General features: G+C 47.2%; 3 protein-coding genes and 1 long non-coding RNA gene across 14 annotated transcripts; 1 reads left to right on the forward strand and 3 right to left on the reverse strand.

Moving 5' to 3' along the window:
- Positions 1 to 33,535: 33,535 nt before the first annotated feature.
- On the forward strand, positions 33,536 to 156,371 carry CTNNA1 (catenin alpha 1). Of its 2 annotated transcripts, XM_037396847.1 has the most exons (18): positions 33,536 to 33,667; positions 49,808 to 49,914; positions 52,188 to 52,383; positions 59,124 to 59,290; positions 60,067 to 60,186; positions 62,211 to 62,477; positions 65,138 to 65,341; positions 103,967 to 104,047; positions 104,810 to 104,962; positions 122,149 to 122,241; positions 133,572 to 133,728; positions 139,073 to 139,273; positions 140,348 to 140,499; positions 143,334 to 143,444; positions 144,944 to 145,125; positions 145,880 to 145,985; positions 152,502 to 152,636; positions 155,166 to 156,371. In XM_037396847.1, exons 2-18 carry the CDS (start codon positions 49,810 to 49,812, stop codon positions 155,451 to 155,453), a joined length of 2,718 nt encoding a protein of 905 aa, XP_037252744.1. In that variant the 5' UTR covers positions 33,536 to 33,667; positions 49,808 to 49,809; the 3' UTR covers positions 155,454 to 156,371. The 2 variants fall into 2 exon arrangements, with proteins under 2 accessions (XP_037252744.1, XP_037252745.1); XM_037396848.1 differs by lacking the exons at positions 33,536 to 33,667; positions 49,808 to 49,914; positions 52,188 to 52,383; ... (2 more) ...; positions 62,211 to 62,477; positions 65,138 to 65,341 and adding an exon at positions 96,857 to 96,968 and having other exon boundaries at positions 155,166 to 155,760.
- Positions 91,569 to 95,983, reverse strand: LRRTM2 (leucine rich repeat transmembrane neuronal 2). 3 transcript variants are annotated; one of them, XM_037396851.1, is made up of 2 exons: positions 95,435 to 95,983; positions 91,569 to 94,650 (listed from the first exon to the last, which is right to left on the reverse strand). In XM_037396851.1, exons 1-2 carry the CDS (start codon positions 95,462 to 95,464, stop codon positions 93,553 to 93,555), a joined length of 1,128 nt encoding a protein of 375 aa, XP_037252748.1. In that variant the 5' UTR covers positions 95,465 to 95,983; the 3' UTR covers positions 91,569 to 93,552. The 3 variants fall into 3 exon arrangements, with proteins under 3 accessions (XP_037252748.1, XP_037252747.1, XP_037252746.1); XM_037396850.1 differs by having other exon boundaries at positions 91,569 to 94,671; XM_037396849.1 differs by having other exon boundaries at positions 91,569 to 95,099.
- On the reverse strand, positions 96,873 to 97,998 carry LOC119152103. The gene is made up of 3 exons (XR_005105669.1): positions 97,806 to 97,998; positions 97,308 to 97,451; positions 96,873 to 96,961 (listed from the first exon to the last, which is right to left on the reverse strand). It is a non-coding gene; the product is annotated as an uncharacterized LOC119152103 (long non-coding RNA).
- Positions 156,372 to 163,347: 6,976 nt separating the features above from the next.
- On the reverse strand, positions 163,348 to 260,742 carry SIL1 (SIL1 nucleotide exchange factor). 8 transcript variants are annotated; one of them, XM_037397599.1, is made up of 12 exons: positions 260,549 to 260,647; positions 259,728 to 259,857; positions 256,349 to 256,517; positions 237,954 to 238,068; positions 234,794 to 234,929; positions 207,928 to 208,048; positions 206,585 to 206,672; positions 203,599 to 203,790; positions 198,718 to 198,839; positions 168,296 to 168,392; positions 165,889 to 166,053; positions 163,348 to 163,817 (listed from the first exon to the last, which is right to left on the reverse strand). In XM_037397599.1, exons 4-12 carry the CDS (start codon positions 238,056 to 238,058, stop codon positions 163,467 to 163,469), a joined length of 1,377 nt encoding a protein of 458 aa, XP_037253496.1. In that variant the 5' UTR covers positions 238,059 to 238,068; positions 256,349 to 256,517; positions 259,728 to 259,857; positions 260,549 to 260,647; the 3' UTR covers positions 163,348 to 163,466. The 8 variants fall into 8 exon arrangements, with proteins under 8 accessions (XP_037253496.1, XP_037253501.1, XP_037253498.1 ...); XM_037397604.1 differs by lacking the exon at positions 260,549 to 260,647 and adding an exon at positions 240,784 to 240,883 and having other exon boundaries at positions 259,728 to 260,237; XM_037397601.1 differs by lacking the exons at positions 259,728 to 259,857; positions 260,549 to 260,647 and adding an exon at positions 260,678 to 260,742.
- Positions 260,743 to 261,128: the final 386 nt, after the last annotated feature.

Raw genomic sequence — 261,128 nt, forward strand, 5'->3', positions numbered from 1 at the left:
CATGTCAGCGCATGAATGAACACCTTCCAGGAGCAGGGCTGCCAGCTCCCCCCACCTCACACCTCCGCAGCCAGCTGAGGAAGCGAGGATGGAGCAGCCCAGCTGTGGAGCAGTGCCAGGTCCTGCCAGCTTCACAGATTGTTCCCAGAGATGCTCCAGGGTGAGGGAGAACAGCTCGAGCAGGACAGGGCTGCACCGCCTGGTTTCTGGCCCTGCAGAGGAGCCCTCGCTCACAGGCTCACCCCATCGCAACACAGCCAGTGTCTCACCACCTCTGGGCAGCACCCAGCCACCTCAGGGCCCCACCAAGGCTTGGCTTTTCCTCAGCACACAGGAGAAGGTGCCCCATCACCCCAGCCCTGGGGATGGGCACAGCACTGCCTTCCCAGCAGTGATGACCCAGTGAAAGCACCTGCCCAGCAAGCCCAGCTGCAACCTGGACACACCAGCCCCTCACCCACAGATGAGAGCCCCCCTAAAGCCCAGATACCCAACCCAGCTAAGACAATACTGCTGTCCTACCTGTGTCCCATTCTGCCCAGTACTGCTCCAGCTCATTGACTGGTCTCCTGAGGAGCTGCAAATACACACTGTAGGTGACTTCACCCCCAGCCACATCTCCAGGGTGGCTCCAGGCTGGGGTTGTAGCTTTGTTCCAGCTGATGCTGCTTCACTGTACTTAAGAATATTGACAGGCCTGCTACTAGCACTTTGCTCAGCCCCATGGGATGGTACTAACATCAGTGAACCTACTCTGCTGCTAGAGCAGCTACTACTACCCCCCAAAAACTACCTCAGGCTAGGAGGGAAGAGCTGGAGCTTATATAGAACTGGGGGGTCCCAGGTGAGGCTGGTCAGGGCAATTGAGACCAGTAACAAAAGCAAGGTCCAGCCCAGCCTTCCTGGGTAGAGGGGTCTTCTTGCTGTAAGTGGGGGCCATGCACCTGTGTATAACCTCTGTGTGCACTTGTGGTGGTGGGGAAGTGGTTGTTGACTTTGTTCTTATTAGCTGGAGAGACTTTGGCCAGGGTTGTTACTGTCCCAGCACCTCTTGGGGTATCTGAGGGAGGTGCAGCAGCTTGGTCCTAGCTGGTAGGGTTGTGCCCCCCCACCAGCACAGCCTTTCCCTGAGCCTTGTAGAGCACAGTGCTGAGTGGGGGTAGGGGGACAGGTCCGGGTGTACCCACACTGGGTGCTTGAGCTGGAGGCATGCCTCGCTCTGCCTGCTGAGGTACAGCTTTGAGTGTGCTTGTGGAGCCTTTGCTTACTGGTACCGTCTCATCTCTAAGGGATGTGCTCCTGTTTCTCACCATGTGTGAAGCTGTCCCCACCCTGAGCAGAGCTGTCTGTGGGCTCTGGAGCTGGGTGACGTGGGGAGCATGGCTGTGGCTGACTGCAAAACCTGACAGCATAGGACCTTTGAGACTCAGATGATCAGGAAAGGCAAATAGCAGCTTCTGTACCCACCTGCAGGCCAACTTTGTGATTGTTTGGGGCTGTGCTCATGTATGTTGTGCTGTCAGCCTTTGTGTGCTTTCCCAGGGCAGTGTGTTTTGGGAATGAGCATCCAGTGGGGCTGCAGGAGCAGACCCCAGGGACCCCACAACTGCAGGTGGTGAACAGCAGGTGATGCTGCTGCCCTGAGAGCACAGACCTGGCTCAGCTGCTTGGGAGGGAGACCCTCCTCATCCCTGTACCAGGGATAGAGCTCTGCTTTAAAGTAGCCTTGTGTATGGGGGGGAGCTAGGCGTCACCCTTGATTAATTTTAGGAGGGGAGGAAAAACATCTAGTCCCTGTATGTGGAGCTGTGGAGGAGTCGCACAGCCCTGGGCTAAACATGGTTTCATGAGATGTTGAGTATCTACAGCTGGTGCTAAGGCTGGGAAGCCCCTCTGCCTGGTCTGCGGGTGCAGAGGATGGTTCTTCCCACCTACCCAGCTTTCTGGGGCCACAGCAGATGCACAAGTGGCAAAGGGGGTTGTTGCACAGTGGTGGCTCCCCAGGCAGCTGACAGGATCGCTGGTGCTGCAGGGGTTAATCCCTCTCCGTGTGGAATGTATTTGCACCAGGGAGGCAAGTGAGAACTGAAGCCTGCACCCAGGCAATGGATTTGGCAGCCACTTGGCCCCTGCGAAAGGGCTGCCCTGGGGAAGTGCCGTGCAGGTGGGGAGGGAGGGGGGCTGCTGAGACCCCTACCTGGCTCAGCAGCTGTCAGCAGGTCCCTGCCAGCAAAGCTGGGCCATTGGCATGAGCATCCACTGCTGACGCTGCCTCCAGCGTGGTGTGCTCCAGCAGGCTGTGGCAGATTGTTTCTAATCAGTCAGCGAAGGGGGGGGAGGGGGGGACACCCCAAACTATTGAGTAATTTCAGCTTCCAGTCACAACTGAGGAAACAGACAGTCTCAGACAACAAGAGGCTCAGTTCTTCGAGGCTGCTGTGAATTATTGCTGTAGCCTGATGCGAGGCAGCTGCCTGGCCATCTCCTCCTATTGAAGGGATAACTTCTGCTGTACATTGTGGTTTTTTCCTTCTCCAGCTCTTGCTGGTGTAAAGGTCCTCATTATCTTCAAAGCTCTGACCCACCAGCACCTGGTGGTTATTCCCCACTTCTGGGAGCTCCCTGAGAGGACATGGTGTGATGCAGCTCACCCCAAGGAGCTCCACAGGCAATTGGTGCCTTCTACTTGGTCCTTGCCACACCTGCATTCCCTAATTCCCCTGGGAGAGGGTCTGGAGGAGGTTTCATACACCTTCATGCAAGTCCATGCGTTAGCAGAGGACAGCCAGCTGTCCTTTTTAGGCCAGGATGATGGTTTGGCAGAGCAGTAGATCCAATTGCACAAAGCCCTAAAGGACAACCTGGGGTCATTCTCCCTCCCCTAAGACATGAGTCTCATTTCCATAGGGCTGGATCCTGATGGATGCTGAGCACTTGCATTTTTTATTTTTTTTTATAGCAGATAGACTGATCTATAGACATGAAATACAGCTGAATGGTTTTCCTTTTGCCTGCTGACATATAAAATGGGTTTGTGTGAGGATTAGGGAGCAGAGGTGGGAAACATCTTTATCTGCTAATGATTCTGTGAATTATACATGTTTAGTATTCATGCATCTGAAGAAGAGGCAAATGTAGCCATCTTCTGTGGAATGACCTTTACCAGCAGCCAATACATTTACATTTAATTTAGAATTACAATTATTAGGTCAACTTGGGAGCAAGTGGAACTTACATTTATTAAGAAGAGGCAAAAATTGGTCTTCCTGCCTTCATCCAGCAAAATGCTGGTTTTCTCTTAAATAACGCCCCAAAATGTGATCTCTAGCAGGCAGCCAAGCAGCATCCCAGATGCATTTGAGCAGCATCATGTGTGTGTTTTGGCTGGGTGAAGCCTGGGGACTGTGAGTTTGATTCAGTGCGCATTGAAGCATGGCAGGGGCTTTGGTGAGTATCGATCAAGGGGCTGCCATCGCCCACTGCTGCACATCGGATGAAACCAGTGGCAGGACCATAAGACCAAGGGGCAGCATCTCTGGGCACTGGGGCTATAGCCTTGGCTCTGGACAGGCCTTCTGGAGCAAAGCATCTGCATCTCTGCCTGTTCGGGCAGTGGTTTTGCTGGGGCCAGCACGGCTCCTGTGCCTGGCAGCAGCCTTCCGTGCAGTGGGGGGCTGGGTTTGGCGCTGTTGGAGGAGGGGGACCCACAGTACCGAGGACATCACACTGTCCCTGCCCCAGCTTTTGCTGTGCCCTTGGCAAACCACTAGACACCAGTCTGGGTGCTTCCCAGGGTCAAGTCACTGGATGGGACCCCCGTCTGCTGGGAAATGTTGGCTGCTTGGCTCTTCTACCAAAATGCAGGTGGCAAATCATGAATGTATCATCTGGGGATGGGTGAGGGGGGGGGCTGAAGGGGAAGGATTTGGGTGCATAAGCTTGGGGAGTGTGTGGTGGTGATACTCTTCTGTCCATGCAGCCTTGTTCATCCCTGTGTCTCAAACCCACTGTCTCTTCGACCAGTCTCGGTGCTCAGAGCCCCTCAGTTGAGGCTGCACACAGTGGGACAGGGCATCCCACTCCTCCTTGCCAGCACCCCTGCTGCCAGCCCAGATGGGGTCCCTGGCATGACCTACCATGTGCTGTGTGAGCCACATCAGGGAGCTGAGAAAGTTCCTAATGTGCTGCATCTGAGCCCTGGGGACCAAGTCTTGACCAAAGCCATGCTGTGACGGTGGGTCCTTCTGCACGCCAGCCCTGTGGAGCCCAGGAAGGAAGATACCTCAGGGAAAACATCATACAGTCCTTACACCGTGTCTGCCCATCCTTTGTATGGGTGTCCCTTTCACAAGCATTTTTCCTAGTTCAACTCTCATCCCCCCTCTTCTGCTAAACCCCTATGAAGGCCCTGAGAGGGGAGGCAGGACCTGTCCCACTGCAGCGCAGAGGCTTTAGGCTGGATTAAAAGCTCCATCTCATGCTGATCAGGGGGACCCATGTTGCTGGTCTGCTCCAGCGGTGCCCACCACAGTGCAAACTTGAGGGAACACAAGTCACAGCCTCCAAGAGGCAGAGCCACAGAGCGAGCTGCAGCGGGCGATGCCCTTTTGGGGGGAGAGGGTAACACAGACCAACTACCCCAGTTATTACCTGCAGCACAAAAATAACTAAGCAGGGAGCTGTGGCAAGAGCATCGCGGCCTGGCAGGGTGGTTTGGGGATGCAGGCAGAGGCATCCAGCCTGGGTGCATCCCCCCTGCCTGGGGTGAAACCCTCATGCCCCCCATCTCTTTTCCACCATTGTGTGTGTAGGCATAGCTTGTCCTGGAAAGTCCCTTGTGGACAGACCACCTGCTTTGGGACAAGGCTGTTGCATGCTGTCCCTGCTCCGCAGGAGGAGGTGGGGCTCTGGGTTCAGCACCTACAAAACCATCAGGGTCTTCTTGCTTCCCCCCCATAACTCTTTCTGCACCTCCAGCCAGGCTTGTCCCACTCATGGCTACTGAGGGGATGGTGGCAGCATCACCATGTCGTGGCAGCCAGCTTCACGCACTGCAGAATGGATGTGCTGTCCTTAAAAGTGATGCTGAGGATGGTCAGCGCTCCCGGGCAGGCCTGGGTGCAGTGAGCTCCTGGGGGAGAGGGGAGATGCAGCTCTAGCAAAGGGGTTTACTGGGGTGCAGGGGAGAAGGAGAAACAAGCTAGGCCAGGCAACAACATGGCACCCCCTGACCCCAAACTAGCAAGCGGAAAGAATTACCCTCTCAGCTGATATTTAATTTGCACACAAAAGGCACAAAGCCCATGCCCGCAGCCTGAGAGCCTGGCGAGACACAACACCCCTGGCAGATCAGCAGCCCCCTCCTGCCATAAACCTAAACAGTCGTCTCTTGTTTTGATTTCTAAGCCCTGTAATGTGTCAGCAGAGTATGTCACACTGTAGCTCAATAATCAAAAAGCACTGCATGCATTAACAAAGCGATTTCTCATTAAAGTCCCCGTGTGTGCCACGGATGGGAGCACAGGAGCATCCCCCAGGCTCTTTTGCATCCCTCTGGCCCGGGCTCTGGCTGCTCAGATGGCTGTCGCCGTGCTGCTTGACTCCGTTCAGACACATACCAATGTTTAGGGGTTTCTCTGAGCTCTTTTACCTCCAGCTCTGCAGATGTTTTGTGGAGGCTGCAAGGAAGCATCCAGTTCCTGCCAGGTTGGAACCCAGTGGGGAAAGCGGGGTTGTCCCCAAATGCTGTCCCTGCACAGGCTTGTGAGAGCAGCATCGCCACTCTGCTATGTCCCCAGGGCCCCCAGGTGTGCCATGGGACAGCCAGCATCCCTGCTCTGGGCAAGCAAAAGGCCATCTAGCACTGCTGCTGTCCCTGTAGCCACACAGCTGGCATGGGGGTACCCAGCCGCACGGCTGGGCTGAGGGCTGGCGGGGCCAGCTTCTGCCTTGCAGTCAAGAGTAGGTGAGATGTCCTAGAACATCCCCATTCCCAGGAGGACCTCGTGCCCACTGGGGTAGGGATGCCGTGGATATGATGTGTGAGGGATGGGTAAGATGAGGATGGGGTAGGCTGTCAGCCCCCCAAAACCCACGTTCCCACGTGCATGCTGAGAAACAGGGTGACGACCCTGGCAGGAAAGCGGGCACGTGGCATGGGGAGGGTGGCAGGAGCCGGTACAGCGTGTGTGTCCCTGGAGCTGGAAGAGGTGGCGAGGGGCCCTAAGTCACACTGTGGTAAACGATATGATTTTTTTCTATGTGTAGATTATACAGAAATAGAATCTTTCTGTTATATAGAAATATATATAAAATACTCAATTTTTCAGTGAGTTTCTGAGCTAGTCTGTCTTGGTCCTTCTTGTCATTTACAGGGGGGAAAACAGTGATTTCTTTTCTCCCCAGGCCCCTTTAGCCACACGCAGACGGGCTCCCTGCAGCCCTGGCGAGGTGCTGAGGCCCAGGCTGGGGTCCGGTCGCAGGTGCTGCTGCCATGGCTGAACACCCCTGGTTACTTTGGCTGGAGACTGCAGGGAGAGACAAAAATCTTAGCCCACCTTTATGAATTTCCCTTGGCATGAGCAGCATTTTACCCTTCCTGACACCCTCTGAGTCCTGCATCCTTAGTGGTGCCCAGCAGGGCTGTACCTGTGGGGGGACAGTGGTCCTCAGAGCATCCAGGCATCACTGCCGGGTGAGGGAGGGTCTTTGCCTGCTGCAAGGGGTTTCGCCTCTCAGTGGTCCCACTGAAATCCCCTTTCATTGATTTGGGGGAACACATAAGCCCCAGATGTTCCTCATTTGGGGAATTTCCCCTGATTACCCTTGGCAAGTGCAGCGAAATCCTGCCCATTTACTTGCTGGGATCATCAAACGTATCCCTCCTGGGAGCAGCTATTGAGGTCGGGACAGGGTCATAAGGATGTCTGCAGGTAGACGGGGATGCTGAAGCCATGGCAGGGAGGACATCCCTGCCAGCCCTGCCCGCCTGCGGCTCCAGCTGCCTGTGGGCCACGTCCCTCCCAGGGGACCGCAGCCTTGCTGTGCCCTGCAGTCCCCACCGCCCTGCAAACGCTGCAATAAGGCTGTGATGAAGGGGGAAAAAAAATGTATATATGTACACATATATGTGTGTGTGTGTATATACGCCCACCCAGCATGGGGAAGGGGCTGGGGTCTCTGCGGTCCCTGTGATGGTGGGTGGGCAGCAGGAGGGGGTGATGTGCCTATGCGTTTGAGCCCATTGGAGACTCCTCACTGAGCCTTTAATGAGGAGGTCCTAACGAGGAGTCCCCAGCAGGGAGTCAGGTGAGCACCTCATTTGGGAGAGCAGTTTTTAAGAGGCAGATAAGCTATTTTTACAGCTTCCTCGGTTCCCACCACAGCCTTGCGCTGCGTGTGTCTCTGCTCAGCGCATCCTTTCAGAGAGCAGCAAAGTCTCAGGCTTGTGGTCTCCTCTGCTAATTAGGAGATGAAGACAGGCTGGGATGCTCTGTCCTGGCTCACTCTCCTTGGTGGTGTCCTTGCCAGATGGAGCCGCCAGCACCGTGTAGCTGGTGCCTGCTGTGCCACTGATTATCCATGCTGGGATACATCACCGGAGTGGGGTGGCCGCTGCTTGGGCACTGATGTGTGGATGCAGTGTGCCCTTCTGAGCGTGGCGCACTGCTGCTGGCCCTCGTCTCACGAACCTCAAAGGCGTTCCTAAGGTCCTGGTGCTCACAACCAGTCCATGCATGGAAGGCACAGCATGCTCTGGGATGCTGCTCCTGGCTCCTCTTCCTCACCTTTTCTCCTCCTCTGCTGCAGTCTGGCTCTGTCCCTGCCCTTTTCCCATGTGTGGACCCTGCAGAAGATGGAAGCCAGGAGGCATTGGCACTGACAAATAGCAAAGCTGCTTATCCCCACCTCAGTCCCTCCACACGGCTGGCCGGTGGCAGCTGTCCAGTTGCCCCAGTTAGCCAGCGAGCAGGGAGCATGTGCAGCGAGGGTGGAGCATGCACTGCTCACACTGAGGGGCTGCGAGGCACCTGGCTGCTGGCCAGGCTCCCCCCAGGGTCCCGGGGAGTTCCCCCTGCAAGCCCAGGCCACCTCTCTGACGTGCTTCCAGCCCACCCAGCGTGGGGCCAGTGCCTTTCATCTCAACTCTTTCATTCCCGGCTCAGCGGAAGCAGCCAAACCTGCGCCGGAGCTAATTGAAAGCCACATCAGAGCAAGGGATGGGGAGCTGAAAGCAGCACACCGCTATTTCATCCTCTGGCCTGACAAAGACGTGCTTGCTTAAATCCATTGCTGGAATTTTATTTTCAAGCCTGTTGTGGGGCTGAAAAGATTATTGAAGCTGTTTGGACACAGTCCCGCACGGGAATTTAGCTGAAGAGCTACTTTCTCTAAGCCAGCACCTTCATGTCCTGGCTCTGTGATCAGATCAGTGCCACAGCTCAAAGTTCATCATTGTGCCACCGAAAGCCACCTGCGAGGTGGCCAAATGGCCAAACTGAGTGCCAGCAGCTCTGGTCCCCACACAGGGCTCTCCTCTGTGGGTGGGATGGGTGGCTGTTCCCACCATGTACAACCAGCTCCATCCAGGATTCCTCAGCAGCGCTGCCGAGGCAGGCGTTCGCCATCAGACTAAACCTTGCTCTCGTTTATATGAGTCCAAGTTCAGAGCCCATTTGGATTTGGCTCTGAAATGTTTACCCTGTCCATGATGCTTGGAGAGGAGACTTCTCCAAGCCAATATCCTGCAAAGATATCTCCAAGCAAGAGCCTCCTGCAAAGCACATCCAAGCTGGCTTTGGCATGCTGCTGGCCAGCTGCCCCGTGCCTTGCTCACTCGTTGCTGCCTGGGCATGTGTCCATCATGGGATGCAAAGCTCTCCTGCTGCAGAGAGCTGGTGGTTTCCACTGAAGTGCTCAAGAAAGGAATTGCCGTGAGTTTCTCAGGGAGTGAGGAGACATTGCAGGAGAGAGGTCTGGGTGAGATATGAGGGAATGCTAGCCCGGAGAGCAAGGTCAGGCAGCTGGGCTGGTGGGAGGCTCTCCTGCAGGTGAGAGCAGAGCAGGAGCACTCTGTCTTATGAGTAACTTCCCAACATGTTTAACAAATGGCAGAGTATCACACAGACTGACCTAGATGTAGCAGAGCCCAAATGAAAAGGCTAATTATCACTTTAACTTACTGACAGCGCTGCTTCTTTCTGTGGGTGGAGGTACAGAGCTGGTAGGAAGCCACAAAGGAGTCTAGAACCCCCTTGCATGGTTCATCAACGGTGGCGGGAAGAAGCCCAACATCCACGAGGAACTCTGGATCCAGCTGCGCATGCAAGGACCTCTTAACACCTGCTGAAGTCCCACTGCACACAGCCTGTGCCAGAGGTGGCCCCCACTGAGGGTGACAAGCTGGTTGGCCCCTGCCTGGCAGGGAAAGTCCTTGTTCCCCTGGGGGCAAACCATGGACCTGGAGCTGGTGGCTCCTCGGCCGCTGTCATCACACACGGCTCAGAGGAGCGAGCCCCCTGCTAGCACGGCCAGCACCGGCTCCACCTTCAGCACCTTCTGGCCTTCTCCTCCCACCCACGCATAGGCCAGGCCAGCACAACCCATCTCCTTCACTATGGCAGGGACTGAGGGAGCAGCTAGATAGGACAGATCTTTTTAAAAGCATTTAAAGCCCAAGCAAAGCCCCAAACTATCCATTCCCTTAAACAGGCTGGCTGGAAGAGCTCCAGCTGGGCCATTAGCTCAGGTAAGTTCCCCACCACCCAGCCATGTCGCCTTTCTGCCTCATAAAAAGAAATACATTAAAAATATGTATTTACTCCTGAAATTAGCTTCAGCAGCACTGAGCATCCCTGGAGTGATGAGTTTCGCTCCACACACCCAGCCGTTTCCCATGAAAAAAGCTTATTTTAAATTAAGAAAATAAAGCAGAGCAGGGGTTCGGCTGTGCTGTTAACCCTTGCATACCACTGCGCTCCTGACACCGGCAGCTGAAGAAATACCCTGTGTGTACAAAATCCTGGGCTTTGCAGCAACGATGCCCCCAGAGAGATCTTCAGAGCTGTGTGCTTTCCTACCTAAAGTGATTTCTTCAGGTTGCAGAGACAAACACAGCCAAGCTGAGAAACTCCGAGGTGATGATGGCGTGTGGCAGGATCCAGCCTTTCATGCATGTTGCTCAAGGACTGGCTGTGGAGGATGCAGGGTAGCGAGCATCACTTTGGTACCCAGGTTTCACACTGCTCAGCAGAGCCGAGGGTATCAATTTCCACCCAGGCTGCCACGTGGCACTCGTCATTGGTCTCTGAGCGCTTCTCAAACAACCCATTTATTTTCCCAGCTCCCTTGCCACATACTGAAGTATTTTCATCTCTATTTTGCAAGCAAGGAATTGATGCAGGGCAGTTCAGGGAGCGAACGGCTACTCACTTTGCACGCCCCGTTGGAGCTGCCTGAGGATGTAACACTGCCTGGCACTTCAGGTGTTCAAAGCAGAGCTCCAGCTGTAGCTGTACCTGCCTACCGGGCTCCAGGCTCATTTTCACCCTGCAGCACAGGCAGTGCTGGGGCTTTGCCAAAAGCCTCAGAGGCAAGATGCAGTCCCGGTATCTTGCTGAGCCAGCAGAATAAATTGCAGCTCCGGACTTGTGCTGCCAGGGCTTGAAATGGCAAGGCTCTCCCAGGGGTGATGCGGGGACAGTGGCTTTGCTGTGACCCCCTGGGGCTGGAGGAGGTTTGCAGCTGGGGACTGCAGTGCAGCTCCTCCTTGGTGACTCCAGCTCAGGTCACCTGTGAAACAGGGCATCTCCTCATCGCTCAGGGCACCAAGGGCATCATTTGGGGCACATCATGGGTGAGAAGAACTATAGCTCTGAGTCCAATACGCAGAGTGTGTGTGTGCATGTGCGTGTGCATCTGTGTGTGCACTTGGGGACCATGCACAGGGCAGCCCAGGCTGCAGCAGCAGCTTTCTCACTGCCCCCTGCAATTGCTTTAACGCTCCCCAAAGCTCTGCAAGGAGCCTGCATCACCCAGGGTGAGGTTTTGCCCAGGATGGACCCCCTGGGGATGTGGCATGGCAGGGTACAAGGCTTTTTGGTGCTGCTTTGCTCCCATTTGTGCACTGGGCCAGGGAGCATCTTTCAGAGCTGCAAGGATTTCCAGAAAAGGCAGTTTCACCAAGCCTGGCATCATTTCAGCACATTTAAAATAAGTGGCAGAGATCTTCCAGGGAGCCCAGGAAGCGTAAGAGATGCTCATCAGCTCAGCAGGACTGAGATCTGATAAAAGCGAGGGCTCAGACCAATAAACCCCCAAGTTAACTGCCTAAAAAGATACGATTAGTAACCAATTGTGTGTAGGCAAAAAGCCCAGTGTAGGAAAAAATCTTCTTATGATATGAGTGTAACCACCATTTCAGCTTTCCTGAAAACAGCTAGAGATCCAAAGTAGAGTCACTCTGGCAGGATTTATTTTGGCTTGATGCCTTAGCTAGGGAGAGATGTCTTCTCTGGAGGGGTGGCCACAGAGCCTGGCCCAGGCGTCCCCTCCCGCCCTGCCCCGGCTCCTGTCCCACCATGCCTTGGGCAGAGGAACAAGCAAGAGCCCATTCCCAATGAGATGATAAACTCAGGGAGCAGCAGTGATTCATGAGCTGGGGATGACTCATAAAATTGTACTAAGCCACAGCTTTTTTTGGCTTGGGGACAGAGGCAAAGGCCATCTCTGGCCATGAAGGGACTCACGACCCTTCCCAGTGTCATACCCAGGGACAACTTTTCGCAGTCAAAGCACCGATTCAGCCCTTTCTCAGCAAGGATGTCCAAAATTGAGCTTTGCTTTGTTTTCCTGGTTATGAGATGACTGTAGCTCCTGGAAAAGTACCTTTTAAAGGGTGTAGGTAATATGGCCAAAGATGACAAGGATACCTGCAAGCGTGCATGACATTTCCTTGGCCACCAAAGCAGGTGGCTGGCTCAGAGTATCCCCTTTTCTCTAGCAGAGATGCTGGAAGGGGAAACAATTCAAGTGGAGGAAACATGAGTGATAATTGCCCCTCTCCTCTGGATTAAATGAAGGAGGACACGGAGCAGATTCCTGCTGCTGGTGGGAATGAATAGGAGACAGAGCAAGAGCAAACATCCCAGACCCCATGGAGCAGTGGGAATCCCGAGGGCTGCAGAGATCAGCTCCGTCACCACAGGGGCTGTGCCCATCCGCTCAGCGTGGTGACACAGCCAGGGCCACTGACACCAGCTTGGAGGGACATGGGGTGAAAGGGACCCCCAGCTTCAGTGCCACCCTCCAGTATAGCCCCTGCCTGTGCCGTCAAAGCCACCGCTGGTGGCTCTCCACAGCCAAGCCCTAGCCAGGGTGGGCAACAATGGAAATACAAAGGTTTTCTGAGTTTCCAGCAATTTTTCCAATCCTTTCCCACAAGAGGCTTCACCTTCAATTCAAAAATATAATTTACAACCAAGAAACTCTTCACCTTGCCTTTGGGCATGGATTTTTCCTCCTGCTTAGATTAGCCCACTGAGCACCCAGGGTTATTTCACAGCATCTCTTGGTGGCACCATGACTAATTTGCTTCCAAGGATGCCGTGTGCTGCCACGACGAGGGCAGGTTTCACATGAACTTTTCCTCCTCTTCCCTTTGTGTGATGGATCATCTTCTTGATATGTGGAGACTAATGATGAATTCCTGGCAGGACGCAGGGGTTAGTTTGGGGGGTACTGTGATGAAGCAGTTGAGGAACTTCCTGGACAGAGGAAGCTGCAGCTGCACTGGAGAATAACGAGAGCATCTGTCTGTTCAGAAAAGGTAAAAATCTTTCTTCCTGCATTTAGTCTGATAGTTGCGCAGTGGATTAAGTAAAGACGTTTACACCTTTCATTTAATAAGGGCATATCTGAGCATCTGACTCTCCATTATTAAATACCAGGCTCTTGGTAGAAGATAAAAAGGGAAGAATAATTTCTCTTTTGTTTTAGCATCTGTTTTCTTTCCTCCTGGGTACATCATCCTGCATCCTGTACATATCACAGAGGACACATGATGTGGATGTGGTTCTTCATCCCCTGCCACTAAAGGACTCTAATGCAGAAGATTCCCTTCTGCAAATGGCAGATTTCTAATGTTGCCACAAAATTCATCACAAAATCACCCGTCTTCCCAAAAATCTGTAAAACCTTGTGAAAGGAAAGCCAAGCTTGTTCAGAAATGCCTCCCCTTACCTGTGCCTTCCCTGGGCAGGTCCTGGGGCACCAGGAGGGTTTTGCAGTGCCCAGCCAGTGGGGACAGCTTTACTCCTTGATCCTCACCCCAAAACTGCACCCATCCCTCTTCCTGGCTGCCCCCCGATTGCATTTTGCTTTGAGCTCCTGGCTGGAAGCAGCTCCTCTTGGGATGCCCGGAGCTGCAGCCCGACTTGGTGGGACTTGGCTGGGCTACTTGGCTGACATCCCTGGCTGCCCATCAGGGATCATGCCACCATCCCCTCCTGTGCAGCAGCGTGAGAAGCGCTGGGCCAGCATTGCTATTCAGCGGTGGCTATTTATATCCCGAGAGGGAGATGAGGACCAGCCGTGCAGCTGAGCCAGCCGATGCGAGTGGGGGATATTTTTAAGTACGGGTTTTGAAGAGGTTGGTAATGAACCCACAGCTCTGCTCAGCAGCAGCTGCACCTGCTCCCCAGCCGGCAGCCCCCAGCCCCCACCACTGCCCAGGGGGTCAGAACGCCCATCCTGGCCTGGGGGAGATGCTCCATGGGAAGCAAATTTGAGTCCTGGGCTCTGAGCGGGGAGGTCAGGGCACAGCGAGATGAACTGAGATGTAGCTGCAAACCCACTGCCTGGCTCAATGCCAGGTTCTCTGTGCTGGCCAGCCTGGCTTTATCCTCCTGAAAGCCTGAGACATTACAGTCAGGGCAATTACAGCCCTCTTCGGATTGTATGTAAGTCATTAGGTGCCATTTGGGTAAACCAAGCATGACGCACAGCCTTTTGGCCAACAGGTCCAGCAGCTCTGCTGTGAGAAATCTCCTGTTGCAGCAGCCCTCAGAGTCTGGCGGGTCCCACCGCCTGCTTGTGTCCTCCTGTGTGGCTGTGGTGGGTGGGTGCCCCCTGCCCATGTGCGGCCGGGTCCCAGCAGCATGCTGGTGACATTGGAGGTGACCCAGCCAGGACAAGCCTCAGCCGTCCTTGGGACCTGGCACATGGGGAACTCACTGTGCAGGGCCCACACGGTGCTCCCGCAGCATCCCCCGGTCAGGCAGCTTGTCCTGCCAGCCCCGCGCTGCACAGACAGAGCAGGGACCAACACAGACACCCCGCTCAGTCCGGGCCCCTTGTCTGCCAGGGACACGTTGATGCTGCACTCAGCTCAGCCCTGCAGCCCTCTCACCGCCACAGTCACAGCTGCTGTGCTGCTGAAAGCTTCATCAAAGCCCCGCTGGTGTTCCCCAGGCACAGCTGGGCTGCGGCTGGTCTCACCACGGACCCTTGCCTGGGACCCCCTGCAGCGGGCAGACAGGGCCCCCGCCTCACCCCAAGCCGGGCACTGTTGGTGCCAGCATTGCCCCTTCCCTCGTGCTCCCCTGTACCTGCTGCTGGGTGTCCCAGAGGGTCCCACATCCCCAAATCCCCAGGGCTGTGCACAGAGACTTGTCCTGACACTTCTGGGGGCTCCCGGGCACTGGGGGACAAGCCCCAAGCAGTGCAGGGGGGACCCCATTGCCCAAAGGGCTCCCCAAAGCAGGAGGGAAAGAGGGGGGAGGTGGGGTGCTGGGGCACCTCTGTGCCGGGGCTCCCCAGAGCTGAGCCCGGGGATGCACCCAGCACCCCACTGGCAGGGTCCCCACAGCATCCCTGAGTGCCGGGATGCTGAGAGGGGGATTTATGGGGGATTTATGAGGAAACTTGAATGGGCCCTTCTGGCTCTCCTTCGCCCACAGCCCCAGGGCAGCTCTGGCTGGTGCCCTCCCCTCCCAGATGGTTTCATAGTCTGAAGTCACTGTTTACGAAAAGCAAATGTTTTACTGTTAGCTAATCCGGCTTGTTTGCAAAAGCCCTGAAGGCTTATTTTAATTGCAAGTAAATGATTCTTAACGATATAAATCAGAGCCAGGGAGTGTTTGTGATATCTTGCACTGTAACCAGGAGTCAAGAAATGAATTAGTCTTAAATTGAAAAGGGGAAGGTTTCCATCTGAAATTGGGCAAATATGAGACTTCATCAAGGGAAGATAATCACTTTGTGGGATAATAATGAGGCTTCAGCTTATCAGTTTTGCATGGAGAATCCTTAATACGCCTGTAGCGGATTTTGCTGCTGTGAATGGTGTGAGAGACAACTCAATAAGAAAGCTAATGGAGAGAGAAAAGCCGCAGCAGCCCCCAGCCTTGGCTCTTCCCTGGCCCAGAGGCAAAAACCCACCTGGCATTGGAGAAAAATGTCAGGAAAATGAAAACAAATCATATAGATTGCAATGTGTCTGGCCGGGGGGCAAGGCTCTGCCTTGATGGCCCCCCACCTTGCTCTGCCAGCGTGTCCCATGTCTTATTGTGGGGGATAAAGGTGCTGATGCCCAAACATGGTGCCCAGCCTGCTCTCCACCAGGACCCCTGCCCAGGTTCCCAGCCGGGCAGGCTGGGATCAGCAGGAGTTTTTCACTTGGTCTCACTGCCAGCTGGGTTAGCCCCAAAGAGGATAAAAACCTGACTGGGTGTGTGAAGGCACGCGGGGATGAAACGGGTGAGGTCTGTCTGGCATGTTTAGTGTGCTGCTCCCCATCCTACTCCTCTAGCCCAGGGGGTTCCCCAAGCGCAAGGGATGGACGGAGACTCGCAGACCCTCAGCATCCCCCAGGAAGCCTCAGCCAGGGCAGTGCGGGGTGGGAAGCAGCTGACACGGCCACAGCCACAGGCTCTCTCCGGGGAGGAGTGGTGGCCCCCGAGGGGGATGGCGGTCCCCAAAGCCACCCTGGCCCAGGGGCTGGGTGAGAAATGGGCCAGTGGGTACTAGAGCCAGGTCCTGCACCCGAACTCCCCCTGCTCCAGACAAAGGCCCATCTTCAGCCTGGGAACTCAGCCCTAACTGCCTTATAGTCCTGCTGATTTCCAATGAAATTAGGCAAAAGGTTGGGTTTCAGTTGGAGACTTCGTTTTCTCAGGAGATAAAAGGGAAAGAAAAAGAGGAACCTGGAGCATTTGATTCAGTTTAGCATTCAAGGAAACCTTCTTTTCCCAAATACAGTCTGGAAATGACTCGGTATTTTCCTCCCCAATTTGTGCCCACTGTTTGCATTGATTTCCACTTTCTGATGAAAAAAGCACGGCTCACGGAGCTGCCACCTCTTTGCATGGCTGCAAATGTGTCCCTTTAGAGCAGAAAATGCTGCCTGGGCACCAAGCTGACCCCCTGCCAGACCTGCCCCAGCAGGGACACAGCCACCCCACGGCTGGGGCCAGCTCCCACAGCTGCCCAGGCAGGTCAGGCTGCAGGCAGAGGAGAGCCAGAAGGGCCCATTCGAGTTTCCTCATAAATCCCCCATAAATTCGTACTAAAAAAAAACATAAAAAACCCTCTCAGCATCCCGGCACTCAGGGATGCTGTGGAGACCCTGCCAGTGGGGTGCTGGACGCATCCCCGGGCTCAGCTCTGGGGAGCCCCGGCACAGAGGTGCCCCAGCACCCCACCTCCCCCCTCTTTCCCTCCTGCTTTGGGGAGCCCTTTGGGCAATGGGGTCCCCCCTGCACTGCTTGGGGCTTGTCCCCCAGTGCCCGGGAGCCCCCAGAAGTGTCGGGACAAGTCTGTGCACAGCCCTGGGGATTTGGGACCTGAATGCTGCAGCGCAGGCCTGGGGTGGAGATGTCACCTAGCCGCGTGTCATTCACAATTCAGATAATTAACAATAAGATCATGTAATTGGCAAATCCTCCTGCTCTCAGTTCCTCTTTTACAGCTGCTCCAGGCCGTGAGCACCAAAAGGACAAACCCACCCTGCACATATCAACAAATCATTCCAACAAGCCTCTTAAAACATTAACTTGCCCAGACCCTGCGCATTTAGAACACAAATGGCTCGAATCCCGGCATTGAGATCCAGCACTATGGGCATTGAGACCCAACACCACAGGCATCTCAGAGAACTAGTGAGGAGGAGCCAAGCCAGGTCAGGGGAGGTGCTGGGCAGCCCCTTCTGCCCCCCTGCAGCTGGGTACCAAGGAAGGGGCTTGGCATCAGCCAGTGGAGAGATGTTGGATCTCAACTGCTTGGAGAGAACCAAGAAGGTCTTAAAATCTCTGAGTGTAAATAGAACATAAACCCAGCGCTGGGCTCTTTGCAAGAAGCCCCAGCCATGCTAAAAACTGGAGATAAGCAGGATACATTTGTGGAATCAGATGTTTCCGTTTTATTAAAGCCGGAGGGATTTCGTGGTGTGCCCTCCAGCTGTGCCAATACATGGAGGGGCAGGAGGTTGGCCCCAGGGAACAGGCCAGATTTTGGGTGGCTGAGGCAGGGCTCCTGTGGCACTTTGAGAGCATCTGTTTGGGTGTCTGGGTGTGATTTGGCAAGGAATGGGGGTTTCAGAAAGAAACCATGATTGCTCTGGGCTGCTCCGGCTCTGGTGTAGCTCAGGGTAGGAAGGTGGAGGGGCTATGCAGGTGCCAGCAGCGATAAAATAACAATAAATGTCTAGGTGTTCCATCCCTGCCTGCCTTTGTACAGTAGCTGAGGGATTTAAATCATTGCTAATTTTCCAATAGTGGACTGGGGGTGTTGGGAGGTGTGGGGTGTGATTGGGGCATTTTTTTCTTTGGTTTTAGGAAATAGAATGTACCATGGAAATATTTTTTTGGAAATCAGTTGACCTGCTGGCCTTTCCTAGGCCATCTCCCGGCAGGGTGGATGGTCATGGCTGGGGGAGGACACCGCGGTCACCACAGGGTCCCTGCGTTACACCTGTGCCCCGTGCACTAGGGCACCAACTCTGCGGAGGAAGCAGCCCGCAGCTCTTCATGCTTTTTCCCATCTCAGGAAGGGGAAAGGGCAGGGGAGGGCTGGCTGGCTGCCCCGGCTCTGCAAACCACTCCTAGTCAGGGTTCAGGCTTGTTCTTTGAACAAGGGGTTTCTTCCAGACTTGGCCACGAGTCCTGCTGGCCACGGGTCAGCCCTGGGCAGGGTGGGTTTTGATGTGCAGAGCAGTAAGTGGCTGTAAATACAAGCCCTGCTGCTAGCCCGGCCGGTGCAGCAGGGGCTGGGCACAGCCTGCGGCAGTGAAGCCGCTGCTGGCGAGCGCAGAACAGACCTGTGCCTGGTGTGCATCTATTACACACCTACAACAGCAGAAAGGGCATCTTCCCTTCAACAATGAAGGGCAAAACTCACACGTGCCACAAGCAAATCACCTGTACATTTAATTTACAAAAGCAATTAAGCTTATTCTCTCCCCTGGTTGCTGAAGCCAGGACAAGCAATGGGTATTTTTCTACTGTTGCGCACTCAGACGACCTTTGTTGCCTCTAACGCATCGCTTCCTTTTTGACTTGTCAAAATAATTGCTTTTTGCATGGAAGTTATAGTCTCCAGGTTTTGTCAGGCAGATCAGCTCCCGGCCTCAGCCATGCAGGGGGATGCAGCCCCTCACCAGCCCCCCCGGAGCATCCCCAGCCGGCTGCTGGAGCCTAGCCATGGTGCAGAGGTGTAGCAAAGGGTGGGCGGACGTATTCAGCTCAGGGATGGATTCTGACAGCTGGAAGAATGCATCTCCATAGGAAGCACAGGGACCCCCAGCCCCGGCCTGGGGCTGCTGGTCTGCCCGTGGTGAGATAAAATCCAGATAATGTGTCTTTCTGAGCAGCTGCCCAGCAGCAGGGGGAGGTTAACTGCAGGCAGGAGGTTATCCCAGGTGCTGCTCACCCACAACTGATGTTCATCACGTCTTAAGGGACCAAAAGCAGCTGCCCCTGGTGGAGGTGATGGCAGAGCAGGTCATCAGGTCATTGACCCCAGCTGGTGGCTGTGGTGAGGAAGCCCCCCTGCCACGTGCTCACCTACAAATGGCTCAGAGGGGGAGAGCCCAGCCCACAGTGAACGACAGGGCAGGGTAAGTTATGTTCCCAGGCAAGGAGAGCACATGTGTTACTTGCCTGGCCCTGACACCCTGCCGACAGCCAGCAAAGCTGTGCTGAGCTGAGGGATGTGGTGGTGTAAGATGCTGTAGCTGTGCTCCTGCCTGCTCTCCTTCCATGCTGGGGTGCTGTGAGGTCCCTGTGCCCCGCACAGCCCAGCCTGGTGCGGCTGTGGGATGTGGATGGGATGGGTGCAAGGGGAGCTGAAAGCCAGTGGGGTTTGCATGGGCTGCGGCTGCGCACACAAGGTGAGCACATCAGCAAGCACAGGGTCTGGTGGCTCCAGCTGAGCTATCATGTCTCCTTTTGAAGCCTGTTTGGTGTTTCAGCAACAGGACAGAAACCTCACAGCCTGTGTCAAAGGTGTTTATGTCTGCTTTAATTAAGAAGCCTGAGGATGCTGCAAAGCCGCTCTGAGCATGTCAATGCTGTCCCCCCTCCAGGCTGCTGGGCTGGAAGGAAACCCAGCAGAAAAGGGCTGGCCTGGAGAAAAAATAAATCACCTCCCGGCCATCCCCATGAGAATGCCGGCAGACTCACCTAGGTCAAAGCAGCTCCTCTGCAGGTGAGGTGGCCGTGGACTGGCTGCTCAGCCCTGCTGCAGTGCTGGGGGCGGCTGGACTGGGGCTGCTGAGAGTGATGCGGGCTCATGTGAGCCAAGATGCTTGGTAACATGGCTTTCTGCACCTCTTTGCTTGGAGACCTGACTGCTGTGGCTCTTCATCACATTGATTTGTGGCTTATCGTACTGCTTGGGGCATTGCTGGTGGAGCTTAGGAGCACCTTCCCAAAGGTGGAGAGCCTGTTTTGGGGAGGAGGAGATGTGGTTCCCCTGAGCTACGACAGCTCCCTGGGTGTTGGAGCTGAACCCTGCAGTAAAGTGACCTGCTGCCTGCCAGGCCCTCTCGTGCATCCCCACCCGACACCTGTCCCTCTGGCACTGCAAACAGCTAAATGCTAGTTTTACAGCAGACTTAGCTTTTTTTGTTGTTGTTACTAATATTAAAAAATTAAAGAAAAACGTTGTGGGAAAGCCCTGCCAGGCTGATGCAAAGGAGTCCTCCAGGTGTGTGTCCATGGTTGTATCTATTTTCCATCTGCCAGGAGAGATGGGAGAGTCCCAGCATGGGGCAGGCAGCTGTCCTTGCAGGCAGCCACTCCTGGCCTGCACCAGCCCAGCAGCTTTGTAAAGGTAGTTGTGAACACTTGCATGCTTTATGCAGGAATTTGTTTTTTGTATCTAAATTTGGATGCAATTTCTGCTGTAAAGGATGCAGTGTCAAGCCAAAGCCCTCCCTCCAGTGTTGTAGCCCCTCCTTGGAAGCCCCTGGCAGGGCTGAGAGGACAGTCAGGGGACTCCATCACCATAGTGGAGGCGCTTAATGTTTCTAGAGCTGGGCTTGCATTGGAGCCTTGTTCTCAGTGAGCATTAATGAAGCTTTTCTTGCCCTGAATTCATCTAATCCCTTCTGAGCCCACTGATGGGTTTTGGCTTCCAGAGGCTGTGAGGTTCCCCAGTTTGGCAGTACTTGGAAAATGCCCTTCCTTTGCTCACAGCCCCCTCCCTGATGGCTTGGGTGCTTGAGTGGAAAGGGGAAGGCTTTTCCCCCTCAAAGGGTCTGTCTTTCACAGCCCGCACAGGCAGAGCCCCTCCTTACACTGCAGATCCCTTGGGCTTGTCCACCCTCCACAGCAGCTTCCCCAAAAGCTCTGTCAAAGCCCCATCTTGCAGACTGAGCGACAGACACATCTCCTGCTCTTTTGTATCACAGCAAAACCAGAGAAACAGCTTTATAGCTGAAAGCAGAGCAAGAGGCAGCAGAAGCCAGCCAAGATGCGATGAAAGCTGCTGGGGCCATGCGGGGGGTCCCTGCCCAGCCTGCCGCCAGGCTGCCCGTGGCCAAGCCACGCTGGCCTCCCCGCAGGCACTGCGGCGGCTGTCGGCAAGCAGGCAGCTGCGGAATTACGCCCTGGCTCTGCCATGCAGCTAAGGCTGCTGGTGCTTGTTGCAGTACAAGGCAGAAGTAATTAGAGCGCTGTGAAAATCACCATCCTGTCCTTGCCTACGGTAAGGTGCCTTCTTCGGGTGCCATTTTAAGGATGATCTAGGTGATGGATGTGTCGCAGAGCAATTCTGATGGATCTCGACCTTCCTGGCTGTGCTTGGTCTGTGGGGTTCCCACTGAGCTGCTGAAGCTCAGTCCTGGTCCGACACCATGTCACGGTTTAACCTCAGGTGGCAACTCAGCCCCACACAGCTGGTTGCTCATCCCTCCCTCCAGTGGGATGGGAGAGAGAATCAGAAAGGTAAAAGTGAGAAAAATTGTGGGTTGAGATAAAGCCAGCTTAATAGATAAGGTGAAAGCCATGCAGGCAAAGCAAAACACAGAATTTGTTGACAACTTCCCTTCGGCAGGCAGGTGCTCAGCCATGCCCAGGACAGCAGGGCTGCACCAGGTATGACCATGACTTGGGAGTACAAGCACCATCACTCAGAATGTCTCTCCCTTCCTCCTCCTTCCCCCACCTTGTATACTGAGCCTGCAGTCGTTCCGTATGGAACGCCCCTTAGTGACTGGGGTCAGCTGTGCCCCCTCCCAGCTCCTTGTGCCCCCCCAGCCCTCTGGCTGGCAGGGCCCGAGAAGCTGAAAAGTCCTTGATTTGGTACAGCCATTACCTAGCAACAACCAAAACCATCAGTGTGTTATCAACATTGTTCTTGCACTAAATCCAAAACACAGCATAGTAACAGCTACTAAGAAGAAAATTAACTCTACCCCAGCCGAAACCAGGACACCATAACTGGCCTGGGAAACTTCATTAACTTCAGGCTCCTAAAGAGGCAATCTGCTTCTATATTTCATGTTACAAGCTATTAGAATACTTTAGAAGCCTGATTATTTGCCTGATTCTTTGCTGCTATATTAAAAAAAAAATTGGGATACTTTAAGAAATTTTCAAAGCAATGAAATGGCCAAAAAGGAGAAATGGCTACATGGAAAGAGGGACATGAGCTCTGCTGGTGGGTGGTAGCTCTTGCCTTGATTACCTGGGAGGTGGGGATTGGGGGGCTCTTGCCCATCCTGAGTCCATTTGATTCCCTTTACAGGAGCAGCATGGCCTTCTATAGACACTCAAGCCTTAGGAAGAGGGTCTCCTTGATATCAAGGTTAACACGCTGCCTTGGTGAGCTGAGGTCACTGCTCCAAAGGTAGTTCTTGCCTCTCAGAGACCTCTGAGCAGGACACTAATTCTCTCAAGTTATCAGCTGCAGCTTCCTCTGATTACATATGGTATTTATTTGGTGACTGGATAATTTGAACCTATAAAGTTATTAATTATGACCTTAATCTGATCCCTGCTTTGTTCCATTTTTAATTAGCTTAGTAAAACTGAAGTCATTTAACTTGGTAATATACTTGCTTAAGTGCACATCTGATTGCATATCCTTTTTATATCCATCAGAAGCACTTGGGACTGGCTCACTCCATCAAACTGCAACCTGGGGCATGAACTCTGAGCAAGCCTCAAGTAATATTAAGTTTACAAGCAGGCTGCTCCACTCCTGAGTGGCTGAGTAGTCCCCTGTACCTGTGTTATAGATGACAGCAGAAGCCAGGGCGCGAATAAAACACCCTGGTGCCAGGCAGTGGGGGAGAAAATAGGAATTTGAACCCCAGTGACTGTGCAATCAAGAACTGGAGTTTTGTGATCAGCACAAGGGACCGTTTCATCTGGACATGGAGTTTAGAAGAGCACAAATCCAGGTGTTTTAGTGGGCATCGCACCACTACTCCTGGGCGGAGGAAGCTCAGCCTGTGCACGCTCTTGTGGCTATAGGTCAGCGGAGACTTGCAAGCAGATGGATGGTTTGGAGCTATCTGCTCTCAGTGATTCTAGTGATGCTCACGGGAAGCTTTTATCCCAGTATCTTGGAAGGAAAACGAAGCTGCTAGCAGAGGGCACGGAGCTGGGCAGTCTTGCCTGCATCTCAGACCTGCCAGCATTAAGACATCCCCAACTGCACAGGCCAGCTGGGCAGCAGGACTCAGATTTTACAGCCTTTGATGCTGACATCTGACGACTCATTTACGGCCCAAGGGCTCAGATTTCCCTAATCGTGGATCTTGCTGCATTCCTGCTCTCCTGGGTTACACAAGGCAAAAATTTCCTTGGTTTCCCTGTCTGTAAGGAGGGGATAATAATGATGGCTGCCACTTCTGAGCCCTCTGAGAGCCATGGATTTGAAGTGCTCCCACTGGAAGGGGTTTGCTATTGCTCTCCCCAGCTTTCCTCCATTTAGACTTGCACAGGGCTTCGGATGGCTTCTGTAAATGTAAGGAGATACTGTGGGGCTCTGCCTGCCTGAAAAATACGTGTGCTGCTCCATATGACAAAGTACCTGTTGCACTATCCCCCAGGGCCACATCCATGCCCAGTGGTAACTGCTGAGCTGATACAGCTACGGTGGTTTGGAGGAGGTGCTGGAGGTAAATGTGTGGCATAGATGAGATTTTTTTAAATAGAGTATTAGCACAAGAAAGTGGCCGTAATTTAATAAAAAGTCGTGTTTCGCCCTTTTTCCTCCCTCCTGACTGCATCACTAGCCCTTGCATGAGCACCTGTCCCTGGCTCTGGCTGAGCCGCAGCAGAGGGCTGGAGCATAGCTGTTGCAAGCTGAGACCAGAGCCTGTGCAGGTTTACCAAAATCGCATTGCAGTCGCACCTTACGTGGGCAGAGGTGCTGGGATCATTAGGCACGACGGTGCTAATGAAACAGAACCACTTCCCTGCCACGTTTTCTACTTTTTCCTGCTTTATTGCTTAATTCACAGCAGGGCAGTTCTACATCCATCCTCTTGGGACTGAACTGTATTTAATCACCTGTCTCATTAATCCTTGATACTCTGTGTGTAGGCCTTACTAACAGAGCAGTGCAGGAAGGCGGTGCTGAGGTGGAAAGGAATTAAACAGCTTTATCCTGATAGAAAGCCAAACCACCAGTTCCTCATCTTACTGGTTTCACTGGAAGGGACGACCCAAAATCTCCCCAGTGCCTGAGCATCATGCTGCAAAAGGACAGATGCTGCAGAGCCAGAGCAGGGTGATGCTTGTCGCGGAGCGGGATGGACAGGGTTTCTTGCTGGCATCTGTACTGGGCAGGTTCTGTTAAGGCACATTTGTCCCTAACCCTTGCTTTGGGAGATGTTGGCGCCTGGCTGGTGGTACAGGTGATGGTTACCATCTCCAAGTTATCTAGGGTGAGTTTTTCCTTCAGCTTGCATCTTTTTCCCTGGAAAACGCAGGTGGCAGGACCTGCCCCCAAGCAGGACTCGCCCCCTGCTTGCTATGGGGCAAGGGGTGGCCCCCATGCCCACTGGTCTGGGGCTGTGGTGGGGAAGGATGTGGCTGCAGAGGACTGCCAAGGTTACAGGCACCGTCCTCATCGTCCTTGTTTCTAACCACTGCTCAGGGCGATGCACCACAAAGCAGCCAAGCAAAAGGCACTGGCATTTCAGACCCCTCTCAATGCCCACGGTCCCCAGGACAGGGTGGATGCAGTTTGTTCCCCACAAAGAAGTAGGGAAGAGGGGACCCCAGTTGGTGGTTCTCTTCTTCTGGCCTAGATCAAGCAAGTGAAGGAACTTTATTTGGCTTCAAACCATCCTTCCACATCATTCTGCCCATGCCACTGCCTGTCCTAGGCAAAAGCAGTGAGGAATCAGTAAGGGAGAGAGACTTTGCGCAGCCATAATTATTTTTTTATGTCCAAAAGCTACACAAAATTCTTCCAGTCCCTGCCCAGCAGTCATGCAACGCTTGCTGTCTTTACATGTCTCATCTTTGCTCTCTCTTTCATCTGTGCTTGTTGCTCCTCATGCCATGTGTCACAGAGGATTACAGCTCTTCCTTCACCAGGCAGACACCTGCAATGCCCACATCCCTACGCCGGGCCCTTGGCAGCTCTTCCAATTCACAGGGAAAGGATAAAGAAAAAAAAAAAAAAAAGAAAAAGGCAAGTTTAGGCAGACAGTCCTCCTCCAGAAGAACTCCCACACGTTTTCTCCTAAAAACTGTTACTTCCCCAAAGCATCCCTTTGACACAACATCTGTGGGTCTACAAAACCTGTCCTTTCTCCCTAATCTGCCAGAAGCAGCCTGTACCTAATGAACCACCCACCCCACCTAATTGGTGATAATTAATAACCAGGCATGAAAGCAACATTTGAAACACCTCAGGATTGCAATAATTTGGGTTTGACCACATCCTTGTGTGAACTGGCTCTGCTCTGGCATGCTTTCACCCTGCTTTTGGGCACTACTCCTTCCTCCTTGTTCTTCGTTACCCCATCCCGGTCTCATCACTCTCGGGCATTGTGCAAGCAGTGGGTGACGGGGACCAGCACGCTCTGCTCTGGCAGGACAAATGAGGTTGTTTTTTTCCCAGCATTTCAGCTATAAATAATTGCACATTTTAAAACTCCATTTCTGCCACAAGACTCTAGAGGAAAAGGTTTGGATCTGATATACAGATATATTTTTAAAGCAGCGAGAGATTGATTTGTGCTGCTCCTGCTCTGCTGACACCTGCATTCGGTCACCTCAGAAAGGCTCAGCCTGTTCCTGCAGAAAGGCGAAACTGCTGGCTCCTGAGCAGCCCCGCTGGCGCAGCTGTGCTTGGGGACACGGTGGTGGCCCAGGCCTGGCAGTGGCCCTGCTCCGGACAGGTCACAGCATCACGCCGTTGGTCCGGGGCACCTCACAGCACAGCAAAGCAAACACCAAGGGTGGCCGAAGCTGGGGCAGCGAGATAGCCCTTGGTGGGGACCTGCCCCAGCTTCGGCCCATGTCCCCTGGGGTGGGCACGGAGCAGACCTCCCCCGTGCTTCAGGGTGTTTCTGTGTCTTACCTGGAACAACAGCTCGGAGCCTCAAGGCCTTTTAATTGGCTCTTCCTGCGGTTGCTTTCTGAAAAGAACAATAGTGGGAGGTTTATGTTCCTTCTCTTTTTTCTTAATTCAATCTTTACAGTGATGTTACAATTGCTTAAGTGGAGCTTTCCCTGACGCGATGTCAGGGTAAACTATGTGGCAAAATAACAGCTAGCTGAATTAGCGCTGTGTTTTCTGCTGCTGTTGAGCATTTGCAACAATTACTAATTTTCTAGTGCCTCAGTGGGTGGAGTGTGATCCTCTCACCAGCTCGCAGCTCTCCGGTCCTCTCCATGCTCTGGATGGCACCAAGACCTGGCCAAAGTGCAGCACAAGCTCCTGGCGTGGTTTGAAGTGCCTGACGTGGTGCCTGCAGTGCCTGCTCCACAGCAATGCCACCAACGGGTCCCACCAACAAGCTGGTGAGCAGGAACATGCTACAGTTGTCAGTACTTTCCCAGAAAGATCCAGAAATACACAAGTACCAGGTATATACGTTATCTTCCCTCTTTCATACAAGACAGCCATACACATGAGAAGACTGAGACCCTTTATTTTCTGAGAAGCCACATGGACAGCCCTGCTTGTATCTGAGCCGGGCGCAGGAAGCCTGGGGCATGTCTATCCATTCTGCTCACACTTGAAGGCTATGTAAGTAACCCAAGGTAGCTCCTCATCCCAAAACTAGAATTTCTCTGGATTTGTTTAAACCATTGGACAAAGTGGGTTAAGCAGGGAGAGGAAGGAGTTTCTTCTCCTATATGTTCTTGAATGAGAAAGCCAGGGCAAGGGATGTGCACAGGCTTGGATGGATCCAGACAGATAGGTGAGACTTTCGTATTTCTACCGCTGTGTCAAGTGTGCAAAAAAATGTCCTGTGCAGTGACCAAGTTCCTGGAGAGCTGGGGGTGGTTGCTCAGAGGCATGGGAAAGCCCCAGACACACCATGTAAGAGACGTCACTGAACCCAGCAGGCTTCTTTGTAAGTCAGTTACCTTCTCCTCCCTCACGTAAGAAAGGGCAGAGATCAGCAGAAAAAAAATTGCTGGGTATGGTGCTCATCCTCTTGCTACGATACCACAGGAGGTGAGAAATGCTCTAATTTTTCTCCTGGTTAAAAAGGACCCTAGTTGAAGGATTTATTCTTGTTAGAAAATGCTGTCCCATCCTTCCCCCACTGCAGGGTACAGACACGCAGCATGATCACTTGCCCATACGGACAAGCTCAGAGATGGGAGGAAATGTGCTTTTTCCCTGATGACTTTCCTCCCAGTAATCTTAGCTGCTATTTGTAAAGGCAGCCGATACCGCATCCTCAGACAAAATCTGCTTTTCAAGTGATGATGTCCCTCTTTATAATAAATGCTGCCAACTCCCAGAAGTGATAGCTCACAAACAATCAGTGAGAGGACAACGGGAATGCTCTTTGAGATGCTGTGCAGAATAGATCATCCACTGCACAGCAACAAATCAAGTTTAGGAAGAAAGAATTTGGAAACAAATTACCAGCAAGATATTTCAAGCTGACAGCAATTTGGAGCAACTTAGGTCTGTCTGGTAAGAACTGTATTCCTTTTATTTCCCTGTCAATAGCAGCTACCTTATAAGATTGGTTTCTCGTTGATAATTCTCGTCTGGAACAGAAACTCCTGAGAGTACACTTGAGTTGATAACTCTCTCTTTGATCACATTTCGGTAGCAATGCTTTTCACCTTGATGACAGGATTTCTCCCTTTGGATGAAGTTTTGATGCCTAAAAAGCCACATGGTTGTGGGATTTCCAGCCTGAGGGCCTTCTGGTGCAGTGTAGGCAGCGTGGTCCTGGACTTAGACTCAGGGCTGGAAATGGTGGAGATACAAGCTTGGGGTGGGAGCTGTAGAGATCCAAGCACTAACTTGCTCTGCCTCAGTTTCCCTGCTACTACAACAGTACAAAACCTGCTTGTATGTCTGTCTGTCTTCATGGGAGAGATATAATTACCTGCTAGTAATACCTTCTCATCAGAAATGCAGAAACATGAAGGATTAAGGCTGCTCCTCAACATCAGCCTGCAGTGTTGAGAGGTGAGGACATCACCTAGATGTCCTAGGTGTACCTAGGTACACCTAGTGTACCTAGAGGAGCGATGTGGAGCTTCGCACAACATGTGCCAGTTAGCAGGAGCACACAGGGAAGGGGATACCAGACATGGTGCAGCCACAGGCTGAACATACACACGCAGCCAGGACCAAGCCCTGCCCTTGCTCTGGCTTAACGTAGCAGGTGAAGCTCAGGTGCAGTTTGGCCGAGATGCTTGGGTGGTGGTGGAAGTCAGGAGTGATTTCTCCAGCATCCTGTTGACATAGCACTGAGGACTCATCTCGTGCTAAATGTGGTGCTAGATGTGTTAATTAGAGGCAGGTCATTAATGTCTGTCAGTAAGGATGAGAGAGGACGTGGCAGGGAGAAATGTGTTGGTGGTAGAAGGGAATGCAGCAGCGCTGGCATGCCCCGAGCAGGAGGGACATAAAAAGAGTGCACTAGCCTGTAATTTGCCTGCAATTTCTCCTCGGGAAGCAATGAAAGTTTACGACTAGCCATGGCAATGCTCGTGTATCTCTTCCAGACAGTGGCAGATAAAAATAGATTGGAATTATACTGAGAAAAAGAGAATTTTAACATTCCTTTGAAAACTCTTTGTGGCCAAGTACTTAGTAAACAGCCAAGTACTGTGGCTGACAGCCGTTTTGGTTGCCCTCAGTTTAGTGCAAGCCAGGCCCTGCTCATCTGCCGAGCAGAGCAATTCAACTAGTCTAATCTCTTGAAATGGAAATGAAAGGATTCTTTTTTTTTTTTTTTTTTCTTTCTGGTTCAGCAAAGCCCTAGCTCCCCTTGGAGGTCGAGTCAGCCTCCGGACAGGAGGACTGTTTCCATGTTGTTTTCTGAATTGCCTCACTTGGTGCTTGAGGACAGCTTTTACCTTGCTGAAGCCCCGTGCGATGCTGCTGAGCTTCCAGGGAGCCTGAAGGGGAGTTTGATGCTCCAAGTGTAGGGTCAGGTGCTGTCAGTCTGGGATTTCTTTCCTCCACTGGCTTCTGCTTTATGTCTGGCATTTGGGAATAGTTGGGATGGTTTAAATTTGTAGCTTAAGTTGTGGTCCTTTAACACCATAAATTAAAATCGCCCATTACTTGTTTTGCACTGCGTCCCCTCTGGATAAAGAAAGCAATCTACGATGCCTATTTATTCAAGCGCTGCCTTAGAAACTAAAACCTTATTGTCTGTTCTCCACGGATATGAAATACTCAGTGATGTAACAGAAGCTCCGTGTAAAATTAAGAATTTTTTTTCCCCAGTGCCCTTGGCTAAGCTTTCCTTCCCTGCACAGACCCACCTCTCAGGGAACCACATTTCAATGGTGCTGTATGCCCTTAGTCTTCACAGCATTTTAGGATCTTTCCAGATGGAAAGTGCCATAGAAATGTAAAACCTTATTAATTAAAGGCTGAAATAGATGCAGTGTGTGGAGGTCAGTGACTCATGCAGTAGGATTCTCAGGCTTCTGCTATGCATTGCCTCAGGGCACTTTTTTGAATGTTCCCTTCTCTGGGGCTATGACAGTTTATTATACAAAGGCTGTGTGAACTAGAGGTGAATGCAAACTACTCTGCTAAGCTGTTCCCTAGTTGGCAAAGCAGCAACCAGTGAACCCACTTCATGCTGACCCTTTTGGGACAGCATAATTTCTCCTCATTACAGTTTCTGCCTGTTTTTTTCAGGATGCCTGTGCTGTAGTGTGTGTGCCTGGGGGGATGCTGCTTGGTGCAAGCAGCCCCTGTGCTCGCAGTCGTGCTGGCATTATGGATTGCTTATGGGTTTCTCTTTCCCAACGCCCAAGTCTACTCGGCGGTAGAGGATGAGGCAGTGTTTCTGTTAGGATCCAGTGGTTTCCCCAGCGTGAATTGGGGCTTGTTTCTAGCAGACAGTTTTTCTTGGAGAGGGTGGGCAGTGATGGTGAACACAGCAGTTGTAAGCCCTGGAGCGTAGAGCACCCATGGCTGTAGCTCCGGTTGGCATAGCCCGTGCTGGCCTCGGAGGCACTGCAGCATGGACAGGGCAGCAAGGCCTGACCCCTGGGCAGGCAGTGGTGCCAGAAGGAGGCCAGGTGCAGAGGCAGATGTACTGGTAAATCCATTCTCCTCCGGACTGAAGTTCATTTAATTGGGGTGGGTGTTTTGTTTATTCTGCTGCGACATATAGGACATATAGCTTAGGTGGCATAGCTGCAGTTCCACCAAAAGCACCACCTGCAAGTGTTTCCAGCCGACTAACTGCAGTCCTGAGGCATGCATGGGCCCAGGACATTGGGATTTGCTTTCTAGCTGTGCAGATGTTGATTCCTAACTGGATGTTGGGAGACAACCTTACTTTATGTACCTGAGCCCTGAAGAGGAATGGTGATGCCTCCCAGCTGCATGGGAATGCTGAGACCAATACTGGGGAGTCCCCAGGACTTGAAGCCATAGCATGCATGAGATGATGTTTGTGCCAGACCCTCAGTTTTGTCACTTTGCTACGTCACTGGCTGCACCAGTGCCACCAGTCTTCAGGGGATGCTGCATTTTGGGGTGATCCCCATAGCAAAGCTGACCCAGCTGTGGGGTCCCTACCCTGCTGCTGGCCCCTCACTGGTAGACCAGGGACAGGCACCTCACAGCAGAGGTGACAAGGCTGCACCCTGCAGCTTCTCCTCTGCAGTGAGCGCAGCTGGTGGCACAGTACGGCTGTCCTGGAGCTGTCCTCACTGCACAGCATGGCATCAGCTTGCAGATAGCCTCAACCCTCTGGTACTGGGACCTTGAGACTCTTTTATCGTATTTTTAGTTCTTCCTCTTTCAAATGGTCAACTGCTGTCCTTTCAGCTTCTCCTGCAGCAACTTCCACCTGTTGTTGCACCGCTCTACACTTCTGCTACCCTTCCTCATTCCTTTTACTTCCTTCCTTCTCTCATTCCCTCTTAATTCCCCCATTACCATCTCCTGCCCCCAGCAGTCCTTTCTTTGCTCTCCTCACTTCTGTTTCAACACTTGCTTCTCACAAATAACAAAACTAAACTACTCTTTTAAAAACACACAAAGATCAAACACATGTTTTGAAACATGCACAAATGGACACAGGAAGCAACTACTTCATTTCAGCAATGTCACAGGAAAAGAAAATTCAGTTCCAGGTGAAGCATATAATTTGGACCCCACATATGCTGGGACTAGCAGACAGTGTAGTTACACCAGGTGCTATATGAACAAGACCCTTCCTTGCTTGGCATACAAACCTGCCCCAGGATTTAACAGCAAAAGGGCAGCTTTCCAGCTGTGACTACGCCCAAATGGGTGTCTTCAGGTGGCACCACTCAGGGATCGCCCTTGTGCACACATCTGACTAATGTGAATGTGCTGCCAGGAGTGCGCAATCACCAACCACGTTCTGCTCTGACGTGCTAAACCTTGAATTTCCCTAACAGAGACGAGACTGAAAGCATTTGTTTATTTTACATACTTAACAACCTACCTGCAGTATCACTGCGACAACCTCTTGTCGCCTCTCCTCTCCTCTGGCTTTCACCTAGCGAAAAGGGGCAAAAGAAATATTTTAATAAACCCAGGAAAATGGGATTACAAAACCACAAACACTGTTAAAAGGAAGATTTGGGGTCAAGCAGAAAACTTCCAGCTCATTTCAGAAAATGGATTAGAATTCAAGCTGGTGGTACAGCCTGATGCTGTCTTGATGGTATTTACTGGATGGGAAGTGTTAGCTATTGTTCCTGGGTGCTCATCTAAACAACACCCTGCATTTTAGTCTTGTTGACAGAGCCTGCCACCTTGTTCCAGAGAGAGCTGTTAATTAAGAGACAAAGTCCAATCTCAACCTAGCTGGCTCTACTTCTACATAATTTTATTTTTTGTTCGCTGAGTCTTTTAACTTGCTCCACAAACCAACAGAGCTGCCAGCTGATCGACTTTTCCCTCTGCTTTTCAGTGGCATGGTGCAGATGTGTGATTCTCCACAACTCCAGGCCTTCTACCTTTGAGTTTGTAGTTTTAAAAGGTTTGGTTTTTTAAAAAATCTAACATTTTGTCCTGAAAGGATGTGAGATGTGCAGAACTGCCGAATGTGGAAGCCACCACAGGAGGCCAAGCCATGATATTAAAAGGAGTAATGAAAGAAAGCAAGCTATTGAAGTGTAAACTCAATTTTACTGAGAGTATGCTACAGATCAGAAATGAGTAGTTTGAATCCTTGGTGCAACTGACACCAAAATATTAATGGTTTGGTACAAGCAGGAAATACAAAGAGCTTTAAACCCCCTGTTTTCTCTGGGTTTCCAGAGAACAGCCTGTTTGCTAGGGCACTGAAGACCCTATATTGTTTCAATAATGTGTATCTCAGTCAGTATCATAATTATGGGTCTCGCTTTCTTTCTATTAACTTCACTCACCGACAAGGTTGGACTCTTGATCCCTATTTTCTTTCTGGATTGTAAACAACAGCACTCTGTTTCTTTCCTTGTCTTGGATCCCTTTCTTGGATTAAACCTGCAGAAAGGAAAAATGCAATCGAAATCATTGCAAGACACCATCTGTCTTCATCCAGGAAGGGCCTGTAGGAGTATGGCAAAACTCGGAAACACGGCTGTACTCGTGCCATTGAACCGGGGCCTGGAGGAAAGCCACTGTCCCGTGCCATGGTGTACCTCTGCCGGGACACTGTCCTGGGGGCCAGCCCAGGGAATCTGCACAGATGCCCATCTCCCCTGGCTAAACGTATTCAATTGGTTTTACAACCCAGTACAAGTGTAAGTTCTGTAAGAGACATCTGTATTAAAAAACACCTCAAAACAGACCACAGAAAACCCCAGTGTGATTTGTCGTAGGATAAAAACGGTCAGCCCCAAACAAGGGCCAGCTGAGGCTCCTCAGAAAGCTCTGGAGCAGTGAGGGCTCCCAGACAGCTGTCCCCAGGCCCGGGCTGGCCCTGTGGGTGCTGTGCCCCCAGGCCACCCGCCCTGCCGAGGGCTCAGCACGCCGCGCCCTGGGATCGCCCCCCATGCCCGTGTTGTTAGAGGCTTCTGCATGCGAACGAGCCTTTTCCTAAAGGCACGGGCTCCGGAGAAAGTTAAGATGATTAGGCTTTGAAAACCGAACACCAATTCACAAAACGCAAGAGGCACCGAGCTGTATTTTTCCAAACGTCTCCAGCCGCCATGCCGCACCGCCCCGCTCCCCGGCGGGACAGGGCCAGGCTGGGACCTGGCACACCGGCCCTGCCCCAGGACAGGCCGCCCGGCGCGGCCCGGGAGCCCGGGGCCAGGGGAAGCCGCCCCGTTGGCCTGAGGGACGCGGGCCCGGGCGAGCTCCGGCCGCCCCAGCCCTCACCTGCCGGCGGGCGGCGCCGGGAAGGGCGCGGGGGCGGCGCGGCGGGCGGTGCCGGGAAGAGCGGCCGGGCCGGGCCGGGCAGCGCGGGGCGGGGAGGCGCCGGAAGAGCCCATTTCCTCAGCGGGACGGGAGCGGCGCCGGGAGAGACGGAGACAAAGCGGCCGGGGGCCGGACCGAGGCGGCGGTGAGGCGATCCCCTGCGCCCCGGCGGAGTTGCGGGGTGTTCGGACGGGCCCCGCCGCCCCGTCTGTCCCACTTGGAAACTTTTGTGCGGGGCGGCGGGCCGGGCCCGGCCGGGCGGCGGCTCCCCGTGAGGGGCGGCGGGGGCCGGGGCGGGCGGGGAGCGCGGCGGAGCGGGCGGAGGGGAGCGGGCCGCGCCGCCCGTGGGGCGTGGGCCTGGGCCCGGGCCCGGGCCTGGGCTGGCCGCGCTCGGAGGCCGCGCTGGGCCGGGGTGGCGGGGCGCGGCGGGGAGCAGGCCGTGCTGTGGGTTGTGAGCGCCGTGTCCCGGAGGAAAGGCGCCGGGCCAGCCCGTTCCCGGAGAAGTTTCGGTGGCAGCGGGGCTGTGTGGCGAGGCCCCGCCCCGCGCAGCCGGGCACAGCCCGGCGGGGCCGCCCCGGCGCCGCTCTCCGGCGGTGGGCCCGGGCAGGGCGGCTGCGGGCAGGGCTGCCTGGCGGCACGGAGCCGCTTCTGGCCCCGCCGCCCCCTTCGCCCCCCACCCGAGGGTCTCCCGGCGCGGCTGGACGAGCATCTTCTCTGCCGCCGAGTTGCTGTCCCAGGACACGGAACCCAGCCCCTTGCTGGGAACACCCCCTCGCCTTAGCTTGGCTTGGCCACGATTTTTGACACCCGCCTCTAATCTGCCAGTAGGCAGCGAGGCGGGAGCTGCTTGTTTGCGGACAAGAAGTTTCGTGCCGCATCTTCCAGCCGAAAAGCAGCGAGAGCGTTCGGCCCCCAGCTGGGGCCCGGCCCTGCCCCTGCCCCCCGCCTGGGCTCGCCGTGCCCGCCGCCTTTCAGGGCTTTATTCGTCGCTCGAGCTGGCTCACACACGTGTGAGCATCTTGCTGGCTGAAAGTTTGAGAAGGAGTCGTGTGGCGCACTCCTGTGCAGCGCAGAAGTGATGTGATGGAGGCGCGCTGCCCTGCCCGCCCGTGGGCCGCCGGCCCTGCGCAGCCCTGCCCGGGAGGCCGGTGGCCCTGTGGCGGGGGGCAGCGGTCCCTGGCGGGGCTGCGAGCCCCCGCGGGCCGGGCCTCGCTCCGGCTTTCCAGCCCCGACTGGAGGCATGTCTGGGTTGTCTGTATTGAACTAGTCTGGGAGCTCTTTGCTGCTGCTGCTCCCCTTCCCCCCCCGCCCCCCCCCCCCCCTTTTGTCTTTTGTGTTTTTGAGCTGGGGGTTGTGTGAAAGGTATTCCCGGTGCCTGGGTTGCTCGTTTCCTGCGGTTTTCCTGCGCTGGGAGTGGGGAAGCGGGGGGAGGTGGGAGAGGCTCCGTTGGCTGCACCCCTGTGCCCGTGCGTACCCTCCGTCCTGCCGCCTGCTCAGGCTTCCAGCGCTTCCAAGCCCAGCTGGGGGGGTCAGCTGCCGGGTTGGTCTGTAGGCAGGTTTGTGTTTAAAGGGAGGTGGAAGCCCAGCTTATGTTATGTGCGGCCTTTTAGGCACCCTCTGGTCTGTCTTGGGGCACTAAGGCTGTGTTAAGTGTTTACTAGGACTTGTTTCTCCCTGTCCAATTGAAACTTTTTGTTTGAAAAGGGCGTAATTTTTATGTTGGGTCACTAACCTTTTTATTTACAGACAATCAGTTTTTAAAACATCAGTGAGGTTTTTTTGATGTTTCTCACGAGAAACAGACAAAAGTTTGTTAGGTTTTGTGTTAAGAATGCTTTACCCTAACCCTTTCCATAATAAACAACATGCCTTCAGTCTTTGGTCTTTTTTTCAGCTAGCTCTATTAATAGGCCTCTGCATCGGGGATTAAAAGTTTACACAAGGTGGCAGGGGGGAGCACAGCGGGCAGAGATTAGAAATCCTGCACCCAAACTGATGATTTAAAATACCAGTGTAAATATTTATCACATAATAAATTTTCAAGCTTTGTGAAACATTGGCATTTCTGTGCTGACATGTATAATGGCAGGCATTAATGTGCAGCTTCTTTGTAGGGCTTCCATTGGTCTGATAAAGTTAACTGAAAGATGTAATAGAAAAATAATTTGTGTTTTTTCAGCAGCATGAATATCTTCATTCTGCAGCTGTAAGATTGAGAAACTGATTTGCAAAGGAATCCACATTAGTAGAAATGTTCATGAGCTGGAAATATACTTCAGTGGGACTTCAGCCCTGCCTTGAAATTACATCTACTGTTACTTGATTTCTAAATTACCTTTCTTATGCAGAGAATTAGTTAGGCTTACAAAAATATTTAGCAGCAAAACCAATCTACTCATCATAGGTGGATAGTAAGGCTAGAGTGAGGACCTACATGACTGTGATATTTCTGTTAAAGGGCTCTCTGTATTCAGTTTTACTGGCTTCTCTTGGCTCTGCTGGACAGTAAAGAAAACATGATGAATAGAAGAGGACTGAGTACTATTTTGTTAGGACAGTGCCATATTGAGACTGTCATCCAACATGATGATGAATGCCTGTTGTTTTCTACTATCGTGCCTTAACTGGAAATCACTCAAAACTCTTGTGCTGTGGAACTTCAATGTATGTAACCTTGAGAATGTGGATCCTTTACTACTCTGGGAATTCACCCTTATTTAGTTTTATAACTAATCTGGAATAGCTCCATTCAATGAGTTTATAGCTCATGCGTTGGTTAAACAGCATTGCAGCTTTAGAGAAAGTGCAGATGTTTGATAATTACTACTTTTTAACTCCATGCTATTTTCATCTAGCATATGAGACTTAAAATAGAGTCTACCCGCAAAATTGTATACCAGCACCCTTACTGAAGGAGCTGTGCTGAGAAGACAAGTGTTGAAAGTGACCTGCTGTGCTGCAAGGCAGAACTGGGTGCAGATAGGTGTATTGAAGTAAAGGAGTCGCAGGAGTAATGCAGTCACTGCGACCCCTAAGTGGGATCTCTCTCCTTGAATGACTGAGACTTGTTAGCGTTCCGTCAGGGTGAGAATGGGTGTTATCTCTGGTTTCTGGTATGCAGTAGGATAGTATAGAGTGTTCTGTTGGCAAATCTGATACTTAAATATGATTTGTAATTCCTCCTTGGCTATTGTATTTGAAAAGCCAACTACCTTTTCACTAAACATGATTACATAGTTTTGTTTGTTAATCCCAGATGTACTACAGAAGACATCTGCTAGTCCTTTGACATGTGTTTATAAATCGTTCTGGTGAATCGGAGCAACCTTTTTTCACTATGCTTTGTAAAGTGAAAGAAATTATTAAATGTGCAGATCTAAACTAACACAGTTTGCAAAGGGAAATTTTCCCTGAATCTATTGGCATTCCATTCTGTTATACTTTCTCTAATGTACAGGACAGCTACTCGATGGATCATTTAGACTCCTGAGAGTCTCTCTTGAAAGGCTCTAAGTTCAGGCATCTGTGGGTGGAAACGGCCAATGTGAGGCTGGCTATAGCTGAAGGGGTAGCAGTTACCAAGGTAGGGAGCGGAACAGTGCTGAGAACCAAGCTGGGTGCCGGTTGGTTCCCCAGTAGATATGTTTTAATACATTGAATGACACAAGGAGCGAGGAGTGTTTATGTACGTTACAGTCTAAGAGCGAGTTAAACTCCTGTAGCGTTTCCAAGGCAGCGAGGGGGCTGAGAGCAGATAAGCTGGGGAACTAGCAGCAGTGTGGGCAGGTAGGATTTCGCTGTTGATAGTATGAGGTACAACTTAAGCTTGTGGTGTGCTTTTTTTTTTTCCCAAACAACGCCCAGTTTTCCTAGCTGTCTGTGCCCTGTTATGGGATAGATCTGCATATGACTGTATGTTTAAGAATTTCTGCGTGGAGCTGATGTTTGGGAGCAGATGAGACATTAGAGGAAGTTAGGGTAGAAGAGGCTGTAAACCCATGGGTGTACGCTGTTCTGGGATAGCCTTTATTAGCTACTTTAAGACACTGAAACTAGTGAGCTTGTGGATAGCTGATGAAGGATCGGGAGAAAAAAATTAGTTTTTTCTTTACCTGGAGATTAACTGAAAGAAAAGAGGAGAGACTGCAGGCTGGACGATTCTGTCATTGCTGTTGTTCAGCATAAGATCAAGAGAATGTTTAGGTAAATTTGCTTCTTTTCAGTTAACAAGTCAATAAGAATTAATGCTATCAGGAGCATGCGGCCTTGATGGCATGTGTGGTTTGGTGTTGCTTCCCCACCCCTCCCCAGTCAACTGCCTTTCCTATTCCCCAAAGGGTTCAGAGAGTTTTCATTCACTGGTTTATTCTGGGTACTTTTATAGGTGGTATCTCTGCAGATCTAAGGCTCTAAGGGGGAGATTCTTCATTCCATATCTTTTTCTAGATGGTATGAACTCAGCAGAGAAGATCCACTTAAACAAACAGTCTATGCAAGGAATGTAGCTTTACATAGCTGAAAAAGTCAGTTTAATTTTTCATGTAAATGCAGCTGAGCTCTATGCCTATAAAATGGTGTTTAACCTGCGTAACACCAAGCAGGTCAGTATTCATCTTTGCAAAGTGCTTTTGAGATCTTAATCTGAATCTGTAGATGGGTAAATGGTTTTTTAATTGACTAGGATAACGAATTCAGAAACAGTGAAGGACAGAACTGATAGTATGCTGAGAATCAAGAAGGTGGAAGTGGGTGTTCCTCTGTGTGAACACAACAACCAAGATGTACAAGTTGCCTGTTCTTTACCCACTTTCTTGCAATTGTGTCCTTGTAATGTTACTTGTAGAGGAAATTTCCTTTAGTATGACCTAAAGACCTAGTAAGTCTTGTTGCTCACGAACTTGGATAACCTGTGATAGACTGTGGACATGTATGCAAGTGACAAGTATCATAAAACTTCACATACAATTTACCGTAAGGTTCATTTCAGCCAGTACCTGATGTTCAGATGTTTGAGTCTAAACATTTTTAAACTGAAGTTATTTATTCATTTAAAGGATGAGAAGTTGAACGGTGAACTGGAAGTTGTGCACAGGCGTCTTGATGCAATCTGATTACTATAGCTGAGTTCCATCCAGCTTAATGTCCCGTCTCCATGATCCTCATCATGAGGTTTTGGTTGTACTAGTCCCATCAACTACTTGTTAGCCTTGTCTGAGGCCCTAAATTACAAGCCCTTCACCTGGCCTTGGCCAAGCTGGCTGTTAACAGCAACAGAAGGCAGGAATAAGACAGGAACTCTGAGGTCATTTCCACTCCCCCTGCTTGTCACACTGTTGAGCAGTATCCTCTGTCTCCTTTGATGCCTTTGAGGAGTGATGGGTGCTGCTAGGTGGTGTCTGGTGTTCCCCTCTGATTCTCTGGTCATAATTCCTGACCCTAGCCACCTTTCTTTTTATTGACCCCCACAATTGTTTGGCTTCCCTTCCCTGTATCCTCCCCGCTCCTTTTGCTTGGGTGATGGCAGTGTATAAAGCCATCCCTAAAAGGGGACCCCAAAAACAGGCAAGCAATAAAACCATGAGAAAAGGGCAAATAAGTAGCATTGCTTCTCTGAGGTGCTTTACCAATCTTCTGCAGCGCAGGAGCTTCCTGAGCCAGGGGTTCAAACTCGGGCTGACTTCTGATCCACAAATTTGTCCAGAGGCTCTTGTGGCCGGTACCCAGTGCTGGCAGGAGTACTGCTCGGCTTCTGGTGCTGGTGGGCTTGTCTGCTGGTACAGACTGTCTGTACCTTCGTTGTATTCAATAGGCTCAGTTCAATGACTTAATTTCTTTCACGTTTAGAAACCTTTCTGAGAGTTGAATGGCTTCTTATAAGCTACAAGTGAAATGAAAGATACATGTTTTTTTGAGAGTAAAAAGCAAGAATCTGGTCTGGCTGAATGAAAAGCTCTAGAGCAGTTTAGATTTCTGTACAAAGTATGCCTTTGTAGTTTCTGCCACTTCCACTTTTTGGAAGATGGGTTTAATCGCAAACTACTGCTGTTACAGCTGGACATATTTCCTAGCTAACATTAAACAATGCATCCTGAAAGTTGGAAATGTGGGGGCAAGGCTTTTAGGAAAGTGGGCATGGAACTTTTCCACTGCTGGTGGAGTCCTCAATCGTAATACCTTTATTTTGTACTGGTACAGTGAAGAGTGCAACATGATTGTGTGGGTTGGGTTTTTTCCCCCTCTCCTGGGGTTACTGGGGTTAGGGACAGAAAATAACAGTATAAGATGCAGTAAACAGTAGCAGCCTCCCCCACGCCCCAAACGCTAGAATGTTTGTAGCAAACCAGAATAGTGCTGATTAATTGTGCAGGGTTAAAAGCTTATAACCTAAAGAAAATGTTAACTTCCGGTCTATATGCATCAGTATTGTAGCATCAGGTATTTTAAGATGTTTTACTTAGTTTGCAGAATTGGTTAAGACAATTTGATTATGTTTAACAGCATATTATCCTAGGCTAGGGAAAAGTCAATGGTTATCAGTGAAAGAGGTGGTGTTCAGCAGAACCAGAGGCAAAGCACTGGTGCAGAGTCAATTGAATGGGATTTCTTAGCTCATCTGTTTTTTGTTCAGTAGCTTTGTCTTGTTTCCTGTTACTGGGGGTGAGGAGAAGGGGTGGAGGGAGAAAATGTGTCTTTAATCAGATGTATGTTCGTTTCCACTCAGTAAATGGCAGTGTTAAAGTCCTTCCCCCCCCACCCCCCACCCCCAGCAAGACCAGCCAAGCAATGACTCTTTCCTTTCAAACCTTACGGTTCCTTCCTGTTGCTTTTATGAAATTTGGGTGGGTCAGTGACTTTTTTTTTTTTTTAAACAAAAGTTGCTTTAATTGGTTATCCATATGCTAAGGCAGTGACTGGAAAGGATTGCTGTTGAGGCGGATTGTTACCTCTGATTCTCATGCACCACTGTGCACCCTTAGCACATTTGTACTTGACAGAAGGAGGTTATGGCTTTGCAGGTAGCTCTGGTAAGCATCCAAAAATTAATTGCACCAGCATGTTTTTATTATTACTTGCTTTGCTCTTCTGGAGAAGCTGCAAAGTTCTTGCCCGTCAGTGCCCTCAGTGTTCTCGGTGTCTGCAGCCTTGTTGACACATTGCAGGGAGAGGAGATGATATGTGTTAGAGCATCCTACCCTACCTATTCTTCCAGATAATTGCAGTCATTTAAAAGATGCTCAACTCATCGAAATAATGCTTGTGCATTGCATTCATGTTCGCTCTTCTTCTGGGGTTTGTTTTTGATTTCCCCCTGCCTTCCCCTTCTTAACTTGCAGCATATGTGGGTGGAGCTGCAAGTCGAGAGTTGTCTGGGGGTGTACAGTGATAGTGCAATTCTTCTTCCAGCAGGGTTAATTTGTTGCTTGTAGGTAAGAGATGTTGCTGAAGGCTGCCATGAGCATAAAGTGAAATTGTAGGCCTTATCACCTGTGGGTTTTGTGACTTTTTTCTTTAAAAAATAATTGCTTTGTAATTTTTAGATAAGACTGACAAGAGTGTTCCTGAATCAAAGTGAAGGACTGAAAAAGGAATTCTAAATGACTTTTCCTAGAAACTTTAGAAAACATTTTACTTTGAAGAATCTTTACATTCATGTTCTGCTTTGTTTCAGAGGGTGCTCTTCTTTTAGTAGCTCTTGCAAATGGAGAAAAGTATGGAAAACTTCTTTCACTCATGTAACACTATGGGTTTTTGTTACGTAGTCTTTAGTTGCTACTATGCTGGGGATGTAGTTGAGAAAGAATGTGGTATTTAGTCTCTTGTTAGTACAAGACTGTCCATTTCCTCCATGTTTAAGCAAATTGTCTCATCAAACCTCTAATTATAGGAGTCTCTCCCTCTTTTTTTTTTTTTCCAAAACATGTATGTCAGCTCAAACTACTCCAGTATGTGTATGCGTCTGACTGTTTTAAAATTGTTAATGAAGGTCTAGATTTAGATGATGTGGTCAGCTAAAAGCGCAGAAGGGTATTGCATAACGTATCAATTTAGGAATGAAAATGTGGTTTGAGTGGGGTCAGATTCTGGTTATTTCTGACTTTGTAGCTTAAATGGCACTTTTTATTGCAGTTTGAGTGCTGAAGAAGATCAGAACAAAAATTCCCAGGTTTTCTTTTCCTTTTATTGCCAGCCATCAGTGTTTTTTTGCAAGCTAAGCAAGAATTAATTTTGCAGCACTGGCAAATTCTTGTGCCAACTGATAAAGTAGGCTAATTTATAAAAAAACTTCCTCTTATTTGAGGATTACTTGTGGCAAAAATTAATTTGTTAAAAGGTTACCCTTTCTTGCATTCATTGCTAACTTAAGGTAGGTAATTGAAATCTGTGCTAGTGTAGTTTGGGATTTGAAGAGCTGTGCTCTGTAGCCACAGCCTAGTTATTTTATCTTCATTGATTCTGTATCCCTGGAGTCTGAAATGCCATACCGTGGTTCTGAGAGTGGCAGTAAGCTGTTCTTTCATTCTCAGTGATTTTAGGAAGCTTCACACAGTTTTCCACTTCAAGGGTGGGAAGAGATACTGTGAGGTTGGAAGGGCTCTCAGTTGAATCAAAGTGGTCCAGCTCTTTGGCACTCTAATATCCCCTCTCCAGGCCAAGTCCCCTTGTTTTGTTTGAAAGTGCTAACTGTTAAGCTGTAGGCTTAAATGTGGGAAATGTGGCTGTGAGAGGGCTGGGGTTTGGGACTTTGAAGTTACCATTGCTGCAGGGATAAGATCATGAAAGATGTTGCTGTTTCCTTAAAATGCAGATGTGTTGCCCTTCTGCATGGCCAGAGTGTCTCAGTCCTGATCCAAAAAGCAGGCAGCTAAAATACAGCAGTTACAAATCTAGTGATGATTTGTTTCTGATTAGTTATCTTTCATGATGTTAGTATTGCAGGTCTTCAGCATAAAATGCACCGTTGTTATTGTGAAGACAGAATTAATGGTTTAATAGTAATAGATTGCCATTCGTGAAATGCTTTTCTCCCTTTCCCAAATATAAAGTTTTGCAGCTAGAATGTTAAAAGTAATCTTAATTACATAGGAGGTTCTTTTAGAAAATGCACGTGTCTTCTAAAGCAGTATCTTGATACCCTGTCAGGTTTTTTTAAGTAGTTGGAATCCTGCTTGAGTTTTGGAAACTGAAAACTGTGCAGAAATAAATTGGATGCTTGTCGGGATGTACTGGGATATCTATCTGGACAATTAAATAGGTATAAGCATGAGTTCGGTTCTTGCATTCTTTTAGGATGTCATTCATGAACTGGAGCTTCGTGTGACTTAAGTCAATCACGAATTGCCTGTGCTTGCTGTGATTTTGCTTGCCATGCACCTCCTTTCTAGCTCCTCTGATGCAAAACAATCCTGGCAAAAATAAAATGATCAGAGCCTAACACTTTACATAACTGAAGGCAAGAGGCTTTTGTTAGCACTGGTGTCTCCAAAAAACAGTTTATTTGTACCTGTGAAATCACTGCTGTGGTCCCAGGAACACCATGATGAAGCCGCTTGTGCAGAGTGTGCCTTCCATTCTCTCGGTGATAGTAGACCAGAATGAAGGCGTGATAGCCTGTTACAGAGTGCATTCCTGATTTTGGAATGAAAATAAGTTACTTGAATCCACAGTACTATAGCAATTGGGAAGCTGTTCGGTGATGGCACGTACTGCTTTGAAAAGTGTGTTGCATCCTAAAGTGGTGATATGCCCCATGCCTGCTTTCATGTGATGGTGCGTGGCATTGGGTGGGTTGTGCTTCCCAGAGGGGAAAAGTTGACAGGCTGGCTGTGGCATGCTGCTGGCTTCAGTAACAGGGCAGCAGGCAGGAGATAACAGCTGTGTAGAAGAGAAAACAGAGTTATAAACATCATTGATTTTTTGGTAGGGATGTTGTATTAGGTTGCGTCTCAACCCAGTAGCAAGGTCTAAAGATTTGCTAAACAAATGGAGAAGTAGAGAAGCATTTGTTTATTACTGACTGTGTAAGGCTTTCTGATAAGCAGGTTCAGATGCCTCTCTACAGCCCTTTTCCAGTAGAGCAACAGAGAGAAAAACATAAAAGACGGATTATGAAAGCTGGATCTGGAATGGTACTGGTGAGAAATAGGCTTATCTGAACCAGAATTTCTTCTTTTTGCTTGGCTGGTACCTGTAGTCTGTCGAAAAATGTGTAGCCAAGTTGAATATACTCAAATGGCAGAAATGTTCTGATAATCAAAAAACATAGTCAGTGCAACATCTAAGTTTGTATTAATATTTCAGATTGTGAAACTCTGATAGTAAGGATTTCTAGGGAGGTAGTACCTTCATGGCATTTATGGTGGAGGAGAAGATTTGGTAGCTGAACAGATGAAGTTTAAGATTGAAGGCTATGTTAGAAGAGGATGACTCTCTGTTTTCAGTTGCATATACTTGGTGTTAAATACAAACAGCTTAAACCTCCTGTAAATCCTCCTTGAAAAGCATTGCATATCCCAAATGTCCTTGACTAGCTCTTCAGTGCTGAGAGGAGTATTGCTTTATTTGTGGAATCAGACAGAAAAATTCATTGGAAGACACTGAAGGGAAAGAGAAAAGAATGAATTTTTTTTCTGGATGCTCTTAGTTATATGGACAACAGTTTTGAACTGTCAGCGGGGCATGATGAAACCCCTGCATGTAAGCTGGGTTTAATATGAGGTGTGTCTTAACCCTCTTGAAACCAAAAATGTTCAGAAGATTTGTGTTAATGGTGTATGTTAGATACCCCACTCCCAGAGATCTTTATCTACTGTCTTGTTATCTACGTTCAGCAGGGGTAAAGGATCCCTGCTGGTTGTCAGATGGGTTAGGTGCTTAAGTAACAAACCAAACAAATCCAAAAGGATTCCCTTAGGAACGGGGAAACTGGTTCATTTTTTGGCTGGAAGATGAAGCTAGGTCATTGTGTTGTGAATTCCACCATGTTCTGTCCCCATGATTTCAGTCCTGGATTAAGGGCTGTTCTCATTACATTGCACAGAATATCCAAAGACAATCTGAAAGTGTGGTAGAGGACAGGACTATCCTTCAAAATGCCTGTGACTGCTTAAAGAAATGTGAGAGAAAGAAGCTGCAAAATAATGTAATCAAGTACATATTACTGTGCCTGGGCACAATCAGCTGCACAAAATGGGGAACAACTAGGTGTTAGCAGAAAGGGCGTTCAGATGGAGAATGGCCTCCCAAGTATAGGATTTTCTTGTACCGTGTTGGTTTGTTAGGTTTTCTGGGTAGCATAGCGCTTGAATTCAGCAGGTGGGCTATTGTACTTGGCCCAGGTTAGCCCACCGCTGTGCTAGGGAGACCACTGGTTGAATACAGTCTTCCCTAAGAATAAAACAAGAGAGAATGCTGAGTGTAGTCAAAAGCTTTTAAAAAGTAGCCTGTCAGTATAGTTAAAATTTGAAGGCTGATAGAAGATGGCATGTTATAAAATACTCTTCAGGTAGCACAAGGCGGTGGGACTTAAGTTTCAGCGCAGAAGATGGGCAGTTAGATCTTCTGCTGTGTAACCAGAAGAGATTTGCTTTGGTCCAGAGGCTGGGGGGGCTGCAGGATCTCTTGGGACAGATCAAGGTGAAAACACCAGCTCAGTAGTGCCTGAGTACAGCCAGCGCTGCCTTTGGGTGTGCGTGGGAGTGCAGCCTGGAAAAACAGGACCATGAGCACCAGGCCTTTCTGTCATCCTGTTGGTGTGCAGAGCTCGCTGTGAGATAGTGCTCCTTCGTGCTGCTTTTTGAAAAGCCTCGAGTGCCTTCAGGAGCTTCTGCAAAGAAGCTGCGGAGCTGCATTCCTGTGCTTGCCAAAGTTTAGAAAATATTTGCATGCCAGTATTCTGGAAGTAGGTATCTGAAGTAATGCTTAAAACCTTGAACTACCAGTTTTTGAAAACACTACAACCTTCAGTTGTGGCTTTTGGAAAGAGCACTGTATGCATGTTGTCTTCAGTGTGTCCAGGGCAGGCCAGCTCATTGAGCGCGGTGTGTAAATGCGTCCCCAGCAGTTTAACACGCTTCTGCTTGGGTCTGTGCCCTCGCCTCTCCGCAGCAAGGCTGGGACCTGCCCTGGGGCGCAGGAGCTCATCTTGGTGCTGCTGCAGTCCCATCCACTTCCCTGTGCAGTCCCACCTCCTCCTTCAGGGCAGTAAGCTGGCAAGGTGATGCTCACAGTTACCGCCTTAACTCTGAGCATTTGTGCTCCTTCAGGTGGCTCACCGCGCCGGGTGGGTGCCTGTTTGAGGCAGGTTTGTGGTGGAGGAAGGAGCAGTAGGACTGTAGCAACGTTTGCTTGAAGTAGTGTGGATCGGAACGGAAACCTGTTCCTAATTTTAGCTGTTGATGAGATCTTGATTCTTTGCAGAAAGCAGGGGCTGGTTGCCCTGGGATAGCTCTGCTTGCAGAGCTGCTTGTTGGCTGGAGCAGGAGCTCTGAAAGGGGCTTTAAACTCCTGTTCTTCCCCCACCCCTCATGTCCTTGCAAATGCACTAAATCCCTGTAAGATATAATTGCATTATTCTTGAACCATCTACTACGATAATGAGCACCATCATGATCTGTGTAATAACCTGAAGGGTTTACAGTTAGCATGCTGGGCTGTGAGCATGGTTTAAGGTTAGAGCTTCATGTGTCTGAATATTAGGTGTGCTGGGAGAGCATTGCCGCTCTGCAGCGGCCCTGCTTGATGCTCTGTTTTCAGTGACACCTGGTTCAACTCTTATGTGACATCCAACTTCCGGCTGTGTTGCCACTTGAATGGCTTTGCCAGGGATGCCAGGTGACGTAGCCATCTCTCCTCTTGCCACCACCAGTTCCACTCGCAGTGGTATCTGTGATGGCACAGTGAACCAGATGGGGATCTCTGCCCACCCTGCAAAAATGGCTTTCCCTCCAGCCAAATCAGTTCTTCCCCATCTGGTTAATCGCTCAACCGTGGGGAAAGCTGTGCCAGTACAGGGGGGTGTGATGTGAAGACAGGAATGAGTTCCTAGAGGGGTGTGGGAGGATGAACATTGGGTTTTAAGTAGCTTTCTTGCTGCTACAGGCTGGGCAACTGCAACTCCTTGTGCAGTGGTGTCTTTCTATATATTCCAGCACTTGAGATTCAGTGTCACTCACTCTTCCGTTGTGTGGTCTGTGCTCTTTGTCCTTGAAATTCCTGCTTCGAGTGCATACCCTGCTGTCTGTACTGTCCTTGGTGGGCCTGTGGCATGAAGAACCTGTTTCTGTCATCCCAGCTGTCTGAAACCAGTGCTAGATGTTTGTGGTTGGGTCTCTGTTCCAGAGGACATCCTCTTTCTTTATCAGATGTTAAGTTACTGCAGTTGCTCTGGCTCTCAGAGCCAACAATTAACCACTCTGCTACAATATCCTCAGACTTGGTTTACTACCTGTTACGGTATCTGAATTCAATGAGGCAAGAGCTTGAGTAAGGGACATTCCAGAGAATTGGAGGGTTCTTCTGGCAGGAGTGCAGCCCTACTTTAACGTGGCCCAGGCTCCAGTTGTCCTTTTCTCCCCTAAACCCATCCCATTCACACGTGCATTAGAAAGCTATAGCCTGTTCCTGTGTTCTTCACAAGTATTTAATTGAATAAACGTATTTACTGCAATGTACAAATGATATGCAAGTCATTGCTGCCAAACAGTGTATTTGATATCGAGCTATGTTTTTAAGATAAATTTCAATAACTTTAGTAATAAGGAGTTTTATAGACCATTACTTTTGGCCAATTTGTGAACTATCATAGTAACGTGTTTTCAGATGAATTGCCTTCATTATCCTACTAATACAATTAACGTATCTTTTCATAGTTACCTTGTCCTGCACTTTGTTTCTGCAAGAGGCATAACAGCATTAAATACATAGAAAAAGCCTTTACCTAGAAACCTAATGGGCTTTCCAGAGCCCTGGATATGTTTCTCAGAAACCATAAAGACTTTCAGTGTATTTTTCTTGGCCTCTTACGTAGGAAGCGTTCACACTGAGCTAACTGGGAGTGAATAAAACAGTGAAATTCCTTGTTGAGGGCAGGATGTTGCCAGGGGGTGAAGGGCATTTCGCAGCTTGCCCTGTTCGAGTGCCTGGGCCGTGGCGCAAGCCAGTGCAGAGCTGGACCAGTAAAAGAAAAAATGTGATTGGGAGAGAAGGTTAGTGAGTTCACCAGACACAGTGAGAAGGGTCAGAGGTAGAGGGAGGGTGAGCAGGAGGACGTGGCCATCCTCCACCCCGCTGCAGTCTGCTCACTGTGGAGCTGCAGCCTGGCCTGCCTTCTGCTGTGGGAGCTGGGTCCTTTCATCTTCATTGTTAAGCTTTTTGATTTTTAACTGCTCAGAACTATTATAGGTATGTTAGCATGGATCAGTGTCTTCCTAGCTTCTCTCTCTTTTTTTTTTTTTATTTTATTTTTTTTTCCAGCTTTCGGCTTTTTAAGTTTTCTTTTTCTCCAGCAGTGTGGACTTGGAATGTGGGCATAAGTGGAAAGCTGAATGCAGGTTAGGTGAATGTTCCTGCTTTGCACCTTGCAAACTTGCACTTAAGTGTCTGAGAATGTGTAGGCTTTTCAGGGCAAGGATAGGTTTTCCGTAGTGTAGCGAGTACTTAACCTGTTGTACTGTCTGTGCTGTGGGCGAGCCCATGTAATGTCTCGGGGTCAACCTGACACAAAGGTGCTGTTGACTGAAGCTGGGTGCTGCTAAGCCCTGGTTCTGTACGTGTGCTCAGGCTGAGCTTCTCCAGCGCCTGAGAGATTCTGTTCTTCAATGGAAACAAGCAGCCATGTCTGTGCTGTTTCTGCATGTTTAACTGTTGGTGTCGGTATAAAACGGTTGGTTGTTGGTATGTGTCATAAACATTGCTGGTTACCAAAATTAGTATCTTGCCTCCTGCTTCATAAAAATAATGAGACTTTGTGCTTGTCTGGCAGTTTGGGGACATCTGCTGCTGCCAGAGCAATCTGTCTGCTGAGATGCTGTGCAGACAATGCCCTGTCCACAGTAAGATTTAAAAATATTGGCTAATAAGCTTTAAACCAACTTCAGCAGCTTAGGAAAAGGGGTGAAAGGAGACTTTGGAAATGTATTTATCTTCCTGACTTTTTTAAAAACAAAGAGTTACAAATGTGTGTTTATTCTAATCTTGAATTTTGAGGGCAACCCAAAGCCAGGAAAAGCAGGGATTTATTAAAGCTGAAGTGGTATGAACTGGTTTTATGGACCTGTAAATACTTTAAATCTTTAAATAATTTTTTTACTGAAGTTATGGTTCTGATTATTCCTTTGTGCTGTACAGCATCGCAGTGTTAATGTGGTGATCTGTTTTAGTTCATTATTTTTATTGGTTTTTTTTAGACTACTGGTTTCAAAGGCAGAGCTATTTTAGTAGTTTCACTAAACTTTTCCCATAACCATATTTGCCGTTCCGTTGGGATGTTGATATAAATCTGTAACGGGAAGGAACGACTCAGTGACAGCTTTTAACAGGCCTCTTCATGCAAATCTGCTTTTCCCTCCTATGTAAATGTTAAGGGGAAGTGTGGTAGATACATAAGCTGTTAAATATGAACCAGCTGGATTTTCTGGCTTTATAAGGCTTATATTCACTATTTTACCTTTGTACTTCCAAACGGTGAATTGGATGAACGGTAGGTTGAATGAGTTCATTTAGACCCTGACTTCTGGTTAGACAAAGCATTGGGGGTAGTGACTCGTGGTGGAGCTGGGAAGCCTGGCAGCTTTCTGGTGCTGTTGAAGGCAAGGTGTTCCCTTCTGCTTCTCCAAGACCTTGGGCTGGCTCAAAGCTGGTCTGGGAGCACGGGACAGCCGGCCCTGGAGGCAGGCAGCAGAAGTCGGGAAAGGATTATTTGCTTAGCCTCCAGCTTCCAGTGCCCCCATTGCCTGTGGGGTCTTTTTTCATTGCTTGTGAACCACTGATGAGCTGACCAAAATCGCCTGTCTTGTTGCTTTGATAAAGTATTATGGCTTTTAAATAGGTTTTGTTTTTATTTTCTAGCTAAAACGTACAGGTAATATCTGTATATTGGCATAACAAGCCATTTTTTTAAACTATCACCAGTTGAACCAAAACTGGTATTTCTGGAGACAGGGTATAACCTTACCTTATGCCAGATGGGCATGTTGTGTGTTTAATAACAGCCTTCATTTTAATTTATTTTTAAAATACAGCATTAATAATAAAAAAGAATGGTATTAATGTGGCTCTTTTCTTCTAGAAATGACTGCTGTTACTGCAGGCAACGTTAACTTCAAATGGGACCCCAAAAGCTTGGAGATAAGAACGCTGGCGGTTGAAAGACTACTTGAACCTCTTGTTACACAGGTAGGGAAAAAAAAAAAAAGGGTGGGGAAGGGGCAAAAGAACCTTCCATAAGGATGATTACCTGTTTTGATGTATTAATTCAATTAAGTGACTTTGAAAGCTTAAATCCCAAAAGTAAAACCGCTACAAAACTAAGGATGGAAAAGAATGTACAAGTGATTTCTTTGTTCAGTTTTATTGTAGGAGTTACTGAGCATGAGTCTAGAAAGACGCTGCTCCTTCAGCGCCTGATAAGACACAGTATTTCAATTAAAGTGCAGAGATGTGTGTTAGTAACTAATGTTGTGTTGTTGCTGTGCTGTTTCTCACCTGTGTTCTGGGTGGCATGCTGCTTATTTGTTGAGTCTTTAAAAAGCTGTGCAATGTATCATATAGAAACTGGTATTTGGGAATGACAGAAGTCCCTTGCAATGAAGCCATTAGCACTTGCCAGAAGTAGGGTCTCATAAATTTGGTTGGTTTTGGTTTGGGTTTTGGTGTGTGTGTTCTTTTCTTTGAGATTACCTGTGTTTAGTGTTCCCTTTGGAAGGAGTTTCAGGTAAATGGTGAAGTGTGTGGTGAGCAATGTTTGCAACCTGTCTAGAACAGCCTTGTGTTGTAAATAGATTGCTGTCCCCTCCTAACAGAGTTTGGCCCAAGGTGTATGCATTTGTTACTGTTTCAGTGTATCTTTTACAAGATACGTGTGCTTTGTTTTAATTGCTGGCTATGCTTTATGCTGACTTTGTGAATAAAAGCTTATTTCTGCATGGTGTGTATTGCCAGTGAAATGCACTGAAGAATGTAGGAAACCTAGAGCAAGTCTTGTAATGTAAGCTACGCCTATTGGGTATTTTGAAGATTCTTGGAAGAGACTTTCTAGGATGTCTGGAAGAGGAGGTGCACTGGAGACAGTTAACTCATCTTTTTTAGCATTTGTTTTGTGCAATATGAAATTTTTAAAATGTCAGCATGAACTGGGCACAACTGCTGCCAAGCACAAACTGCAACGATCAAGCTCTGTTTCCAGTGTTATCATCCCTTTAATCACCAAGCTGCTGTGTGTACCTGCCATTTGTTTCCTCCAGATATTCAGATGGGCAGCTGATACTCTGTTAGATAGCTTTTAGCTGGAGTTACTGGTGGAGTTTTCCCTTAAGGGAAATTGTCCTAATTTGGCAAACTTGTTTATAGGACCTTTTTGTCCAAGTTCAGTGTCTAACTTATTCCTCAAGAAGCACGATAGGCTGTACTGGCAATCCCAAGTTTTGTGAGTGATGTGACTGGCAAAATACAGAGAGGAAAGTAGAGTAAGTTGCCTTGTTGCAACTTGTTCTATTTGTAGTACGTGGTAAACTGAGACTACCCAATACAAATGTTCCCCATTAACTGGCAGCTGTATTCCCAGCTGATGGCTTTCCCTCTCTGAATCAGCTTACTGAGAAGATGGATTCATCTCTGAGGGCCTTTATGTCAGCAGTCCTTGGGCTTTCTAGAGTAGTAATATTTTTAGTATTGTATTTTAATGCCCTTCTGAAGCAGCTTTGTATGCATTTTCCTAGACTTAACAAAAAGAAGAGGGGGATACAAAAGGCAAATGGGAAAGTGTGCGTGGATTTTGACATTTGTCTGCATTTGATTGAAGAAGATGGATCCTGATCCTAAGCTAACGGAGTATTTGGTGGTCATCTGGCTGCTTGTGACGAGCTCCTAGCAGGGTTTTAGTCTAAAACATGAAACTTAGAAATATTTGTTGATTGCAGGAGGATTGTGAGCGTTCAGTTTTGGTTGTTTTGGGGAAATAAAGAGCTTCCATTGGCTGTAGTGCCTTTTTTGACTGAAAAGATACTGTGTTGCTAGATTTCTGTACATAATGGTTTCAACCTTTTTTGGGGTCTTATGCCTGGAGAGCTATTCCAAACTAATTATCCCCAGCTTGGTTTCTTTTTATGTGGTGCCAGATAGCTCTGGCCTGTTACTGAGATTGCAGTTTATCAAAAATACGAATAGATCTCGATTCTTAAAATCAAATTTTCAGGTTTGCTGCTGATAAGAAAAATCTCCAAGCAGTTTAGCTGAATTAATAATGCTCATCTAAGAAATCAAGAAGCATGATAGTGTTTAAGGAGACGTGAAAACCACTTGTTCATGAGTTTAACCTTTGGAGCTGGCAGTAGTGCAAGCATTAGCAATATGCTGTTTAGAAAAAAACCACATGGCCTTGCTGTCAAATTGATAAACTTCTGATTTCTTTCATGTTTTCTGGTTTTTTTCCCCTCCATCTATGCCTTTAGGTGACAACATTGGTTAACACTAGCAACAAAGGACCCTCTAATAAAAAACGAGGGCGTTCTAAAAAGGCCCATGTTTTGGCTGCTTCAGTTGAACAAGCAACAGAGAATTTCCTGGAGAAAGGAGACAAAATTGCAAAAGAGAGCCAGTTCCTTAAGGAGGAGCTGGTAGCAGCTGTGGAAGATGTTCGTAAGCAAGGTAAGAGCTATATATCTGATAGCTTCTAAAATTATGGGTTTTCAGAGTAAGTAGAACTGTTCCCATTTCCCTTTTGCTGTTATTTCAAATGACTCTGTGCCTCTCTGCTTGCATAGATTCTTGGCTTGTCTTGTTGGCTTCCTTGAGGAATGATATGAACTGTGTGGATCTGGAAATCTGATGTCCCAAGTAAAGACTGGGAAGAGGAGAAGGGCTGATTCTATGAAGAGCCCCTCCCCCACTGCCCGTGTTATGGAACTACATCTCAAATATGTCAATAACTTCTTCAATATTTGAATGTATACAAAACAGCATTGTAGGAGGAAGAGCTGAGTGTTGACTTGACAGAGCTGGGTGTCTCAAATATGCAAAATGTAAACTAACAAACAGAATGTGAAGACCTTGACTAAATATTCCAGGCTTCCTCCCCCACATCTAGTGTTGATTTTTATAATTTTCTGTTTTACTTTCTTGGAGAAGACCTGCAAGAAAAGCCTATGGAGCTGGATTACTGTAAAATATGCACTAGTAAATATTGTTGCTCATAAATCATCTATCATTCTTCCAGTCATGAGCCTTTCTATGCTTCAGTGAAACCCAGTCAACTGGTCTTAATGGTGACGGCGGCTGCTGCTGCTGCAAAAAAAGAAAACTCATTAGCATTAATTACTTATTTGTAGCTGAAGTTGCACAGTGATGAAGTATTAGTTGAAAATGGTTCTAAGTTCTGGATGAGCCTGGTTGATGGACCAAAGAAAGATCAATGCAAGAAGGCTGCAATATAAGGGGCTAATTGAATTGGCTTAATTTAACAACAACAAACAACAGCAAAAGAGACCCCTTTGTCTTGAAGCCTTTAATTCCTTGTGCTTGCTTGATTGCTGCTCGGAACTGAGAGTCAGAGCTCATCTGTGAGTACCTTCAAATGCCTCTTAGTAATACTAGTGAGCAAGGGAGCTGTACCCGGTCTGCAGGATTGAGAAGTTCCATTAGCTGAATTTGTAGTTGTGTGTACAGTGGTAAGCTGGTAGGAAGGAGAGACAGATATAAAAGCCTTCAGTATGACCCTTTCACTTGTTTCTTGACCCCTGCTTGATTTTGAGACTACACATAGATTTGATGCCAAAACCTTGCTCTGCTGATCTGTGACAGAGGAGGTGGAGTTCCTAGCGGAGAGGTGCTGGAGTGAAATAACTTCCCACCTTTATGTCATTTCACTTCTTCCTCCCTTTTTACTGTTTGCAGCTTGCATGAAATCTGGTGCATAGAGAGGATCGCGGTATCTGGTTTTTTCTGAAGCTGAGTGGGTGATGATTAGGCTTGAGTGATCTGCCTGAGTACAAGTGGTGCCCACCACTGTTTGTGGGGATGCAGCCGCAGTGTGTCTGGGTTGCTGGGGCAGCACGACTGGGGATAAAAGCCTGTGCCCAGTCGTGGTGCCTGTGTTCAGTCAGGTTTAGCAGAGCAACTTTCTGTAAGGAAATTAAAAACGAAAAAAACCCTTGAGGAAATCGGAAGTAAATGGTGAAAAATGAGGTAGAACAGAGGGAAGGCTTATTGCTGCCAACACCCGGGGACGATTGCAGTTCAGTAGTGCTAAAAACAGCAAGGAGATACAGACTCTCAATGTACATGTTTGTATACAGTCTGTGTGCTTCAGAAGTGTTTCCAGTATGGTGGTAGACCAGTTGAATTCATGAACTGGAAAAATGAGGGAAGTGTAACGCCAAGCCTGTGTGTGTGCTTAGCAAAACTTCCAGCTGTTAGTGCCTTTATCTGCCTTTTGCAATGGAGTTGCAGAAGCAGGGAGGGGGATCTGAGTGATGGTCAGCAGTAGGGTGATCCTCAACTGGCAGCATCCGCATGTCTGATGGCAGCAGTGAGATTATGGATGCGTAGCACAATTTATCTTCAGCAGAAGACAGGAAAATAGAATTAATAATGCCTCTGTTTAGAGCAGGGAGCAGTTTAGTTACCATAATAAAAAAAGATGAATGAATGTAGACAGAGGTTATGAAGATGATTAGGACAATAGATAACTTGTCTCATCAGAGAAAATTAAATTTTTTTTTTTAGCCTAGCAAGAAGATGATTGAGAGGGTACACAGTTTTAGTGAGCATCCTTGTTCATAAAATCCCATTTGTTGGGGGTAAAAACAAAGAAGTGAAAAGAGCTATTTAGAATGAAGGATAGTATGGATACATACTAAATCAATATAAGTGGATCTTCAAAGTCTTCCTGATTTTTTTACAATGGAAGAATAAATTACAACTTGCTTTAAATATTAAACAAGTTCATGAAATATCCTAAAGCAAGATTTCTGGCCTTTTAAAGCTTTGGACTTTTGACTTACTCTAGTGAAACTTCTTCAAATAAAACTTTGGACAGAATAGCGGAGACAAAGCACAGAAGTGTTTTTCGGAATACATCTTGCAGTGGTTGTAGAAAAGACTTAGTACTGCGAAAATGTCTGATGTGAACGTCTTAGATTTCAGCGTTCCTTACAGTGTGTGTTACATTTAATTTCTGACATTGAAGTTTTGCTGGGTAATAGAAGGGGCGATACTGGTCTTGCCCAGTCTTTATTCCCCCCACTATAATTACCTTCTTATGAAGTATGAAGACTGTACGTTGAAATGGTCAGCTCTTCTGGTGCTGTTGGGAGGTGGTTTAGAACTGAAGCGGTTTCTTACCCAGGTGCTTGGCACTGAGGCAGGCTGAAAACTTTGGGGTCAAGAAGGAAATTCCTTTCAGGTCAGGCTGACCAGGCTGTTCCCGTTTCCCTGGAGTACTGATGACCATAGCTCACCGCCTCTGTGTATCTGTATGCTAGGTGAGGATCCAGGGTATCAGCTACGCTCTTACTGCTGTGTTTCTTCCTATGGTAATTGTACATAGAAGACCAAAAATTGAAGTTTGAAATTAAAAAGCTTAAGCCTGTGCATAGGGTTTGAGGCAAGAGAATAGATTTATGGTCTTGTGAATCCTGTGGACTTTGATCATGATTCATGGTTGCAAATGCAGGGGAGTGAACCTGCCAATTCAGCGTGAGGTCTCCCCACCCTGCGTTTCCAAGTGAAGCTTTCTCCAGAACTGAACAGGGAGGCAAACTGTGAAAGGGTAAAACATTGTTTATTGTTTTTTCAACTGTACTTCACACGAGATACATGGCGTAAGGATTTCCAAGGAACAGAAGGAAGCCAGCTGCAGAATAATTTCACGTTGAACACCACATTCTTCTTGGAAAATCCCAACTTTTAAATTCTGTTGTGACCAGTTAGCTTAATTTCTTGGAAGGATGTAAAGAGTTCTCAGTTGTTTTCCTGCAAGAAGCACGTTTGAGGAGTGTACCACTTGTATTAGAAGTAATCTTCCAGTGAAGGACTCGAGATTTTTTTGAAAAGCCATAACCAAAGAGAGCTCTGAGATGGCTCATGGCAAACAGTAGGAATATTGTAAGCAGTATATGGATTTAATTGAAGACAAGATCAACAGAAGCTTTTGTTGTTTTATGTATAGACTCCTACATTGATAGGGCAAAAGGAGATACAGGGCCTTGTCCTTTATGGTAGAAAGCAAGGGCAGCCGGTTGTGATGATCTGGTGGACACTGAAGGTGGCATGAGAGGCAAGATAGGGCTTCAGTATCCAGAAGAGTAGAAACTCTTGATTTCACGCTTCAGTGGGGAATAGGGAATCTCTAGGGAACTGTGGTAAGGGTGTTCTGAGCAGGTAGAGAGCTATGGCCTGGTGGCACTCTTTGTATTTGTAATGCTGCTGGCAAAGCAGCCCGGAGACAGGCTTTGTATTGGAAGATGCTGAAGGGTACAAGGTTATTCTAGCTTGGGGGGAAAAAAGCATCGATGCCTCTGTGTGTCCTAGGTCTTCCCTGCCTTGGCTTGCCTGTCTTCTCTACTGCTTTCCCGTTCCTTCAGTGTTCATATCAAGAAAGCCTTCTCTGTCATGGTCATCGTGTACCGTGCTGCTGAGGAGGATTAATAGTGCTGTCTGAATGTGCTGTCAGGCCCTGTGGGCATGGTGGGAATGAGACTAGAAAATGGTAATTTTCTTTTGATGGACTAAAATCTTACTATTTCTGAAATGGGCTTTGTTCCATTAGATTTAATTGAATTCTTAGTGCTTTATTGACAAGATCATAGTATGGCTACTGTTGCCTCTTCTGTTCTCGACTCTGTTTTATTATCTTCCCCTTGTAATATCTAGTGAAAATCTACGGCTATATTGGAAAAACAGATTACTCATATAAGAATTTGTACCAGCTGTATAATCTGAGCCTGTCTGACTCTTCTGCAGTGTATTTCTTTAACTCTTGAAATCCTGCTCTCAAACTTGCTGTGTTACCTATGGTTCAGATTTGAAAATAAGATTATGCTGGATCCAACTTGAACCACTAATGTGCAACATAATGCATTAACTGCATATTTAGGCCAGGGCAGAGTTCCCCTTTGAATCTAGCAAAAAAACCCTACCCCTTGTTGCTTTTTCTTTGTAAAAAAAGTCTGAAAGCCAGCTTGCTTTAATTTGCAAGGAAAAAAAAAATATATATGCAACAACTTTAAATATAATCTTCCTTTAATTCTGGGAAGCTGGTTATTTTTTGACACCCTGACAAGCTGTTTGAAATTCACTAAATCTTTTAAAGTCTCCCTTTAAAGTAAAAAGGAATAGCATTTTATTTCAGGACTGGCTTCTAAGATTGCAATTTAAGAGATGAGTAGAGGATAATTATGGTTTTTAGACTTGCTAGCAGTTTCTGGGCTTCAGATGAAGTGAGTGGCCAACTCTCTTAAGTTATTTTAAATGGAAAATAAAACAACATTCTTCTCTTTTGGGAGTTGGAAATGTGGGAATTTTGCATATAAGTAAATCAAGGAGGAAATATTTGGTAGTGAATTTTGGTTCTGGCATGTATCCTTAAATCCTGATATTGTTCATGGATTTCATACTTGTGGTGGTGATATTAATTTCGCTATTATTAGCTTCTTCCAGAAGGAATAAAGGGTTGTCGGCTATGTAGGGGTTTTATAATCACATGGCTGGTTGCAGTTTCTCAGCATTGGAGATGTCTTTCACCCATCTGGAAGTCTGAGGCTTTTAACACTTGTTAAAATAATGAGTTATGTTTCTCAACAAGTTGAGTAAAGGATAGCTTTTGATTGATATTTATAGGTGGTCTGTACTTGGACAGAAGCTTTCATATGTCGCAGTACTGCAGTAGCATATTTTTTATCTTGAGATGTTGTATTATTTAAGATGATGGAAGGGTGTTACATAGGAGGGAGCATTTGAACAAAATTGAATATTTTGTTGAAGTTGCTTGGACAGGCTGGCAGCTGTGTTTGGGCTGTATTTAGCTATGAAGGTGTGGAGTGCTTGGATGCTAGAAGCTCTTCCAGGGCAAGATATTGATTGCTTAATGGTAAGTATGTGGATGGTTAACCCCAGGCTCTCCAGTTGTAGGTATTCTTGAGTAGTTAAAATAATAGTGTGTATATATATATAAAAGTTGTTAAAATTGAAACATCCCCTATACTGGGGATATGCTGCACTGGTTGCCTAGCTGTGGGAGCAGGCAGGCATGCCAGCGGCAGGATGATGATGCTCCATCATCTTAAGATTTTAGTGCAAATCTTGCTACTTGTTTGGTAGTGGGCATGATGGGAATCACTGTCAGCTTTCACTGGTGAAGCACTATTCATGGTTCTCTTCTTATTGCAGATGTGCTGGTTTTGTCTGGCATCTGGCCATACGGATGCTTTTTCATACAGGTTCGGGAAGCCTCTGACACAGCAGTTGGTTATAGCACAGTTTGTCTGCTTTCTGGCCACCTCCAGCTGCCTGCAAATCTTTGGCCTTGAGTACCTAGCATTTTCTGAACTAAATCCTAGCTGTTCACCAAATGTTTCTGAAATGCAAAGAGATCCAAGAATAATAATGTGGATTCCAAAACTTACTGCTATGTAGGAACCGTGGTACTAGAAGCAAAATGCTGCCTCAGAAAGGGGGGGAGATAGCCCAAATTTACTCCTGTGACTATATGCAGACATTACTTTTGTGCTTTCCAAATGCCTTCTGGAGGAATTTCTCTAGCTGTGTAAAATGCCTTTTGCTTTTCATAGTTAACCAATTGCATTGTTACCATCTGAAACCCAAATTCTTTCCTCCTGCACCAGATGCAGACCCACAGGCTATGAAATGTTGAAGCATTTTACTAAGCGGTGCCTTGCTTTGAATGCAAACCAGGGCATATCCAGCCAGGTCATCGCTCCGAGTTGTTTACAGTCCCATGGGCTGTGGCGTTTCCTTGTGTGTTTACAGTACTTTCTGCTGCTTAGTGCTTAACTCCTACACGCACACAAATCAAAGCTTTTGCTGAAGCTTTGAAAGCATTGTAGTTTGTGAAATAACTGCAGTCCTGCATGTAATAGCGAAGGCATGCTGAATTCGCTTCTCTAGAGGATTCTGGCACGTTAAAACACCTGTACAGTTGGAAGTAAGGACCAAAGCGTTATTTCCCAGCACTTTTTCCCTGCACAAGCCCCTATACCCCGATACCGTGTGATAACCGTATTTAAGGGTAGCTATATGCAATCTTGATTGTGGGCTGTGTTTAAGCAAACACGTTTTGTTTTCGAGACTTAGATTGGCTTGCCCGGGAATCCTTACAGCCCCTTAAGAAATGCTGTGTGACGTTAAAGTCATCTTCTCCCCTTGTGCAGGTGACTTGATGAAGAGCGCTTCAGGAGAGTTTGCAGATGACCCCTGCTCCTCCGTGAAACGAGGAAACATGGTCCGTGCGGCACGTGCCCTCCTTTCTGCTGTTACTCGACTGCTGATTTTGGCTGACATGGCAGATGTCTACAAGCTGCTCGTTCAACTTAAAGTAGTAAGTGTAGTTCTTTCTGCGGTTTCACTTTGCTGTGCCTGGCACACCGGGCATGCTCTGTCAAGTGGGTTGTTTCACACATGTGTGCTGACCCTGGTGTATGCACTGTCAGCAGCTCACTTCTGGAGCAGGGAGGCTTTTAGGGGTTTTCCTGACATGTGCAATGGGTATTTTGTCACTTGTTTTTACACTCGATGTCAGTAGTTTTTGACATTGTGTTGCACTTCATTCTGGACTTCTAGTATTGAAGCTAAATGTGCTATCGTCTGCAACTGCAGGTGATAACCGGCTTTTTCATCTTAAAGAAATAATTTGGCTTTTTTATAACAAGTACTCCCTTGTAGCTACTAGGGATGAGTAGCCTTGGTAGACTAAATAAAATGAATGTGGAGATTTGAGGAAGCCTTTTCTTCCCACAAGCAAAAGTGTGGGTGGGTGGTTTGTTCAGAATCTGAAATGAAATGAGGTTTGATACTGGGCCTGCTTTTGCATCAGGGCTTTGAGGACTCTCCTCATGCCCTTCAATGGCTACTGCCAGGGCCCTGGGCTCCTTCATACTTTTCAAATGTGTGCACTTGGCTGTCTCTAGTAGCTGGTGACTATGAAGCAGTAGCTAAGCCTTGAGTAGTACTAACCTTTGAAGTATCTCTCCCCAGAAGAGAAAAGGGGGGAGAGAAAGATTGCTTTCTCTTGGCTGCTGTGAAGTACGTTCTGAATTACTTCCTCAACTGTGGACTGTATTACCTGGAAAAATATGTGATTATATATTCTTTTAGGTGGAAGAAGGTATCTTGAAACTAAGAAATGCTGGCACAGAGCAGGATTTGGGTATCCAGTACAAAGCCCTCAAACCAGAAGTTGACAAGCTTAACATAATGGCAGCCAAAAGACAACAGGTATAGTGATGTCTTTCTTCTGTACGTTGTTCCTTCTTTTTCTTTTTCAAAATAATAAGGCAGCCCTGCTGCTCTTAGGCAGTACCTGTTGCTGCTAATATATTTTTTTTTACTGTATTTTTATTGCCAAGTACTTTGTACTCAGCTGTGTTTAGGACATTTGAGCTTGCCTGTAAGCAGAAAGTCTGCTCAGCTGTAGTGTAGTGCTTCTGATGGAATTTGTTCTAGTAGCATTTGTTTATGTTAATGCTTTAGTACCTCAATGAAATGCTGCTTCCCAACCCTTGCACTTCCCATTTTGAAGCAGTGCAGGTGTGGGTAAGAGAACTGAGATGTCACTCGGTGCCTGATGCACGCTAGACCACACTGCCTCTGTAGTTCACACGTATGGACTGATGTGTGCTGTTAAACAGGGAGCAAAGCCATGGCTGGGCACAGAATTAAAACCCTTTCCAAGAAAGTGAGTGAGGATGCTGATTAGTCTTGCACTGAAATGCCCATTTGAGGAGGGGTTTAAAATCCTGTTTGTTATGTGTATGTTCTGTGTTTGGATAGCTTGTGTTTAAATTGTGTGTAAAATTTGTTCTGTTCAACAGCACTGTTGTGACTCATTCTTGTGTAGGTAAGTTTTCAAAAGGAAGCAGGAGTGTGGGCAGTCCCATTTATCAGAAATACCATAGTTTTGTAGAGCATTTTTTGTTTGTTTGTTCTGCTGATAGGTACAAATCAAAACTGCTTACACACCTCCTGACACTGCTTGCTTTTTTTGCATAGATTCTTCTTTGAAAAAACATTGGGTACAGTCTAAAATGGATTGCCAGTTGGTTATGTATCTGAAATCTGATTGCAGTAAATGGGAGTACGGTTGTGATGGCAATGCAATAAATGTTCTTAAACTGCTTTGTGATGGATTGTTTCACGCTATGGGAAGTGGCTATACTAAATCTGTAAATCTGTAAGCCTGCTTGGAGTGCCCTCCCTGCTTAGTGTGTATCTTAAAGGTTGCATATTATCCATTCATTTTGAAGAGTCTGTCAGATATTTTTTTTCCCATTTTTCTCAGTAAGGCAGTCTTAATTTTCATCACTTCTTCATTAGATTTAAGAGGTAACTTGAAATTTACGATGCTGCTAATAACTGTGTTCATTCTTCCTTTTATAAACTTACGGCTTGTGCTGGACTCAGAAGCTTTATCTAATCATACTGCTTCTATTCCATAATGGAGGTGATAGTGCTTTAGAGAATTGTACCAGTGAGTGTTGGGGAAAAGACATATGGACTTGCTCGCTAATCTTAAATTAGTGGTAATTACAGTCATTGGATTAATTTCGTCTCATTGGAAGTGAACAAGAAGTTGAATGAGATGATATACTTGTTCTTCTAAAATTAAGTACCTTAGTCTCTTGAGGAAAGTAAACTCCATCTTCAAGGTGTGATTAAAGAAAACAGTCTGGTTGTGAGTCTAGGAGTTTAAATTAAAGAGGATCTTGCTTCTCATGTGCAAGAGCAGGAAGTATTGCAGAGCAAGCTTCTTGTTAATTTGATAGTTAAAAATTAGCTTGGTCCTTAGTTTATCTAAAAATGTAAGGTATTTCATTTTGAGGATTTAAGTTTCTTTTGTGGGGTTTTTTTTTTTCAGATGTAAACTGGAGGGAGTGGGGAGAAAAATCTGTGCTCACAGCTTCTGTATCTTCCTGAATTACAGGTTTTACCAGCTTCCGAAATGCTAGTCCTGTACTGTGGAGAAGAGCACAAATCCAACCTCAGATTTTTGAATTGCAGAGTTGTGGATTGCCCTACAGTACTTATCTTTATTTTTTTTTTCTTTGTCTTTTATAAAATTGTTGTGTTTTGACATTAATTGAGCCCTTAAGAATAAGGGTACTCAATCAGAAGACAGATTTGAGCATACTAGGCAAAGAACCTGCCTGTCTTTTGAAAATCCCAGCAGCCAATGTATGGATGTTAAGTGTGAGGAATATTCTCAAATGCTTTTTTTTTTTTTTTTTTAATTTTCCTAATAGGAATTGAAAGATGTGGGTCACCGTGATCAAATGGCAGCAGCCAGAGGAATTCTGCAGAAGAACGTTCCCATTCTTTATACGGCGTCCCAGGCCTGTCTGCAGCACCCTGATGTAGCTGCTTACAAAGCTAACAGGGACTTGATCTACAAACAGCTTCAGCAGGCAGTGACGGGCATCTCAAATGCAGCTCAAGCAACTGCATCAGATGATGCTGCCCAGCAGCAGGGTGGAGGTGGAGAGCTGGCTTATGCTCTGAACAACTTTGATGTAAGTTTTGAACCCTTTATGTTAACAAAAAAAAAAAAAAAGTAACTTCAGCTTTTGTGTTTGTTCACCTGATTTACTAGCAACAGCCTGGTTTTATTCATATTGCCTGAAAGATCATTTTCTACTGAAATACAGCAAGTCCCTGGTAAAGTAGGCTTTAATTTTTTTAAAAAGTGTTTTTCCGAACTAGGATTGATGGAATATAGAAAGTTACATATGTGGTTCTTGTTGATTGAAGGCTGTCAAGTTAAACTAGCTCTGAAATAGCAGTTAGCCTACTGCTATGTTAGATGTAAGCCCTTGGTTTATTTGAAATTGATTATTTCATAATATATTTATGTAATGCATTCTTGTAGATGACAGAAGTGACTTATTAAAAGTGAATAATGTATTTGGAATTGCCCAAACTGCCTATTGAGAGGAACTTGAAGTGGGAAGCTTAATATGATCTTTGGTTAGGGATGAAGTCATTTCACACTGATGTGTTGTACTGATCTGTCATATTCTTTATCTTGCATTCAGTAAGTTGCTGAGGATAGCCATGCATTTTTACTGAGAACACTTCCCTTTTGAAGCCAGTGTTCTGTGTGTACCACTGATTCAGCCTCTGAATTTTAAACACCTTGGCACTAACTTACCTCTAAAACTTTATTTAATATTGCAAAGCTATCATTCAAAAGGTGTTTAATACATTTTGGTTTTGCCAGATATTGCTCACCTTCTCCTTTTTGCTCTTACCACTCCTGTTCCTCCCCTACTTTCTCTGCCAGGTTTCTTCTACCAGCATAAAGTACTAGTTGAGTTCTCGCGGTGCCCAGTGTGAAGCCTTTCAATGTGATCCCTTAGGTAACAAGAGGATGTCATGGTTGTCTTAATCTTTGTGACTACGATTTCAGCTTCAAATCAGCTTCTCTTGAGTTCCATTATTTGTATATTCAGCTACATAGACCTTAAGAGCGTGCCCCAGGTCAGCACCCGAGGGATTGCAGGTTTGAGCAGGTATCTGGGAAGGGAAGGCAGGTCCTCTAACAGTACACAGTGTTAAGGACTGACTGGGGTACGCAGGACTGAAGAAACAATTCAGTTCAGGTTCATGGATTGGCTTATCTAGCTCAAACCATTTAATGTGATTTCTGATATATGGCCATATTTTACTATATGAACCCTCTAATATATGGCCGGAGACTTGAGTGCTGCGGTTCACATGGAGCTTTTAAGCTTTTAGTTCCGCTTTGTGAGGCTCTCTAATAGCAGCAGGGCTCATTCAGCAGGCCAGCTTCAATGCATGTTGTGTGCAATAGCTTTGTCGTCTCATTCCTGCCAAAGGAGACTGACAAAACAAATGTGTTCAGGTCTTGGCAGATGTTATCCCTGCACTTCATTTCCTGTTAATGTTTGAGTATTCTTGTGCTCTTGTAATAGAGGTTTTGCACACAAATGCCCCCAAATACTCCAACGTGTTTTACCGTGATGGCAAAATATTAAATGACTACCAGAAGATAACAAGATAATTATTATTTCTGGTTCTGATGGTGCAGTTCTGGAGTTGTAGCATACTACTATTGTATTATTTGAACAGCTGAAAGTTTCAGGAAAAATGAGGAGCATGTTGGAGAACACATGCCATGTTCTAATCCTACTGTGAAGGCTGCGTGGTTACTCTGTAGGGAGACAAAATGTGCTGGCTGGCAGAAGAAGTAGTGGTGGTGACATTGCTGTTGAGGTTAGCTGGCACATGAACTGACTGCGAAAATTTCCATTTCAAAAAATTTGGGGCTTCTTCTTACAGAGTCAGCAATGTCCTCCCCTCCCACCTCCATAGTGGGAAGAAAACCCACCCAAACCCGAAACAAACTATCAAACCTTGAAATAGCTGAATAATTTTTCCTTAATAAATTGCAAACCTGTTTAAATAAATCACCTGAAAGTACTTATAAAGTGATAAATACTACCCTGTGGCTTCCTGGTGAACTTGTAGGGGTGGTGGTGCAGGACCCCTTGTGTCAGTAGTGCTGTTTCAGCCTTAAGTCTCAGTATGAGCTGTGCTTACTAATACTTTGTCAAGATAAACCTGTGATGGTTTTCTGCCATGAAGAAATTGATTTCTGTGCTGTTTGAAACATTCGTGTTGATGTTTCACATTAAGAATTTTTGAAAATGCTGTTGTATTTACCTACATAGCGGTGAAGAGAAGAAAGACTGGATAAATGAGGACAACAGATCACTATGTATGTAGGGCTAATTTTGGATGTTTGTTTTCCTTGTGGTTTCTTTTGTTCATGATGGGATAATTATATCTGACAAGTTAACTAGCGAAGGCCTGTCCAGATTGACATGTAGTTAAGAAGAGTTCTGTATTTTGAACCTTATTTGTGCTGGCACATTTGATTTTTGCCATTCATGTAACAAGGCTTCCTGTGGCCAAGTTTTGTTTAGCTGTCAAAGCAGCACAAGAAATGACTAGCAATGTAATCTGCTGGGGAACCTTTTAGTAATTTTACAAAACTACTCATGAAAATCATCCTTGGTGCCAAAATTGTGTGGTGTTTGCCTTTTATGTGTGATCAGGGGTTTGCTGTAAATGTTTGTTGTCTTGATGACTTAACCAGTACTTTACTGCTTGGTCTGATTACTAATTTCTAAAACTTTTATTTTACTAGAAACAAATTATCGTGGATCCATCGACCTTCAGTGAAGAACGTTTTAGGCCTTCCCTGGAAGAGCGCCTGGAGAGCATCATTAGCGGAGCAGCCCTGATGGCTGATTCATCCTGCACACGTGATGACCGACGGGAACGTATAGTTGCTGAGTGTAATGCAGTGCGACAGGCCTTGCAGGATCTACTTTCAGAATACATGGGGAATGTGAGTATCTTCCGTTCCGTTTTAGGTTGTGTGGTTTTTAACTCAGTGTGATAATCTAAAATGTGGAATTGAAGCTGTGTGTCTTGAAGCTGGTTTGTTCAGTTCCTGAACAGAAATTGAGCAGTAACCAGTAGGCCTGAAAGGTTGGTCAAGAGGCAGGTTCAAATATACCTAAATTGTCAATGATACTTACCTTAAAATTGATCTCTAGTCTTCTTACAGGCAACTATTGTCACCACAGTGTTAACCCTTCAGCACTGTTTTTATTTAATGACTGTTAATACTGGTTTGCATAGAAATTCAACTTGTATGGAAAAAGTAGTGCAACTTCACTTCTGTTGAAGCTCGAGAAGCTTAACTGTCATCTCTTTAACTACAGGCATAGATTCTCAGAGTAGAGTTTAATTACTGTTGCTACTCAGTTTGAGTAGAGGTGATGTATGAACTTAAATATTTAGTAAGAAATCCTGAGAACAGTGTGGTGTAAATATTGGACTCCGAGCATTTTTTTTTTTTTCCCCCCCAGTGTTTAAGCATTTAACATCCACACAGTATTTGAAGCCTAAGAATGTTTCTATGGTTGGAGTGTCATGTCATGCGGATAAGATACCCTCAAATGCAGAAGCATGATATAATGCTGGACTTCTCTGCCCTCTGTTGCCTCTGTGTTCTTATCCCAGTGGGTTTTAATCTGAATAGCTCTCACTGTGTTGAGAGGTTAGGTTGGGATATCATAGGATTTAGACCGTATCTAGTCTTTAAACTTAAGTACTGCTGAAGTTGATTTCAGAAATAAAGTTGCAGAAATAGCAACAACTTAAGCAAACCACATGGCTTGTTGCACTGTCACAAGTAAAATTGGCTGAAAAAATCTTAATGGGATGAAGAGAAATCTTTATTTATGCTTTTTGGCGTGTTTAAGGTGAAACTTGGTTCAAATACCTTTTTTCTAGACAGTAGAATTTATTGAGGAGCACTACTGTGGTGGGTACCTTACCTTCAGATTTTTAGGTGAAAACTATGTCAGCGTAGAGTAGAACTGGTCCAAAGGCTGCCATGTGCAGATTAGGGTTGTATAGTTTGGAGAACAGGTGCTGTGTGTGGTAGAGAGTAAGTAAAACAAGGATTTCTGTTTACCAAAGACAAGGACAAAGTAATTGAACAAAACTGAAAGCCAAGCCTTATATAGCCTGCGGGCTGAGCTAGGTACTTCATGTAGTCTGCCTTTAATTGCTTGTGAAAGTAGCTTGTGCTCAGCATTGACATTATATAGAACTTAAAGACAGCAGCTGGGAAGCAAACCGCTAAGTTGTGTCATTTAAAATTCTTTTCAGAGCAGGGTGTTTTATTAGTATGATGCATCTGTAATAATTTCCTGAACGAATGTGCTGCTGGACTAGATGAAGCCCTGTCGGCGTGATTCAGAATAAAACATCCACCAAATGCTAATTAAAAATGTGGAAGATGGAAATGCTCGGTCTTGCACATAAGAGTTGGTATAATTTCTCTCACTGGAAGTTGGTCACTACTACCTGTGTAGGGTTGCAGAGCTTTGACTTCCTCTCGCAGAAATGCCTGTCCTCCTCCCTGGCTGTGTACTGTTGCCTCTGATATGCAAGGTAAAGTCATCATGCTGAGATAGAAAGAATGCATTCTCTCTTTTATCTCTCTTAACACATTGTGAAATTAGTGGAGCATACTGAATTTTTTAAAGTCACTGCTATGTTATGATTGTAGACAGTGTAGTTGGGGAAATGAGATTAGAAATTCAGTGAAATGGAGTGGAAAAAGCAATTGATAAATTATGGTGAAAATGTGGGATGGTGTGTAAAAAATCCATACTGTAAACCCCTCAATGATTAAGCTGAAGAATGAATAATAGTTGGGAATCTAAATGGTGAAAAAGGTTTGATACATCTACAGGAAGAGCTGGGGATGTGCTGACTTACAGTAGTGGTAGAGGAAATGTGTATGTATGATGTACCCACGGCTCCAGTATGCAGCCGACTCCTCTTACGCTTTTCTTCAGCCTCCCTTTGAAGAAGGAAATGAATTGGGCATTAAATCTGTTAATTGCACGGCACTTGCAGTGCATCATAAATCCTATGTGAATGCTAGAATAAGAGGTATTTATTGGCTGAGTGTAAAAATTCAGAGAGAAAATTGAATGAGGAACACACTGGAAAGGTTGAAGCACAGGAATGTCTTGAGGCAGATTCCCTTTTAGTTTTAAATGTCTTCTGTTTTAGTGACTTCCTCTAGCTTTTGGGGATTCCTTTCAGATTTCTGGCAATAAAAGCACAATTTTCTTGATAGCGTACAACTTAAGTGTAGTGTTTGGACCCACAGTTTAACTGTTTCTCTGGGCTTGTCCCCAAGGGTCTGAGCCTACAAGCATTACAGGCTGTGTTACAGTGTGTGGCAGGAGTTTCTGTCTGAGTAACAGTTGTCAGTAATAAACTGAATTGTAGGATCGCTTGACCCCTGCTGCATCTGCTGGCGTGGTGATGAAGCCTGTGATTATGACCCTAGAAGAAATGCAAGATTTGCTTGTTCAGTAGTTTGCTACAGAAATTTGTTTCCCTTTTCTTAGATTGGTGTGTGTTTTGCTTCCTTTTCCATCTAGCACAACTGTCTTGCCATTTTCAAGAGTAGTCCAACTTGGTCAGACTAAATCTTGTACATGGGGGCCTGGTATCCTGTCTTGGCAGCGGTCAGTAGTGGATCCTACAAGAGAGGGGACAATAACGAGAGGTGTGTAGCTTTACTTGCCCACAGTATCCCCCAGCTGCCAGCAGTCTGCATTTCAGATACTTCTAGAGCTAGCATTGCTGACTGCATTTCATGGCTCTTGATGGACTTTCCCCCAATTGAATTAATTTCCCCCAACGAATCTGTATTGCTTCTTTCTAAACCCTTATAAATTTACAGCATAATCTTCATTAGCAAGGACTTCTCCTGCTTAAATAGGTGCTGTGTGAAGAAACATCTTTTGCTTTGAAGCAGAACGACCTTCTGCCTGTTTTGTTGGACATTTCTTGCATCTCCTTTAGGAAAAGACGCTGAGCAGGTACTCAGTGCTCCTCCTTTATGCCAGTTACGTTGTTTCAGAGCCATATCATGTAGGAGACATTGGTTTTATCTTCCCTAGAATGAAATGTCCTGTTTTTATTAGGTGCTTGTCATAAACAAGATATGCAACATCACCTTTCAGCGTTGGCTGTGCCTTCACTATCAAACAGTGTGGTGGATTAGGACGGAATTTGTAGAGTGAATTAGGACTGTATGCCTGTGCTTATCTGCATTTTGTGGACACTTGGATCAGCTGATTTTAGTCTGGTCCTGTGGAGTGGGTGCTCGTTGGCATTTGCTGTGGGTAGTGGCTGTCTCCTTGTTTAGATTCACTCAGAGGATCCAGCTCATGTGGCCCAGGAAGGCTCAGAGATGCGAAGTGCAGCGCACAAAGTGGCGGTGACGGGGAGGTGAGTTTCAGAAGTGCAGTTCTAACCTGAGCCGAAATGCTGATGTGGGCACATTCTGCAATCTCGTCTTGCACCTTGTCTGGATTTTCAGATTCCCTTTGGGGAATTCATATTTCCTTTTGGGGACCAGAAGTGCACCTGCCGTTCAGGATTCAGGCAGTGTCACGGTATGTTCTGGAGGTGTTCTTTAGTCTGTACTGACAGTGTCTAACACTCGATTTGCTTTCTGATAGCTGCTGAGCACTGAGGTGGTACCTCAGTGAAATGGCTACCTGTGGTGGGTTTGCATGGCAAGGTTTTGGTAGTGGGGAGGCTACAGGGTTGGCTTCTGTGAGAAGGTGCTAGAAGCTTTCCCCATGCCTGATGGAGCCAATGCCACTGGCTCCAAGGCAGACCCACTGCTGGTGAAGGCTGAGTTAATCAGCGACGGTGGTAGCACCTCTGTGATAGCATATTAAGAAGGAGGGGGGGTCTGCACCAGTGGGGGAGAGGGATGAGAGTGTGTGAGAGCAACAGCTCTGCAGACAGCCAGGTCCGTGCAGGAGGAGGGGAGGAGGCGCGCCAGGCAGCAGAGTAGAGATTCCCCAGCAGCCCATGGGTAAGACCATGGAGAGGCAGGCTGTCCCCCTCAGCCCATGGAGGTGAACGGTGGAGCAGATCCCCACCCGGAGCCCGGAGAGGGCCCCATGCCAGAGCAGGTGGGAGCCCGAAGTGGGCTGTGACCTGAGGGAGGCCCACGCTAAAACAGGTCTGCTGGCAGGGCTGGTGACCCTGTGGGGGACCCGCGCTGGAGCAGCCTGTGAAGATCTGCAACCCATGGGAAGGACCCATGCTGGAGCAGTTCATGGAGAGCTGACTCCCATGGGAGGGACCCCACGCTGGAGCAGGGGAGGAACGGGGGGAGGAAGGAGCGACGGAAACTGTAGTGCACTGACTGTAACCCCCACTCCCCGTCCCCCTGCGCTGCTTGCGGGGGAGGTAGAGAAACGGGAAATTAAGTGAAGCCCAGGAAGAAGGGAGGAGTAGGGGGATTTTTCTGGTTTGAATGGTAATAAATGAAACTAGTTTTTCCCAAGTCAAGTCTGTTTTGCCTGTGACAGTAATTGCTGAGTGATGTCCCTGTCCTTATCTTGACCCATGAGCCTTTTTTTATTTTTTTTCTCTCCCCTGTCCAGTTGAGGAGGGGGGTGATAGAGTGGTTTTGGTGGGCACCAGCATCCAACCAGGGTCAAACCACCTCACTACCATCAAGATTTAGATTCTGAGTCATAGTGGTAGGAGTCTGTTCCTGTGAATGTTAAGTTAGATGGTCTTTTTGCTTGTGCATCACTTACTACTTACGTCCACTGAACTTCAACTGCCATTTTATTACCCAGCCTCTTGGTTTATAAGCCACATTCCTTAAAATGCCAGCTGTTCAGCCCTTAATTGTAGCATCTGATTCTTTAGCTTTTTCCCCTCATCTTCAGCTTCGCCTGGGGAGAGCTGGTTTCCATTATGGCTTTTGCTCACTTCTCACAATTCCAACAGAAAATAGTTTTCCCTTTTAAACTTGCATTGCAGATCCCTCCTGGATTGAAATAGCAAATACAAATGTTTGTATGCATTTGGGTTTTATTACTTGGAGTAAACTTGATTCTTACTGCTAGTGCTGAATGGCAGAGCAAGAATGGGAAGGCCTAAAAAAATTCATTATTTGTTCTGACTGGCATTATGAAAGCGGAGTAGTCCAAGGTCTTGGATCTGAGATCAGCTGTCTGGAATACAATAAATTGACCACATCAGTTGTAGCAGTGTTTGTAATATAAATAATTGCTGGCAAGATCCAGATCTTTGTGTGATCTGTTGCAGTCGGGCATTCTTGGTGTGTGTTTTATTAATTAAACGAAAAAAAAAAAAAAATTCAAAGCATATTTGAGTTTAGTTGGACATTGATACCAGACTTAGACAAGGGAAGAGGGCAGAACAAAGCATCTTCTTGAATGGTGTTCAAGATTAAAGGTACACCAATGAAGAAGTTAACAAGAAAGAGAGGATCCCGAGTGCAGCAATATAACGAAACACACAGCTACAGTCTTTTTGTCTAACTCCGTAATCTTGTATGGGTAGATGTTGACCGGTTGCAGTTTGCTCCAAGTAAAAATTGTGAAGCAGAATATTTTTTGACACTACTGCCAGTTTATCCCAGCGATGCGTTTGCCTTAGCAGCTGGTGCGATACCTCTCCCAGTGTACAGAGCAAGTACAATTCTTGTCAGAGTCTCTGCTTTTCTGTACTACTCGGCTCTGCCTCAGATTTATATGTGTAGTTTTCATTGCAGTTACATTATCTAAATGACTTAAAGCAAATGCATAAAAAAGAGCAGTGGGCTGATAGAGCTAAAATATTTCTGCATTTCTGAGAAGCTGATAAGTAGAATGGAGAGGTAAGAAAATGTCTACAGACACATAAATCCACAGACTTTAAGTCGTGACAGGATATGTGCTGTCTGCTGTAACTCTCCATGGGTGGTGTTAGTGCAGAACTTGGGCAGCTTGCCTTGATTTTAGTTCCTGTGTTAAATATGGTAAACGTTAGGAGATAGTGGTTTTTGAGTTTTAGGTTTAGCAGGTTAGAAAGTGCAGGCCATCTGCTGCAAACTTAGCCAGAAGTTTCCAGTCTGCTCTCAGTTTGACTACATTGAACTTGATAACATCAGTTATAGGATTGATGTGTAAGGCTGAAAATAAAAGCTTCCTTAAGCTTTTGACAGTCCATTTTTATTGCTTGATGGAAGTGCCCTGAGGGATGGGGACAGTTCTGCTTCTTTCCATAAACACTGTTTCAGAGCTGTTCAGCAGCAGTGATCAGAGGTGTCCGGTTCTATTTAATATGCACAGAAATGTGCAGAGAGCTCTCATTTTAAGTCTATTCTGTACCCCATCAATTTCTAATGCATATAGCAACCCTTTCATACACACACCAGTAACTCGGACATATAGTAGCATAAACTTTGTCAGAAATTCTAGTTTGGCTAGCGTGGAATACGAACCCAGGGCCCCATTGTGTACAACATGCTCTTGTACAATAAAATCCCTTGTTACTACATTTGGAAACGATAAATCATGTTACATAAAGTAGCTTGACAGGCCCTATTTCAATGGGAATTTTAATGCTTTCATATTAACATTCTGACTGTGTCCTTGACTGTCTGGATTGCATTAGAGGTGCTTGGCAGCAAATGGAGAAAAACCATTGGGGGCTGGTTTTGGAGCAGGCGTTCCAGGCACAGATTACTTCAGCTGATTTCTACCACCGCACACCCCCCTGCCCCCCCTAGTTTCCATCGTCTGTTTGGCCTCAAGTGGTTGAGTACCATAGCTGCCTGTTTTTGGGTGTGGGGTTGTATTTAATGTTATATTTTAATCTAATTTACAGTCATATAGCACAACTTGGAGGTGAGGTGAATGAACCCCAGCTTGCTGCACTATGCTGCCTAGTGAGGGCCCTTGCAAGCTGGCCAGTGTGGTTGGGTGGTGAGGATGTCTGAAGTAGGTCTCAATACTTCTGGTTTTAGACTTGCTGGTCTTGTAACGTATTAGATGCTTGGTTTGCACCCCATTTCTGTGTTTAGTGTGCTTATGGAAACGTACCACTCCAAGTACTGTTTTCCTTCATCTTAATTGCGCTATTTTGCTTTTGTTCCCTAAGCTTCTGTGAGCAACTCTGATGCTTGAAAATGAATGGGCAAGAAAGTGCCCAGCTTATCTCTTCAGTATATTTTGGGAGAAATAATTGTCTTCGGAACTACTAGCGAATACTACTTCTACTCCTGACACACTTATGATTTACAGAATGGAGGTGTGTTCTCATTATGATTTTGGATCAACATTATTAATAGGCACAGCTTTGTATTCCATCAAGGATCCAAGTTTGGAAATGAACAAGTGTGAATCTTCACAGGACTGTAAAATTTATTTACAGCAAGTATCTCTATATTTGAAAGGGCTCTTGCATAGCCCTTTTAATGAAAGCAACTATTTCTGTGGAAATAGATGTGAATTACAATGGCAGACTGATCTGTATTTATGATAAAGATGCTGATAAAAATTCTGCCTTGAGATAATGTACACTTTCTTTTTTAATACTGTTTCTGCCAGTTTAAGATGCTTGGATGCTGACGTGACGGACATGGTTTGAAAGCCTAGATGGATTTTCCTGTCATGGACTTCACTGCTCAGTGAAGAGAGCTATGCTGTTATGCTGAGCACTAATTTCCATAGACATTATCAGTTTGACAAAGATGCTGTTTTTAAAACAAAACATTTCTGAAGTGATACAGTTTTGAAATTTAATGCTTACAGGCTGACATGAAGTATGCTGAATTATTTACTCTGAGTGAAGCCTGATAAAGTTGATGAGAATTTCATACTGCATCAGGCATTTTCAGGCCACAGAAATGAGCTTCCAGGTTGCTTACCCACCATCATCCTGGTCTGGGATTTAGCATGGGGTACATTTTCAGAAGACATTTTGGAAACTTCTATTTCTTAGGAAGTAATACAAGGGCCTGTAGAAATAAGCAGAAGCCAGCTCATGCAAAGCTTTGAGCCTTCTGAGCTTTGGGTTTTAAAGCTCTTCAGAGCTCCCTCATCCCAGCAGTTACTATGAGCTTATCCTGATGCACATGTGGAATTGCTGGTTTAGAGATCCCAAACACTGCTGAGGTGGGGGTGCTCAGCCTCAGAGGGGAGGGAGGGCAGCACACCTGAGCTGTGGTTGATTGTGGTGGCTGGTGGTAAAGGTCAGCGCAGCCAGCTCTGCTGAGGCTTTCAGTTCACTTACACAAGTGGCACAACTTAAAAGCCCTCAATACTTTTCAGGCCCAAGGCAGTGTTTGTGCTATGCAGTGAAAATGTATTTCTTAAAAAGAAGCATATGGCTGGCTTAATGCCAACTTAAGGAAACCCAACGGAGTCCAATACTCACACCTGAAGTCTAGTTCCAGCACAAGCTTAGCGGTCTGAAACCTTAAATCATTGCTCTTCTCTATCTACTACCTTCAGCTTTTGCTGCTTGTTTGGTGCAAAATTGCTAGTAATAACTCTTAACTTGAATAGATTTGACAGTAGCTGGGACTTAGTTTAGACAGTCTTGTACAGCAGTGCTCAACCTTGCAGGCTTTCCACACTTTTCAGCATTTTTGTTGTAGACTCTTCACATATGTAAAAGAAGGAAGGTTGCTGCCCTCACTTACAATGCTTACTCCGTTTGTGTGTGCAGCAGAATTGCAGTCTAATGCTATCTCTGAACTTGAGAATTGAGGCCTCTGGGTACCTTGTGTGGCAGTGAAGGCTTCCGTCCCACCTGATCCCTCCTTGCCTTCCCCACCCCTTTAGGTCTGTATTGATGAAGCATCTGTATTTCCTTTCTTGTTAGACACATGTCTATCTCCAGTGTTAACACATATCTAGTATTTTACAATGTAATATTAGAACTCCAGACCTTTCTCAATCTATTGACCAAATCAATTGACCAAATAACATTTAAGATTGGTAGAAGGAAGACCTGAAATAATAAGGTGTGTACCCTTGTTTGCGATGCAGTGGTTGTTATTTGGCAGCGTTTTACTTTAGTTGAGCTGTAAACCATTTTACATAAATATGCTTTAATGCTATGCATGGATCCTACTTTAAAATTCTGTGGTTTGTGGCAATTCATTTGAATTCTACCATTTTGTAGGAAAATATTTGAACTTTATCTGCCTATGTAAAATTAAATACATAATCACTGCTAAGGAAGCTCCATTTGGTGATACTTGAGTACTCCCTGAAAGCCAAAATTGAGTATAGATGGAACAGAGCACATAAGTTTGCACAGTGACTGATGATCTGTGGATAAACAGTGTTTTAGCCTCCAGCAGGATCATGTTCTCAGTATGCAGAGGTATTGCACAACTGGGCTTTTGAATTTCTCTTGTTGAAGGAAAGGGATGAGGGAATTAGTGTGAAGTTGGAATACTGTAGTTCTTGTGATATAACAGAATACTTGCACCTCAAGTCCTGGACTTCCTTTTTTTTTTTTTTTTTTTTCTTTAGCTGTGATCTAATACAGACCTTGGATTAAGTTCCTATCTTTCTTTCTATTTTGCTTTCCAGTATCTTTTTGCCCCTTTTATAGATCCTGATACAAGCAGTAGAGGTCTTGATGGGTACCCAGAATTTCTATTCTAGATGTGGTTTTAACATCTAGACTTTGCTAGACATGTGCTCTTTGCCGAAGCTGTTTTACCCTGTGTAAGAAAGCTGATGTCCTGGAGCTTTAGACCTACTTTGTCCCAGAAAGTCAACTGAATCAATACAGAATAATTAGCATTTGTGGCTTATCCAAGTAGTGTTAGCCCCCTTGAATGTAAATAGAGGCAGAAGGGTGACTTAATCCTTCTCATGTCTGAGGAAAGGATGAGGGTTAAGCTGTGTCTTGGAAAACTGTTGAAAGAGGAGGAAATTTTGGCTTCCTCCTGGTCTACACAGGAACACATTTCTTCAGCAGGAGGGACAGGAGTTGGAGGCAAATGGGAAGAGGAGAAACAGAGCAGAGACAATTTGTATGTCAGGGTTAAAAATCTTCTGCTCAAAGCTATTTGAAAAGACTTACCGCATGACTTTGGAGACTGTACTCAGAAATTATTCTTGCTGAATTGGCACTCTAAAAGAGTAGTTTCTTTACAATAACAGCAACAAACCTATGGGCTCACAGGCCAAGAGCTGCCTTGCAAAGGTGTGCTAAAAGATGCTTTTTCTTCAGTGCCAATTAAAAAAAGTTTTCCCTGGGCATCAGGCCACAAGGGGGAAAACTAGGGCATTTGCAAAAGTAGCAGTAGTCAGTGAAAAGGCAAAGTCACATGAGCGTGCTTCCACAAATAATTATGCCTTTTGTAAACTGGGTGTATTTTTCGTCAACGTATGTATGTTTCAGACTGAATGCAAATGTTGCGTGATGTGCAGCCATTCATGGATTATTGACTCATGCTGCATATATGTTAACCTCAGACTGTCAAGAAATAAGGTTGTTGCCATTCATTGGGTGCTCTACCGCTGCCATATGCGGCCAGAAAAAAACAAACATTGCTTCTCGGCTCAGGATCTTTTCTGTATGCCTGAGGTGCTGTCATCTGTGGTTTACTGAATATGATAACTTGAATTGACATTATCGGTTACTTTGTGAAACCTGCGGAAAGAACTTGGAAAATAAAGCCTGGTAGCTCTTTGGAGGCAGGGGAGGCTTTGCGAAACAAAAGACTCTTGGTTTAGAAACCGTTTCACTTCGTAGGTGCGGTGTCTGAGAGCTAAGTACCTCTACCTAGCGAAGGAAAGGAGGGTGATGGGGGAGTGTGCAGTGGAAAAACTGGGGAGGGCTGAGGTACGGTTCTTGTGGGTGACACGAGTTAGTTTGGGGGCTGCTGACCAGTTGACCAGCTCTGCTGGGCTCAGGTGTCCTTGGTGGGGGGTTCTCTGGCCACTCAGCCCTTTCTGCTTCTTGCCTGCTCCAGACTTTCCTTCTAGCTTGTCTTGCATCTGCTGCGGTCTAGGGAATATATTTTAGTCTCATGTGGACTCCTTTTTTTCTTTTTTTTTAAAAAAAGTACCTTTTATGGCCTTGTCTTCAGTTGATTGAATTTCAGTCCAAGGTTCCCACCTACAAGCGAGGTGGGTACTGTTTTGTTTTGAGTTTTAATATCATGACAGATTAAGATTTGTCCATGCAGTGTGAGGCTGCACATAGGGGCAGTTTGGAGGAGTCAGGGCATTGATTATCTTAAACTAGTCAAGACTTCAAATAATTCTGATACTGTTAAATTTCTTTATGTTGTCTTGGTGTATGAATGTAGTTGCATAATTTTTCTCAAAATTAGAAGAAATGCACACAAATATTAAGGAATACTGGAGACACAGATATCTTCTGTGACTTCAAGACAGCCCTCATCACCTACTTGAGACTTTTTTGAAGTTTCTTTTCTTTCCTGGTATCAGCCTGTGGTCATTTGTGTTGACAGATTTCAGGTTCATTCCAGATATTAATTAGCATCATGGGTTTATGATGCTTTTAAAAAAATCCTGTTTCCCGAGCAGGAAGATAATCCTGGGACTTGTTTGTAGCACACATCATCTGTCCTGTGCCTAGTGTTGGAAGGTCTTGATGGATGTTTCTCCTGTTCAAGCTTCCCAGCAGTTTAATTACAGCTGTGGCTGGCAGTGGTGGCCCAAGTTATATACCTCCATTACACACCATCCCCATGAGTTTTTAACTTAGTACTGTGCATTGCTTTTAGGTATGCATTAGTTTTATTCAAAACAACTAAACCTTAGCAATTAATGCTACTTGTGTAGAGGTTGAGCAGCTGGCCATGTTACATCGCTAAGGTGGTTTCTGTGTCCATGGCTTCAGTTTTATTTTCCTTTTTCAGAGGATTCATCTGTGTGTCTTCCTGCCTCACCTGTCAGCTTCTTGAACTGAATAGGGAAAAATCTGTAACGTGGCTTGCTTACTCTTCTCTGCTATGCCTTTGAATTTCTCCTTTGAGAACTGTCTCTATTGAGTCATTTTGGGGGAAGAAGGTGACATGGGAGCTCTAATGTCAAGTACAAAATAGGACTGCAGCTATATCATTTGATATTGTTCCCCTTAAATGCCAAATTGTGAATTTCCTTAGAGGCAGAATGAGCTTTTGGGCACTTCTCCAGGAGTCAAAGAATCCCAATTCTAGAGGTCACTGGACTGAAAAAAGCCAAGAAAATGAGAAAATAATGCAGAAATAACTGAAACGTTTAAAAAAGAAAGCCGAAAACCCTTCTGTCTTGACCCCTTTGGAGCTAACAGCCTACAAGATGGTCACCTTTCTTCCTATGGGATCTTTTAATTAAGGAGGGCAGTCATTGCAAACTTAAAAGTTTATGTTCTTGTGTTGCCAGAGCTGGTTTGAAACAGGCTTGGTTCTGTTGTAGCTGTGGGCGGGATTGCTGCCCAGTCTTGCCCTGGGTATGGTGGTCTCTTACTGGCCTCCCACTTCTGTTGTCTTACATGGCTTTTCGCATCCTGAAAGGCTGCTTCTGTGTATGCATATGCTGTGGGACTCTACTATGGGAACTGCGACTGAAATGAATGAGGAGATCCTATGAGGAATATGTGTGTAGAGAAAAAGGTAGTAATTAAGCAGCAAATCTTCATGTCCTGATACTCCCCCATACACTATCATGAAGACTTACTCATAGAGAACGTAGAACTGGCTCTTTGGTGACTGGTGCTCAAATCTCCAATTTTCAGTTTTATAGTGCTGTGGAAAAATCTCTTCCCCCCACCCTACCAAAACAAACAAACCCAAAAAGCAAGCAAACAAAAAAATCATGCGTGCTCTCAACTGGAGTATAAGAATTTATATAGTCCTGCTCTTTCAGAAACAAGTACACAGGGAACTTGTATCCCCTGGGAGTATTCCTGGTGTCATTTCCAGCAGATGGATTAATTTATTTTATGTATTTTGTAAACTTGCTCTATGACTTTGGTTATATTACCTACTTCTGGAGCAGTGCCTATGTAAAGGGAAGGGTGCTTTCAGAACTAGACTTCAGTGAAGTATATATTCAGTTAAAGCTTATTTCTTGGTGTAAAACTGAATTTAACCAGCTGGATTTTTCGGATCACTGTCAGCTTAAGTACATGCAATTTCCCTGTTTTTTTTTTTCTGCCAGATTGTACAGTTCTGTACATTAATTCTGTTTGTTTTGAATAGCTGCTGCTTTATCATTTATCTAATGCTAATTTAAGTCATATATCTAATGATTTCTTTACAAGTAGAGGCTGATACCATAAAGATGCAAAATACTTCTGCATCCTGTAGCTCTCTGCTTTGCTTTACTTCCTTTTTCTGAACACTTACTGTTGGTGATGCTACCTTCCCGCTCCACCTCAGATGTGCTGACTGTTCCTAAATGGCTTATTTCCTTTGACATTCGTTTTCTTTTGAAGAAGGGCAGCCACTTTGTATGTGTCGGGCTTGTGCTAGAATTTTAAATACTTTAATGCATTTTCATTATCTGCAAGGGTGGCTGGCTAATTAGTTAGCTTAGTAAATAATGGCTTGATAGTGTCTCTGTAAAGGATGACGTTATGCATGCCATGGTTTTAGTGCCTTTTTAATCCTGCACGGTTCCTTGGCGAGTCACTTGCTTTAGGTAAATGGAGGTGTGTGAATGAGGTCGCTGGCTTTCTTCAACCCCAACTGGTAGTGTCAACCTCTCGGGCAGTGAGAGTGTTCTTGTTTGAAGCAATTTTGTCTTCTGTGGAGGCAAGTGAAGTTACCAAGGTGCACCTGTGGGATGGAGGGGAGATACTTCTGCATTTTAGTGCTGGTAAGGCTAGAGGTGCTCCATAGCTAGCCCTTCAACAGATAGTCAGCTTTTGATGCTATTTCCAGTTTTTAATACCTTCTGCTTCCTGTTGAAGGCAACTTCATATCTAGTTTTCTTGTTGCTATAATTGCAGGTTAAGGCTGCTGAATCCCTTCCTACAGGAAATGCATACGGATCCGTCACAAACTAGAGCTATTTGTATTTCTAATAATGAGTAAAGGATACATTAATTCTAGCTTTGAATGTCTTATGACTGTATTGGTAGGATTGTTTTATTATCTGTTTCTGAGCTGTCTTGCCAGGAGTTCGGTGGCTTTATTCCCAGATTTATAATGCATTCTCTTCCTCTTGGAAAGGGCATATGCTGTCTTGGCTCACTCTTTTTTAATTTGAGTTTGCAGGGGTCTGTGTTGTTCCAATTTTAGTTGTTCTATTTCTAAAGCCTTTCACATGCATGTAAAATATGATAAAAACTAAAATATTTGAAGGCTCTTACAATTACAGTGGGTGTAAACTTCAGCCTGCTTTTCATATTTCTGGATATATCTATTAGTTCATGTAATTTGCAAAGGAAAAACTTGAGATATTCTTTAGATAAGGTTACTAATTAACATCAAAATGAAAAATCAAGCCTGTAAAGGCGGCTCCACAGTAGCGGATTACTCACCAGCCCCAGCAGCTGTCTCATGGCTCCTGCAGAAGTGTTTTGTCCCTCTGATTTGGTATTCTGAGACATTCCCCCATCCATCCTGCTACTCCCATCTACCCAGCCACACTGAAAGTGAGATGAATTGACCTGTAGCCAAGCTTAACTAGTTGTCATTCAACAAAATAGCTTGTGAGGAAACAGCTGTAAGTATTGACAAAATATTGTGCTGCCCTCCTTGAGCTCCGTGGTTGTCATTCAGGGGCAGCCTGGATCAGACCTCACCTGGTTGCACAGCAGTTGGGGGTGATGCAGTGTCATCTTCACCTGCACGCTGCATGAAGAAACACTGTAGGCTTGAATTAGAGCTTTTATCAGCAATTACGACCCACCTCTAGGGTCTGTGTAGACCCATGTTACCAGGCTGCGGAGGCTGTTTGTTGCAGGATGGTGCTGTCTTGCTGCTTTTCCATTGCACATTTTCTTCTGCTCTCTGCTGGGTTGGGTGGGAGCCAGGGCTCGGGGCTATGGCCAGGAGGAGCCCTGGCAGCCCTTGTGCCGTGGAGGCACAGCTGGCTACAGAAGAGCAGCCTGGCCCTGGGCTGCTGGAGTCCTGAGCCCCAGCCCTGGCAAGTACCCTGCCTGCTCACGGCGGGGAGGGAAGAGAAGAAGAATACAAGCTTGCAAACTCCTGAAGAAGTAGGATGGCAGACCCACTGCAAAATAACCTCTTTACAGTTGAAGTTGTGTAAAATAGAGCCTAGACACTCTCCTGCCTCCCATCGGTTGACTAGGCATGAGCTGCCATCTGATGGAGGCCTCTGGGGAGGAGGTGTGGGTGGGGACCTGGCAAACTTCACCGCGTGCAAGTTAGAGCCCTTCAGCGTCGTGGTGGCTCTGAGCTCAACTAGAAAACACGTTCAAGGTAACAAGAAGCACAAACCTTTTACCTGAAGTCTTCTGCAAACTGTGTGTTTGCTTTGTTAATGGTGGGTCCAAGTCTGGCTTGTAAGGTCCTAACTTTGCCCCAATATCACGATTTAGTGGAAACTATGAAAACTCAGTTCAATAAAATCTGTTTTAGCATATGATGTATTGTCACCAGGATTAGTTTCCTTTTGAGTTCTTAAGAAAAAAAAATGTCTGTTGTTGCAGGATGATTTCCTGACACCCTGGCACTTTTCTGCCATTACTTTATCTGTATGAATAGATACTTTTGCCTCATAGTAGTGGAAATGTGTTTCAGAGGTATAGAACTTTTGTGCTCTATATCATAAAACCTGTGCTGTTAACTTCTTTAGATGTAAGCCTTAGGAGAACACCAGTAGCTCCATTACCTGGTCGTGGCACAAAAGCAGTACAAAATGCTTGAGAATCTGTTGTTTTCCAGGCCAGACAGACACCTCTCTTCATCTCTTCCCCTCCTCCCCCACATCATAGGTGAAAAGAATAGTAAAAAAACCCCAATTACTTTGTGCTGTTGCACAAAAATACCACTTTCCCCCCCCCCCCCAAGGAATAACACATTGATACACTAGACAGTAATCTTAAAGGTTTGGTTTCACCATTGCTTAAAAGAGGACTTTCTCAGTTTGTGTTGCCTGTGAAGGTATTTGAATGAAGTAGCTGGTTACCCCTGCGTCTGGAGCAGAAGGGTTGTGTGGATGCATATATACAAGTTAGTAACTGGGTTCTGCATGGGCTGGGGTTCAAATTTATCATTTCATATGGTGGAGTTTCGATTGTCCTTAAGAAGTGAACTGCTTACAAACCAGCCCCAGCATTTTCCACTGCTTTCGGCATTGCCCTCAAGTGGGAATTCTGGAGCAAGTTACAGGGATTTGGAATGGGTTTTAGCCTGGGGCAGTCCTGAAGATTTTGGTCAGCTGCCATTTAGAGGTAAAAGATGTTATGAAATGCGTAGGAAGAGTAACTTGTATGTTCTCCTGATTTTTCCTTTTTTGTTAGGGAACAGACTCTGCAAGAGTGAAGTTGCAAATTATAGCTATCACATGAGGAAGTAAAGCTTTTGGAAGATTTTTTTTCTGTTAATGAAGAGACTGGAAATATGTTACTAATTTGAAATATCTGTTCCAAAGGCATAGAATGCTTTTGATAACACACTGGTAAAACAGGCCTTTCCTGATTACAACTGCATTACATTTAAAAAAGAAAAAAAAAACCCCAAACCACTTGTCAAAACAGAAATCAAGCTGTGTAATGGCCTTGGTAGAAGCTGTTTTAAGATTCACAAAGTTGTTCTCTTTTCTGTTTAACATTGGTGTGCGGGTTTTTTTCTTCCTGGCTCAGATCACTGAAACTGTTCATGTTCTTTATCATATTTTTCACCTTGTTTCTGTGAGCAATCTGTATCAAAAATGTGGATTTGTCATTTAGTCCTAATCCTGTCAGTAGCTTAAAACATTTCTCTTGCACAAACAAATGTAGGGAATAGTATATACTATTTATTTAAAAAAACAAAACAACCAACCACCCAGGATAAGCGTTAGTATTGTTTTTAGCATAGTTTACCCAATTGAATCAGTTCATGGCAACTGAGCAATACTTAGACTGGCTGGAGGTTTAGCCCCCAGGAGATACCCAAACTGCAAGACAGATGACCAGCAGCTAGTGATGGGTGAAAAGCTCAGTTAAGTAGTCAGCACACAATGTTAATAGACATAGGTTAGGGTAGGATGATGTGGTCAAAGCCAATGTACTTTTAGTACTAGACTTCTCTGTTATTATGTTAACCAATTAACGTTATCTTCATCTAAGATAATACCTATATCCTTGAAACTGTCTCTGTTGCAGCGAATCTCATCTGCAGAGGCCCAAACCCTTCTTGACACTGATTTTTAGAAGTTTTTCTGCCTTCCATAGGTAAACTTCCCCATTAGTGGTTTCTTTTGAGATATACTTTTGATTTCTAAATACTTCTTTCAGTTAGTACCCCAGGATCACTGGTTGCATACATTTCATATTGTTTCAGGTGGATTTACTGTGTTACATACCTGTTTTGTTTTTTTTAATTCATTGCCTATGTGTGCATAATCGATGTTTTGGAAGAATGGGATGGTTGGGTTGTCTTGTTATTTATGTAACCTCATCTTTTTTTGAGTGGTTTCCTTGTATTTTCATGGTTCCTGGTGGGTATCTGATGGTCAGTTTGTACAGACTAATTTTGGTTCTTGACTGTTACAGCACAGGTTGAACTCCAGCAGAGTCGCAGTTAACAGAATATGCTGCAATGTAGCTAGGTTTGCATAAACATTTGAAATGGTTTTTTAAAGCTGATGATCACTTATTAATTTGCTTGATGAAGATTACTATTTTTGAATAAATGGACACTAAAAGTAGATGTTGAAGTTCCTATCTTGATGATGCAGCTTTACTGTGGCATATTCAAATGATCCAGTGCCCACTAAGAAGCAGCAAGCCGTCTGCAGTCTAGTAGCATCGGCTCATTTGAATGTAGTATAAAACTTTTTCATGTGTCTCTAGATGCTCTCATTGGCATGCTTTGTCAAGTTAATTGTTGTCCATAGACAGTTGTAGATATGAAGGGGTAATATCCCTGAAATTTATCTGTGTGGTGTGCTGGAATCGTTCTCCACTGTCAGTGCTTTCATTTGTCCGCTGTGTTTTATGGCGTTAGTCACGGGCAGGTCCTGGAGTAGTCTTGAGCTGCAGTAGAGGAGGGTGCTGAGCACTTCCACATTCCAGGTCTCTGTGTAATGTTACTGCTTCTGTGCAAGTGCTTTTTGCACGAGAACCTCGCTGTGTGTGGGGCGGTGTTTGCTGTCCTGGTCCCTGCTGGTAAGGGTACATCCCTGCAGCATGAGCAGCATGGGAACAGGAGCTTTGAGTTCATTTCATAAACACTTCTCAGATTTGGAACAAAGTGGTGGTTTTCTCAGAGTTTCAGGTTTCTCAACAAATATCTGTATCACTGACAAATCCAAAACATGGAGTGGAAGAGGCATTGCAACTTGTTCAGCAGTTCCCAGCACTGAAGGTGTTTTGAAGTTGCACGCGTGATCTGTAAATACCTGAAATGCCTTAGTCCCGATTTCATTGTTACGTTATGTTACGCTGTGCATATGTGGGTGTTTAACTATTTTAACTATAGGCAGCAGATGTCCCTTATCCAAAGGACTGACTGACTTTAGCTGGTCTGGAGACTTGCTCTCTACTCAGGGTGGCAGAGAGTAATACCTGGCAAAAGCTCATTACACATGGGACATTGCGCATGCTACTTTGTAGTTTCAGTAAAGGATGTATATACGGCTCCTAAAACTGTCACCATAGTCTATAGTAACTTGTCAAAGGTATCTGTTATATTTGTTTTGCTCAAGAGTGTAGTGTCATGTTGAAGAAGTAGTACCTGCCAAAGCTTAACTGTATTTTTTTTTTCTGTAGTTCAATATAATTAAATGTCTAATCTTAGCCTTTTCTGAAGTTTCTGGTGTCTTAGGACTGGATGTTAATTGCAGGCAAAAGGCATCTGTCATGTAGTCAGAGCTCTCCCATTTCTAAGTTTCACAGCTGCCATGGTGCTAATAGGTGTCCCAGAGCTAAACTGCTCATCCATAGAGAATAATAAAACTAGAGATGGCTTTGCCTGCCTGCTCTGTGGCTTTTAAATTTCTGAAAGCTTGAACCCTAAAGATAGACACTTGATACCTATACAGCTTTCAGCTGTCATTAGGAGTTGCCAAACCTGGCTGCCTGTGCTCTGGGTCTGCCTTGCAGTGGTCTCCTGTTCCCCTGGGTGCCGAGCTTGGTGTTCGTCCGACCTGGAAGCAGTGATACAGCTATCTGCATCTTCAGGGCTATCTGGAAAGACTGAGGAAGAATTCCTTAATGTTTAAATTATTCAACCAGAATTTCAAGCATGGAGTTAATCCTAAGTCTCTGTAGGCCAACAGATGTTGCTGTTCTTTTGGGGATGGCATGCTTCAGGGCTAGACTCAATCAATAAGTAGTTCCACGTCTTTACTGAAGCATGTTGTCTTGTCCTGAGGACAACATAGATGATGCTTTTGCTCTCTAAATGAGAGCTATACGGTTAGACCTGGGGGCTTGCAGGATGGCCTGCTGTGTGGTTTTCCCGACTTAGTAGTTTGCTCCTGGCTCGCACCCCTTGAGAGGTGTGTGCTGAGGGTGTTTGCTGTGCGACTCCCTTCTGGGTCAGGTGAGTCGGATTGGGTAGTTAAAATTTGACTTGGTCCAAGCAGAGATTAACAAGGCTTCTGGAAGTCTCTGCAGTGAGGAGAATGCGTATGTACATTCCCCTTGTTAGAGATGGAAACTCACTTGTCGTCTGTGTCCCTGTCCCCCTTCCCATGTTCTCACTGCTAGCAGATTGCATCATTATTAGCTTTAGTAAGAGCTTTATTAATTTCACAGGCTTTTTTCTTCTCTGAGAGATTAAAACCTTAAGGTGGTATCAGGGTTGAAGCAGTCTATTTGAGGGCAGAAATTGATAGTCCCAGCTAACAGCACATGGCTTTTGAAGCAGAGGTTCTGGGTACGTGATGGATTATTTAGGAGTTAAAGGGAAGAGAGCAAATGAGAGCAAGAATACTTGCTGTAGGCTGAGCTGGATTCCGCATTAACACTCTTCTCGATATTTTTAGCTCTTTGCAAACATATAAGTAAAACTACTCTTTGCAGTAAGCTTTTGTGCACTATTTTGTACACTTCATAAAGGATATTTCAAGAATTTTTGTAGGTGTACAGTTGAGAGGTATCATGGAAGGACCTTTCTACTTGAAATGCATTTCTTGTATCTAGTGCTGTCTCTAATCTCATGCAGTCTCGCAAAATCGGTTCTACCTATTAAATATGCAGTAAAGCTGTTCTGTTTGGTAGAAGATTGTATGTTTAAACAGCAGAAGTCCTCGTTGCTCCTGCATTTAGAGATAAAAATTCAACTGCAACAACACTACCTTCAGATCAGAACCATGAGAATGGATTTTTCAGATTTATTCTCCTGATTATAATACAGAAAATTAATTGCTTTTGACTGTAAAGAATTAGGACCCATTCATTATTTAAGAACTTTCTTGATGGATGAACCTTTTCCACTTACTTCAAGACTTTTCATGAAATAAGGCTGCTTTTTTAAACTAGTATAAATGCACCTATATCAAGCAAAAATGCACTGCACACTCTTTAGGAGTAAGGATTGGTGGAAAAGAAAACCAGTACTTTCGCTGTGTCTAGTCTGCTTGAGTATTCAACATACCCCTGTTTTCTCCCAGCAGGCTCTACTACTTGTAAGTTACTTGAACAGCATTTAAAATAAATACTCTATTTTTAAAAAGGAAGACTTACTAGTTTCTTAAAATGTCCTAGTAGCAGAAAATACCACTTTAGTTTTGCTTGTGTGTATACTGGAAGTGTTTTTGTTACATACTGGGGAGAAGAGCTTGTATTTAACCAAAGATATAATCCCCTCTGGTCACCATTCAGCTCCTAGCTGCTGGTTTTTATGCTGCCAGTTCAGAAGGTCTCAAATGATTTTTGTCTATATTTAAGTTTTTGTTCTTGCCCTTTTAGCAGACTAAGAATGAAGAAAAGGTCAAATTTCTTAGACCTTGTTGATTAAAACAGAATCTGCAGAACTAAAATAACATTTTAGTTACCTCTCAGCCCAGAAACATTTGCTGAATGCCCTTAGTAGCCAAATCTCTTTAATCATGCATCACAGAAATAAACATGAAATTTTGTTAATGGGGCAATTGTAGTCTTGTGTTTTGGTTTTTGCTTGCTTGGTTTTGTTTAGTTGGGTTTTTTTGTTTGCTTTTTGTTTTGTAGAATCATAGGATAGTTTGGGGTGGAAAGGACCTTTTAAAGGTCATCTAGTCCAACGCCCCTGCAATAGGGACATCTTCAACTAGATCAGGTAGCTCAGAGCCCTGTCCAACCTGACCCTGAATGTTTCCAGGAATGGGGCATCTGTCACCTCTCTGGGCAACCCGAGCCAGTGTTTCACCACCCTCATTGTAAAAATCTTCCGAAATAACTCCTAGAGCACACTGTTCCTGATGTTGAATATGATGGAGCTTTAATTCATTATAGAACAATTCTTTTCCTAGTGTCTTTGTGGTAATGAAATTGTTGAATAGGTAATGATGACTTCCTAAAGCTTTTTTTTCTTAAGAACAGATTACAGTAAATATTAACATCAGGGTTTTATGGTGGATGAGCACTTGGACTGAATTCTGTCCCTTAGCCTGTGCACTCACCGGAGGAGGGAGTTGGCGCTTTCCCAGATGTGCTGCAGTTTTCAATTTGCTTGTGCAGCCCTCTCTGGTCAGATTCTTGAGTCTCAATTTTTTTTGCAGTTGTCTTAATACATCCTACATTTAAAAGCCAGTTGCTAGGGATGTTGACATTTCCTTGTTACTAATTGGATTTAAAGGTTTTGCATGCCATATTCAGAATACCATTTTTTTTCCTCTTATGTATCTTACCTTTGTGAAAACAACTAGGTTTGCATTTGAGATGCTGTTTATCTTAAAATTAGTCTTCTTGGGGGTTTAAGAAATTAGATTTCTGTGCTTCTTCGAAGTATTAGAAGGAATTGAGAGGCAGTTAGCTGACTGACATTTAAAACCCTTGAGAACTTGTGCCAGACAAACCTTTTGCAAAAAAGTAAATGCAGCTAAGGCTTAGCTACCAAAATTACTTTAGCTGGCAGTTCAGTGCATGTAATCATCTTGGAACATCCCAAAACTTGTTCTTTTGTTCGGCTGTTGTATCAAGGCTTTTGGTTTGTGTCTGTGAACTTGTCACTTCTCTAAATCAGAAATCTTTCTCATGTTATTGAAGCACTGTGGTTTTGAACGGTAGGTTCATTGTGGTAGCCCGTATAAAGAACATTTCTTGTACAGGGGATGTATTTCTGACACTTTCTAGATGGCTGTAATTCAGAGATGAAGTGATGTCTTGCTAGTTTGACATATCTATAAAAGGATATGGATTATTTGTCCTTGCTAAATTCTTGGCGAGGTGGTCCTATTGGAAATGCCATGCTCCTGGCTGGCAGCATGACAAGCGTGGTCACGGTGGTCTACCAGGTGACCCAAGGGGGACAGCCAGGGTTAGAGCCAGGTCTTGGCAGCCCTGCAGGCAGCCTCTGGGGGGGTCACACTGGGGCTTGTGCCAGCATGCTGGAGAGGTGATGCTGCCTGTGCTGCTGCTGATGCAGGTACTCAACAGGGGTTCAGTCTCAAGGGCCAAGAGTTTATTTGGCTTTGGTTTGGTTGTCACTCTCTCATCTTGCTTACACAAGACATCTCTTTGACTAGCAAAAACGTGGTTTGGGAAGAACCCATGCAGACCAGGTCATTTACTGTAGCATGACAGAAAGTGCTGTATTTGATGTGATTATGGCAAATGGGCTGGCAAACCTGACTTGTCTGCTTTGGATAGTGGATGTAGGCTGGCCTTAATGTGTTGTGAAATAATGAGCTTTTGACACCTCTGTTTGAAAAGGGAGGAAGAAAGAGGCAAATCCAGTTTTACAGTATACACAATTTTAATAACAAAAATTTTCTGTACACTGCACTTCATTTTACTCCATTACTTACACCCCCTCCCACCAGAAGTTGGCTCTTTAAACGTAATTTAAATACAATGCATCTAGAACTCCTTTTAATCTCTGGTTGCTAAGCTGGTAGAATAGTTCACTTACTAATGTTTACATTAATAAAAAGAAAAATGGGGTGGGTTTTGTTTGCTTTTTGTTGTTGTTGTGTTTTGTTTTGTGTTTTTTTTTTTTTTTTTTTTTTTTTTTTAACAAAGGAGCAGTTGAAGAATAGCAGGTGTAGCTTTTCAGTGCTTATGCCAGAGGTGCACAGGCTGCATGGTGTTTTGCCCTTAGCACAAGCTTTGCCCCATCTGAGGCTTGATTATAGCCATCAAAGCTTCTGTTACCTTTCCCTAGATACTTCTCAAAAGGTTTTTTATGCAAGATGTGAAATGCTCCATTTCCAGCTGACTCTGAAATGATCTTAAAGCATCTTGCTATTGTGATGGCTTAAAAATCAAAAGCCCAGCACCAGTTTTAGGATATCGGACCCTTTGCAATGGAGAAAAATGTGGGGGAGGGAGGAGCTGCTGCTGTGCAGCTGCCTTTGATTTTTGTTGTTCCTCACTTGTTCCTTTTTTGGGGGAGGAGGAGAAATACTATATCGCTCTCTGAACTTTTAATTTTTATGGAAAACTCTATAAGAAAGATGAAATTCAGCTTTTGGGTAGATTTCATAGGTCTGAACAGATGGATTTTGATAGCTGCGCAGATCACAAAATTAAATCAACTTTATTTTCATTAAAGTAGTATAGAAATTAACTTAGACACATTAAAAAATGAGTCTGTTGCAGATTTCTGGTTTAAAGCCACAGGATATTTCTGATTTTTAATGTTAGCAGTAGGCACTGTCTTCTAAGGGGGGTAATGGGACATAAGCTCAGATGCTTAGATTTGCATGCAGGCTAAGCTTATTGCTGAAAAATCAGATAATTTCTGCTTGGGGGAAAAAGCAAACAAACATTGATACAGCATTATTAATTATATTTCTGTCTGCTAGGAAATGGGAGCTCTGTGCAGAGGAACACTTCAGCTGGAGACTAAACGCTAACCCATTTTACTCTTCATCGAGTAATTTTTAGTTGTGTGCATTTAAATGATGATCTAATGCAGAGCGACTAACGAGAAGGGAACTAAAAGCATAAATTCAGACCCATTCCAGTATGATGACTCAAAAATTGAACTTGTACTGCTGGGTTTGCATTTCACTGACATGAGGGTGGGGACAAGGAAAAGCTGGCTGGAGATCAGGGAGGCTAGAGGAGATCTTTGGATGGGATGAGGATCTTGAGAGAAGTAGAAGAAATTTTCATTTCCAGAAGGCCGTGAGCACTTGCATGAGGCGGTGCCTAGAGGTGGTGAAGCACCTATAATGCCATTTAGTACCTGTAGAAACCGAGGCTGTGCAACAGAGATGGTATTTGGGGAGAGCAAGTTAACAGCCTCTTGTCATCAGCCAGTGCTCATGCTGAAATACAATTAATTTAAACCAAATTGTCATGGTTCTTTTTTCATAAACAAAATAAATCGGAGACTGCTGAGTAATGCACTTATTACAATACCCTCCTTGCCTGGAAGCAGTCACAAGCAATTGAGAATGGAAGACAGTAACTTCACACACACACACACACACACACACACACACACACAAAAAAAACCACGCAGACCAACCACACGAGAAAAAAACTGCAAGAATTAACAGCCTCTGGTTGTGTCCTTGTGTGGAGTGATGGCTTTTCCTGCCATTTGCTGTCCCTCCTAAGGGAATTTAAGTTGACTTCACTGCCAGTGTTTGACATTCTGCGAGTTTTATGATACCTGTTACCCTAAATGTAATGTTTGTGGAATTGCTTTGCTTATGCCTGGAACCTGGCAACAAATGCTTTTGGAAATGGCAGATATAAACCATGGCATTTTGGAGATGGGCTGTGTATTAGTGTGTAGTACAGACTCAAAGGAAAATTGAACGGTGCTGTGCTAGGCTGTGTCTGCTGGCCTCCTGCTTTCCTGTCTGCAAGCCAAAGCAGCACTGGGACCAGTGGAAACTGGGGATGCTGGTGCGGGAGAGACGTTAGGTGCCTGGGTGTGTTTGCTTTGAGAGACACTGGAACGGTGCTGTAATGCTTGGAAGATTGGCGTGAGTGGCTAGGATGGAGAGGAGGATTAAATCCAGCATTGCTGGAACATCTGTCTTTACTCTTCTTGGCATAATTATAAGCTAATAAGGATGAAGTGGGTTTCTGCACAGAGCTGGGGTGTTAGGAAAGCACCTCCTTGGGAGGAACCTCAGCACTTCAGTCAAGCAGCCACTTCTTGTTACCATGTGGAAGACTGACGTGGTACCTTTTGAACTGCCTCACAGCAAGGGGTTCTGGCTGGGTGTGGAGGAGGAAGGTGGAATTCCTTCTTGCAAATGCAGCTGAGGATGTCAGAGTTTCAGTATTGATACCTGATGGTTGATGGTAGTGTAGTCAGACTATTTGGCTGCCAGTGTAATTAACGAGTTCAGTTATAACTTTCTCTGCTGGTACCCTGCAGCTGTACATGAAAACCATTCCAAAAGTGTCTGCTTTCCAGTTCCCCCGGTGCAGACCATCATGTTGGTTAACGCGAGGTAAGGGAAGGTGCACAGTCAGGGGCAGGTCGCTGCTGAGGAAGCGATGCACGCTCACCTGCCCAGAGCAGGGCAAAAGCCTGGATGTCAGGGAAGTGCTGCGAGCACTTACTCATGGTAAGGAACGAAGCAAGTCTTTCTACAAGCAGCTAAATATCCTTGGATACCAATACATTTTTGTACTTATCAGCTTAGGTCTGGCTTTCTGGCTCGTGTGGGATTTCATCAAACAGAATTTTTGCTCTTTGTCCACCTGCCCCACAGGTTTTATCGTATTCAGTTAAAAGCAGTAATTGATTTCCTAGAATAGGTGTAAATCGGCTCACTGTAGTATAAACAGAAGTGTTCAAAGGTGTATCTATAGAAAACCATTAGGCTTCACTGAATCTTTTCCATTAAAGTACAGAGTCACAGGAAGTAAACAAAATATTTGTTTTATAATAAGGGCACTGCATGTAAAAATAAAATGATGCAAATTAATATCTTCAAAACCAGTAATTGAAAAATCTTTATGTAAAATCTTAACAGAAGTCACTTAGCTTGCTGTAATTGCCTTGGACGAATTCATTCCACAATAAAACATCAAACTGTTGTATAATTGCACCCTAAATAGCTCACTAAGTGGTAATACAGATATATAAAAGCAGAGTGAAATAGCTAACAGATTTTTATGCAGTGATTTTTTTTCTGTTTAAAAAGTTTGCAGAATAGTTTAGTACAACACAATTAGCATACTGTAATTACTGATTTGTTCAAGGTATGTCAACACTGTGAGGAATTTCTTCATCGGTGTGTGCTGGTAATTGTTTAACACTGCAGCATTGGACACAACACATTTTTTTTTTAAGTTATACAGACATGTATATATATATATTTATATTAAAAAAATGTTCCATCCCTCCGGTCCTTTTAGCTTTGGTTAGAATGTTTACAATATTTGAGCAGTTGACTTAAAAATAATGTAATCCTTTGCAGACCCCCCCACCCCCCACCCCCGTGGCATCCGAGTACCACCATCGCTGCATAGTTCTGCAAATATTTACATATAATTTCATAATATAGTATAAATAGCAATATGGTACTTCTGGCTAAAGAAATCAAATTACTCCTTAAGAATGAGGGGTGTGTGTGTATATATTTATAGGTGATTCTTTTAAACAGCGTACTAGTTTAGATTCTGTCCCATGTCAAGTAAGAAATGAAACATTTTTCAGTGAACTATTCTATAAACTAATTACATTATCCAAACTTAACAAGAAGGTGTAGGTTGCTTTTTTAAAAAAATGGTAATTACCTTGAATTTTGGAAGAGGAGGACAAATGAGAGCTTATATTACAGGGGCTAATTCTGTCTCCAGAGAAACCAGTGGAGTTAGTGCATGAAAATAGCTTCCAGGCGAGAGGAAGCCTCAGCTGGGGGGAGGCAGCGGGGGGACAAAGAGAGGCTTCTTCCTTCCTTCCTTCCCTCTTCTCCTTAACCTCCCGGCTGATATTTACTTTTAATTAAGAAAAACTTGCATTAAGGTTATTTACACATGAAAAGGTGTTGAAATGCTGTTTGTTCCTAGTCATAAGTTATTAGTCTGAATTCATGAAAAGCATTGTCAAGTCAAATCAGAGAGCTGATAAGAATTGAATGCGCTTAATATTTAGAATTGATCCCGTCATACTAAGCCTTCCTAAATAAGCTACACTGCCTACTTTGTAAGCACCTGGAGAGTTGTCCTGCGAATTTGTGACTGTCCTGCTAATTTGTGACCGTGTGAACTGCTCCTTTCTGTATCTGTTGTGATCTTTAGCCAGGTCTGTTTAAGCAAGCCAAACTATGAATGTGCAGATAGGAAAATTGTATTTAAACTAAATTCCCTGGTTCCCAATGCACTTTAAATCCCCACCTGGACCTTTGTTGCTCTTTCTGCATTATTATTTTTTTGTTTGTTTGTTTCCCCTCCCCTTTTTTACTGGAATGAAATTACCAGAGGAGGAAGATCTTCCTCCACGGCTGCCTTTAAAGTGAATGGAGCCAGCTGGAGTGTTTGGGATCCTACAGCTGCAGTGGAACAAACGGAGCGTATGTCCCCCCGCAGATCTCTGTGCAGATATCCAGCATCCTTCCCCTCAGACTGTTCTCATTAGAAAAAGTAGAATATGGAGACTCGGGTATAAATGTTTACACACAGTCATATAATTACATAACATGAAACATTTTACATAGTTTGAGGTGAGCATCTCTTTAGACTTTTAAACATTAGGAGTGCAAGTTTAATGTAATCATTGCTTCTTTAACACTGAAAATATTATGGATTTATTTTTTAAAAAAACTTAAAAATACGGCACCACTCCATAAACAATGTTTCCATTAAGTAGCTTGGAAAATTAGGCTTTATGTCAACATTTGTAAAAATTAGAATCTGATGTAGGTCCCCTACAATTTTAAAATAGGTTACTTATCTGATTTAATTTTTGATGGCATGTAGGTATTATACTTCACATTCTTTATATGGCAGCTGCTGACACTTGCACTGTCCGTAGCCATTAATGATGATGAAGGGTCCTTCGTGGGTGGGTTCATATTCGTTATAGGGTCCTTGGTCTGATATATTTGCCATATGCAGCCGTGTTTGGGATCGGAGCTGCCTGTGGTTTTGGATCATTGAGCACTGCCTAATTCTTCGTAATGTGGGAGGGCAGCACTTCCTGGAGATGAACACTATAAAAATGATAAAAAAGAAAGAAAACAATAAAGCCATTGTTCCTGTAATTACCCTCTGAGTGAAGATGGCATTGTTTGGCTCAGGGAAATGTTCTTCGGTGGTAACGACCATGCCTGCCGTAGTTGGAATCTCTTTGTCTCCCATATGGAAATGAGAAGAGCTTATTCTTTTTGTGTACTCGGTAGTTGGAGCTGTGTATGTCGTAGCCACGGGCGTAACAACAGTCGATAAATTCCAGCAAAGCTGAAAACCATACACTGCATCCAGAATGTCCTCTCCCTGGGTGTGGTCGGGGCTATGGCAGAGGATGGAGTGCTCCCACCGACCTTGGAAGCCACTCAACCATGTGGCCAAGGCGCAGATCTTTGGGCTGCATTCCCACAGATTGCCGGAGAGGCCCACGGTGGTGAGGGCTGTCAGGGAACTTAGGATCTTGGAATCCAGAGTGGTGAGCTTGTTGTTATCCATTAGGAGGGTTTTAAGGTTAGGCATAGTTTCAAAGACGGTTAGGTCAATGGCTTTGATCTCGTTTCCAGTCAAATCGAGCTTTTCTAAGGTGCCCCAGGTCCACTCCATCCCACATGTCAAGTTGCTAATTTTGTTCCACTGCAAGAAGAGGGTGTGCAGGCTGCTCAGCCGGAGGAAGTGAGCAAAATTAATCTTTGTCAGCTGGTTGTGCTCTAGGTGAAGCTCCCTCAGCTTGATTAATCCCGCAAATCCATTGCGAGCCAAACTTCGCAAGCGGTTTGTGCTCAAATCCAGGAACTCCAGGCTACGACAGTCCCAGAACAGGCGGACCGGGATGGTCCGCAGAGAGTTGGATCGCAAGTGCAAGGTCTGTAGCTTGCGAAGGCCGTAGAAGAGCTCGGGGTGCAGAGAGGATAACTGATTAAAAGAGAGGTCCAAATTCTGCAGGTTAAGCAGTTGGCTAAAAGTTGTGTTTGGCAAATGAAAGATTTTGTTGGAACTTAAGACTAATTCCTTAAGTTTATACAGTCCTTGAAAAGAATCTTCTCTGACTGTTGCAATTTGATTATGATCTAAGTGAAGCCAAGTAAGTTGACTGAAGCTTGCAAATTGATCCCTTTCAAGTTCAGAAATATAATTGTGCCTCAGTGACAAACCTAGCGAGCCCTTTTCAGTGGTGTTTGGCACTGAGTGAAACCCCTGAGAGTCACAGTAAAAGAGCAGCTTCTCACAGCGACATTTTGGTGGACAAGCCATGCCCAAGGCAGGCAGCATTTTTAAAACCATACTCATTGCATATAGTGCTGCCAGCATACGAGCCCCTAATGGCCACTTGAAATGTAAGCCTGCAGAATATAATTTAGGAAAACAACAAGATAGGATAGCCTTATCAGTACACTTTGAACATCACGATGGAAGATTTCACTGCAGATAACATTGCCATGCATTTCCGACAAGCTAATTCTAAATGCAAGAAACAACTTACTACGAAAAACAGAATACTTGGTTATTACACTTAGGATGAGTCTTTATCTCTATTACGGAGCATTACAGTGTCACAATTGGAAAACATTTTTTTCATAAGGTTCAGTGCAGAAAAATTTGCTTTAGCATCTAACGGCTCCTTTAAAGCATAGCCGGTCATTCATTATACAAGGTATATAGAAACGCAGGAACTTACCCATTCTTTTGAGTACATTGGAGGTTGCATTCAGTCGTAGTTTTAGACTCAACACGGTGAGTCTGTAAAAGGCTCTAATGTAAGATAGCCTTTGAATAATTTACTGGGTTTAGTGTCCTTTGATATTAGTGCAAAATTGAATCCACGATGCTCTCCTGGAATATTCCTTTTGAAATCACTGGCTTGATCTCCTCTGACAGGTCTGCAATTTTTAAATCAACTCTTAAGACAAGTTTTCGTCCTCTGTGGCTGCTCAGCTGTTTAATTGAAGCTCACGTTTTCTTTTTCCGCAGCTGTGGCTTCCTTTAGTCCTAACTTGTTGATGGCAGATGGGTGGCTTATTGCTGAGAGAAGCTCCTGTAGTAGCATGAGTGCATTTACTGAAAAGCTTTTCAGGGAAGCGGTACAAGAATGGATTTGCTTATGCGCTGTGACCACACAGGGCTGTATATAGGCTGACGTCACCTGGTGACGTTCCTTTTGTTTGGGTTTTCCAGAAGCTTTGCTGTTTTAAAGCATTGTGGTGCATACTGTGATCGTGTTAAAGACCACTGATGGGGGGGGGGGGGGGGGGGGGATGGGATGGGGGGGGAAATCAACGGTAGGAGTCCTTCGTCCCCACGATAGGATTAGGAAAGACTTGCACCACCCCGCTCCCCCCTCCTGCATCTGTGCTGGCTGTATTCCGCTGGCATTAAAAGCAGCGCAGAGCTGCGGTTGGAAGTGCCTTAGTGCTGGCTGCTGCCAGTTTTCTGTTAAATATTGCTGCATAAAAGGAACTTTCAGGTGCAGAATGTGCACAGTTTGAATAGAGGATGCCAGTTAGCACCAGCTTTTCACAGGGGTGAGAGGGCTTTGGCAGCTTAAAGCTACGCCTAACAACTGTGTGTGGCTGTGGTCCCTGCAAAAGTGGTAAAGGGAGAGAGCAGTCATTTGGATGAAGGCGGTGTGTCAGAAGGTACAGCACCCAGCCAGGGAGCAAAGGACAGGAGCAAATGTTTCAAGCGATGAGAAATTTCTGGAAAAAGCAAAGCTTGCGCTAGGGCACAGGAAAAATTTAATTGGAAGCCAGCTTGACAGCATGCAGTTATGAAACTAGAGAATCTTCCCCCCCCCTCCTGCCCCCCAGACGGTGGCTTTTCTGCTTGCTTTTTGCTGGGACTGGAGTGCAGAGGGGATGTTGTGAGGTTGGCATTTACAGTCGGGGCTCGGAGCTCTTTGAGGGCTTCCTTGTGGTCACCGCTTACACTCTGGTGTGTAACCTGCAAAAGGGGGGACACTACTGCCATTAGCATCTCACTGCTGGGCAGGTCCATAACAATTACCCTGTGTGTTTTAGAGTTGCAGAAATCTGCGTTTGCAGAAACCGTGACCCTGCAAAGCTGCCCACGCGGTTACAGCCAGGCCGGTCTTTGGCTGGAGCAGGCACGCACAGTGAGGAGGAGGCAAATATGCTGTCATGGCTGCTTGTTTTAAAGGTTCATTGCCCTTTTATCTGGAGCAAACTCTTCTCCAGGACAGCTGGTTCTGAAAGGTAAATGAACAGACTTGATTTAATTTTTACTTTTTTAGGATTTTTGCATGCATATGCAGGAAGGCCTTCGGCACAGCTGCTCTGGCCTTGACTTGGTGTGGATGGGGGGGGTGCTAGCTTCCTGCTCCAAGCAACTTGGATGAGCTTTTCTATTTTCACCTTAAGATATAAAGCAGTAATGTAGTAGAAGGCACTTGAAAATGTTTGCTCTGTAGTGGTGAGGTATCAGTTAGGACTTCAAGATACGGGATGAGCTGAGAATAACAAGCTTCCCATGCTGATGGAAGAAGTTGATGAATTGTGTCAAAAGAAGGTTTTAAAATAAAAATGACCATTTACCTTTGTCAGTAAGCTTGGGTTCCTTAGAGGTACTTGTTTTTCTGCCTGCTTCTCCCTTTGCTGTCCCATGGCATAATTGTAATGCTGACTGGTACTTCCTCTCTGTGGTGGGCTGTCGCATCCAGAGCACACTGAAGGGAAGCACTAAGTGGGAAGTAAAGGGATAGGAAAGGTGAACTCTGAAAACAAACAAAAAGAAAACTTCAAGCCCACCCAAAAAACCCAAAGCAAAACAAAACACCCCAACCCATTAGGAAAGTAACTATCTCTCACGGTAAAACAATTAGGAAATGCTAGATGAATTTCTCAAGTTGTTCTGCTACTGTAAATATTTTCACATTTGCTCTAGAGTGAAAGAAATACATGCAAAGAAATTACATAAACCTGTTTAAAGAGTTTCTTCATGTTTAATGTTCACTGTACAAGAAGTACAGAAGCTGAAATCCAGCCTTAGCTGTCAGTTGCCAGCTGTCTGATGGATCTACCGTGCCGAGGTACCTGTGGTTGCGCTTCTCATAGCAGCTCATCTGGTGCAAAGTCTTGAATTGTTGATTTGAATTTTAATAACATCTAAACACAGCAACGTAACATTTAAAAACAACATTCCAAAGGGTGTAATTAATAAAATGACAATGGCTATAAGGTCAAATGTTACACCTCTCCTGTGCTACGTCATTTGACTATTACCAGGAGGCTGAAATCGGGTATCTTTTCAAAACGTTTTGCTTTTTGCATCAGTATCTGTTGGTAGGTTCCTCCCACATTAAGGTTGTGTTATTTGGCACAGAGTTAAGAGTTAATGTTCAAACACGGTAAGTTGCTTCCTTTCTAAAGCTCTCCGTTCTTTGGCCCGTAACCAAACAAGGGCTATTTAGCACCTTGCCAGCAAGTTCCCTGTTTGGGAAACTGTTAACACGAACTTTATGGGCGCTTTTCTTAGCGAAACATGTTTTTATGTGCACTTGTCATGAAATAACAGATATTACTGAAAGCAAATGTCTGATTTTCTTAAGTCTGGAACTCTGCAGTAATATTCACATTGTTCCTTGAGAGCTGCCTGGGGTTCAGGGCGTAATAGGCTGGGAGTAAACCCCAGCTGCTGGCAAAACTGATGCAATTGCCTTTCTCCCAATACTGGAAACCCACTTGCATGACGAGGAAAACCATGTACAAGTGCTATCTGGGGACTTCTGCCAGAACGGGTGCTTTGAAGAAACAGCCTGAATAGTCATGTGCAACATGAAGAGGGAAAATGGCATGTCTGCCCCAGGAATAAGCTTGCTAGGACCAAATAACCCTTTTGGGAGCTTCTCCCTTACCCCATGTCCGGAGAAGCAGCAGCAGCAGCAGCAGAACTGGTTTTCCTGCTAAACCCACGTGCTGGAAAAGTAGAATTGCACCCTTAGGCTAGCGTTGTCATTTAGTTAGGCTGACATCTTGTGGAAGCCTTCCTAGTGTATTAAGAACAACAAATAAGCTAATCTTACTTGATGTAGATGTGGGCTGCAGGACTTTCTGTGCTGTGGGGTTGGAGGATGGCAAGCCCTGGAGTTGCAGGCGAGGACGGGGCACCTGGGATTTGCAGCCCCATGTGTGGCACCGTGCAAACAGACAGCTCACCCTTCTCCCTGAAGAAATGATAGCGTTAATTTTTGCTGGACGTTAACCTGTTGAGGATCGCAGGCCTATTTGCTGCTTTTTTTGCTGAAAGATGGTCTTAGTGCTGCATCGGTAAGTCTGTGAGGCAAAGGAGATGAGCAGACGTGTGGCTGTAGCATTTCTGTGCATGTGTGATCACTTGGATGTGCCACCATGGAGCTGGATTAGCAGTGAGCCTCGAGACACGTCAGGAGAAGGCATGTCCAAGGTGATCGATCCATCATCAACAGATGTGTCCAGCTCTTCAGGCTAGCTGCAGGCTACCTTTGGGCGAGGGTGGTGGGAGGGATGGGGCAGGGCACTGTAGGTTGGGTGTCACTGCCTTCCTAGGAGCGAAAGACACACGTATGCTGTGGCATAGCGTGGTGGCTGTCACCTCCCCTGTCTGGCAGCTCTCTGAACCTGGCACTGGTCCCACATTTTAATTCCCCTTTGTACCAGGATGAGTGCAGGAGCCAGCCTTGCCCTCTCTGTGGGTGCCGAGGGCAGCGTGGGGCCAGCAGCCTGGCGGTGGGGAGGGGGGGGTCGGGTGGGAGCAGTGAGGCATGGCAAGCTCTGCGGGAGGGGGAGTGCAGGCATCTTTGTTTTGATGCAAGTCCTTGCTGAACCCTAGGTGATTCCATGCGGCCCTTGTGCTTTGCTGAGCTATGGGCTTGCTGTGGGAGACTTTTCCTGCAGCCCAGCGGTGTGCAGTCCTGCTTCCTCAACCAGCAGACCTGGGATATGAAAGCACTGCTGAAATTCATGTGTGGCATACCTGGCTGCTTACCCTTCCTGGTCTTGACTCAGCAGTACTGTATCTGGCATTTGTTTGCAGCCCTAATGCCATGGTAAGGGAGGGGTGTGGACAGTTAGCCTAACTGCCTGTCTACAAAGGATATGTGTCAAGGCAGAAATGAAGCATGTGAGAAACTGAATCTGAGCATTAAATCTCCTGCCTCCCCACGAAGCACGGCTCAGTGGTGGTGCGCTGACATACAACTGCCTTTGCCACTGCTTGCCCAGAGGAAGCTATGCCAAGCATTCATTTTTCACTTGTTAAATCACCATCATTAGCCACGATGCTGCCTGTTGTACAAGCAGCACAGAAGACAATTCACAGATAACCTGAAGCAAACAGTCTTTTTTAGGTGGCACATCTGGCTTACATCTGGGTGCTGATTTGGGGAGCAGGGATGCTGGGCTCTGCAGGGGTTTGTATGCTGTGAGGGCTGGGGCCGGGTAGGAGGCGGCACACTTTCTCTCAGTAGCTCTGTGGTCTGAGCTTAACCTAAACTGATGATGAACCATTGAGACTAACAATGAAAGTTTTTGATATTTGGCTCTAAAAACACACCGTTGAGTAACTCACTGTAATATGTATGCTGTTGATCCTAGTGGCTTTAAGACAACATTCATGCACCACCCCCACCCCCCTGCTCTTGTTACCTTTATAAATCAGTTTGGGTTAGATTTTAACGTCAGTAGCTGCAGGAAAAGCTTGGTTCAGTTTGGGTATTTTTTTGTTTTGTTTTAATTTAGATGGCAAGCCTACAAAGGGAATGCTTTGTGACAGAGACGGTGATTCCACTTGCCTCCCTGTATACAAATCCCCTTTCTTTGCTTTAAGCCATCAAAATAAACCCTAGTGGGGATTGCTGTGTGAGCTGGAACAGCAAGGATGCGACAGTGACTGCCTGTATTGCTTTTCAAGCAGAGTAGCAACGGTAGTGGGAAGAGCAGAGATTACGGGGCGGGTGGGGATGAGTAATTTTTAACACCAATTCAAGTCTCTTTGATAAAGATCTGATTTGATTTAAAGTAAATTTGCTTGGTGGCTAAATTTATTGTCCATGATACTGGACACAGCTGTGGTATCATACTGCAAAATGACTGACATGGTCAACATGATCCTATTAAATCTACTGAATCTATTAGCTGCTTACTGACTGCAGAGCTTGTGATTCTCCTAGAAGAGTTTTGTGCTGAATATCTAAAAATCCTATTAGTAATATGAATATTCAGGCTTTGCTATTGTGAGTCTTTCTAATCGCATGGATAAAAGAAGCTGATGGCTGGCGTGTGTTGTGCTGCTGGGTCATTAGTTGGCTTCTCAGTGAGAGTTTACACTACAGACAAGGAACAGTTTTTTAATAGTGAGGGTAGTTGGTTACTGGAACAAATTACCCAGAGGTAGTAAACTGTCACTTGGAGCCGTTAAAACATGATCTATTACTTGAGAGAGAGAGAGACTAGCTCAAATGGGACTTGTTGAGCTGTAGAGTGGAACCGGTGGGTAAAATTCATGGAGCGAGAGGAGTCTGGACAAAGCGACTGTTGTGGTCAAGGGTGATCTTCAAGACTTTTATGTGCCTGGAGGGTTCGTGCAGCCACAGGCTGTACAACTCTTCATGTACTCCCAACGACCACTGTCCTACCAGCCGCCTCCACTTGGCCCAATGGGGCATAGTTACTCCCACAGTTCATGTTTTATGTTTCATTTTATGCAAAAAAGGTCAAGAAACGTCATACGGGTAAAACTTGACATCCTTGTCTCTGGGCCAGGACCTTGGTTAGAACTGGCTGTGATGATTTAAGATGTTAATAACAACAGAATCTCTGTAGCCACAGAGGTGCAGGCATCCACCATGTTTGTCCTGTTCGGCCCCACTGCACCAGCACTAACGAAGGAGCTGGATTAGTAGCTATATGCACTAAAATTCTTAAATTACCACAGCTAAGTTAGCAGGGCATTTTGTGTTGTGACCTTCAGAAGGAAATTCTGTTAATACTTTTGACAAGCTTCTATAGTAGAATTTCTGAATGCCAACAAGGTGGAAACAAACTGGTGCTGCCTTGTTAAAATCTAATGGGTTTAGATTATACAGCTCTTTCTGTGCTAATGTGTGGTGTAGCATAATAGGAACGGATCAGCAGTATGAAATCAGTGCTGTTAGGCGCTCACGCGTGCGTGCATGCTTTTCAGGGCATTTTACATAGGGCTGGCTGTGGTCTGGTCTCATGAACTGAGTGTCCATTAGTGGAAGCCATCTCTTGGGTTTCCTCTCATCCTAAAGGTGTCTGGCCCTCATGCACCAAGACTGTTCAGGGCTGTGAAGCCAGGGACAGCAAAGTGGAAGCGATGGGTGGACTCGCTTCAAAAGCGTGCTCCTGCTTCGCGCTAAAGTGGTAGTGTAGGGGCACCCAGGGAGAAGTAAAATGGCACTTCCTGGAATAGCTGAATGTTTGACTTTCTACATAATACATGAGTATATATCTTGGATCCAAAGATATTCTTGGGAAAAAAAAAAAAAGTGTGTGGGATGGGGGTGCCCTGTGTTCAGTGAGGTAGTCACGTTGCAGTAGGTAAACTGGTGTGAAAACATCAGAAAGAGCAAGCGGCTGCAATTGCAGGTTTATCTCTTGGAGCAGGCTTTTTTGTTAGTTGAAGCAGTGCCAACTGGCAGGTTTCAGATTTTGGGGTGCCTTGCCTGCTGCGAGGAGCCAGCTGCCCTCCTTGGGGTGCAGGCAGCACCCACCACCAGCAGCAAACCCGGAGTGGCAGCTTGGAACAAAGCAACCTCAGAGCAAGCTGAACGGGGTCTTCCTAGCCTAACTGTATTTTGGTTTCATATCCACCAAGCATGGATGGGGACAGCAAACTGTTCAATAAATAAGTAGCAGTAATCTCCACTTTATTTAGAGACTTCAGCTTTGATTTTAGAATGTGGAGTGAAGAACAGACTACTGCCAGGTCTGCTGAAGGCTGTGGTGTAGTCGGAACGAGCTCCTGGTTTTAATTTCAGTCACACTTCAGTTATCTTTTGTGATAAGAATCGAATGACTTGATCAGGGAGGTGACAAATCTTCAATAATTGCTTAAACTACAATGACATTGCAACATCTTAATTTCCCCTCCTCACCCCCAGTTTTGTTTAATTTTTATTTCTGCTGTAAAGCGGACTACTTGTTTTAGATTCAGGGCTGCTCATCCAGGTATTTCAAACACGCCTGTCACCTGGAGAATTGATAACTGCCATAGCAGCACTAAAGTGAGGGTGAATGGTTTTTCTTCTCAACAGGGTAATTGTATTGATCGTGGCTTTGAACTTCAGAAATTGTATTGTAGTTGCATAAAGTGTGTTTCAAAACTCTAATATTAAGCTCTATTATACAGAAAAATCTCCCAGCAAAACCAGACCACCACCATTGTTTTATCTGACACTCCCAATTTGATACAAATTAGGGTATTTTTGACCCAGCCCCTGCTTAAAAAGAGAGAAGCTGCCACTGCTTCTTGGCCCCTTGTCCTGTCTTTAACAACAGGGCTAATGCAAAAGTTGCTGGTTTGAACCTTGGCGAAAGCCAGCTCTCGGCAGGTGGGCCTGGATACTTGAAACATTGGATTTCATGTGTGACAAATGTATTATAAGGATTTTACCTTTAAGGTAATTGATTTTTGGCTCAAGAGCAGTCTTTTGCCTTGGGTGTGAAGGCGTGTGGGGGAGCAGTGTTGCATCGGATGCGCAACCCTGTGGGCTGTGTGCACTGCTCGGACCTGCAGATTGAAGGCAGCGTGAGATGTTGGCGTGTGGTCCGCTGGCCTTGGGCGATCCCTGTAGCTGAGCCTGTAGAAGGCTGAGGGTTGATGCAGTGCCAGCTGTCGGGCGTTTGACAGAGACGGCAGAAAAGAGGAATCTAAAATTAGAAGTTGAATGTGGTCTCCAGCTGATCAGGAGTAAAAAAGATTGCTAGATTTATGAAACCATTCGTTTCTCCTGAAAGCAAGCCGAAGAGCGCTAAAGGTAAAACCTTAAGGTGTCAGGTGTTACTGGACTGCTCAAACCAGCCAGAGTTTTATCAAGGAGGTGGAGACTTTACCTCTAGTGTGTGTAATCACTTTAAAAAATACAAATAAATAAAGAAGCTGACAATGTACTTGAAATGAATAATGCTTTTTTTTAAATTTTTTACTTTGAGACCCTGCATATCTGTTTACTTCTTTGTCTCTTGTTTTTCAGGCTGGACGCAAAGAAAGAAGTGATGCACTGAACTCTGCAATTGATAAAATGACCAAGAAGACCAGAGACTTGCGCAGACAAGTAATTAATATATAAAGTTGATACTTGTTGAGACAAATGAGTGCATTTCTGCATGTTTGCCCTCTTGGAGATGTTATCTGTTGATTTGTTTCTAGTGGGCTTGCCTGCATGTGTTTAATAAATTAAAAGCTGGAAACTTCCAGTGCCTGGTTCACAGGGAAGCACGGGGTGGAAATGTAATCCCCCGTTAACTGTGTAATAAAGATGTGGGATTCTTAATCATCCTTGTGGCAAGAGAGATTTTAAAAAAACCCAACTCTCACTTACGGATTTTGAACATAATCAGGTACATTTTATAATTCCGGTGGTATTCATCTCTGAGAGCCTGTTTTCTTTGTATTTGTGTAATATGAATCTCTGGTTGGTTTTTAAAGCAATACATTCCTCTTTTCAACTAAGTGTGACTATGGTTCAAGTTTGTTGAAAAATGTTTTTATTCTAGTAGAAAAATTAAAAAGTTAAATCAGCATGTTGTTTAACCAGCTGAGGGAAAGCAGCAAAGTTATTCATACAAAACCAATATGAGCTGCTAAATCAATATTTGTGGCCAAACTGGTGACTTGCACTTACATAACTAATCCATTTTTTTAAGGAGATTTAATTTAAATTGAAGCAAAAAGTGTATAGACAGGACTTAGTGCAGGGGAAGCCTTGGTCATACAATGGAAAAAAGATCAATGACAAAAGTACTTCAAGCTTTACATGTTAATACAGTAAAAGAAAGCCACTGAAAAATAACTCATTCTTTTATTTTTATTTTAGCTCCGCAAAGCTGTTATGGACCATGTCTCAGACTCTTTTCTGGAAACAAATGTTCCACTTTTAGTATTGATTGAAGCTGCCAAGAATGGAAATGAAAAAGAAGTTAAAGAATATGCCCAGGTTTTCCGTGAACATGCCAACAAATTGATTGAGGTAAGATGGTACAACTTAAAATTAAATTATCACTAGTTCAATTAAGGCGAAACTAGGCAAAACACATTTTTCAATTCTCTTGAAACAAATGGCAAGTTCGGTTAAATTTGCTTTTTAAATTTTGTTTGAATGAATTTCAATACATTAAATTTAATACTTAAATAATTAAAAAGGTAAGCTTGTCAAAAAAGCAGCAGCTACTGTTACATAGCCCATGTAGGTTTAGATCTTATGTGAACATACACTGTTATCTTTACTTGATCTGTTAATTGGAGATGGTGATACAGAATAAGGCAGACTATGGCATGACTGTCCTGCTGTATAATTTGGCCTATTGTTTGAAGCCCGGAAGTTTTTGCTTTTCAGTAAAATGCCACTGAATATAAACAGGCCTTTTACGTGAAGACTGTTAGAATGAAAGCCTTCTTGTGTGTGTAAAGAACAAACAATGGACAAACAAAAAACTTGCAATAACAGCAAAACTGTTCCCTGCCACCTTTTTCTAATAAAAACCCAAAGGCTCTCGGACTGGTGTTACTGAAGACTAAAGCTAATCTGTGGGAAGATCAGCTTAAATGGGACTGACCTGTGGTAACTAAAATGCATTAAAGGTCATTAGTCTGCTATTAAAGGTAATCGATTTCACCGGGTAAGTTCATAGCCTGTATTCATGACTACACCTCAGTAACCTTGTCCTCTTGCTATAGTTTTTGCATGAGAGTTTTGTGCTTGTTGATTCTAAATGGCAAGGGACAAACATAGGTGTTGAAGAAATGTGCCACTAGGAATAAACTTCAGAAACCCTCCTGTGTGCTTCATTGTGCTTTGAGGCATCAGCTGGCTCATGTGCTTAAACTTCAGCAGCGACCTGGGAACAGTCAGATACTGGCTGATGTATTTTTGCTCTCTTAGTATCACTGTGTTTGATAATCGAGCCCGTGCGTCTCCTAGGCTCATCGGGAATGCTTTCACACAATTCAACAGATTTAAAATATTGAAGAGTAAGACTTATTGAACATCAGTAAAACTATTTTCTGACTCTTGCTCAGTATATTTTCCTCACTTTTTTCAAAGGCTTAGGGGCTTGGAGTGCAGTGAGCAACTGCCCTGTGGTCTGGGGTGCATCAAGCTAGTCCAGCTCTTCAGAGTGGCTGTCCAAGCAACGAAAAATCTTTAATTCTTTGAAGATACCATTTCTTCACTTTTGCCCTGCTGCATTTCAGCATAAATGCAACCTTCATACAGTTTAAAAGTTATTTTATTCTCAATTTTAAGTAACTAATGTTGTTCAACAAAACAGCAGGCGGAAGGCAGTGCTGCTGTGCCTAGCTTTGGCAGCAGGATACTGCTGTTCCGTGTGCAGTGGTGGGAACGGTGTGAAGCAGGTTTTGTCTAAAGTCTCCTTTCTTCATGTTGCAAGCCCAGTTTTATCTAGAAAATTATTTTTAGGGCTTGTTTATGGGAGAACTTGGCTGGCATAACAATAGCAGTGCCTATTCTGCCATAGTTCTGCCACCTCTTCAGTGCATGCGTGGTGTCCGCACACTGAGTTTGTCGGTATAATTACAAAGGAATAATTTGTCTGCTTCATCCACGAACTTTCTTCCCACCCTAGCTAGGTGAGCTCTTACTCCCTGCTCCTTCAGAAAACATATGCTGTCTGAAAAGCAGTGGGTGGCTGTCCTCACTGGCATGTAAGAGTGCTTTTTACTGACCTTACCTTGTGTGCAAAATGCCAAGCTGCAAATGCATTTTACAGAACCTCTGTTTAGCCAAACAGCCTTGTCTTTCAAGAAGGACTATTCCCCTGAAAGTATGCATTCAACAGTACTTCTGACTGGCATCAAAAGGTTCTGCTAAAATGATATGCTGCTGCAACAACTTTTGGAAGGCTTGCTTATTGCTTTTGCTGTCTAAAATGTAACTATAGCTATAGAGTAGCATGATCTAGATGGCTCATAAACCTCTTCCATGAATGCAGATGGATTAATATGTACGCTTAGCTTTGACAGAAGGGGAATAGTACTCCTGCAGAGCCCTTGTCTCGAGGGGATGGAGAGCCACTGTGGAGTCATATGCGATGTCTTCCTTCACAGTAAATTTGACAGGTCAGGGTGGGTTGTACTTATAATGTCTCAGTGTGTCTCTGCCAGAATGGAGAAGGATGTTTGCAGGTTCCCATATGATTCTGCTCTTGGGCAGAAAGCTCGACTGCAGGTATCTGGAGAAACAATAAAAGATTGTGTAAGAGCAGAACAGAAGATGTTCCACTTGGTGAGATAAGTGATTGCTTTTGCTTGTTTTCAGGGGAAGATAAGTGTGCTGGGGAGTTTATCCTAACTACCCTCAGAAATACTGCTGAGCGTCTCAAAACATCAAATGTGACAAAACAGCTGCAGTGCAGAATGGAGCTGTGTTGTGTACCACACCGTGATTAACAGGCTCCTGTGTATTAGGTGTAGAAGAGAACGTGTCCTTTCCTTTAATGCTAAGTGATGGGAAGAAGCGTACATGAAAGACCTGCTCTGCACTAGGTAACTTGGAAGATCCCTATTAGAATTAGTGAGAGGTTTTACATCTTAGATTTTAGTACTCCTTTGTCCTGTGACCTGGAGGACTCAGTGCTGCTTTCCTGGTGAACCAGCCACTAGAGGGGACTGCAGTTGAGAGATATATAGATATAGATATATATATATATATATATATGTGTGTGTGTGTGTGTATATACACACACTAAAAACTGTTGCAGGTGTTGGTGAGACAGGAGGAGTGGCAGTGTTGGTTCTGCATGGGGAGTTCTTGACCTGCAGTGCAGAGGTATTTACAGGCCCTCCAAGTAGCTGTAAAGAGATGCAAGATTTGGGTAATTTGGTTTTGAAATGTTCCATTCTTGGCAACAGAGCCCTCTCTGCTTTGTGGTTCCTAAAGTTCAGGCAGCCACTTTTGACCAAAAGGTGCAATAACCACAAAATTATAGTTTGCCTGCTGGGTCTGTATCTTCTAGAGAAACCATACCAAAGCCGTGTCCAAAAGGGCTTCCATCTGATTTGTTTCTTATGTAGCAAAATACTAACCCCCTTATCCTGCCTTTTGTAAACTGAGTAACTGTAAAATACTAAAATGAGACCTGTCTCAGTTGAACAGTATGTTTCAAAGATAGCTTTCAAAATTGCTCTGTACTAGCAGTCCATTAACTAGTTAGCACTCTGCCTGAATTTTGTTAAAGGAGTTTAATTCTGGAATTGAGAAGTTAATTTAAATACCACACACGAGAATAACAGAAGAGGCAGCATTTCAGGAAACAGTGTAAGAAAAAGTGAAATGCATTTGTGAACTACGAAAGTTGTCTTGATTTGCGGATTGTGAAGTACTTACTTGTGTCCGATGGTTTTCACAATGCTGGATGAAGTAGCCTTGGCTCTCCAACCTGTAATTTGCTCTTGAGGAAGGAAAGCTTGCCATCCTTAGATTTAATGTTCCTCCCTAGAAGAAACCAGACTGTCCTGCAACTTGGTGCTCGTTTGTAATGATGTCACTTAGCACCATGCTGACTTCTTGTTCGTGCCAGTCTCTGAAGTGTGCTTCTGCACAACTTGCCTTTGTGCTGCTCCCTGTAGTTATTGCAGTGGCGCTCCTGGCTATTTGCTGAAAAGTGAAAAAGCCGTCAATGTTAAGAAACTTTCGCTGCAGTATTGAATGCTTTAGAAAAATAAAAATGAGGTTTGTCAATTTGTCACTGTTTATACTGCATGGTTTTAATGGAGGAGTTTTTTCAGACCCGAAGAAATTAGGTACTTAAAAGGTAGATAAGCACAGCGTCCAGGTTAAAATCTTCCAGGAGCTGTTGTCTTGCTGAAGAGTATTTTGGGAAGGGCGAGTTTGTAATTCCTTAAAACCAGCAATTAATCTTAACCTTATTCTGGAACCCAGTACCCCTGTGTCAAATGTTTTTTCTGAACTTAAATTTTACTTTTAAGTCTCTTTCTCAGAGAAACTTTGGTAAGACCAGGGAGGTAAAAAAATCTCGATGACGTTTCATAAACATCTTTTTTTTCCCCCAATTGCTTTAATTTATATGAAAATACTGATCTGTGCCTTTTTTTAATGGACTGGGTTGTATCTTGCATATGGAGAGATGATTTTCTCATCTTCAGTGAAAACCCACGAACAGATGCAGACTGCAAATTTATTTGCTTGGAAAGAATCACATTTGGGCACTTGTGACTCCGTAAGCTATCTGTAGCCACTCACGCTGACATTTTTGCCTTCTGTTGCCCTAACTGTCTAGCCCTACGTCCTGAGTAATTCTTCAGACTTCAGTCTAAAAATGCCACTCTCCAAAAGCCCAAAGCCTTGCACATTTGCAACACTTTTATTGCAATTGATCCTGGTTTCCCCATCCTTGCAGCCTAAATATTCTTCAAAGAGTCTTAACAGCTGCAAGTTTTTTACATGTGAAAGGCTTTTAAAAAACCTGAAATGGGTAAAACATAGCTTGGCTTTAAAATAATAGCTAGCTTTTGGACTTCAGACACAGCAAATGCTTTGAAAAAATTGAGGCTTGCCTAGCCCCTGGGCACAGCTAGTTACTTTTGTTATAAAGGTATGCACTTCGTGTTTGTGCATCTCATATATTTATTTAAAACAAAGGATGGATTGAAGTGTCTAGCAGATCTAGAAATATATCTGGTCTCACAAGATTATCCTTTGTGTCTTAGTCACCTGATTTCCAAAGTTTGTATATACAATGTTTATAAAACTAGCCTCTTTGGTGGTGGGAGCGGACTGTCTTTGCTTATTCTTTAAATATTCTTTCTTCATGCTTGCCATCAAAGGTATGTATCAGTACTGAAAGACAGAGGTGATGTATCTTGGCTGAAAAGTGCAGACAAGCATAGCACTTGACACCTAAATCAAATACTGACTTGGAATGTTTTTCTGAACTTTGGGTATATTAATCTCTCAAAACTTGGCATTTTCTGGGCTGGGGTCATTATTAGTCATTACTGTGGTAGCTGTGCACCTATTTTTCCTGCTCAGTAAGCTAATATACTGGGGGGGGTGGGGAAATCTGCAAACTCAAGTTTGTCTTTTACTTGCTTTTATTTTTTAAGGTAATTGTGTATTACAAGGGAAATGTCCTTGCACTATGATGTGGAGGAGAGGCAGAGTTAGTCCAACTCGAGACAAATTTCCCATTTTAGGATGGAGAGCAAAATGTCTCTTCCAAATAACAAGAACGTTTTTTGCAATTTGTCTATAGATAACCTTGGCAGCAGTATAAAACAAATGTCTTCACTAAATGACCACTATAGCTCTAATGTGCCTTCTAAAGTCTTGACATTTTTCAAGAACCGATGCACTTTCCTTGTAAGTTCATTTTATTAGTCAACTGATTAATAAATAAATTAAATTCTACTCATAGAAGATGCTTTCCTTGCATTCACAGTCAGTAAAGTAGGAAAGCCTCAGCAGAAGAAGTAGTTCTTCCATTTTCAGACAAAACTGGATGTACAAATTTAATGCATCATACATAAGTAAAGGCAAGTGACCTTTTAATAGGATAACTCTTGTTCTTGTAAGGTTATTTTTTTTGAGACCAATCTAATGCTACACCAACTTATGTACAAAGGGGTCTGAAGAACACTGGTAGAGATTAAAAATCACGTTAGAAGAGGACAGGGTAATCTTTCCATCCAGATTTCATTGTAAATATACATGGGAGAAGCAAGGTGATCAGTAATCTGACAGCGAAACTGATGGGATAGATGAAGTGATAGAAGATTAATTCAAACCCTTGCATATTTGGACAGCAATTGAGGTGTTTGGGGATGTTCTTGGTCTTCAAACACTTGGGCCAAGGGGGATATGAAGGGTGTAGAAGTTGGAGGTGAATGAGGTTAGGGTTTGGAAAACTATGTTAATGTGCTTTTACCCCACTAGCAACAGCCCTGTATTTACTCTGTTCTTTTTTTCCTTTGAAAACAGATAGAAGCATTTGGGGAAGGGGAAATCTGTAGAAGAGGCTGGGAAGTATAAGCACACTTGATTATGGGTGCTGTTGACATGATGTCTTCAGAAGTAGATTGAAAAAAAACAACAAACCAACAGAGTCCTGGCCTATTTTATTTTCCAGATATTTCTGTCTTAATTCCAAACAGCATTTTTAAGTAGCTTTTTGGGTACAGCTTTTATAGATGTGGCACAAAATGTTTTAATTCTTGTTATATTACTAAAAGCCTCAATGCATGTCTGGATTTTCATCATCTTAGTCATTTGCAATATTGGAATATTAGTCATGTAGTGTCATCAAGGAGTTGACTGAAGTGTATAGTAAGTTCCTCTTACTATTTTATTGCTTTCTTCAAGAGCATAATGTACTTATTACCATTAAACTTGCCATGAACAGTTGTCTGAATCACCAAAACCTGGTTTAAACAACTAATAATAGATACCAAATTGGAAGCCTTTAGTAGGATCATAATGCAGCATGCTCTGAGTGATAAGCAAAATGAGATAGGAAAGAATTATAATTTCATAGAATCATAGCATGATTTGGGTCAGAAGGGACCTTGAAGATACCTAGTTCCAACCCCCCTGCCACGAGCAGGGACACCTACCAGCCCAGGTTGCTCAGAGCCCCAGTCAGTCTGACTTTGAGCACTGGCAGGGATGGGGCACCCACAGCTGCTCTGGGCAGCCTGGGCCAGTGCCTCACCGCCCTCTTAGTGAAGAATTTCTTCCTAATACCTAATCTAAATCTCCTCTCTTTCAGTTTAAAGCCATTCCCCCTTGTCCTGTCACCACAGGCCCTTATAAAAAGCCCCTCTCCAGCTTTCCTGTTGGCCCCTTCAGGCTGCTATAAGGCCTCCCTGGAGCCTCCTCTTCTCCAGGCTGAACAACCCCAACTCTCTCAGCCTGTCTTCCTTTCTATTTTGATAAACATAGAGGCTTTTTTGGTTAAGGATAATTATTCAGGTACTGTCCAAATACCACTACTAGAAACGCTTTTATTTTAAAGAAAAACATTTGTGTTGCTAAGAAGCATCTAAGGAATTTGCTTTGAAAGTTTTAGCTTGAGATAAGATCTACATTACATACCAGTGGTGTGATTTCTGTCATGGTAGTTCAGATTGACTTGTGTAACTGATGTGTTTTGTGCTTATAACATTTTATCACTTTAGCTTGTTTGTCTGAGGAAGGAATAGTTCCTGTGCCAATAGTTACATCTGCTGCTACAGCTGCATCGGAGGGGCACGGTGCCCACGTAGCACACTGGTATTCCTTTACCAGCTCTGCTCTGTCAGGTCTATGGAAAGGATAATCTGCCAGTCTGAAATAGAGGTATTCCTGTACTGCTAGCACTTTACTACTGTGGATATGCTTTATGCTATAGATGTGTTAGTTCTCTTCAAACACCTCGTCCCCTTCTTTGACTGGAAAGCTTTCCTGTTGGCAAGAGAGAAGTGCTTTTCCCTTCTGTGTTTGCTGCTTAGTAAATGGAGCCCAGTTTGGTTTGTCATGAGGCACAAACTCCGGGTTTGTCCAACTGTGTGAAAAATTTCCCTTTTTCATGACACCTTGAGAACATGTGGGGTTACACTCTGTTGGAGAAAGACATTTCCTCCTGGAAGGAGCTTGCCAGCGTTGAACTGAGCTTTCGCAGGACAGCTATATCTAGAATGGCACCAGGTGGCTAGGGAGGTAGCTGGAGACAGCTTGTTTAGGTTGAGAGTCAAATGCAAAGCTATGTTCCTTAACCAGTTTTTTAGACACAGATAACGGCTTGAAAGGTGCAAGTTTTGAGATTTGATCCCAAAAGAAAGGTGATTACACAGGAAAATATTAAGCAGTTGCCTCAATATTACGGGGAGCAGAAAGTACACCGTATGTTGTCTCTGACCCCCTTCCTTTCGGTCAGTTGCCAGCCTGTTGAAATAAAAAACCCTAAAACCCCTGCTTGACCTTGTCTAAAACTTTTGAATCAAAAATGAAACCATTTTGCTTGCCAGTTTTGTTCAATCTAGCTGAAATTTCCCCTCCATGTGTTTATAACCAGACCTGAAATTAAAAGTTGCAGAGCTCTGGAAATAGCAGTTAGCTCAATTTTAGTCCGTTGTTCCCCTCAGTGCTCTATGTCTGGATTTTTTACTGCATGTAGCTTGTTTTATTTAAAGACTTTTACTATTTTAAGTTAATATATTGGGATTCTGTTGCCCATAACAAACTCTTGCAAGGTACCTTCTGTGGAGCTGCTGCCACTTGCGAGTACTTAAGTCTTACAAAAATCACAGAGTAGTTGTCAGTGTGAGTCCCAGTAACTTGCTCCAGAGTCCCTATGGACCTGAAGTCCTCCTGCCATCTCTCCATGCATTAAAGAAGTGAAACTGTTTTGTGTAATTCATAATTAGTTATGGCTCTGCAAAACTGGTGAGTTTATAAGGTTATGGCTATAATGCAGACTTCTCCCTCATGCAGTACCTATTAAGACTGGACGTTAAAATGTTCACATTTGTCTTGAATATTGAGGGTAGTGTACAAGTGAATTAATAAATGTATGGACTTACTGAATAATAAAAGCCTTTTCTGAAGAGGGATGGAAATTACATAATTGACACATCTCTTCTGAGAGTCCTCAGTTGCTACTTCGTTTTGCCAGAACAGTTGTTTCTGCAGATAAATTAATTTAATGGGCTTTGACCATCATGAAGTGAATCTGGACTGTCTTCTTAATATGGAGAAGGAAGAATTAAATGTGCTGTATTTGAATTTTGTCAGAATATCAGATACACTTTTCTTTAGCAGGTTCTCAAGAGGAAAATGTTGAATGGCTGCCTGTCCATTGTCTTCCCCCCCCCCCTCCCCCTTTAGAATAGGTGATTTCAAGCTGCTTAAAAGTGGGGATTTGCATTCCCAGAGAAACTGTAAAATGAAAAGCAAAAAATAGAACAAGAAGCTGAAGTTTGGAAGTTTAATCAGAAATTAAAATGCTAGGAACACCTTTGAAAAGCTTTGTTTCCATGTTGTGGAAATTCCCAAAGCATCTGTGTGTATAAATGGATATGGTTTTGTTGTTTTTGCATAAGGGTTTGTGAGCATCAGTTATGAGAGGATACTGGTTAAACTAAAAAGTTTTTTCAATGGTAAGACAGTCTGAAAACTCTTCTGCAATGGTATTTTTATGACTGCAATTTCAAATGAGAGTAGTCAGGCTCTTAGGATTCAATTAGAGTATGTTTGTCTCCTGCATAGCAATATATAATCCTTATTTATAACAATGCTGCATGACAGAGGTAGCTCTGACAATTTTAAATTATGCAACAATAAACACATTACAGAGCCTCTTTGGATTACACCACTGCTGGATGATTGCATCCAGCACCCATTTAGGAGGCCTTTCTGTGTACTTCCTGAAGATGATGTCCTAAAAACATGACCTGTAAACAAGGAGGAAAAACTTGGTGTTGCTTCTCTGAAGTCAGTGCAGGTGTATGAAGCAAAAACTTTTAATACAAACTTTCAGTGTTATCCTTTGAAATCCTTGAAAAAGATTTAATGGGTTAGAGATTATAGTTCCTTTTTTCTCTTGCGTTCTTTGTCTCTTATTGAAAAAGCAATTTTTCAATCCTTTGATAAACAGCTTGATGTAAAGTAACCCCTCTACCTAAACTACGATGTCAGTGCAAAGAGAAAGTTTAACAAGCGCAAAGCCGTAGCAGTATTTCTTGATAATTTTCAACAGTGTAATTTAAGAAGCTTAGCAATGACTCTGAACTTGTGTAGTTGAGGCTGCTATAGTCTTTGAATTGCTGGGAGACATGGCTGCTTAGTCATTATCTGAACAAGTTTCAAGTTTTTTTTAAAAAATAAATTGAAAATGTATTTCAGGTGAAAAAGGTAAAAACTGCCTATTGTCAGAGAAGGCAGTTGTCGGCAACAGCTGACAACACAAACATAGGTTGACAAATTGCCACTAATGAAGGAAAAAAACTGCTTTAGAAATGTCAAGATTTTTTCTTGATTTAAAATTAGTAAATTCTGAAGAAACAAAATAATTGGAATTTGAGATGGAATCATTCTGTGACAGATGGCACAATATTTTTTTTTAATATTGGAACTATACTTTCCTACTAATAACGTATTCCCAATTGACCTTTTGCACTGAATCAGTGCCTTCCTCTAGAAGGAACCAGTTAAGTAATGCCTCCTCCAAAGGCATAAAATCATTCAAGTTGGAAAAGACCTTTAAGATCATAGAGTCCAATCATTATCTTAGCACCGCCAAGTCCATCACTAAGCCATGTCTCTAAGCACCACATCCATATGCCTTTTAAACACCTCCAGGGCTGGTGACTCCACTACCTCCCTGGACAAGCCTGTTCCGGTGCTTGACAACCCTTTCTGTGAAGAAGTTTTTCCTAATATTAAATTTAAACCTCCCTTGGTGCAACTTGAGGCCATTTCTTCTCATCTTACTGCTTGTTACTGGGGTGAGGAATCTGACACCCCCCCCCGCCTACAGCCCCTGTCAGGCAGCTGTGGGGAGCGATAAGGTCCCCCCGGAGCCTTCTCCAGACTAAACCCCCCCCGTTCCCCCCCGCCGCCCCTCCCAGCACTTGTGCCCCAGCCCCTTCCCCAGCCCCGTGCCTGGCTCTGGACACGCTCCAGCCCCTCCATGTCCCTCTGGCCGTGAGGGGCCCAAACCCGAAGCCAAGGTTCAAGGGGCCAGCGGGATGTGACTCCATTCCCCACCGCTCTCCGGCCCGGCCGCCCAGCCAGCTTTGACCCCAGCGCAGAGCCCCCCGGGCAGCCATGAGCAGCCGGTGGCTGCAGGAGATGCTGTGGGAGACGGTGTCAGAGGCTTCACTAAGGCCCAGGACACACCAGCCACAGCCTCTCCCTCGCCCACCAGGCCGGGCAGCTGCTCGTAGCAGGAGATCGGGGCTGTCAGGCAGGGCCTGATCCCCTGGGTGTCCTGCACGTGCCGTGTGATGGTGCTCGGGATGATCTGCTCCATCACCTTCCCGGCACCGAGGTCGGGCTGACAGGGCTCTGGTTCCCTGGATCCTCTTTCCTGCCCCTCTTGTAGACGGGCGGCATGGTGTCTCCCCCCAGCCTGCCGGCACCTCCCCAGTCTGCCGGGACTGTTGGTAAATGATGGAAACGGCTTGGCGAGCTCCTCTGCCGGCTCCCTCAGTGCCCCCGGGTGGATCCCACCCGGCCCCACAGACTCGCGCGTGTCCAAGCGGAGCAGCAGGTCACTGGCCGTTTCCTCCTGGCCTGGGGGGGCTTCATTCTGCTCCTCGTCCCTGTCCCCCAGCTCCGGGGCTGGGTGCTGAGGGAAGCTGCTCTTACTGTTAAAGGCTGAGGCAAAGGGATGGCTGAGTACCTCAGCCTTTGTGGCAGTGTTCCTTGCCGTATCCAGTAGAGGGTACAGATTATTCATTCTTGGCCCTCCTTTTGCTTCTGATGTATTTGTAAGAAACATTTTTTGTTATCTTTTACGGCAGTGGCCAGCCTGAGTTCTAGCTGGGCTTTCACCCCCCCCCCCAGTCTTCACCCTGCAGACCCTCGTGACACCCTTGCAGCCCTCCCGAGCTGCCTGCCCCTTCTTCCAAAGATCATGAACTCTCCTTTTGTCCCCCAGTTCCAGCCAAAGCTCTCGGTTCATCCAGGCCGTCTGCCCCGCTGCTGGGCTTTCAGCTCATGGGCACAGCCCACTCCTGAGCCTTGAAGTTTCCGTTCTTGAAGAATGTCCAGCCTTCCTGAACACCTTGGCCCCTCAGGACTGTCTCCCAAGGGACTCTGTCCACCAGACACCTAAACAGGCCAAAGTCTGCCCTCAGGGAGGCCAAGGCAGAAGTTCTACTGACCCCCCTCCTTCTCCAAGAAGCAAAAACTTTTACTGTTTTGTGATCCTGGCCTCCAGCCTTCACATCACCCCCAAGTCCTTCTCTGTTCACAAACAACGGGTCCAGTGGGCGTCTTCCCCAGCCAGCTCATTCACCAGCCGTGTTGGGCAGTTCTCTTCCACACACTGCAGGAACCTCCCAGACTGTCCCCTCTCTGCTGTGCTGTATTTCCAGCAGACATCTGGTAAGTTGGGTGCCCCCTGAGAACAAGGGCTAGCGACTGTGAGTCTTCTCCCGGCTGCTTATGGAGTGTTTCATCTGCCTCTTCATCCTCGTTGGGTGGTCTACAACAGACTCCCACCACGCTATCTGCCTTGTTTGCCTTCCCACCAATTCTTACCCATAATCACTCAACCCTGTAGTCACCATCATTAAGCTCTAGGCAATCAAAAGGCTCTCTAAGATACAGGGCTACCCACCGCCTCTCCTTCCTTGTCTATCCCTTCCAAAGAGTTTGTAGCCATCCATTGCAGCCCTCCACTTGTGCGAGTCATCCCACCATGTTTCTGTGATGGCAACCACGTCACAGTTTTCCTGCTGCGCAACGGCTTCCAGCTCCTCCTGTTTGATGCCCATTGTGTGTGCATTGGCATAGATGCACTTTGGTTGGGCTATTGATCCTGCCACCTTTTTGAGGGGAGAAGCCCTAATTCCTACTTGACCATTCTCAGGTGCTTCTGTGGTTTCTGACACATCAATAACCCTTGTGTCTTTGCTGCTGCATGGATCTCCATCCTCTGCCTCTGCTGAGACAGCAGACCAAAGGACACCTTGCTAGCACACCATCCGTCAAACACTGGCATGCTGCTCCTAATCTTATCTCTAGTGGGCCTGGTTTTATCCCTTTTCCCCTTCAAATCTAGTCTAAAGCTCTTTTGGTGAGCTCTGCTAACTCCTGGACAAAGATCGGGTTCTCCCTTTGAGACAGCTGTACCCCATCTGTCACCAGCAGGCCTGACGCTGTGTAGACAGACCCATGAACAAACCCCTCAAAATTCTGCCAATGAGACCAGGCTCAGAGCCACGTACCTGCTTTTCCTGTTTCTTGCCTCATTGTTCCCTGCAACTGGAAGGACGGAGGAGAACATTGCTCGTGCTTCTGATCTCTTAACTAGTTGTCCCAAGGCTCTGAAGTTTGTCGGCTCCCTAAGGGCTTCTTTTATGCACGCGGTGGGCTTGGCCGCTGTTGGTCCTGGCCCTGCCCAACTCCTGCCAGCTGGTGTCGTGCGGGGTTCGGGCTCCCAGACCAGTGGGTCTCTTGCCTCCCCCTGAGGTTCCCCCGGTTTGGGAAACCCCTGTGCACCACACCGGAGCGCTGCCCTGCCAATCCTGCCGGCACCAGAGCCGCTCAAGTCATCTCATCTTGCAGTACTCCGATATCATTGTTCATACCAGTCACATCTGAGTTGCAAAAACTGATCAGCACACAAAACCCACTTTCCCGATGAGTTTGTCCAGATTGAGTTTTACTTGACACCAGTTCATTAGTTCAGTTTATAGAAATGGTTGTGTCTGTGCAGTTCTCGCTAGTGCTCAGTGCATTTGTCACCGGGGGTAAAGTTAATCTCCTTCATCTAAATGTGGGCAGCTGCTTTGGGTCTGTCCTGCCTTTTGGGATACACGAAGCCATCTCTGGGACATGGTTGTATGCTCTGTGAACTAAGAGAGCCTTGATACTGCGGCAGAAGGATGCTTTTAAATTCGGTCTGTCAGTGCTGCAAGAGGTATCTCTGAACCGCGTCAGTCTAGTTTCTCTAGTCCATCTTCATTCCCAATGTATTTTTAACTTTTTTCAAGAGATTGCTCATTATCGCTGATTACATTATTTGCTATTTTTTTGTCTCCTTTGATGCCTGTGCCAGTAGTGCTTATGTAAAGGGACTTGATGATACTGAATGGTAAGAATGAACAAATGCAGCGGGAATTCAATTGCTATTTTGCTGTCAAGCACAAGTGTTCTTTCTAAATCAAGTCTGACCACTTACTGTGTCAGTCAGCTATGTTGTTGGAGCCATGGAGAAACTGTTTCATTTACGTTTGATTTAAGGGGAATTTTTGTTTGCTTGAGGTGCTCTGTTTTATTTGGAAGTTTTAGAGATGTATGATTTCCAAGTGCTCTGCATGCTTTAAAACAAATTTGGCTGTAGTTGATCTTCATCTCAGCTGCAAAAATCCCATGTATTATGTGTACCTGTCAAATAACTGGCCAGCAGTACCCTATCCTCCCTACAGACAGGGAGTTTGAAGTTATTTGTCAAGTATCACACCCGAGTTATTGATGATGGGTTCTTTTCAGGTACTTTTAAAATTAAATTTCTTAAATATACAACCATCCACCTCAGCTGGTACATGCAATTTTAGAATTCATGATGTAGAGCACCTGGTAATTAATGACAGTTTAGAATATCTCATTGTAACATCATTTACAACTTGATTAATTAGTTGATACAGCTCTTCTTAAATTTCAGATTTTAAGAGGTTTTTGAGTGTTTTCCAATAGTTTGACTGAGTCTTCCCATGGGTGCAGTAATGTGTTTCTGTGAATTTACAGCCATGTCTGCCAGTATTCTGAAGTCCTCTCTGCTGCCACCACATCTCTGCTTTGCTCTGACGTTCAACAAATAGTTTACTGGGAAGTTTGTGTGCTAATCTGGCAGAGAAAGTAATCCGCCAAAGCGAATAGCTTTCTTTTGGACAAGCATGCTGAAATGAAGTGTTGAGATTTGGAGACGCAGCAGTAGGACGGGCTGCGGCAGCCAACAGTTGGATTGTCTTAAACTGCCAAAGACCCTCAGTCAGGGAAGCACACACACTTCTTTCATAAAGGTTGGCAGTCCCAGTCGGGCAGTTTCTAAAGAAGAATTGCCATCAGTGAGGTATTCAGAAGAAAAATGACTGTTCAAAAATGACTGTGCAAAAAAGCAAAATTTCATTGTACCATGGTGGGGACACTCAATTATAAACTTCTTTGCCTCTCTGTATTCAGACAGAGCGGGGTTTCTGTGTGCTTGATTCATCACACTTGGCTTGAGAGAGAGCACAACATCTCCAGATATCGGAGAGGCTGATTTTGTAGTGCTTCAATGTCGCTTTTATTCAGCCCCTACTCAATAGAGCTTTGTGTTCTTCTTTCTCCTAGAGATTGTAACTGCTGCTGTGGAGGCAGAAACGATGTGGAAATATGGACCATAAAAAATATTGGCAAACTGGTGTTTCTCAAAAATATAACCCATGCTTAAAACAACAGCAAAATCTTTATTTGACTTTTAAATCATGGCATCTTATTGTCTTTTGATTTTTTTGAGCCTCTAAACAAAAGCGTAATATACTACAGCTTACTGTGAACTAGGAATTTAAGACATGGCAAATCTACAGGGAAAAAAACCCTGTGTTCAAAATAAAATCCCTTTCTGATAGGGCATTACAGAGAGTACAGCTGTTTGGTGGTGCGGTGCAGACAGGAGCTGTGCTGGAGACTAGCAAATGCTGTAACAGAAAGAAGGGAGAAAAGAGCCTTGGCTAGGCTGAGTGCAAGCTGCACAGCCTTGCAACGAGCTGAAGACTTACTGCAACTCCACCTCTTAGTATGTAGGTCTTTTCTACAAAGATTAGTGGAAAAGAAAGTTGAGGAGTGGGACACTACTGTTCCTGAAAGCTGGCAGAGTTTTCTATGTCTTGTTGATGCTGCACAGTCTTTCTCTCAACTTCAGTTTGTTTTCATCCAAATATATGCTGTTGCATCTGTTTACTTGGTTTTTCAGTGTTGGGAACACACCTATCTTCTCAACAGTGCACTGGGTTTTATCCTTTATAACTTGATTTGGAACTGGAGGGAGGAAGAAGCTGTGTGCTTTGCAATGGGAATTTGCTTTTTGGTCCCAAAATTAATAATGGGGTTGGTGAAAACCACAGTTTGAGTATATTGGCATGTGGTTGACAGTTTGTGGGACAGTAATGTATTCTGTGTGGGAACATCTGTTGTAGGGAATGGCTTGGGGAGGGGGAAAGCATGTGATATAGCTGCAGATGCTACTTCAAAATGACTTGTATATGAATGCACAGGATAGTTTAATTAAAGGGACAATGGAATTTCCCCAGCTTATAGAGAAAAGTTGATGGAGAAATCTGGTTCAGTGGTGTTACTGAGCATCTCCTGGCTTGTGATAATGCTTGTACTGAGGGGTTTTGCAGGTTGCTCTGTCTCTGAAAGGACAGTACTGAGTGTTCATCTCAGTTCACTTCGTGCTATTTTTACAGCTTTCTGTGTTCGAATGGCTCAGAATAACATGCTTGTCATTCACCTGTCAACTAAGAAATGTAACTTACTTCAGACTTCCTTCCCCTGAGAGTAGCTCCGATATGAGGAATATCTTCAATTACCAGAAAATTCTGTGCTGTCCCTTTCCTGTGTGCTCTTAAAAGACAGGTGTTTTCAAAAGATCCTCTGTTTCAAGATGACCTAGTTAAGGATGCTTCTGTGCAGCAGGTCAAGGTTTTTGAGTAAAGTTTTTAGCATCACGAGATGCTATTCAAATTCTGGAGAACTGTGGATGCATTTTCAAGATCGCTGTACCAGCGAATGGAGGGCTGGAGGAACACCTGCCTGATACTGCAGTTTTTGAGTAGATAAAAAGTACATCAAGATGTTTAAGCCACATTTAAGCCAATGCATTCAAATACCGGTGTCCTGTTGCAGAGGTGTGCTCTGTGCAACACCGGCAAAGTGTTTTGAGCTTTGCAACACCTGTGCACTGCTTGCATAGGTGAATTGCTTGATGAGCTTCCCAAGTTCTTTTGGGTTGACATGCAGTAGGATATAGGAGTGTTTCAAGCAAAAGGGAGCATCCCTATGCTTATACAAATTGGAACACTTCATCATCACATGCATGGGAGCTGGATTGTTTTTTTTAATTGTGTGGTTGCTGCTGTTTCACTGGAGTGGGAATGGGCTTTTTAACTGTAACTTCAAGTGCTGCCAGTGATGCTCTGTATGTTTTACTGGAGAGAACTTAACCGAATCAGTGGTAACAATGATCTGTCTGTCCGGTTTGAATAACTATGAATTTCTGATCTGATGTGTTAAGACTTTATGGCTAGAGAAGGAACAGATGTCGTTAGTGGTTTCAAAATTGGTTGGAATTGAATGAAAGTGGACACTTTGTATTTCATGATGGGTTACCCTTCACTGTTGCGGGTGGGCAAGAAATTTCCTACAGAGGGAAGTAAAACCCAGTTCTAACAGTTTTGTTTTGTTTCCTCCCACCTCTGACACAGGTTGCCAACTTGGCCTGTTCCATCTCGAACAATGAAGAAGGTGTGAAATTGGTTCGCATGTCAGCCAGCCAACTTGAAGCTCTGTGTCCCCAGGTAATGAGGAGCCTAAGAAGAAAAGACATACTGTAATAAGCTGGGTAACTGGTCCTGCTTAGAGCATGTTCTGGCCTTTTTGTGGCTGTCTATGGATTTGCTGCAGAACTTGGCTTTTTCCTTAATGCATGTAGAAAAGGAAGTGCAGTGTAGCATCAAGACTTAGAAACTTTAAAATATGTGACAGAGTAATTAGTGATACAAATGGATCTTTTTTACATAATAGCTCTAATTTCATTTGGCCAGGATATTCGAGTAACGTGCAGGAACCTTCAGTGGTTATCTGTGCACATTCATGTTTCAGGAAGATGTCTTGTGAAGATGCTACCACTGCTCCTGTGCAGGCTGTGAGATGAATTATATTATTTTTTGCCGAGTAGAATATAAATATGCCAAAAAATTTTCATGATACTAGGATCAGAGGAAGCTGGCTATGCATGAAGTGTTTGAACCTGGCTGAGACTACCTTTTAGTTAATAACTTTTTAATGGAAACAAGGAAATCATGTATGTGTAAGCACTAGACTATCCTCTTCCATTTTGACAGCCCTGGTTTTTTAATTGTTAATAACTAGATACTTGGATGAACCCCTGAAGACTACAGTGCACTGCCAATTATTGTAATATACATCTTCTAAAGCAACAGGAAATTAAGATCTGAAACATCTAAGCAAGCTGTTGTTGGTGATGGGGAGCTAACGGAAAGTATGTACTCAAAAAAATTGGTCAAATGGCAGTTTATGAAATTAAAGTGTGTCATCTCAGGATTATTTGGAATTCATTCAGGTTTTCCCACATATATATTGGTCCTTTCAAAACCAGTCAAAATGAAGAGAGATACAGGTATGTTCACCTGTACCTGCCTCAGCAGGAGGGGAATTTTAAGGGAACAGGTGAAGATAGCATGGAGAGCAGGACTGGTTTAGGTTTTCTGTTACTTTTAAGTAACAGTGCTATTAAATAGGTGAAGATAGGCATCTAAACATAAAACATTAAATATTATCTAGGAGGTCTTTTGTCATCCAGGGGTGGACTTCTGTGGTTCCCACACCAGCATCAGACCCTGGGTCTGGTGCATCAGCTATATTGGCTGTGAAGTTCTTTGCCTCCCACATCTGGGGCGAGTGGTGTGTATAGCTTGTTAAAACCAAAGGTCAATTTTTACAGTTGGAACAAAGCATGTGGAAAAAGCTTTTAAAAATACACCTTATCTAGTATAAGGGCTTGCTTGTCTCTAAAGTAGCTGACTAGGCTGGATGTGAATTTATTTATTTTTTTTTAGTTCTCTCCAAGAATATGGGTATCTAATGCATGTTGTTCCAAACAAATGCTGATGCTTTTGAAAATAATCATCTTAAGAAAGTGAGGTTTGTTTTTCTTTGAATCTAATGTTTCTGATAGTTGTCCAAGTCTGACGGGGGGTTATTTTCCCCTTTGCATTGCTCAAATTGTGTGTATTTCAGATTCTTCTATCTTTGCTTTTCCAACAACTGCCTCCTAATATAAATATACTCCTTTCTAAAATAAACACCACGATAGTCAACATGAAATAATTAACAAACTGTAGTCACCAAACTGCAGTCACATCTACTGAACTGCAGCCGTTAACCTTAGACTTCAGGGATTAAGGATAATATATTTAACACACATTGGAAGCTTTGATTATCTATAAATGGACAAGGGCTATAACCAATGGATTTTGGCTTTACAAAGGTCACATATCTGAACTTCCAAGCCTGCAGTTCAGATGCTCTTCTGCACAGTCTTGCTTTAATTTCAGGGGCGTCACCAGGAGATTAGTAAATGACACTATAGATGTTCATAGAACTTGAAGGAGTGCTTTTATATTACATTACATGTACTCTGGTTGATTCTTTAATGCTCTAAGAGTATTTAAACATGTTGTGAATCCTGAGAGATAATTAGGGGCACTTACCTAAACTGTTTTACAAATGGCATCTGTGTTTTCTCCTAACAGTACAGAAGTTTCTTTTATGCCAGTCTAAGTGATGCAGCACCCTTCTCAACTGCGTTACTGAATGGTCACCAAACTTCGATTATTCCGTATAATCCCTAATTGCTTCTAGATATAAAGAACAGCCTAGTGGGATTTTATTTCCTTCTTTAGGCAATTATCTGTTTATTTTGCAGTTTATTCCTAATGAGAGTCACAGCTGCTTCTTGAATCCTTTTAGGTGGCTCTGCTGAGCAAACATGTGAATTAGGCATAAAATACAGATCAAACCCAACATTATATGCTTTTTTTCTTGCCTTTTTTTTTCCCCGGCTTTGATGGTATTTTTCCAGGAAGATGCTCAATTTGGAATGAGTCAAGTCAATAAGTAATTACAATAGTGTCTGAAACTCAAGTGGATGTATCAGTATGACAGAGAAATACGATGTATGGAATTTAATTCAAGGTATTGCTGTGGTTGAAAGGACGAAAGTGAAATTTAATGCACTTGAGTCCCAGGTAACCTTAAATAGCTTAGCTGAGTAGAAGCCATTCAGGGAGTAGGGAACTCCTGGTTAAAGAATGATTTCTGCAGAAATCAATCTGTAGAGTTAATTATAAAAGCTGTATCTCAAATAGAGCAGTTACTCAGTCCCTTGCCATAACTAGACTTTTTGAGCTGGCAGCAGAAGTAAGGAACATGCAACACTTCAAGCTGGTTAGAGAAAACTTGGAAGTTTTGTTGGAGTGGACAAGAAGTCAGTCATTGCTGGTGTCACATAGAGGTTCAGATGTTCTCAGGTTTAAAATTTAATTATTTGAGGAAAAAGAAGATGCAGAAAATTTTTCATGTGAAAAGCCTCTACAAAAGCAAGCAATTAAATTTGCTTAGTGTGGCTGTGTTACTGGAAATCAGCTCTTCCTCAAGAGTAACATCATCCTTCCTGTTTGTAAGTCCCTAGCCAATTAACGCAGAAATTATTGTGAAGTTGAAGACTTAATGTGATATTTAGAGCTCCCTTTTGATGGTGCAGAAGGAACTGTTAGGAAGAGCTGTGCATGCTCCATAGTGTGGCTCCATAGCAGGGTGACTTGTGTTGGTCTGGGTTTACAGGGGAGGAATAAGGCAGCATTAGGGGGGTCTCTGCTGCTTTCTTCATAAAGCCTTGACTTACAAGCCTGCCCAGATTCTGTTTTTTGAGGGCACATGCTGCTGAAAGTCTGCACATCAAAGTGAAACAACTTTGTCCAGCATCTCACAGGAGTTACCTGCAGTTCTGCAGCTTCATGCCTTGCTAGGTGGTGGGGAAACAAGCCAGTCTATGGTGGCTTAAGATGAAGGAAAAAAAGTCTTCCATCACTACAGTTGAAATGTTTAAAAAAAAAAAAAGAATGAAAGCTGAAGATGTCTTTCATAATGAAAATGGAAAAGTACTGCTGTGAAATGCTTGGAATAGTTGCCTGTGCTTCCACTTGCTTTGCAGAGCGCTGGGGGAGGTTTTCTTTGCCTTGCTAAACACAGAGCTTGCCAATGGTAAATTAGCGAGAGATTTTGTTTATCTCGACTCGAAAACCTGGATCCTTACTCGGAACTGTCTTCTGAGTTCTGTTTCCAAGACGTACTTGCTTTGGGAGCTTGCAAAAGCTGTTTTGTAACAGCATTTTGCATTAAAGATGTCTGAGAAGAGAGTTTAACCATAGGAATGTTTCTGATCATACAAGCTGTAGGTGTTTAGAAAGCAACAGTGAAAATGCCCCAGTACAGCTCTTGAAAGGAAAGAGTATTGCTCCAGCCTTTTGATGTGACAGTCTGCTGTCACTTGCAGCTGCTTTTACCAGTCATATGTTGACTTTCTCATTCTTTAAAGCCTCCTGAAGTTATAGACTTCTAACCAAATTGCAGTCAGGCTGAGAGTTTTTTGAAAATAATTGTGGATTAGAATTTCCATCAGGTTGGGTGTTCGCTTCTGCCAGCAAAAGCTGGAGCCCCTTGCCCTTGAGACTGATCATCTTCTGGGAAGCAGGTTGCAGGAGCGGGGTAACCTGCACTTCCTTGGGGAGGGCATGCAGGACCTGCTCTCTCAACTTTAAGGCAGGGCTTGCTCTGAGCCAGGGCTGGTTACCTTCCTCCTCTGCTGCCCAAATCGCTCATCCCTCATTAGAAACATAGGGAGGGCACCGGGCAGCTTCTCTGCCTGTCCTCTCCTTGCTCCCTCTAAATCTACCATAGCACAAACAGCGTGTTTAGTTGCCCCCTGAACAGTAAAGTGAGTGTTGCCTGTCCACTATAATCCAGATAATTCTTGGATTAAATTCATTTTTAAAATAAAAATAAATTGACATAATATTAACATCATATTTAATAATTGCTGTTCCACATCCTTACATTCCAATTTTGAAATGCTTGAAAAGCAATTTGCTGCTTATAGATCTCTGATGAGGCAGGTGGTTACATACGCTGATCACACCTACTGACACAAACAGAAAAAATACCAAAGCATAAGGAAACCCACGTAGAGGTTCCAAATAGCACAAAAACTTAAGGTGCAGCATCATAGAGAAACAAAAAACCCCTCCAATCCCCCCCTCCAAATCAACCAAACCCAAATGTGACCAGCAGACTTTCCTCTTTGAGTTCCCAGTTACTGTCAGCAACCTGGTGGCTGCTGGAGAAGAAGGTAACCTGATTTTTCTTGCGGTAAAGACTTAACATTGAACAAGTGGCCCTTTTTTTCTTCTCTTTGAAAGACTGTCAAATCTTTTGAATGTCCTAACTAGCAGTTCTATCTCCAGACTCTTTAATGACAGGTGCTTGAAGCATTTTATTGGCATTGACTAGAAATACTTGTATTAAAACCTTAACACATGGGTTGCAGCTTTGTGTCATGCAGGCTTGCTGTGAAGAAGAGCCAGCACAGGACGGGAGTGGCCATCAAAGAAACTATTAGAACCTCAAGCAGTTACTGATGCATAAAAAGAAGCAAAGTTAGGAGAAAGGGATTCAGTTCTGTAGAACAAGGTATGTTAGTGTGTAAGGACCCTATGTTTTCTTCAGAGGTGCAGTATTTACTGCGGAGTGCCATAGCAGAAAAGCTTCCAGAAAAGACAGAGTCCCTGAAACCCCCAAAGCTTCAGCACTTGAAGTCAGTGAAATGCAAAATGAGGGAACAAAAATGGGCACCAAAACAAATGGCAGCAAAATTCTTGCAGCTTCTACATTGACTGGTACAATAGTATCAGTCCTCAGCTACAAATGAAAATACTTTTTCCATGTATGGGGAAGTTGATAGGATAATTATCTGTACACAATATGAAAACAGTAAATACTTCGACAGTATGTTGTTATTTAACCCCAGCCAGCAACCAAGCCCCACACAGCCGCTCGCTCGCTCCCCCCACAGCGGGATGGGGGAGAGAATCAGAATAGTAAAAGTGAGAAAACGTGTGGGTTGAGATAAAGACAGCTTAATAGATAAGGCAAAAGCTGTGCGCACAAGCAAAGCAAAATAAGGAGTTTGTTCATGACTCCCCCTCAGCAGGCAGGTGCTCAGCCATCCCCAGGCCAGCAGGGCTCCATCACACGTAGGTCGTAGGTCGCTTGGGAAGACAAATACCATCATTCCATTTCCCCCCATTCCTCCTCCTTCCCCCAGCTTTATATGCTGACCATGATGCCATACGGTGTGGAATAGCCCTTGGGTCAGCTGGGGTCAGCTGTCCCGGCTGCGCCCCCTCCCAGCTCCTGCTGCCCCGCCCCCCCCCCCCCCCCCCCTCGCTGCTGGGGTGGCTGTGGGGAGCAGAAGCAGCTTTGGCTCTGTGTGAGCGCTGCTCAGCGCTAAGACACCCCTGTGCTAACAGCGCTGTTCCCAGCACAGATCCCGAACACAGCCCCATACTAGCTACTGTGAAGAAAATTAACTCTGCCCCAGCCAAAACCAGCACACAGTAGTGTATGCTGAACTGGAAAAGGTCATGTTATTCCAGTAAAAGTGTGTATTTGTGGGTCATTATAGCACTGTAACAACAAGAGTAAGTATCTCTGCAGAGATGCCTGCGGTCACTCTCTGCGTAACTTGCAAGAAAGGAAAGTGCTCAAAAGTACCTTTTATACATCGGAACAAAGTATTGGAAATCAAAGCAAACTTTTCCTTCTTTTGGTGCATCAGCCTCCGTACACTTGCTGGTCACTGCCATTATAGCTAGCGAAAGTGCAAAAAAATCTTCTGTATGTTTTGCTTCCAGGCATTTCAGCTCATCAGAGTTTGCAGAGTGCTTTTTGCTGTATTGAACTACATAGAGGGTTAGCACACGTAGACATGTGGATGCAAACCTGGGGTTGGATGTAACTGGAAGCGACTGAAATGTCCTGCTTATGAACCTTTTCTTCCACTCAGAACAAAATGCAATTAGGAGTGAGGAAGGAGACGTGAGTAGGGTGAACGCTGGAAGTAACTTTGACATCTGGCGTATGTAAAATTAAATTATGAGCAGCTTCTTACAAACTGCCAATAAGCAAGCTATGCTTTCTTTAGTACAGAAAAATACAGGCATTAAAATCCATGTGGGCAAGGAGAGAGTCCTGGCTGGGCTCAGCTGCTGTGGTGGCTTTGGTGGTAAGGTCATGAATCCATTTGTTGACCATTTGGAAAGCTGTGATCTGAGAATCGTATTTTTGCTTCTGCCTTACAGCTAGCCCTCTGTATCACAGGAGCGCTCTGTCAGCAGGAATAAAACAGAGCAAATAAGGGGCAGTGTGTGGTGCAATTACCACTTTTGGCGGGTTGAATAAGAGACTTCTTCCACTCAGCTTTGCACGGAGGTTGCTTTAAAAGGCAAAGCTGAGATCACTGCTTCTGCCCTTGCTCACTCTTGGATCTTCTTTCCAAAGCAAACTTGATCCTGTGGTGTGCTTGACGAGCGCCCTTTCACATACTCCAGAATAAAACTGGTTTTCACATCACAGCTGGGGCTTGGTTTGTGTGTGTCCCTTTTTCCTCTGCCCCTGAGATGATAGCTGATGGATGGCTTCTTGGTTTATTAGCTTTTTTTTTCTTTTTTTTTTTTTCCTTTTAAACAAATACAAAGTATCCTGGATTTGAAGGCCATGGAGCTACTTTCCAACTCATTACCCAGATGTCATAAGGAAGCTGGTAAATCAAGATCTTTATTTAAAAACAAAAACCAAGTGAGTTATTTAGGAATCACAGATGTTTTGGTTGTAAAGAAAAGTTGTATAGTGAAGAGAGAAGACTGGATGTTTGTTTTTGAAACTGAAAAAAACCTTGTTGTAGCACAGTAGCATCTGAAAACCAATGCTACAGGGAGCAGGGCGAAGTTAAACCAGCTGCAGAAAGAACAGTCTCCTGTGAAGAGCAAAAAGTCCTATCAAAAAGATGGAGACAAAAAATATAAAGTGCTTACAGCCACTGAAATGGAGAGTTACGTGGCTTACAGACGTGTGCACTGAGACTATGTTAAGGTACGACAGGTAGGGTTTGCAATGCAAAATAAGTAGGTGATAGTTTTCTTCCCTCAAGTGATGTTTCTTCCTTGGGCCATGGCAGCCAAATTTTCAAAACTGTTCTTTGTGGGAACACCACCACGTAGGAGAGCTTTCTTCTAGCCTCTGTTGGTCTTTCAGATGGGGTGCTGTAAAGGTGAGGCTGGAAGCCATCATAAATTAAGCCTAAAAAAATTAATTCTGGGTGACCCAGTGGCTTTAATTTGCCCACAAGTATATCTAAGATTAAGGTGTTTTCTGTCCTGGACTAGCTAGCTGTGCTGTTTAAGAGAGCTTCTGGGCAAAGCAGCCACAGTCCTGTAACCTAGGCAGAAGTCACTCCTCAGGGAACCTGGGAGAGTCCTGTCCTGCAAAGGTACAAATATATAAATCCAGTCTGACACCTTTAGTTTCAATAGGGAAAATAAGCAAAAAAAAGCAGCAGCTTCTTCCCATGAAAGATATGAAAAGGAGATTTGAGGTACAGATTGAGACATCAATTGCAAGTCTTTTGAATCCTAAGCCTCTCCGATCTTGGGGCGTGCATTGCCAAGTCCTGGCTGCTGCTGCAGGAAGCTGCGAGGTGGAGGAGAGCAACTCCAAGTAACTCGCTAGAATCATGTTATCGAGCGTTGGGCTGTCTGACTTGAACACTGCAATTGCTACATGAAACAAAGCACCGATAAAAATAGTGTGGTTTCTTGCCATGCTTCATTTCCTTCTGGATAGTCTCAAAATGTCCCTGTTTGATTCTTTTCTTTGTACAACTTCAGTGAGTCATTGTGATCACAGTGCTTTGGCAGCATTTGGAAAAGCTCTGAAATACAGATTATTTCCCTGAAATTGCCAAATGTTTTACATGGAAGCAGCTGCATTTCAGGTAGTCTGGGCATCTTCATGCTATTTTTGAACTCTATATATTTATCTTCATATCTCTCTTTCTCCTTCCTGTAAGTTACTCATATTTTAAATTAATTTCCCAATGCTTCATGGTTTTTTTGAAAAGCAATAGTGTACTTTAATCAGTCCCTTCTCCCTCCTCCTCCAAGTGTTCATTTTTAGATAATAAAGGAATCATGGTCCTGCTGCATGCACAGACTATTTAAGGTCCAGCATCCTTGTCCTTTTCCCATGTCTGTCTAAGCATCTGTTGGCAAATAAATCAGTCACTCTGTACTGGATACCAGGCATCATGTAAGAGAATATTGACTCGAACGGGTAATTTGCAGGGTTTTGTTGGTAATCCCTGGCACATTACCTCAAGCAGACATGTGAGACATGTCCGGGATAACTTGTCCACATAAATGCTGAGCTGTACATAGAGTGACGGGTTTTATCACCCCTGCTAAAACTGAATGTTGTGACCACTTTGCACGTGGAGATGGAGTATGTGCTGCAAAAAGGACTCCTGGGCTGTATCTGCTGTCTTGAATTTCTTCCTGAGCACACACATCCCTGTATGGGTTTCCTAAGCTGTAGTTTTTTGTCTTTAGCTCCACAGTGATAGTTGATAGCCTTCAATTTCCCCACCATGTTGTCCTCATCTCTGGCCCTGCTGGCTGCTTTCCAAATGCAAGACATGTCTGCTTGTAAGGGAGATTGTATAAAACTTGGACATTTTTTTTGAAATATATTTGCCTTGGCCATGTGTTTTTGCTGTTGTAATGTATGCAAGAATTTCCTTTTCTCAGTTGGACAAGCTGCCTGTTAGGAGGATGATGGTGCATCTTGTGCCTCATGCATTTGGATTTGGTGACAACACCCTGTTTGAGTTTCTTGAGCACTTGCAGAGCCCTGTATTTATGACACCTCTTCCATTATGTGTGAAAAGTTGCTTAATGTGGGCATCTGGGGTTGGATTGTGCTGTTGACAAAGATTAATTGTTCAGACAGATGCTACTGTCCAGACATACATCACACAGGTACACAGGCCATATGTTCCATCAGCGTTAATGCTGACCTGTCTCAGTGCTTAAGAGGTTGTTTTCCTATCTGATATTAGCCAAGGCAGCTAGAAGAGAGCAGGAGACAATTGTCCTGACCCATGGTATCACCATCTTCAGTGTCTCAGTAGTTATGGTTACGAGCAGGATAAGATCTAAAAGCAGATTTCTGGAGTGTTGTCTGTTTACCCTTTTTGTGTCCAGGACATTTGTTTTTTGGATTCACCTTCATAATACTTAGGATATATAGATTTTGATTGATAGGTGGATAATTCATTACATCCATCAGACTGGGGCAAGAAATGGTGGTGACTAGACTTCAGAATCAGGGCTCTTGAGCAGAGGACAGGTTTCCCTTTCTAAAACCTCTCTTTAAAAATTTTAAACACCATTTTCTTGAGTGTTGCAAGGCTCTTTTGGGGGCTTTTGGGACTTCAGAACCATGATCTTAGAGGGCATGCCTGCCCAGGTGAGCCGCCCAGGTTCAGTGGCGGGTTTGAGGAAGGGGAAGCAGCAGAGGGTCCTGCGCTCTTTGTGAAGGATGGGGTAGCTGTCATTATTGCCAGGGTTCAAAGGTGTGTTTCATCCCTGCAGGTCTCCTAAAGAGATTGCCTCTCTTGCCAAATTGTTTCTTGCATTTGTCTGTGTTATCAAACCCGTTGAGCTCGTTTCAATTTGACCCGGACTTGCAGCCTCCACCTCCAGAGGCAGGACAGTAGCATGGAGAGCAGTACAGCATTTCTGTGGATTTTCCTCAGTCACTGCTAATTTCTAGCATTTCTTGAGTGAATCAGCCTCCTTCTCCTGCCTGATTCATTCAGTGCCATCATGATATGTTTGACATCACCATCATTTCCATGTTTAGTGAGTTATATATATTTTTTAAATGCTTTGTGACACTTTTAAATGAAGCAGGTAGAGAAAATAGATTTTGGAAAACCAGGAACATCTGGTGCTTGCATGTTGTGCTCAGCAACTTTGTGGAATTGATATGGTCCTAAAGTAGAGAAGAAAAATTATACATTGAACTTGTAAGTTAATTAACTCTGACTCTCAGGTACTTGAAAACAAGGTTAGGATTGTCATGTCAGTCTGGATGTGGATGGTTTCTCACGCCTGGCGTGTTTCCAGGTCATTCTGCTGGAGCATAGTGCAGCAAAACAGGAGCAGGCTTCTGAGAGATTGCTTTCTTCCCACACCCACAGAGGCTGTTTTGGTCCTTCAGCTGACCAGTTAGTAGATACAACATAAACTTTGTTACCCAGCAGTATGCGTAGCATTTTTTCTACTTGAAAAAAAAAGGATCTGGAGTGAATTACAGTCTTCAGGTTTGAAGAAAATTAGTAGGGGGGTGTTCAGGGGGATCATCAGAGAGTATCCTCTCCTGCTCCATGGCTAATCTGGCTGTTTCACAACCGTAACAGAAATTTTAAGGTATGATAACGATTATTTGCAAGGTACAGAGTAAAGCTTTAAGGAAAAGAAGATAAATACAAACATTATTTTTAATTTTGTATTTGCATATTGTTTCTACTTCAGACTGTGTAAGATTAATCTTTTTTTGACCTTTTTTCTCAGGTTCTGGCAAGTAGCATAGGAAATGCAGCCTCCAGTGTACTAAATGTCATCCTGTCTAAAATACTTAACAACACAACCTGCGCTCAGAAAGCAACACCTTTTTAACATGAGCTGTTAAAGAAAGGTGAAGCTAGCTCTTGTGAATGTTTTCACTTGTAAAAACTAACCATAATAAATGTGGAAGCAGGTATGAGCTGGATGTGAGAGCAACAGGATAAAACACTTCTTTATTTAAACATCAAAATCCTGAAAACTTATTAAACTTGCATTGTTTACTTTTGAGTTCACTGGATAAACACAGGGAAACTAATTGTTTCATTAAGGCTATATTTTAAAAATCCTGAGGTGTTTTATAGGTCATTAATGCTGCACTGGCTCTGGCTGCTAAACCCCAAAGCAAGCTGGCTCAGGAAAACATGGATCTCTTCAAAGAGCAATGGGAGAAGCAAGTCCGTGTGCTGACGGATGCTGTTGATGACATCACTTCCATTGATGACTTCCTGGCTGTATCAGGTAAGGAGGGGGTTGATCTCAGAAATAATTGTTGTTGCAACTGAGCTTATTCCTGGAAACAGGTGGTTTCTACATGTATTCCAGAGTCCTCTCGGGTTTTTGGAAGGGATGGTGTTGGTACACTTTACCTGGTAAGCGTCATCTTCTGCTGAGCAAGGTGTGAACATAGAGCAGGAGATCTTGGCACGAGGAGAAGACACTTTACGTCTCAAGAGTTGTAATTGCTAGCTGAACTACCAACAAATTGCCATCTAGCTACTGTAGACAAACCCCACCAGTAACATTGGGGGAAATAGAATATGTTTATGTTGAAGTTACAAATTAGCAAAAAAGACAATCTCTTAATTCACCATAGACTCTTGATATGTAAATAAAAATGAATAGCAAACCATCATCCTACAAGTTCCTTAAAATAAAACTGTTCATATAGAAAATGTTCTGTGAATATTTTTAACAGCTTTATTGAAGTTTTCGAAAAAGATTAGATCATTATAATAGATTAATAATTCCATTTGGCAAAGTGCTTGCCAAGATAATATTTTTTATCAGCGTCGTTGATAAAGACCCACTATTAGCTGCTGTGACCTAGAAATAAGTGGGCATTTTTATTTTCACATCCTCTAATTCAGCTGTAGTCAAAGGACATGGTGGTATAACCACTTGAATTGTGTCTGCAATAGCATTCACAAATTACTGCTACAAACTGAGGGTCTGATTGTCCTGGTGCAAATAGGCTTGGGCATCTTGAGTGACCTAAAAACTCCTGTTGTAAAGAGATTTCACAGGAAGATGTGTGGAGTGAGAAGTACCAGGTGAACATAGCTAGAAAACGTTGATGAAAAATTTAGGGTCCTGAATTAAAAGACCATTTCCTTTTTTTTTTTTTTATTAAAAGAGAAAAAGGAAAAAAAAAAAACCCCAGAAAGTAGTGTTTATGTGATGAGTCACCTGTATTATTATACATGTTGTATTGTGGTTCCCTGGGTTCTGAATAAAAATTTTCTTTGCAGTGAGTTAGCATAAACTTACTAAGCAATTGAATGTCCTAGTTCTTTGTGTCTGTCTGCATGCTCGCGCTGCAGCAGTAGTTGAAATTGCACAGCTGTGAGGAGCCTATTTCTGGGGAAATATATTTAGAGGGAATTGTGTGCAGAAGTTCATGGCTCCACTTAGAGTTTGCCCACAAGTGTACAAAACATTTTAAAGAGAAAAAGCTGTCAGTTGGTGAAAACAGTCTGGATAAAGCTGCCTTGCTGTATTTCACTTACAGGTGTGGCTCAAAATGGGTCAAGCCACTGGAACAGAATGGGCTGCATCCTTGTGTAGGTCATTCGAGGACATGGGTACTCTGCTTTTGAGGGCACAGGTTATGATGTTGGCCCACTGCTGAGGCGCTCTGAAGAGTTTGAAGGACTTGGCAATAATCAGGGAACGCTTCTTTTCTGGGGCGATAGCAGGCTGACTTGGGAGAGAGTTCACCTTGAGTGTCTGCTTGCCACCCAAAACGATGCCATGGAAGTGCTGTAGTTTGGGCCTACTTCAGATGCTCAAGTGCATTCGGCAGTTACTTGTACGTGCTTCGTTATCGAAGAGATGTTAGAAAAATATTAAAGCAATAAATACTGTTTTAAATATTATTTGTTTGAACATTGATAAATGTTTTCCATATAAATGCCACAACTCCCAATTCGTCTGCTAAAAGTCTAAATGTCTCTTAGGATAAAATCATGACGGGCATGATTTATACCAGGTTCCATTTGGGGTTATTAGGATGTTTGTGGCATTTTGTATCAGTTACTAACTGGGATGTAAGCAGAATTTAAAAGAGTTCATGTGAGTCTATATGTGTGTGTGTATACCTAACCCCCCCCCCCCCCACCATTCCTACAACCCATCATGAAGTATATACTTCATTGTTCAGCCTATGCTACAGAATTTTATCAATTATCCACAAGTGAAGGCTTGATGAAAGAGATGTTGGTTTAGATAACAGCAGAATATCATGGAAGAAGGTACTTAAACGCACAGCATTGCAGATAAGCTTGCAGGTTACAGTATCTTATGAAGGACATAGCACAAGAAGCGCCTTTTGAGTTAGGACAACGGTCTGGCTAATTGTCAGGGCGTAGGAGATTTATAGAAGGGGAGTCCTGTGGCCTAGAGATCTTTCCTGTATGCTCCCAACCATGAGTGATTTGCAGCTCAGGGAGCTCCAGCATCAGAGGTGATATCTACTGAACAGTCCTTGACAGATTTTCCTCACTTAAGTTGTGTTGTGTTAGTTGTTCTTTCAACCAGTATAAACCACTGGCATCTCCATCATCCTGTGCAGAATTCACAGCTTAACTGTGCTCTGTGTGAAGAAGCTCCTCGTTTTTGCAGTGTTGTCTGTTTGCTTTGTTGGATGCCCCTAGTTGTAGTAGGAGATGGTGAAAGAGAGTTTTTTCCCTACTCACTTTCTTCATGCTGTAAATGTACAGACTTCTGCCGTACGCTTAGTCAGTCATCTCTTTCTTAACTGCAGAGTCTTTGCCTGTTGCATTATTCCCCGTATCAAAGCTCTTCTGTACCTTCTGTAATTCTTAACCCTCTTGTCAGTACCTTCCCTAAGCACTCTGGGTATGTTTGTGTGCCCACTACCTCTGTTCTTTGGAGCGGTTGCTGATAGCACCATGTAATTGTCAAATTCAGTGTTCTGAAATTACCTGGATCTCCTTTGAAACCCTCAAAAAAATCATTCCATTTGCTGCCTTCTGTTACTCTGCCACTGACAGAGGTTTATGCAAGAGGCTGCCCATCACAACGGAGCTATTTTGTCTTAAGAGCCTCCAGATGAATATTTCTTGGGCCCAATGATTGTCCTTCTTCATTACAAGATGAATACTATTTTTACAAGTGTATGAACACTCCAGTATTTGTTCCATAACCATGTCTACTGACACTGCTGCTCGACCTGGTTCCTCCAGTGTCCCTTGTCAAGACAGGGTCCAGCATGGAAATTGTTCTAAGACCTTCCATAGGGGACACAGCAGAGAAGCAGTTATATTTATGCGTCTGTGGCTTTATCTCCTGACTGTTGCTCTTAGGTTTTGGTCTCCTGCAGCCCCCAGACTCCCTTGCAGACTTCTTGGGATGTTCGGAAAAGGATTTCTTAATCCCTTTAATGGGGAGGTAGGGGGAGGTGGAAGCTGTTTGGTGGGGGTGGATTGAGGATTGACAGTCAGGAGGGACTTTTAATTCTGTTAGCTTTCCACGGTTTTGTGTATTTCATTGTTTGCTCTAAAAATAATTTTCATTGGAAAAATGCCTTTCCTCTTACCTTGTTGCCAAACCATACCATTTTTTCCCTATCGTCATTTCGGTAGGACGAGATGCCTTTGCCATTGCCTTTGTTATATTCTGTGTTATATTCTGTTGCTGTGAGATTTTTCTCCTGCTCAGCAACAGGAGGGTTGTTAGCTTTGATGCAGGACGGCATTGTCACATCCCCGAAGGTGCTGGTGGTGAACCTCTGTGTCAGCATTTCTTGGGCTCTGCCACCCCGGCCTCGGCAGATGGCATTTTGTGCCAGACACTTGTGGTCCATATGCCTGTAGGACAGGTAGCAGCGTGTGTATGTACAAGCACACAGAAGTGTCAAATCTTATTTGTTATCATCCAACGGGAGAGTATAACCAGAGTGGATGCACCTGACAGTCCTGTACTTCCCCAGGGCCCCTTGCAGACTGCCCTGTGGGGGGGTTCTCTTTCCCTGGAAGTGTCTTTCTGGCCACTTCACATCTGCAAAAGACGCTAAATGATCAGCAGGCATTTAAATATTCATCTTCATTTTGTCCATGCCTTTTATTAAAGTTCCTATAATCCAAAGAGGCTTTTAAATGGTCTGTGGCTTAATTTATTCATTAAGGAATTCAAGCAATAAACAGTCTGTGTTTTGGACTGGCGCCGATGCTTTTTCTTTTTACTGTTGTGACTTGCAGGGATGTCTGTCTCTTGCTTTAAATACCGAAACTCTGTGTGCATCTTGCTGCAGCTCTTGTACCTTGGCTGCCTGCTCACTGACTTGTCACATCACTAATGAACCTGCACTTCTCTCTCTTAGGGCCACATTCTGCCCTCAGCTGAACTGGTTCAGGCCGAGTTGCTTCAGAGGTATTTCACAAGTGTATGTTTTGTCCAGGTTGCTTACAGAAGTCTGAAGTATTGCACCTGGCTCTGTTAATTTTATGTAAATTAAGCGTAACATTTCCAGCAGCAGTCCTTTCAGCCAGTTTATACAAATCCTCTATCAGTCAACTCTATGTGCTTCTCATCTCTACAAACTTTTGCAAAATGCCTCTTTTACTACCTGCACAGGGAATAAAAGCCACTTCAGTGGCACGGATTGGCAGTGTAGCATGATTAAGTCAATGGTAAGTAATTCTGGAAACTATTTTAAGTGACAGAGCAGAAATGTTTCCAAGTTGGTTTCTTACCAAGCAGCCCAAATGCTGATACTGGATGGCAGCATCAAAGCAGTAGTACTGATACATTAAAGAGGTCTCTAACAGAGTTTAGAGGACCTTTAGGGTAGCTTTCCCCAAAAGAGGATCCCAACCTCTTTAGGCATCTTTAGAAATCTCTTAGGAGGTGGTTTTAGTCATTTTTGGCTTCTTGGACTTGATAAATGGGCAAAGATATCCCTGTATAAAAAGAGAACATATATTCTGAAAGTAAATTGCAAACAGAGGTCTTGGCTTTATTTTTTGTTTTCTTAAAAGGCAATGAGTACTCCGTCGCTGGAACGCTTTCTGCATAAATCACTGCATATGTTATGTGTCTTAAATTTCAATGGAGGGCTAACAGTTTAATATGCTTTGATGGTATGTGTGTGGTTGTAGGAAAACACTGTGTAGGAAGCTAGAGACGTGCAACAAGTGCCCAGTGCATGAGAGCGTGGAGTGGATGAGGTGTGGTGCTGGGGAACGTGCCTGCCGCCCCACGCAGGGCAGTGATGGGGGAGGGGTTCACAAGCACGTGGAGTAAGGGCTTTGGCAGGCCAGGGGAGGAATGTGGAAAGAAACAGTTTAAGGGAGAATTCAACTGAACTCAGCTTTTCTGTTGGTAAAACCAAATACAAACGGGCTCAGGAAGCATGGATGCCAGTAGGTGGATGGACTGATATTTTTTTGGACACCCAGTTTGGAAGGGCAGCTGTTTGCTGGTTGTAGCGAGTTTAACAATTAATGCTTCACAGCATCTTGCTGGGGGTTTTATAGAGCAGGTCGCAAACTGAGAAATTGCAATGCTGATGACTGCAACAGAGAAGATATGACCATCTAAATCCTCCTCCTTTTACCACCAGAGAATCATATTTTAGAAGATGTAAACAAATGTGTCATTGCTCTCCAAGAAAAAGATGTTGATGGTTTAGACCGCACAGCTGGTGCAATTCGAGGGCGTGCTGCTAGAGTCATTCATGTTGTCACTTCTGAAATGGATAACTACGAACCTGGGGTCTACACTGAGAAGGTGTTGGAAGCAACGAAGTTACTGTCCAACACAGGTAAGAGTCGGTTACTCCCAAGATCTCTGGATTCATCCTGCTTGCAAGTGCACGGGCAGCCGGATACTAATGTACCCGTGAAATCTATTAAAGACTCCATTTACATACTATAATGAAAATTAGTGGGAGTTATTTGCAGAGCTGTGGCAAAATGAGAAATGTAATTTTGCTGTGTTGACTGGCTTAAAACTCAGCAGTGCGCAAGGTCTCCCTGGATGTGCTTGCTGTCATTGACTGAGCCGTAGAAAGCTAAAACACCAGGGAGTGAGTCCCAAACCGTGAGTCAGGGCTTGAAAGTTATGCTGATTGTCTTGCAGTGCTGTACCAGGCTCTGCAAGTGTTCAAGATCCAGAAAGAAGGTTTCTGCCACATTGGCCCAGTAGAATAAATTTTGGGTAATAATTTAGGGCAAATTTTCTAAAATGTCTTTGTAACTATTAAAGAAACATAGTAGGTTGAAGTCTCCCATGCCTAAACAATTGGGGGTGGTGTCTCCTGTGAACTGGCTGGTAGCGTCCATACAGGGTAAGGTTGCCTCACTGAATCCTGTGCCAACCATTAGTTGTTGGTTTTGCTTTAATTACTTTAATGAAGATTCGTGGGTGACACTGAAGGAATTAACAGATTGTAAGTGGTTCTGTGATGTTCTTCCTGGAGTGCAGTGAGTCAATGAAGTACAGCAGTGCAACCTGCCCTCTTCCAGTGCCTCGTTAAACTTGAGTTTCATAGTGGTAGTATTGTATTTTTTCCAAAAAATATGTACATCTGCAGGGAACATTAAACAAATGCTTAATATTTTATCCCATAGTTTCTCACTGCTTCCCCAGGTGTTTTCTCCTTGTCCACTAGAAGGGTGTGATCAACTTCTCATTTCAAGGTAAACAGAAATGGAAGTGGACTAAGGCTGGAGCTATGGTATTGCTGTCCTTCTACAAGTGTTTTGAATTTAAACGGAACCGCTGCACCGCTTCCAGCGATGGTTAACAACCAGGCACACGCATATCTTTTACAGGAGTGTCCAGCAGAAAGTGGCATTGGGTGGGGACTGACTGTTATTTTGTGTTCTTAATTCAGTTATGCCACGCTTTACTGAGCAAGTAGAAGCTGCTGTGGAAGCACTGAGTTCAGACCCTGCCCAGCCAATGGATGAAAATGAATTTATCGATGCTTCGCGGCTGGTGTATGATGGAATACGAGATATCAGGAAGGCCGTACTGATGATCCGGGTGAGCATAACTTACTTCAGAGAGCTTTCTGGTTTTCTGCTCGTTTTCCCCCACCTTTATTGAACTGACAGGCATCAGTTTTACTGAGAGCAGGCAGCGTAAGACTTTCATTTAGCTCATATTAATGTTCAGAGTCTTAAAAACTGCTAATCACTCTGTGGAGTACTCCAGAAGTACATTTTGATTCAAATTCATTAAACAGATCTGAGCATCAGTGGTAGCCAAAGTTGTAATGCTAAATACCCTTCACGCATCTTTTGTAATATGTTAATGCCTTGCTTGTTAATGTGCTAAAATCAGTGACCTTTGATTTAACAACAGTGAGTGGATTCATAACTGTAGATGCTTTTTGAGGGTTTGAGAGCTTAGAGATAAAACCTGATGGCTCTTTATTAAGTACATTTTGAGAATTAATGCTAGTTAGTCAAAAACAGGTTTAGAGGAGTTCAGTCTGTAGTTCCCAGAGCGTGTAATTTCTTAATTGGCTAACCTTGGTAAACAGGGACCAGTTCACAGAGGCTTTGTCTCTTCGGTGCTTGCGTGTTTCAGGTGCGGTGAGTGTGACTTGGAAGTCAGGCAGCGTTAGGTTGGTAGGAGGTGTGCAGGGAAGATGCAAAAGGGCTCCTGCATTTGATTGAAGGGTTGCAGAAAAGAAAGTTCTGGTTGAGGCTGACCTATGGGCATATTTCTTGAATCTTAGCATGGTGAAAATGGGCAGGAGCCAGACACAGCAAAAACAAATGTAGAGGTTTTATTCCTTTTTTTCTTTTTTCCTTGTACTCCTCTGACTCAAATGTAAATGCCTTGCAGAGAAACTGTCTTCATCTTTCAGAATGGTAACCATGGCAGATGCATTTTAGTGATAAGTAAATTAAGGACATACAGCCCCAGAATATCTGTGATTATAGTAACCATTGCAATAGTATCTTCCATGTTTGCTGCTTAAAGCAAAGAGTCAGATGGAAAATCAGAAGAAAAGCTGACAACCACATATGTGCTCTCTGTATAATTTTTTTTCAAACTTAAGCTCAGCATTTATAGACAACCAATGTTAGATGAAGATATCAATGCTTTCCTGCTATGCAGACAAACTAATTTGATTCACCCCCTGCTGAAGTCCTTTTTATTCAGAACATGAAGGCATGACTGCCAATTCCACGTCGTTAGTAATTAGCTGAGCTGGCGATGCCAGGAATCCTGACGTTTCCCCTTGCGCCGCGTCTCTGATGTCAGGGTGCCACGGCTTTATTGCAGCTGCCAGTAGCTAACGGCAGCTCGCTGGTGACACATCGGTGACCTATAAAAGTTAAAATGTTAGTATTTGTTGTCCAGAGGGCTGTAAGGTGTAGAATGTATTTAGGATAAGAGAGCCATGCAAATGGCGATACCAGGCCACCACTTCTCCAGGGCTCTGTCTCAAACTGGACCGCAGGAGTAACCATGCTCGCAGGGGGATGCTGCTAAGCTCAGCTGGGGTAAACGGGCTGAGTCACTTGAAACTTTGTCCAGTGACACTTGTTCTTTACAGGAACCAGAAGGAAAAGTCACTCAAAACACCTAATCTTTTGGTTTTATGCCATGTTTTCAAAATGAAAATTTTACTCTGTCTTTACTGTGGTGAAGTAAAGCTTTATCTCGCACCACCCCCAGAAGACTTTTTGCCCTTGATGACAGGTTGAAAGGCAGAATTACACTTTGTATCCCCCAGGTTGGATGAGATTTGGGATGGGTGAGCAGAGAAGGGGCCTTGAGAATCATCAACAGTTTCTAAAGATGCAGCTGAGCTGTTTTGTTTTGTTTTTTAATTTTTAAATATTGATACACTGAGCTACTTCTTAGTATATGTCCTTATGCTGATTTTGTGGATATATTCTGTTCTTCAAAGCATGGAGAAAAGATGGTGGCTGAAATACCCTAGGTCTTGATTGTCAGCATGCTCACCTTTGCTTTTTGGCAACTGTTTTGCATATCCATCTCTATTTTAGCTGTATCACAAGATGTGTCTACTGGAAAACAAGTTTGTAAAATTCAAATCGGAGCAAAGAAATCTGAAGAGCAGTAACTTTATTTGCATCTTATCTGTTAATCACGATTTATTGCATTTATCAGTCAAGTTCTTTGTTGATCCAGCTCTGCAAAATTGTTATGAAGTGCCACTCTAGGCAAAGAAGTAGTATTTTGACAAACATGCTGTTTAAACTTGATAAGCTTTATAAAAAGTTTGCCAGCTATAGACTGGCAGTAGCAAAAATAAATTGTAGGCACACAGGAACTAGGTCAGATGTGTTTAGCCTACAGCATAAAAGCTGGCCCTTACTAGCTAAAAATTTTCAGCTTTTCCTGGGGGATAAGAATAAATTTCGATATATCTTATCTGTTGTTAATTTAGTCGATGCTTTGATTCATAATTGTGCTAAAGACAACGTCTGTGGTTTTGAACCAGGCCTTAAAGCTGTGTGTAATTTTAGCTTCAGAATCTTGAGTGAGGCTTTTACACTTAACCAAGTTGCAAAAATACTGTTCGTTTTGCAAAAACTTTTTTTTCCTGTGTTTCAAATCCTGAGTGCATTAGTGTCCTAACAAATCGCAGATTTTTAGTTACTGGTATGTAATTTTGGTGATCCCTATGGTGTTTAACATGAGCACTCAAGCATGTATAATCACATGTGTTCATACGCTGAATACAGTCCCTTTGTTTGCCTTTTTGTTGAAAACATTGAATAATTTTTACCTTCGCTGATTTCCATTCTCCCTGCTTGAAAAACAGTGTTCTTGGTGATTTTTAGAGCCGTGAAATCTGTTGTTTGACTCTGGCTGAATAACTGTTTCCTCAGACTCCTGAAGAGTTGGATGATTCTGACTTTGAGACCGAGGATTTTGATGTCCGAAGCAGAACAAGTATTCAGACTGAAGATGATCAGCTCATCGCTGGACAAAGTGCAAGGGTAAGGAAGAAATCTAAGTGTTATAAAACTGTGACCTGCCTTCAAGAAACAGTTCAACTTGCTTTGAAAATCCAGGTTGAATATTTTTGGGGTGGTGGTGAAAATGCTGGATCAGAAAACTGGCACTCTTCGTTTCCAGTCTGCTTCTGAAAAGGAGGTTAAATGAAGTGCAGCATGTTGATCTGACGGACGTGAGAGGCGCCTGCGTTTGGGTTTGGATGTTCAGAAAGATCAAAACGCTTTTAATACCAATAAACTACTTTATACTTCGACATGGCAGATGTGGTAGGCAATGCCATTTATTTGGTGAGCTTCTGCAGGGAGATACACAGCAAATCATTCTGTTGTCCTAATGTGATTTTCAACAGGCAAATACTGAGTTTGTGGGCAGGAGTGTTTTCTCCTGCATGTGTTGGTGAGTGTGTTTGGCCGCTGAGCATTTATCAAGACAATGTTGAGAGGAGCTCAAAAATGAATTCATTTAGACTAACCGCATTTCCTATGACTGTTAAAAATGAAAGCATTGATAGGCAATATATAATCGTTAATAGGTGAAAACTTAAAATCAGTACATTGAAGGAAAACCAGGCCTTACCTGTTGTTTTTATTTGACATGTCCCCTTCTGGATCAATAACAATTTACACCCTTGGGAAAGTGCCATGGAAGACTTTTTGTAAAGGCTCTTCTAGCCTGAAACTAAGCAAGGAGTAGCTAGGCCTGATTTATCAAACTCCTGCCACATTGGTTTGGAATTATACTAACTGAGAGTATTTTATATGCTTTCCTTCCTTGTACAAGCACTCTCTCTTCTTGTATCCCTCTCCCTCCTTTTATTTAAATGCAGACATTTCTAATTTACCTTTTAGCACAGCTGCTGCCAGAGCCTTTTCTGTACTGAAGCTCCTTTTCACCTGCTCCTGGAGACATGAATGCTCCCACTATTTATGAAGGCAAGGGCATTAAGTCTCATCCAGGCTGTAAACCTAGTCTAATAGATTTTATTCAGGAGTAAGCACATGCTTTTTATTTTCACTTTTTCCTCAATATGCATGTTTCAAAATAGTACATCTACCTTTTTACAGGAAAGAGACTCATAATATTTATTCTGTGCATTGCAACACTGAAAGATAACCAAATGGAAGTTCCTTTCAAAACCCTTAAATTTTATAGAAAAGTCAATCCCCCACACACCCACCCATGCAGTTTTTCTTTGAGGGAGGGTAATACGTGGCAAACTTGTTTGGATTCTTAACAGTTTTATCATGCAAATGCCTGAATTTCAGGTGTCGATTTGTCTTTCTGCGAACTGTTTCTTAAGAAAGAGCATAAACTTTGATTCAGAATGGAAGGAAATGGTTCTGTAAAGCCTCTGGGTAGAGGATTGCTATTAAAGTTTTATCCCCATCTACGTGACTTAAATTGGTTATTAGTGAAATGTTCCAAAAAGCCTTCTACAAGTGGTGGCATAAGGCGATGTGCAAAAAACTCTCTCTTTCAGGCTATCATGGCTCAGCTCCCTCAAGAGCAAAAAGCTAAGATTGCTGAGCAAGTTGCAAGCTTCCAGGAAGAAAAGAGTAAATTGGATGCTGAAGTATCAAAATGGGATGACAGCGGTAATGATATAATTGTTCTGGCAAAACAAATGTGTATGATTATGATGGAAATGACAGACTTCACCAGGTGAGTCTTTATAATTTGAGCACACAACACCTTCTCTCAGAACTGACTGGGATGCTGATCTTTCAATGAAACGTTTTGCAAGTACTCTTAAGAGTCTTACTTCTTATAATTTCCTTTAAATGTTACCCTATTAAAGCCTGTGTATTAACTTGGGAGATGCATTACTATGCAGTGACTGGATGGTAATAACCGTTTAAATTGATCACAGCAGTTATTGCCTGTCTTTCCTTCTTTCTTTCTTAAGAGTGATTCTTGTCCCAAGGAATATATATATCTATATTTGCTCAGCTCTTTACAACATTAAATTCTATGGGCTTCTCGATATTGCTATACTGCAGAAATAGTTCCTAGCGCACTTATTTGCAAAAGAAGGAGAGGGGTTTTGATGCCTTTTGAAATTCATTTACCGGATTTTATATAACACTATTTTTTAAACTTGATGTTGCATTCCATGAAAATTGCAAATCTGTCTTTTAAAACGTTATCTCTTATCATTAGATTGCTAAAACCAGTAAAATTTAAGATTTTTTTATGCCTAGATTTATTCTAACTATGGGGAGGGGCTGGAAGGGTGAAACTCTCTTGAAAAGGAAGGTGCTGTAATGGCTGCACCTGCCTATTTCTGTGCGACCTTATTCGTGCAGTTTGTGTGAGGAATCACTTCCAGTACTGTATGGAACAGAATGAGAAAAGCAATATATAGTTCGCTTTTCTGGTTTTCTGGTGCTAGAAGGTAAATGGTTCTGTTTTGCAGAGGTAAAGGTCCACTGAAAAATACGTCAGATGTGATTAGTGCAGCCAAGAAGATTGCAGAGGCTGGGTCAAGGATGGACAAGCTGGGACGGACTATTGCTGACCACGTAAGTCACAATTCATTTTCATAAGCCTCCAGCACAAATGAGCAATAGGGGATCTTTTAGTACTGCAGACATGATGAACAGAAGAAAATGTGTTTAGTTTTGAGGTTTCAGGGGGTTTTAACTGATTTTCCAGATCTGCTGCTGGGAAATTCTACCCTTTTCTTTCTAGCTGCTCTCCTGCCACCCTGAGCGGTGTAAGCAGCTGAATACGCCCAGCAGTAGCATTAGCAGCTCCTTGGCTTCAGTCAAGCACCGACCATTTTAAGGTAGCAATATGCCAACACTGCTTCATGTCACGTAGTATCTAGGCCAGTTTCTCTGACAGAACAGGACTGAAACTGAATTCGTGTCACTTCTGTCACGCTCAGAATATACCCAGTGCTTTCCAAAGCAACGATGAGGCTGCGCAGGCAACACCATAATTATTGCATATGGCCTATTGTATAACCTTTAATATTATTTTTGAGGCAGCTTTTTATTATTAACAATTTTCAAATGCCCCATAGACAAACTCTGTTGGTTTTTTTTTTTGTTGTCTGGTCAGAGCTGATGAAGACTTTGAGCAAGGCACATAGTGACCCGATTTTTTGCAGTGTTGTCCCAGGCTGTTTTAAATGTTGTTGTGCTATATGTCCAAAAGTTTTTGAAAAGAATTCTTCTAGGATTGAACAAGTATGGGCAGCTCACGGGTTTTATGCAATGCATCTGCCTGTCCTGAGCCGCTTCAGAAACTGGGTTGGGCCAAGCAAAAAAGCCTTTGGTCTCGGTCCACACCCAAATTGCAGGGAAACATCAGCATTAGTAATAATATTCTGCCTTCCAGAGAGACCCTGAAATGCAGGTAGGTTAAGTCTGAGATCATGGACTAAACTTGATTTTGTACAGCTGTCACTTGCTTGTAAGTCCTCTGAATCTAAATTCATAATGCAAGGTTTTAAATAAAACGGTGTCACTTTGGAAGTAAATCTTTGTAATGCAGGTCTCTCTTTAAATGTTGCATCCAGAGGATGTTGTCTTCACCCTAATTTATTAATGATGCAGTGAGAAATGATCAATGGGGAGATGAAGTTGAAAAGCGTTTTTTAAAATGGGTCTCCTTGCTGTAGCATTTTGACAGCCATATTTCTGGAGGAACCAGGTGTGCTGCTGCTGTAGGTAAATGAAGCAAGGAGCAGTTTGTGTTATAGATCTCGGGGGATCTTGGACTGAAGGTTTACAATGCTTTTTTTTTTTTTTTTTTTTTTAATTCACTTGTTTTATGCAACCTCAATATATGGTTTTCTGCACCAAGGTATTTCAAAATGTAGAAGAAAACTAAATGGCTCCTTTTAGTAGAAGTAATGTCCTTAAAAATGTAAAAGATTAAGCACATGTTTGAAGATAAATATGAGCAGGACTGTACAGTTAGTCATTTTGACAAGAATATAGCTTTTTTTCCCGACTCCATACTCTGCTAATACTTTCAGCTTGCATATTTCATTAGATATGCTTACATACTCTTTAGAAACTTGTTAATGTAGAACTACCTGACAGTTACAGAGGACATACAATGCAACCATTTCAGCGGAGCACTAATGCCTTCCTGTGCCTAATACGGGCTTTTAACAAATGGATGGGTTTTATGTCCTGTTTGCCATGTGACACCGGGTGAATCATGACCCCCTGTGTTAGTGTGTCAGGAACTCCTAACTCCTGCCATCAGGCAGTTTTACAGCACATTTCCTTTGAAACTATAAAAGCTATTATCCAAGGTATTTCACGTCTGTTGAAAAGTGTCTAGCCATCAGCCAGCAGATTTTCCCAAAGGTGTTCCATCTTTCGCTCAGAGCGGCATTCTGCTTGTTTTCGATGGGGGAATGAATACGAAGCAGTTGTGAGCACGACAAAAATGAAAGTTGCTTGCAACAAGATTCTGATTCTCCACGTTATTTTTTTTTCAGTGTTGAAGTACTTACAAAGCAAAAGAAAAATTCTGTTGCTTTTTTTCTTTGATGGTGTTGGGAGGTAGAGGTTATATCAGTGTCTGATCATTAAATCGAAAGGAGCCGGGGGCAAGCTTAGGGGTTGCGCTGTTTGCCATGGAGATGCTCCAGCAGCCTCTTGCTGTCGAGACAGTAACCGCTGCGGAGGTTGGTCCAGGGATGTGCTCCAGGCACGGGCTGGTGGCTGTCCTGGGTAAGAGCTGCTGGCACGCATTGCCACCCGCCCGTCCTGCCGCGGTAACTGCTTCACCTGAATGCCTGCTTGCAGCTTCTCTAACCACACAGCGCCGAGCCCAGCTGTTACATAGGGCTGGTGGGGGCACTTGATTGTGAATTCTTGTTACAACAGTGTTCATACCCTAAACTGGAGATACAGCGGGAGGAAGAGAAGTCTCTGGTTGCTTGCTTACACCTACTAGACAGGTGGGGAGGGGGGCTGTGTGCTTGTCTTAATCAGCACACGCTGCAGGAGAGCTCTTCTGTTTTCCCCTGCCCCTTTTCTTTGCAAAAAGGGAGAAAAAGGTGATTCTGCTGCTCCACAGGCTCAGCTGGGGTGGTAGGAAGTGAATGTGCATGTGTGTTTGCTCTGTCCTGGATGGATCCTGGATTTGACTTGGAGCACCCAGCTTAGCTTTAGCCAACAACCACCAGTGAGGCTGTGGCAGCGTCTCATTTTGGGGGGTTTGGGGAGGTGGGGTGTCCCCCAATACCCATTTGTTTCTCTCTGCAGAGCAGCTATCTGCTGTGACTGCATTGTGGAATCCTCCCCAGCTAGCTCTGCAGATGGGTGTTTTTGTGGCTGTTGTAGGTTAATACAATAATGTAATCTTTCTTAATCAGTGTTGAAATTGTTGCCTTTTGGGTTTTTTTGTTTTTACCTGAGTGTTCCCGTGTAGGAAAGGACAGGGCTTATAGAGGCATCTGCAGTGCCTTTTGTTGCTGTTCTTTTTTATCTTGTGTTTTATCTCTATTTAAACATCATCTGTCTTTGAACTTAATTCTCTATTCTGCTCATAGAAATAGCATACACAGTATAGGATGTGGTTTTCCAACTCACATCATATTGATATATTTAACCAAATAATGTTTCCTGTTCCACTCCTTCCCCCACTAACGTTTTGCTGCCTTCTTCAGCCATTGGTAAACATGCGGCAGCTTCTTTCCTTCAGAGTGTCTTTCCTTAAATGGTTTCCATAAACTCACAACCCATAAAGTACCTTGAATTGTTTAGCGGTCCTTCTGACGTGCTGTATTGTGCATTTGTCAACATTCAATTCAATCTGCCTCTGTGCTGCTCGTTTGCTTTGTTAGATGAGCTGTTTGGGAGATGGAGAGCATTTTCCAAAACAGTAATTTCAGCTTTTCATTAGCTCTTTGGCCGATGCTATTTGTGGACTTTCTCTAAAACATCTTGTGCTGCTGACTAATATTGATTAGCTTAAAAAATTAACCTGCAAGCTTTGCTGCTTCATTATTCACAGTTTTCACTTTACTGATGGAAGCAACGTGCCTGCGTAAGAGTTGCAGATACTTCAGGTGTTTCATTACTTTCCTTGGGACTAAGAAGGTGATTTCTGTTAGTTTATGGCCACACTGGGTCAGATGCCCATAAAGCCATCCAGATCTCCGCCGCCTGTGCTACACATCCTGATGTGTTTGTCCCAGCTTGCCAAAATTCCTGTTGTGGTGCATTGTGTGTACGTGCATGTGCTGCCTTCGCTCACAGCTCAGCAGCCTGCCATACAGAGGCATCTCTATACGCAACATATAGTACAGCTGTTTTCTCTCTGCTGTACTGAAATGCCCCGTTGGCTTAGAAAACCCACTTGTTCTGGCCCTGGAAAAAACAAATGTATTTAGTAGCTGCGCTCACCACCCTTTCAGAGCTGAATGTCTGTCATGGCAGATCAGTTACTGTTGTGGGAAGCAAATGCTCCATGTAAATGTGACCTCCGGTTTGCACACCGCTGCTTGTGCGAGGCAGCGATCTGTTCTGGTGAAGTCTCCTTTTGTGCCTTTTATATAAGGGAGAATTCGGTTCTTGCTTCCATCTTGCAGCTAAGGAGAGAAGATCTGCAGTGAGAGCTGGGGCTCAGACTCTGCTGCTGACACCCAGGAGGGGATTTTGACTTTGCCCTGAAAGGAGAGGAGAGGCTGTGTTGCTGTAAGCAAGAAACCTGAGCTTGAGTGAAGCACAAAATAGTAAAATGGTGCCACGTTTGAGATTATTCTTCCAGTCATACCATTGTGAATTTTCATTTGATGGTCCCTTGTACAGAGTGAGGGTACTAGATGAAATGGGATTTTGCTGTGAACAGGGGTGTGTGGAGAAGAGCTCTTGCAGACTGTAGATCTCTGAATCTGGTCGGTCAAAAGAGCAAGCAGGTGCTGGGCGAAGAGAAGCAAATGCTGCTTAGAGCAAGGCTCTTCTCTCCTTCTCATGTCTAACGCTGGTGAATCATTGTGGCCACTCATGGCTTCTTTGGGGTTTTGGTGCTTGTCTGGAGGCTTCTCCAGGATGAGCAGCTGGGTGGACACTAACCACAGCCACTAACGCGCTGCCTGGCGGGGAAAAGCGGAGGGTGGTGTGCCCTGCTTGCCTTCAAGCTGGGCTGGGGGGCCAGGGAAAAGCATTTAGATCTTGTATGAGTGTGTGTGCCTATGGGGGGCTGGAAAGCCTGCATGTAATGACCAGGAATTGTGTGCCGAGACCCTGGATGCTGGAGATTTATGAGTTTCTGGATGGGGTGCAGGTGTCTAGGAAGGATGGTGACCACTGCAGGGTCTGCCTTCAGCTCTGTCCCTGGTCAATGCCGGTTGGATTCCTGACCTGCCGGTACTGTGCTAAGAGGTGAAATAATGCTGAGTACAGTGCTGCCTGCCTTAGAGCAGAAAACTTAAGAATCATTGTCAGTCTGATGCTGGTTTTGCCCAGGAGGCCTGGGAATGCTCAGGGGGAAGATAATGCACAAAGTGGCCATTTCGGAGGAGGAGATCGCACGGGAGCGCGCAGTGCGGTACCGCTGGTCATGCTTGCTCTGGGGCTCAGGCCAGGGTTTATGCGAGTGTGTTTGACACAATGCAATGTAAAGCACACGGACATTGAAGACATAGGTGTTCTGTAACGTAACACCCTGCTCTAAACTTCCCGCTTTGGTCGGAAAGGTACACCCGTCAGCATGGTGTCCTCACCGGTGGGCACCAAGCCATGGCCTGCTGGGCTGTCATATCCCCTGCGTCCCTATTGCACTGGCTTCTGCCATCATGAAAATACCCAGACTGGTTGAAAAATCCGTCGTCTTGGGCACTGCTTGCAGCACCGCCAGCAGTGTCTGCAGGTCCGGGCCCGCCTGAGTATTTACCCAGTCGTGAGTTGTGTATTGCCCCGCGCTGGGGTGCAGGCAGCTGTAGGTGCCCTGCTGGTGCTGCACGCACAGGGCAGGAGCGTGCCACGCATGCCCTTGGGTTTATTCAGCAGCAGCGTGAGAGTCTGGTGGGCAGAGTGTTCGTGGGGGCAGTGCGTGCCAGCTGCTTTATTCACTAGCCCTCACACAGCCAAGCGTGCCAGTAGATCTGAGATGGCCTGTTAGTCTTGGGAGAAGCAACGCTGGCCACCGTGCTCACTGCCATTTCTAAAGATGCTGCAGGACTGGCATGGGTAGTAAAAGGCTTCCCATAGCCTTTTTGTCTTATGCTTGCGGATCCCGTTTGGACTGTGGCTGCCCCTCAGCAGGGCTCCTCTTGTTTTGAAATCCAGTGTGAGGCTGGCTCATTAATCACCTCACCACTTGGCTCTGCAAAGCAAGGGATGGCCCTTCGTTTCTGTCCGAGAAAACAGCTTTCTGAACTGCACTGCAGTCTCTGGTACCTACGTAGTCTTTCAATTGCAAAGCTGAAAAAGTTACTTTTATCTTACGGATGAGTGCCTCAGCAAGCACTTAAAAATTTTATTTCATGCCTGGTGAGGAATCTAGTTTCCACACTGCTAAGAGATGGGAGCAGAAGTCAGGAAAATACCTACTTTGCTGGATATAATTGACTAACTGTTGGGTTTATCACTTCCTAGCTTAAGACTGAGAATTGAGGCTGGATTTGCTAACATCTGCTAGTTCCAACCTGAGATCTTGGATGTAAATTCATTGCTGCCGTGTCCTGTACCATGTGGAGGAAGGACCTTCTATAGTTAACACACCTGCTCTGGAAAAGTTAGGTAGCTGTCGTCCTCCTCCTCCTCTTCCTCTTCCTCACAGGGAGCTCAAGGACAGCCGTGCAGCTAAAAGGAGCCCCAGTGATTTTGTCCAGCAGCTGCCCCTGTGTTCTGATAGCCTGTGTTTATTGCTTCTGGTTTTTTATATGTATTTAGTGATGCCCATGGATTGCTCAGTTGTCTTTAGAAGACCAAAGCTCACCAGAAAGGGGAATGATCTCTGGAGCATATTCACTATTAGAGAATGGAGTTGTCTGGTTTCTCCCTAAATGTTTTCTGTTCCGGTTTTCCTGATGGCAAGGTAAAACTTCACCTTTGTTTTTCCAGTGTCCCGATTCTGCGTGCAAGCAGGACCTCCTGGCCTACCTGCAGCGCATCGCGCTGTATTGCCACCAGCTGAATATCTGCAGCAAAGTGAAGGCTGAAGTTCAAAACCTCGGAGGGGAGCTGGTTGTGTCTGGGGTAGGTTTGAGCTACGACATGTCCAGTTCGTGCAGTTTTTCTTCCAGGGGTAACAATTATTCCAAGCTAAGCTTTTTTACACTAAACGTTTGTATAGAATATAGACAAGAGAATTTCAGAGCATTCAGTCAAAGTTTTAATGTATGCAGAGTTTATAATGCTGCCTGTGCTGCCACGTTGTTCTTGGAGGAAACGCTTACTGTTTGAAAGGGGGAGAACACAGACTTCACTTTTCCTTACTCACTAGTGGGTTTAGGCAGATTCACTTTACCTTTGTGCAACCTACTGTTTTTTCCAGACTGATTTTCACTTTTGGTGAGGTTAAAGCACTTTAAGCAGCATAGCTAAACCTACCGCGTGTCTCTGCACAGCCTTGGAACACGCTGGGATCCTGCGATGCTCCGGAGGTGTCGGTGTTCCAGAATGGCTGTGCCCTGGAGAGCGCAGGGGTTTAGCGGCTGCTCTGGTTGATGGCAGCTGAAAGCTGCCGTAGGCCAGCCAGCCTGCTTCCTTATTCTAGCCATTACTTAGGAAATAATTTTTTCACTGTAGTTCATGAAATGCTTCCTCCCAAGAGGAATCTGTCTGACAGATTTGCAGGGAGGGAAGTGTAGCTAAATTTTTAATTTCTTTGGGCACAGGTATGCTTGATCACTGGTACTTTTGCCCATCTATGTCATGACTGAGGTAGCAGGTTTGAAGAAGGGATGGAAGTGGCTGATAGTCCAGTATTGCTCTCTGAATCCTTAAAAGCAAATGGAAAAAAACTTCCCATCCTCTGCCATTTAGATATTTCAAGTACTTAAACGTATTAGGACATCTTTTTCCTCTGCAGACAAGCTGGAATTGTAGAAGTGCTTCAGGCCAGTAGTAGCTGAGGGAGGTCTGCAGCAACCTGCTGCAAAAGCAGTGGTGGTGGTGGGCCTTCGCAGGGGAGGTGGGCTTCGCCGCTGCACCTCCTGCTGCTGCCCGTCCCACAGGCTCGGATTTCCAGCACAGTGGAGCCGAGTGATGGGATGTAATGAAACACATTGCTGTGCTGCTCTGCTGCATGCCTGGCGTCCTGTTAGCTGGCAGGCTGAAGGCATCGTGCTGTCAAAGGAGTAGATGTGTCATTATGCCATAATATGTACTCCAGGGTTTTACTGCAGTTGTTCGCTGTCTTCAGAATTTACATACCCTTCTGCCATAAATTAGTTATATGAACAGGCTGGCATCTGTAGTCTAGTCTCCTGGTTTTATCTGTTCACGAGTCTGTCCACTGGGGCTAAATATTGCCGGCAGCAGTGTTAAACTTCTATCAGATTATCAAATGAAGACCTCTGCCAGGCCAGGGACTTAACCTGTCTAAAAGTAAAATTCTTCTCGGTGTTCCCCATCCGTACACCAGAGAAATTTTGTGGCAGCAGAGCTATAATCAAGGCAGTAAGAGCTTGCACCCTAAGAAATCTGACAATTCATTTAGAAAAATGCCTCCTTGCTTTCATTGCATTTAACACAATTCTTCCTGCTGTGAAAATCCATGGAAACAGTCAAAGGCAATGGAAGTGCTTTCCAGCATGACGACTGGGGTGAGGAACGCAGGACACTGGTTTGCTGGAGGGCACAGATCTGACCTGCCGTTGTGGTGCTGGAAGCACAGTGTGATGGGAAGGAAGGTCGTAAGAAAAGTGCCGTAAGAAAAGCGACCATCCCCCTGCTCAACTTGGCTGGCTCAGCTTGAGCTGCTAGGCAAGCCACGGCCTCAAGTTTTCCCCAAAACCTTCCTGTAATGTTTGCAATGCGGGAATTTAAGTGTGCAGAGGCAGCTGCGCTCTTGTGTAAGCCGAGCAGAGGTGCTGAAACCCTGCCCCAGACCAAAACCCTGCCCCAGACCATTCGGCGTCCACCAGCCGGAGGTCCCCCTGGGAGCAGGGCACTGGCACCCGGAGAAGTGGGGTCCCAGCTGAGGTGACCTCAGTGGTCATCCCCTCTCTCTTCCACCCTGCCCTGTTTGTGGCTCTTCATCTCTGCCGTGTGCTAAAGCTTCAGCAAAGGCATTTTTTCCCCTCATTTTAATGCTCTTGTAAGTCAAGAACCACCTGGGAAAGGGCTCCAGGCCTGTCTGAAGATGCAGTCGCGTTCCTTCCTTTCCAATACAACTTAATATTCTAGGGCGATTTAAATATTTATTATCAGTGATTAAGATATTACTACGGCTTTATTGATTTCATTAGAGAATAAGCTACTGTTAAAGCCTAGTCACAAAAGCAAACAGCAGAATACAAATCTTTTCAGTTGTCATTAATATGGAAAAGGCAGAGATCACGGGCAAACCTCGCGCTTTTAGTTTTGATGGCACAAGCCAGGTTTTTACTCCTTCATGCCCAAAGAAAAATACCACCTCAAATTTGGAACCTCAGATTTCAAAAGAAACCCCAGAAAAATCAAATTTTGAGTGCTTTTACGCCCCAAGACTGTCATTTTTGTGGAATACTGTATTTGTGTGGGTTTTACGGCGTGTAACGCATACACGTTACCGTTTGGCAGGTGGACAGTGCCATGTCTCTTATCCAAGCAGCCAAGAACCTGATGAATGCGGTGGTGCAAACCGTGAAGGCTTCCTACGTGGCATCAACCAAGTACCAGAAGTCCCAGGGGATGGCTTCGCTCAATCTGCCCGCCGTCTCTTGGAAGATGAAGGCTCCAGAGAAGAAACCCCTGGTCAAGAGGGAGAAGCAAGATGAAACCCAAACTAAAATCAAGCGGGCGTCCCAGAAGAAACACGTTAACCCGGTGCAGGCTCTCAGTGAATTCAAGGCAATGGAGAGTATTTAAAGAGAGGTCTTTGCCTTGGTTATTTTTTTCTCTAGCCCACTACTGCTACTTCCAGAACTCTACTTCTAATATTCTAAGGATTTTTCAAAAGTGTACTATTCCTCAAAATGTATTTACTTAATATAATTTTGATAACTTTGTTTAGATTACATGGGGAAATACTCAAATTTATACATCCTATCAATATAGCTTCAGCCTGCGGAAGTGTGTTAATTTAGATTGCTTTTAGATTTCAGGGATGTATTTCTAGCTGAAAATTGTTTTGTATAATCTTGCTTTAAATAAAATATTCTATAACCAAAGAGGATTTTACAGTAACACTAATGGTTAACACTAATAGTTGAATCATGCTATGCAGAGACTGCAGTTTTTCATGGTGATCAAGAGAGGAAAACTAGATTGTTTTACTCAAAAAAAAAATTAATTAAAGTATTGTATGGATTAGTGTATTCCTGCTGTTGGGGCGGAGAGGGAACAAGCTCTGTATGCTCAAAGGATGTGAAAATGCAGCAAGCTGTGTGACCACAGCTGGAAAATATCTGGAAAAACTGTATAGCCTTGCCTGGGCTGGGTTTTGCTGGGGGTCACGGAGGGAGGGGGAGTGTTTGTTGATGCGCTTATTGGTTACGTGATGCTGCTTTTCCTGGGCTGTGCTAGAGCTGTGTGCCTGACGGCTCATTCCCACGCGTGCCCGGCGTACCAGCACCCACAGGTGGCTTTGCCACCGGCCTTTTCGCGAGAGGGGAGAGTTTCACACGCATCTCTGCTGGGGGAGCACCCAGAGTAAATCCAGTAAAACATACAATCATGGAGGCGGCTGATTACTTCTGTATGACACCGGACGGGAATTTTAATGCCTGGTTACAAATTACTAATGTATTTTGCTGCGGGACACTAATAAAGTTGCTTTTACCAGCTGGTGTATTGTGGTGCTGTGAATGGAGCGGGCTCCCAGCCCGCCCCTGCTCCCCCTCCCCGGCATTCAGATGCAAATCAGCTTTGTACTCATTTCTCATAATTGCTTGCATCCCGCCTTGGGCTTCCAAAGGCACCCAGGAAATAATGTTTGCTCAGGCTGCAATTTAGACTATACATTATTTGTGATAACCATAGCTACAAGGTATAATTTTGCTGTCTTATTTAAATTTTATGAATTTCAGTGTGTTTTACATGTACCAATAAAGTCCAGTATTCAAGAAGAGGCACTTGTGCAGGTCAAAGTTGCGTTCGCTGTTTCTGTAAAGCATCCATTAAAATGGAAAGCAGCCTGTTCTGTAGTTAATGTTTTAAACTGCATCTAAATTTTAGAGCCGAGCCTTGGCAGCATTACGTTATAATTTTATTTATCTTGATCAGCTTATAATTTACTATATCAAGGTTATTGCTGTCATGTTACCAAAATGCTGATCAGAATTAAGCTAAATAGTTCGTGGGATATTTTTGCCAAATATATTATGTTTTCAAGCATTTTAGCCTCTTGAGTACAGATAATAAACAGCTGAATTATCTGCTAGTTTTCATATGCCTTTAACGTCTCAGCAGGCATCTGCTTGGAGGGTAAGCTGACTTGCTCCTTCCACGGACATTCAAGGGTTAACGAAACAGATAAACTAGATCTTGTTTTGTAAATAATAACTGTTTTTATAAGTATGATTTTTTTTCTCTTGATATTAATGTGATTGTCTTAAAGGCTACATTCCCTGGGCTATCCAGTGGCTCTCTTCAAAATACATACATTACTTCCCCCAAAACGCAATCTATTAGGGAGCTTTAAAACACAACCCATATATTAAAATGTACAGAAATATTTATATGCTTTTAAATCAATGCTTTATGTGCTTTTAAATCAATGTTAGTTTATTTTATGCCACAGACTTCGAGCATCAAGTTGGCAGCAAATTAAAATACTGGTTCCACCTGATGAAAGCTGGTTGGAGCACCCAGCTGGGAAGCAGGAGGCCGGAGGGGGGAGGCAGCAGGGCGCAGCTCACCCCCCTCTTCCTCACCCGAGGGGTGCCCCTGCTCCGAGAGCTGCGCGGGGCGCATCGAGGTAAACCATTAATGTCTGTCACTGATTTAATTGCTCTGTTTGGGAATGCATCAGCAGTGGCTGGGGGGAAAGCAAATCCCTGCCTCCCCCAGAGCACAGCGGGGATTTCGTGTCGCGAAGCCCCAGTGCAGTGGCTGTGCGGCGGTGGAACGAGTGGTTATCGGTACCTGCGCTGCTGCTGCTCACCGGCTCGAGCCTGCTCTGCGCGCAGGTGCGAGGGACGCTGCCGTGGCGCGAGCTGCTCTGGAGGCTGGGCGAGCTCCGCGTTGCCTCTTCACGAATGGCTCCATGGGTTGAGCTGGTGACCTCGGTTAAGTGGGCAGAGAGCCCTGCTGCGGGGGAGGGGGTGGCAGCGGTGGGCGTCGGGGATGGACGGGGCTTTTTCAGTCCCTGCGCGTGGAAAGGGGCCGGACCCAGGCCCCTGCGAGCGGGTGACTCGGCAGTTGGGTGCCAACACGCTGACCCTGGCGTGTCAGAATTTCAGCCTTAAACCCACGTGGAAGTGGCAGCAGCACTGCAGGCAGCGGCGCTGCACAGCGAGGGGGTCCGGGCGCAAGCGAAACTGTAACTTTATTAGAGAGCCAATTGAAAAGAATTACAGTAATTACTGCTTGATGTAATTAAGCGCTGGGGAAGGGTTTGTGCAGTTGGTCTCTGCTGCGGCGGCTGGAGGGGAATGCTTTCTCCTACCAGGAGGGAGCAAACAGAACCGTGTTGGGTTGTAAAAGCTGCGCGGGTGCCAGGTGGGGAGGGTCTCCAGTGCGCTCCGCCATGGGTGCGGCGATCACCTCGCCCCTTCCCTGCGGCTCTGCGCCGCTCTCCAGCTAACGGGAGAAGAAATCACGGGGCTCTGGGCGCTGGGGACGGAGGGGACACGCAGCACCTCTGGGCAGTGAGGGGCTGTGGGACCTCCCTGTCCACCGGCGTTCGTGGGCGGGAGCCAGGCACGGCTGCCCCCCATCGCCCCCCGCAACACACCGAAGTATCCGTTGAACAGGGAAGATTTGGGGGTTTGCAGCACCGGGTGAGGCCGTGCCCGAGCCCAGCCGCCCTCTGGCCCGTCCCGGGAGCAGGGACCTGTCTCAGGAAGATGAACCCACAGAGTCTTCTGAGGTGTATTAGTGAAACCACGCCAAGGCCCCAGGAGATTGTCTTATTGTACATTTCAAGTGCTCTTAATTCAGTTCAGCAGTGAATCAAGCCACGTTGAATTTATGCTGCTTTAATTGCGTGTGAAGGCTTCTGTGCCGAGGTTTGATGCTGTTCAACGGCTGCCTTTTCCTCGCCGTGCTCTCCCTTTGCTCGGACCAGCCTCGCCGCTGCCAGGCTGGGAGCCCAGCCCCAGGTGGGCGGTGGGCTGGGGGCTCTCCTGGCTGGCGGGGGGATCCCGCTGGGTGGGACAGGATGGGTGCGGAGAGGGGAGCGAACCGCCCTACACTGCACGTTCCAACAGGACGGCAGCAGCAAGCGCGGGTGCTGGGTTCGAAATAAACCGAGGCAGCCAAGCTTCAAATACGCAATTACACAGGAGGGCAGAGCATGGTGGGGGGGGGGCGTGTGGGTTCAAAACCCCCAACAAATGGGTGGGAAAAGGAAAAATCCATTAAGGCACATCAGATGCTCCAGCGCGGAAGGCTCAGGACTCCCCTGTGGTGCAGATTGTGGAGGCTGGCGGGCAGCCCAGGGAAGCACAGCGGTGGTCTCTGTTCTGAGCCCCCTCCCTGCCCGCTGCGCGTCGCGATCTGGGGCTGGGGAGCTCGGGCTGAGCCGGCACAGCCCTCCCGGCGCTGCTGCGGCTGCAAGGGGAAACAACGCTGCTGCTGGCCTGGCCCTGTGCGCCGCCAGCCCAGCCAGGCTGCTGGCAGGGGGACCCGGCTACCTCCAAAATCAAGGATGGAAGCGCCTATCCCAGCCCCTCTGCCCCAGACCCACAGAGGTGCACGGTGCAGCGAACCCTACTTGGGGTCCCCAGCTGCCCCAGGGCCCCTCCAGTCCCTGCTTGCTCCACACAGACTGTGGTCCCGGTGCAGGGGGGCTGCTGGGGGGGCGAAGGTGCTGTGCCACACTGGGAGGCTGCAGGAGTGTGGGGCAGTGGGATGTCAGTGGCCGGAGCGGGATGCACCCGCATCGCCCTGCGCCCCTGCTCCCTGTGCCGCCAGCAGCAGCCCTGGCAGCGCGGCCACACGTGGCAGCCGGGGCACGACGGGCTGGTCCTGGCCCCCATCCTGCCCACGGCCCCCGGGGCAGGCAGTGGGGCTCAGCCCCTCACTACCCCGGGCTGCGGACCAGCAACGCCACTTGGGGACCTGTCACTAGCGGGGACACCAGCCTGGGCCAGCAGGTACGGCGGGGGGAGTCAGCCCAGCGCCCACCTGTGCTTCTCCATCACCCTCCAGGGACAGGCAGGGCAGGGGGGCAGGGCCGGGGGTAGGCTGCCCCTCTCGGGCTGCAGCCGCCAGGACCGAGCCTTGGCCGTGGCTGCCCGCCGTGCCCTCCGTGCCCTCCGAGGCCCTGTGGCTGCCACTGCCCTGGCTGCGCACCTGTCACCCCACGGGGACAGAGCCCACGGCTGGGGTGCGGGGCCCCACGGAGCCCTGTGCCCATCCCCGTGGTGTCCGGGCTCTGGAGGGAGGAAGGGCTTTGCTCAGGGGGGCTGTGGGGGTACAGCGGGGGGTGGCCCCGCAGCCCGGCCCAGGAGTGGAGTCACCTGCTGCCGCGGGGGGGGGGGTCAGAGCCTGCACAAATGTCAAACAGGGTGCTGAGGATTTCCAGGTAATTTGAGGTAATTTGTTGTATTCAACGGCCGAGGGGAGCTGTGCTGGGAGTGGGCAGTGCCTGGCAGCTTCACCCCCTGCCGGGACCCCCCCAGGCACAGGGACCCCAGCCCGGAGGAGACAAGGGCCAGGGGGGAAGAGCGAGGGCTCGGGGCGAGAGCCGAAAGGCCTCCAGCAGCCAGAGCCCCCGCCACGAAGGTCCTGCCAGGGCACCAACCGCCGGCACGGGTAACGAACCAGCAGCGCACTGGGGGGGTTACGGGGCGCAATCCCACCTCCCCCCCAGATGCAACTGCTTCCCCCAACACCTCGCCCAGGGGCACAGGGCTGCAGCAAATGCCAGCGCTGGTGCAGAGGGGTCGGGGGGGTCCCACCGGGGGTGTGTGTCAGGGGGGTCCCAGCCCCGAGCCTGGAGCCCTGTGGTGGGGAGGCCGCAGGGCTGGGACACAGCTACTGGCTGCAAAGGTCGCGGAGCATCAGCCTTGGCCAAGGACCTCAAAAAGCCTTTGCAGCACGAGCGTCCCCAGCTTCCGAAGGGCTTGGGATACACGTTGCCAGGAGTTACGGCTGCGGGTTTGTCGGGGGTTTTGCTCCCCTTTAATATCATGCAGTTCCTCAGCTGCATCACCGAGTGGGGGCTGGACAGGCAGGGAGCCAGCTGGGTGGCTGCTGCTGCTGGTCTTCTCCCTGCCCAGCCTTAAAGAGGCGTTAGACCTCCCCGACCCTGCTAAATCCAGCTGTGAAACAGTGACAGGGCCAGGGAAATCCCTCTGCTGACACCCCAGCTCTGCTCCCTGGCTGTTGCCATTATAGATTTTTACTTCTTTTTTTAGTCCACAAAGCAAAATCCTGGCAGGACCGGCTGGGAAATGCATCTCAGAAAAAAATAAAAATAAAAAAAATATCATTTCTAATCCCAGAAAAACAGCCTGAACCAAAACTCAGAAAGGACAAAAAAAAAAAAAAAATAATCGATATTTATAATTAGCCCCACTACTTAACAGTGACAACTGACATGCTGTAAACAGTAGCCAGAAATATTTTAGCATCAGGAAAGGCTAACAGCCTTGAAACAGCCTGATCGATCGCCTGCCAGGCTGTGCTGGCTGCAGGGGGTCCCTGTCTGGGGCAGCAGCAGCGGATGGGGGGTGAATCCCAGCCCCTCATAAAGCCCCCGGTCGGGGCTGGGGGACACCAGCCCCCGCGTTCGTTACTCATGTGGTTTCTGCCCCTGTGCAACGCTGGTGCTGCAGCAGCCCCTGGGTCCCATTAAGCTGGTGGCGAGAGCAGCGGTGATTGAAATACCTGTTATTGCTAGAAAGCAAGTCTGAAAGCGAACACAGGAATTACAAATAATCGTCTCGGCAGGGCGCTGGGAGCAGGGCATGCTCGGCCTGATCTGGCGGCAGCGGGGCCAGGGCGGCTGCAGCGGCGCGCTGCGGCCAAAAGCTGGGCATCCCGGTGCTGGGGCGTCCCGGTGCTGGGCTGTCCTGGTGCTGGGCTATCCCGGTGCTGGGGCATCCCCGTGCTGGGCTGTCCTGGTGCTGGGGCGTCCCCGTTCTGGGCTGTCCTGGTGCTGGGGCGTCCCGGTGCTGGGCTGTCCCGGTGCTGGGGCGTCCCAACGCGCACTCTGCCATCGCCTCTCGTGCTGCTGGGCAAAGCCGCAGGGATAAAGCTGCTGCCCCCGCAAAAGGCACCTCAAAGAGGGGTCGGCAGGAAAACGGCTTGAACTGCCCAAGCCAGTGGTCGGCACCCGGCTGCCACCACACTCCGGTTCTATCGGGATCCTGCTACAGGAAAATGACCGCTGCAGGGTGGGGGCGAGACAAGTGTCACCCCCAAGCCGCCGTGCCATGCTGCTGAGTCTGTTGCAGACCCCAAATCTCTCTCCTCTCCCCTCCCCTCGCCTCTCCCTACAAAACAGTTCAGAACAAGGAGAGGATTTTCACTGCAATTAAACAGACAAAATGACAAAATTCAGTTTCTCGTTTCTATAATCTTCTTTGCTGATGGCGGGGGAGGCAACACTCATCTCCAGGCCAGGGGCTGGGCAGCACTTTGATTTCTTCCTCTCCTGAGAAAGGACAACATGGGGACACAGAGCCAGCTCAACAGGGACAGGGCAGAACATCTTCCCCAACCGCCCATCCAGCACGGGGACCTGCAAGGACACCGCTGGGGGAACAGGGCATGAGCCCGGAGGAAAGGGAAGCAGAAGGTGCAACCGAAAGGGCTGTGTGAAGGGAGACGGCCGCCCCGGCAAGGGGAGCCTGCTGGACGTCGGGGACGAACACGCCTTGGCTGGCCACCCCCAACCCCAGAGATCACCCTGGAGGCCATCTCCAAAGACACGAAGGCGGCAAGCAGACAAGCTCAATGGTCTGTTGTAGGGCGAAGTGAGCTTCACCCGCTGGCTACACCCTGTGCTGGAAGGAGCGGTTCCACGGCTGTACCACAACCGGGCTTGGGTACACGTGTGAACCCCCAGCCCCTGGGACGTGGCTGCCCCCGAGCAGCAAGGGGCTGCGGGAGAGCTGCTGGCCCCTGTGCAGGCAGGGTGGCACAGCCGGGCTTCCTGGCGGCGCTCACAGCCACACCGGCTTGACCAGGGACAGTCCTGCTCCGAGGGAAGGCTGGAGACCCCCGGAGAGCCCACCCCTCCAAGCAACATTCCAAGGAAACACCACTCAGCTCTCCTGTACAAGCACAAAGCAATCCGAAGGCAAATGGTGCTGCCTGAGTGCCGAGATGGATTATACAGAAGAAAATAAAAGATCACAGACACCGTGGGTCATCGCCAGGCAAGAACAAAGGCAGATCCAAGCTGCGCGAACAAACGCTCCCCTCCGCGCAGCAGAGGCCAGTCCTGCATCCCTCTGCCCTTCCCACCCCGAATAATCCTGCAGACGGACCGAGAACACGCGTAAGGTACCAGGGTTGGAGGCAATGCCAGCTGGGACTCTACCTCGTTCCCCGTAAGGTATATATCTCTATTTTCCCAGCAGTACCCCATGCAAAAGATCTACCCCAACCACTTGTCTTTTAATAACAAAGCTGTTGTCACACTCGCCCAGTGGTGGCATCTCATTTACTCCCGCAGTTTATTCAGAAATGTGTTCGCACTGGTGCCATCGAAACTCACACTGTTACCCTGAATCATCTGGGACTGAACCGCACCTACAGGTCTCTTCATCTTAACTCCTGAATGATGGTATTTACAGAGCCAAGCAGTTCCTTGAAATAGCCATCTTTGTCCCCTTCCCTCTGCTCCTCCGCTGCCAGCTCCTCGTACTCGCTGCGCAGGAGGCTGAGGGTGGTGCTGAGTGCCTGGTCCCCACGGTAGCGGTCCTTGCAGAAGGCCATCAGCACGCTGACCATCTTGAGGACCTTCTCCCGAGTGTCGTGCTCCGGCATGGCCAGCAGGTTGGAAACGACCACGCACCAGTCCTGCTCCACCACCGCCGGGACCAGCTTGACTTGCCTGTACTGCTGGATTTTCTCCTCCGTCTGCTCTCCGTGCTGGGAGTCCTCAAGCAGCATCTGTGGCAAGTGGTGGGACAGGGATTAATGCCCCTAAGAGGCAGCGGCTGCCGCAGGAGAGGAAGCCACACACCCGAACACCTGCCTCGGGAGTGACTTACAACAGAAAACCAAGACAAGGTTTGGTCCCGGTTCCCTGTGTGTCCCTGGTCGCCCACCCTGGAAAACTCCCGGTGCCCGGGGGTTCAGCACCACATGGCCCTGGAAGCAGAACTTCCAGATGAAGACAGTTCAGCAGAAGACCCTGAAAAGTCTGCTGCTTCAGGCTGCTGGGCAGGCTCCCGCAGCACCTAGCACACCTCACTGCCAGCCTTTGCGCTGCTCCTGGGGGACCGATGGAGACCCCCCCCTGCTCCAGCCACGGGCAGACCTGACTCTTCCAGCCCAGCCCAGAAGACCCCAAACACCGCAGCCCTGCCGTCAGGGTGCCCAGAGCAGCACGGTGGGGGCAGGTGGGGCTGCCAGCCCCTCCCAGCCGGAGACCTGCCCTGACAGCGCCGGGGGGAGGCAGGGACACGTCCCACCCCCACGACCCGGGCACCCTTTGGGGCTTGGGTGGCCGAGTGGCTGTGGGTAGCATGAAGTTCCCCAAACAGGCTCCATTGCCCCAGTGGATCCGCCTGGCTTGGCTGGTGGCCCCCTGTAATAATTATTATGTCTTCGCTTCCCTAATTACTTTTGCATAGCGCAGGGCTGCTCCCTGGCAGGGAGATGAGGGCTTCTGCTGGGTGGCGAGCAGAAATGCAGCCCTGGGGGAGGAGAGGGCAGGCAGCGTGCCCAGGAGCTGCCACGAGACCCGGCTGACCCTGTCCCCGGGGGCCACCTGCACCCCCGAGGGTGCCCGTAGGATTTTCTGTGACCCATTCACCACCTTGGAAGGGACCCCGGGTGGCCGGCGGCTCGGTCCCATGGATTTACGGGAAGGACCCAGTGGGGACGAGGAGGGACAACGCCAAGGAGACCCCCCCCCCTCTCCCAGTGCCCCGAGAGAGCTGCTGGCTAACCCCCTGCCGGCCGCGCAGGACTTGGGGTGAAAAGGAAAGAAGACGGAAAAAGAAGCCACTCGGAGCCCCAGCAACCCCCGCTCCAGCACGGAGAGCTGCCGAGGACAAGGCCAGAGGACGTTCAAGCCAAGCCATGGCCATCAGCCAGCCCAAACCTGCCCCCGGCTCCACCAGCCCTGCGCCCCGCGGGCACCCCGGCTCCCCCATCTCCTCCACGAGGAGCCGGCATTGGTACACGGCATTCTCAGTCCGAAAGACAGGGAAAAACCATTATTTGAACATAAACCTGAGGACGTGCCAGGCCTGCGGCCGGGGAGCGGATGGGGCTGCTGTAAAACCTGCAGCGGGACGGGCAGAAGCGGTGCAGGTGAGATGCCCCCGTGGGCACCCTCCCCCCGCAGGCACGAGGATGGACCGCGGCACGTTGGAGCCAGCACCTGGTGAGGTTTGAGACCCACTAAAATGATTTGCACCTTTACAAAGTCTCCTGGAAAACAGCTGTTTTAAAACGCAGGCATCGCTCCGCGGTGCCTGAAACCCAAGTATTACAGCAGTAATAATCTGCAGGGCAAACTGGCTATAAACTGAGTGAAAGTGGATTTAATTTCCATTCTCTGGAGTAAGAGAAACACACAGACTAAACAGCGAGCGATGGCAAGGAAAGACAGGTTTTAAACTTACATTTACAGTGGTAATCCACGGTATTTGGAAATAAAACACTTAAGGTTGTGGGCCGGGCTCCAGCGAGGGACGGGCAGGCAGGCGAGGGGCAGGGGGCAGCTGGCGGCTGGACGCCAAGCCCAGCTCACCGCAGGCTGCTCCTTGTCTGTGGCCCTGCCGTTCTGTTATTTAAACACCCCCGGGTGGAAACGGTGGCAGCAGTTTAATGAAAAATAAAGGTTTAAGCCCACGCTGGGCTCTCCCAGGCGCTCGTGCCCCGCAGGCTGGGGGAAACTCATCCCGACGGCACAGACCAGCACGGATGCTCGTGCGGCTCCTGTGGTGTGGGGAGGGGGTGGAGGTGGGGAGTGCCTGGCTGGGTCCCGACCCCCCCCCTGGCTCCTCACCTTCTCCACGATGAGGTCGTAGAGGAGCGTGACCACACGGACATGGAGGGTCTCCATCCCCTTCTGCCTGAAGAGGCTCCTGAGGACCTGGAGGCCGCCCAGCTTGAGGAACTGCTGCTGGGCGTAGGGGAAGTGTCTCAGCATGGAGGACAGCGCGAAGAGAGCCTGGCAGGGAGAGAGCTCCATCAGCAACGTGGCTGCGGCCGCCACATTTGGCACAACCTCTCTTCATGGCGCCCACGGGGACAGGAGAAACACTCTCCAGCCCATCTGTGCACAGCTCAAAGCTCTCCTTGCAGAGGGGCATCCCCGGGAGCTCCATTTTCTCCTGAGCCCAGCTCTCCCTGGTGCTGTGAGGCTGCCCAAACTTGGGTGACTTTCACCCGAACTCCAACCCAGACCGTCATGGCGTGTGCTAGAATGACAGCCCCTGCAGCCAGCACCCCAACAGACCCAACGCCACCATTTCTCCATGTGGTTTGCCCCTGCCGGTCCGTGGCACAGAGCCCAGCTACAGGCTAAGGACGAGGTGAAGGAGGGATCCAGCACCGCTCAGCAGAGCCTGATCCCCTTGAGATGATCTGGACACCCGGGGAACGTCCTCTCCCTTGCACCCACGTGGCCAGAGGACAACACCATGATGTTTCCCAGGACACAGCCCCAAAACAGGGCTCTGTCATGGTGCAGCACCACGCACCGCGAGCAAGAGACACCAGCCCACCCGCCCCTGCCTCCTGGGCCTTGAGCGGTACAGGGTTAAAACCAGGAAGCAATGAGGGGCCAGCAGCTGACTCTTACACTCTTACACTCATCTGGTTCTGACACCCGTGGTTTGCAGAGGGGACGGGCTGATGCCGCCCGCAGGCAGTGGGACGGGGATGCTCATCCGGGCGCCCGCCAGCGAGCAGAGCCGGCCCCTCCGCACCGAGGTGGACTGCGCATCCCCGGTCCCCACGGACGGATCGGAGCTGACAGCCACGTCTTCCCCGGTCCCATTTGTTTCTATTTTCCATCTTCTGAGCTGCCGCTGGTGAATCGGAGAATGTTTGTCTCCTGTTTCAACCACAGGCCAAAGGATGGGGGAGGGAAGAGATGCACTTTTGGCCCTGCTGCTGCGCACTGCTGCAAGCACTGGGGCAGAAAACCCACCGGAGCGGGAGCCGTGGGCTGCTGCTCTGTGAGGGAAGGGGCTGGGGCACCAGCCCGTTCTTGGGATCCTGGCTGTAGGAGACTGTATGCAGCACGGGAACTGGAAATTAAAAGCCTCTATCCTGGAAAAAGGGGTTCAGCCCTTGGAGGTTTTTGTAAGGCCACATGTAAATGTGGACAATCCTGAGCTCTTCTCCAGGGGCTACCAGCGGGACGTGTTCAGGCTGGAAAGAACGGTCCCGCACCCACCACCCAGGGGTGCAAGCGATGCTCGTAAAGGCCTCTGCACACCCAGCTATCCCCCCCACCCCAAAACGAGCTCCGGACTGAGCCATGGGCACTCCTGGGAGGAGCTTCTGAGCACGGAGCATCCTGCAGTGCACCTCTCCAGCCAGGACCTCCTCACACCCCCGGCCAAAAGCAAAGGGGCTCCCCAGCCTCTCCCACGCCTCTCCCTCACTGCAGCACTCCTACCATGGACTGGATGAGAACATGTTTGCAGGGGCTAGTTACAACACCGGCAGCACACAGCTGTTTGCGGAACAGCAGGTGCATGGAAGATGAATGAAAGAGCTGGTAGCTTCCTTGCCCTGCCAAACCCCCTCTTGCAGGAGGTCACCGTGTTAAAACAGCGGGGCTGGGCTTTTGGGAGCAGATAGATAATTTTACAGCCCGTAAACAGAGGTGGCATCGCATGCTGAAGAGAGGGTAATGAGATCTCATGCTCCAGGGAGTACGGCAAGGAGGGCAGGAGGGAGGCGGTGAGGAAGCCCCCACCCCGATGGACAGCACTGCACATTTGGCTGGGGGCTCTCGGCGCTGCTCGCCTTGCTCCAGAGCCACCGCCAAAGGCAGGACACGGGGCTGGCTCCAGCAATTAGCTCCTTCCAGACGTCAGCTCCCATGTTTGTTAGGCTCTGATCGCTACGCCTGCCATGGGGACCCTCACCTTTCCTCCCAGAGCAGCCGCAGCATCGAGTCCTGTCCCCACAGGGCTGGCAGAGCTGCCGCGCGTGCTGCTGCTGGCAGTGGGGGTGAGACCCACGGTGCCGGGGGGCCAGTAGGCACTGGCTAGCTGGGGCTGCTGGGGGTGGTCCAGCACCCAGGGCCACCCTCCCGCACCCCTGGAGAGTAAAACCCACCCAGCATGGGGGGACAGCGTAGCATCCCACACGATGCCAGCGATGTCCCAAAGCGCTCTTACAGCAAATTCAGCACAAAACCAGCTTTACCCAGTGGTGCATCCCTGCTTGCTCACCTTTTTCTTGACAGCCAGGGGTTGTTCCATAGCCAGAATAACCAGGAGCTTCTGCAGCGCGCCCCCCTCGATTGCTTCTATCTGCACTTTGGGGTTGCTGCAGGCACAAAGCAAAAGGCAGGTCAGCAACAGTGTGAGGCACGGCAGGGTGGGACAGACCCCAGGTGCCGCAGCAGACACGAACGAGGGTCGATCCATCCCGATCCCAGAGCAACCCCTACCCCAGCTCCCAGCGGCCGCAGCCTGCGGTTACGGAGAAGGCGCGAAGCCCTGCGGGCCACCTCGCACGCAGTGGATGACTGGTGCAACCCCAAATGATGGCAACAGGGCTGGGGAAGGGCACGCAGGGCCACCCGGGCCACCCCGCCACGTGCCCACATCCCACCCATCTCCCCGTGTTTCCCCCACAGCTATCAACCCTCCTGCTTCACACCGCACCTATTCCTGGACAGCCTTTTATATTGCAGTTCCTGCGTTCCCCCTCCCACACTCCTGGCTTGCCGTTAATGTACTGATTTATTTAAATGCTCCTGTGCTCCAGCTCACCTGGAGGAAGGTCCTGCTTGTCCCTAGTACCTCTGAATCACAAATTACGGCTGATCCCACCACCCACACGTCTCTCGCACCGAGCGCTTCTCTCCAAGGACTACAAAATGGCTAAATCCATCCTCCCGTCTCAAGAGCCAGGCTAGAGTTTCAGCTCCGGATGCAAGCAGCTGCCCCAGGTGCAGGCAGGCAAAGACAAGCCGTGCTTGCCGGCTGCACCGCTCCCCGGTACCAGCACTTTGCCACCCCACTTCTAGTACATCCTTGAAGGTGGTGTGGAGGTCAGATGCTACAGGGTCCCTCTTCAGCGGGGCTTTCACGGTTGGAGCACAACGTACCAGCTGTCTGCATCCCTGATCCCAGGTTTCTTGCGCTCCAAGGAAGAGCTCCAGCATTTCAGCCTTTGCTCAACTTTGAAGCAGCAACTGCACTGCAGCCAGACAAAGGTCATGGATCCCTGCTACAGCAAAACACCCACGGCTCTTACCGCTACCAGAAAGCTGTTGGAGCAGTCAGTACCGAGCATCATCCAAGAAATAAGAGAGGCAGAGGCAGACAGGGTCATACAAAAACAAAAGCAGAAGACAAATGGACTTGGGCAGGGAGCAGCTTTGAATTAAACCTGTGGCTCCCAGAAATACAGCAGAACACTAAGCTCATCTGCCTCAGCCAAGGTGCCAGCAGCCTCTCCAGCCCGCCCTGCCCATCCAGGCTTTGCTTCTCACACCACAAAGAGTCATCCACAGCTCAGAGGTGGCAGGTGGGGTGTGCAGGTTCCTGACTGCAATTACCAGCTCAATCTCAAGGCAGGAAAAGGAGGTTCCTCATCCACTTGGTACTACCGCCTACTCGTCTCACCTACTTGCATCCTACTGCAGCAGGCACCTAGGCAGAGCCACACGCAGGCACCCTGCTGAGGAGGGGGACACCTATAACCTGCCCAGACAGGACAGGAAGGAGAAAGAACAAACCCAGGAGCTTCGGGATCCTCCTGCAGAAGACATTTTCACAGCACACTCTGCAGACCTCCATGCGCTGCCACTGCAGCAGCCCCAGCAGCCCTGGGAGCAAACCAGCTTCTAGTAGCACCTGGGTCCAGGTGGGACCTGATGCACGTACCAAGACGTGCCAATCCCCCAGCCCCACCATGTGACGCAGCAGCGTCCTCCTGCAGGAGCAGGATGTGCTTTTCCACCTCTACATGGTGGGAAACGGCCCACGTGGCCAACCCCCTCCCCCTGCAGAGCAGCGGTGGCATCCCTGGTGGCCTAGCCTGGGTCTGGCTTTGGAGTCAGGAGTCAACACGGGCAACCAGCCCCAGCCCCAAAACCTTCAGCTGCCCCCAGGCAGCCCCTGGAGCCGGATGCCTACTGCTGCTGCCCTCATCTCCAGCCATACCCCAGTCACACAGGCAGCCACGGCCCCTCCAGCACAGGGACAGTCCTGCAGCCCCGCAGCATCGTGGCACCCATCCAGCCTTAGCGACCCCTCCCAGGGCAAAGATGGGAAGACTACAGCACTGGGATGGAGGACAAACAGCACCCAGAGCACCCAGGGGTTGGCTGGAGACCTGTTTGACATACGCTAGCAGGTGCAAAGGTCCTAAGCATGACCCTCACCTCCAAAGAGCGAGAGATAAGGAATATCTGCCCTACAGAAGTGAACAAATCCTGCATCTCCCATCAGTTCAGATGGATGTATAAGCCAGACATAGCCACGGCTTATGATTAGACTCCTTCGGGAGCCTGGAGACGCAATACGTAGAATGCAGTAAGGAAATGCAGCAGTAAGAAGAAAAACACCTCCCAAGGTCGCAGAAGGTGCCCTCAGCAGTGAGCTGGGCATGGCTGGTGCTCGAGCTGGGATGGCTGAGCATGGCCATGCTCACTAGAACAGCATGAAACCTTCTCCTGCAGAGGCTGCCCAACATGAGCAGAGCCATCAGGGCTGTGATCCAGAGCCCTACGCACCCCCAAGCCCCAGCTAGCTGCTACAGGAGATGCACAGCCAGAGCACTGCTGCTGTGATGACCGCTGCAAACCAGGCAGGAGGGGCATGAAGAAGGTTTCTTCAGCTCTGTTTTTCCAGCTATGACAGCTTTGGTCTCTGGCTTTGTCTGTGTACAGTTGGGTTGGGCTTGTTTCTGCTTCAAGCATTTCTAGGGGAAGGCGCAGCGCAGAGGCTCGGCTGTGCCCAGCGCATCACCAGCCCCACTGTCAGGCACGTTTTCAGCACTGGGGCTCCAGGCCGGTGTGAATGAGAGGTGATGAAATCCCAGCTGCATTTCCAGGCCCCAAGGAAGAGTCAGCAACTGACACTCAGAAAATACAACTTCTGATCTGAAAACTCAACCAAATTTCACAGGCATGTCACTCCGGCCAAGGAAGAGCAGAGTCAGTGCAGAGCAAGCCGGCAGGCAGGCAGGCCCTGCTCCTGGGCATAGCTGCGCCGAGAGGAGACCCCCGTGCTGCAGACCTCAGAGAGCCATTCAAGGAACACATTAAGTCTGGGACATCCAAGCTCTTTTGCCACGTCCATCTGAAATAAATAATAAAAGCTCTTCCAGCAAGGGACGCAAGTTAAAAACTGGTATGCCTTTTAATGCTTGGCTGGTCAGCTGGAGCATTAGATCTAATTAAATCTCTGAACCATGGAGCTTCTGCCAAGGAGCACCTCTAGAGGTTAGGAAGCCTTCCTGGATGGTAGGTGTGCTGCTCTGCTGCATGTCTCTCAATGTTTCTGTTGTTTAACGTCTCTACTATCAATAGTCCAGGCTTCATGCTAACAAAAAAGCTCATTTAAAGGTTTGGAAAACTCAGCAGAGATCTGTACAAATTACACTGCCAAGCCCAGGGAAAAGCAGCCTGAACAAAACAAATATAAGACAGACTGTGGAGCGCTCGCATGGGAAATTCAACCTGTGCTGATCTGCTAATGGATAAGGGGATGGTGGCACAGACAACAAAATTCGCTGAAATGGAATTCTGAGGCTGGGACAGGGATGGAATACAGCCTGCAACGACACCCCGTGATGCTGCAGTGATGGCAGAGATCGGGGCACACTCAGTGGATGAGATTAACCAGCCTCAAACCCGAGTGAGGAAGAGCCACAGGTCTATGGGGACCCGACACAAGCGCCATGCTCAGGCTCAAGCAGCTTCCCAAGTGAGACCCCCATGTGCTAAACAGCCCCAGTTTGCCCTGGGAAGACCGACCCCCCTGCGGGGTGACACCACATCCCCTCCAGATGCGGCTCTCACTGCACGCCTGAGGTCCTGGGGCCTCCCAGCCATGCTGCCCATGCCTCTTACATCTCTCTCTCACGCTGTTCCTGAGGAGTAGAAAACAAGGCTGAGTCCAGGCTCATCGTGACTGATCCGATCCATGCAAGAAGCTGCCTGGGTGCTGGGCCAGGCAGTTAACAGGCACACTGCTGGTGTTCATGCTGGCCAAGATGCGCTGAGCAGGGGTGAAGAGCTCGGGGAGACCAGCAGGAATCTCTAGTGCCCACAGATGCCCACACCATCATCACCTCCGAGCACTCCTGAGAAAGCTTTGGTCCCTGCAAGGTGGGCTTTGGTCTTAGCAGAAGTTCCTGAGCTTCTTGAGACATGGGCCATCCATCCCAGATCATGAGGAACCTCTGAACGCTTCTGGGCATGGGCCACCAGACCCTCTTGATAGGGATCCTGGGGATGATACCCTCTTTCCCAGGGCGCAGGGTATGGTCTGTGCTCTGCTCTCCAGTCCCAGCTCAGGCTGATCCTCCCCCCGACTCACGATGTCCTGCTGCCTGCAGACCCCCTTGCTTCTCCCCGCGCCCCTCAGCCAGGCTCCCCCAGGAGTGATGGGGCTGCCATCCATGCCCTCGCAAGCACTCTGCAGCGCTTACGACGCGCCTTTTTGACCACAAGACAAACAACATCCAGGTTTCCCACTGTCACCTCCTTCTGAAGCTCCTGAAGCTGTGACACTGCCGAGCACAGATTTACTGTGCCATTTCATCAGCACGTTTCCCTCTCGGGGGCTGGAGGAGGGTGATTATGCCCTTTGATGGAGAGGGGAAAAAACAAAAGCAGGGGAGGGAAAGCCAAGAGAAAATCTCCATCTAAGCCTGCCTGCTGCAGCTTGCAACGGCAGAAGGAACCACTCCATTTTCTGCCAGTTTATATTTCATTGCGTTGGAGTTACAACTTCCCATAAGGGGCCAGAAATTATTACAGTCAAGGCTTGTTTGCCAGAACACCACAAGCCTCAACAGTGCACGGCGAGAGAAGCAAAAGTAATAAAAACAAGGGCTGAGGCACTGTGATCAGCACTACCGGAGCAAAATTGCAATGAAGCTGCCGCGGCACCCCGGTGCCGGGTAGCAGGTCCTGCCTTGGGTGGGTGGTGAAGGCACCATCAGGCAGAGATGGGACCCAGCACCTTCCACAAGCTGCCAGCTCAAGATGTTTGCATCCTTCTTCCTTTTTTTCTTCCATTAAAGCTCTGTGGAAGCAGCAAGACCTTAGGACAGGGATGACAGGACAGGGATGACACCAGAGGACCTGCCAGCACGATGGAGGCTCCTGGAGGAGCCGTGGTCTCACACGCTGGGATCAGAGCCCTCCAGCCTCCCACGCGGTCCCCACGCACTGCAATCGCCCCACACCGTGCAGGTGGGCTATTAGGGACCCACTGGTGCGACAGCTGCCCCTGCTCCCTGGACACTGTCTTCGGTGTGCCAAGGAGCAGCACCAGCTCGGGGAACACCGCTGTTGCTCCTGAAAATCCAACATGCGCTTCCCTACCATTTCACCAGCAAATTCATTACACAGAACCAGCTCCCGTTTTGCTGAAGAAGGGATTTTTTAACGAGTACTGTCCGTTAAGCGATACCCTTACCCTGCTCCTCCTAGCGTGACCCTAAGTACACGTGCACAAATTTTGGAGAGACTTTCCAAAGTTTTTCCAGACTGCACACACGAGGGGCGTGGGAAGACTGAAAAGCAGCAACACAGCCCTGAGGCAAGAGTGGCTCTTGAGTTAGGTGGGAACATGCAATATGACAGCAAAATTAGATTTAAATTTAAAAAAAGGAAAAGGAAAGCCAAGTGGTGTGGAGGGACCTGGGGACTGGGAAGCACAGAGCAGGGCAGGCAGGCAAACGCCCTTGTCTCTACTGCTCTGGCAAGGACACACACAGGATATTTATTCCTTGGCCTGCTGCTTGTAGAAACCACACGAGACCCTAGGAAAAAAAAAAAAAGGGTCACCTCCTTACTCTGAGCATCCTGCTGAAGCCAGGCAAAGACCAAGAAGGGGTGCGAATGGGGGAGGGCATTGGAGGGGATGCTCCTGCCTGGCAGAGCAGGGTGCTGAGCACAGCGCTTCACCTGCCCCGGCTGCAGCGTGTCGCGCGGCACCGGCACACACCTGCTGTGGTGGCTGCCGGTGCTGAGCTGCACCAGCACCCTCCCCAGGGTGCCAGGAGGGACGTGGAGAGCTCATGCTCTGATGAAAGCCCGGTGAGATGGTGAAAAGGCAGGATAATCACCAGGCTAGACAGGACTTAATGGGTCTTTTCTCTCATCAGAACCAGTGGTCTGCGATGCTGCGTGGGAAATCAAAGCCAGGGATCAAAGACTGTAAGTCTGTGAAACAACCTAAAAAATTTAGTGTAGTCTATTTAGCTTGTGCTATAACCTGAGGATCAGAAACAGGCAGCAAGGCAGCATGGCTTACCTTGCCCTTCCCAGTTTTCACTCCAAAATCTGTTAACAAAGAAAACGAGAGTGCACCGATGCTTTGCTCGCAGGAGAGTTAAGTGGCACCGAAACGTGCCTGCAAGGGCACTACAGCTCCAAGCCCTCCTGGCCCCTCGTGCCCCTCAAGCCGTCACACCTGGGTAAGAACGTGAATGGCAATGGAAAAGGTTGTTTTGGTAAGTCCTGCAAACCAGTACAAGCAGGGTCACACGTGAAAAGGCCGACTTTTTCACAGGCCTCTGTATCTGGATTTCTGACAGCTCTTGTAAGTATATGTACGTTAAAATTACTTGACAAATAATAGAGAGAGAGATAAAACTGATGGTTACAACGTCAACGTTTAAAGGCTCGACTGGAATTCAGTAATTCCAGCCTGAGCTAGAGCTGTAAATCTGAGACTCTGAATAAGGGCAGAAGAAAGAGGCGGGATGATCAGCAGCTTGTTAGTACTTGCACGACTGAATTTTAGATTGCAGGTTTAAGAAGAAAAAAAAAAAAGCAAGAAAAAAAAGCATTAAAATAGGCCAAGTGAGAAGTGACACATGGGGAGCGTTCAAAGCACTGGCTATAGCAGGAACTATCCCCATGGAAAATAACTGCGGAGCAGCTGAAGCGGGCCCAGCTGGCTCCAAATCCACTGCTTCCCAGGTACACGCACACCGGATGGCTACATCCCCTTCCAAACTTTGTTCTTAAGAGGAGGACAACTGGGACGACTCAACGCGAACAATTCCGCAGCCCCCTCGCCCTCTGAAACCGCCACGCTGGCTCTGCCGGGACAACAGCAAAGGGGGCTTAAGTGCAGGGTGAACCTCTCACACCGACACGTGCTGAGCACAGAGGCTCCCCATTATCGCCGAGCTATCGGAAAGGACGTTTGCATGCGCAATATGAGATGCGGAGTGTAATAATAAAATAACTCCAACAGGGCTGCCTGCAACCGTTCAGAGCTGGAGGAGGAGGGCGAAGCACAGGCACCCGCAACGCCCCCAGCGAGGTCCGCGTGCGGCAGAACCGGCCCAGAAAGCCTCTTCGCCAAGCACCAGGTCTGAGCTTGGAGTTGATCACAAAGACCTTCAGAGCTACGACTTAAGGAGATTAAAAACCACACAGAAAAATGGAGCCTTAAGTAGCTATGCCGATCAAAATACAGCGAAGAAGAAAGCAGGGGTGAGGGGGTAAAATCTGACAAAAGAAAAACGAGGTTTCAATAGGCAACACAATACAACAATTTCATATGAAAGATGTGAGGCATAAAAGAGATGTTAGATGTTCAAAAGCACAGAATATAGGAGAGATATAAAAAAAAAATCCATGAGAAGATGAAAATCTCCACTTCAATGCAATGCTGCCTTCTCACTTTCTACCAAGCCAGGCGCTCATCGCAGTAGTGGGGGAGCAGCAGCATCCCTGCGAGAGCAACACGTCTCAACTGACATAATGGATTACCTAGATGCAAGTATGTTTTTTAATGAGCAATTAGGTTATTGAGTATTTGTTGCTAAGAAGAGAACAGAAGCAGAGAATAAGTTAGCGCTGAGTACGTGATTCTGTGATTTTGATGGGCTAATGTGACACTGGGACCCAGGGAGCATGAGTCACCCCAGGGACAGGGAACAGTGTGGCAGGCTGCCTGGGAGAAGCTGGGGGAACCCTGGCTCGCTATCGACCTGCGGCCCCGGCTCTGGCCAGGGAGAACTGAGCTTCTCAGGAGCCTGCAACCTCCCTGCTGAAAGCACGGGGTGTGATACCCCCTCACAGACAACCCCAAGTCCCTGGGGGGGCAGTGGCACCGGGTTTAACTGGGGAAAAGCCTGCTCTCAGACACAGGAGGCAAGCGGGAATTACCCAGCGTGAGTTTCTGGCCCTTTGCAGGCACAATGGCTTCGGGCTGGAGCGCAGAGCGGAGCCACTCGTCACGGCACGGCCGGGGTCAAGAGCCATGGTGAGGGGACCTGCCCCCCCGGAGGCCAGACGGCGCAGGGCTGGGGCGGCTAATGCTTTGGAAGAAGAAAAAAAGCCACCAAAAAACATCAGACAAGCAGCAGTGCTGTAACGTACCATAACAGATGGATAATTAGATTTATACAAAGAGCTGTAAAAGTAAGTAATTAAATAAAAATACAGAATAGTGAATTTACTGCAGCAAGACACCTTGCAGGGGTGCAGAAAGCCCCCGCAGCCAGAGCTGGTGGCCCAGCCGCTGGGGAGCGGGCGGCGCGGCCAGGGCGCTCATCGGAGTCAGCCAAAGCAAGGGATCTCCCGGAGCACCACGGCTGCGCGAGGAGCGATGCACGCCCAGGGACCCTGCCAGGGCGCAGCGAAGCCCCTCTTCATCCTCACCCCTGCGGAGCGCAGCGGCAGAGTGCACACCAGCTCTGAACAATAAAACCTTCGCTGCCATAACAAAATAACTGCGCCAGACTGCGCCGCTGAACGCACACAAACAAAGCAGCGACAGGCTGTATTTCTATCTGAAGGGGAACAGGTCCCATGAAACAGGCTGGAGGTCGCAGACAGTGACAACGCCAGCCCAGGCACGCGTGAGGCTCCTGAGGACACCCCCAAAGCCCCTCTCTTCTCCTGACCCTTGGCTCCGGGCTGTATTCTGGTGCCAGTGCATACATCCCAGCTGCGCCAACCCCCGTGCCGAGGCCAGGGACCAGCCGCTCTGCTTGAGGGGGGCTGCGCACCTCGGTGTCCCACCGACCCAGCCCAGTGGAGGGGTGCAGCTTCCAAGAGCCTCAGATGCCAGCTCAGCTTCCACAAATCAAACACCCACGTTTAATCAAAGACCCATACATTACTTTATGATCAAAAAGCAAAGGGGTTTGGATTCTCGGGGCTACTGCCAGCACGGAGCCGGAGGAGCCTTTCAGAGGAAGGGTACGAAGCGGCGCCACCGAGGCCAGTAGCCCGTCTTCTCCATTCTGCTGGTGAGGGATGCGCCCGGGCAGCCGCTCGTGGTGGGGGTTTGTCAGCCCGCTGTGATTTAAGGGCTGGACGAGGTGACTCATGCCCCATCTGCAGCAATCAAGGGAACCGGGTGAGCTCTCTTCCAGCACAACGTGTTGAATGACTGATCTTTCCAGGTAGGTATGAGCAAGTGCTCCATGGCGCATGGAGAAGGACATCACAGGAACTCCCCCCAGCGCTCAATCACCCAAACCGATGCTTTATTTTGAGGCGTAAATCAACCTTATGCCTGTATGTGCCATGCTTACAAAACACTCCCTATGCATTTCTGAAAGCCTGTTATTTTACCATAGGTCAAATGCATATCAGTGCCTAAGGACGGGGCCTGTCTCACCGGAGGCCGCGTTAATAAACAGCAAGCAATTCTCTACAAGTGCAAGCAGAACTCATTTATTTCCATGCCATTTTAGCCATAGCCCACAAAAATTGTGTTGTATTTCCTTTAAAAAAATCACAACACGGCAAGGAACAAGAACAATATTGCAGGATTAATACCACGTCCCCGAGCTCATCCAGTGTTTTTCATCACAGGGGCTTCAAAGCACCCCTGATTTATAGACAGGGAAACTGAAGCGCTCCCAGGAGCATAAGCAGCCGCTCCAGGGTGCGAGTGTGAGTGCTGGGCTCCCGCCTCCCGGCTCCTCCCCTTCTTCACACTCCTCCTCTCTGCACGCCTCCAGCCTCCTGGCTCCAAAACGGAACTGGCCCAGGATGGGGGCAAACGCAGGAACACCCAAGGCCCCACCGTCCTGTTTGCTGCTGCCGCAAGACCCCCCAGCTGACCCCTCTGCGGCCGTAACCCACAGCGGGGCAGCTCCGCACAGAAGCATCCCCGCGAGGTCTGCCACACCGTGCTGCGCATGATTCAAGGCATGCGGAGTTACTCAAGAATTCCAACAAAACCCATTCACACGCCTTAGGTAACAGGAAATCACGCCTTAGGTAACAGGAAATCACTGCAAAAAGCTGTCGGAGAGCGCGGCAAGAAGAAAGCCTTAGTGCTCCCCGCCAGGCTGCTAACACTGCAGCTCGCGTTCTCCAGCGGCAGCGAGTACCTACATAACACATCCCACTAATAATCTCCAGAGACGGTAAAAGGTGGCCTGAGGCTAAGACCTTCGACCGTTACTCGCTTCATTTGTTTACTTGCTCATTTGAGCTGATTTTTCTTTAAGACGAGTGCTAATAATATTTAAAAAAAAAAAAAGAAAAAGGCAAAAAAGCGCCTTTGCCTGGCGTATCCCTGTTGGGAATGCCAGCGGAGCGCAGGCACTCTCCAGCTCTTCCACGAGACACAAAGCGAAGTGTGAGAACAGGCACTTCACTCCTCTCCCTTCCAGCAGCATCTCTGCAATGCACTGTCCTATTTTAACCCTGCCATCTGTTTCACAACTCCCTGCGTTCCTCCCGTAGCCGAGCAAGGCAGTGCCTTACATCAAGCAAATCTTTCTATCATCTCCCAACCCGTTTCGCTCACGGATGTGCCCTGGAGCACACCGGGGTGCCACACCGAAGGTATTGCTCCTAAACAACCGATCCACCCATCACTTATGAGCCTCATCTCAACCCACCCTGCTTCTCCACTGGCAAGGGAAGATGCTGGATCACAGGGAGAATCACACCCACCGCAATGTCATGCTTTAAACTCCAGCTGTTGAGTCCCACAGGGTTTAACATTGCTATTAGGATCATTTTAGGCAAGAAAAGTAGATTTGTTTCACTGAGTCATGATTCAAAAACGAGACTTTGCTCCATTTACAAAAGCAAATCACCATCTTGCAAATGCCAAGCACAGATTTCAGCTCCAAAAACGAAGCCTGGGGAATGCTTCCAGCCAGAGAGAGAATGGAAAACCTGCATCTGCAAAAGCTGGGAAACCTTTTTTTTATTTATCTGGTTTTGATAAACAGAAAGCATGACCTGTGGAACACCAGCTCCTGCAGAAATCTAATGAACTCATTCTGCATCATGCAACTTAATCACCCATTAATAGAGGGGAGAGCGACAGCAGGAGTGCTGCCACGGGACTAGGGACTGCGATGCTGCAACACAACCCACAGACGATTCAAGCCAGTTCCTGGGTGGGAAGCCCTGGAGGAAAGCTTGCGAGTCACAGAAAGCACCAGCAATTCTTTCTGCTTTCTGATTCATCCCTACTCAAACACCCACATGCCACAGCAGAGGAGGCTGGAACCGCTACATTTAGGATGACATTTAAAAATCAAGGTTGTACTGCTGATGGTCATTAAAAATCCAACAGCATTTTTCAGAAACAAGTGGGTACTCGCAGTAGTGTCCCTGCCAAGTATCAGCACAGCAGTAGTTTTTCTAGCAACTTCAGTTAAAAGATAAAGGAAAATTGCACCCACCTATAATTACTGTTATTACTGTTGTTGTTTTTTAAACATTCGCTATATACCTTTATATTTTCTAAATACAAAATAAGATGGAAACATTTCCCCAAACCTTTCTAAGTGTCAGATTCATCTGGCTCAACATTAAACACCTAAAATTAAGACATCTAGCTCAGCCAAGCTGCCTGGGCTCCCTCAGTAACATGTTCCAGCCCATGGTCTGCGCATCCCTGGAGACCCAGCCACTGCTTCTCTACTTCCACAGGACTTGCCCAGGCTAATCCAGAGAAACAAGCCTACAGTCCCGGGCTTTCAAGTCACTCTGAAAGGGGCTGCATCTATTCTGAAAAGTGTCTGAGGAATTCGTGGTCGCCAGCAGCAAGCAGAAATTATAATTTGCCCCATGGGAGATGGGGCTGCCTTTGACTGCTGTCTGATGTTGGGATGATTTGCCTTTTGGAGGAGTCTCTCTCCTGGCTGGAGATGGAGCCTGGATATTGCCTGAGGTGGATGCTCACGTAGGGAGACTGAAGCTAAGTGATGTGGATCCCACCTTGAGAGACAGGGTGAAGGAAGCACCTACGAACACCTGAATCAAGCTGTCAAGGAGTTAAAATGACCGAGCTAGCTAATAAAATATGGTAATAATGCAATTCATTCATGTGCAAATATATATATATAAGTAACAAAGCTGTGGCAGGTACCACGGCTAAACTGGATGCTCGGAAAGGGCTAGAGCAAGGAGAGGGAGCACTTCCAGAAGGGAACACTTTGCACAAAAGATGCCATATAATACGAATTATGCAAGAAGAAGGGAATTCCAGCAGTGTGTCCTACCTCCCAGACAGATGGAGAGAATGGATACCTTGACAAAGAAAGCTGACATGCAAATTAAGTTTTAATGACCCTGAAGGCAAAAAGAAAAAGCCCTCATCTGCTGCGGTGGAGCAGGGAGCCAACAGACAGACTTAGCCTGGCAATGAAACAGTTAGGGAAAAGCCAGAAAGATCTTGAGATGAACACTGTCTCTGTGATGGAGAGCAGTGATCCGGGCATCAGAGGTGGGCTCTACAAGGCAGGAGATAAAGGATTAATCATTGCCAGGGCAGCAGAAAGCTCCGAGAACTGAGACATGTTGCAGACGATGAGATTCCTGGATTCAGAAACAGCTTGAATACGAAGGGTGAAGGAGGACACGGGGTTCAATTTATTCAACGCTCTGGAACTGCAGAAAGACATACACTACACAAATGTTAGTTGTGATGATCACTTCCCACTGCTAGACTTCGTTAAGAAAGGATGGGAAGGTGACACAACCAGAAGTTCACACATGTGCTGTGAAGGCACAGGAGGAGAGAAGACGTGGCAGTAATTATCGGGACGTAAAACCCCAGTTGGTCGCAGCCTAGTAAACAAATCTGGGCCTGCGCTCACATCTGCCTTGCGCCAAGGAGAGAGGGAAGCTGCTGCCCAGTGGGTCTGCTGAGGGCACAGACCTTGCTGCCAGGTGCTCTGCCTGCCCTGGGGGTGATGGAGTGCTGCATCTGCCCTCAGAAGCGGTAGATGCTTAAGGAAATCACCGCAGGAACCGATGGTCCTGAACTGATGCCTCCGGCCCAGTTGGACACTGGTGAACCCACATGGGAGCGCCCTGCACTGAGCTGGCACAGAGCATCTCCTTGCCAGAGTCCATCAGCTCAGCACACAGCAGCCAGGCTGATTTTGGGCCGTCTGCCCAACGGAGGGTGCCACGGCCTCCAGCTGAGTACACAAACCCTACAAGATGAGAAACTGCCTGCTCGGCGCTGGTGACTAACGACACAAGTGCATCACCCTCCCTCGGCCATCCCCTGGCGTGTGAAGCGCTGGCTCCTTCCCAAGCGGAGCTGCTCTTACCTCCCACAGACAATATCCACTACTGATTTGTGATGATGAGATCAGCATCCACAAACCTCCTGCCTTCCCTCCTTACTCACATCCCTCCCTTCCTGCTCTCCCCAGCAGCAAGGACACCAGCTTGCCACTGGTGCAGGAAGGATCAGTGCAGCTCTTCCTCTTCCCTCGCCGTCTGGGCTGGCTCTTCACCTTACCCCACCGGCACCCCCAGCAGCACCAGCACAGCCAGGCGACGCAGAGTCCAGCTCAACAGGTACCGTGGGTGATGTGACCCACCGAAACAGCGGTCTGGAAACCATCACCCCATGGAGAATCAGCCACCACACTGATCTGCCTCCTCCCCACTCTTCTTCTGCCTATGGTGCAGAAGCAAGAAAAAACGCTCAGTTTGATCGCTGCTGATCAATACGAAATTCAGCAATGGATGGCACCCATCCTTCTCCCCAAGGGGGGCTCACAGGCCGGTAAGAACTGGAGACAAACCAACTGCCATGCTGGGAAATAGGACTTGAACAGGCTTTGTTTAAATCCATCTTGCAGAACCTTCATGTTGAGCTCAAATTCTCTCTCTTCCACACGCGTTCCCTGTGAATTCCCCAAACACAGCATGAATCTTCTACAACACTTGCTATGGGATGATTCTGGGCAAGTTCCTGCCCCTCAAATGCTCATCCAAGTTTGTGTCCTTCACGCCGCGCTGTGACAGCACATGCCGCATAATGCTACGGACAACCCGGGTCCACGCATTTATGGCAACGGACCCCGTGTCTCACGGCACAGCTCCGGGCACCCACAGCTGCCTGCGGACACGTTACTCATTCTTAAAAACGGCCTCAAAGCTACTTTGGTTCTGCTTCTGCTTGTAGATCAGGGGCTTACATATGTAATTGGCCTAACCGTAAGAGCAAACAACAGCAGTGGTAGCACAGTGCCAGCAATTATTCATGCCTATAATAAACGCCTGTAAAATTGAAAGCCAGCCTTTAGAAATCTGGCTCCTCACTGCACATATGAAACAACAAAATCTCATTTGCAGGGCTTGGCCAGTGGAGTTTTTCATTTTTGGGGAGAGATTGAGGGGAGTAAGGATTTATTTTTTCTTTTTCATTCTCTAAAAACGCCACTCATGCCTACGTTTAGCTCATGGATTATTCTGGCTACATTTCAGAGCTCTGGAACAAACCCCGTGACAGGCGCGGAGGACAAACCACCCTGCGTACGCAGAGAGCAGGTCTCTGGGAAGGAGCACAGCTGATCCCCGTCCCTCGGCACACAGGGACCAGGGAAGTGTTTACAGCCAGCCCTTCTGCCCTGCCTTCATCCTGAGCCAGCAGCGAGCCTGCGGGTGAGCTGTCATCCCTGGAGGTGACATACAACTGCCGGTCCCACCACTTCCAGGCAAAAAACCACGCGGCGCTATTCCGTGCAAGAGCAGAGATGCTGACCTGGTGTCTTGGGCAGGTCCTGCCAGTCGAGGATGGCACCCGCGCTGATAAATCACTCCGCTGGGTCGAGCCGCGAGCAGCACGGCGCCTCTCTGCCCTCCTCAAGCCACCATGGCTACATCTCCTGCAGCAGGGCCACGTGGCCACCCGAGGACCCGCCGGGTGAACAGCATGATGAGATCATTTCTGCCACGCACATCTCTCACCCACACCACCAGAGCAACCCCTATAAAACTCTTCCAGCACATTGCTGAAAATCAGTATGGTCTTCCTTGATGGCAAAGACCCCACTGACACAGAAGTTGACCTGCTGGGTGGCCCTCACGAGCCCAGCAGACACCAGCCTGCTGAGATACTATCAATTTTAGCCCTTGGATTGCTTTAACACCTTTCAACCTTGCTAATTGTTAGCGCAGTGAGCAAACAGAGCGAGGACAGAGTGGCTGTCAGGGAGCAGACCTGCAGCCGGAGGTGCTGGAAGGCCCCACGCAGCTGCGGGTGATGGGCAGCACCCCTTCACACAGCAAAGGGGCACGTTGGCCACACCAGGGCTTCCCCTTGGTCCCTGCTGAGTGACGGACACACTCACCTACACCAGATCCTACACATGCCCGTCCACGCACCCCCCGCACCCCCCAGCACCCTGCTGGCCCCGCACCCCTCCAGTGCCACGCCAGCCCTTTGCTCCCTCAGGACATCATCCTCCTCCTCCTCTTCCAGCAGCAACTTGGAGCACGATGGTAGCAGGGGTCTTTGACATGCTTCGGACCTCCAAGGTTAGGAGGTGTGAGGTACTGACAGGTTTCCCTAACCACGTATCAACCGGTTTACACGCTCCCTTGGCACTTCTGGCTGTTTTTCTCCTGCTGCAAGTAGTGGCTGAGCATGAATGGGAAGAGCTGCGCTCTGTAAGGAGTGCTCTCCCTCTCTCCGCTATCCGTGCAAAGCTTCCCTCTTCAGAAATTTCCTGTGACTACCAAGTTTTATTATCTTCTGAAAGAAACTGCATTCAACAGAGTTCAGAAGGGACCTTTTGGCCTAATCCCCACTAGAAAACCTGCCAAACTGATCCTCCTGTCTCACAATTAACAGTGACAGAGACTTCGTGGTACGGGGCGATGCGGTGCTGCTATGACAACAGGAATGGAAACTCGTTAAGGGTCTCATCAAGAGGGATAACAAGCAATCATGGCTCACAGAGAAGGCAGAAATCAATGGGAGCTGTTGGTATCCCAACGTTTTGCTGGACTGGGCCGGGTGCTGGGGGAGCTTGGGAAGGTTGACTGGCATCGTCACCGCACAGTCACCGCCAGCACAGCTTCTGAGGACAGGCAGATTCCTGGGGAGTAGAAATGAATATTCATGAAGGAACTCAGTTTGGGAGAGGAAATGAATCAAGTGTGACAAATGCTGCCTATTAGGAAAAGAGGGTGGCGTCTATTTTTAGTGGAGTTAAGCAAACATTAAGGCTCACTCTCTAAGAACTCCAAATAATACCACTCGCTGGCTCTGCCTCTCCATCGCCAGATAAGAATCTGGCAGCACGTTGCCACCAGCCAAAACTCGCTCGCCTGAACAGAAGTTTTCCGATTTAGCCCCCGTATGTGTTTTATAAAAATAAAAGTTTTAATCTCTAATCTGCATAGGAAGATGTGACGGTTTTCACCAGGATTTATTTTTCCCCCCCTCTCCAGAATCATAAGGCTTGAAGAAACCTTTTTAAGACGGAAGAAAATGCTGCATTCAAATCTCCTAAAAGAGCACTCACGCAGAGCTGTAATCACTTCAGATGCACAGAATTATCAGGAGGAGAAAATTCATCTCACTTAGAATCAAGACCCAATTTGAGGCAGAAAGGAAGAGGCTTGGTTTGCTGTCGTGCCAAGCACTCAGACTTTTCACTGAAGTCAAAGAAGCTACAGCTGCTCCGAGCCATTGAAAATCATGCCCAGAATCTCTAGCGAAACTTGTTTGCAGTGATGGCAGCAGGCTGATAAGGATGTTGACTATTCCAAATAGGCCCACGTTATTTTATATTTTCAGAGATGCTTAGCCTGCCTATTATTATTATTATTAAGCAGAGGTGGAGTATTTACTGCCTTCTTCTCGGGAATCTGTAAAAATGCTGCCTTTCAGCAGGCTCCTTTTCTCTGCTGGTGAACATCAAAGTGTTTCCTTCTACTTTTCAGGCTTAAAAATCATCCAGTTAAATAAGACAACGGAGAGAGAAAACATTGCTTAATAAAAAATGCCCACAAAGTGATCGGAGAGGCCTTGATCCCCTAACCGAAGGTGCCCCCGAGCCGGGAGTAAGGCCGGAGCGTTTGGAGAGGTCCTGCCAGGGCTGTGCTAACAGCGAGCGCTCAGCAGAGCCCTGGGCAGGAGGAGAGCAGGAGCCAGGGCTGAGGACTCTGCAGCACGCTGCTGCGCGCACCCTGCCCGCAGTGCCAAAGCCCCATTTCTCACCCAACTCGGCCGCCTGCATCGCCACGTGGCTTCTGCCACCTGCCAAGCTTCAACCACGGCCTCAGAGGTGGCGTACGCATCAGCAGCTCTGAAATTAGATACGTCAAGTATTTATGAGCGATACCCATCTCCAGCAGCAGTCAGGCCGGGCAAGGACCAACAGCAGCAGACACAGTCTTTCCCAGAGCAGCCAGACCCCGGGAGATCGCACGTGGCTTTGGGATCAGAGGTGGCATCTGCTCTGAGGCTTCCACCCCAGCCCTTCCCTCCTGACCAAGTGTCCCCGATTCCCCTCGGCTTTCAGGTTATGAGCTCCCCTTTCACTGGGAGAGGAAGATGCCCACCATTAACGAGGCGTGACTCGTTACTGGGTGCACTGGGGCAGCCTGCATCCCCAGCACGCAGGCGTGGCTGGGTGCCCACCGGGAGAGCAGCCAGCACGCAGAGCTCGCCAGACATCACCTCCTTGGTGCTTTACGGTGTCATTTGGTAGCACAGTCAGGCCTGTTGTCCAACGCTGCGTCAGAGAGCACATCTCTGTCCCTCACTGCACTGGCCCTCGGCAACTGTTGCCATGGTTATTATATTTGAGTGCTTTTCATCAAGAAGATGCTGCAACTGCTGAATTGTCTCTTGCGAGAGTTATTTAGGAATAACTAGTTAGTAAGTAGGAATAATGGGTTCAGGCTGCCCACAGAAGCCAGCGATCCCAATTATTTTTGCTTTGATCCTGCCTTCTTTCTGGTCTCTGCCAGGTTCAGGTTTAAAGTGGGGGTTAGAGATAAGCAGAAGAGAAGGAACGCTTCCTGAAGGGAAACGCACTTGGCTGTGCCAGATTAAAGGTCTCCATACAAAGCCTCTGCTTTTCAATCAATTGTAAATAGGCTATAACAAGGCACAGCAATCAACCAGGAAACATATATCCTCACCTGTCGGGTTCAGGGGGAGAAATGAGATCTATTTTCCAGTTCCATCACATTAATTGTTAATCAAGATATTACGGGCACGGCCCAAAATCCATTCATCAGTCCAGGGGAGTAACTGACGTCCCCGGGCTCTCCTCCCACCGGTGCGGGCTCACCCTGCAGCGAGTGCGGGGATCCTGGCAGGCGCCAGCCCACGGCTCCACCGGGGGTGCCGGCACTTCGCATCAAGAGGCGGCTGCGTTTCAGACCCGCTTTCAGCATCACAAAGTGAATGAATAAAGCCTGCTCTGGAAAGCCAAGGCCGTTTTGTTTAGCGCTCATTTAAAGCTCTGAAGAGTGACTGGGTAATGATGGAGCCGGTTTCCCCCCCGCAGATTGGGTCCCACAGCGCAGTCCGTTAGGCTTTTAATGACATAAATGCCTTTTTCTGCTCTGCGTTATCCCTGGCACAGGTTTTGGGTAGGGAGGTACATACCACAGGACCTGAAGAACAGTGCAGCTGAAGGAGAGGCACGTGGAGCCTGCTGCAGCCTGCACACCCACCGGCACCAGCATCTCCCAAATCCCAGCCTGTTACAGCAGAAGGAGCTGCCCAAGGCACCAGGACCCTTCCCATGGGGGGATCCAAAAGAGGGAGGAAGACCTCAGCTTCATGACCAGGAATGAGCCCAGAGGCAAGAAAAATGTATTAGACACAAGCCAAGCAAACATGCCGTGGGGACACCCAGCAGAGCCGCAGCACTGGGTTTTAAAAGGGTAGCGGTAGCAACTGGTAGGGACGCCCGAGTTCCTGCTAGGGGACCGAGGCACCAAAACCGGAGGCAGCAGCCCGTGGCTGAACTCACCTCCCTGTACCAGCGAGGCAGCACGTGGCCAGCAGAGCTGCAGCCCCCTCCCCAGCGCCCCAACAAGCACACCACCACGCCGCTCGGCGACCACCCATGAGCGATGAGCTCTTTCTTGCAAATAGACTGTGGTTTTGAGACAGCCACATGCTAAAGACAAAGAACTGGATTTGGATGATGTGATGCCCAGAGAGATCGTGATTCAACCTTTCCCGAGTTACCAAAAGAGACAGAAGACAACTTCACTTATTCTAGCCAAAATAGCTGGATTTAAAGAAATTAAATTTGTCAGTTCATTAGTGTGTAACATAAGAATGAAAAATGCATTTCTAATTCCTGATCCACTAATCCACTATCCGCTGATCTGCAATCCCCAGAGTGCCCGGGGAAAGAAAAGAAAATCCACAGAAGCCTTATAGTATTTCTCTAAGATTTCCTGGCCAGGCCCTCTGCAGAAAGAGCTCAGACTACAGAGCCTTCCTCCCTTCGCAAAATACACCCCAGCAAACTTGCTGCCATGCTTGGGGGTACCAGGGATAATAAAAAAATCAAATAGCATGTGTCCCACTAAGTTAACAACAGAAGTTTTGTGATGTGCTGGGCATGTGCTTCACGTGTTTGCTCAGCTCCCCATGGATCTGCAGTATCAGCCCATTTGCAGCAGCCCTCCCGCTCATTAGGACAATTTGCAAGGTCCAAGTCAGGTTCTTAACTTGGAAGTGCTGCTACTGCACTGCAGGAAGGGGTGCTGGCACCTGTGAAAAGACTGTCCTGGCTGGACCTAGGAGATCTGTACCTTCATCCCAGCTGATGTGCACCTGAAGACACCGCTCCCCATCCATTTTGCCCCAGGAAGATCAGTTCAACGTACCCCTGCTCTCAGGGTGCAGGGAGCGCAGACCTGCCAAGCACACTCACAGCCACTCTGCACACCTTAAACCGTGAGCTCCATAGGCAACATCAGCTTCCTAGACCAAATCCTTCCTTATGTTCTTTTAGACCCCTGGGCCTCATTCTGCCGGCTGAGGTGGAGGCATCCACAACCCCCCTTTGGCAAGCGTGCCCCATGTCAGCACCGTCCCGTGCACAGAAGGAAGATCAACCGTAAGCACTGAGCCATGGGGTGGGAAATTGGGCCACCTCCTGGGGCTGCCACCTTCGCACCTCACCACCCACTTTGTGTCCTCTCCAAACAGATGCGCTGGCACAACTCCATAACTGACCTGGTTTTACCTTTCCAAAGCAGTTTTGCATTCACTTGCTGCTCCTCCACAGCTCCACAGCTGCTCAGAACTTGCTGACCATGCAAGCGTGGCCGTAAAGCTGAGCTTTACTGAGCTGTAAAGCCAGTTTGTGCAGGGAGGGCTTGCTCCCAAAACATGATGTAGAGATCTCCTTTCTGCCACATCTTTTCTTCTTCCTTTCCAGGAGATACGTTAGAAATGCTGTAAAGGTTTGCGGCTACAGACTCCAGAAACATCCACTGACGCCAATGCCCGTGCAGATTAACACCACCTGGTATTTCTCCACTACTCCCTTTTGAGGGGCAGGTCCACCCTCCGTGTCCCACCGGCAAGGATGTGAAACCACAGCCCCCAGGGAAATGGCTCAGGTCACACGTGAAGCAGGAGCCCAGAGCAGAGCCTGGATTCACTGCCCTCCCCCAGTGCCACTTCCACACCTCCACATTCCCGTTCCCAAGTTTTTCAGAGCATGCCTCAAAAAATTCCCCTCCTCCCAGCTCTGCTCTCCATCACAGCAGTCACACAAGAGCCATCGTGCACAGCTGCGGGAAGCTCGAGGCCAGAAATAGCAGCTCATTACTGAAGCACGTCATCACACGGCAAGGACCCCGATGTGCCCTGCAACCCCCTCCCCATCACCCCACCCCGCTGCCACCGCTGCACCAGCCAGCCCTCCCCAGGCCCTCCCCCAGCAGCAGGTCCCCCCACCCCAAGGGGACAACCCAGGGCTGGCTCTACCAAGTGACACCTGTACTTCTCCACTGCGCTCCTCAGCCTGCGCTCACGGAGATTCATGCTGGCTGAATTGATCTCCAGCTGCTGACAGGGTAGGACCAAGCCCTGACTCCATTCCACTCTCGAAGGTTTCAATTAATCATAAAGCCAATTCCATTTTGGGCTCCATCTGTCTTTATTCCTTCAGGGACTAATAATGCCTCACCGTGTGTTTTCACACACTAGCTGAACTGAAATTAAGACAGATTTCAATATGAAGTGCCTGAGAGGAAAACACATTTTTAAAAAAGAAAATTTCAGAGTTGTTACCATTCTCAGCTTGGAAAAAGATCTTGTTAAGTAAAAGCAGCAGGGTATTAATTTGGAAAACAACTCAGGTGAATTCCTGCTCATTGCCAAGACATGCAAACACACTAAAATCATATTTATGGGCTTTTATGACAGAGTACGTACGGAAATGTAACACAACCTGCTTCCAGAGGCAGGTAAGGAGCAAGCAGAGGGAGATCAGAAACACTCATGTGTGCAGCGCCAACCAAAGGGATTCTGGCAGCAGACACCCTGCCGCACCAGGCACGGACCAGAATCCAGAAACCCTTTCCATCCCTCTCTGCTGGACTAGCAGACACAGATAAAAAAACCCAACAACTCTCGTGGTTCATCAGGTATGGCATGTTTTAGCTGCTTAAGGAAACCTCATCTGGATGTTACCATACCGTCACCACCCCGGGCTTTTTGTTCCTACCTCTGCAAAATCCAGCCACAGGGGCTTCCCAACCAGCCAGGCTGGCATGTCCACTTTAATAAGGCCATTCCTATGTTGATCTGGTGGTTTATACAAAGCAACAGCCCTAATTATCGATCTCAGCAGATGGAGCTAAGGATTAACGACCTGTCCCTCAAAACAGCCACTGCAGGGCTGTGCCCATCATCTCCCAGCTGTCGGTCCAGCAGCACCAATGCATTCGCTCACTCCTCACCCATGCAAAGATGCGGTCCCACCTGGGTGACAGCAGAGACTGGTGCAGGCAGGGATGCTCAAAGCACAGGCCAGCTCCAGGGCGATTAACAGGAGGGAACAGGTACGGCTGGGCAACAGGAGAGAATAACTGAGAGAGTCACAAATGTGGAGAGAAGCAGCGTGACAGGCCATTTGCCATGACCCACATATTGCCTGGGCTCCAGCTAACATCGTCTGACTGCGGGAAGAGTCCTTTCTCTCTCCCACCCCCTACTTTCAGGGCATTCAGAAAAAAAAGGAGAGACAGTCTGGAAAGGATGGCTGCAAGAAATTATACGATGCACTCCGCGTTAAATTCATAAGAGACAAAACCAGAGAGAATCTGTGAGAATGGAAGTGCGCTGGAGGGGCAGCTAGGCACTTCTGATGGAAGCGAAAACTCAATCCTTTGATGGTTGCCTTCTGGAACTGGCTGCAGTACCTTGGAAACTCATTAAATGCAGCAGAAAGGACAAGTGACGTACATCTATTGATGCTCTGAGCAGCAAATTAGTTTTCAAATCTATTCAGGTCTCACACAGTGGCGTCAAGGGGCTAAGACTCGGTGGGAAGCGGCTGCTACAGTGTTTCTCCAACTTGCACGATGACTTCAAGCTGCCTCACGGGGAAGGGGGCTGCCCACTGGTCCAGCTCCCCAGGGGTGTCTCGTGGCCACAGACAGCTGCCATGACCACAGGGCCTGGAGTGCTGCACAGCTTCTCCGACAGCAGAGCCAGTGAGTCATCCCCTTCCAAGATGCCAGGCAGCTCCAAGGGCTCTGGCGGACATCTCCTTGTAAGCAGAAATAAGATCATTTAAAATAAGAGAGATCAAAATCCAGCTCAGAAGAAGACACAGAATGTCAGCACCTGAGGGAAGAGCAAGTAGTCAACAGCGATGATGAGTTTCTTCAGAAAGAGATCATTTCCAGTAAGCCATTGATTTCTGTCCCCCCGGAGCATCACCCCGTTCAGACACCTGGAGAGCTCTGATGGGGCTGAGGCCGGCACCGATCTGCTGGAAGATCCCGGGAACTGTCTTCATGGATGAACAATCAACCATTTCGATGAATCTTAAAGCCATGAATAGCCAGATGAGGAAAAACTTACCAGAACACTGTATCAGGAGAACAGGTAGGCTAGAAGATGCCAACCTGGGAAGAAGGTCCCTTGTTGGGACTTGATCGCTCATCAGTCAGGACAGACAAGGGCCAGTCCTAGATGCCACGGAAGCCCGCAGCTGCTGGCTGGTGTTATTTTGCCTCCTACGCAAGCTCTGAGCCTGGCAGCTCTGCCCGCCTCTCCTCGGCACCAGGGGAAGAGTGGCGGAGCAAGAGGGTCAGCAAGTCAACAGGGCTACAGCCAGAGATGGCCCGGAGGTGCTAGGGCAGCCCCCCAGGACCCCCCCGAACGCCAGGCTCTGCCACCACCGCTCCGACCACAGACCTGGCTGGATGTGCCTCTGCACGCTGGCACCGTACAGCCATCAGCAATTAAACCCAACAGAAGCTGCAATTAGGAAAGGGGCAGGAGGGTGCACGCAGCAGGACCCACAAAGGATGAGACGGGATCTGGAGCCTCCTATACAAGCTCAGACAATAGTCGTAATCGTAATCGCTGGGTCAGTTCTGTCCACCCCAAACCCTGCTGGGAGCAGGTATGTAATTGAGGCTGGATCCTGCATTTCCTGCTCTCATTGTTCATCTTCCTCCCATTCTTTGCTTCTTTGTTCTATTCAATGCACTTTTTCAAACTCCTTTCTGAAACACATTAGCAACGGGCTGTTACAGCCTCCTGTATGCCGTGATTAAAGAGTAGACGCAGATGCCTCCTCTTTGTGGAGCGTTTGGCACCTATTACTTGGAGGGAATGCAGGAGAACGGATGACATGGGAAAGTCACAGCAGGTCATGAAAATAATGTAGGTGGTTAGGCAGGAAAATCTTTGAAGGTTGTGAAGCCATTAGCCGAGAGCACAGGCTGTAGTAAAAAGGATAAACAGAGAACAGAGACGATGAATAAATAGTGGCTGAAGAGACAAGGGAATACACGTCGTGTCCAGTGATGAAACCAGGTCTACACTGAGAAACAGCAAGTTTGGGCTGGTTTTTTATGCAGAAGGTGATTAGGTAACCGGTCTGAATGCATGTTTTAAATGGAAACCACCACAATAACCAAAATGCTTTAGCAGAGCGCATTCACTAAACAAGAAGAGACGACCCATGTGTTTTGTATAATGCACAACCCGGCCGCGATGAGGTTCTCCTGCAGGTTGTGTCACCAGACCCTTGCTAAAGAGCAGGTGCTGCCAACTCCACTGGAGCAGCTTCCTGGTGCTCCCGACCCCGCCGTGTCCTCGGGCAGCGCTGGCCCTTCTGCGAGGCTGTGGTTTCAGGGCAGGCCACCTCGGGCAGGGCTAACCACAGGGGACCGGTGGGACGCTGCACAGCTCTGGGAGCGCTCACACCTCTCTGTGAAGGACACACATGGGAGGGACCACCTACAGAGCTGAGGCTGAGCCCCGTGATAACGGGAAAAATGCAACAGTACTCCATGCTGGGGGTGGGTGGGGGAGGGAACCATGCTGCTGGAGGGTGATGTGAGGCTAAACACACCAAGTTCAGCAATATGCGTCTTTGCTGCTCAACCTCTTTGTCCTCCTCTTTGCACCACCAGCTCAACACAGCCCCCCTGGATGGGGTAACTCACCTCCAGAGTTTCCACATTTTACAGGAGTGACAACATCCTCAGCTGAAAACCAGTCCCACAGGGTGAGGCTGAGATGGCCACCCCACCTTGTCCACTCTTTAGCAATCGCAGCCACCTGAGAAAAACACCCCTGCCACGGGACGAGCACCCAGCCCTGTGCTGCTGCACCCTGCCACCTTCCAGGCACCAGCATTTCAGAAAGCAAAACCAGGAGCAAACTTGGATTCTAGATTTTTCTTGCAGGGTCTGCTCTCCCTGTCTTCCTGAGAGCACAAGGATGGAAGTTTACTGTTTAATTGTTAATTACACTTTCTTGTTAGATTTCAGATGCTGAAAAATGTTTAGGGATTTCTTTTTCTGTGTAATTAACCATGATGAAACAGAGTTTTATACTGCACTGCAGTTTTTGTTAAGGTTATTCATAATGGGGAAAGGCTAAATAGGTTGAGTTCATTATCATTATAGAAAAAAAAACTGAGATGACCCAATCAAATTAATTTAAAATTAAGTGCAGTGAAGCTGATAACTCCACACAAGTCAGGAGTTCAAATAAAAATAGAAGGGACAATCTACAAAGGAAGAAATTACAAGCGGGCAGGGAGTTGAGCTGGAATTACTGCAATGGGAAGGTGGCAAACACATGGCACTGGCAAACAGGGCCACTGGAAAAAACAGTGAAAAGGCATAAAGAGACTGGCAAAGATTGTAGGATGTAAAAGGAGAAGCTGGAGGAGGAAGGGACGAACATGAAGATGGATTTAAAATAAATGGGTAGGGACAGTGCTTGTTAAGCTAACTAGATTTATTTCTCTGCCCAGAAATTCTTATGTCCTTACAAGACAGTAGCAAAGCAAGGTCTTTAATTTTACTTTTCCTGGGTTTATTGCTTGGGCCTTAGTGTTATTTAACAGCAGTGAGTGTCAACCAGTTCCATTGTGAAGCTGGACTTAATTCAGAATCATTAAATCTGGTGGAAGCTTTTTCCTCCTGACAAGGCATCCTGAAGATGCTGGTGCTTCTCTAACGAAACATGGCAAGCCACGCACCCTAGGAGAACGGGCACGACCGAAACACTGATGGATAGAGCAGGGACAGGGAGACAGCATTCCCCTCTCCCTCCTCCCAGAGAAGATGAGGAAGCATCGTGATGCCCGGCCGGTTTTGGTTCTGCCGAGCGCTACTCAGACACCCCAGCAGGGCACTGCGCAGGGAGGCAACGCAGCCCATCGCTCTGGGCTCTTTTTTTTAGGCTTATCTTGAAAAGCAGACATGTGTTTTATGCCTCTTTTTGCTTTGCCAAAGTGGCATGAGCTCTAAACAAGCCTCAGAGTCAGGTAACATGAATAATAGTGATCAGATGTTCACGATGCACGTTGGCGTAGTTTAAGGGGTTTTATCTCCTGGGAACTGGTTAAGACAAGCAATACCCTGATGCGAGCCACCTCTAGAAAACTCCTAAGCACTGCTAGATGACGGTGCTTGAGTTACCTGTGATGAGTTCAGTGCCAAGTCTTTACCAAGTCCTGTATCATTTGTTTCATCACTCAGGGCCAGAAGCGGGAGCAGCGAAGATGCTGTTGTTGGAAGAGGCTGTTCTGGGCGCTGCCCACTGGATGTATGGCAAATGTAAGCTCAGACCCTCAGTTTGACATCCCGTCCCCAGCTCCCCAGTTTGAACAGCACATGGGTTCCTAAAGGACTGGCTGAAACGGCACAGATCTGTCAAGGCAGCTGCACAAGCGACTTTCCTCCAGACTCCCTACCTTGGCCTTGCTGAAAGCCCATGTTCTGCACTTTCTGCCCTCCCCCCATGAAATACAAATGGCTTCTCTTTGCCTTGGAGGACCCATGGCTTAGCTTCTCTCCATCCTCACCTCTAATTCACCCCTAAGCATACGGGCAGCATTTGGGAAAAAAGCTTCGAGAATGCATTCAACATAAATTATTATTCCCCTTTTAAACGGATTATAAAAATCCTTTTATTACAAAATATTAAAATGTTCAAATTATTGGTGTGGAAAAACGTTTCCTGGAGGTAAAGTTTTTAAAAATTGAGGTTTTAATTACAAGCATAATCCTTTCTGGCTAACATTTCCAGTCTTGTGAAACAACTAGATACAAACTGCACGGAGGCCTGGCTGTGCTACGAACAAAGGAAGATGCTGCCTGTAAATAGCTTAGAGGACATCAGAAGACACTTCTCTCATCAGCAATCTTTTTTAGCTTAATATAGCTCCTCTTTGCATAAAACATTGACATTTTTGCAATGTTTGGACCCAATGGTGCGAATGCTGATTGTCATCCGAAGATACTAGAGTGTACCTTCAAAAATATGCAAGAACATTTTACAGACAGTAGTTTTACTTGCCTTCAAAACACTGTATCTTAATATTTCATACTTATATATATTTAAATGTTAGTACCACCGGCTGAATGCTAACATGCTTTTATGCTAATGCAATCACTGAAAATCCAGATAATGTTGTGTATTGGCATATACGGTTAGTGAATTATGGATACCTAAATGTACAATCCCACATGCCTAGCAACTATTTTTGTTAGTGCATTTAACTTTTATTTGCAATCAGAGCACTTGAGAATTGTTCAAATCAAGTTTACTTTTGCAAACTGCTGAATGGAAAACATTTTGTTAAAGGTTTAAAAACAGTAAGACTGTGATGAGGTTTTAGAGTCGCAATAAGGGCACCGCTCAGAAAACTCTACCAGATGGAACAATGTTTGATCTGGTCACACGCTCGGCGATTAAAACCCAAATGCCTAAAGTGAAGGGCATGTAAGAGAAACAAGAGATTAAATCTTGATTTCTTCCATATCAGGTCACCCTCTTCTATGGCAGAGGCCCACAGAGAGGGGCAGGTGGGTGCCGGGAGGACACCATCCGTGCAGGCAGCACCCTGGCAGCGAGACCCTGGGACCCCTCGCCTCGAGGACCGAACTCCACTGCGCTAAGGCTGCTCTCAGGACCAGCGTAAGCCATATAAATACAGGCGATATCAGGCAGGAAAAATCCTGAGCTGCCCTGGCTGTGCGCCTTCTCCTCCTACTGCCTTTGCTGACCCAACGCCTCGGCCAGCCACCTGGCCCGTTGGCTCAAGATGCTGATCCATTTGAAAACCCTTTTATCCCAAATCCTATTTCAGCACAGCCAGACCCCTGAGCCGGGTGCCGGACAGACTGTGCGCAGGCAAGACCTGGGTGATGCAGCTGGCTGCACCATGCCTTACCTGCTTCACTGCCTGACCAGAGTTAAGGGCAATGCAAATGTGGGGAAGACCTGGATATCTGTAAGAGCTAAAAAGTCCTGGATGTGACCCAGGCATGTCTGGGACTGCTCGGTGTCCAGTGGTTCTCTCCTGCCTACAGACAATGCCGACTGCCCTCTCCAGGTTCAGCTGTTCCAGGAGTTGATGACCTCCCGGCTGGGCTGAGGAGCTGCTATCATCATGCCCCGACGTTCCTCTGGGAAGGTTTGCCCAGCTTGGAACTGCTGGCCTGAGCCAACCTGGCTGCAGGGACCTGGGAGGCGGCCACAGACCCATTTGGTAAGCAGCAGACCATTGCCTACTGCCCAGGCAGGGCTCAGCATCCACCGCGGGATCTGGTACCAGCCCCAGGCACACAAGGACGGATCAGATCATGCCCCTACAGCCCAGTGAGCTGTGGCACCTCTGGGAATTTCCTGGAAAGTCCTCCCACCTAACTGAGGCCCCTAGGAACACCCACGAGTGAAGGAAATAAACAACAACCCCTCAGAAAAACTCAACATATCAGAAAATGCTTAGCATGAAGTACTCAAAATGCCCCTGGCAGTTTAAATGGAGCATGGAGTAAGCTGAGCAAATGTATGAATAAACAAATTAAGCAGATAGCACAAAGCAGACGAGTTGGCACGTAGGTGTCTATTGAGAAAGTTTAAGCACAGCAAGGGGAAAAAAGCAAACCCAAAACCCAGGCATAATATTCCTCACATTTCGGAACTGAGCTCTCAGACAATACATCATCTAAACCACTCGAAATTACCATCTGTCAGAATGTCCTTTAAAGAAAAAAAGGTCTGAAAGTTTCCAAAGCAGTATTTTAATATTGTCATATCAGAAAAGAAATTGTTTCTGTCCAAAGAAAGGCATTTCAATTAGCTGAGGAATACTATGCAAAAACATTAGTTTTGTGGCCACTGCTACACGCTCATATCACGAGACAATGAATTTCCTGAGTCTTGATCATGTCAGGTTAGCTAAATCAGGGAAGACGCAATTTAATAGCCCCCATCATTTTGCAAGTTACCTGCAAATGCTTCCAGACCCTCTGAATGGTTTTCTCTTTATGGAACGTATAATGAGGAGTCTAGATGCTATTAAAGAACCTAAGGAAATAATTACAATATTGTTTCAAACATTAAGATAGGCCATAATATGAAGAGCGGGTCTGTGTTTCTGATGTGAAGAGTGTATCTTACTGTGATCAGTAAGTCAAGCTGTTTCAGACTATAAACTAGGTCCTCTCCTGGTGTAAATCTGGGTACCTGCTGCTGTCCATGAGGTCACGTTACTTCACACATGCTGAGGACCAACTCCATTGGATACAAGATTGGAAAAGAAATGCAGTTTTGTAGACTATATATTAGACCAAGTGATAAATAATTTATAATGGTAGAGAAGGTGACCGTATCTTTAAGCATAGAAATATGCAGATATAACAGCCCTGACTGTCAATCTTCACTCCACCCTTCTGACCCTGATCCATCCAATGCATTTCTAAAGCCTCTGCACCTGCAGATGTGCAACACACACACCACAAAACCCCAAAACCCACAAAACCAAACGGGCCCAAATAACTGCTGGGACCCACAGGGTACCACCTGCAGCACCACACGCTACGCCCCGGCACGAGGCAGACGGGGCTCCTCCAGGCAGCAGCCACCTTCCAATGAACCACCAACACCCTTCAGACCAGTCTCCTCCTGGCTCAGCCTGCCGACCCTGTTCCGAACCCCACGACTAATCGACACCCCTTCGGTGTCAGGTGCATATGTCCGTGGGGCTAACCCCCCTCCAAAGACAACACACAGGAGCTGCTGTATTTCTGAAATGAGCACCTCGCTATCCCAAAGCAGCCAAGGAGGAAGGTGCTCCCTGGGGTGCTCATAACCGCATCACCCCCCAGACCTTCCCCCAGAGAGGGCTGCCAAGGGGAGAAGAGGGGAAGTGGAGTTATTCCCCTTGGACTCTGCAAAAACGAGGAGCCCAGGCAAATCAAGAAACAATCGCAGCTTCCACACCAAATTACTTCTGGCTAAGTCTAACGAGCAGAACAAGGATGCCCTGAGGAGAAGACCAGGGTAAGTGGTGCTGCAAGGAAAGGGCTAGGCAGGGGATAAGGCAATTTGGTGTGTCACAGGACAAAAGAATTTTCCAGTTCCTGCTATTTTAAATCAAGAGAGATGATGAGAAGCACAGAGCCCGTCTGGTCTCCCAAGCGTCACCTTGCCACCCAAGGCGGGACAGAGCTCACCCTGACAGCGCAGCTCCCAGTACGAAGGCAGCGTGCTCCTTCAGCGTGGCCTCGGTGCTGTTCAGCCCATCGATCACCAGCCGGAGCCCACCCATGGAGAGGAAATCCTTGGCGTTGTCCACCTGGGAGAGAGCAGGTCCCCATCAGTATGAGACCCCCAGCGAGATGCTGCTTAACACCTCTTGGAGAACACCTTGCTTCAGGAAGCACAGCACCTCTTCCCTCCTGCTCTGAGTTTTACAAGCAATTAAAAATCAAGAGGGAATGACTATGGCTTGAATTCCGTACAATGCTGCCTGCGAGCAGTGCATGTCCTGGCTGCAGAAGCACTGACAGGGGGCTATTATCACATGCAGAAGGCATTGCTAAAAACCCAAATACTTTGATAAGCTATCAAAACTATTCTCAACACGTATTGCAGTAATTCAGGTAATGCCAAAAACTTGGTAGGTCTAATGATGTAAAAACAACCCAGTTCTTCTCTCTCTCACCTGAGCAAGCCTCTCCTGGGAACCCAGGGAATTGTATGTTTTGCAAATGTAATTAATTAATTGACGCTCTAATTGTAGCACCAGGAGGTAGGGATGTTTAAGAGCCTGTCAGCAGCAGCGGTACATGGGCAGCATCACCTCTGCTCGCAGAGAGGAGCATGGGCGGTCCTGGGCATTCTGCACGAGTACCGTCAACAACCTCACGTGGACATGGAAACAAAAAGCCAGTCATCCTTGCTCGGAAGGGTCAGCCAGGGGCTTCCCCTCGGGGCAGCCTGAGCGATGATTTTTCTAAAGCAGACAATACTGGACTAACTACCAGTAGGGAAAAGTTTAAACATTAGTGGGGATTCATCACTCCACAACTTCAACCAGACTTGGAGCTGACCAGGCACAATCACAGCAGGCATCTGTTCTCGGAGAGGAGGAAAGAAAAGGGCTCCGAGTGGCTCACAAACAACACTTAGAGAAACAGCGCAAAGTGCTTCAAGGACAAAATTTGGTCCAAAGTCAAATCAATGCATTTTGGTTCTCAAGGATTTTTTTTTCCAGTTTAAAAGGGAATCTGATGGACGCTCAGAACTGTGTGTGCAAAAAGATCGCATTTAGAATTTTAACATTTCTCCTCCCTGAAAGACAGGTAGACAACAGCATACATTGGCAGATGGGAATAGAACATAAACCCAAGTTACTGGCTGGGCAAACCAACCTCCCCGACTTCAGCCAGCAGACCACGCTGCTGGGGTGGGACAGGACAAGCACCACAAGGCATTCGGGGTACACCAGGCTCGCGCACCATGCTGCAGTGTGAACGCTCCTTTACTCAACAATGACTTCATGCTTAGCGTTATATTTATCTTAACCATGTGCCTTCACCAAAATTGGCCGTTAAATTGGATATTTTAGGTACCCAAGAGAATGAAGAAGCTACTTAGCTTTATGTCCTACAGGTATGTCTTTACCAAAGCAGGACCTGGGGAGCTACAGCTCGTCTCTTCTCCCCAGCGGGACAATACCCACCGCTTGCTGTCCCTCTGCAAAACTGGTGACAGAAAGCCGATCTCTGCAGGGCTGCTGGGGCTGATTCAGGATTTGTAGCAGCTTTTGTATCCTTTCAGATCCTAGTCTTTTAACTGTCCCTATAAACTGGTCCTGCCAGACCTCTTACTTTTCTGCTGGCCCATCTTTGTCTACAAAGAAATCTATGCAGCAACCCAATTTCAGCTGCCAGTGGGTCCTTTTATTGCTCAGCCTCTGTAAAAACTCGGAGGCTGTTTTAACGTCTGGAATTGGACATTGACTTCTGCTCAAGAAGGAATGCATAGACAGGCAGAAGTTTGCATCCAGCATCAGTCGTGGTAAAACCAGCCGTCACTGTAAGCTCAGCCCCAGCATCAGTGAGACACCTCAGCTGCAGAATATAAATTGTGCTGTAAAGCTTATTCTGAAGTTGTTCAGGTTTTTATTAACTGGAGTCTGTTGTGGGAGCTCCTTCCCTCACTCACTAGTTTAAAACCAACAAAATTCCCCAAACTCAACAACGTAAAGGTATTAACCTCTCTGGGGAGTGGAGGATGCTGTGAGGCAGCAGCTCGTGCCTTGTTTCAGTCCACTGAAATCAGGACAGAAGAAAGCCAAAGATCAAAAGAGCTCCTGAGTAACGTACGCAGGCAGCGTGGGAGACGAGAGGGATGGGAGAAGAGCAAACATGACAGCAGTTATTCAGGGAGCAGCTTTCAATCGGAGGAGAAAGAAAATGGGGAGGGAAGGTGGGAGAGAAAATGTTAGAAAATGAGAGCAAGGAAGAGCAGCATGTCAACCGTATGCAACAGAGAGGAAATTAGCAGTGAGAAATGGTGTAGCATGTCAGAGGAGGGGAGAGAGAAAGATAAGGAGAGTAAGTAATTGAGAAAAAGAGCCTGCAACGTATGAGAAGGGGTCTTGGCTCTGCATGCTGCTGTGCAAGCACCATTAATTCTGTTTATAAATGAGTTATGCTCTGGCCTCTTCATATTTGCATTTGGGTTTTATGCATTACAGATAACCTAGCAAGCCAAACCTTCCTGCTCTTTCTCCAAGACGGGCTCCCAAACATGCCAAGTTGAATCCTGACTGATGAGAAGTAAACCAGAGTTGGCAACCAAAAGCTGAGCAAACACAGAGCCCTTCAGCTGACCCTTCAATGGCAGGAGAAAGCACCTCTGCCCCAGCTCAGCACTGGCCACAGTTTCCCCTCTGCTCCCTGGCAGCCAGCTCAGAGGCACGTGCTGCTTCACGTCCCAGAGCTCTGGGATGCTCATGACCACGCCATGGAGCAGAGAGCATCCTTTGCCTGCAGCCCCTACAGGGCATGGCATTTTCCACTTGACAGGGCATTCTGTGCCCTGGACAGAGCAGCAGGACAGCCAGGAGCCAAATAATTATCAAAAGCCATGGCACATTACCATTCAGATGGGGGCTGGGAGAAGAAGGAGCAGCAGACCCATCACCGGCCCCACACGTCGGTGCAGGGTGCCCTGGGCCACCCACCCCTCCGAGGACCCCTGTCCTCCAGCGGCACGGCTGTGGCTCGCCGCAGAGGACTCCCAACAAGTTCAGCCCTTCCAGGGTTATGCGGCACAAGCGTATTTGGCTGCTATTCAGTAATTACATTAAGCCAGTGCTGCTAAAGTCAGTACCAAGCAGAGATAATGCTCTGGACGCATTCAACTGGCTGGAAGAAGAAAGAGGAGGAAAAGCCATGCTGGCTTAGAGACAAGTCATATTTCTTATCAGCTTCCTGCCTGATGAGAAGGTGCTGCCCAGCCATCTGCCCTGACAGCGCAGGCACAGAGCGACATTGTGATCGATGCACAAAGGAGCCCTCTGTACGCCCTGCCAGCCCCCTGCCATTTCCCCCCTGCTGACCCCTTTGATGCTGGATGTGGTTCCCTTTGATGCTCCAGTCCCTGCCCCGGGAGCGGGGACCGCTTCCCACTCCTCTCGCCTTTCTGAAAGGGTTTGCCCCATCCCGGGCTGCAAGCAGGTGGGATTTTATGCTGGAAAAGTCCAGACCGTTAAGCTGGAATCCAAAGCACCCCAGGGTGTTTTGGGCTGCTTTTTAGCATGCTGGCCTGATGCTCTGGCACCCTTAACCAGACAGAATTAGCCCTGAGTATAAATACGAAGCTCTTTGGGTGCCCATTGTTCACACATATTCTCTGAGTCAGACAGATGCCGTCACTGAAACAAAAGCGTTGAGAACAAACAGCAAGGAAGCCTCTGCATGCGTATGACAGAGATGTAGTGTGGAAATTCAAGACAAAGAGCCCTGGAAATAACACTTCCATTAGCTTGTGCATGGACTGCCTCTCTCTGCAGCACACTCCTCCAACTACCTTCCCCCAAAATACCACGTTTGGTTTTAAGAAGTGTCATTCCAGTGAAAGGTCTCACACTGGCATCTCCCAAGAGCTGTCCCATCCACTCTCTGAAATGACAAAGTCACTGAGGGTGACAGTGGAAACTCTCCCAGTCCATTCCAGACTTCCCCAGTCGCTGGGGAGGGAGCAGCCCGGCCCTTTGCCACAAGGCAGAGCACAGCCTGATGCCCAGACACGCACCCACGCCGCTGCAGTGTGGGAAGGCACCAAGCACCCGGAGGAGAGCGGTGTGCCCGCAGCCTGCAACCCACAGGAGGTAGAAATGTGCGAGCTGAAAGCAGAGCAAGGTAGATCAGAGGGAGGGGTGGGGAAAGCGTGAGCATAAACCTGAGGAAGCGAGATTTCAGGAAATATATTTAACCTCACACAGAGCCGACTGGCATGGCTCAGCTGAGGCTCAGCAACTTGCCATTTGCCTGAGCCTTCAGTCACGGTCGCCACCAGCCCAGCTGTGAGAGAGGCTCTACACGCCACTTGCTACACACTCCCAGACATAACAGAGGCATTTGGGTGGCTGTTGTCTTCACTGGTACGAAGACGTTCTCTGCAAACTGGTGCAAGGACACCTACCCGCAACCACAGAGGCTTTCCGTGGAAGGAGCAAGAAAATAATTATTTTCTTAGCAGCCACCACTCCACCTACCCAAAAATGGCAGATAAAATCCCATTTCATAACATATAAGCATATAAAAGAAGAAAAAGGAAGGGCAAGAAAAAAAGCCTGAGAACAGACGACAAATCAGGCAACATTAACCCCTAGGAAACTGCCCACTACTGGCACGAGCAATGATTTATTCAAACCTGGATACAAAATAAGCCTGCAATAGCGCCCTGCTGTCTGTTATTATCCCAGGATTATGATAATTAAGCAATATGTATTACCTGATACCAGTAAGAAAAATAAAACCACATTTATGACACCGTATCCCCTGGATTTTACACAGTAGTTACTAATGCATTTCTGTTACCTGGTGAACATAATATTCAAGATCATAAAGTGCCGCTACTTTTTCATTCAGTGTGGAGGCAGAGCTGTTGAATTTGCTGATTAATTTAACCATAATTTCATAATCCGTTTCCATCTTCACATTCAGCTTTTCAAACTCCTCCTTCAGCTGCTCTATGGGCCGGAACTTCTTCCTCACCTCTTCCTCGTGGGCCTTGAAAGAAGGAGGAGGAAACCAGACATGAAGGCAGGTGACACAGACAGCCAAGAAAGACACAGAAAGACACCCCCGCCCCAGATTTACACGGGGACCCTGGCTGTCTGTGCAAACGGGTGTACTGCTGTGCATCAGAGACGCAGGGACAGTTCTGAGTGGTCCTGGTGAGAAGCCCACGAACCGAGTTCTCTGTAAGATACCTGCCTCGGATACCAGCAAGCACCTCCCAAGCCCGTACCTAGGGCTTTTTCTATGTCCTACACACCTTCCAAAACAATGTAAAACCCAGAGGCAGGCAGCACTGCTGTTCTCTGTTCACCTGCAAGTGGATCTTCTCAAGACCTGACTGCAAACGGCCCTCAGCAGCCCCCCAGTCTCACAGCTGACCCTGCTTGCAGCCAGAGATGGGGCTGGAGTCCTCCGGGGGTCCCATCCAGCCTGAACTGCCCAGTGACCCCATGCCAGTGACATCAAGGAGATCTCGGATGCACACAAAGATGCTTCCATCATCCCGATCACTTAATGCATTTCAGGATGGCCTTCTCCCTCAGGGACACGTATGCACTCTGTTGGGGACAGAAGCTGTCAGAAGTGAAGCGGGAGGACCAGCCATCAGATGGGGACAGCTGAAGCACCACAGGGCTTGGCCAGGAGATAGCTCGTCCTGCAGCACAGCTTGTCTCCCTTGTACAAACAGCACCCCTAGGGCCGTGATGAACCAAGAGAGCTGCAGAAAGGTGAGCAGTGAGAAGGAAAAGGCTCTGCCAGAGATCTAAGAGAGCCCCAGAGCCAGCAGGGAGCAATTCTCCAGCATCAGCACTGGTGGCATTGGGACAGGCAGGGACAGAGCCTGCTGTGGCAGAAGATGGAGGAAACAAGAGTCCAGATTCAAGATGGGCTGCCCCAAGAGCAGGAGAAGACAAGAAAGCCCCTTTTGAAAGGGATTCTGTTACAAACATTACCGACACACATTTTTATACAGGAGGAACCCCCAACTAGAGGGTCTGCACATGCAGCACTCCCCCTGCAAGCACCGCGCTGCTCCTCCACGTGTGAACACAAGCCCAGGGCTGGAGCCATCAGAGAAAAAAATAATTGAGCAATGGAAATGAAAGCTCTGACGATCTAATGGCAGCCATACAATTGGTGCTAATGACTACTGGCCTAATTACTATAGGTACTACATGGTAACACAGGATGCCATCCGCACCCCAACCACACAGAACTGCTTTTGCAGGAGCGTAGATGGGAGTGCGCTTGGTGTAACTCAGTTTACTTTGACACAGTTACTTCAAGGATGAATTTGCTCCCTGCCGGAGTGATTTTAAATGGAGTACTTTAGGTCCATTAGACGTAGCTGTTCTTAGCCCAGTTCCTGGGACAATACTTATTCTAACAGTTCTTTTTTGAAATACGGCTTATTTCAGATAATAGAGTATCACTAATTTTTGCATTTAAATGACATTCCTTCAAGAAGTCCTGCTCTCAGTAATACTGGCTGCTACGTAAATAATCTTACAGAAAAAGAAATAACACCCTTGTGCCAGATATGAAAAAGAAAAAAAAAAAAAAAAAGCCTTTCTATGACTCCAAGTCTTTAAAGCCTTGATTCCTACCTCAGTTTTCCTTCAACTGAGACAACGTCAAGGCAGCAGAAGCTAGGGGCTAAGAAGATACTGATGAGTGGAAGTGGGAAAAAGGGCTGCCATCCACCTGAGGAGTTGTGTGTCATCCCACCAGTGTCACAGCAGTGGCAGGGGACCAGCTCCAGCCCTGGAGAGGGCTCAGAGTAGCACTTCAGTTTTGTTTTGCTTTGGGTCATGCATTACTTGTAACTAAACAGGAAACCTAGAAATTATATAAGGAAACTTCAACCTGTGCTTCATCACATCCATTTGGGTTTCACTACACAGGGCACAAGTTGGAAACCTAAACCAAGGAGGACAGTGAACAGCAATTCCTTTACCAACACCGTCACGCTGTGATCTAGTCTGCTCGGGGGCCTGCAGGCACCTCTGCGAACCAAGTGGCAGCTGAATAAATAAATACATCTTAACAGCAGATAAAAATACATCCAAACAACAAAAAGGAAATCAACCCACAGGTCCACACAAGTGTGTGCAAGTAGCATCTCTGCATTATTAATTCAGGTCTAATCACACCGGTATCAGAGAACGTAGGGGAGCAGCATCACACTGGAGAGCCTACTGACCATACCTGCTTTGGGTTCCCAGGAGAGATCTCATGGCTTCGCTTGAGTGTTGGCACACCAAGGACAGCAGTAAGAAATTGGGGTCTGCATGGCTCATGAGGACGGTTGTGTGGACACTGTGCCTGGTTTGCTACCTGAGATCTCACTCGAGTAAAGACCAGAAAGCAGCAGCATCTGATGGCTGATCTGGGGCCAAACTGCTGATCCCAGCCCACTGTCCCTCAACAGCCCACGGGATAATCGTTACCAAAAAACCCCGGAACTGAGAATATATGTAAGTACTTAAAAGCAGCTTGCAATACAAGGCCTTTAAGTTTGAAATTATTAACGTGGACCTGAACAGAAGTCTTCCCTTCTCACAGAAAAACAGGATTAGCACAAAAAGGGGTGAGAGTTGCCCAGGGAACCACATCACTAACAGGCTCGCAGAGGTATTGTAGGTCCATATTCACCAAAAGGTTATTCTGCACAGTATTTTCCCCAGCAACTACTTTAACCATCACATTTCTGAGATGCATAACATAGGGTATTCACATCCATGTACTGTACACTTCTTTGGAAACAAGGAACTCCCCTTACCTTCCTTTCTGCCTTCTCACTTTCCTTCAGTTTAGCCAATGCCTTCTTCAGCTCCTGGGATGTGAATGAATTTGAGTCAACATCCACCCTGCCCAGCAACAAAACAAAACATGTCAGAAGCAAACAATTGTGTATCTAATATTTTCACTGTGATACACTAGCAACGGATACTGTCAGGAGGAAAGGACCCAAGAGCACTATGTTTCCATGCACTTCACTTAAAACACACAAAACCCCTCCATGCTCAAGAAGGTATTAGTCCAAGTGCTACGTATTGTGCATGGTTTGCAGACACTTCACCCTGACAGTCAAAAAAGGTTCCGTAATCTGCACACTGACCCAAAATCTCAAGTCGTAACACAATAAAAATAGCCGATTAATTTATACCTCTGAATTTCACATTGCAACACAGAAAAGCAGGAAGTGTTTCAGAGGAAAAATGAAAAAGTGCCACTGTGCCACTAAATCATTGCTAAGGACTTGCAAGCTTTAACATGGAGATTTACAGCTGAAGTTCTGATGATCGTCACACACAAAGTTAGGGCAAGGGTAAACGCAAGCAGAAATTACATGGAAGTGCTAAAAAAAAAATATGTTGTGCTGCTCTTTACACCTATCTCATTGGTTCAGAGAGTGTTTATCTGGGCCACACACACTCTTGCACAGAAAAAAGGAAAGCCAACTGTTGAGGCATCGTGAAGCTAAAGAGCCTCTCCATGCGCTGAACAGGAGTAACTGGGGGAGCGAGGGAAGCAGTGATAAATCCCACACACTTTAGGAAAAGAAAGTTTCCCATAGTAACTAAACCTGTCTTTGTTAGGAGGGTGCCAACGGGAAAGTCAGCACCAGTGAAACTTTTAAAACAACTTTTGAAATGTGGGTGCAGGGAAGGCTGTCTGATCCAAGGAGAACGCCAGCAGTAACTGATGTGTAAATGAATGCTGCGAGCCCGCTGACTGTACAGAGCTAAAAACACTGTATCTGGATCAGGTCAACACAATCAAAGCCCCTCACAACTGCTCCGATGGTTTCAGCTTAGAAAGTAGTTTCAGGCTGATTGCTGCAGATGTTTCAAAGGACTGCTGTCATTCAAAGGCGGCACATTGCAAATTTAGTTTCGGTGTCACGGCATGAGAAGCCATGAAGGTGTCTGAATGTGCACTCAGGGCACTGCTACCGCCATCCCAAAGGGATCACAAAGCACAGGTTCTCAGCACTGCTGAACTCTTAAACCAGCAATTAAGTCTCAGGAAGAACCAGCAAGGAAGTGAACCGGGGAACCCGGCCTCAATAAAAGACATGAACCCCGCAGCCCACCCACCTGATGCTTTGCACCACCATACCTTTTTCTTCTTCTCTCTTCTCTCGTGTCACGTTTTCCATTTTCACTATCTGGGAGCTTGGCTTCTCTGTCTCCCATCTGCAGATTCAATCGTACGTGTGACCCTGCAGGAACGGCTTGACCTGCAAACCAAGGTCGGGTTATTCCAGAGCACGTGCATTAGCCCAGCTCTGCACGGAGGCAGGAGCTGACAGCACATGCTCCTGCCTACGCCAGGGAGAGAACAGCCTTGTCCCGCAAGGGAACAGCAGCCAGCCAGCCCCTCTGCCCTCCATCAGCAGCCCTCAGACACAAGGGCTGTTCTAACCTCGCAGAAATGCCACCCCGACTCACCGCCTGCCTCTCCGTGCCGCGGCGCAGGAGGGACCCCGAGCCCAGCGCAGCACCGGCTCCCTCCTCCCTGCCGAGGCCACCTGGGGAGCGGTAAAACCCACATCAGGAGCGGATTTGGGGGCTGTTTGGGAAAAGGGGAATCGGATGCTGATGGGGGTAGACAACATAAAATACAGCTGCCCAAGTGAAATCAAAGCGTACAGACAGGTACGCTGGATATGAAGCACACCAAGGCGAGGCTGTGTCGGTTTGGAAATACTCTGTTAAAAAGAATATATGATCACTACTATCTGCCAACAAAAAATACACAGAATACATTAAGGTTTGGTTTTAAATGCAGAAAAGATGGGAAATTCAGAGTGTTTTTTCTTGGTCATAATTCACCACAAACACATCACAATGGGCAGCCACAGCACCGGGATGGAGAGGTGGCAATATCTGGCTGCTGTTTCTCGATGTCACTCCCCCTTCTTTTAATGCAGGAAATCTGCCTGCTTAGGAGAGCAAGGCTGCAGCTGCAGGAATGCAGAGATCTCAGCTGCACACAGACAGACAGACAGACCCCACTGCTCAGGCTACACTATTGATGAGGTCTCCCTATTCAGCCTTTCCTTTATCTGCTTCCTTTTACCTACAAGGATGCCTCAGATAAAACAGCACACCACACAGGAGACAGGTAGCATCTCCCACCAAAGGGAAGTGAAGACAAGGATAATTAATTTGTACAATAAATACACGTACTCAAAGACAAAATGCTCTAGTCTAGGGAACAACCAGATTGATCCCTCCCTCTTCAAGACCAAAGAGGCATTTCACTGATCAAAGGACCTGGTGCTTCCTACATAAGACCAGGATGTTTGTCATAATTCAGACAAAAACATTTCAAAGCCTAAAGCCATCCAGCAGGTATAAGTGCATTTAGAAAGATCAGGAAAATCCATTTGGGAGGATTTCACATTAAAACAGGGTGCATTTCTGATAGCTCCTCTTTCTCTCCACCATCTCCTGTCCCTAGGGAGTTGCATTGGTTGGATATATGAGGGGACAGATGTGATTATCTTCCCCCACCTTAAACTATGCAAGGACAGGCTAGACACGCCACCCCCGCACGTGGCACACTCTCCTCCGACGGCCCCAGACCTCCTCCTGCTCCTTTACTTGTGAATCGCAGCAGCTTTAATCTGTGTGTCTATCTAGAGGAGCATCTTCCCACTCTGAAAAGGTGGGCTTTGCAGGAACTCGCTGTGATAGCTGAGCTGTCCCCGTCACAGCGATGCAGGCAATGCAGCTGGGACACACCGGTCAAAAAGGAGCTTGCAGGATGTCCGCAAAAAGGACCACGCTGCACCACCTCTCCCAATTTCAGGAGACACTGAGGCAGGGGTCAGAAAAAAGCAATAATTATCAAACGGCACTGTGTGCCGAACACAGAGATGCACGAGGATGTCCTCCTCCTCCACCAGCACGAACACCGCTCAGGGGCAAAGGTGAGGGGCAAGCGGGGTCCTTGCCCTCCCAAAGCCAGCGCCTTTCCTCGCCGGGTCACAGGCACCGGGGCAGCCCAGGTTACAGCCACAGCACTCACTGAAGCGACTCCTGAGTTGTCAGACACAGCCAGAAATAAATGTCCCCGTTAGAAGAGTACAGTATATTCCGACTGTCGTGCTCCCGGTTCATCTGGCCACGTTAGTTCACTCGGTTGCCAGCAGAGAGGAACAAGGCTGATGGGCTTTGCTTGAAAGAAGCATCAAAAGGGAAAGTACGGGAGCAGCCTGCAGAAGGGCTGAGCGGCTCCCGTGTGATCAGCCCTCCCAGTTACTATTTTCAGCAAGCAGTAAACAAACGAAAACATGAACCCCACCATGCACGAGCTCACAAACCCAGCGCAACCAAATTCAGGAGGTTGCCATCAGAGAAGACACAAACCTCTCCTTGTTTCTGTTTCTTCGCGCTTTGCTAAACGAGATGTGACTGAGACCATCCAACCCCAGAGCGAAGTCCCAGCCTCGATGTATTTAAGCGCCTTTTGTTGCTACAGGGATTTCTTCTCGCTATTGCGCACAGCAGCACAGGTTCATGCCGCAGCAGGACAAACATACTGCTTTGTTAAATAAATCAAGACACACAGCTCTCTCTTCGGCAAAAAGATTGGCGTAGTCACTTAAAAATATTCCAGACGTTTGAGACAGGATGAGGTCTTCAGTCTTGTTTAGCTTGGGGTATTTTGAAGTATTATTCATAAAGAGTGTTTGAGGGTGGGTTGACTTGAATAATGTGATTAAAATTGCCGATTCAAATGAGCAAGCTGGAAATCCTGAATTTTAATCATGTTTCACTATGTAGCTTCTAGACACTTCCCTTAAAAACAGCTGATTCTTTTTGATTCCTATAATTTGATACTATTCAACAACTGGGAGCACACACCGGAGCGATACATATGTAAGCAATTACACAGCTTCACGTGCTGTTTAATACAGAATCATACTCTTAATAGCCTTTTTCCTAAAATAATTGGTTTTTCACTTACTGTTTGTATTAAGTTGCATTTGGGAAAAGAAACAATTTAAAAATATAAAAACAAGTTTATATTTAAGCAATTTTTGACTTTTTTTCTCTTTGATACATTAAAACAACAAAAAAAAGATTATGTCTATCCAAGCAGGTATGCATTGCATGTCTGTGCTAGTGAATGAAGCTGAATGGTCTCACTTTCCAGAGATCTCCAAATCCTACAAGTACTAGATCTCATCCTGTCCTACTCCCTTGCTCCCTATAAAGGGAAAGAAGAGTTTCCATTTTTATTAATTCCCCACCCCCAAATCAACTACTAGTAGAAATAGCTGCGAAAACCCCTCCGTGAACCCGCAGAAAAGGCTATAGCTGTCGGAGGAGGAAGCAGCAAACTCCTTCCCCCACAACTGCTTTGTATTATTTACTACTTTAAAAATATCCCCTACGTGGGGTTTTTTAAACCACAACTAAAATTATTTGAATACACGTTACTGCATCAGCTTGGGTTGACGGATCCAAGGGAAAGCCAGGGGGTTTAAGCAGACGACCCAGTGTCCCTGTCAGGGATGCGCCACCCGCCTGCCCTCAGTCCCTCAGCCCTCCACCTCACAGCCAGAATGATAGCATCCACCAGGTGAAATACTCCCAGGGGATAAAAAACCCCTTGCCGCCGCACAAATGACAAGGTATTTATTGGAAATAAATGTCAAAGCAAAACGACAGCATTTATTCTCCGAGCAGGAGACACTGATCCTGTGGCAAGGCGCTGCTGGGACGGCGTTACTGCCGTTCTGGATTAATCCCTTTATCAGCCGCGGAAGCGCCAGGCCAGGCTTTGCTCTCCCACGGGAGCTGGACCACGACCGCTTGGACTCCCACTGCTCCCTGGACAGACCGGCACTGTGCCTGGGCGCTCCACCGCTCCAGCAGCCGCAGCCTAAAAACTCCTGGACTTTTGGAGGTCCTGCAAGTGCATTAGCATTCATCTTATTTGGATGTCTTCTGCCTGTCCTGAAAGTTGCTTAAAGTGATGCCAAGGGAGAATTTAATTTATAGCCCTATTCTTTTAATCTTGGTCAGCCAGATTTTTTCAGACATCCGTTTATTTCTTCTTATAATATATTAGATGGAGTTACAGCACTGGAGTTGGCTTCAAGGCAGCAAGTCACTTGCAGGGGTTCTGCTGACATTTATAAACTGATGCTATTTCTCTCTTGTGTTTTATGTTATCAGCTAAACCTGTCGACTTAAATTATTGCCTTGTAACCAAATCACAGTTATCTGTTATTCTGTTATGTGTATGTTTCTGAAGCTCTATACCTATATCAAGCTTCGCAGAGGTTGAAAACAAGATGATAAATAAATAAACAAATGGAAAACAGAACACACTTCTACCACACTCACAACTAAGGCAAGAATCAGGTGCATTAATATACAGGATAGCTAAAAGCAGAAGGCTGCGGTGCTGAATATACATGACGTAGCAATACCCAAGTAACCTCATCTCTCTTTTTCTAGGCCAACCCAACGACCAACTGTGCTTCCTCACAAAATAAGCAAGGTCTCTTTCTGCCCTGTTCCTTCCCAGTACATATCCCCCCTTTAGTGCTGGCCACAAGCGGTTTTGCATTTCTGTGTGGGGACAAGGCTGAGCCCCAAGTCATTACACAGCAACAGGCAGGCATTAAAAATAAACAGGTAAGTTTAACATCATACATAGACATACAAATCCCATATCGAGATGGTGCAGTAACTCACTGTGCTCCTGGCAGCAGCTTCTCCATCCCTTACCCACCCCTTGGACTCTTGAGCCGCCACCCATTGACCTGCTCAGCAAGAGAAGCCCACAAGGGACACGAGGCTCTCCCCATCCAGAAACACCTTCTGGCACCCATTTTCCCCTACGGCAGACAAATGCCCCCCTGGAAAGGCATCTGCAAGCAGAAAAAAGGGCGATCCTGCTCACCAGACAGATCCCCTGGTTTCTCCCCAAGTGAGTATCCTTATTTGCCATTGCAAAAAAAAAGAAAAACCAAAACCAACAACCAACACCAACCCCCCCAAAACTCCAAACAAATCTATTAAAAACACGAAAACAAGCCACAGTTGTGAGTCAGTAACTGGCTCTGCAGTTCTCAGAAATCACCTCGCTATCACAGCAAGCATCAGGTAACATCTACCTTTCTTTACTCTTTGTTTCTTTTGTCACAGGGGAGTGAGGGGACAGGGACTTTCTCTCTAACACAGGCAACAAAAGAATCTGTGAATCAATACATGAATGTTCCCAGCAAAACAAACCAGCAGTGCTGCAATATTAAAAATAATAAGGCTGTATAAGACCGACAGAGCATCCACAAAAAGTTATCTGATGGCACCATACCTACTCCTTTAATAAAATAATGATTAAAAGAACCCAAAAAACCAAAACAATACATGGAGACAAATCCCAGGAAGCAGTGGAGCTCCACTCTGCCGCATCACAGGCACCACGAGCCACCAGTGCCACAGGTGGCTCAATGGGAGAGGCTGGGGCAACACATGCTGGGGACACACAGGGGGACCCAGCTGCGCTGGCACTTGCTCATGGTGCCACCCTGCCGCGGGTGGGCCTGGGGAGAGACGGGGGTGTCACGCAGCACGGTGCTCCAGCTGCACAAAGATGCTGCCTGTTTCTCAGGCTGAACGCTGGGCTCTGAGGAGCAGGGAGGAGCCAGCCCTGGTCTGAAGGGGCTCAGTGCGTGCTCTGACCCCCAAAGTCACCGCGCAGTGCCGTCGAGCAAGGAAGCAGCAAAGCCTGGCTGCTTTTTTTGGGTTTGGTTGGTTTTTTTAAGGGTGAGTCATATGGCTCCTTGGATTGCTTGTTATTTCAAAACAGAACATTTTTACATACAAAAGGAAGGGAAGATGTGTAGAAGACACAGGTCAGGAAGAACCGGGTTACTGATGGAGGCGGGAGCCCAGAGCCCGAATTTCATTTTGCCACTTCCCTGCTCACCCATCTACAGCCCCTTGCGTTAGTTCACTTTCTGGCACTCACCACTCCTCCCAATTAAGTGCCATCGGAAAAGGTCATTAATATGCTACATACCACCTCTTCCAGATAGCCAGCGGCGAGGTTTAACGGCATCAGGCCTGGAAGCTTCTCCCAGCAGCCACCCCAGCATTGCCCAGCATTTCTCCTGTACCCCGCCAGGGGCAGGGGGGCTCAGGCACCTGCACCCCCATGTCAGGCAGACACTCCTACGACGTGAATCGCTTTACAAAGCCACTTCACGTGATCTCTTTCTTCCATTAGTTCTGTACTTCTCCCGGGAAACCACAGGTGCCTGCTGAGCACAGCTCATCCCGGGAGAAGCACCACCCTGGTCACTGCCCCCGGCTTCTCGGGTCCACACCGTCAGTGGCAGCAGGGGCTCTAATTACCTACTGTAATTACTTATAGAGAAAACCCTTTTATAATCACTCTAGTCTGCCATGTTCCTCAAGCACATGCCTGTCGCATCCACAGGGGATGGGATGCCAGACAAACCCCTGCCGTGACCCCCCACAGCCCTTCGCACCATGCAACCGCTCCTGGGGCAGAGGGGCTGCCTCTGCCTGCTAATGAGAAGTCCTGGCAGCCTCAGGCTGGTTTTATCACCGTTATTTTGTCTTATCATTGCACCCCAATACAAAGATCCTGCTGTGCAAAGGGCTGACAAGGATAAAGAGACGTCCTTCCCTTCCTGGGATTACAAAGGAAAGGATGAGAGAGGAGTTTTATCCTTACGGCGGCATGAGAAACAGCTCAGGCGGCTGCTTTCTCCTGCCTCCCGGAGCAGGCAGACAAACGCTGAGCAGGAGTGGCCCAGTCCCCAAGCCACAGACACAGCTCTCAGCCCCAGCTCGCACCAGTGTCTTCCAGAGACTCCTGAATGTGATAAATTCTTGAGAGACTGAACGAACAGTTAAAAAAATCTTCAACAAAATCAAGGATGCTTCATGTAAGACAATTCAGTTGGTTAGTTTATCTAACAAATCTTTTATATAATACACCAAGCTATGCTAATAAATATCCTGCAATCCAATCTGTCAAAATGATGTCTAAATACATCTCCAATTCCAATTTTGTTCCATGCTGCAGCAGAGCAGGGACAGGAGCCACCTGAAATGCTTTCAAGCTCGCCAAGTACGAATCTTGTTATTTCAAAACAGAACATTTTTACATGCAAAAGGAAGGGAAGATGTGTAGAAGACACAGGTCAGGAAGAGCCAGGTTACTGATGGAGGCGGGAGCCCAGAGCCCGAATTTCATTTTGCCACTTCCCTGCTCACCCATCTACAGCCCCTTGCGTTAGTTCACTTTCTGGCACTCACCACTCCTCCCAATTAAGTGGTGAGTACAAGTACAATCGCCAAGTTCCCCGTTCCACACCCAGCGCTGCTGCTGGCAGCAAAGCCATCCCTGGGAAAACCCCAAAAACACTGCACTGAGACATCCCAACACAAAGTGCCACCATCCCTGCTCCTGCCCAGGCTCCCCATGTGTCTCAAAGAAGCAGCACTGCTTTCTGCTGGGCTTGAACCCTACCAAACAGGGTACAGAGAAAGGGCCATTTCTATTCCAGTTTCTTATTAAGTAAGAAAGAAGCTACTTACTGGTGCTCACTGGGTTACTGTTTTCCTATGGCCAGTGCCACAGAGACCGTTGTGTGGACTCGGGGTGCCAAGGGCTCCTCACAACCAGAATTACAGGGAGACATGGGCCTGCAGCCAACCTCGGGAGAACTTTCTTTCTTGCATCCTATTTCTCAATGCCAACTGCTTGCTGGCTGCAGCAATAACCATGCCTTTAAACACCATCCATCAGGCCTACAGCTCAAACATTTGTTTATCTGAAAAGGGTTTTAGAGCCTCTTTTGTCCTAGTGCTCAGAGGTCTTCTCTGTAATTTGTTTCCCTCGGCAGATATAATAAAAACATTTTTTAAATGATGCCAGAAACAAATCCCTCTTTCCACAATCTGATCTGCAGCTAGCAGAGAACAAAGGCTTGCAAGGATGGGGCTTTCCGGTAAGTAATGTTTGGGTAGGCATGTGACAGCATCCGTTACATTTGGACACTCAGCTGGACAACCACTTACGACTGCCAATTTAAACTGATCCAGTGCTCTCCCATGGCACCAGTATTTATGTTCTCTCAATTGATCAGCAAGCGCCAGGGGCCATGAGCCCAGCCATCCAAACCAGCGCACCCCGTGAGCAGCGGGCTCCAGCTCCCGACGCCTCCTGCCAGACCCCTGCTGCCTGCATTCGGCTTCGCCGCTGGCTCTGGCAGCGGGGGCGGAAGGGGAGGGAGAGGCAGGGAAACCCAGCGGTGGCAGGGACCAACCCTGGCTGACACTGCCAGAGCAGGACCATTTAACTCACGCCCACCATCACTGGCAGCCAAAAAGATTATTCTGCCCACGTAGCGTCGCCTCGTGCAGGGGCATGCACAGAGCCGAGCTAGCTGTGCCTGAAATCCCACCCAGCCTCGACCCTCCCGCAGCGGGACAATCGCCGAGGACGAGGCAGCCGGCTGGCACGGGCAGGGCAGGCACGGACCTCCCGCAAGGTGTCTGCCGCTTTCCGGGATGCTCCGAGACAGTACGCCGTGGGAGCGAGGGCGGATGCTAGCGAGGTGCCTGGGGAGGAAGGCTCTTGGGGAAGGAGCGGCGGGAGGGCTCGGGAGAGGACATATGGTGCCTCTCTGATGGGAGTCGCTGCTGTAGCATCTGCTGATATAGCTTCTGCTGCTGCCAACACAGAAAAGCTTCATATGGCAAAGAGCTCCTCGCAACAAGTGCTTCTGCCCTTCCACCCCACTCTCTGCAAAGGCTTCTCACTCACTTGCACTGCAACAGCAGAGAATACACCAGGAAAAAAAAATAGCACGGAAGGAAGAGGAAGGGTTGCCCTTTCGGAAAATTGGCAAAAACACAACGTTTTCACTTCCTAAGCAAATCCTCATCCCCAGCTTCAAGCCACCCATTTCTTACGCATTGCCACACACCCTTGGTTAGACACGATGTGCGCACTTAGTGATCCAATACAAAGCACGCAATTTATTTTCTTTTCTGATATTGGGCTCAAGTCTGTGAACTGTAGTAGTTTAGAGAGTTTAATCCCACGAAGGTCTGGACAGCAGCAGAAATGCAAAGATCAAAGGTGTCCAGCCACACTGATTATTTCAGCTACCAAATGGCGTGCCAGGCTGCAGGGACACTGCAGCGCCCTTTCTCTCACAATGCCACCAAGTCGACATCCAAGAGAAACGTTAATTACAAAAGCCAGTTTTAATCCTTCTCCAACTCACTAAATTATTTAACCCCAATCCTATGCTACCTCATAATGTCACTGCAACCTATTCAATAACTACCGTCCCAAAGGTGTATTTGTTATACTAGAAAGGCCATCTCGGAAGCTGAAAGCTTATCTACGTTCAGAGAAGACCAAAGCAGAACGCTGGCAGCAAAGGACAAGCTGGATGACCAGGAGAACTGAGAACCTGACAAAAGGAACTGAGGATGATATTTATCCTGCCAAATTTTAAGGCATCTGATACCTTTCTGAGACAGGTACCATTCACTTCTTTACTATGACAGAAATTAGCACCTCCAGAGCATCACCAAGCACAGCTGCCTTCCACATCTGTCGCTCTCAGAGAGCCTCTCCCTCTCTGCAGTGACTGTTGAGGTGGTCACGACAGATGAAAATCAGGGCAGAGAAAACCACCCCAAAAAACCCAGCAATGCAGAGGCATGGGAAGGACGCAACTGCTCTCTAGGGAGGGACAATCCACCAGGACCAGTGCCAGTGTGAGAACCAGGAGGTCTAAGCTGGCCATGCTTAATCCATGGTTGGAAACAAGAAGCTGATGACTAAGACTGTCCAACAGGAGTAAAAAGGGGCAAAAAAAGGACACAATTTTCAAGAGGAAGCCTGGGAAGCTCAGGAAAGGGTCTTCAGGACCAGGTCTCAGTTCCTGTCTTCAGATTCCGTGTTTATAACTCAATCAAGGCTGAAACTGAAAAGATAAGACACAACAGAGGAAAACCAAACTCCTTTCTCCCAGCTCCAGCTATCACCGGGAGTGTTTCAGGACACGCTGCGCTGCTGGCAAGGCGTGCAGCTTATTGACTCTGACTGCATCACTACTCGACGCGTGTCTGCTGGCTTATCTCTCACTTTCACACCAGCGGCCACAGTAACATCCTGGCACCACTGTTTCCCGAACCCACAGCATCCCCCAGAGCCAAGGGAGCCCAGGTCCACCGACGGTTGGACAACACTTTCCTGGTTCAGCGCTGGAAGGTGCCCGATCTGAACCGCCTGGCTGCGAGACCAGCAGAACGTATTGGAGAAACCCGTCTGCCAGCTACGCTGCCAAGCTATAGTGAGAACGAATTTGAATAATAAAAGCTGGAATAAGAAGATGCCTTGGAGAGAGCACTGGTATAGTGCTTTCCGAAGCTTCAATTTAAAGCCTTGTTTCTAAAGCTAATGCAGTCGTAAGGGACATTAGCCTCATTTTTGTCAAGAGAACTTGTCAACACAGCAGTATTTAAGATAAGACACTAAGGACTCGTTTCATTTCGCAGACAGATCACCAGGAAAGAAAGTAGTTGTGCCACACTTGCTTCACAGGAAAATAAATTTACATTCTCCCTGGGCCTAATCACGGGATGCTGTTTTATAACACCGCCCATGCGAGCAGCCTGATGTTTTATCAGCGTGCACACTGCAGCAGAGATGGGATCCAAATCCACCGTGGGGCTAGTGCGGGACCCCACAGGGAGGTGCCTGAGGCAGGCCACCGCTGGCGACAGGCACCCAGGGACACGGAGCCTGCCATCTCCCATCCACACACAACAGGCAAAACATCTGGCCCAGCTCCTGAAGGGTCAGGTCCTCCTACCGATAGTGCTCACCAGCTGAGCCACGACCAGTGGACTGTGATTTGAGGGCTAAGGGGAGAAAACCGGTGGTAGAAATAGAGAATTGGCTTTGCCTCCTCAGCAGTACGAGCAGGAGATTGAAATGGAACTGGGCTGGCCTGGGTGTTAGAGATGCGCCACGGGCGAGTCAGCGGAAAGGGAAGAAAAGAGGCTATACCCTGCATCATTAGAACGAAAAAAAACCAAACCCCAAATCAAACAAAACTACAAAAGCTATATTTGCATGATCCCCCTTCCATCACACCTTGCTTTAAGAAATCAAAACGTTCCCAGGAGCCCGGGTGCGTAACACTGGCACAGCTTCACACCTGCCCACGTGCCAGCCCCAGAGCTGTGTTTGCAACAAGTCCAACATAACAAGGCTGGTGCCCGGGCATAAAGGCTACTCCGAGACTTGCAGCTTCCTCAGCAAAAAGCTGAAAATGCCCTTTTATTTGCAGTTGTCACTCAGAAGTAACAGCAGTATAACCTTGTCCCCAGCTTTGGAACAGAACCAGCTTGCAGAGGAAGCACAACCCTGGGCTGCAGGCTCGAGGGCAGGAGGGTGGCTCAGCTCTGCTACGGATTCTGCACTTGCAGAAGAACTAAATCATTACAACGGCCAGAAACGTCCCTCGGGAAGGAAATCCTCTCAAAGATAAATCAATAACTCAGTGTAATTTTAGCATGCAGCCAGAAGAATTTACATTGCCAGGAAGGCTGAGAGCTCTGCCACAGAGACAGAGCCACAGCATCATCAAACGGCCCTGCAGCGGACCCCTACCCAAGACCTCAGGCTCTAGGTATTCACGGCAAAGGCAGGAGCCCAGGCTGTGCCATGCCGGGACCTCTACGGACCCAAAATGAAACGGCAGCAGCAGGAACATGGTAGGACAAAACTCCCTTGAGACAAACCTTCCTGTCCCCGGCTGTCCCAGCTGCCCTCCTCTGCAGCGGAGTGGCGGTTCTCCGCAGGCACGGCAGCACTGCAAACGCTCCCAGACCTTGCAGGGCAAGAGGTGTGTGAGTACAGAGCGCGAGCCAGAACGAGCACAGGAGTACGGGGGAGCGCCACAGCCTTCACCCCCTGCCCAGACTTACAGGGGTTCCACCAGCCAAACCACCCCCAAAAAAGGCAACACAGATATGCGGCAGCACTCAGTGATTAACGAGACTGCAATTTACGTAATTATATTAATGCATAGTACACTTGGACCGATAAGTTCAAGGAAACTAATGACACTTTACAGCACAGTTCAACACTGAGCAGTAACTCTAGCAAAAAGAAAAAAAAAGGCCCCTAATTATTCAGTAGTTGTTCTCCTCCCAGATTCTCAGGGTCAGCCTGGAGGAGAAGGTGGCCTGAATTATATTTTCGTTTCCAGAACATCAACAGAATTGCTAACTAAGTTCCAGCAGCAAGGTCGAAGCCTGCCCACAGTGATGCACGCCATCCCCCTCCTGGCTGCCGGCTCCAGCACACAGAGGCACCACTGCACCCCAGATCTCAGGCTGCCCGTGTCCTCTGCAAACGTGTTCAAAACACCCGCACTCTTGTGCTGCTCCTCCAGAGACACAGGACCAGTGCCTCTGCCATCTTTTTGCTTTGGTGCCCAGCATGGATGGATAAAGTACAACTAATTCTTTAGAAGCTAAAATTGGCCTTCACGAAGCACGGTGTGTTTTACGTGTCAAGGAGTTGACCCTCACTGAAGATAAACTTGACGAGCAAAGACCCCAACCCCCCTGCAGCAATTCACTGTACGCCCAGGCCACCTACACGGTGCATATTGTTGCAACCAAAGCACCCAGCAGACGTGGAGCAAAGGGCTTGGAAGGAGCCTGCCTGCAGGCGGGTGTTCAACAGCAATGCCCATACCTGCCTGGAGAGCTCTGCAGCGGGACTGCTCATCACCCCGCTTCACAGAGCTCGAGGCACATGCAAACCCTCCCTACGCAGGCGGCTGCTGTTGCCGCTCTTTCTCCTTTGTGCTTTTAGGACCTGCCACATGCACACAGACGTGCGGTCCCCTGTCCTCCCGCACGCGCCCTTCCCCTGCCGCAGCCCGCCTGCAGTAACTGATGCATTTTGGAGCCTCTGTGCTGGTCACAGCCATGTCACTCCTCACACCCTCCTCCGATCCCAACAAGCTCTCAAACAGATGTGCCCATGCTCCACCAACGCTGATGGGCTCCAAGAGCCTGTAGCTGCAAATCCAGCTTTACAGCAGCTACAGATGCGCTCTATGTTTCCATATTATTTCATCGAGACTTGGACTTTGTGCTTCTGAAATGCCAAGATCTGCTAGCAGAGCTGATCCAAGGGGTGAAGCCACAGCTCGTGCCAGTGCTGCTCCAAAGATGAAGATGCTTTATGACCACCCCAAACAAAACCAGGACAACCTGTTACGTTCCTACAATGCTGAACACAAAGATGCCCAAGAAGTCAGGGCAGAACAACTCTGCCACGACAACACAAAAGAGGAGACCCCACAAGCCCACCACCATGCCTGATACAAAACCAAAATTAAAACCAAAATCAGATGAATGGTCACAAGTTTAGTGTCTCAGGATCGCACCCATGGGCCACAAGCCAGCAAAGCTCTTCTGGTAGCTTCCACGCTCAGAAGCGGCATCCTTCAAGAGGGAACATGCAAAAAGCCAGCTCAGTGATGATGGGTAAGACACACACAAAGTAATCCGTCACATGCCTCTCTGTGTGCACCCAAATGTCCTGCAACACAATTAGAAATCAATAGCAAGACACAGAAACCCTCAACCACACAGCGAAATGTAAAGAACGCTTGTAATATTGATTTTAAAAGTGCTTCAGAGAAGACAGTTGTGAAGGAGTCTGAGAAAGCAAAGCAAAATGCCGGAATTAAAGCCTTTTTTCCTCAAAAAGACATTAATAATGGATTTTCAATGCAAGAAGAAAAACTGAAACCCACACCAGATTCTCCTGGTAATAACAGCTTTCTGCAAAGCCCAACTATTAATGTAGCAGGGACGTCCATCAATCAAGCACAGAGAAAGTACTTTGAGAGCTAAAAAAGGAGCAAGCAAACATCTGCTTTTGGCAACTTAAATTTTGCCCTTAAGCACAAGGAATGTAATAAATTATCAGAAGATTGGGCTTGAACTCATTTTCTTCCATCCTGGAGAGCTAAAGGCTGAGGACAGGGGTAAAGGTACACAAACACACCACCGCTGTGATTTATGCTTGACAAAAATGGAAGAAACAAGGACAGTTTCATTTGTAGACTGAGGAACTCTCGAAAAACACCAGTGTCATTCTCAACACCAACAAGGCAGTGAGCTCCCAACTGCGAATGCGTGGCAACACCTGCAGCGAGGTGACAAGTGAACCATCCTTGCAGCCTGCAGCTTTAGCAACCACCTTTCTGCCGTTACGGGAGTTCTTGTGAACCCTTCTGTACTTTCAGCCAGCCTTAGCCTGTCCAAGGGTGTTCACACACTGGAGCGGTGCCAGGGTGGGGGGACAAGATGTGCAAACTTGCTCCGAGAGTCGCATCCCTCCTCCCTACAGCTCTTTGCGTTGCCGCACGCTGCCCATGGGCGGCTGCGGTGCTTGAGGCAGGGCACCGGTGCCTGCATTTCGCAGTGCTCTCGGCAAGCAGCACTTCACATTTTGGGTCCGTCCATGCAGACGAGCACTGACATGGGTGTTAGCAGCAAACCTGAGAAAAGCTGGATTTACACCAAAAAACCCAGCTGCCAAAGAAAGTAATTGGGGTGTCTTTATGCCTCCAGTATTTCCTCTCTTTTAAAACACAGTAGGTCAAAACAAGTGCTGGAGATAATGAACAGAATTTACTGATTCAACCAGAAGAAGCTGCAGGCATCACTGCAACTAAGTCTTAATAAATTCTGAAGAGTGACACTATAAAATGACATTATGGTAGTCTGTATTTATTGCCTCCCCATGCTTTCTGTATCCAAGGTGCCACGTTACGCTTAATAACAGTTTTTCTCCCCAGCTGCCAGTGTTGCAAATCCTACCTGACGAGCTGCCGGTTGGGGTTAAGCCCCCCAAATACACACATCTTCACCGCTGCAGAGCTTTGCACGCACAAGGGTAAGCGATTAATTGATTAATTAATTGAACCAGCAGTGCCCAGGCGATGCATAGGGGGGTACAGGCTGCCTCCTCACCTCAGGGGTGCTGGCTCACAGGGCTCGCTGCTTTGTCCCAGCTCCACCAGCAGAAGTGATGCAGACAAGGAGCAGCCATTGGTGCAAGGCACCGTTGCGCACCGCCAGGTTTCCGAGCAGAAGCATGCTGAGGACGGGCAAACTTCGCTGCCGCGCCTGGAGCACTGCCAGGCGGCACGGTGGCCTGCGCTGGCTGGGCAGCCCCACCAGCAATGTCCTGCCCGGGCTCACAGCAAGCTCTGTGCAAGGCGTCAGGAGGTCCACACGTAAAACCATGGTGGACCAGAGCTCCTCTGCTTCCTCATGCCAGAACAGAAGGAAACCTCCCTGTTCAGGGTTCCCAGCTCCGCTACCACTGCAACATGTGCTTCGGTGACTCCATATCTGGCCTTTAGACCATGCATACAATCCTTCTCCAGTGTGGTCTTCATCAAGTGTCCTGGTTTACCTGTCTGTGCAGTATTCCTAAGCCTGCAAGAAAATCCCCTTTGCACTCAGGCTGCACACTTGGGCTGTGGATGGATACTTGACAAATATGAAGATGCTGTTGTCCCACTCCTACCTGCATTATCTACGCTACAAAGGACAAAAAAGAAATCATGTGAACCATCTCTCATTTTCAGGAGGAAAAAAAAAAAGTCAACAAAACTCACACATACACAAATCAGCTTATCAAGTATAAGAGAGAGCAAACAGTAAAAATTGCCAGTGTAGGCGGCCTGACCTAATGCGAGAACATTTGTTGGAGTGGATGAAGGAGAGCATATACACTTGCTCCTCATAAAGCAGTCACATTAACACCTCTGACCGACACAGACTGACTTGGAAGAGCTTCGTCTCTTCCTCCTCTCTTGCTTGCCAGCAAGAGCGGGCTCTCCCAACAGGCAGCCAGGTGAGGTACAAGCTCTCCTCTGTCTGCAGCCTCGCTCTGCTCCTCCTTCAGGACATGTCCTTCCCACTTCAGGATGTAATCCACAGGTTTCGAGAGCACCTGAAAAGATCAGTTGGTGGAAAGATGGTAAAATAGGGGTCACAGGAAAAGCCCCCTGGTTTATCTTCCAGCAAAGGCTCTGGTCCCACAGGGTGCCTTCACTCCAGCCTCTGGCTCCTGGTTCCAGTTCGGCTGGCCCCAGCAGCTGGTCTCAGATGTTACTTTCTGCTGCCTCCCTTCAGAGAAGTCTCCAACAACTCTTGCCATGTTTGCTCATTTCAGATTTCAGCTGGTGTTAGCAAGGGGCAACAGTCAGCATCACCGCCACCACGGTCTGCAGCTCTCTGTGAAGCCCACCGTCAGATCTTCCATTTTAAAAAAGGCACTGCCACACAGGTTGGCTGAGGTTGGAAGACACCTCTGGAGACCATCCTGTCCAAGCCCTGCTCAAGCAGGGTCATCTCCAGCAGGTTGCCCAGGACTGTGTCCAGCTGGGTTTTGAGCATCTCCTAGGATGGAGACTGCACAACCTCTCTGGTGGAGCTGACCTGCTCCACCGTTCAATCACTCAACGGTAAACCGAATTTTTCTGTGTTTGAACAGTCTCTTCCATTTCAATTTTCCCTGTCAAGACCCCTCTGCAGGGCAGCAGACGCCACAGGCGCAGCACCCACTCCTCCCAGCTTTACATCATATAGTCTGTAAATACCTTCCCAGTACCTGTACAAGCCTTCACAACTTGCCACCTCCTTCCAGCTGTAGCTAATTGTGATACAGACAGGTCTAATCATTTTTGCATATTATATCAGCTGCAGAACAGAGAGATAACTGTAATTTGCAGCAACCTGGTTAACAGGTTATATGATAGTATAATTAATAGAACAGGTGGGTTTTGTTTCAAATAAGAAAAGCAGCAGATTACATCAAAATGTAAATGCATCTTAAAATACAGTCTCAGTGATAAATTCAAGGTGTTTTCTAAAAACACCACCAGACAGAAACAGAAACGTTTCACTTGGGCTGAGCGACAAATCCTAAAAATAAGACCTGGTCTAGGGTTAAAATGTAAATTGTTGATTTGATCTATTTATTCACACCCTGCAGTGATGGGAGAGACATGCAGCTTAGTGTTTCTCCTTTCACTTTGCAGGATCATAGGCACATTCCTGTTCTCGCCATTGCCACTTGCAAGGTCTTTGCAACCCTGGGAGATCTCCAGCAGAAGAACAGAAGAAATACCAAGTGACAGACTGCATACATTAATTTAGTATTCAGATAACATCCTGTTGCAAGTGAATGACCCAAGCAGAACTTCCTGCAGTCTTAAGGAGCAGGCAGAAAATCAGGAGAGAGGAAAAAGAATCTCTGAAGAAAGGTCTTTTGAATCAGAAATGTTATCCTTAATTAGAATTTCCAACACCACCACACTTACTCCTTCCAAAATGTAAACACATAATAAAAAATTAAACTTGAATATAGTGTTGAGCTCTTGCAATAAATGGGAATTAGTTCTACAAAACATAAAGACAGACCCAAGGAGATTACGTTTCTTTCTCAAGCTTATCCTGGTAAAGCAGAGCTGGAAAAAAAACAACATACATGTATCTCTGTTCAACTCAGAAAGTTCCTGGAGATGCTAAAGGAAGTTGTTTCAATAAAGTGGAGACATTTGTTTCAGTGTGCATTCAAGAACAAATCCAAAACAAGCTTCTAGACCTCAAGAAACATCAAACAGCTTTTTAAAGTCCCAAATTCATTGCAGATTCAAGAATGAACAGAGGGCAGAGGGCAGAGAAAACACGTCACTAAATCAGGATAGCATGATGGATATTCAGAGGTTTCCTCCAGAGAGCAAGGTGCTTTTAAGCCAGAATGGGGGAGGCACAGCACAAGGCTCTGAAAAGGGTTTGTGGAAAAAGATCTGTTGCTAGTGTGAGCCTACAAATAAATATATGGAAAAATTAAAATAAATAAGCAAGCAGCAGCCCCACCTGAGTAAGAACACTAATTTGCAGGCATGGACTGTGAAGGACCAGGATGAAATATTCCTCGCAGGAGCCATTTGACTGTGTGCTGACTGCCTGGAAAAAAAATAAATCTGGCTTTGTGCTCACCCACCTGAAATCAATTTTGTAGAAATTTTAGTAAGCGGGGTCTCAGCCCACAGGGGAGACTGCAGGAAGGAATGGCCAGAGCAAGACCATGGGGAAAAAATACTTTCTTCCTAATTATGAAAAAGGTAACGCTGTGAAACTGTGTTCTAGTGATGTACGTGATCTAGACTGAACACCAATGAATCCTTTCCTAGGTTTAGCTCCTAGAGCCAGGTGTTTTTGTAAAAACTGTCAAACACACCCCAGGGACCAAACCCCAAGGTGCCGGAGCACATGGCCTTAGGTGTGTCGGGGAAAAGGGTTCAGAAATGCTCATTCTGCCCACAGGCTGTACGCACTGGCGTTGTGCAGTTCTGCGTGGGCTCAGCGGCACTTCTACTCTGAGACACGCTCGGTCCAGGCAGGCAGGCTGGATGCAGAGCCAGTGATGCTGAAGGGATGGACATGGAAGGAACTGGAAAGACAGTGCATCCCCTCGGGGATGGGGCGGACCACCTGCCTCCACCATGGCCAACCTCGACCAGCAAACAAGACAAAACACAGGAGAGCCATCTGAATACACATCTGCCTTATATCAGTAGGTCAGCAATTAATTTATGAAATTATGTAGTAAAATTACAAATTTGGGGGGGGGAATACTCAGCTCTGCAGGAAGGCCTGATCTCCAGAGCTACCAGCCTCTCCAAGAGCGTGTGGTCAAACACGTCCCACAGCAAACCCAGCCCTGTGCTCCGGGAGCAGCGCTGCTCTGCTGTCATGCCCAGGAAAGAGTTTCCAAACCAGGAAAATAATTGCTCTTGGAGCCCTCTGTCACCAGGAAGGAGCAGGCCAGCTCCAGAAGGTGACAGGGAGGTGCTGAGCCCTGCTGGCACAAGGAGGCTGACCCTGCAGCTCAGGGGCCATAGCGTGCAGCAGCAGCTGGAGGACTCGCCTCATCTCCAGCATCTGTGATGGTGCTTTGGTGGGAATTCAATGCTTTCCTGGCCGCAGGAGCAACCTCCAGGGTTTCCCAGGGTTGGAGGTCTGACCTGTGGCTAAGCCAGCACACGTTACAATGCCTGGAATGCTTGTCCCACAAAACAAGATCATGCATTTGAGGTGTGAGAGAATTGCTCTGATTATATTAGGTCAAACCTTCAGAACCATTTCAGTGACTCTGGAACCCAAGTCACACTTCTTGAAAAACATTTTCCCATAATATGCAATGCAAATGTTAGAGCCAAGGTCCTGGTATGGCTTGCTTGCTCTGGAAGGAGGAGGAAAGATACTCAGACTGGAAATTCCAGATAACCAAGCCGGATGCACTCCCAAAACGTTTTCCAGGAGGGAAAACATCTTTCTTCCAAAGCAGTGCTACAAGCTTGAAATAAATGCACAGAACATTAGATAAAGACAGAGATAAAAATAGGCCCGTTATTAAATACCTCTTTAATGAGGTTCATCCTTCTAAACAGTCACAGGAAGGTTATTAACATTATAGCAGAAAATATAGCATGCTTACACGTAAAAACCATAGCAAGATATTCCTCATCACCCAGCACACGTTTCAGCATCTCTCAGCAGCTTGCATGCTCACAGCATCCCTGGCTTAGCAGAAAGAAGATAAGAGAAAGGAATGAGAGATATCTTCTCTGGGAAACAGTCTCTCTTCTTTCAAAGCATTTTTCCCCTCCAAACAATGTAAATTTAACCATGTGAATGATTCCCACTACTTATGTCTACTACTACACAGCTGATACACTTATTCCCTTTGCTAATGCTACACCTACATTACAATAACACCAATCAGAGAACCATTAAAGCTAAGTTTGAAAATATTTTGAAAAATGGAGCCTAACTTCCTCCTGCTGCACAAAAAAAAGCCACCCGACTCTTAAAACACCTCCATCCCCTGGTTTATAACTGCTCCAAATTAACCCATAAGACACTGCGGAGCATGGAGTCATAAACGCAGTGAGCAGGAGGCACGGTTTGTCTCATGTGAAAATGCATCATTACACCCCTGTTTCAGTTATGCCCAACATCCAAGCCCACGGCTATGTGTTAGAGGAGCTGCAAACTTTTACCTCTGCTCCTCAGAAGCGTAATTAGTTTTTGGCAGTATATGCATCACTGCAGAAGACTTTTATAACCACCTTGTTTAATGAAACCAGTAACACCACAGCCAGTAAGGGACAGCATTCATGCCAGCACACTGAAAACCCACCTCAGCCCCACTCTGCTCCTAAACCTGAGCAAGCTGAGTGATAGATTTAAAGATTTTTCTCACCAACACCAGTGATGCCAGGATACTGGCAGCTCTTGAAATGACAGAAAAAAAGAGAAATTTTATCTGGATTGGGGCAGGGGCAGTGGAACTGCCTCCCAGTTCATTTCACAAATGCTGAACCTGATACCCTCATGGACATGCTGAGAAAACAACGGCTGCAAAACCTCCCAGGTCACAGAGAAGCAGATAGAAAACACAGGGGATAACCCTATGAGCTGGACCGGTACCTGGCCATGCTGAACGTGCCCCACCGAGCAGCACCTTGCCACCCATCCTGCCACCCTGAGCTGTGCTGTGCTGGGGCTGGGCACAGCCACCAACCCCTGCCATTTTGCTTAATTAAAACCTGCAAGTTAAGTGTACTGACACACAGCAGTCTATCTCTGCCCAGTTCCCAGACACGGTTTAGTACCAGGAGCTACATAGTTCTGAGGTCTCATGTTATTAAAATTAAAATATATAGTTACAGATACACACTGCATTTACAACACGCTACAAAACAGATAATCAAAACTGCATTACTACACTTGTCATATTAGAGAAGCAAAGTGTTATTTATAAAGTGGGAGTCTTTTTTTTATTATTATTATTATTTTAACGTGCATGCTCAGTTACTGGCCTATAAGTTTCTGTTATTTGCTACGGGTTTGCATTCCTTAGCGTGAATGACAATGGCTCCGCAGCTCTGTCCTCTCCTGGAAAAGGTCAGCTTTGTGCCTAAGGACCCAGTTCATGATGTTTCACGAGTGTTTCAACTACGCAGGTCCGAGGCTACAACGCTCCCAGCATCACCTACACTGGCATCCCGTCGGGGTGCTGGCGGCAGCTCCCGGCAGCTCCAGCGCTGGGAACGGGCAGCCCACAGCAGCAGCTGGGACGCCAGCCTGCTCCCACGCAGCGCTGCCTTGCCCTTGTCGGCACACTGAAGAGATGGCTTGACAAGGACCAGGTGTGCATCCCCGGCGGGTGCCCTCTGACTCCCCAGCTCAGGGAACCTGTCGGTAAAGAAAATCCAAGCAGATAATGCAGAGCACGGCTGGAGATAGGTAACAGCGCTGCCCTCATCTGCGCAGCTGAGCCGGAGGGAAAGACACTCGTACAGACAGTATCTCCACATCCAAAAGCTGGCATCCTTCAAACACTCCCTACTCCAACAGGGCTTTGAGATCCCTCCTGTTGGCACGATGTCCAAGTGTCTCTCGAGCAGTCCCAGTCCTGCCCTCTTACCAACAGGCAGAGAAACACTGTTATCCCTCTTACATGGATCAGGATTAAGGCACAGAAAACGGACACGTCTGCCCTCCAGTGCCCCACACCAGAGCCAGAAGTGGCACTGGGAGCTTCAGCCCTGCCACTTTTGCCAGAGAAGACTTCCAGTGTAAGGACGAATTAGATTCCAGCCAGTGTTAGGGAGACCACACACCCTGTGATACGAAGGTGAGAAGTCGAGGAAAGCCCACGAGGACGGCAAAGCTGAGAGAGCATGAAAGTGCGTGGTAATAAAAAGGAGGACAAGCATGAGATACATTTAAGCTATTAAAAGCCTTGTATGCAAGAGGTCAGATGGGTAACAAGCAGAGCGAGAGCTACTAGCGGCCATAACTCTACCTCCAAGCAGTGAATATTTGCAATTGCTCTCAAGACTGCCTGGGCTCTCCTACCTGCTGTAACCACCCTGCACCTCTCTCTGTTGCTAGCCAGAGAAGATTGTAACAACTACACATTTGAGATTTTTCCCCTCTGCACATCAGTAACAAGTTATTTTATCAAAAAAACTGGAAAAGAAGCATTTCATGCGGCATAAATGAGGTTTTTAAAATCCCATTTGCCTTTCCTCTTCATGCAAATCTGTGCTAATCTGATGAGGCTTCTATTTCCAGGATTACACACGTCAAGTTTTGCAAAAATGAGCATACCCTGGTGGTTTAATGCCGTATTTCACAGCCCTCTCTTGACCGTGCTGACATAAATATTTCAGAAACCTGCACACAGCTGTATGAGTTAGGTCTAGGTCACTGAGAAGCCAATGGTTTGGACAGATTCATTAATTCAGCAAAGCAATTAGCAGGAGCCAGTGCAGCTCAGGACATCCCAGCAAACAGCAGGCAAGACGCGCACTGACAAGGTGTAAGGAAATCCTCGCCAGCCCATCCCCCACATGGGCTGCGGGACAGGCTGGCACAGGACTGTGGAGCCAAAGGGATCCCTCCTGCCATTACCTCCTCCTCCCAGCTTTATAAACCACTTCTTGGCTTACAGCAGTGCTGGCTCATCCACCCACCGAAACCTCGCGGAAAACAAAGACTGGCAATGAAACCGCACCAAGTTATTCCTCATCCTCAGTCCCGCTCTTTCCAAAACCACGGCAAGTCCTTCAAAGCAGCTTCCGAAACAGTCTCCCCAACGTGAACACTTTCTTTGAGGGCTATGCTTCCATACATGTAAAACCTCGTTTGTGCAGCAAATGAGACCTAAAACAAGGATGAACAGCAAAGATAGCTACTGATGGAGAAAGCTGCCTGAGGATCCTTGGAAGCTGCAGCCATGGATATTTAAATGCTAAGTAATGTATCATCAGCTCCCCGCTGAACCTAAGATGGTTTCATCTTCGCAGAAGCAGCAACAACAGCATGCTCACATCAACTTCGCTCTGGCAGTTTGATCAACAGCAGCAGTTCATGGCTTCTTATTCTTTAACTGCAATATAATTAGGCACTTAGGAAAATGACTCTGAACAGTACAAACACTATAGAGTAACTGCAGGTATCAGCACTGAGCTCTGCAAGCCCCAAGTTTAACCACAGATGAAGGTACAGGCCAGCCAAGCTCCTGTAACGCATGCTCTGCCTGGCAGAGCGCTGAGACGTGCTCCCTGAACCTGAGAGAGATCCAATGCTGCAACACTTCCATCACCAGTGCCAGATTCTGCTCTGTTTCTCTGGTCTGCAGGGAGCTGCCCTGGACCAAAGGAAGCCTTTCTGTGCCCCACCGTTGGCTCCTCTCACACGGAAAGCGTGCAGAGTAGACTGTAAATATTTTGATGTTTCAGGCAGATGAGGTTCTCGCTTGGTCCATCTGGATTTGGAAACTGGACACATTACTTCCCAACGTCAAACTGCCAGCTGAGAAACCTGCCAGCGAGTTTCTGCAGGAAAGTGCTGCTGCCCCAGAGGTGGACAGAACCTCTCTGCAGAGGCACTGCACAGCCCAGGCTCCCCACTGTGCTGGTTGCAGCTGAGGAGAGGATTAACTCCCTCTTCCTTTCCCAGCTAAACCCTTGCCCATCACATCCTTTTTCTTAATCCTCACAGCAATAACTTCCCAGAGGAGCCACTTCTGACCATAATGTCAGGTGGAAAATCTGTTGGTCAGTGTTATGACTAGATGGTCAATGCAATCCAACTTTCAATCATCATCAGGAATGCTAAACAAAACAGAAGAAAACAAGGTGCCCCAGATAACAAAAGTAGGTAATTCCCAAGAAATTAAGTATTCATGTGCTTTAGGATGTTGAGTGGTCATTTGGTGATTTGAAGTCACCTGGAAATGTGGAAGAAGTGGTTTTATATACAGAATCCCCAAGAAAACTGCGAATCATCAACACTATCCAATCCTTCCATTCATCTCTGTCATCCCAAAGACTAAGGATCAGCCTTCAGTTGCTGTAACTATCAGGCAAGATCACCTTGAAAAGTGGTAGGGTGTTTCTGTGTGCTGACAGACTCACCTCCACGCACTTGGCAGAGCTTAATGTAAGCAGCAACAAAAGCAAATCACTTCTGCTATGTTTCTCCAGAGAGCTTCCAACTCACAGGGGTACTATCACCTGGTAAAAGGGCATTCAGAAAGGAGAAAGACATCGGAGGAAGCATAACTTCAAAAAATTCCGTGTCTGTGGTGGAACAGTGACCTGACCATGAAAAGTGATCCGACCACGGCTGTGAACATTCAGAGGACACTGCAGTCCCAGTCATTAAAACCCAAGTTTCTACGGATGCCAACCAAGAACAGAATAAGAATCCCTGAAGATGCCTTCATTGTTTCTGCAGATGATACCAAAAAAAAGTAAAATAATAGAGGTGTTAGAAGACCTTCCAAGGCGTGTGCATCCTTTCTGTCCAAACCAGCAATGCCTAACAAAGTGTTAAAGGACTTTGTGAAGTTTCACCAACCTTTCCACGGCCTGTCAGCTTCCCAGCTGGCTGGCAGAAAAGACAACTGATCTCCTTGCTTCCAGATTACAGGTGGCAGAGCTCTTAAGGTAACTGCCTCTCTGTGTTTGCATCCAGCTACCTCCAGCAGCTTGAAGCGTGCTCAAAGTGCAAGAAAGCACTTGATCAAAATCCAGCTCACATTGTAGGCAGCGAGGGAACAACCACACAAAGCAGCATTACATACACAATAACAATTGAATTTGGTGGAGGGATTTGACAGGTTACAGGTTGATGACACTGCTGCAGTCTCAGTGGAAACACAGTTTGATGCAATTAGCAACAGGGAACTATGAAAACAGCAGAGCAAAACTGGAAATACATGTATAAAAGATGAGCAACTGCAGGACTGGACAGAAGCATAGAAATCCTGTGTTGAGCTCAGAGCAGGATCAAGATGAGACAGGAATGCAAAGGGGGGGGAAACACTGAGCTCCCTTCCACTATTCAAAACTGAAGATCCAGATTTTAAAACATTTCCTTCCCCAGGAGAGACCATCCCTGGAAGGTGGCGTGCAGGCATCCTGGAGAGGCAGCCAGCAGGAAGCGAACGACCGCGCGCTGCGCTGCGCTTCTCACTGGCCTGCGCTGAGACACGCCAGCCAGGCAAGTTGGGACCCTGCTCGGCTACGAGCGAGCAAAATCACACCAGAAAACATCGGAAGATGCAGAACCACCAGACCAGACACACTGCCAATGCACACACCTCTGCTAAAGGACCAAAAGGCATATCCTTCGTGCAGCCACTTCCCTCGTCCCTCCCCTGCAGGGCCCTGTCAAACCCTCCGGGTCAGAGGCTGCAGGGATGGGCTCAGGGTGGCAGCAAGTGGCCCAGCCTTGCTTTGGGTAATACACATGCTAGAAGTGCGAGTCACAGTCCATGCACGAGATTTTGCTTCAGAGAAATGCACAGGAGACAAAAAGCCAGGCTGGCAGGGGGAGGCCAAGGAAGACTCCTCTTTCTGACATGTCTCTGCTCAAATCGGCACGCACACCTGAAACAAGGATGCGCAGCGGCTAGGCAATGAGGCAGGCCACCATTTAAGCCTTTTTCCAGAGCACCTGAAATTCTTCTCCTCTATGAATGCTGACAAGCTCCCCACTTCCACAGACCCTTTGCTGCACATGCCCATGGTGCAATTGCTACAAAAATAAAGCGGAACAAGACACTTAAGTGATGCAGAAGGTGCTACTGAACAAAACCGGCAACGATGTTTATAATGACTGCAAGTATATACACATTCTGCTTCAGCAAGGGTGGTGGGGATCTGCCAGTCTGAATACTGAGCAGGGACACTACACGCCTTCCATACATAATGGTACAAAAATGGAATACAAGTATATACTGCAGCTTTGTGAAATTTAGGGGCTTTTGCTAGACATTTACGTTATACGAAGATTTACATTTGGAAAAGTTGTTCTGCTATATCTCACAGAAATTCCAAGACAAATGGATCCCATATTTATTCATTCAATGATAATACTGCACACAGGATAAAGCTCTTAAATTCAGGGCTCTTTATAAAAAGTAATTACTACTTAGTTCACCTTTCTTAGGTGGGAAGGTATTACGCCTGCATATACAGGAGGACACCAAAGTACAAATGGATCAAATACCTTGTTCAAGACCCCAGAGGGCAAGCTTACTGATCAACCTAATTGCTGAAATATGTATGCGTACGTGCATCTGCACATGTGTGTTTAAATGGGCTTATCCTCCCCAGAGCCCTTCCCAGTGCACAGGTTTTTTGCAGTGAAGTCAGCCTGCTCAGTTGGTGTTTTCTCACCATACGTGTCCCACAGACGTCTAACAAAAGATACCAACCCAAAAAAAGGGAAGAGATTATTTTTTTTGTGGGATGTATGGATAGGGATAAAAGCTGGATTTCAAACAGCCAAGGAACAGAAAACCCATTGTGAGAGAGCTGCATAGTGTTACATTGATGGTTCTTAATCAGATTGCCACTGTGCAGCATTTCACCAGCCCACAGCGGAGCACAGCAGACCTGGGATACTGCATGCCAACAAACGTTATAAAATCTGTCCCTTGACAAGTGCACAAAGAGAAAAAAGGCTTCTGAGCTAGTGACAGAGACACATCACCACCTGCAATGTGACTGGCAGCCCACTCGGACCTGCTCCAGTGAACTGCAAGCACTTCAGCAACCGCTCCTGTTGCTGGCCGGTTTGGTGATGGTGTCCTGTCCCTGTACTGGGTCACTGAGTCCGTACCTCTTTGTCTGAACACCAGCAAAAGAATACATTGTCATGGGAACAAACAGGTATTTTGAGTTTCTGCCAGGCTGCTATCAGTGCTGTCAGGTGGGGTTTCAGAGGGATGCTATAATTAGTCATCAGCATGTTACCTGGACGGATGGTTTGCCACTGATGTGTGGGGTAAAACACTTCCAGGTCTTCAGGATCAGCATCGTCTTCTGTTATCGGCTCTTTCCCACTGTCATCTTTTATGTCGCTCTCTTCTATTTTTGTAAGGGCAAACTCCTTTTGGATAGAAGAGATTCAGCTCATTAGCAATTGCATCTGGGTAATTTAGTGTCAGCTGAGAATACAAAATTTTTTCCCTCACCAGCAGATTTTTTTTTTGACATCCGAGATTCTTTCCACATGGTTAAATTTAGATTTAAAGTATATTAAAGGTTAAACATGCATAACTAGCATGACATTTGTGCTGAACAAAGCAACGCAGCTTATTTCCTATTCCAGTGCAGGCTGCAGGTTTTAAACAAGCTTTCGCAGAGCCTCACCTATATTACAGCCAGAACCAGGAGCCCTGACTATTACTAGGGTTGTGTAACGTTCTAAGACCCTGTTTTCCCTTGTTTAAAAATATGTCAAAGTTTTAACTTGTTCAGCTGAAGTCTTCCACACGAGTGGAACGCCTCAAGCGTTGTTGTGGTTTGTTTGTTTGTTTGTTTGTTTTTTTCTCTTAAATGCATTTATTTCAGGCTTGGAGAAGATTTCAGCTAAAATAGTTCAGCTATTTCCAAAATAGGACACAGGGAAAACACACCGAATTGCCCACACAATAAAAACGCAAGCATCCTTTTCTCCACCCATTCCCAGTGTCCTCCAAGTCTTTTAAAACAATGAGGCAGCAATTTAATCACCACCTACTCTGCAAGTGCAGCACACGAATGGCAGAGGTGTGGTAGATCAGCTAGCACGAGTGGTATGACATTATGCAAAGGAAAAAATGAGGATTAAAAGCAGGAAAAAAAAATCCTTGCTGCAAGGGAAACCTCGCTGTTCACTGGAAAGTCTCCCTAAGGAGCTGGTGGGAGTCATGTAAAACTGCAACAGATAAAATTATTGGGAGTGCATAGTAAGTAACGACCTCGTACTATCACACACCAAGCTATTAATGGCTCAGGAAGAAGGTCTTTGCTATTCTGGTTTTCGCAGGAGCAGATAAGCTGGTCTAGGCTAATCATCCAGACAGCTCAGTTTCTGTTGCAGGGAATATTATCAGCTTCTAACATCGCCCAGAACACCACCAGTGAACAATTTCAAATAACCAGCCTATAGGGAAAGATTACTCCTAATTGTTGGCAATTAGAATAAGAGTTACAGCTCACTTCATGAAGCGTTTTGATATTAACCCTTACCACACTTTCACAAGGAAAAAAAAAGTCAGTGAAGAGGTTAACTGGAAATTTTAGGCCATGTTCTGCCTTCACTTCTTCCACTTCTTGGAAAAAATGCATGCATATTTTCTGGAAGAATCTGGGTGCTTTGCATATAAATATCCATTATTCAGGCTAGGAGAGCATTTCTGAGCAAAAGAAATGTCAGCCTGAGCAAAACATGTACAAGTAGCAACAACAGTGGTAACATATGAAGATATTTGATAAACCTATAAAATGTTTTTATTTTATCTGTCAAAAGGGATTGACATTTCGGAAATGCATGGGAAAACAGAGCTTAGCTCCTCCTTTCGCTTAGTGCATCAGAGACTTGAAATTGTTAAAATTATGACAAATGGTTAAAGCTCAGTAATGATCATAAACATAAAAAGCCAAGTTCTGCAGACGAAAATCAATGTTAACATTTTCTGAGCCAGAACTCAACAGGACTAAAAATAAATGAGTCCGAGCAGTTATTACTTAGCTTATTTACACTGCTATATTATTATCCAAGAGGGACTTAACGATACAGGCTATTGTAAATTTACCAACAGGCCTCAGAATGTCGTATCTGTTGAAACATGTAATGGAGATATCTGATGTTTACCGGCTCTGCTTAAGAGAAGTGCCGTGGTCTAAACATTTGGTAAGAATAAAAAGATGTGACTTGGTTCGTTTAAACGTCACTGCCCCTGCTCGGCCCACGGCTGCTTTGCAATACTCCATTAGTATCTCTGACAAAAATGGGCAACAACACACAAACAATTCTTCATTTACGCAGAAATTAGGTAAAATCCTTTTCAGTTTGATTTCATAATTAAAATAGTAGAAAGAAACATGTTTTCTGAAGACCAACGGACATTTCCTTAAAGACAAAAAGCCTCCTCGCTTTATCAGTCTGAAATCAACTGCAATAAGCTGAAAAGCCTCAGCAAGGAAGGGGCGGTCTGTTTGCAATAAAGGAGGGATGTGACCACCGTGGAGCCACCGTAGGGGGAGTGCAGGAGAAGGTGACGGGACAGTTAACCACCCATCGCATTAATCCTGTCTGAAGCTCAGTGTCAGGCTGCCTGCCAGCTCCAGCACGTATCACTGAGTGGCTGTCCCAGTGCTTGTGCTCTTTCTCCAGTCTCCCTCCCTAAAATAAAGACAAATTACTTGATCATTAAATGATTCCAGGTGGGCCCAAGGCACTGGCCTACAGTGCTTACACTGTAACCTGTCCCTTGTATTCGCTCTGGCTAACAGCACAGCTCCCAGACAGCGGCGTCACAGCCAACAGGCCAAGCTGCAATGCAAAGGCAGGAGCTGGTGTCCAGCGATCCTCTATCGTCCCAGTATCGATGGGGGACCCCCTGTTTTAAGCCACAGCATGAATTAAACTAAAAAAACACCACTCTCTACTGCTTGAGCTTCCTCAAGGAAGCTTTCCAGGTCTACTAATCTAGCAGGACCTGGCACCTGGGGCTCAGCAGCCACATCCAAACCAGGGAAGCTCCGCACACTCGGCAAGCCCAGAGGGGCAGACAGCATCCACAGAATTCCTTCTGCCTCCTGCCACAGGGCCAGCGTGCAGCCACTTTGAATACAAAAAGTGGCACCCAGCAAACGAGAGCTGCCTGAGTTGCACTGTTGCACACCCTCTGGACTGAGCATATTCTGGATTTCCTGGGGTGAGGCAAGCCATGTGAAGGAAGAAGCCCTCTGAAACATCGTTATTGAAGACCCACTGTTGAGGAGAGGCATTTCACCAACCGCTCCACACCCTGCTTAATTGATCCCTCCCACAGAGGGACCAGGTAAGGCTGTCACCCCAGGAGAGACACAGGTGGCTGGACAGCCCTTTGTTACCATGGCTGCTCTGGCTGAGAGGAACACTTACAGGAACTCTGTCGCTTAGGCTTGACCAGGAAAACACCGCAGAAACCACCAAGACCAGCAGGTTGACTTTAGCAGCAGCAGAGAGGAGATGAGCCCAGTGAGACATTGCCACCAGCCTGAAATGCAAAGGAAAACAAAACCAGCAATATTTTAGTCCACGTTTTCACAGGTTTCAGCACCCTTTACACGACATTTTGCAACGCAGCATGGGTTCAGGGGTGTGACACCGCAGGAAACTGAACACCTTGAGGTGTTAGTGCATGGGTCTAATTGGGGGCAGCCAACAGCAAGGGGCCAATTTTACTGCTAATGGAGTTTATGACAAGTAACATAGCTTATATTGACCTCACGCAGGCTTACATGTCTCCTGGAAAATAAGAAGAGACCTGCAAGTCTTGTTTAAAATCACTGCGTTACTGCCATGGACAGGAAAAATAAAAATCAGTGCAATCCTGGGAAGGCTTTTTATGCCTGTGCCTCATTTTAAGTACAGAAGTAGCTGCGTTAGTTCAAATTAAACAAAACTACCATCCGCCAAAGGATCAGGGGTTTATCTAAATCCATATGTAGGTTTTTCTTGAGGAAAACAACATTTTGCAGAGGTCAACAAGGTTTGCTTCGTGGTTTCTACAGCACAAGGCTCTCCCCGCTGCTCAGAACGCCAGCTCACCCAAACTGCGAGCCCAGGAATGGGCTCTGCCCGTGCCTGCAGCGGACCACGAAGCAGCCCCGTGGCACACAGCCCCCCCGACCGACCAGAGACCGCCGACTGAACAAGAGAGGGGGTAAAAGAAGGGTCCTGCTCTTGTGGCTGCCAGTCACCCTGAAACAGAGCTTGTAGCCCCACTGCTACATGTGTAACCACGCTCACACATATGAGCGTCCCCACCGCCTCGCCACACAAGGCTTTAAATCCACCCACAGCGCTCAGCGCGCTGCTTCTCACGCTGGGGTAGGGAACAGAGCAGCCTGCCAGCACACAGGCTGAAGAAGTATTTCCTTTGATTGGCTCTAAATTTACACGCTGCTAAATTAAACTAAATGAGGTCTTTTGGAAGAAGATGGGGCTGATTAGTTCCGTTCAAACACTCCTTCATTACTCATCCCTCCATCAAGTCTGCTCCTACTCCTATCCAGGTTTAAAAGAATTTCCTCCCATACGTGCAGTCCTAAATATCTTCCTTTCTGTCTTTGTTGTCCATCAGGATGGCCCATCACATCACAGATTTTTTCCTTCCTTGAAGCAACCATCTTCCATTCCACAAAGCAGAAAATGCTCACAGGCACACCCAGTACCAAGTCCTCCCACCGAAGGACCTCTGCCCGCAAAAGACTTCAGGAACACGGAGGGAGTGGAGTTCTCCCCTTCCACCCCTTTACTGCTATCTTGTCTCCCCACTCTGTTACGTTACTTCTTCCTCTTCCTGCTTGGTTTTTGCTTTAGCCAAGAAAAGAAAATAAAAGGCAAAACACCACATCATGCTGGTCAGTGGCCGACATCTAGGAAAAGGCGGCAGAGCAGGGAGCACAAAGAGAATACACCTAACGCACTTCTGCATCTTCCAAAAACTCCTGACCCAGGCTCTCCCTGAACAGCAGCCTCTGCCTTAGAGCTCAAATCCAGATCAGCTGGATTTCTGTTCTTCCTGTTAATTGCTTTTGGAGCAGATCTGGACTTCTGACACCCACAGCACCCCTCAGCAATGAGTCCTCCTGCTCAAGTCCCACCACGCATGGAAATTTCACCTTGCATTTCTGGCCTGGTACTTGATATGCTCCTTCAATGTCTCTTCTTTTCTAAAGGGTCAAAGAACCACCTCAAGGACCCACAAGCCCTTCTTAAACTACAACTGGCGTAGCAAAGGTCTCCATTTTCAGAAGACAGGCAAAGACAACCTGTGGCCAAAGCCTCCATCTCTCTTGGGACACCACCAAGCACAACCAGGCTACAACCAACACCCAGGTTCCTGAGCTGGAAAGCCCAGAGCAGAATTCACAGGCTCAAACTCCATCTGCTCCCTGACTACCTACATGCCCTTCTGCCTGATGCCACAGTCAGGACTTCAGTCTCAGACTGACCATGACACACAGTTCCCCTCAGCTCAAGTCAGAACAAACTGCTGCTTTTTACACAGGATACAGGGTTTTGGTTCTTTATTTTAGTTATAAAACAAGCAGCAGCACTGGGATAATGAAAAATAGATGTATCCCTAAAACTTTACCTGCAAGCCTGGAAATAAAAAGAAAAGAAGAAGAAAAAGAAATTCAACAAAGCAGTGGCTGAAAGAAAACGCGCACTCCCATAAAAATAGAGCTCACGTGTACTGAGAAGGCTGGTAGCAAATGACAGTACAGCCTCTTCAAAGCCTACAACCTCATGCCTGCCTGGAAGATGACATCTGCACAACAATTAGCAGTTTGCTTAGGTCCCAGGTAGGCAGGAGGAGCTAACATGTGAAACACGGGGGTTTGAAGCTCCTGGAGAGAAGCCTGCACAGGCTGACATCTCGTTACAAGACAGACGTATGCAGAGGGCATGAGAGGATTTCCAAACCAAGTGTTCTGTGGATACAATGCATTTTTAGAAAAAAACTCTGCAGCTTGCAGAGCAGAAAGGGTAGCAACTGTGACCCTACCTGCATAGGGAGCATGTGCTCTGAGGTAAGGACATCATTTTGGGATCCAGCAGCACCCACGTACAGCAGCAGCTGGTCAGCACCAGAACCACAAACCCCCCTTGTGCAGGGTGAAGTGGGTTTTTTTTCCCCCCAATCACCCTCTTTTGTCAAAGAAAATCAGGTACTTGGAAAAGAGCAAAGGGTCTGACTCACAGAAGCCTCTGTTGCTGGCAGCAGTCCTCCTGTCAGAGCAGGCAATGTTCTCAGCTTTGCAGCGCTGGAGGTTGTGCTCCGAGGCCCCAGAAAACTCCATCTGCACCAGCGGCCACAGAAACAGCAGTGCCGCCATTATGTTCTCTATTAGCAGGGATATTTTTACTGATTTTAGTAGCTATGCATCAGTAAGTGCCACACAGCCCTGTGAACGCGGTTGCCGTAGTCGCAGGTGACAGTTCAAAGCAAGGCAGCGCGAGGAACATATTTCATTAATGCCTTCTGCTGCTGGGAACGCACCACGCTTTCATGTCCTAACTCAAAGCCCATGCTGCGCATACTGTGCCACTCCAATAAATCCATCTGAAGCCTCATCTGAATTCTGATCTGCTGCTCCAGGAGAGCACATGGCCATCCCAGAGAGCTCCCCAGCCCCCTTGCCAGGCTCTGGTTTTACAGCCAACTGGAAGCAGTAACAATAAGCTAATCCTTGTTCTCACCTAGGGATCGACAGAGCAGTGCAGCCTTGCAAAGTTGTCTGCAAATTTACTAGCTCAGGGTGAGTATCTGCCCAGCCACCCTTCATCGAGATGGCTGGTGGTAACAAAAGCACCACCAGCAGGTTGTGTGTCTATAAACACAAGTAACTCACAAAGCTCCGTTTGCTGAGCACAGGGCAGCGCTGGAGAACAATCAAAGACATCGAGGAACACAGCACAAGCACCCCTTCAGCTGTGGCACCAAGTGGCACCAAGACCTCCAAGCACTCACAACCTCTTACGCTGAAGCCAGTTTGATGGGCAATAACAGTCAAGGAAACTGTTTGAAAGATAGATGTGTAAATTGGGATGTCTGATTGAAGAGGTGCACTCAGGACACATACTGCAATCAGTGTCAAGCCAAGATCCCTGTTCAAACACAATGTCGTTTTAATGACGCTGGCATCTATGGCTGAGACTAGCATGACATCCTAAGCCATGTGCAATGCAACAGAGGAAGAGAAGGAAATTTAGCTGACCTGACCTGAAATTTTCTTCCTCTGAGCAATAGGGTCCCTGGGTCTATAATGAGCACCTGGGTTTGCTGGCTTGCTACTGAAGAGCAGAGCAGTGTCAGTCAGATGCCCTGGGAATGTCCTGTGGCTGGGAGTCCCTCCTCCGCTGCCTGCTGCTACACCAACAGGAGAAAGAGGAGGTTTTAATCTGAAATTCAGCCTGTATGTAAGAGAGGAAACAGCTGGTGGGCAAACGGAGGATTACTAGGAGGCCACAGGATACTCTGCCCTTCCCCGTTCATTGCAGTCAGGTCTGCACAACCCTCTGCTTTCAAAGAGATGAGCAGGACCAATATGCAAACACAATCACTTCTTCCCAGAAGCACAGAGACACAAAGGCTCCTGTTAAGTACAAACCAAGCTAAGAGAAGCCAGCCTAGAAATACTCGTGTTTTGGTGGGCACAAGCCCAGGTGACTTAGCAGGTCTCTATCCTGAAGACCTGCCACAGCTCTCCCTGCCCTGACAGTACGTGGACATTGCACCATGGTTTCTGTCATGAAGCACAGGATTCCTTGGATTTCCTCGAGAAACTGGAGCCACAAGAAGACAACTTGCCCATATTAAAAACTCAATGGCTCTCATAAGAGAATGGCACAGGTCCTGTCCTGCCAAACATGTTTACCTGGAGATGGTTACCTGCAGTACGCTTTAATGTGGAGGATCCTGCAGGAAGATGCGAGTCAATGGGCAGGATGCTGCACGAACCAGACTGAGCTACCAAACCTTGCACGATGTGAGCATTCCCTACTGCCTTCAGTAAGAACAGGACTTTTGAGTCTCTGATACAAATTTTCCCCCCTTAAAAGCCATCTTCATCTTCTTTTCATGCTGCTTCTTCCCCAAGACAAGGCCTAACAATTAATTGCACTTGTCCTAGCTGCAGCGCCCAGATGAACTGCTGTGGTTCTGCATGGCTAATGGACAGGCAGCCGGGAGGCACAGGAACATCCTGCTCCATGCACCCGTCTTGAGCTCCCTCCTGCCAGGCAGGTCCTGATCAGCAACATTTCCAAAAGGATGCAGGAGTGAATTTCCCCCTTCATTAAAGCCAATATTAAAACTACAAAGATTGTGGGAGAGACCTGAATACACTTGACTGATCAAAGAAATGGATTTGAATGAAAACTAATAATAAAACCAGAATAAAATAATAATAATGAACCTATCTATCACCATATGCAAAGCAGGAGAAGAGCCGTGAATGGCAAAACTAAACATAACAAGGAGCTTCCTTCAGGGACTGATGCAATGCTCCCAGTGGAGCCCCAGTTTGTTTGTTCTCGAGCCCCCCAGGACAAACCAGGCAGGAACAGACTTCTCTGGGTACAGACCCTCCACACCAGGCTGGTGCAGGCTCCACACAGCTTTCTTTGAGGTCTGATGTTGCATCCACTTCTGCCATGCTCGGCACACTCCCAGCAGCCCTGCTCCTCCTGTTGTTTTGTTATTGGGAAGGCACGCTCATGCCTCCAGCGAGTATCCCCAGCTCCATGCAGGAGCCCACCACACTAAGAGCCCCCAACCCCTGCCAAAGGGTCCCACACCCCGGCACAAAGCCCCACACTCATGGGTGAAAGACAGGACAGCAAGCACCACTTGTTTGCAAACACCCTCAAGCTACCAGCATTTCAGTAGAGAGAGCACAGCTGCAATACAGACCGTCCCATTGATGCCGCTTATGAAATTGCTTAAAATACTTATTCTCCTTGCTTGCTCCTCATCATTTACTCCTACCAGGACTCTGCTCTGGTGTGTTAAAAACACTCCTACACAAGGGAAAAAGTTGTGGGAACACCTTCCCGTATTTGGCTGCCTACAGAGAACCCACACACCAATGAAGCCATGCTTTTAGGTTTACAGGAATAAATCACGGCTCGAGCTCTGCTGGCTAGGTACAGCCTGCCCCCAAGAAGCAGGTCCTGCTCTGACCTGCAGCAGAAGCACCGCTCTGAAATCGGACCAGTGCACAGGGAGAAATTTTGACACAGGGCAGTAGGGATGGGGAGGGAAGAAAAGGGTAACCATGGCAGAAACACCTGCTGGCAGCGCCTGGCATCTACCGTGCAATCATGCAATTTTTATAACCGCCACTAACAAATAATAACAATAAATATTAATAACCCCTACAGGCTACTTTCTTAGCCACCAGCTAACAGCAGCCCCTCTAACACAGCTGAGCTATGATACCACCTAACGTTGGTCTTTCCTACAAGCGCTGCTGGGTGCCGATGCCAGCGAGAGCTGAGCACAGATGTATCGGGCGACAGGGGACAGCGCAGCAGTGCCCAGGCACGGCGTGGGCAGCTCTCGGCACCTGGCAGCTTCGCCGGCACTGTTGTGGCTCTGCGCAGGGGCGAGGAGTGGGCTGTTGTGGGTTGTTCATGGGTAAAGCCAACATCGCCCCTTCTACCCGACCACAGGAACTCCGACCCTGTTGTTTGTATAAACAGCCTTGCACAGTTTAACATTAAACATCGTTTAGTCTATCAATTAGATTTACTTAATGGGTTTCTTCAGAAACCAGCACTCACAGAAAACGGTGCTCTCCAGAGGGCAAGAGCAGAGCTTTACACTTCAGTGGTTTGAAGTCGGAGCAAGGCTGCCGTCACCCTCTCCACCCACTCGTTAGCCGGGATGGCAGAAGGGGCCGCTCTCCACCGTGGCTCAGCAAGAACCCCGATCCCAGGGGCTGCACGGCACGTCCCGGCAGTCTTCAGACCTCCCTGCCGGAGAGCCCTGGGTCCAGGATGGGGGGATGTTCTGCTCCACTCAGGATGCTGTGTACCAAAGCACAGCATGCCTCAGAGATCAGAGGACTGAATTCATCATTTATTATTTATAAAAAAATGCATCTACCTGAATTTCTGGCAGCTGATCTCACAGGGCTCCACGACTGCCTGTACACAACACCCTCGCTCCACAAAGCTTCGGGGCTAGCAAGCACATTCAAGTCCGTACCAGAGCACAGGGGCTGAGTTGCACCAATTTAGGATTTGCCTGGAGATAAGACATGTGCAGGGACCTTCAGGTCAAACCTTCTGAAAGCTGCCACGCTGCCTGACCTCAACCACATGAAACAGCTTTCCCCTTCCTCACCACCTCACACCCCAGCTGAAAACGTCTTTCCTCCTGCCCATACCTACTCCCTTCTCCTGGCTGCAGCTTCCCACACACATACAACTGAGTGGTATTTCCCCCCATGTGTCTATCGTTTCCACCAGCCCCTATCCACACGCTGACACCCTGGCTCAGGCTAGCCCAGGAATCTGCCAGTGCTCAGCAAATCTCTTTTACCCGCTCCGCTTCCACAAGCTTGGAGAATCCGACAGAAGCGCAGGTGCCCACCACGCCAGCCCAGCCACAGGGCACCCCGACGTCCCGCTGAGCTGGGCCCGCAGAGCCAGAGGTTTAACTGATGTACCCCCAGCCCCTCTGGAAAAAGCTTTTTGTATTTTCCAAGTTCTGGCTGTTCCTCCCGTTGTTTGTCTCCCATCAAATACCAACCTCCTTCCCCTGTCAGGTGCCAGTCTCTTTCTGTATAAAGGGACTCAATTAACAGGTTAAAAAATCATGCAAAATTCAGGCTCGGTCTTAGAGAAATCCAGCGCTGATGTATCAGGCACACAAACGCCCACAGCAGCACCTGCACCACGCCACCTGCCCCAGCGTAAGTACCTATCCCCTATGGCTGTAACTCAGCCTGTCCCCGGCCCAGACCCTCGCTCCCAGCTCCAGCTCAGCCCAGAGGTTTCCCATCAGGATTCCCATCAGGATTCCCATCTCTCCTTTATCACCCATCACCCCCTGCCGCGGCCTTATGGAGCACCTGGCGCAGAGATGCCGTGACACCAGGCAAGCCAAGGGCTCCTCCAGCAGCCCTATTGATCTGCCAGAAACAGTGAGCTGCGACGTTTATGAAAAACACATCTTCTCACCTCTCTGCAGTGCACCAAGCAACACCGACAGCCCTTACCTGACGTGACACCCCACGGGTACAGGTCACAGCAGGGAGCAGCACAGTACACAGGCAGCAATGTGGCTCGCCCACTGCGTGCTCCGGCTACGCGGCCAGGCTCAACACGGTGTGGGAGCCCACCAGATTAATTGCACAGGGTGCCTGGCCAGATGCCCAGCTCAGGACCTCACCTGCAAGCGAACTGGTCTCCCCCCACACTTCCAGTTTTGTAACAAGCTCCCAGTTGAAAAGGCCACTGGGATCTGCCTCCTGGGCCAAACCCACCCAGGAGCTGCCAGATCAGCCACCGGCAGCAAAACCCAGAATAAAGCCCCAAAAGGCCAATCCTAAACCCTCTCCTGAAGGGGAATAAGGAGCTCTCTAGGGATGAACATAACCTACTCCAAGCCGGCTCGCTTGGGACCGCTCCTGGCTTTGCCCTGAATCCCTGCGTGAATCCAGACAAGCCATTCCTCATGCTGGGGCTCAGCTGCCACGGTTATAACCAAGGGAATTGCAGGGCTCCTTCCACTAAGGTCTGCAGCGATATCTTGACGTGCCTGGATGAAAGGCATTATCCAAGTTTGTTTATTTTTTTCACTGCATTAGTACTTTTAAAGTGGTCTCAGGGGATGCCTTCCTTAAGCAATTAAATAAGCCCTGGGACAGTAATGAGCACGAGGAGAGAACTGAGAGACTAACAGTACAATCATCCAGAAGCAACTCTCATGATGATTCCCATTCTTCTACCCAGGCATTTCCCACCAAGATTAAAAAGCGAGTCTTGCTCCCTGAGCATAAGAGCCTCCCCAGCCCAAAGCCAAAGCAGAAGCCAGCCAGGAGCAGGCAGCATTCGTTCAGCAGGTTTTGGCCTAAGGAAAGTTAGAACAGCAAAGCGCTCCAAGGGCTGCAAATGCACTGACATGGGAAGCTGAAAGAGAACATCACTCCTTCTCTCTCCTATTCTTCATCATCTGCCACCTTTACTTTGGGGAATGTTGGGGGGGGGTTTGCCTTTTAGAGCTACTTTAGATGTTACTTGTAGCAATGTACAGAAAAAGCAGTTTGAAATGTGACAGTTCAGCATCCTTTTAATTAAAAAAATCCCTCAGGCACCACAGAATTGCTCCAGCCAAGCACAGGCACTGGACAATACACATCTTTCCTCAGGGGAAGATGCAAGCCCAAGTCCTCCAGCAAAGGTGAAGGTTTCACAGACCCCTCTGGAGGCCCAACTGCCATTCTTAGATGGCCCAGAACATCTGCAGGGGCTGTGACCTTCCTGCTGTCGTCCTGCCTCTTGCCTCATCAGCCTCCGCTAAGTAGAGCTTTGATCCCCCGAGTGACTCCCAGTTCAGAAACTTCTTTTCTTTTGCTGCCTAGACATGAAAGATGCTGCGCTGGAGTTCCTTAGCATCTCAGTTTCAGATGGGCAGACTTTGATGCTGCACAGAGCGCCCATCTCTGCAATTCGTCTGGTCTCTTCAAAGAGCGGCAGAGCCACAGCTTGTGATCTGTGCAAAAGAGCGTTTTCCTTGGGGAAGAAAAGTCATGCTGCCGCTGATCACCACCTTGTCATGGCAGAACAAGTTGTTTCGGTGCTTCAAAGAGCTCCTCAACCTTAAATCCTTATGACATGGTGACAAATCAGGGAACCTGCCTCTGCATGTCTCACGAATCCTAGCAGAGGTTATGAAACAGCATTTCCGTGAATGCCTCAGCCACCACGGGACCCTGCACGTGCCACCAGAGTCGCGCTTGAGGGCCGCAGCGTCTGCATGGCTCCTCTCCGCGGGGAAGGCTCCAGCAACCGCTTCGCTACGGACATTTGAACTGCAAGCCTGGGCCACAGAGCTGTGCGCAATGAAGGCTCGTGGAGAGACTCCAAGTATTACACCTTCCAAGCAGTAGGACTGCTCCCGGTCCACAGGTCCCTCCTGAGCTCCACGACTGTGCTCAGAGCCGCGGGGTTCCCTCAGGAGCAGTACCTTGGCTACATCCCACTGCCCCTCAGCCACAGCAAAGGCAGGCTCCAGCAGCCCAGGCTACACCGGGCAAGGAAGAGAAGAGAGATGCAACCAGAAGCAAGTGGGTTTCCTCCACGATTTTCTCTTCCAAGGGATGACAACTGTGTTTGTAACCTCAGTACCTTCCAGTCCAGAAAGACAAGACTCAACTCAGTTTCTCATTTGGACCAACAGCATGAGACCCAGTCATTTAAAAGAAACATCCTTTTGTTAAAGAATACCCCATAAAGAGCCATTTTGTGGACTGGCGTATCTCAGCAGCTGAGCAGCACCAGTACACGAAGGGGCCTTCCTTTGGCAGTCCTGGCTGTGACCGCATCTGCTGCCTCTGTGAACCCCACACAACGCACCCGACCCCTGGGAAGCAGCAGCCAAAGGATACAGTGATTTTCGCTCTCTGTTTCTTGGCCTTTGCTGCACAGCTTTGCAAAGCCAAGGAGAACTCTCCAAATCTCCGTGCCTGCTGTAAAGGCTAACAGTAGGCTGTTAGCCACTCACACTCTTCAAGCTGTGACGGAAGATGGATCTGCAGCACCTTTCTCTCTGCTGCGAGATAGAAAGAACATCTTGAGCAGCTTCCTCTACATCCTGGTGGTGCCACAGCCTCATCTTGCCACATCAGATGGGGAGATGGCAAATCCATCACAGGACTGCCAGGTCACATTTGTATGGAGGGCCTACTTCCATGAAGACCACAGACCTCAGCTGTCCCCTCCTGCAAGCAGATTTTATCACACGATGGACAAACTATTCCGCAGAGCTTCTACATCAGCTGCCATCTAAATAAAGCTGCCACGTGAATCACGGCTGTTTCAATGACAGCCTCCACAGTGACTTCCAGTGACCGCAGACATCACACGTTGAGACAAGTTTTGGCACCAACCCTGGTCCAGGGAGTGAGAAATCTCAGCGCACCCAGAACCAGACTGAGACAGTTGCTCACATGTAGAAGGGTTTGCAGCACCAGCATCAGGCCGCGTATTTTTTCCGAGGCAAGGACCCTGTCATTTATGCATTAAATGGCACATTTATTCTGCTATTCAGGAAGAAATAATAATTACAGTGGCCTCCAGCTCTTTCAGTCTGTACTTAAAGAGCAAAAAAGGACAAAAGCAAACAGTGCTTCCACAAAAATCTCTGAACTGGCTTTTAGTTGCTGGACAAAAGCAGGACAGCTGATGAACCACTTCCCCTATTGTCCTGTCTAATTTATATTTCATAACAACAGCCAGGCACTGCAGGCAAAGCACTTCAGGAGGCAAAGCACCACTCGGGTGGGTGAGCAGATCTGACCTTCAGCCTCCCGCCTCATCACAGTGCTCCAGGTGTGCCATGACTGCCCAGAAACGTGCTGCCTACAGTGCTCTCTTCTTTAATCGTAGAGTAAGGAGCACTGAGCCAGCCTGGGCATCTGGCAAGCTCTATGTGGCTAAGTGCTTTTGGATGGCGCTGAAGGAGCCAGCACACACCCGTGGGTTCATCCACACACACAGCTACAAGATGCTCTCTCACAAACACATTTCCAGCATACATAACTCTCCCTCTAATCAAGCAGTCAGTTCTGTTCTGGTGGAGATTTACAGAGAGGTTTTTTTCTCTCGGAAGCAATAATAGATGGACAGCAAGAAAGAGAAGAAATTAATGAACAAGTAATTATTCCCAAAGTTGCTAACAGGAGTGATTCCTCACCCTGAGACAACTCTGGAAAACAAGACTAAAATGCTTAGGGGACATATTCTCAAAACTGCAGGTAATAGAACAGATAAAATGTATTTACAGTATCTCACAGGGGACATGTACTTTTTATTCTGCTGAGGAATGTAATATTCTACTCCTCATTACAGAGTTAATAGGGTGCCCTAAAAAAAAGTAACTTAACAAAGTGTCTTTAATGGCAACTGGGTCCATTTCCAGAAATGCAGGCTTTTCTCCTCTTCTGCTCCCCAAACCGAAGCACAACGAGCACATAAGCAACTTTAATAATCTATGCAAATGGCACAATTTAACAACGGGCAAAGAGGAGGCTGGAATGGGAGGTGGGCTAAAATAACGCTCCCTCCACTGACACTTTCTAAGAGGAGGAAGAGGAGGGCAGGCTTGCCTTCCCCAACTTCCCCGGTGCACACAAAGCCACGGCTGCCAGCTAACAGACTGCGCCTGAAGTACCTGCCAGCAGAAACAATTTGTCATGTGTCAGATCAAATAAACTCTTATGAGGCCACTGCACTCCCTGAAGCAGACGGCTGCCAAACTCCAAAGGAGAAATCCAAGAAACCTAGCCGGCCCATGTCAGACCCAAGTGCCTACGAAGACCAGCACACTTTTCATTTTTAAAACACATCAGTACAATGCAATCTGTTCCTGTGCAGCACTCCCATGCAAGGCAGCCATCAACAATATCCATTATTAAAAAGAATTTGGTGTTTAAATTATCAGTCTGGGCTGAAGCTCCTCATAGTCCAGAAACTTCATGTTCCTCATGCAGCGGCACAGCATCTCGCTCATCCTGGAGAGGCAGCAAGAAGGCTAATGTTTATCAAAGAGCCCTGGCGTGGTAACACGCCGCGATGGATTATCATCTGCCTGAGCAAGCGCTTCTCCCCTCCCTGCCAGCCTTGCGCTTTCTCACTAAAAAGTGAATTACAGATTACTTTTCTTCTAAATAGTCCTACAGCCTCTTTTCTGGTTCACTCCTGAGCACTGTCGCAGCTTCCCATTCCCTGGGCTTGTGCCATTCCAGCCCCTGTGTTGAGGCCCCTTGTGGGTTCCCTATTTGCCGCATGGTCCTGCAAGAACCATTGAAGCACTGGCCCTGGACTCCCCAGCACTGGCCCTGCTGTGGGGCACATTGCTCTCTCCCTGTTATCCTGCTGAGCAGAACATGCCCCTAAAACTGCTCTGGGCACATCTGCAAGATTTACTCATGCCAGCCAGTACTGTGGGGACCCAAATCTCACCTGCCCCTGCAAAGACCAGGCGCAAGCACCTACTGGTCTGCACAGAGGCCATACCCCTCAGCCCAGGGCTCAGCTGCCAGCTCCAGATGTTCCAGATGCCACTGTGTTTCATCTGGGGCCAACCACCTGAGTCCCACCACAGCCAGGAAAACTGCTCCTTCCCTAGAGGATGAATAATGGCGCCAGAAAACTTTGGCTGCAAGAGACCTGAGGTTCCTGGCCAGGAAGCTTGACCAGCCCACCGAGGAGGTTAGCTTATCCAGAGTGAGAGCAAACAGGAGAAAGGCAGGAGATCCAAAGGAAGGATGAGAAAAGCAGGAGACGTTGCCTCAAGTCACCAAAAAACCAACTGCCTGCCCCAAAATCCAACAACAGAGCCCTGAGTAACACTACACATCAAAAAAAAAAAAAAAAAAAAAAAAAAAAAAAAAAAAAAGAGGTGAGAAGAGGTAAAAGCTGGCAGCCTAAAGCAAGGAACAAGGGAAGAAAAAGGCAGCAGGCACAGGACATTCCCCTTGGTATTGGTACTACCAGCACAAACCTCAGCTGTGTGGGTTTTTTTTACAGAATTTATTTAAAAGAGAATCTGACGCCTCATGACAGGTTACGTTTAGACACTATTTTCTCTGTACCGGACTCCTCTCCAGCCACAGGAACTGGCACCAAGCACAGGACACCATCTTGCCAGTCTTACCTGGACAGGATGGTTGTTGCCTACAAGCACCTCATCCAGCGCAGAAAACGCCATCAGCCGGTACGTGCACCAGGAGAGCTGTAAAGCACTCGCAGCACTGCTTTCCAGCACGGAGCAAAACACAGGCTGTTACCGTAATGCAGTGTTAAACCGAGATCTCATGAAGGAGGAGGTTAGCAGACACAAGTGTCATTTACAGCAATGCTTTTCAGGCACTTGCAGAGACGCCAGTCGAAAGCCAGGTTCCCACAGCCTCTCCCAGGTTTTACACGCCCCAGTTTCCACCCAGCAGCTCTGTGGACAGTGACCCAGGCCAGGTGAGCCAGCGGTGAGGGCCAGCACCAGGCACAGCCAACCCTTGCTCCCAGCCACCCCAGCCCAGGATCCGTTTGCAGGCAGCTTAAGCAGGCAAAGCTGTAGGCATCAATCCAGGACATGGCTTGAACTCGCATCTCTGAACACGAGACAGGGGATCCTCCTCTGAAAAATTTACCTTTTTTTCAGCTCTCTGACTTGGAGAGATCTCAGAGAGAAATCAAAGGGCTGTAGTGCTGCAGGAGTCCAGGGCACCAGCAAATGCTGGTTATGTTTCTAAACAATGGAAAATTTCCCGAACAATAAGAGAGAACAAAACCCACGCTAGCCGCCAGAAACCAGCCAGAACTCAAGGATGCTCCAGCCAGGAATCTCACTCAGCTCCTCAAGCAACGCTCTGCACAAATCCAAACAAAGGAGCCCATTTACATCATCACCGATGAATTTCTTTACCCCTAGAAAACTTGTACAAGTGCCACGCGTGTGAGTGCCATGATGATTTCCAACATCCTCCTGCTGACACTGAACAGACTTTCCAAGGTTTTCTGCAGACACTTTGTACTTGATTACCCCACACTTGCTGGAAGAAAAAGAATGAAATGCACTCAAGGGCCATTTGCTTACTCCTGATTTCGGTACAACAATACAACAACAACATTTTTACATCCCGGCAACTTCCCTGTGCCAGAGCTGGCACACACCACGTCCAGCCACCAGAGACAGGAGCTGCTCACCAAAAGAATGAGCACCTCATACCCAGCCCTTTGGTTTTGTAACCCTGATGAGCCATAATGCATTAAGCAACAGTGCACTATTCGAAACCAAGTCCAGAGCTTGCAGCAGAACTTAGATCACCCAAGGCTCCTGCTGGAAATTTTCCACACTGTAACAGTTTATTTTGTGGGTAGGAAGACATCAAGAAAATTAATTAAGTCAGAGTAAGAAGAAAAAACTCCCCCTAAAGTGAGTAACTGCACTAAAGCAGCGGTCGTGAGCAAGCCAAGTACATTTTAAGGGCTATACATTTTCACTTCCAGAGTCTCAGAAAAGAAAATGGAGTGACTTTGTTCTGTATGCATATTGTCCACCATTTGTTATTGTCTGTCTATTGATGCTTACTTGAAAAACAAAATTTAATTAAACCCTACAGTACTGCACAGCCTGCCTTTGAAATATGCCCGCATTAGTGGATCATTACAGTAAATGAAATACAGCTTCATATTGTATTTTTCAAATAATGTCCTAAAACATTTACAAATTAAATAATACTCTTGCAGGGAAAAATTAAGAGACACAGTGTTTAGCAAGGGCAAAGAGATGTTTACAGATGAAGTCTGAAATCAGACGTGGAGGCAATGAGGCAGAGAGGTGCCAGAGGGCTCTTCTAGACCTTGTCGAGACGGTTCTCCATGTACCAGAAACTAGACAGAGTGTGCCAGTGCCAGGCGAGCAGAAAGGGCAGTGTCCCCAAGCCCCCAAGGATGTCAGCACAAGCTCATCCAGGGTCTGGGGTGCGCCAGCACAGCCTGCCATGCCGGGGAGGTGCCTGCACTCTCTGCGTCCTTTGGGAACCTGGCCAGAGCCATACCAGTCATAGGGAAGTAAATCCTTGCAACAACCAACTCCAAGCAGTGAAGATCTGTACTCCCAGCGGGGTGAGAAAAGGGATGCAGAAAGGTGCTCTTGTGGCAGGATGAGAAATGCAGCACTAACATTTACGGGGAAGAGGAAAACAAAGGGAGCTTTGGTTTCTCAGGGTAAGTAAAAACACAAGCAGGTTAGTGAGTCAATGCTGGTCATAGCAGCAATGCCTGATGCTGAACAAAGCAAAGCAGCATTTTAAAAAGCAAGTGAATATTACATGAGCTTTACAGCTCAGGTTTGAAGAGATCCAAGATTTGTCTTTTCCTTAATAGCATCTGGGGCAATGCCAAATGTTCTTTGACAAATTATTTACTCCGAGAAATCATTTTGCCTAAACAAGTGTAGCCCATTACCACATCCTTCCTCACATCAACTGGAAAAGGCTGTGCTCCGCAGTTCCTACAGCCCCATCTCCATGGTGATGCACCAACAGAGGTACAGACTCCAGCAAGAAGACAAACCTCACCAATGAAAAGGCAGAAGATGGCAGAGCTCTCACCAGTGTGAGCCCTGGAGAAAGGTGAGCTGCGTGCGCCAAGCACCAGCAGCGCTGGCAGGCAGGGCTTTCACGAGAAGCAGAGCATGCTGGCCTAGGAGCAGGCTGGAAACAAGGAAGAAAACCTTGCAAGGGCACCTCCGGATCTATTTTACAGGAAGACAGTAAGAGATTCACTGCTGCTGCCCATGCCAAGGATCAGCAACTGACAGCCGAATTCCCGTAGGTCCTGCCAAGTTCTCATCAGCATGTGAATCTATTATTTAAAGGAAAAATGTTCAGCCTGGCATATAATCATTGAAAGCTGTCAATGTCCAGCTCATGCAGGGCTTCCTCTGTGGAAAGGATCCTTCCCTGTGAATCAGGGACTCCTCACCAAGTTCACAACTCCTCACCAACGTCACAAAATTAAAACGAACAGCTGCAGCAAGGGGTGATCCATTATGCATCGCCTTATTGGTGCTACAACAATAATGAGCACTGGGACCCCGAGGTATTACACAGCACACAGCAAGCTTGGGCAAAACCCACTGGAGTACAGAAAATGCAGCCCAGGACCCTTCCTAATAGGAAAATATGTTGGTAGAGGGGCATTGGGACCAACATAGCAGAGCTGGCACACAGAGCATCCTTTCTGCACTGGAAGGAGACTTCGCTGAGGCTGTGCGGGTCCAAACTGTCAAAGGCAAAGCAAGCGCAGCACTTGTGCACCAGCCAGGCGGCTGGCTCCTACCTGCCGACATGCCCTCCTCACCTCCCCCACAAAAGCCTCCCTCAGGATCAACAGCTCACGTCCACTCGCCTGCACACCCCCACACCTGCTCTCCCATCAGTGGACAGTGCAAAAGCTGCCAGCGGCACTCATACAGATTTAGGTTGGCTTTGCACTTTCCAGGCTGTGGCAAAGCCCCCCCCGCCCCTCCTTAAAAGCAGCACCACCAGCTTGCATAAAAGATGAAGATTGCTGAGCCTCCTGCAGCCCTTCCCGAGGTGAGAGCAATCTGTGCACACTGTAATCGTCAGGCAGCAGGAGCGCAGTGAAACCGGGGCAGCTAGACTGCAGCGTGAGGTTAAAAATGATTGGGTTTCACATTCACAGGTATTTCAAGAAACATGCTCATCTACAGCTCGCCAGCACTCTTCTCCACCTCTGAACATACCAGGAACAAGGTCTGAACATTTGAAACAGACCAGACTGCTACTCCCAGTCTGCAGGAGGAAATAAAGGGAATGGGATATCTGATAAGGAGGAGGGGGAGCAGCCCAGACACCTCTGAAAGTGCCCTGCTTCTGCAGTTCAAGGTTAAACATCTCCTTTGCATTAATGTCTCAGCCTGCCTCTCTCAAAAGCTGCGCCAGGTAATTAGAATAATTATAACTATTATTAGACCATAATATTATTATAGCATTTTTGCTACACTTGACATCTGTTGGCTGATAGATTTTACTGGTACATAAGAAATAATTGTGCATAGATTTCTTCAAAATGAGCACCAACATGGAAGACGTTAAAGCGTTCTGCATTGTAAAAGTTAATTTTATGGAAGCATGCTTGAAATAAAAATTCTAAAATCAACAGTTAAACTTTTAAAAACTCTCATTAAAGAAATTATTTGGGTTTAAAGTAGGCAGCTGTTAAAAAAATGCTGACTTTTCATTCGATACTTAAACACATATACCTGGCTCAGCAGCTTCTTCAGATCAACATAGGCATCTTCTTCCAACCTATTCCAGTGACCCAGAGGTTTCTAAATCATCCCTCCACCTTCCTTTTTGTCTCTGCAGCAGGTGTTTGAATTATTTGGGCAAAGAGCCTGACTATGCAGAGAACTAGTATCATTAGGACTCTTACAACCTGCTCACTGAAAATCCTACAGAATTATCAGCAAACCACATCAAGAATAAAATACAGCTTCTTGCATCCCACAAAGCCCAAAGGGCTTTGCAAACTGGACTGGAGACGCAATCTATCCACCACCAAAATTCAGCTGTAATCCAGAGCTGAGCACAACCTTTCTACCATTATTTACCACAGCGCACAGCTGCCCAGAGGGAAGTGAGAAAGAATCCAACAGAAACCACAGGAGTGCTTTAGAGAGGTTGAATATTCTCCCCTGGAACTGAAATTTGGTCTGCCATGGATCAATAAAGGGGAACAAACAGGGCATAGCTCTATCCCATTGATGATGTCCTGGAAGCACAGCCTGAGCAAACAACTGTGGCTGTTAGCAGCCTTGAGAGGGGGAAGAGACCAAAACCACAGAGGAACCCTGTGTTGTCCTTGAATTCAGTAGGGCCCAAATTTTACCCCACAGTTACACTGATGTGCAAAGAAAGACGGTATAGTGGGTAGAAGTGCACTTCAGAAAAAGAACAACCTCTTAAAGTTCAAAAAGCTGAACACAGCAGCTCAGTACTTACAGAACTCGGGGTGCTTAGAGCTGGTTGTGTGTGGACAGTGACTTTTTCTCCAGTTAAAGGTATTCCAGTTAAAGTTACTCCTCTTCCTTAAGCTTAGTTCCCACCGAGAAGATGACTCGCAGAGCCCTAGTGCAACAAGGGATCCCGCAACCGCTCCCACAGCGACACACTATTCAGGGATAAAAGTGAGTGTAATTAATTTTTTCAGAGCAAGTAATTTTTTTTCCCCCAGAGCAGAGCAACCACACAAGGAACTTTGAATTACTTGAGGAGAAAAATGTATTTTTACTACCGTAGTCACATACAAACAAGTCTAACTTTCACCAAGGACACACCTACGGATAAATAAAGGGGAGCAGGACACTACAGACACAAATTCTCCCATGCACACCCCACTGCTACCAAACCAGAGGCAGCTGGGGAGCTCTCAGTGGAAAGCAGGGCAGGGTGACCAGAGGTTTGCCTCTGAGCAATGCTAGTCCTAGCAAGTGCCAGCAGGAAGCCCCAGTTACATGAGGTTCATGAAAGCTCTTGAAAATCACGCAGGTCCTCAGCAATGGGGCACAAATCCCCTCTCCTGAGATCTGCCCATCACACCTCTGACCAGCATTACACAGGCTCTTCACTCTAACTGTCCGACACGTTCAGGCAAACCAGAGCAACTCAGACTAGACAAGCTCACCTTAACGAGGCACAGTGCTCATTACTAAGAAAAAAAAAAAACCAAACCAAAGCAACCCTCTCATACACACACTTTAGCTATCTATGATTCCCTGTCACAACGGGAGAAAAGCCTCACATATGGGCCCTCGGAGCTCAGTCCAGGTCTGCATCTATTAATCGTTTTCAGTAATGGCCTGAACAATGAAAGAGAAAGTACTTTCCTAAAACCTGAAAGGATGCCCAGCAGTTAAGAGCTGGAAGCACTCTGGAGGTCATGATCAGAATTGATGAACTGAAGAAAAGTCCCCAAAACACCCATGAATCAATAAAAAGAAAAGCAAGGAAAACAATGCAAAGAACTGCACTCAGAAAGAAGCAAAAACAAAGAGCAAGGACCCAAATATAGCACGGGAAAAGCTCTCTGGACAGAAGTAATGCTGAGGAAAACTGGGGGCTAGACTAAAAACGTGATGTGTGTCAGCATTGTGGCACCACAGCTCCAGCTGCAAAGACCTAAACATTGTTCTGTGACTTAGGAATCCCTAATTCTGGGGTAGAAGGCCATGCTCAGTGCTGGGTATCACCCCTAAGAAAGTTGCAGACAAGCTGGAAGGTCTGGGCAACAAGCAGGGCAGTCAGTAGTTTAAAACACACAGCCCCAAACCCATAAGGTTTCTCCGTCCCTGCTCCCGTCCAGGGTCTGGAACCAGCTCTCAGTATTTAACAGCTGCTTACAAGCAGGACAACCACACCTTGGGCTCTCCATTCTGTGAAGACAAGAGACAAAGCGGCCGGCTGATTTTGCTGCAAGGGTGAATTGGACAAGGTATCAGGCTCTCTGAGACCAGCATTTCATCAAGTCCCAGAGGGAACTTGCCCCCATCCAGATCCACGCTAACATCCACTGCTGTCCAGTCTGGAGCTGAGCATCTCTCAACTGGCCCCAGGACAGGGGCATGGACAAGGAGGCTTTTCCAGCCCTGCATTTCATTTTAGCATCCTCCATCTGGCCACTCCTATACCACTACAGCAGTGACATCTTGGAGCTAAATTAACAGCCTTTTCTTCCCCAAAATACAACAGAGCTGCCCACACTGCAACGCAGGACAAGCACAGCCATAACCATTTCAATTCACATTTTCATTACCTTTCATAAACGAAGCTCTTCAGCTTAACTTGCCACCAAGCTAATCTGGCAGTGAAGACAGCCTTCCCACGTGCTGCAGGGTGCTGACCTGGGCTGCCTGTGGGGAAGAGCAAGACTTCGCTCCTCCTCCCTTACCCCCAAACAGCCCCACCAACCTGGGCAATGGGCTGTAGCCCATTAAGTGTCACCACACAGCTGAGCAGGCAAGCCCTCCCTACCCCACACAGAATAATTTGAGACGATGATTACTGAAAGCAATTGAAATCATTGAAACAAGGTGTTTCAAAGCAGGCAAGAGCAGCTGTGCCTGTGCAGCTGATGCCATACACACACAGCTGCAGCAGATCCTGACCTAAAGCTCTGCGAGAAATCCAGCAAGGGGACAAGACCTACAAATCATATGTAAAAGTGGGGCTTAACTTCCAGGAACATTTCCTATTTCCCAGTGATTCAAGGGGACTTTGGGGTTTTTTGTCAGAGCTTTAGGAGCAAGCTGCCTCACAAACCACAGCCAGAAGAGGTTTGACAAAGCCTTCATTAGCATGTGCCGTCTCCTTTCACAGGGCTGTTTCCCAGAAAATCCTGAGTGTTGTGTCATCTTTCCCTTCAGGTGCTAAGAATATCTCTGTGTTAATAAAAAATAGTAACTAGCTTTATATGGAACTCATCAACAAAGTGCTCAACAAATCTTAATTAAAGCTGATTCACCTACTTCACGAGCACAAGTTAAATGTTATTTCTCAGAGGGGAAAGCTGAGTGGTAAGAGAGCTGAGGTGGGTTATAAAAGCCACAGAGGGAGTCAGTAGCAGACAGGATTAGCACATAGAAAGACTATTATCCCTAAATTTATGCCAATAATCCACCGCCTTACAAATTCTCAGGGTATAGCTGATGTGCTTTCAACCACACCTGCCCAGCTTGACCACATCTGCATTTAAGTAGTCTTCCATTTCCTCGTCAAGAGAAGACAGAGAGAGGGGTTGGGGGTGCTAGAGTTTTTCAGGGTTGTTTTTTATTGCTCAGGCTAAAAAAAGTCTCAACCCTAAAAAAGAAGGTGGCAGTGGTAGCACCAGCACCGGTCTTGTGCTGCTTTAGGGTGCAGGGGCAGCGTTGCAGGTTCAAGGGTTCTTCTGACAACTCACTAGGAATGGCCAGTTTCCAGTTTATTTCTTTAAAAGGATCATATTTGCATCCCTTCAAATCTAGTAAATGTATGCTTATGCACATGGAACTTGCAGACACTGCTCTCACCTCTGTTAGCCACATTTCAACACTAAAGTTCACTTTAAGTGTGTACAGTTCTACATCCAGTATTTTGGATGCTTCCACCATAGAAATGCCTTGGAGGCTGTCGAAAAACACCAACATGATACCAGCTGGTCACTTTGAAGCAGGATTGGGGGAAAGAAAAGACAGGAAAAAAAGAAAGTCCAGCTATTAATAATGCTGCTCCCAGAGCAGAAATTAATTCCAAAGGATCACGCAGAAGAGACACTGCAATAGCATGTTCAGTAAATGACAGGGTGTGCCATCAGCTTCTAGAGCCATGGAGACACGGCGGCACTTACGAGGTTCCCTACCAGGGCCGTACGCCAAGCAGCCTCCTTGCGGCTCTGCCTGTGCAGACTGCACTCCTTCCGCGAGGGAACTACACAGCGTCAGTGAAGTCACACTTTCTGCCTCTGAGCTGTAGCCGTGCTAGGTTAGAACAGAACACTGTAAAATAACTAACTTGCCTCGAAGAAATTGTGTCTACAGAACTTGTTAGGGTAAGCCTAGGCCATCTTGAGAGGTGGGTAGTGTTGATTATTTATCAAAGATTACTTTCAACGTGAATGTTAGTCAACCACTGAAGTTAAACATTTTAAGGCAATATTCCAAATAATGCTTAAACGCAACATCCCATTTGCTCAGTTTTCACTCCCTGGCTTCGTGCAACGTGTAACTTTGCTAGCTCTCCAGCAAGAAAACCACAGGCAAGCTTGTACCAAAATAATTAAACCGTTTTAAAATCCACGCCTCGTGTTACCGAGTGTGTACCCGAAGAAAAACCCACGTTAACGGCCCCGAGCCGCCCCCGCGGCACCAGGGAGCTGCCCACCCCACACCAGCCCCGCCGCCTGCCCCGCAGGGCCCGCACGGCCGCTCCGAGCGGCGGCTGTGCCCGAGCCGCGCACCGGGCCCTGCCCCGCCCCGGCACGGCGCCCGCACCGGGCCCGGACCGCCGGTCCTTCCGGAACAGGCCGCCCCGGGCGCGGCCGCCTCCCCCCCCGCCGTGCCCCCGCCTCAGGACCACTCTGTAGAGGCAGCCCCGGGCCCTACACCCTCAGCGCCCGGGCAAGGCCTCCTCAGGGAGCGCCCGGCGGCGGGCACCCCCCCAACGCCTCACCGCCGGCCGCCCTCGGCCCAGCGGCGGGGACAGGACGCGGGGCAGCGCTGGGCCCCGTCTGCGGCCCGAGGGGTGCCAGGAACGCGGCCCCGGCCCCCGCCCCCGCCCGGCGCGGCCCCCCCCACTCACCGCTCCGCACCGCGCACGCGCCGCTGGCGGCCCGCCCCCCCCCCCCGGCACGGGCCGGCGCTGAGGCCCCGCCCCCCGGCCCGCGCGCGCGCAGTCCTGAGGCGCCGCCGCCGCGCCTGCCTACGGGCCCGTCCGCAGGGGGAGCGGGTAGCGGTCCCGCCGCGGGCTGTGCCGGGCCACGGGCGGGCCCTGGGGCCCCGGGGCAAGGCGGCCGGCTGGTCTGGCAGCCGTCGGGCCCTGTGGTTTCGGGGAAAAGGGTAAAACGGCTTTGCCGAAGAGCCCCGCGCCGCAGCGGGCGGCCTGCGGGCGGCCGGTCCCGTCCCTGGCTGGTCCCGGCGCCCCTCAGGCTCCGCCGGTGGCCCGCGGGCCGTGTAGCCGCCGAGGGAGGGAGCCCGGGCTCCTGCGCCCGAGCCGGGTGGCCAGCTCCGGCCTCCGCCGCGCCGTGCCCTCG

Source organism: Falco rusticolus, chromosome 8, assembly GCF_015220075.1.
Source record: "Falco rusticolus isolate bFalRus1 chromosome 8, bFalRus1.pri, whole genome shotgun sequence".
Classification (NCBI taxonomy): Eukaryota; Metazoa; Chordata; class Aves; order Falconiformes; family Falconidae; genus Falco; species Falco rusticolus.

Excerpts from the sequence above, each read along its gene's own strand:
- SIL1 (XM_037397601.1), bottom strand. The coding sequence starts at position 238,058 with ATGTCTCACTGGGCTCATCTCCTCTCTGCTGCTGCTAAAGTCAACCTG. Across the intron at positions 234,930-237,953 it reads GCCTAAGCGACAGAGTTCCT|GAGTTTGCCCTTACAAAAAT; the intron begins GTAAGTGTTCCT and ends TCTATCCAAAAG. Across the intron at positions 166,054-168,295 it reads CCCTGGCTGTCAAGAAAAAG|GCTCTCTTCGCGCTGTCCTC; the intron begins GTGAGCAAGCAG and ends TCTCCCTGCCAG.
- CTNNA1 (XM_037396847.1), top strand. The coding sequence starts at position 49,810 with ATGACTGCTGTTACTGCAGGCAACGTTAACTTCAAATGGGACCCCAAA. Across the intron at positions 60,187-62,210 it reads TGGCAGCCAAAAGACAACAG|GAATTGAAAGATGTGGGTCA; the intron begins GTATAGTGATGT and ends TTTTCCTAATAG. Across the intron at positions 133,729-139,072 it reads TGACTTCCTGGCTGTATCAG|AGAATCATATTTTAGAAGAT; the intron begins GTAAGGAGGGGG and ends TTTTACCACCAG.